The sequence below is a fragment of the Bacillus rossius genome, chromosome 5 (assembly GCF_032445375.1).
Source record: "Bacillus rossius redtenbacheri isolate Brsri chromosome 5, Brsri_v3, whole genome shotgun sequence".
NCBI classification, from domain to species: Eukaryota; Metazoa; Arthropoda; class Insecta; order Phasmatodea; family Bacillidae; genus Bacillus; species Bacillus rossius.
The window spans coordinates 59,733,222-60,001,152 of NC_086333.1; the positions used below are offsets into that span (position 1 = coordinate 59,733,222).

The 267,931-nt window shown below is 36.9% G+C and overlaps 5 protein-coding genes across 11 annotated transcripts; 2 read left to right on the top strand and 3 right to left on the bottom strand.

Annotated features, from left to right (window-relative positions):
* Window positions 1-5,543: 5,543 nt before the first annotated feature.
* Window positions 5,544-37,402, bottom strand: LOC134531857 (YTH domain-containing family protein 1). Of its 2 annotated transcripts, XM_063367852.1 has the most exons (5): window positions 37,170-37,402; window positions 37,017-37,041; window positions 29,802-29,869; window positions 26,258-27,874; window positions 5,544-10,227 (listed from the first exon to the last, which is right to left on the bottom strand). In XM_063367852.1, the coding sequence occupies exons 1-5, from the start codon at window positions 37,191-37,193 to the stop codon at window positions 10,177-10,179; spliced, it is 1,785 nt and encodes a 594-aa protein (XP_063223922.1). In that variant the 5' UTR covers window positions 37,194-37,402; the 3' UTR covers window positions 5,544-10,176. The 2 variants fall into 2 exon arrangements, with proteins under 2 accessions (XP_063223922.1, XP_063223921.1); XM_063367851.1 differs by lacking the exon at window positions 37,170-37,402 and having other exon boundaries at window positions 37,017-37,163.
* Window positions 37,403-51,866: 14,464 nt separating this feature from the next.
* LOC134531858 (rhomboid-related protein 4-like) lies at window positions 51,867-63,301 on the top strand. 2 transcript variants are annotated; one of them, XM_063367854.1, is made up of 4 exons: window positions 51,867-52,291; window positions 54,315-54,642; window positions 62,153-62,386; window positions 63,116-63,301. In XM_063367854.1, the coding sequence occupies exons 1-4, from the start codon at window positions 52,172-52,174 to the stop codon at window positions 63,145-63,147; spliced, it is 714 nt and encodes a 237-aa protein (XP_063223924.1). In that variant the 5' UTR covers window positions 51,867-52,171; the 3' UTR covers window positions 63,148-63,301. The 2 variants fall into 2 exon arrangements, with proteins under 2 accessions (XP_063223924.1, XP_063223923.1); XM_063367853.1 differs by having other exon boundaries at window positions 51,879-52,291; window positions 62,153-63,301.
* A 16,046-nt stretch (window positions 63,302-79,347) lies between these two features.
* On the bottom strand, window positions 79,348-168,785 carry LOC134531859 (MYND-type zinc finger-containing chromatin reader Zmynd8-like). 4 transcript variants are annotated; one of them, XM_063367855.1, is made up of 18 exons: window positions 168,364-168,785; window positions 167,205-167,346; window positions 164,040-165,097; window positions 156,706-156,991; window positions 132,012-132,277; window positions 129,103-129,187; window positions 120,654-120,834; window positions 117,470-117,603; window positions 115,786-116,001; window positions 112,825-113,757; window positions 110,796-112,742; window positions 105,773-106,102; window positions 102,754-102,895; window positions 95,700-95,992; window positions 89,020-89,082; window positions 84,821-85,054; window positions 81,338-81,844; window positions 79,358-80,991 (listed from the first exon to the last, which is right to left on the bottom strand). In XM_063367855.1, exons 3-18 carry the CDS (start codon window positions 164,921-164,923, stop codon window positions 80,731-80,733), a joined length of 6,762 nt encoding a protein of 2,253 aa, XP_063223925.1. In that variant the 5' UTR covers window positions 164,924-165,097; window positions 167,205-167,346; window positions 168,364-168,785; the 3' UTR covers window positions 79,358-80,730. The 4 variants fall into 4 exon arrangements, with proteins under 4 accessions (XP_063223926.1, XP_063223925.1, XP_063223928.1 ...); XM_063367858.1 differs by having other exon boundaries at window positions 168,305-168,785; XM_063367856.1 differs by lacking the exon at window positions 167,205-167,346 and having other exon boundaries at window positions 79,348-80,991; window positions 168,305-168,785.
* A 14,921-nt stretch (window positions 168,786-183,706) lies between these two features.
* Window positions 183,707-203,907, top strand: LOC134531862 (large ribosomal subunit protein eL30). Of its 2 annotated transcripts, XM_063367860.1 has the most exons (4): window positions 183,709-183,746; window positions 183,846-183,890; window positions 184,007-184,152; window positions 203,689-203,907. In XM_063367860.1, the coding sequence occupies exons 2-4, from the start codon at window positions 183,870-183,872 to the stop codon at window positions 203,864-203,866; spliced, it is 345 nt and encodes a 114-aa protein (XP_063223930.1). In that variant the 5' UTR covers window positions 183,709-183,746; window positions 183,846-183,869; the 3' UTR covers window positions 203,867-203,907. The 2 variants fall into 2 exon arrangements, with proteins under 2 accessions (XP_063223932.1, XP_063223930.1); XM_063367862.1 differs by having other exon boundaries at window positions 183,707-183,890.
* Window positions 203,908-211,106: 7,199 nt separating this feature from the next.
* LOC134531861 (very-long-chain (3R)-3-hydroxyacyl-CoA dehydratase 2) lies at window positions 211,107-228,632 on the bottom strand. Its single transcript, XM_063367859.1, has 5 exons — window positions 228,354-228,632; window positions 221,168-221,288; window positions 215,831-216,060; window positions 213,717-213,895; window positions 211,107-213,000 (listed from the first exon to the last, which is right to left on the bottom strand). Exons 1-5 carry the CDS (start codon window positions 228,443-228,445, stop codon window positions 212,924-212,926), a joined length of 699 nt encoding a protein of 232 aa, XP_063223929.1. The 5' UTR covers window positions 228,446-228,632; the 3' UTR covers window positions 211,107-212,923.
* Between the last annotated feature and the right edge of the window lie 39,299 nt (window positions 228,633-267,931).

The following is a 267,931-nucleotide window of genomic DNA, read 5'->3' on the forward strand; positions in this document are numbered from 1 at the left end:
GTACCAGTTAACAGAGTTTCTGATCACGTATGGAGATAATTTCTTTTGTGTTGGTACGAAAAATACCAAGATTTAATTTTTACTATTCTAGTACATTTTTATGAGGTTCTTCTCGTTATTTTAAGTACTTACTTTGCCATGTGTTGTCTATTTATATATTTTGTACTAGATATCGATGATACTACACTCCCACTTAGTATATAAGTAATGTAGAGTAGGTATTTTACTATCAGAATAATGTAAGTCAAACATTAATTTTTAAAAATAATTAATTTAAAAAAAAAAGTCAATTTTTCTACCTGTGAAATAGTCAATGTTCAGTTAATAAAACTACTTAAATAGCACCATTTTGTACCTTGAAATACATATTTTCTCGGTGGTGCCCCCCCCCCCCCCCTTGAAGTTTTGATGTGAACGGAGTTGTTGCTTCCCCTCATGTAAACCTCACGTCTCGCCACTGTGTGTTGCAAACCAACTCACAGCCTACGGACCTAGTTAACACTCTGGGGCTAACGAACCACACCCTGCTCTACCACCCCGTGTCTTCAACATTGGCTAGACACACGGGTTAGCCTGGCTCCCACCTGGTACATTCGGCATAGAAACAACTCACTACACACTAGGTCCTCCCCGGGTTGCGACCACAAAAACCCGGGTGATGGCAAATTTTAAAACAGGCAGCGGGGACGGCATCAGACTTGTGTAGTGGAGAAGTTGGTGGCCCTGCGGGGGTCAGCAAGATGCTATAGGACGTGTGTAGTGGAGAGGTTGGTGACCCTGCGGGAGTTTGCTAGATAGTGTTTGTGAAGTCGTTCGTTTGAGTGTGTTGATATCGGGTTCGGGAGTGAAAGGACACAAGGAAGATGTTGAACAGCGGGTGAAGCACTAACAGCATGTCAGGAAGGATACGATAGTGGCGACTAGGATTTTTAACTTACGACCCGGGCGTGCGTGCGGGGATAACGTAAACAAACACTGCGATGGCGCTGTTTCCCGTGTTTGGGGAATTTGTTCCAGGGCGTGACACATGGCACACGTACGCGGAACATTTGGGATATTATTTTGTGGCGAACAAAATTACAGACAATAATGAAAAAAAGGCAATATTTTTTACCATTTGTGAAGGAGAGCTGTATAACCTCGTGATCTCATTAATGGCCCCAAAACTAACGTCCGAAATTGCATTTCCCGACATTTTGGCGGTACTCACACAACAGTGCAAAGCTAAACCAAGTGAGATCGTGGAATCATTTAAATTCCATAACAGAAATCAACACGAAGGAGAATCTGTGGCAGAATTGGTGGCGGACGTGCGACGACTTAGCATCCACTGCAATTTTGCGGATTTAGATCATATGTTGCGAGACCGGGTGGTGTGTGGTGCTTGTGATACATAGGTGCAACACACACTCCTGAAAAAAAAACAATTTAATGTTTTAGGAGACAGTTGAGTAGGCAACAGCTGCGGAAGCCACAGGCCGTAATGTCCATGATCTACGAGCACAGCCGAGACCAACTGCAGGGGCAGTGCTAAAGGTAGGGCACATCAGATATGACAAAAAATAAGTTAGGGACGACCAGAAGCAAAGCACAGTTCAGGTGAACCAACAACCTGCAGCTGATAGGCGCGCTTGCTGGAGGTGCAATGGGGACCACAGCCCAAACCACTGTTGACACATTCAGACAGTGTGCAATTTTTGTGCTCGAACAGGGCACCTAGAACGAGCATGTTTTACAAATAAGTGTAAGGGGAATGCAGGAGTGAACAGTGGAGCGCGAGACCGAAAGGAGATGGGCAAGTCTGGGAAGCATGCCGCGGATACAGCTGGGACCTACAATTTCAAAAACCAACCCGACTTTGGAGAAGAGGACGAATCAGCAGTTTATAGCGTGTTCCAGACAATGGCTAGTAGGTGTACAAGTGAACCACCGATTATCCTAAATGTGTGGCTAGATGGTCAGAGACTTCCCATGGAGATTGACACAGGTGCGAGTTTCTCAATCATCAGTTTCGAAACTTACAAGAGATTATGGCCGGACCTACCAGCACTAGTTCAATTCAGTGTTTGTTGTGACCTTGTGACCCCTTCGTCATTGGACCTTGTTGCAGGATATGTCGAACTACAGTACTCTACTTTCTTGTATCATTTAGTAATTTGCATTCCACGCACAATGCTGCGGTGCTCTCTGCCATTCAGCTTTACATGTGACCCTAGTCTCACTCTGCAGGGGAGACATTTAACTATTAGGCAATTTCTGTGTGAAAAAAAGGATCCGGTGGCCGGGACGAAACTTGGCTCCTGTGCAACAATGGCTAGGTATCACCACAGCACCATTTAAAGAGTTATTCAACTTTAAATAAACCTAACAAACTAAACCCTCATTTATTCAGTTATGTAAGGCATCCAAGGTCGCCTAAAGTTTAGGGGGCTCCTGCTGAGAAGGATCTGCGGTCTCTAGCTACATGGCCAGAACCGACCCCGAGGAATCATTCACCAACAAATGGTAAAATATGCTTATTGGTGCTCCGGGAAAAAATCAGTATCAGAACAACCAGACCAGTGTCAAGCTTATTCTGAAGTAAAATCTGAATCTTTTTATTAATATTATGTAATATATTATATGCTTCATAAGTGTAGGAAAAGGAGATCACCAAGTAACTGGGCCGTTATTAGTAACACAAGCTTTTAGTAATTTGAATAAAAGCCAAGGAAAGGTTTAATAAACATGAAAATTTCACATATAAAACATTAGTTTTGATTGCTGGGAAAAAAAATTAACAATTATTACAAAAAAAAACAGCAAAGGACTTATCCCAATAGCAAAAACTATAAGATTTTGTGGAAGGCAGCAAATAGCAGTAGGTCGTCATCACAACAGTGGATGAACAGGACTAGAAGAGCCAGAAAAAAAATGGAAATTTTCAATCACTGCTGAGATAATGATTTAGTTCTGGAAATAATAACCTTAAATAGCAATTAATGAACAGTGATAAGAGGAGCATATACAAAAGTTCTTTTATTCGAAAAGTGTTCATTAACATGTTTGGGTCATTAAATCCAATCTCAAATTGCAACAAATGTCAGCAAGTCCATTTTTTATTCAGTTTTAGAAGATTAAATTATTGACATTAGTCAAATAGAAGAGTTTTTTTTTGGTGTACAGCATACTGAAGATGAATCATATTAAATTATAGATTTCCTAACCTTTGACTATGTTTATGAAGTTTCTGGTGCAGGCTAAGCTAAGACAGTGTTAAAGACATTGTTAAGTTTAGAGCTCGAATTAACGAAAATGAGAGGTCGAGGATACAATGGTGATGCCACGATAAAATATTTTTAATACAAGGTGTACATTTATAACAAGTACCCAGTCTTAACATCACTTGAAAATACTGAAACATATGCAATGTGAGGAAAATATAGTCTTCCTAATCAGCAAAAATTTTGTTACACTTAAATGACAAATGTGTCAAAGGTGATGTGACTCCAGTATTGATAGGTGACATTCAAATCTTTGTACAAGTTCAAATACACTTGCAAAACTTTGAAAAAAAAAAAAAAAAAAAAAAAAATCATTATCACCAAGATTTATTATTTTATCGTTCTTTGCAATCAACCCTTTCCGTTCATTTGAAAAAAACTGAAGTGGACAATTTACATCTTGATGATACATGGAGATAATTAAACCTTGAACGTATGGGTCATGGTGTAGCCTACATTCTAGTTATTCTTTAAGGCTATGAAAAAATGTTATATTAAAAATATATATTAATATGCATAATTAGAGCTTAAAATTATTATTACATATAATTAATATATCTATATATATGTATAAAAAAAAAGAGTAAACAGGGTTGCCACAAATTTGAAATTTCAAAATTCCCTGACTTTTCCAGGTTATCAAGGTCTGAAAAGACAAGTTTACGTGACCTTCAGAAACTAATTATCAAGTAGTGCCCTTAATGTTGCTTTCTGGGGGGGGGGGGGGGGGGGGGGGAAATAGGTTGTATATGCAGTTCAAATAAGTCATTTTAATCCTCAAACCTATGCCTTCCAAAACACAAAACCTCTTTTCTTGGCAGTAAACAATAGCAACGGACTTCACCTGTAATGATTTTACTTGGTAGAACTCATGTTGTTGAAGTAAATTACTCTATACTTTCCTTTAATTTACAAGAAGAAAAAAGAAAAACAAATATACATCATGGATAATATTTATGCACTTACGCAATGATCATAGTGCTGAAAGAGACCAAGATAAATGGAGGAGCTGGAAGAATTGAACAATTGAATTGTGATGTGAAAATACAAAAAAGGGAAGAATGAGAAAAAATAAAATTATATAAATAGGCACTGAGATAAGCCAACGGTAAGCAAAATTCAATGTTAAATGAAAAATTAGTACTGAAAAAGGTACTACATAGCATAATGAGTATTACAAAATGTATAATGAACGTAATTCAGTTTACAAAACAATTTTAACTATAATCAACAATTACTTTTTTTTCTGGTGGTTGCCAGTCCTGCAATTTGCAGTTACCTAATATTGCTAGTTTTACAAGTCACTTTATTCCCATACCCTTGCAGATTTTCTGATCATGGTCATGTCACACTTCATATCCCATCAAGTTATTTTGTCTCAAACCTTACAATGTCTAAATGATTTCAGATGCATCTTATCAACAACGTCAAAATGTGTGGTCTGGTTTTTAGCTTGACAAATATTAAAAAACCAGGCCCTACATACACATACAATCAACACGAACATTGGAAATAAATGTATATTCTACTTGAATACACCATGGTATTGACTTTTGAGCATCTATTGAATTTTATTATAGACAATATAGAACTTATGTTTTTAACAACTATTTGGAATGTTATCTCTATTAATCTGCAGAACCTGTTAATCTACTGAATCACAGAAAATTAATTCAGTGTTGGGTTGATGAAAAATTATATAGGTGCAAAAATTAAATGGCAGCATAGCAAAATTAACGCAGTTTTAGGTTGATACACGTTTGTGAACAATGCTATTGATTCACCCCCTAGAAATGTGTTAACAGTAAAAAAAAAAAAAAAAAAAAAAAAACGGAACTAAAAAAAAATTCAAGATACTAACGTTTCTGCACGTTTTGAGCTGCCTACACACCGGCAGAATCAGTATTTTCTGCTTAATTTTTCTGCCACAAGAAAAACTTCCAGAAATATTTGGGGATTTCCCTGACTTTTCAAGATATTTCCCCACCATTTTAATTCCTCTTGACTTTTTTCCCCAGTTCTCCATACATGTAGCAACCCTGAACTATGCTCATAAATTTGTTGCAGATTTATGAAAAACTTTTGTTCAGTGATGATTTGATAGTTCTGGCACCATCAGCAACATAATTTACTAATAAATACCTTTGTAAATTGCATACTGTTTTTGGTATTTGCAGCAACCAAAGAAGAAAAGAGCATGCTTTAATTACTTCAAATAATAAAAAATTACAAGTGAACAGCAAACTGGGTCTGGGATATTTTAAAATAACACACTACACCTTTCTATGTGGTGATTTTTATTTTCAGCTATCAACAATAGTTTCCCACTAGTCGGATCACTTAAACTTAGTCCATTTTTTTACACTCAGAAATAATTTTTAATGTTTGAAATTCCAGGCAAGATAATGACAAATAATTAACTACCTAGGGCATGAAGTCAACACAAACTAGTACTTCCAACAAACGTTTTTTTTTTTTTTTTTAAACAATGGTTTCAGAAACTTTATTTATATTTAATGAAAAGAAAAAAAAAGGCCAAATAATTTTAATCTATACTTACCTCTCATGGAATTTTTAAAATCAACTCTAGAAACCTTTTTACCCATAAAACATTAGAAGTAAAACATGATATAAAAAATATAGATATAAAACATGTACTTTTTTCGAGCTTCAAAAAATGGACAAAGTTTCAAAACACACATACACATAAGGAATTTTCACTCAGTATACAAATTACGGTGACATTTGATTTTCTCTTTGAGCTACACTGCACATCCCTTATTAAGTGTATTACATACCAGGGATTTGTAATAAATATCTCAACAGCCAAATAAGAGGAAAAAAGTTTTAGTGCAAAATTGCTTGCATAACAGAATTAACACAAAATTTCATGCACAGAGATTAATTGTCAAAAGTACCAACAGATGATACAATTCATAAAGAATTTCTCCTTCTAAATCCTTTCTTACTGCAGTTGTGTAGGAAACAAAAGCACGCCACACACGCAAATCCGTGCACGTTCAATAACCGTGGCAAGCCAGGTTATAACCATCTCAACTAATAATGGAGTCCTCACAGAGTCTGGTCGCAGAACAATAACAATTGAAAGACAGTGTCTCATTGATTCAGTTTTATGTAACATGTTTTTGTGAAGCTACATTGTAAAAATTAGAAGTCTTCAATCAGCCCTATAAGGTCCAAAATATATTCAATCAAGCTTTTCGCATGTATTTCGATGAATTTTCAAGTACCATTGTCCAACATCGAAAATAACAAACACTATAAAATCAAGAAATATTTTTCAGTTTGTTTATTGAGAAAATATTAAAGATAAAAGAACTGTACTTTTTAAATAAGAGCAATTCTAGTGTATCGGTGCATTAGCAGCCGAACCAAGTTCACTTGACCCATGATGGACCAGTCTTTCTCACTATTTAAAAAGATTTGTTGAAATTTATAACGTTACGTCAATTTGAACGTCCACTAATCACTTGGGTAACCTTTGCTTTCAGTTTAGAACTATTTAAACTTTTTTTAAAAAATAGTTTAAAACTTAAAAAAATATTTCACTAAGTGTTTCTTCTTTTTCTCTCTCAAAAAACACAACACAAGCAATCACTGTCTACTGTCTTCTTGAAGTGGCACCACACAAAGATTCGTCTTGCAACTCCATCGTGTTATGAGGAGGAAAAAATAAAATATTTCACTCAATACAGATTAGCAATAATGTTTACAACTGCAAGTTACAATTGTCACCCATCACACCATGCTGATCCCATTCCACTGTTGGTCCGATCCGTGGGAGCTAACATATTTATATCGTATAATAATATACAGCATTATAGAAACACAAAGTAGTTAAGTCAAATGGAAAAATCTTATCTCACTTCCTTATATATATGTATATATATATATATATACATACTATATATAGCCCTCTTTTTTTATAATTCTTTCCTAGCTAACAGTAGTCAAAATTAAATGGACCATAACCTTATCACCCCCATGATTAACACTCTTTTGCTTTTAAAAACACATGCTTTTATCAATAATTGCAGCATATGAACCATCCAAAGTAATAAGATTAGAGCTATGCTACACAGTTCACAAATACACACCAGAATACGGTTAACAAGAATTTAAATGCCCTTTTTTTTTTACATTTGCAGATGGAACTAGAATACGAAAATTTCCAAACTAGAGCTCTGAAATGAAGCAATTACAGATATGCCATCAGACTAAAGTAAAAATGAAAATAACACGTAGAGATCCCAGAGAAAAAAGTACAGCAACATCAGATGACATTAATCAGAGCACAAGTTGCAGGCATTCGTGACTTAATGTCAATACTTCAGCTCCGTACTATTTGTTAGAACACTGTGTGTGTGAGCACGTGTAATGTGTGTGTTTTGCCAGTGAAGTGTTTGAATTCAAATCATTCAAATAGTACAAAGCAAACACAGTCTCAGGGAAGTTTTTTTTACTGAAAAACTTGAAAGAATATCAGAAAATACTCAGAAATCAATCACAAGCTAATGACAAAACATAGATGGATAATTTAGTATCATAAAAATAACTAATAAATTGGGGAAATATTTACTGCCAAACTTATACAAGCAGTATAAATGAAGACAAAAATCCAACACATAAAACGTAAGGTTTTTTGCAGACCAACTGGCTACAAAAATTACTTTATGAAATAAGAAAAAAATTACTTTAAATGACTTTCCTTGAAGTGTAATGACATATCTTCCCATACAGGCACTAGTTAAAGGAAATGTAACAAAATTTGTAGTTATATTTTATGAATTTTTAATTATAATAACTTTAGCACCGACAATTTTTTTTGCTGCGGATGTCACTGCTCCTGTATTTAGTATATTGATATACTATGTAGTTTGCATATGTCAAAAAATTATAACAACCTACGATAGCAGTGTTGAACTTGAATAATATTCCTTTACCAACATCAAAACATTAATGTTTACCCACAAACACAAGATTAAGACTCTGAACATCAAATTCCATTCTATAATAATTTTATGAAATTTTCTTACAGCTGTTAATTCTTTCAACACACATACAACAAAGTATATTTATATTTTTGGGTGAAGTTAAACTATCACAGACACAAAACAAAAGAACTTCTGAAAACCAAAAGCTTGCCTGTACACAGGAAGAATGTCACACATTTAAGGTTCAGAGGGGGAAAATGGTGTAGATGACTGAAAAAGTGGCCTGTGTGTATGTATAAATCAGTGGAGTTTTGAAAATCAAGAATGAATACTGTGTTTAAAGTAGTCAGTACACAGTATTCCTGCTGAAATATGACATGGTTTGAATATTTAAAAATAAACAATACATACACACACAACAAACTATAGTTGATAATCAGCACACAGGAAATGCATTTGATATCCATATAGTCATATAAACATACTTTTAACATTTAATAACTATTATAGGAATCACAATTTTAAAATAATTAGAACAAAATGTGAGCTGGCAGTTGGCTCCTAATGGAGTACTCAGAAAACCTAAGTGAGGTATGTTCGCCTGCAGCTGCAATGCAACATTTATTGATGAGAGAAATTGTGAATAATCCATGAAATAAATTATGAAAGCACTTCACTGACTTGGCTTTCCTAACAAAAACAGGATTTTCGAATAAAGAAGTCATTACTTTTTTAGGATTGTTTACTTTAAATGAAAGCTTGTGTAGCTACTCCCAGTCAAGTTTTCAGTTAGGTTTCAAAGTTAAGGGCATTAAATACTGAAATAAATAGAGGAGAGCTAAGCGACACAAAAATAGTCTAATTTGGTTGTTCCGACATATCTCCACTAAGATGCCTGCACTCATCACATGTTATAAATTTCTGAATTGTAAACATTAAATATTTATTTATAATTTATCACAAAAAAAATTTGAAAATTTACATTGACATTTAAACACCCACCCACATATACATGTATTTATATATGCATTGTTTGACAGTGATGATAAAAAATAATACAGAGTTATAACATTCAATCAGATCAGGTTTTGGAAGTAGAAACATAATATATATCAGCATGGTCAGGCTAATACATTAAAAAAATAACTACGAATACAATGATTGGGATAACTTCATTGATTAAGGATAGTTAACATGGCCCTACCTGACTGCATCATCGTAATTTTGTGACAGGCTGGGGAACAGCTAATGGCAAGTAAATAACACTGTCAATCAGGAACTCTCCAAACTTTACCAACTAAAGCACTGATTGATCCCAAAAAAAAAATATTGCACTGGTATTATCAAAACACCATATAATAAGTCTTGCAAAACAGTGTTTAAAGTTAAAAGTTAAGTGAAAACAATAATACCAACATTCAACCGTGGTTTTCCAACCTGGATAGATCAGTTTCAAGTATAACCATTACAAGTAAGCCTTACTGAATTGCATAAACAGATTAGAAGTAACATTGAAAAATGAGTGGAGCTTTTGATGACATTTGCATCGTTTGAAAACGTCTAAAGCACAGGTAGTAACTGAAATGCCATAAAGACCGTATCCTATAGTGCAGCGCTCCAATAGTGGCATCTACCCGCTTGTCTCTCCCCGGGAGTAGGGGGGTCAATAAACGAGGCGTACTGGGGCGAGGAGGGATGGGTACACAAGCACATAATTGCAAGCACGAAGAGACATGTGAATACATGAAGAATGAATATGCATCAGACTGATGATTAACCATGTCCTACACACACAATTCATATTCATCTCAACTAATAAAAAACAAAAAAGTCAACGAAGAAAATTCACCCTCTATATAATAGTACAGACAGAATTGCTGAACTCATCACAAAAAAGATTACAATACACAGCAGCATTAATAGTTGTAATGAGAAGCTATGGGGGGAACACTGCTGGGTTAATTTCTGCCCCCGCGTCCACCCCTCCCTCTGCCACCACCATCTCGTTCCTGCAAAAAAAAAAAAAAAAAAAAAAAAAAAAACACTTGTCAGCACTGACAACTAAAAAAACATCAGCAATGCACCCTTATAAAAATCAAACATAATCAAAGATTTACTCTGAAATCAACACTTTTAACAGGCAGGTGTAGTCAATACATCAGCAAAAAAATAAAAATAATAAAAAATTAAAGGAACATTACAACAGTTTTGAATGAATATCAATGCAATAGTATCCCAGCAGAATGTCTACATATGGTTGCACAACAGTAGATACCCTGCACAGAAATAAGGGACACTTCAACAGTTTGTTTAATTAATTAGAAATCAGATCAGAATCAGAATATATGCACACAAGTAGCATGACATCATATCACATTGAAATGTTAGTTGTTCGCTTGCAAATTCATATATATATATATATATATATATATATATATATATATATATATATATATATATATATATATAAAATAGTTTCAAAGCATAAGCTAAAATCACACATTACTTGAGCCAGCACACAAGAGTTTCTTCGCCCCTTACTCTGGGCCACTCCCGCCCCAATGTGTGCTGCACCAGCCTCGACAGACATATTTAATATACTGTAACTCTGCGTTATTAACAGAAGAGATTTTATTAGTTACAGAAATAAGTTTCAGTGAATTATAATTTCCATGCAATGTATAGGTATGGTATAGGTAACAACATACGCTATGAATGTGTTTTTTTTCCCCAAACTGTTTGAAAATTTCCATTTATGCCTTTATTTAATTTTAACATTTCTAAGCTGCTTTTGTTTTTATCAATGAGATATATTTGAAATATTGTGAGATTTTTTTAAAAATAGTTTTAAGCAGAAAAGTTTTAATTTATAAATTATAGTTGTGTGTGGTGTGATCAGTGTGAGCCATTGCTAAACTGGACATGTTTAAGCCTACTTTGGACAGTAAAGTCTCTTTACCTGATACTCAAAACATTAAAAAAAAATAAAAAATAAATAACAGCGTACAGAATTGGAGTGTTTTTTATGTGAGCATGACATGTCTAGTTATTATAAATGTGAGCTAAGCGCTGAACAAACTCTATGGCTAACGAAATACGGTTTACATTTGCCAGTCCAGTATTCCACAGAGTTAATTAATAAGCAACTTATGTAAAAAAAATTACATGATCGATGCAAGCTTTTGCTTCTGGTATTTTAGCGTGCAAGGTCTCCAGCATAATACCAAACAAATTTTCAGTGATGATCTAATTAATTATCCTTTACTAATCATTATTTACATACTGCTACTAGAACGGAGAAAACTAAAAAACGTATTTCAGCTGCTTTGTTAACACTCGATACAGTATTGTAATCCGGTTGGAGTCAGTGGTTTGCCACATTTTAATTACAACATGAATACAAATTAAATAAGTACATTATGAAGTTTAGTAACAATCATTTTAAAACAGTTTTCCCTTCCACTATTTTGGTGCAGTGCATTTCAGAGGTTTTTGAATGGTTCCACACTACGTGTGTGAAGTTATCCATTAAAATGGGGTATTATTTTAAAGTAAGAATGTACATCTATTAAAATCTTATAACTAATACAAAATATATTATTTGAACAAGGGACAAGGAAACTATGCTAGCTGATTAAAGAAAGTTTTTTAATAGGTGACTTTTTTTATAATTTTCAGTAGTATTTTCTAATATAAAATTAAAAAAGAACACAAATATTTGTTAAAATAAATGTTTCAGAAATTTTTTTTTTGCACATTTGCAGATATGAAAGCAATGAAATATTATTGAGGTTAAAAGGATAGTGCAATGACTCCATTTTTTGTTGCCAATTTGAATATTTAATTTTTACTTGTATCTGCATGTCTTGCATATAATTTAAATTGGAATGTGCTTGCCTGATAATATATTAAAGATAGATTGCTGAACAATGGGAACGTCTATGTAATTGGGCTGCTTCGATAAGGCTATGCCTAGGAAAACACAGTAGTGGTGAAAAGCCAGAGTATGTGGTAGTTAAGTGTCCTCAAAAGTACATTTGGAACTATCTGAGTTCACCTATAGTACTGAAATGCCAAACTACTTTTATAGTTAACAGAACAAATTTTAACCTAATGTTTTCAAAAAATATCAAATACCATTGTTTGTATCTAAAAATTACCAGGCATCCTGTAAAGTTGTTAAATATTTTAAGTTCTGTAATGAGTATAAATGACTGCAGTTCACAGTTCTCTATCTTTAAGATAGTTAACACTGTGGACTGCGACATGGAGAAATGTTTTACACAAAAAAAAATTACATATTTGATTCAAAAATAAATTAAGTATTCTGTCAAAACTTTAAAATTACAGATTAAATTCCCATTAAAACATTAGTAACATGAAGTTGAACAGCCATTTTTAATTCACTATAATGATGTATGGAATACATGCTGTAGTTACAAACAGACATTTTATGGTTCCAAATCTCTACAAGAAATGAAAAACTTTTTTTAAATATGCTTTGTTATTTTTTTTGCCACATCCAGCAAGTTTTATTCAGACAAGGTGAAATCAGTGATGGTGTCTGATTCGAGATTTTTCCCATCCCTATTCCTCTTGTTGCCTTGCAACACATTCTCACCCAAGCATGCACAGGATAATTTGAGCTGATTAAAAATGTTATTTGATTGGAATATAATTCTGGTTTTTTAATGGCATTATGTTTCAAATTGTTTAAAGAATGGAAAGCTTTAAAGCATGGGCCCGAGGCCATTAGTTCTATGAAACACAAGCTCACGAGTTTTGCTCATGCTTTGTAACTTAGCTTGTAATGACTTTATGATCCCTACTGCAAATTGCAGAAGCTACTCTTTTCTTGTAAGGATGTTAATTACTGAAATTCCTAACAGTTAGTTTAAATTTTAAGTTTGTACTCTGTGTGCACTTGTTTAGTGAAAAGCCACTGTATCGGCTAATCGTGTCACAAGACGCGGAAAAGTATTCTTGTACAATCACACGGGAGTGTTTGCTGCTTTCCACACTGACTGCCGAAAGGCTTTGTAAACTGTGGTTTCTAGGTCATTGAATATTCAATATGTGCACTGCGCACTGGATTGTAGCAGAGAGTTCACAATTCAAACTCTGCTACAGAGAATTATTCATAGAACCAACTGTCCATGAACTTGAACGTGGATTAGGACATTTACCGTGTTTAGAACATCCAGATATCTCACACGAATTGTACCACTGCTGTGATGGGTCATTGTATAAAATCAGTCATGAGCATTGCAAACATTAATATTACAATAAATTTCTGTATATAAGTAAAATCGGTAATTTTGCATTGACTGATTTCAGTCTAGTTAACTCAGGCTTTGTAACACTCTAATTCAAAATACCTTTCAGCGTTAGCACCATTTTTTTGTAAATCTTCTTTTTTATTATCAGTTTTTTCTCTACTTTTGTACCTCTAGGCAATTCTGCTCTTGTTTTTATTTAGTCTCGTGATTGTAAAATAAAAAAAAATATTCATTAAACATATATTTAAGCAATAAAATGTTGTTTTGGAAGCTCCTGTTACAATGTTCTAACATTTTATCACTCTACAAACTCTTTAAGGGTGCAAAATTAGCCCCAAGGTTTTTTTTACCGTTCTTTTCGAAACTAGTTTAAATATTTTCGCAGATTTTAAGTTAGTCTCAATGGTTTCACTTATCAGGAATGGTTTGTCTCCTTTATTTAGTTATTTGTAATTGTTTTTCTGTTTTGATGAGATCACAATCCTCCATTATGGCATCTAGTAAGTCTTGACAGCGAGGTCATTGGCACAGGGATACTGGGAAAGGCTTTGATCCCGGCCTGCAGCAAGAAATCATTCCAGCATTAGCCTGGGGAGAGTCCAGCAAACCAGTGAAGTGTCCTCTGGAATGCCAGACAATCTAACCATGAGGCCATCTCGCTCCATTCCTGGTACAGTAGTCTTGCCTAACTGAGTAGGACCACTGCGACCTTGGACAAACAAAATCTCGCATAACCCAGATAAAAATTGAAAATTGTCTTGGTTTTCAGTTGGCCCAGAGGTTATTTTTTAGAGTGATGTTTCCAGCTTTTCTTCACTGTGGATTCTTTCCAGTCACTACATGATTTTCCCCACCGTTAAATGGCATATTTACGGTAAATTATCTTTAGGCTTTCGCCAACATCTAGGGCTTCAACAAAATGTTTCAACAGTCTTTGCCGGGAATGGCACTTTAAGTTGGCTCCGATAATACGAAACCGTGATTCGAGACTACTTTAAGAATTTGACTAAGATTCTGGAAAAAACTTCAGTTTTTAGAACAAAAAGTAGGCATAACCTGTATATCGATCCAGATGATAAAATCAACAAACGAAATTTTTTTGTAGTCATGCATTAACTAAGGATGATTGAAAAACAAATATATTTTCTTTTTTATAACTATAAATTTTATGTCATTAAAATAATTTACAGTTTTGGTCTATGCAAAATAAAGTTATTTACATAAATTTCTTCATAAGTAACATACATTATAATTAGGGAACGGTCAGAATCTTATCAATTTGATTTATAACAATGCCCTGCAATACCTTCTGCAGCATGGTATAAAACACTATTATGAATATGCTGGCACAAATTTACATTGTAACAAAACTAGCTGGTCTTACACCACAAACAGAACTGGCCTGCAGTTCTTCTGAAAGTCAAATGGTAAATAATTACCAAAAGCAAAATCTGCACCATAAAATAAAAAGAGCTGACACTGAAAAGGTATAAAGTTTGATTTTTATTTTTACGTGTAACGTGCTTTAGGCATACCAATTGCTACACTCCCCACAACCAAAAAATATAGCATCAAAACCATCAGACTAAACTACTTAAGAAGAGCAGCTGAGAATAGATTTATTATATAGATTTGACATGGACAGAATTACACAACCTGAATGCAAACTACTTACTGTAAGTTTAGCAAACAATCCATGTTCAAAATTTACAGTTTCTATATGAAAGCAAGACTCAAATGAGAAAGGGGGCAATAAATACAAGAAAAAAATTTCAAAGCAGTCATGAGAACTGCAGACAGAAGTGAAAAATTAAAACTATAAACAAACAGTTATTATTTTTGGATATCCAAATTAATTGTTTGATCTTAAATTAAAACTTGTAAATCAAGTAACTATTATTAATATTAATAATAGGATTAAGAAAATAAAATTTAATTTGAAATATGAAATACTAACTTTGTAAAATATAATTGTGTAACATAAGAAAATATTTTTTGATAAAAATCAGACTTTTTCGCAATTTTTACAAAAAAATATTATCATACAACAAATTTGTTTTATCACGTTAGTAAAATAACTCCTAAATTACTATAAAATATGCATTGCATAGTAATTATAGGTATTAAAAAAAAATAATGTTTTAATTTTTAGGTTATATTGCTACACTCAGTTTTCTTAGTTATTCAAACTATATATCTATATGAGAATATTAATATATTTTATGCTCACTTTTTACTGCACAGTAATCATATACTTAAGATTTAAATTAAAAATTGAACAAAAACACAAATTGAAAACTAATAGGAACAGATAGTGTTATTGTTAACACGTCACGTGAACATGTCGATGGCGACTTACATGAATTTACTCCCTATCCAAACCTTCCTATAGAAGTTTTCACTTCAAAAATTATTATTTTTTAAAATTTTATCTGCGATTTTTAACTCTGATCCAATTACAGTATAAAACCTTCTTTTCGTTTGCTGTAATAGTGAACGTAATGGAGTAACTTAATTCCAAATCGGTTCGAAACATGTACACAGAGAGACCATTTAATGAAATAATAGTAACTAATATAATAATTAAAGTATGCCGCAAAAAAGAAATGTTGTTAGAAAAATCAATCTTAGTAACACATGTAAGAAATTATCATATTTAAGTTTAAGAAAATCACTATCTTAATACTTTAAAAGATTAAAAATATTAACATTCAAACATAAAATTTATGGGATGTCAAGAAAAACACAGAATACTGATAGTTTAGGACGATGATATGTCGCTGTATCTCCCTCTTTTTTTTATTAAAAAAAAGTTGATAGCTATTAAATACAAAACAATTGCTCCAAAAAAAAAATATACTACAATAATAAGCTACAAAAAAAAAAAGCTTTCTCATCACCAATAGTTTGTAAATATTGGGCAACCGGAGCTGTGGTTTACCGGCTACTTAAGAACTATGAGTTTAGTTCTACTCAGCTCTTAGATGCCAACAAATTAATGCTGCTATTGGTTGTTTTGGATGAATCACAGTTTTACAGGAACCAAAACTGTACTGAATTGGTGATGAGAGCAGTCACAGTTTACCAAAAGCTGCCTGATATTAGTGGTATAGGAGCAACTGCAGTCTCCAAACACCTGTAATGGCCACACCGGCTGATGTGCTAGTCGTCTAGCTATAACGCTGCGACTGATGACACTGCTAACATTGCTAATATGATCACAGATGCTTTGCATGATGAATAATTCATCAACTCATAATTCCACAATTATTGCAGACTATGACTAAGATTTTTTTTTATATCTGTGACTAAATTACAGGTTGAAATTTTGCAAACTATCTCTAATTATCAAAAATTGAAGTACAGTGTATTTTCAGCAGTTCAACATTATCTTAAATAAAGAATAAGCTAGAGGCATTGTTCATTCATTATGTGTGGACAAAATGAAAAGGATATAATGCTGCACTATTTCCCTTTGCTTTATTTGTACTTGATGCAATTTTAATATATTTTAACTATTATCATGAACAGACTGACATACTAAATTATTTTTAATAATTTTAATAAGGGTCATTGAAAAAATACCTCCTATAAGAAAAAGCTTATAGTTGGTTACAATTTCAATGCCTATTTTTTGAAAGCCTGGCTAATATCTACCACCATATAACTGTGTATAATTTGGTCACAAGCCAAAAATAACATATACACATCCATGCGAAGATGTAGTGAAAACTAAGAAAACATAATGTACATTATACACACACACACACACACATATATATATATATATAGACACACACACACACATAAAATAGGATGTTGGTATGTATGTATGACGTTGATAAACTCTGACCGTTTGACAGACTGTCATGAAAATTGGCACATTGAAATGTTTTTCTATGGAGAAGGTTTTTATGCTATCTATTTTTTTTTTTATAACTTGCCGGTAGATGGCACTGAAGCACATCAAATTCTAAACAGCAATTGTGTGTCATTTCTCTATGTCCACAACACTATCATATAGCGCTATCCATTTTGCTTTAACTCGTGGACAATATATAACTCTGTGTTCAGCCCTGACAATGCCGGGTAGTGCAGCTTCTTTTAATCTAAAATGATTAAATTTAAGCTATCACCAATCCAAAAAATGAATTATTTTTAAGTCCCTGCCAACTTAACTGAATATATATACTTGACAACTAACATTCCCCTTCATTCATATTGAACTAGAGTAATTAAAAAAAAAGTGTTTAAATTAGATAACATTTAATGCTTATGTGACCTGTATATAAATTCAAATATTAAATCACACTAATCACAAAATTCTTCCCTATTTTGATCCTTATTCTCTAAAAGAAAAAGTTAACTACACTACTCTCCGTTCAATCTTACCTGAGTTTTGGAATAAACAAAGCCTCTTGTAAACAAACATTTTCATTGGCTGCCGGCCGCCACATACATTATTCGCACGCAAGAAATAGTCCCTTGGTTACATACCATTTGTAAGTATTTTTACACTGCCTTTTTTTAAAACAATTGTTATATAGCATTATTGCGTTTCACCATTTCCAGTTGATGCCCAGCGCAACAGTTGTATTTCTGATTCGCGCGCGCACGGTTTGTTATGGCTGATGCTGGACAGAGTTCTGTAAAGCACAGAACGGGAAAGCCTTTGAAAAGTGCACAGAAAACTATTGTGTTGAATGTTTTTAAAACATTTTAAGACAAATATCCGGATTGTCGTGTGAACTATATCGCGAGTTTAATTGCGGAATTTACAGGTGTTTCAAAGAGCAGTGTGCTTCGTGCAAGGAAAGAATTACAGGACACTGGGACATTAAAAACTCCCGGGAAGAAAATGAAACGTGAGTATCCTGTTATCAAAACTTGTGATGATTTTGTGAAGACGGCTATTAGGCGTAAAGTGCATAGTTTTTTCTTCGCAAATGAACCACCTACGCTGAACAAAGTGCTACGGTGTGTTAACGACGACCCTGAACATCCTAATTTCAGACTAACAACATTTTATAAACTGTTAAAACTTATCGGTTTTCAGTACGTAAAGAGAAGCATGACAAATGTCATAATTGATAGGGACAACATTTCACTATGGCGAAGAAATTATTTAAGCAAAATCCGTGGTTACTGACAACAAGGAAGCAAAATATACTATTTAGATGAAACGTGAGTAAATGAAGGGCATGCTACAAACAAGTCTTGGAAAGATTATACAGTTAAGAAGAAGAGAGAAGCTTTTCTCTCAGGACTGTCTACAGGACTAAAAAATCCAACAGGTAAGGGGCAGCGCCTTATATTGCTTCATATTGGTAGCGACAGTGGTTTTGTGAAAAACGGTCAGTTAATTTTTCAGTCAAAGAAATCCGGCGATTATCATGACGAGATAATGGTGACGTTTCCGGGATTGGTTTGAAAAAATATTGCCAAAATTAGAACAGAACAGTGTTGTTGTTATGGACAATGCGTCCTATCACAGAGTAAAGTGTGATCGTGTGCCAAATCATTCTTGGAGAAAATTATCGAGTGGTTACAGTCAAAAAATATATCCTTCAGTGCAACGTCTGTGAAAGCGGAGTTGCTGAATTTAGTTCATACAGTACGTTCATCTTTTACTGCATATGTGATTGACAACATCGCCGAGAAAGCGGGGCACACTGTACTTAGGCTACCGCCGTATCATTGCAACTTGAATCCAATCGAACTCGTGTGGAGTCAGATTAAAGGTTACGTGGCACGTAATAACAGAACATTCAAGCTAAGCGAGGTACGTGATTTGGTAGCCACAGCCTTGTCTCAGATTACTCCAGAGAAGTGGAACAACTGTATTCGGCACGTAATGAAAGAAGAGGAAAGAATGTGGGAATTGGATGGTATCAGTGATATTGTCGTTGACAGTGTTATAGTTCCTCTCGGTGACAGTGACGACAGTAGTGACGAAGATAGTGGTGGTAGGTCTGATTCAAGTCTGGAAGAGTTAGCACCACTGACAGATAGTGATTACGTGAGTACCAAATCGGAACACTATCATATTGTGGTCTTACGTTACGGTGCTATTTTATCGATAATTCAAAAAATAAACATTGTTTGCTTTTGTGTCCTGAACGGTAACGGCACCATTTTCCTGTTATATTACTACTCCGTTATTTTATTAGCACCGACTGTACTGAAGTGTGTGTGTTGCAACTAGTGCTAGGCGAGCATGATGAATTCAGCCTATCACTTGCTGACGCGGCGCAGTGATACGACGGTGTTTGTTTATTTCAAAACTCAGCTAAGAGTGAACGGAGAATATAAGATGCATTTCAATTTAAGTAAAATATTCATTTGTAATAGGAAAATAGTAGTACAGGTACATGAGTTAGTTTAATAAGTTTACTAATCCAACAGTAACAGCCCAGTAGGTAGTGTACACAGACTGTACCGTTCAACATTGCATTTATTTGACTACTTCAACCTTAATAAAGGATAGAATGTTTTTGGCATGTAAAGCTACACCCTATTTTCTAATTTCAAAAACCCAATTAACAGATGTGTCTTGAGAGCCAGTTTGGCAAATAAAATATGGTAGTTAAAAAAAAAAATCACAAAAAAAAAAGGCACATTTTATAACCAAGTAAACTCAGTGTTTGTAAGCATCAGCAAAACTGATTAATTTATGTTCATAATCAGTTACTGTAAAACAATGATACTGTATTTATCATCCAACCAGTCTTGACAAATTCTACTTGTTTGATCTGTGGAGAGTCTTTTTGTTGTTGAAACTTCTAAGTATTTAATTGAAAATTACACATTGAGGGCTATTGACACATTTTCTATGGTTTCAAGAAATATAGGCAATACAGTGAACTTTTTTTTTAAAAGAGGAATAGAACCATACTTCAGAATTCTACCCAAACATTAAACGAATGCAACATATCCTGGCTACATTATTATATTTTGACAGAGTAGCCTTGAGTACCTTGAGAAAACCCACTTACTTCGGCAATATCTACTGTTTCATACTTGTTATAAACCTGAGTTTGACCCTGCTGGATACCTATATAAGCCAGATCGCCTTGTTGGAAGGCGAATGATCTGACCACTCAATCATAGTGGTCCCTTCAAATAGTATGCATTGAAAGCTAAGCCACAAGTATTATGTGATATGCAATCTTGTATATGGGTCATTCTACAGAGAAGGTGCCATTCCGGTATGATTTTTGATCGAAAGTAAATTTAGGCCAGTGAAGCTGAAATTTTTTTCCCATACTTTTGTGAGCATTCCTTATGCCTCTATACTACCAGTCATATTAATTCTCTATGCAATTGTTTTTAAAGTAATATTGTTAATAGCACTTTTGAACGGAGGAGACCAGTAAGTAACGGAGGAGACAAAATCTTGTTATGGAGCAGAGCATTTTTTAATGGCGGTGAGGAAGTAGTGTGCTTGAATATAAAGTAAACAATAGTATGTAAACAGACCCTTTTAATTAAAATATAAAAAATATAATTTATCTTTGTTTGAAATACCTCAATTTAAAATAAGTATGCTACATACATTAACTATTACAAAAATGTTTAACCTTAACAGAGAAGAAAAAATTTAGTTTACTAATAAGAAAGGAACACTTAGCACTGGCTAAAAATTAATTAAAACTAGTAATCTTGATATTTAAGCAGTTATATAAATGCTTTGCATAAAAGTAACTTTTGTAAAACAACTGCAGTAAATAATTGCACTGTACATTTAATTTACAGTGTTCATGTCCAACCAGACCTAGTTCAAGTTCTTAAACACAGACATATCTCCAAAGAAATATAGTCCACGATTGTTCACTGATAGCAATTGTAACATTTTTATAATGTCACTTCCATCTACAACAGAAACATCATCAGTCTCAGGAAACACAAACATTCCACCAGAGGATTTCCGCATAAACTTGACAGAAAATTCATGGAATGAGGGTGCTGTTCATAGCCAAAACTTGAATCCCAGATGTTGCGTTTTGAAGGCAGTGAAGAAGAGTTTCAAAATCTGGGATATCGGTCCCTGTTGCCACCAGCCTGTCAGCTGTCCGTTTTAAAGCCCCTCCTATGCCATCTGGCGCTCCTTTGCCATGACCACTTTCAGAGAAATGCCATTCTATTATCTCACAATCCAAAATGTTTAACAAGTAATTAATGATCAAATGAAACATTTTCCTGTTCCTATATTGGGTTGTAGGTCCATCACTAACAAAGTGAACTACTTTTAAAACATTGCACAAAAGTTTTGATTTCTTGTAACACAGGATTCAAATGAGCACAGATAGCAACAGAATCGTGTCTCAGATTGTCAGAAAATGTGCAAAATTATAGTGATTTTGGTAATTTTCCCTCTGAATTAGCAATGTATACCACTATTGTGTGCATAGATACTTGTGGTTTTGAACATCCAAAGTTAGCTGATTGAATTTCATTTGCATATTTACATGCATCATTTTCAGAGAAATCCATGTGTATAAGAATTTCTTCTTCAGAAAGACTCTTCTTTATTGCATCGAAGGTTTTGTACTGATGAGTGATATTAGCACAATGTTGCATGTATCGATCAACACTATTCAACAAAGCATCAGCTAGGCCTCTCTTTGAACATTTCAGTTCTTCTTTGATGGTCCGCTGACAAAGTTTTTCTTCATTTTTTATAGTCACTTTCACCTTTTTCTTCACCCATTTCTGAAAAGATGTTTCCTCATTGTTAAATTCCTTGAAATACACTTCTTTGTTTTTGCAATTTTGACACTTTCTTTCCATACATTCCTCACTTTCAGATTTGCAGCTCAGTGACATAACAGCTTTTGGGTCATTTTGTTTAATCATGTTTAGTTTGTGCAGTTTCTTTACCAAATAGGCAAAATTTTCATGTATCATACACTGGCATGTATCTCTGTCTTTAGCCTTTGGTACAAGAATCCAGAATGGGCGGTATGTACAAAAAGTAGCATATGAAAGTTTTATGCTGGAATGACATTCAATAAAATTTTTGTACAAATTCATTAAGGTGCCATTGAGAAACCTTTTCTGTTTCTTTTGTTTATTTTTTGTTATAGTATCCTTTTTCCTGGAAGACAATCGACTGGACTCGTCTGTTTCCAAAAAATTAGCAACCAATTTTTGTTTGTTAATGTTGCCTATTTTTGTAGTATTACCAAAATATCTCATTCCTTGTGGTACCATTTTACGAGAAGTTAGGCATTTAAGCTGCTCAAGACATTTATATACTTTTAATATGTTCCCAGATAAGTCTATGCACAAATTCTCGTTTCTTCTTTAGATATTTTTCTTCAATAAAAGCACCTTTGATTTGATGTGTCACAACTTTGCCAAAAATCAATTTCCTATGAATTTGTGATGAAACCTTATGTCCTTTTAAAAGTTTTCTTACCTTAGTTTGTTTTATTCCATTTCTCGTAACAAATTTCTTGTTTGTATTCCTATAGAGCCGCTTCCCGTACTTCTCACACTGTTTTTTCATTTCTGCAACTTTTCTTTCTAGTTTTGTAATTTTGTCTTGAAGTTTCCTTTTGTTTCGCCTTCTTTTCTGCTCTCCAATTGCTGAACACTGAATACTGCTACCATTCTGGATGTTCTGCACAGGGTTAGGTGGAGGCGAGTTTATATACACAGTTTCCAACATTTTTTTCTTCTCCTTTATTATGTTCCTACGTTTCTGTGCTTTCTCTCTCCAGAGTTTCCTAATCTTTCTTTGTACACGATCACTCATTTTGCTTCTAGCATTTTTGATCTTCCAACATTTAACACGTTCATGATATCTTTGTTGTTCCTTTTCCTTCATTTATTCATATTTTTGTGCATCTTTTCTTATCCTTTCTCTATACCTCCTCATCCATTATTTTGCTTCAATAGTACTAAATTTTGCACTTTTTTCCGTACACCTGCCATTTTCAGTCAGCCTAAAATAAGTACACAAAATTATTTTAAAGAAGTTCGTCCAAATACTTTAAACATACAGACCAGTTGAAATAAACGGTACTTTGCTACCTTTGCTATACAAGGTTGTATTGTTTAAGTAGTACAAGCAGTCATTAAATACGAATGTATATAAACTATTTCACAGCTTCTTATCTTTCTTGATTCTCTTTTACAAGTACTTTTTCTAAAACGGTTATACACAACACATTTAGATATGCAAACACTTTATTTATTTCCACTATCTCTAATAATCCAGTTAATGTAGCAAATGTAGAAAAAAAATTAAAATTACTGTACAGTTCAACTAACTGTAAATTGCCTAGTTTTTTTACACATTGTATTTTAAGAAAAGGACAATGTAGATCTACTACATAAATCAAAACATATTCTCCATTACAACAATGATATCCTCCGTTACACTACCTGTGTAATGGAGGAGACATCTATGGAGGAGACAGCAGACAAGTTTTCTTTTTTTCGATGTTTTTATATTTTAGTTTAGGAACTTAATTTTTACATTTAATTACTGTGGGTGATCAACACTATCTGCCACACTGTACTATATAATACAAAATAAGTAATTTACAACTAAATGTTATGAACAGTAAAGACACAATGCTGAAAACCACTTACCAATATTTTACAGTGATTATAAAGTATCACCATGCTTAGTGCATTGCAGCAGCTTTTGCTCTCAAAACTTCAATATGGCTTCCTTTCCCTCCTTTTTAAATTAAACACCACACCACCTATGCACTCTGGTGAGAATTATTGCAACTTAACATACGAGTAACGGAGGAGACACACTGGTTGTGGGACACAATTACAAATTATTTCTAAACAATAAAATTAATTATTTGAAAAACAACAAACATATCAATGGAAGTATAACATTTTCTAGAATTCATAGTACTTGAAAAATTTTGTGATAATGTAAAAAAATATTACAAAATTCATCTAATTTATTCTGAGAACTGTATGGTGGGACATGCAACCGAGGATACTAACAACAACTTATTTGTGGAAAAAATCAATAAAATAAAACTTATCAATAAATATTGTTCCTTTATATGCTTAGTATGTTTTGAAGTAATGCATTACCATGTACACAATTTCATTTTTAACAATATTTCTTTTACTTTTTTGGTTGGATATAATATATCACCTTTTTCTTAGAATGACCCATATATCTACTCCTAAAGTCTGCCTCACACTTGGATTGCAGTACAGAGTAATTAGCTAATACTGTTGCCAGATAGATACCATACCGGCTGGTTAACTTTAAAAACATTATTTTGTATACCATCTTTAACTATATTAAATTTTTTTTAAAATAATCAATTTGTTGATTTTTTAAGACCATGACTTAGTGTCCACTGATAGTATTATAACAACTGTCATTCTGAGAAAAAATTCAAAACTAAACACCAATTGTTAGGGGCCGGAAATATTATCATCTCGTTATAGATGTTATTTATCGCTAATTTCTAACATAAATGCTATTTTAGCTAATTTTCTAAATAAATGCTTTCTTTCAGCTAATTAGTTAAAAATATCATTCAATTGTAAAAATATCTTTTATAAAATGCCACCTGCTTTTTTTTTTTTACAGATTTTAAAATTTTATATATAAAGTGTATCATTTCACACTTAGAAAGATACAACCCTGTCTTATAGACTTTCAGGGACCTGACTCACCTTATGTTTGTATTTTTCAGTTTTTCGAGGACACATGCACATGTATTATTTAATTACTTTAATTTACACATGTCACCTTAATCACTTCAATTAATACACAAATACAACACATCCACCTTATTTGCATATATGAAAGGAATATGGTTGGCTAATAAGATGAAAAAGTAAAGGTTGCACTCTTTTGCAGTTTGCTTTAGCTGTAGTATGAAGTAAATCAAAGCAAAACAACAGTACTTGGTGTTCCCCCCAAATATTAAACTTGAACCATGTGGTGATTTTCTGGTAATAGTTATCATGCCCACCATGATTCGTGATATTTCCATGTCACTGTAATGCAGCCAAGTTACTTGTATCCAAAAAAAAAAAAAAGTAAGCCCCACCCAATTAATTCAGTTGATTTGTGTATTATTCTACGAATTAAACCTGTGACATAATGTTTGCAGGCACTACCAATTTTTCAAGTAAAATAAGCATTTAATAATTTATCTTTTGTGATTTTGATTAAGAAAGGCATGAAAATATTGTTTTTAGTTGTACAAAACTGAAATAGAGCTATTTGTAAGTATCTATGTATATGAATATTTAGTTTACAAAAATTTAATATGTAAAAATGAATTTTTAAATAGTTGGATTAAAAAAGCTAATTTCACAATAATAGATGCTAACTGTTCCAGCCCCAAAGAATTATTATTTCACAGAGAAACTATTTATAGCAATTGGTCAATATTAATATCAAGGCATTCCATAAAATTATATGCTATGCTCTAAAAGAGCAAAAAAAATTTTAATAAAAAAAAAAGATTAAGAAAATTGCCGAACAAAACGGTAAAAACAAAGATGGCGTACTACAATCACGACTCCTTAGAAATACAAATTGAGTATCATCAGAGAATGCTCCTCACAGAATACAACAGAAAAAAATGTATTTCCAAAAATTCTAATTCCATATTTTCGTTTAAAAATACTATGTTTTGGATATAAAAATGTTTTCGATGCATCACAAAGCTGTGCTTCTATTGTTTGTGCTCTCTGGTGTATAACCGGCAACAGAGCACATGGCAAACTAAGGATATAAGACTAGCTGCGAGGGTACCTTCTGCTGGGGCGGCATGCCTGCCGACGGGGGGCCCTGCCCCGGGCCGCCTCGCACGACGTCCACCTTGCGGCTGTCCTCCTCCTCCTGTCTCTTCTCATAGTGCACAAAGTCGTCGAAGATGGATGTGGTGTGCTGGAAGATGTGGATGGCCCTGAGGACCGCCTTTCCCTTCTCGAACGGCACCTCCTGCGTGTCCCGCGAGTTGGTCACCGGCTTGTTCTCGTTGTTCTCCAGCCGGATGTGCCTCAGCTGGGTGTTGGGCACGTCCTTCACGTACACCCAGCGTACGCGGAACTGCCCCTTCCACTTATCCTGAGACCACACCGAGCTCGTCGCGTGGTAGTCCACCGGCGACACCATCTGCGCCATGCCGCAGAAGTGGCCCGAGCCGTTCACGGAGAAGAACAGAAAAACGGGGCCGCCCCCTTTCGATTCCCGCTCGCGAAAAGCTTGGTCCAGCCGCTTGTTGCCGTGTTCCGTCGAGCACCATATTTCGTACTTGATGGACCTGTGAATATCATCTTCGGAATACGATTTGATGACGAAGAAACGAGCCCCTTTTGCCGACAGGTCGAAGTCCGGAGGATTGTAGTTGTTCTTCACTCTGAGTTCGTCCAAGACAGGATGCGAGGGCATGGGCGTGGGCACCATGACGCCGGGTCCCGGAGGGGGTCCCGGCTGCTGCAGCTGGTGGTGTGGTGGGGGGGCAGGGTGGTGGGGCCCGGCCAGGATCGTCACCTGGTGCGGGGGTGCGGGGTAAGCCGCCCCCGGGGGACCTCCCGCACCTCGCGGGCCGTTCCCTCGCACCGGAGCACCCCAAGATGTTCGAACCGTGGGAGGCGGTCCTACCGGCTGTTTGGACCCTGCCATGGAGTTGGAGCTGCCGTTCTTTCCTTCCCACGTGCCGATGTCCATGTTGTGCTTGCCTGGCACCATCGGTGGCGGGGGCATGCCGGGACCCTTCTTCTTCATGCCGCCGGAACTCGTCGGCGGCTGGGGCTTGGCCGGCTGGCTGGCTATCGCCGCCCACGTCGTCTTCTTCGGTGCTGAATTCGCGCTCGTCTGCACACCTCCCATCCCAAGTCCCGCATCCATGCCTCCCGGCTTCCCCACATCCTGTCCGCCCTGCTTGCTCACGTCCTTCCCGTCCACTTTCATACCACTGCCACTGCCCGCAGGAACATCCGACAGACCCAGCACTTGCATGCCTTGCTCCACCGCCTTCAACCCATCCACCCCACCTGAGCCTCCTACCCCCGGAGCCGTGGCCGCCCCGTACATGTTGTCCCCGCTGCGATAGTAGTCATCGTACTTGCGCGTCGGTGCCCACGTCGAATAGTCCCCACTGCTATGAAAGTAGTTAAATCCCGCTGCTGCCGGCTGTCCGAACGCCGTGCCGAATCCAGTGCCTCCCCCGCCGAACATGCCATCCATTCCATACGAGTCGTGACCCATCTGGTTGCCGTACCCACCGAGGAAGGTCATAGGATCCCCTCCATTCGACCATGTACCTTCTCCCACTCCAAATGCTTGATAAGGGAACGACGCTGCTCCATAATAACTTGAAAGGTAAGGGTCTGAAGCCATCGATGTTGAAATGGCGTTGTTGTATCCCTGAAAATAAATTTATAATAAAAAAACTGTAATCAAACTTGTAAGAATTTACACAAATTATAAATGCAAATTTTTTTTTACAACTCCAAAGCATAAAGGTTTCCTTGCTGACTTGTGACTATTTTAAATTAAGTTCTGATCCACAGTTACCAACACTTCTGAATAGTTACCAAAAAAACTTGAGTGCAGTTCCAGTGAAGTCAATAAAATTCTTTTTCCTAATAATTTTTATATATATATATAAAATCTTTGGTTACTAACCACATTATAAACTGGGAAGCTGTAAATAGATTACTTTAAATGAATAATTAAAAGTTACAAATTGAAAAATAAAATTGCCAAGATAGTATGAGTTTGCTAGCTATCCAACATACTTTAATGAAAAGTACAATAACAATCTCAACTTTAAACAATTTTGTTAATCTGAAAAGGTATGCAAATAGTCCATTATCAGAACATGATGTCCTAGCATATAGGATTCGTCAACATACACACAGGTACATACAAAATCTAAATTACAGTAGTAAGCACAAGTATTAAGCACTATAGTACAATTGTATAATATATTCATCTATTTCATTCATATACAAAAACTGATAAATAAAAAGACTAATCTGACCTACAAAAATTTATAACATCATTTATCTTGGTAATTTATTATACAAAAGCATACTTACAGGTGTGACAGATGTTTTTCTGCATATAAGATAGTTGTCTAATTATTTTCTCTTAATTTGTATGCATTTATGGTAAGAAGGTCAGGTACAGCTTCAATCTTTGACTAGTGATTTATATTTGATTATACAAACTTAAAAATATTAATAATGTATTTATTTAAGCTTGGGAATATTTTATTAAGTATTAAAAAGAGCACTGAAAGAAGTTATTTTATCAACCTTACCTAAAATTGCCACAATTCTTTTTTTTAAGCAGAAAAATTATTTTCTTTGAGAAAATCTGCCAAGCTTCTGAACACTATTTAATCTACTAATAGAAACATGCAAAGTACGTCATTTTAAACATTCTAACATCAACTGATCATCTTAAGGATCTCAACAAGAAACAGATGATAACTCATTTCCTAATATCTGAATGTTTATTTCAAGATGAATATTTAAACATTTACATACTCTGAATTATGCCAAAGGTAAAAAAAAAATTGTGTACACCAAGTTTTACCAAACAAATACGAAAAAAAAAAATGCAAATACCATACTCTACTTTATTGCTACTTTCACTAACTTTAATGTGACAACCAAGCAGGGTTGGCTAATTTAAACCAAGTGGTTTTTATAAAAACTTAATGGTTTTTTAAATATTTAAGTTTTAAATAGAATATCTCAATTTTTTTTAATGAAATGTCTGATTCCACTCTAATAGCAACAAATGTTAGCTCATTAATATTTTTTGGAGTTACAGGAACAAAAAATTATTTACCAATCAAGATCTTATCATTTAAACTATCCAAATAAGTTTTGTACATTATACCCAGCTACATACTCCTGTAAAATTAAATTAATTAGTGAATGGTAGAAACAGTGTAAAAAAAAAAAAAAAAAAGAGGAAATAAATAATTTTATTAATAAAAAAATTCCCATTCTGTCGGAAATCTCTGGCTGTAATGTAAATCCCCTTTTTGTGGGAAACAACCATTCTATGGAGAATACTCCTCCTGTGGGGAGATACCCTTTCTGTGTCAGATGTGCAGATTTTCTGGACTTCAGTTCTTTGAGGTTATAACTTTTCTGGTTCGACATGAAAGGCAGAAAGCGAGATGTTGTATGGCTTTCATTTGAACATGCTGAGAACCCAAATACCTAACGTAGTAAAAAAAAAATTTTTTTTCCCCCCAACCCTGCTATCAAGTAAACGAACGTCTACGAATTGTAATCCAGCTAACTGGACACAAAGCGAAGCCCTGGCTCACCTGATGATGCGGAGCCCTCCATGAGTCAAAGTCTTCATGCTCGTTCACGTGGTCCTTCGGGCCATTTACTGTGAACAATCACAATGCCAACAAATGTCACACCCTCCACACACAGAACACATTCTCAATTTTTAATCCTCTAAGTTGGGCCCAATACCATGCCGGATTATCCATCGTCAACATAGTTTTAATGGGAATACCACACAAATACAACAAACTACAAACACGAAACACTGACAGAAATGATAAACTCTGAACTTAAAGTACCGGCAACTCAGTAACATGACCAGGTGACACTTAAGAAATAACTCATGTTTCATTATATAAAATTAAAAAAACCTCCAATTATCTAAGCATCATCAAACCATTAAATAAGAAACCATATTGTGCAGAAATACCATTCTGCTTGCTTTGCCTTGTATAATAATATAATATTGAGTGAATTCGACAGATGGTCAGAAACTGTTGTGCATGTAAAAAAAAAGGCTGTCAGAATAATATATGGCAAGCAACTTTTAATGGGGTAAAAATTTAAAGACTTTTTACATACTTTTTTGAAGAAATTTTAAGGAATTATTTAAAACCACGGCAAAAAAAAAATATTCACCCAAATTATTTGAAGTTTATCACAATAATATTTCAACATCAGTCAAAACTGTTGTTGCACTTGATGAACTAATAACACTTACTTTACTGTCTCAAAATTAGGTAACTGCTTATTAAATTTATTTTTTACTACACACTCCTGGTGATTATTTTAATTAGTTAACTTTCCAATAACAATGAACTTAATAAACAAAACACCACATTTCTGGAAGAGTTTTTTTTTTTTGGATGGTTCAGATGCAGCAAGCCTCTCTTTAATGGCAGGGCCTACATTCATTTAAATTATTTTTGAATAAGAAAACAAAAAGGCCACTATGCTTTCCTTTACTGCTTAAGTTAATAAAATTTAAGGATGTTTACGGGCAATAGAAAGAAGTAAGGAGTTATAAGGGCACTTAAATAATAAATTGAAGACTAAGAATATTTTTAAGAAAGGACCATACAAGCCTACAAACCCTGTTTTATCTTGTAGACTCCTTTTTAAAATATCAAAATTTTTACGTGTAGCTATATTATTTAAAAAACTATTATTTTAAAAAAAATTATTATTCATGATAAACCAAGAAAATTTTTTCTAACATATCTTACTTGTAAACTTAACTTTGCAAAAAAGTGGCCTTTTTAACTCTGCAAGCAAACTATACAAGCTAGCTGCCTTGACATTCACAAGGAAAATGCTTTTCCAACATAAAAGTACTTAAAGACAAATTAAAGACTTCGTAATTGGTTATAGTTTCTATTGTCAATGAATATTTGTGTAATAATCAAAAATCAATATAAAGATATAATTGTAAATTGTGGTGAGGTAACTATCCAAAAGTAGGCCTGAGAAGTACCTAGATCTTTCAAAAATGTTTAATTAAGATAAAACAGACTTTATACATAGGTAACTATTATATATAATGGATATAAGAAATAACTGAACTAAATGAAATTCCCTCAAAGTTGAGAAACTTTCTTAACTGAGTTTTACTATATGTACCTAATAATGTAGTTACTCAATTAGTATTTCTTTTTCTTGACAGGACTAGACAAGAATTCAGGGACTCATTTCAGCTAGTGCTAGGCATATATTTAGTTCCAGTTAAGTGAAAGACACTGTGCTTCTAGTCTTCACAAGTTAGAATTGGCATTAGGGTTTTTGTGGGGCCTAAAAAATTAATTAATTTCTATGAGCTTGTAATCTCAGATATCTTTTCTTATGATATTTGTTCTCATTGCTCAGCCACATCACTTATTTCCCCCCACATTTGTTTCTTTCCATTCACATAAATTCAGCTTGTGCCTTTGTTTCACTTGAATTCAATTCCGAAAGACCGCTGCAATTCGGCACAAGTCTGGTGGCAAACATTTTACTCTTTTAATGATTATTACATATAATTTATATAACTCACCCAACATGACCAAACTTTTATCATATTCATGATCACCTTAAAGTGAAAACACCTAGCCGCCATGAAAAATATTAACATAAAAACATACCCTTTGCCGAAAATTAACACAACCAATGTCAATGTAAAATACCATAAAAATACAAAATACAATATTTTTCAGAGTAACTATTATTGCTTAGCAATGCTCCTGTCAATATAAAAATTTGTAAAAAAAAATTAAATGTACACTTGCATTCATTTGTTGAAATATTAAATAAAAAACAATATCAGACAAATTCACACAATAACTGCTCTGTAATCACTACAAAATGCACCATAACATCTATTCAAACCATCAAATGATTAAAAAAAATTTATAGGCCCTATGTGTACAATATCAATTTGTTGGTCTACGCTATAATCACAAATCAACTAATTAAAATAATACTCTCCTTACATGGTTATAAAAAAATTAATACAAATAAAAATCACTTAAAATATTGCAAATCACAACATACAGGCTAATAAACACATAATATTTAACAAGGATTAGTTTATTAATTTAAATTATATTAATAATTATTAGAATTAATAATGGCAGATCCATATTAAAAAATCCATCAAAAATAATATCTACCTCCGGTAAAAACTTCTCTCAATATCCTGATGCTCCATTACAGAATCAATAATAATTAATAGTACTTAAAAAATACCATTTTCAGAGCTATAAGTTACCTATTGTTTTTGAAGTAACTCTGGTCAAGAATTAACATTACTTTTCTGCATTGAATTTTTATATCCCTGAAAATTTGATGTCAAATAGCCTGGGCCTATTGCTGCAATACAGGACCCCTTATCTCCCAAAATGCCAGAACCACCCTGAACCATCCTTAGGTCTGGGAGCGTTCTGTTTGAACGCAGCGCCACGTCTCCCTGACTTCCACATGGTGTTAACAGACTTGTGTGTTTTCTCTTCCTTCCTTTGATTCATATCCCCTCCATTATTTTACCTAAGGCCATCTGTGCCTGCACAGGGCAAGTTAGTAGGATACTTAATAACGACATTATCCTATTATATTGTTCTCCGTAGTACCTCAGAAGGCCAACATGCAACATTTACTTGTAGAGTTTGGGATATATTTTGACCCTATGGGCCTTAATGCAAAAAAACAACCCTTTAAAAAAAAACACAATGCCATTCAGACATATTTGAGGTTATAATTACATCCATTGGTCTGTCGAAAGTTAAAACTAGTCAAGGTTTTGATGTATGGACAGTATTTTTCGGTTCATCTGATTGGATAAATTTCACGTGATTGACGGATGGATGGATGAGACTGATCATTGTGAGTCCAGCGTAATTGTGATTGTTCTGCACTTTTGTATTTTTCAGAATTATCATGTGGCACCATCCAAAAGTTGTTTAATTTAATTTACCGGGTTGTGTAAATCTGTACGAATTTTTTTATGCTCTTTCATTTTGACTGTAATTTTATGTTGATATGTTGTCACATGAACTGTGCAGAGCTTCAGAAGAAACCACACAATCTGAAAACTGCTCAAAATAGGGTGATGTCAGTTTACAAAAAGCATTTAAGAATGTATTGAGGGCAGAAGTGTAATTGTGTTTCTGTATTTTGTTTTTAAACTGTATTTTTAGGAGAGTGTAAAGGGCTAAAAAATGTTTTTTTTTCCAGAATAATTTTCCGAAATGAAAAGCCTGGTACATATTCTTGAAACCACCCAAGGACCTTCATTACACCTTTAGCTTCCCATTCTTCATCATCTAATGTTCCGGTTACAACTCAAATCTCATAGTTGTCCTATGCACGATGAGAAGACTGCAATTCAGTCCAGAGCCATGCACTTAGAGGCGATACCACACAAGAAACACCAGCAAGCATCAAACTCATCATCCCACCTCACTAACACAGATACACCCCTAAGCAGGCCCCTTAATCACACTTCTTTCTAAATAATTTTTATAATTATTATTGTGTGAATTAACCTTGCACTTTAACTTATATTGTGTGGGTTTGCGTGCGTTAAACAGTAAATGTCAAAAGTAACAAATCCTGGAGACTGAGGTGAATGAATAATAACTTGATTGAAATGTTAAGTTATCTACATTAAAACTATGTAAATTCTTAATTAAAATATTTGAAACCTTAAACAAAATAATGGATAGTTTCATCTATACTTATAATCCACTTAAGTCATTACTAGTTGGTCATTATCAAGGAAGGGGTACATCTAGAGAAAAATTTCATTACTTGGCTTCCAAAAATATTTCTAATAATTCTGTTAACGTGCAAAGCGATAACCATATTACTTCATTAACTGAGGCAGAATTACTTTCATGTAGCATGTTCACGGAAGGTAATTATTTTAGCCATGTTGAATGTGATTTTAAGTTGATGTGAAGGTGAGTTATTTATGGCAGTTTTCACAAACTTCTCCTAAACATACCCTCAACAAGGAAATAATAGGGAAAAAAAAATTGTTTTCACCATCGTAACATTCACTTATGTAGATGTTGCTTATATAGGGACCATCTTTTCATACAGTTTCACTTCGTACAGATAAAAGCACTAATAATTTTAAGGGTTATTCAAGAGGATTATCAATTGATATATAAGAGCCAATAAAAAATTCTTACGAAAATTGAATGTTTATTCTGTTCGCAGTATTTTGCTGTTGTTAAGAGTATTCACACTTTAGGAAAGTTGTGCAATTTGGTCATCAAAGTAAATTACGAGAATGTCAGAAACCAAAAGCATAAGGATGGAAAATTTTTCTTCAGATGATAAAATGAAGGTCTTGAGCTTATTTGAGGTACAAACTGTAATAGAAAATTTAAGCGGACAGTCGCTGTTTCAAGAAAAGTAAAAATGTAGCAAGGGAAAAATTGACATTCAATTTTAATGTACGGTACACTGTTGTGGGCTCTAAAAAATATTAAAATATACTTTATGATGAATTAAAACGTGAAAGAAAAATAGCACATTCCATTGAGAAAATTTATCCCATGTAAACTGGTGGCAGACAAAGTTTGGTGTAAAAATTGATCTAGTTCTTTTAAAGACATCCACTTTGATGGGGAGAATGTTATTTATTTGAAGAATCCCTAAATTATGATTTTGAATTTCATTTGATAAGTCAGAAAATGTTAGTATTTAAGGTTTGTATACCAGTTTTATTTGCCCCACATAAGTATCTTAAGATAAGCCCACCTTTACTATAATTAAATTTCTGAACTAATAAATCCCTCGGTTTTCGTTAATTGCTTGTATTCCATAAATTCCGTAAGAAAATAACTCAAAAACTAGAAGAAGTCTAAAATAATGTAAGTTAAAATAGTACATATTACACATATATTAAAGATTCATAAACAAAAGAAATTAGTTTTGGCAAGCTACAATGACCATTATAAATAATTTCAAACACATGTATAGTAATAACATAAAATAATAAAAATACCTACTAACTAAACAAAATTGAAAAGCTGAATAGAGAATGTTTAGTACTTTAACCATGCTCAGCATCCATGCTACAGTCACATTGGCAGTAACTGTTGTTGAAAATGTATTTCCTTTAGTGTAATATTCACCTAGTCCCTAGTGTATAAAATGTATTTGTAGAGATAGGTAGGGTTTTCATTTTGTGTTGAACTGTTTAGTGCATATTTTTAATTGCCAAAATCTCACGAAGTTATATCAAACTGTTTGACACCTGAATATATACATTTAACAAAACTAAACCCAAAATAAGCTTGAGTTCAACTTCAAATATAAAAATGTTCTAACCTGTCAGCAGGGAATTCCAAATAATTTCAATTTCTGCATAACCCAAGGACATTTTACTTCATGCGAAATGTAAAGAAATCATGTTCATCTAGTTCTTCGTAACAATCAGGCACATTTTGAAATATTCGTGGTCGTGGCAGCTGTTCCACAACTTCAATTAAAGCATTATTATCAAAAATCATGTTTACTTCTTTGGCAAGTTATTTCTGTTTCTCCAAAGCATATGTTTTATTCAACTTGTTTGGAATCTGTAAGCACTTCGAAAGAGCTTAGGGGCACAATTTCAGGTGCCTAAATTAAGCACTGCTTGAGATTGTTAGGGGTTCCTTAACCATTTGTGAAACTATTCATTGTGCTAAGCATCCCTTACAAGAGTCTTAAGCAGCTCTTAAAAGTTAAGCAATATTGGCAAAACCAAACAATGTTTCTTCTAGTTTGTAGTATTAGTGATTGTTAGATTTCTTTAATATATGTTTAGGAGGTTAAATTTTTGTTGTTTATCTACAAAGTGGAAGACCTTACACTGACCTGACCTGTCAATTTGGTTAGCTTAGCTACATTAATATTGATATGTAATGAATATGTAACACTTGTAGCTAACCTAACTTACAATACCACTCACAATATTTTACAGTTGTATTTCTATGTAGCAAACCTAATTGAATCAACAATTGGAATGTTGCAACTTCATTTTACAGAATATTTAGAAAAAAAATGTAAAGATATAAAAATATATTTTTAAGCTTTTATATTTTTCCCTCCTTAATAATTAGGCTACCTAAACATCTAATTTCCCGGAAGCCGCCATTGTCAAAATTAACCCTACCATTTTTTGAGCTGTTAGGTGAAATTGTCTTCTTACAATGTAATTTGGGCTTGCATTAATGAGGACTGATTAAGGATCAAACCAGTCTTTATACTGATTACCAGTCATACAATCCTTTATTTACTTTCTTCTCTTGACTTTAAAAATATCCCTTTCCACCTCAAAAACCCCCTAACTAAACCATATCTTTTCAATATTGTCCATTAGAAAGCTTGCTTTAAATCTATATAAGAAAATAATAATTATATATTGAATGATAGCAATACAATTATATATCACACACTCTTCCAAGTAAATACATAAAAAAAACTCTCAAGTCAGTCAACAAACTGAAGCAAAATACTTACTGTAAACTAACCTCACCAAACTCGTCTAGAAACTATCACATCTAGTACTCAGCTGTTCACACAACTACAAATGTATGTAACTACATACTCTTCTGAAAATCTAAATGCTAAAGATATAAAGAGGGAACTAAGTCTAACATTAAAACATTTGACGGCTTAAATTACTATACGGTATACGACTGCACGTTACGTGTCATTTCAGCAAAGCAATAACTATTTTGACAAGTATGGACACGCAAAGGAAAACATTCACTCACCTTGATTCCCTTGTCCTTTCATCCGCTGTTCCATCACACGCATTCCAAGCATGAAAAAGATTGAAACAGATAATTAGTAATTTAACACCACAACTTCTTCGCCCTGTTTCAAATATTTCTGATAACTACGCCCAGTAGGAAGAAAACATCTACCTGATCTGACACGCCCGCTGACATCACCTATTATCTGCACAATACTTCTCTTTCGGCGTTGAAGTTTTTAGCCCTAAACGTCACTAACGTCTATACACTTAACAAACTGTCTTGGTTTAGTCAAAACTTGTTACACAGTCACTTAAAAATAATATAAAATACCACACACAAAACAGTCCATAAAGGAAATATGGCGGCTGCACCAACTCCAGAAAATCCATTCACGACAGCACTACTATTTTCAAGTGCGTCACTACAATATAAATATCGTTCAGAAATGCAAATTTATTGCAATAACACGTATTTTAAAATCATGTATAATATGGTGTTCTTTTTTTAATTGACAGTAGATTATTTAGAATATTTAATACAGGTATATAAGCATGAAAAATAATTTATAAATAATTTTAATAGTCTAATGAAATATACATAATTTATATGTTTTTTGGATTAAATAAATTGACAAAAACTAAAATGTTTGCCAATGGAAATCAGTAACCTTATTAGGAACTCAAGCTTGTTTTCAAAGCTATTTATTTTATTAACCATAAAAATGCAATCCTATCTTCAACCTATACATTATGTTTAACGAAATCATTAGTGTTCCCTCTGCTCGCACAGGCTTTTATAATTGGACGTAATTCACTGGGGCGTATACCGTATGTGCAAGTCAAAGGAATGCAACGTGGAACTGCGCGGCGAACAAAATCCACCTGCGTGACAATAGTTCGTGCTCTTTATGTTAAAAATACAGTTAATTAAATATGTGTGTACGTAGTTTATTAGAAAAAGTTTTTAAATTGATGCATAATACATGATTAATACTGGTTTTTAAAAAAGTGATGCAAATCAGCACAATGACTTGTCTCGTCTTCTCTGCAGTTACACAAGTCTTTTAGCAGTAACGGACCCCTAGAGTTTGAAAGCCATTCAGGGTCGCCTATAGTTCGCCATCATCTTCCATTAGGGCTGGATGCAAATCACACTGCAGAACCTCTCATCCATTCTGTTCATAAACTAACACTACAGTAGTAGTTTATTTTAATCATCATATCTTTTTAGGCTCCAATGCTAGCCCCATGGCTGACCAGAATGTTCCAACAATTTAACAAAATACATTTGTGCCCCATAAATGATTTTTATTTGTCCTATGTAAGATGTTTGCCAGGATAAAGATTGCGATTTAGGATTCAGTATCAATCTAAATTTTATAAAAAAAATTATAAGTTTCACATGCAAGGGGCCACCAGTTAGGCAATCAGTGCAACATGACATTTTTATATCTAAGACCTATGAACTTTCGAAATTTTTTCTTTAATCGACCCATGTCATTATTAGGATATAATAGCCACTGACTTTCAATTGTTTCAGTGCTAGTTGGAGGTCAGGAATGTGTAGCACATGGTCACATTTAACAAGCAAATACCACGGTGTGTAATTTTTTGCATTTGTATATGGTCATCATTTTGACGTCGTACCGACCATGGCCTCTAAGCCGCTAGTACCCGGTCCCATTTTCGGAGACTACCCCCAGGCCAGCGCCTCGGGCGTGACCCCAATAGACGTAGAGAAACTTAAGGGAACGGAATCCCGGGGGCTCGAACACATAAAACAATTGAGGGAAAAGCCATTAGGACAAAATTACTATGACGCCAACCGCCGATGCTCCCTCTGGTTCGCAGAGGCCGTTATGTCACAACAATACTTACTCTTAAGTGCATCGAACACGCCCGAGCGTGATGTCCGCCGAGTGAGTGAAAGTGCACCGCGACGAACACCAAGGTGACAACAGCGCACGGACGGGTGTGGCAATGCGCTAAATTAAATCAATAATTATTCTTTTTAATAAAAACAACTAAATTAATAACAATTAAAAGACAATTAATTCAAGTAAAATTATGTACAATTGTTAAATGATCATGTATTGTCAAATATGTAATTTAAGTCCAAAACTGGTCGGAGCTGTTTTCCCGCGCTTCACGTGTCTTGGCGTGGGGTCGCGCGCCGCCTTCGCGCTCAGTTGCCGTCGGGAGCTCACAGGGTTCGGTCGCTCCGCGAACGCAGAGCCTACAGATTTCGCGCCACATCCAAGTCATCGCAATAGTGTAAGTTCATTAAATCCTTTTTTCAGCTCTGCACCCAACCCCGCTCAGTCTGTCATTTCATGCGACTCATAACTTAACGCTTTTATTCCCAACAGGGAGATTTATACTTACTACGTAATTTTCATGTCCTGAGCAGACAGACAGCGTGAATGAGTCTTATGCAGTTTTCAGGCTTCGAAGCCAGTTAATCATCATTTGTCAAAGGCTCCTAGCCAGCCTCGTGTGTCGAGTCCTAACTTGTTAATCTACGTATTTACGATTTATCTTATTTAACTGTGTAACATCTAACTTGCAATCTAACCACGTAATAATTGTTTTAAGCTCTAATAAGTGACTGTGACACATATGTTCTCATTTAGCCGGGCCTACGTACATTTCGGAACATTTACGTCTTGTAGCAGGTTAGATTGCAAATAACATTAAGAACATTAAATTACATATTGCCGTTTACATGTTAACGTCTCTCACTGCATAAGCCGTTGCAGCATATCAGCTCCGCGATAATTCGCCGCATCCTTCACGACGATAACGGCCACAGTATAAGTCCGCACATACCATTTTGCCATCTATCCTGGTCGCGCGCATCGTCTACGTATAGGGACTATCGTGCTGCGACGGCCAGACAACAGACGCGGCCAGTCCTTGGAACAGCGTGTGTAACGGTTTTTAATAAAGTGCAGTGTCGTGTCAACCAGTTTACCATTTATTTAGAAGGAATCCTGGGTGGCCTGACCAGCCTGGGTATTTTTCAAACCTCGATTCGCTCCTGCCTGCCGCCACGAGGCCGAATCCCCGTTTTTGCCCCCTGAGATCATTTTCAACTTAATAATTACTCAAAAAACTTAAACAGGCAGCGGGAGTGGCGTCAACTAATTACCAGACATTAAACAACTGCGTCGTAGCCACTCCGTGCGAGCACCGCATGCACGGAGCAGACAACAAACCAACTTAACATTCACCGCGGCCACTGGCCTTAATTAAAGTGCCCGTGACAATGATCAAGTTGACGTCGTACCGACCATGGCCTTTAAGCCCGTGTTCCGCACCGCCAGTACCGTATCCCGTTTTCGGAGCGCGCCCCTTGCCCAGACGGATTGAGTCAGGCGAGCGCCTCGGGCGTGACCCCAATAGAACACAAACCTCATTAACAGTCACCGCGGCCACTGGCCTTAATTAAAATGCCCGTGACTATGATCAAGTCAGAATAGGAGAAATCCCTCTAAAACAATTCACAGTGGGACAATATGTTAGTAAATTTACAGTCGCCAACTTGATGTCACAATTTAAATAATTAAATACATTAAATCATTGTTAAGCCTTAAGCACCCAATTACCAGGTGCTACATTTTAATTGGGCACCTGGAACATGTTTTAACTGGTCATAGTGTAAATTCAATTAATATAAGTTTTTTGACGCCGACTCAAAAAGAAGAGAAAGTTTCTCTTCCTTGCGAGGCGGCCATGTCCGGCAGTCTCGAACCACTCCGCGCGGGGAACAGACGTGTGTCCGTGGGCAGCATCCAAGTTTCTTTCATTGATTATTTTTTATTCTGTACTAAATCTTTAAATTTAAAAACTTTTGTTAATTCACCGCTGCCCACGTCGACTCGGCGCGTATTTTGCGGAGCCAGGCCTATCCCGACCGTCTTCAGCGTGATACCGCGATACGTATCGTAGCACAGAACGTACGGTACTGGCCGACTCCAGCGAAAGTGTTTTACTTAAGGAAGCCGTGCATATGCCTGCTGGCTGCACACACGTAAGTGTTTCGCCGAATTTAGGAGCCCGCTCATAGAGCCCCCCTGCACCCGTTAATGTTTGGCGCTGGCCGTCTCCAGCGAGCATCGACCCACGTCCCGCGAGACTGCCGCGGTAACCATTAGTGTCGCGTAGTGTTATGTCTTTTCTGTGTTAATTGTGTAACGGCTAGACGTCGCCAAGTGTTGGTGAGAGTGTTTTGTAGCGGGACTAGATTAAAGGTAATTCTCACCAACTCGTGTACACTAATTTTCCAGTCTCCTGTCCTCCACATGGCCGAGCGGCCTTCACAGTCAAGGGAGAACCATTCAGGGTAGATTCAAGCCGTGTACCTGGCGGGGCACGCGGGGGCAGAGTACCCACGACCCAACACCAACGGCCTAGCAGCCCGCTAGCCTGACGCCCCTCCGGACAACTAGAGCACCGCGACGCCCGTAGCGCCCGTCAGGTACCCCCTGGGCCTTGCACATAGGTCGGGTGACTGCAAAGTCGGATTAGAAGAAATCCCACTAAAATAATTCACAGTGAGACAATATGTTAATAAATTAACAGTCCCCGACTTGATACCACAATTCAAATAATTAAATACTCTAAAACAAGTGTTAAGCCTTAAGCACCCAATTACCAGGTGCCACCTTTTAACTGGGCACCTGGAACGTGTTTTTACCTTATAATAGAGCAAATTAAGTTAATATAAGTTTTTGGCGCCGACTCACAAAGGAGGTGAAACTTTTCCCTCCCTTGCGAGGCGGCCATGTTCGGCAGTCTCCAACCACTCCGCGCCGGGTCAAGATGTGTGTCCGTGAGCAGCCTTTCCCTTTGTTTCACCGATCAGTCATTCTGCAGTAATTTAAATACCTAAACCTTTTCTTTTATTTCATTGCTGCTCACGTCGACTCGATGTGTATTTTGTGGGCGCGGGCTTATACCGACCACCTTCATTAGTGGTTCCACACCGCGTTGCGGACCACGCTACGTACGGCACTGGCCGACTCCCGCCAACATGCATTCGATAAACCGCCAGGCATACGCCTGCTGGCTGCAACCACAAGTAAGTGTAATTTAAGGCCACACTCACTGAGCTACCCTAAGACTTTTGGCACTGGCCGTCTCCAGAACACTCGCAACTGCGTTCCGCGAGACTGCTGCGGCGAATTCATAGTGTGAGATTAGTGTCGTGTTTTGTTCTGTAAGTAACGTATGTTCATGTCAGTCGACATGAAGTTCGGGCACATTCGTTTAAGATGTCCTAAATGTTTACAATTATTCCACTTGTACTTACGGAACTTGCATTCGAACACATAATGATTAACATTTCCACAGCACAAGCACCCGTGCCCACCCTGTTTTTTGACGCCATCTTCCTGCGAACGTGTTTCCACCACATGTACATTTACTGGTCCCTCGGCCTGTTCTGCCGAGCCATGTGAAATTTCTACTTTCGGCATATTTACATGAAGGGCTGCATTTCCCACAGCCACCTCATGCTGGACTGCTATTCCTACTGCCTTTTTGAAGGTGAGGTCATCGGTTTCCAGGTAAAGCCGATGGGTAATGTTTCTGTCCTTTAACCCTACCACAAACTGGTCACACAAGGCGGCGTCTAAGAAGGTACCAAAATTGCAAGAGCTCGTTAATTTCCTTAAATTCACCACAAAATCTGAAACTGTGTCCTGTTCTTGTTGGACACACTTGTGGAAGTTGTGACGCTCGGCAATCACAGACGGTCGTTGAGAAAAATGGCTCGTCAACAAAGTGACTAGCTCGCTGTAGGTACGCTCCGATGGCTTCTTAGGCTCACACAGATTGCGTAGCACTTCATACGTTTGTTTCCCTACAGACGAAATAAGGATTGCACGTCGTTTAACTTAATCCTCTGGCTTGTCTCCCACGCCGTTTCCATGAAAAGCTGTTCGAGCCTTTCGACATACGAGTCCCATGTATCCTCGCCGGGCGTAAAACTTTCAACTTCAAACCCCGACATTCTTTCTGAACATTACACGAGCCGTAATGCACGCAAAGAAACCAATCCCACTCTCGTCGCCAGTGTAGTAACCTTGGGATTACAATGTACAAACTACACACCAGTCTTTGTTTGGCCGTGTATAACAAGCCTCCACCTAAAACTGTCTATCCGGACGTTCGTTGCCAACCTGGCAGCGCACAATATACCACAATATATTTCTTGTGATTGTGCACAGAAGCTTCTGGCTGTCAAGCGATCGCCAATGTTGCAGAGAAATTCAAATTATTTTGCTACATACTTATTAAAAATATGAATCGTGGAGAAGGCTTGGGTTTACATAAAAAAAAGGGTCTCTTTCTTTTATCATAGAGTGCTCCACCCATGTGGGGTAAATTTTCTCGAATGATACTTCTAAGCACGAAAGTGGTGAATGAGATGTGTATGATGTATTGAACTTACAGCACACTTTTTCCTCTTCGAGTCAGGAGAGGTAAAATCGGGATAAACCATTACAAATTTTACTGTCATCCTCGCTTGACATCAAATTTTTTTAGAACTTTGAATAAAAAAATTCTTCTTCTTCGAGTGTGGGTGATCAGGATTAAAAAAAAAAATAAAAAAGGGCAAATAATACCATGTAATTCATCAATTTACTTTTTCCGCTGAAGAGTGGTGATGTTTGAAAATCCCTTAAAGTTAAAGTCGTGTTGACAATGAGTTGAACAACCTACTTTTTTTACAAGGCTGATATTGTGGAAGCTGCTGTTGAAAATGTGTATTTTTGCTACACCATGGCTGTTTGGAATTGTTAAAAAGAGTTATAAAAAAACTATTATTATTTTAATTTCAACTTCATTGACACAGTTTGACAAAGATACATGATTCCCCCCACCCTCCTTATTCAAAAACTATTCCAGTCCTTAAAGAAAAGGAAATAATTTAAAAGCAAACACAGTCAAAGTGGCTCTATCCCATACACATACCTTCCCCAACATAGGGAAAGAATTTCTGAGTATGCTCCAGTTGCCAGATAGCAGAATAGAAATCAAAATGGAAACAAGTATCCATCTGAAAATGTAAGGATGTAGCTTCAGTAATGCAATGAACAAATGAGTAGGTGTTTTTCTATGACAATATACAATGCATGCTGGCTAATCAGAACATTTTGTATTTAACTTCCAACATACTTTCAAACTAACAACTGCTAACAATTCAACTAGAAGATAGACTTTTTTTTACATCTCAAACTAAGAACATATCAGGATAAGCAGTTTGATGTTGACGCCGTCCCCGCTGCCTGTTTTGAAATTGCGTTAATTAAAAAGGTTTTAAAGAAATTTGGATCTCAAGGGCGGGGTTCCTGGCCTCGTGGCTGCAGGCAGGGACGCATCGGCAAAGGGCTCCCCGGGCTTTTATGGCCTCCCAGGACGCCATATTAGAGAAAACACACACGTACGTTTAACAGATTTATTACGTCGCACACATTTCACTTCTCTACGTCACATATGGCACTCTCACGCAACTGGCCGCATCATCGTCGACCTCCGCTCAGCCTACACCACCCTCAATTGGCGGTACTCTTTACGGTCGCTCGGTAGCCCGGCGGCTAGTACTTTAAGAGGGGTAGTTACCCGGCGAGTTGCGAAACATATGTTCGGGTGAGCGGCAAGCCCGTTTCTGCACACGTGAAAGTTTGTGCGGGACGTAACACGAGTTACGTTAACGACTGGTTATACAAGGTCACTTAACAAAGAAACATTACACTAGAGTCACTAAGGGCTAGTCCCGAGTTCGGGCAAAGTTCAAGTGTCCCACTCAGGTGGTCACACAAAGGCGGCTACTCCGCGTGGTGGCGAGGGCCACGTTATGATGGGAACGGGCGCGGCGGAATCCGGCGGGATATCTCGTCCGCGACCGTTGCACGTCCCTGTTGATGAATCGTTATTAAGTTCTGCTTCGCTTTCGGCACTTTGCCGCCCCGCGTGGGCTATGAACTAGTTCCCCGAGGTTTTTTTAAATAGCGTGAGGTGCAGGCGCCACGATGGGCCGCCTAAACAATTACATATAAGTAGCACTGGAAAGACTCACTGGCGAGTCACACATTTTAACGAAAGACCGCACTAAATATCGTACGGCCGGTTCGGGCTGACCGGGGAGCTGTTGAAAAGGTTTAAAGATAATTACCTATTGCTGTTAATGTGGAGATGGCGCGAAAGATGAGTGCTCCCCGTGCGTGGGGCTGCCGGCCCAGGTGAGAGCTAGATCGCTACTGACTAACCTCCCTGGCCACCTTGGCCAGGGAGGGGGAAAATTCCGCGGGAAACTGCGGAGCGCGGGAAGATGATTCCGGCCAGTTTTGTGAACGATATTGGTTTACAAAATGATTAGTTAATTAACAGATTATTATTGGCTATTTTAAAAGTTTTAGTTTTTGATTGTTTTATCAAATGCTTGTACACAGACTACCTTGTTGCGCAGTGCCACACCCGGCCGGGCACTTTGCACACGTAGGAGGCCGTGACTGATGTCAAGCCGTTCGGGGCACTGCACTACGTTGCACGCACGGGCGTGTTCGTGGCACGGCACTGATCAGGTGTTGAGGACACATAACGGCCTGTGCTCTCAGAGGGAGCACCGACGGCGGCGTCAATGTTTTAATAACTTCTTCAATAATAAAAAAAATAATTGCAAGATATAAAGTGTTCAGACTAACTTCAATGCAATGTATAAAATATTTGTTGCATAAATCCCCATCTTCAAACACACACAGAGTTATACAACTTACCAGTTCATCCACAGTCTCTGTAGGCGGCCGATAATTGGGAACTTGAGAATACTCCAGGTACAGTGATTTTTCCATAGTGAATGGAGACCCAAAGAAATCAATTTGAGGGCCATGAATTAACTTCCCTGGATTATAGTGGAAGCAGATCTTTGTGTTTTCTGCGAAATATTAAATAAGAAGAAACAGCATAAATTCATCATGCACTATGGTAAGGAATAGAAGAAATTTGTTCACTAAGTCATTTGGAAGGAATTGGTCACAACCATGCCAGCTTTTCTTAAAGTAATGTGTTGTGATTGAAAGTTGGCAGACATGAAAGCGAGCAGTATTCAAGTAATGGCGGACCTTTAATAGATCATAAATGGAACGTTTTATTATGTCTTGTAACGAATAGTGAATAATAAAGAAATAAAACATGGCACAGTCGGTAGGATAGCCTACACGTGTTCAAAATACCGGTAGCCAGTGGTGGGCCATGAGGCGCTAGTGGAACAAACTAGTTTGAGCAGTCTCTGTGTGCATGTGTGTCGGGCGGGTTAGACAATGGAGTCGTACAAACCGCCACCGTGTCTAGCTCTCGATGGCAATTTGTGTGAAAATTATCGCAAGTTCAGGCAGAGTTTTGACATTTTCATGCTGGCGACAGGCTATGAATCGAAGTCGTCGGCAGTCAAGGTTGCCATGTGGCTCAATATAATCGGAGACGAAGCTGTTGAGCTATACAACACGTTTGACGTCTCGGACGAAGACAAGTTGGATTTTACAAAGGTAACAGCATCGTTTGAGGCCTACTGTAACCCGAAAAAGAACATCGTCGTGGAACGCTTTAAGTTCAACTGTCGTTCGCAAGAAGAGGGTGAGTTGTTTGACTCATTTTTGAGGGATCTAAAGAAACTTGTGAAAAGCTGTGACTTCAAAGATCAGGCAGATATTGTGGTTAGGGATTGCATAGTGCTTGGCATTCGAAATAAAGGCCTTCAAGAGAGATTGTTAAGAGAGCCTGATCTTAGCCTAGGCAAGGCAGTTGAACAATGCCGAGTGGCAGAATTAGGCAAACAGCGTGCAGTAGTTGTACAGAGCAAGGTGGTTACTCCAGTGCAACACCATGTCGAAACAATGGAGGAGTCCCAGAGTGAACAGGGGGTCGATGCAGTTTGGAGGACATCAAAACAACAGAGACAACCCCATCTACAGCAGGCGGTCAAAGGAGGCTTTCGGTGTCGACGGTGTAGAAAAGAGCTAAAGAAAAATGAGTGCCCAGCATTTGGAAACGAGTGCTACAAGTGTAAAAAATTCAATCACTTTGCAGTTGCATGCACTAGTCAGGTGCAAGAGGTTAGGGTAACTGAGTCGACATGTGGGCCAGAGGACTTCTTTGTAAGTACGCTGCAAGTTGTAGGATCAGGCGAATGCTGTGCTATCATAGAGAGTGTCAAACAGAATCGTAAGGAGTGGGTCCAGGATGTGTGTGTGCGGGACCAGAGTGTACAATTTAAGTTTGACACGGGGTCGGAAGTAAATATACTGTCACAGTCTCTCGTGAAGCAGGTTGACGGCCCAACTGAGCTAAAGCAACCTAACGTAACCCTGGAAGGATTCGGTGGTCACAAAATAAAGCCAGTGGGGGTGGTTGCGTTTCGTTGTTGCACACGTGAACAGAGGAAACACAGTGCGCGAGTGTTGTTGGAATTTGTTGTGGCCAAAGGCAATGATTTTAGGATGCCAATCCTAGGACTCCCCGGGTGCTTCCTGTTGGGACTCGTCTCCCGCAGTGTGGTTCACAGTGTGAGGAGTAGGCCAGCTGGTATCGCATCGGGTATCTCATACGCCCAGTTTACAACAGAGTTCGCGTGTCTGTTCGAAGGAACAGGGTGCATGCCTAACAAGTTCAGCTTGACATTGGACAAGTCAATACAGCCAGTTGCGAAACCCCCTAAAAGAGAGCCTCTGGCACTTCGAGAAAGGCTGAAGCAGAAGTTGGAGGTCCTGGTAAACGTAGGGACCATTGCAAAGGTCGATAAGCCATCTGGGTGGGTCAGTCAATTAACGATCGTGGAGAAGACAGATAAGTCACTTCGGCTGTGTTTAGAACCAGTGGAATTAAACACAGCAATCAGAAGGGAATATCATATGATACCAACGCTGGAAGAATTAAGTTGTCAACTTAGCAATAAGGCAGTCTTCACGGTGTTGAATCTGAAAGACGGTTTCTATCAAATTGAGCTAGATGAACAGTCAGGTCGTTACTGCACATTTAGTACGCCATTTGGGTGCTACAGGTTTAGAAGCCTCCCATTTGGTTTATCCAGTGCACCAGAAATATATTCAATGTGTAAATGTGGAGAACTTTTTTCACATTCCAGGGGTAATAGTATATTTTGATGATTTGTTGATTCCAGCAGCTGATGAGCAGGAACATGACAAGATATTATTGCAGGTAGCACAGAGATCTAAGGACCTTAATGTAAAATTAAACAAAGCCAAGATTCAGTTCAAACAACCTGAACTGAAGTATTTTGGACATGTCTTTTCCAAGAACGGGATGCAACCAGATCCAGAACAGGTGCAGGCAGTGCTCGCTCTACAGGCACCCACCAACAAGGTAGAACTTCAACGGGTACTGGGTTTCATAAGCTATTTACGAAAAATTTTGCCTAGCCTAGCCACCATCATGTTTTATTTCTTTATTATTCACTATTGGTTACAAGACATAGTAACACGTTCCAGTTATGATCTATTAAAGGTCCGCCATTACTTAAATACTGCTCGCCTTCATGTCTGCCAACTTCCAATCACAACACCATCCCCTAACGAATAACGCACTGTCACAGTGTTTGACGAACTAGTCTCTCAATCTTGGGGTCAATCTGATTTCCCGGCCACTCTTTGTGCGCACCAGACACCCCACAATTGCCCCCTTGTTCTCACGCTCACTTACAGCAGCCTCTCCCTGCTGGCTGACTTTTTCTTGTCCTCTGCTCGACGGCTCCACAGCAGCATCTCCCTGCTGGCTGACATTTCCTTGTCCTCCGGTCGACTGCTCTTCTCCCTGGCCCCTTGCTACTTCTTCTGGTGTAAACCCTCTGAAGTTTAAGTCTAGGCTGGACCGTCTACCATGCTTCTCCACAGGCAAAGGCGACGGTCTCAAATATAGGTACAGATTTTCTTCTGATCTGCCGACCCTCGTGATCCCTGACCACATACAATCTTGGCGTCCCCGCTTCTCGCACTACTTCTGCAGGTTCCCATTGTCTGTCTCTATATAGCAACTCTCGGTCCTGCTGGTTGAACCCTCTTTTCATTTTCGACCTTTGATCGTGCTACTGCTTGCTTTTATCTTGTCTGTCTTGTAACACCTGAGTTACTTTGGTGTGTACTTGAGGTTTTAACAGTTTCTTGCTGACTGGCAACTTGGTCCATACACACCGGCTCATGAGTAGCTGTGCTGGTGACACTCCCACTCCCGACAAGGGAGTATTTCTATACTCAAGTAGCATGACTGACAAGTCAGTTTTCAGATCATAATGTAGATTTTAATATGTATGTTATAATATTGCATACACAGAATTAAATGTTTGAATAGTAATTTTTTAACATTGTTAATGTAAAACACTCTACAAAGGATATACAGTAACGTCTTTCCAGTAGGTTATATTTAAAACGAAGTGATGGAGGGACTTAAGAAGGAGGCTCAGGGAGTTTAGAAGTTTAAGTTTAGAGGGAATTATCCTTGCCATCGGTTGGAAGCCCAATTGCAAGAGTACAAATTAATTAATTAATTAATTAATTAAATGCACCCGTGGCAGTCTACAAGCAGAACACTCTCGCACTGCTCATTACACATTCCCCTCCTAGTGTGAACCCTACTGTCGCATTTCGAGCAGGGGAAAAAAAATTAGATGTTTTAAAATCAACTTCCAGAAATAAATATAACAGCAATAATCGGGAAGAAATGGAAGGATTCATTGATTGCTGTGATTTAATGTAATATTAACCAACGTCTTGCAGTCAACAGTTTTTTAGGGCCTTCGAACTAATTTTTAAGTAGACAATAATATGTCAATATGACAGCAAATGTAATAAATTAAGAAAGACTGGATTAAGATACAAACATAAAGAAAGTACCTGCAATGTAACAGTTGTGACGTCGTCCGACCGAAGGCCACCCTAAAGCCCGACCTGCAACTGCCAGTATCCGATCCCGCTAATGGAACACACCTTTAGCCATGGCCCACCCGAGTCAGGCGAGCACCGCGGAGCAGTGGTAGAATTAAAGCCCATATTTTAATCAACCAGACAACACGATTCCAGAACATTATAAATTAAATGTACATTAATGATCACATCACTTTTAATTAATAAACCCATTGAAAGGAAGTGCGACGTAGGAGTGCCTGGGTCACTCACGTGTGGATTTTTATTAAAACATTTGTGAATGCTCCCCTTGCGGCCTTCAGACTAATTTAAATAAAGTAGTGTGTGACTTATTTAAAAACGCCCCAAATTTTCATGTATCATTCGTTACTGGAGCAGTCATCAAGTGACGAATAGTCTCCAGTGTGACTCACATTATTAAAATTTAATTAATGTAAACTTTTTAAATCCAATTTCCAAAACATATCTATGGATTAGGTTAATTTGTTAATTTTTAATGTGTGAATTTAGAGCCACTTACAATATTTTATTAATATAATATTTTACGAATAACGGAACTTTAGAAACCTTGGCGCGAGAGGACGCGGAGCCCTCCCCTCGCGAAAGGGCCAGAAGCGAGTACCGAGCGACTCACGGACCGGGACGGACGTGCGTCCCGCGGGGAGCCTTCAACCATTGTCTTCACCGATTTCATTCCTGGTAACTATAGTCACTCTCCAAAACCTTTTTATAATTAACTCCCCGCGTGCGCCTGGTCCTTTTACGGTGTAGGGCCTATCCCAGCCGCTTTAACGTAAACTTTCCGCACAACGCATTACGCGGGGCAGTGCAGCATATGGCGCGGGCCGACTCCTACAGTCACAGACATTGGGTTAATTGCCGAAGTGCACAGGCACTGGCCACATCGAGTTAAAGACTTTTAACGAATTTCATAGCGAGCCGCAGTCCATACAGGTGGGCCCGCGCGTCGCCGTTCGCAACTTACGGGATTGGCCGACTCCAATCGAACTCTCTCCCTCAACCTCGACTGGCATGAGGGCTTAATAATAGTGACGGCGCGTCAGAGCGTTCAATGTCAACATCGTGTAATTTGTGTAGGGAAAAATAGTGTAACTGTAACTGCAAGTGTAACTGGCAATTTCAATTAAACGTCCACTCCGCACACTCCGTGCGCGACGTGTATACGACAGTGCAAACCAGACTCGTCTGTGTTATTTGTGAATTTCCCCAACCCAGTTAGGGATCAGCATGCTATGCTGTGTAGGGCCAGTAGTGTATCAGTAACCAGTGATCCCTAACACCACGACCACCGCTGCCGTTCCTAGTGGGCCACGCAGGGGCATACGTACCCACCGACCCACCTCGTGGTTAACCGTAGAGTTAGCCTGGCGCCCTCCCGGACACGTTTCACATAAAAAACCAGCCTTCCCGCTAGGAACTACGCCAGATCTCGAACACGAGAACCCGGGCGACGGCAGTTGTTGCCAGGAGATAAAGAAGGCACCAACAATACAAAAGCCATTACATTAGAGTTTGTTGGGAATAACTGGTCAAAAATCAATAAAAAAAAAAAAAAAAAAATTCACGGCTCTAGACCTTGCCTTTTCCGCAATAAGCAAACAACAGACAAACAAACCATCTTAAATAAAGATAATAAAAATTGTCGTTACCTGCTGAGACATTCTTAGAACTGCTCCGCACATAGAAAGAATAGCCCAACTGCAGCAATCCATTCATGAACGTTTGATAGCCAGCTTTGGTGTCCACATAGCCAACTACATAATCCGTTTCATTTCTTACACATTCTTTAAACAAATTCTCTATTTCATTGTTATCGTGTGCCATGTTTAAATATATTTAACATTCCCGCGCGTTTTTCAAAAGAAAACAAACTTCCGAACGAAGGGCAAAATGATCGTTGCTTCCGAAGATGTCCGAAGGTTAACCATTCAGGCTTCATCGGTATGTTCCTCAACCTTTTAACATTGTAGATTGTAGGCTTCGCTTTCACGATGGGCGGCCGCGAATGAAGATTATTAGCCATATCTGTATATATTCCCGTGCTCTTGACTAATAAAATCAGACTATTACACAGCTGTTTATGATTGTATAGCACGTGGTAGGGGGAGACATGAGATTTGACAGTCATGCGGTTTACATAATTATTTAGCTTGGCTGTGTCGAGTATTTACGTGATAAGTTAGAAATAGTTGGGCTATCATACAATTTTATAATGCCAAGAAATAGAAATCGGCGTGGTCTAGAGCTTGGCGTTATGTTGCTGATGTGGGATTTGATGAATGTCGGTCTGACGCATATTCCGCCGGTGACTTTGTTCACAATATTTGGTCAGGTAAGTGAATGATTTTGCCATGTTTAATTTTAGCGTATTATTGCTCGAGTTCGCAATTAAATGTTGTACGTGCAGTGCCTATTCAGCTATGTTTCACATGTGTGGTCGCAGGTAAAGAAATGTTTCATGGTCGTTGAATTTTTTTATAAGAAGCCACATGTCAAGTTGATAAAGCAATGTGGACAGACTGTTGCCGGTTAAGGGGGTGAAGTTGGTGGACATTAATAAGGTAAAGAAACAAAGCACTAAGGTTTAGACTTTGTAAGGAAACATTTGAGGTTGAGAAGTCAAGAGTTTTCTAATGATGTAATTTTATAGTTTAGAGGCTTCTTTGAAAAAACCAAAAAGACTTTCCAAATAATTTTAGTTTAGTTCTAATGACCTTTGTGGTGGTTATTTTGAGACATGATGGCAAGTTTTGGGAAATTTTCTGTATCACATATCCAAGTTTATCCCCTTATCCTTATGGCATGATCCTGTATGCATTGATCATGTGGTACATGATGCTTGCTGTTTTAATTTAGTACGTAAAAAGATCCTGCACATAAAAACTTACGATTTAACTATAAATTATTATCTTAAGTTGAAAAAAAGGAAAATTTATTTTGTATTCATCTTAGGATTATTATTCATTGTTTTACCACAAGTTTTTTTTATCAGGTTAGGATCTTTTGATGTACTAAATTAAAACAGCAAGCATCATGTACCACAGTATCACTACATACAGGATCACACCATCGGATCAAGAGATTAACTTGGATACATGATACGGAACTTTTTCCAAAGTTTTTTTACATTTCAGTTATTTACCAAACTGTTATTGATTGGTATATTCACATCAATATATCATTAGTGCAACGTTAACTTTGTGTCAAGTGTGATATTTCATTAAATAGTATAAAACTAATTTGCCATCCGCGTCTGTCTGTTCGCTTACTTCTTGTAAAGTACACAATGGTTTTTGATGCTGTTTTCACCATCATTTATAGAATTTCTTGTGGAAGGTTTATTTACATGTATAATACATTCATGTTAAATTGAAATTTAGTAGAGAAATCTAGATGATTTGTAATCAAGTCTTCAAAAGATGCTTTTAGGGTGCTTACTTGGATTACATTCTGATTGCATGTCTTTTTCGATGACTAATAAAGCGCAGAGTTAAACATTCAATATTGAAGCACTAGATTTGAACATTGAGCAGTTTTCACTTGAAGATGTATGTAGCCCTTTCACAATGTGACTTCTAAGCAAAATCTTTTAATTTGGTGTTATGACAAAAAAATCTTCCAACATTGTGTATAAAGAAATTCTTTGGATTAGAAATTCCTCTAAATAAGAAATAATAAAAAAAAACTTTTTTTTTTTTTAGGATAATTGACAACCATAAGCAGCAAAAAATATAAAATAACCAATTTTCAATTTTTGTTTGATGAAATATTTTTAGATAAGCCTTTGAATGCCGTGGCTACTGGCATATGTATTTACAGTAATGAGAAGGTGGAGTTACGGAATTACGACTTCAAAAGTGTTTGTCAACCTGGTGAAATTGCAGGAAAAATTTCTTTGTTGGTTGTCCAGTTGATCCATGTTTATCATAAGGTTATATTGTTATCTATAGACAATTTAAATGGACTGAAAAGCAAACAAAAAAAATCTTTGCTTTCTAAATGCATTGTGTTTGCATTTTGTATGTTGTGTCACAATAAGCAGAGCTTTCGGGACTTTAGGCAAGAAAATATGTTAAAACTTCTCCTGCAGCCAGTTAGTTTGAATGAAAACTGAGCTTGAGTAGAACATGTTTTAGTTTGCAATTAAATGCATGCACAGTTGTAAACATGTCAATTTCTGTTTATGTATCTAGATGTAGGTTCATGAGGCAAGCAAGCAGCAAGGGTATGAATTTCCAAATGATTACATTTAAATTTCTTCATTTGTATTTCAGAGCATGAAAGAATTAAACATTCTTGAAACCCAGTTAATGAACACACTTGACACCAAAATTAAAAACTTAAATTTTTTCCAGGCACTCCTGTATGCGGGAATAATCAATCCACCATGGTCCAAGCTGGACGTGTGCATCAGCGCACGTTCCGTAATGAAGGGGAAGGACTACAGGCGGCTTTTCCTGTCAGCCTTGGAACATGGAGACGACATGCATCTCTACTACAACATGATCTCGTTCTTGATGAAGGGCCGCTCTCTGGAGAGACGCTACGGATCACCCAACTTTGCCTTCTTGCTGATCGTTCTGTCCCTCCTCACGAGCGTTACGTACGTGGCGCTGGGCGTTTTGGGAGAGCTGGTGTTCGATGACTCATACTACGCGACAGTCTGTGCCATTGGCTTTTCTGGTGAGTTTTCTTTTTAATCCGATTGCAGTGCATTTAAAGATTTATATAATGGTACATCAAAATTATGTGAAAAAATGTTTAGATGAGAGCTTAGTTGTCAATATAAGGGTTGTCGTCGTATGGGCTATCTCGTGGTGAAAATGATTGGTTTTAATACCCGGTTAGGGTTCATGGCCATGTGGCTGGAGACAGCACTGATTCACTGAAACTGAAAAACTTTGAAACTATGTTGTTTTTTTACATGAAAGTACCCTTTACATGGCGCTGCCACAGCACTCTGCCCGTTGCGTTTCGGTGCTGGAGCACGGTCCTGTGTACTTGTCGAACATGAGTGTTATGGTTACCACTACGGTTGGGTTGCGGATTTAAATGTCCATATACCAAGCTTAGAAAGGTGCCTTTCCTTAAATGGCTTTCGTCGGGCTCTGGTTGTTGAGATACACAGAATTCGCTACTGCTTCGGCCCAAAACATTTTTGGCAGTCCTGCATCTTGTAATAAGCACCGTGCGCCTTTTCGAAAATTTTTCGATTAGTATGCTCTGTGACCCTGTTCTTCTGTGGTAAAGCTTTGATAGTGCGTTGGTATCCAATGCCCGTCATTTTCAGAAAACTGCAAAACTCACTGTTTACGAAGTCTGCCCCATTATATGAGCATAAGATTTTTATTTTGTGACCCTTCTGGTTTTCAACAAGTGCACAGTATTCTTTCACCACATCACAGACCTGATCCTTTACCTCAGGAAATACATATTTGTGTAAGGAGAATAATCGTCTATGAGGACAAAAAAGAACTTACTGCCTCCAATATACATTGTCTCTATGGGACCACATAATTCTGTATGCACCAGTTCCAAGGGTTCCTTTGCTCTAAAGATGCTTTGTTTGAATGGAAAACGAGATTGTTTGCCTTTGACACAAACTTCACATGGCACCTTGCTTTTCTGCAAGTTCTACACTCCATCTGCCATTGTTTTTAACATGTTCATATCTTTTCTGGTTAAATGACCTAACCTGCAGTGTCATAGATCTTCACCACAAATGACAGCATACACTCTATCAACACATGGAGACTGCACTGTGTCTAAGGTCTAACTGAAAATGCCATTTTTCAATGATGATGAGGCTAATCAGTTCATCATTTCATTATCATTTCAGTATTTTACCACCATTTGTTTATTACAAATAACTATTTAGTTTGGTTGTCTGCGATGTCTGGAGCATAAAGAACCTCATGGGCCGTAATGAGGCTGGTCTTGTCATTGACTGACAACTCAGTATCAACAATTCCTACAGATTCTGTCATGAGAGGATTGTTGTTTTGCCGTTTGGATTTTTAGCTTAGATTCAGACACACAATTCCTTAACTTATTTTTTGTCAAATGCACTGATGCACATGAATTTAAATACCATTTAGTTTCACTGTTTTCCATGTTTGTTAGCATGCATGCTAAAACTGTATTGTTGGTTTTATAGTCAAAATCACTTTCCCTTGTTCTTTCATTTCCCTTTGACTTGACACGATAATCTGCAGCAAAATGTCCCATCCGGTTGCAGTTGTAGCTTTTGCGAGGCAGTGCATGGGGTTTGTTTTGTTTATTGTTGTTCCATAACGAGCGATTACTGTAGAGTGCAGTATCGATATTAAATGATTGTACTTGGCTTGAACTAGATTTTACTTCTTGTAGTAATTTGATTTTAGTGGTATCAAATGTAATTTGAATTCCTGAGCTCTCCAAGGTCATTATCATGGGTTTGTTTTCTTCCGGGAGACCTGCTAGCAATAAAGTCCCAACCCATTCATCAGATATCTCAAACTTAATATCACGTATTGTAGTGTAGTATCACGCATTGGGCCCTTGAAGTTACATATTTAATTCATATACTTTTCAACTAATTATCAGTTTTCTTAGCGAGTCAAGATTAATCGACGCAACAACCCGACTTCGAGTGAGGCCAGAATCTTCAAATAGCATTTGGATCTTGTCCCACACTTGCTTTGATATTTCACATTTTTTACTGTGGTGGATTAAATCCTTCTCTACCATTAATGAAATCTTTGGCTAATGCCTTGTGATCTTTCTCTTTTGCTTCATCTACCTTGATGTCTCCTTGGACTACATCCCACTAGTCTTCTAAGCTTAACAATGCTTTCATATGAAATTTACAAGTTGCGTAGTTTTCATGACCTTTCAGTTTTTCCACGGACAGATTGTTCGACGCCATGACACCACGATGTGAAATGTTAATAATATTGGCACTCCTGCATAGACCAAACTCGTTAATCCGCACTGATTGACACACCTGGGCCCATAACCTTTGTTGGGTGTATGCACTTTAGATAATAATGCATTGGTCAGTAAGTGCTGATTGTCTTTTACTACACATGATAAACATCACACAAACGGCAATGGCTGTGACATACACACACTAACTGGATACAGGGTCTACTGTAAGCCAGGATGGCAGGAGCATTATTTTGTTAATTTTATAATATATTGCTCGAGATTTTAAACTATTGACTATTGTTTATTGCTGTATTTTTTTATATTTTTAAGTGTTGGTTTAGTGTGCATCAGTGGTTTTTAGTGTGTGTTGCTACTTACACGTGTACATACTTCGCAATAAACTGTACTCATGTGCTAACATAGTTCTTCAATTAATAATTATTTATCTACGAAAAGTAGACTAGACCCCACAGACATAAGTTACATCAAAATCTTGATACACACTGCTCTTAATGACGTTTTCCATTTATTTTTACAGTAACATTTTTCCTTCACTACACATGTTTATGAGCACATCTTACATCCAACCTAAACTGAACTACCTGAATTGCTGCCATTATCACTGTCCTTATTTCACTGTGCTCTTGACAGATATACACCACAGAGCACAAAAGTTTGACACAACTTTGTTATGCAATGAAAATTTTATAAAAATTTATTTGAAACAATGTATTTTGTAAAGTAAAATTTGTAGTCAGAAATGTGGGGAAATAAATTTATATTTTGTATTTCATCAAGAACATAATCTGATAATATTCTATTTTTATTTCTAAGGCATCATAATTAAAAGATGCCATCATGGTTTAACCTGTTTTTGTAAAAAAAATTGATATTTTTAATATTAATTTTTTTTGAGCATAGTACATAATTTTATGGAATACCTTGTTACAGGAAATACTATAGAACTCCATACTGGACACACACTAGAAATTGTGGAAACCACTGTGTTAAGTGCTCCTAGTGAGAGTTGTTTCCTACTTATGATTGAAGGAGATTTGTTACGGTCATGAATTTTGGTGAATACAAAAAAAAAAGGGTATAATTGTTCAAACAGATTTGAAAAACTATTTTTACAACTCCGTGTCTTAGGTAATATATCAGCAATTGCGTAATGAAGATTAATGTGTGACTATTTGGCCTGTTTGAATGTATATCAGTGTGTATGTGTGTGTGTGTATTTTTTTTGCATGTAGTGTGTGATGTTAAATCAGCAGTAAAATCAGTTGGGATATCGTGGATCAGATGCACTGCAAAACTGGCACTATGTGTGCTATTTACTGCTGTAATAATTACTGAGTGCAAAAGAATGCAAAATTATTTTGCCATTCCCAAAACCCTCTCATGTAATTATATGCTTGTAAATCTATTTTAATCTGTAATGTTTTATCTGCAAAAGTAGCCAAGAATAAACGTTAAATAATTAATGGAAGCTATACATGATTTGAAAAGTAATTATGGTGTATTTGGCAGGTATCAGTACTTCCATTAAGCATTATGTCAAAGATTTCATGACTAGTTGTGTTGAAACAAATAACAGGAAGCTATTTTTTGTTTGAATGCCTACACATGATATTAACAATAATATTTCTCCTAGTCATAAGCTATTATGTAATTTCCCTCCACTTTTCTAAACAAAGTTCTATGGAACTCTCCGAAGGTAGCACTAGTGTTTATAGTTTCCATGTTTCTCTATGCTAAACAGTCAGTGTGTCCAGTATTCAGTTGTATAGTATTCATAGAAAAGAAAGGGAGGGATAGAAAGGCCACTCTCTGAATAACAGCTAGAACGCTATTTGCAGCGCTGTTGTGGCCGTGCACAGTACTAACCGTATAAACATTGGTGGAAGAATGACCTAAGTAGCTATTTATGCTAAAACCACCTATGTCACAAGCTAGCATTACTATTGAAGTTTGCAATCACATCTACAGCATTAAGTGGGTGTAGAGTTTTCAGCTTCTCGACGTTTATTCTCTGTATCCGTTCATTGTATACCGTTTCTTCGTAAACTGGGAAGCGGTGTCTAACAGCAAATTTATCATCGCAACCAGGCACACAGCATTTTCGTACACGTGGCAGCATTGTATTTTACTTAATACGTAATTTTATACTCAATTTAACAATCTTACCTCAATGAAAATATGACCACTAAATAATTGAATAAATAAACACCAGATATTTTCCAGTTTCCACCTACGAAGCAATAAGCAAGTAGCACGCAAATAACCTAAAGTCCTAAACAAAAATACGAAAGAAAAATTGCCGCCATTACAATTGAGCCTTGGCAACGAATCGTAAACAAACATTGAGCAGTGAGCACACTAGCGCTCTTACGGCCGTGCACACAAACAAAACGTTGTTCAAGCATCTCTCTAATAAGTGCACATCCCGTGATAGTATTTGTTAATGGTCACCAACTGCTGCAAATAGTTTCTCCAGTGATATAATAATTATTGGTGTTAAGCATTAATTTTTTTTGTGAGAATGACTGTACCAATTTACGGCTCTGGAAAAATTAACGAATAGTCAAATAAAAAAAATATTAAAACTTATTATATTTAAAGATGGGATACAAAATAAGAATTTTTAATGTTAACAAGCTAGGTAGAATCAATCGGCAACAGTGATTGTAGTTTACTCTGTTTTGCAATCTCAGCATGAGACAGACTATAGTCGGTTAAGAGTGAGTTCACTGTAATCACATGTTTTCATTCATTCAGTGTGTGTTTGTTTAGGGCAACAAATAAGTCTTCTGGTATAAAATTTATCTTTCAAACTATGTCAGTTATTGAGTGTTTAAAGTAGCTGGGCATGTGGATTTGCATGGCTGAAACCTACAAGTCACTCATTCAATGGCTATGATGGCCACAGACTTTTTCAGCTGGCAGGGTTCCTCTGCATCTCCTTAATAGCCTTAACAAGTCTCCTAATATGTTTTTTATATATCCTTAAATTTTTATTATATATCTTATAAAATTCTAATAATTACTATATCCAGTCACATAAACAAAAAAATACATTTGTGTTTCTTGTTTTTTTTTTTGTTCTTTTGTTTTTGGGCTATGGTAGCAAACAAAATTTTGTGAGTGTTTCACAATACTCTAGTGAAAATGGTGCCAAAAGTATGTTTTGTGCCTGCGTTTATATTTTGTTAGCTGTAAAGCAGAGCCTTTTGACAAGATTATGTTTTGTACGATGATAATTCTATTTGTAGTGAACTGTGAGTTAAAAATAATTTATTGATATACTGTGTATATTTGGAGTCATTAGAATCCTTAAGGCTTGGTCTCATGCCATGTTGATTTTTTGTAGTTTTTTTGTCATTACTTTTATTTAAGGGCTATACCTCCCTTGCATTTGTTTTTCTGCCACAAATATCTTCAACAGATTGTGACAAGTCACAATAGTGCCTGACTAAGATGATGACTGTTCCTTTAACATACATAAACTTTTAAAAAATACACCAAATGAAGTTGCAGGTAGTGGGATGTAAAGCTGTTGATTATTATTAAACTTTCAGAAAACTGTTACTGGTTGAACATAAATTAGAGTATAAATTGAGTTTTGGCTTTTGTTCTTCTCACAACGAAAACTTACATGTCCTTTACAATATAGGTCCGAAATAAAACACTTTCGGCGATTGCTACTGGCAGTCCTGTGCCTTAATGAAGTAATGTCCCTAGCAATCTCGTCACCTGGGTACGAAGAAACTCTGGAAACTATGTCCTGGTGGTACCGTGGACCACCTGGGTGTGTGCTGCACGTCTGGGGCCTACAAATTCTAGTTAAAAGCCTGAACAAAGAAAGACCTACGGTTACATTAGGTTAGTTACGGCACGGCCCCAACCCAAGATGTGAAATTATATGCCCTTATGCACTTATTCGATAATTCAGTGAGCTACCGCCCCCGCACATCCTTTCAGCACAGCACTTGAACAAATAACGAGAAAGCACAGTACAAACTGGGGACTTCCCCGGAAAAGCTGATGCCTTCCTATTGGCTACAAAGATTATTCTTACAGTTACTATTATGGGATTTACCGGTCAGAGAGCCTTCCCATGGTTCTGGAGAACGCCTTTATCTCTCTCTAACAAAGGATGCGACAAATATTGTCTTATCATTTCGGCACCCTCAGAGTCGTGCATCTGTCTTTCACAGAAACCACTGTCTCACGTCCTCTAAGGGGTCGTCCATTAATCACCTGATGTTTTTTTAGCAAATTTTTAACCCCCCCTCCCCCCTAGTGATTTGTGGTGAGGTTTCAGACAAAAAAACACCCCCCCCCCCCCCCCCCCCCCAATAAATCAGGTGTATTTTTTGGTGCAAAATATTTTTAAAAATTTCGGAATATTATCTTTAAATGTAGGTATAATCTAATTTAATTCTGGAAAATTAAGCACAGTGATAAAAATGTCCAGACACACATTTAGGTTGCAGGTTTATTCTCACTGGCTTAAAAATAATAAAGGAAAGGCTTATATGTGATTTACGCATGTATTCGGCGCCAAAATCACAGTCTTACTAGCGACTGGCAAGCCGAGCCGGGTGGTTCATGTTGCGGCGGGCTGGGATATTGTTGCCTGGCTACGGCGAGTCAGTCACGCATCGCTTTTCGGTTTAGTAGAAATCGGGCGGAAAAAAAAATACACGTGATATCTCTCTACACCCCCCTCCCCCCTTGTGATATTTCGTGATTTTTTCCTCCCCCCTCCCCCCCCCCCCTTTGGAGCTTCACGTAATTAATGGACAATCCCTTAACATCTCAAAAGCACAACGAAATACACATGTAAAATTTTGTTTATATAAAGGACATTAAATGAAAGTAAATATTTCAAATCACACAATAGTAACCTAGCCTGCACTGTGATAATAGGTAAAATGCTGGTTAAAAACTTTTTCTAAATAAAAATAATATGATATCAGAATTACTTACAAGAATATTCCAAATGATAAAATATAAATACAGAACTAGGTCATGACGACCTTGTACCATACAATCAGCTGATAATGCCGTCTTACTTGAAAGAGTGATGCCCTAAAAATGTTCTGCAGAGCTGGGGACACGGGTCTTGCAACATTCCGAGATGATATGAATGTAATGACGAATTATCGAAAAAAATCAACATGGAGGGCGAGACTGAGCCTTGAAGGGCTGCTTAAAAACTTGTTTAATCTTTATGAGGTCTGAACCGTGGAAAGTATCCTAGCTATTTGGTCTCGGCCAGGTGTGATATTTGCGCTGAAAGTGGTGACGAGTGCCGAGGAAGCTCCCGGGATGACCATGGTCGGGGGCGTGATGCTGCCGCTGAAGTACGCCACGTGGGCGGAGCTGGTCCTCATACACCTGCTGGTGCCACGCTCGTCCTTCATGGGCCACCTGGCCGGCATACTGGCCGGACTGGCCTACGCCAAGACCCCGCTGGGAGCGCTCACCGACTCCGCCATAACAGCGATAACAGGTGACGCACCTCCAAGTGCAGGGTCGGTGAAACCCAACCCACCCTGGTTTTTGGACGTAACCGTTTCTTCTCCCAAATAGTCTGCATTTTGGTGGGTTTCCTGAAAAAATATTTTTTTCTCTAAACAATATACTTGTTAATAATCAGCCTATCAAAAACCTTCTATTATTTGTATGAATTGATAAGGGGTTAATTGTAACATTTCTAACAAAAAGTATCTTCTAATGGTGGTTTAATAAAGTTTTTTACTCCATTTTGTGGCAAATTTATTTGTTGATAGGCATTTGACAATATAATTATGAAAACCAAACACAGTATTGTTAAATAATTAATAAAACAAACAGAATTTCTTGTAGTCAACTAGACTATTAATTGGAAGTGTCCATTTTGTTAGTTTAATAAAAAAATTTGAGCTGTCAAAGTGAAAATGGAAGCATGCCAGAAATTTTCAAATTTTTTTATTGGATGCATGGATTTTTATGATTATTTATTTTTTAATTACATGCAATATTTTTTATTTTGAAAACTAATTGCAAACTTATTGGTGGTCTATATTTCTTAATTTGGCTTGCCAATAAAGCTTAAATAGACTCTCAATTCATGAAAAAGTAATGATAAAGTTTCCATTTACAATTGAAACAATATTCAACAGGCTGTAATACCATAAAAATGTGTCTAATTTTGTACTAAAACTTACGGTAGATTGTAACAGAACACATGTTGTTTCAGGGGATTTTATGCATCACTCCCACTACTTCTGAGGTGTGCACAGATTTTGTGCAGGTGGAGTACTTAAGACTGAGAGCATAATGTTGCCGAAGAGATTTGTGATGAAATAAGACTGAGAGCATACCATTTATGAAGAGTTATTATGCTCAAAATTTAAAATATAATTATTAATTTTTGTATGTTTTATATTGTAATTTTTTTTGTACGTACCTATCCCAATAGTTTTGTATCGATGTTGTGAAAATGTGAAATTTAAACATAACCCACATCGACCATGGAAGGTTGGGTGGCGTTGTTTCATAATATCACAAGTTAAGTGCCTTTGTTATAATACAAAAATGGAAAATGCAGAATCTAATTACAGTCAAACCTCTCTGAAACGACCCCTCACGGTTCCCAGGAATTGGGTCGTAATAGAGGGGGGGTCGTAATAGATGTTTTCAGAAATTTCCAGTTGATTTAAACCCCCCCCCCCCCCCCCCCCTCAAACCGCTACTCGCTAAGGAACCAGCCGTACAATGGCAGGATGCTGTCACTCACAATGCTAGACGGCTTTGCTTTAAACCCACCTCAACCTTAATGACTAGTCCGTTGCCCTACAGGCCACCTCTAAAGAAAATATGTCAAAAGACAGTTTATTTTTACTGGTTAGTTTACATGTACGTTTTCTGCTTGCCGTAGTTAAATACACTAGAACCCCAATGTCACGAACCCCGGATTTAACGAATACATTCTCGAGAAAACCGTAAAAAAATTGGAGATTTTGACCAAAATGTGAAATTCAGAAAAAAAAAAAAACAAAATGAAAGAACATTAAAATCTGTTAATTTTAACACACAGCGTATTTTTGTGTAGGCTTTAATACTTCCAATAATGTTCATGTAAGAATAACAAAAAAATAATGGGTCATTTCCTTTAAAAATATGTCAGCTGTAGGTTCTGCAACGCGAGTGGGCGCACACGAAGCTCGCCCGGCTGGCTGGCGGCAGCGGCTTCATGACGCATAAGCTCACCCCTCCCTCCCCTCGTTAACATTCTTCAAGGCTAGCTCATCTCTCCGAGACACACAAACCATATAGTGTCCTCCCTTATAACACCCCAACCTCACTTCCTTTGAAAAATCTTTGGTGAGAAAATGCTCATTTCACCCTCCCTTCTCCCGTAAAATTGGGCTTTTATGAATGGGGTACTAAAGCGGTGAGGGAGGGGTCAAAATATGTCACTTTTCACACCAAGTTCGAGTTCAGTCATCTCTGGCAAGGAATTTATAAGCTTTCAAACTTAAATATAAATGTATTTTAATAGCAAGGGTCCTATGAAAAGGAATATACCGAATAAAATCAAGCTGCTGTCACCAAACAAAGCATAAAACGGCCCAATGCGTGGTCGCTTCGTTATTGCTTGCGCGAGAGGTGAGACGTGGAATGTTAGAAGATAAATGTGGGGGAGACAGACAGCAGCCAGTGTGTTTCCTGAGTGGGGAATAAGTGGCGTAGCCTTTTTTTTTATGCTGGGTGAAGCGACCTTTTTCTATCAACCCACGGGCTGTCAAAATAAACATCGCTGCGGCAGTTAACACAAGTCGAGGCGGGCGTGCATCCAGTCGGTCGCTGTGTAAACACGTTGCCACAAAAACCTTTATCTGCACCCTGCCGGCAAAGGGACGTGGAATGGGGGTTGTTAAGAGCTGACAGCGGTCAACAGGAAGTGGTATCTATTGTTAGATATGCGCTGCCTACGGCAGTACAGCACTCGGCAAGAGAAACACAGTAACACGCTACTCACCACAAGAAACTTATTTTCTTCAGATTTTCGGCAATTTTTTCACGGTTCCTCGAAATCGGGTTGTAATAGAGAGGTGGTCGCAATAAATGGGGTCGCAACAAAAAGGTTTTACTGTACTGAAGTGTGTCTCAACCTTAGTTTTCCGTGTGCATTTAATGTGCATTTACTCTCTTTTCAACGCACAATTATTTATGTTATTAGCACTGACCTCTTTTTGGTGTGCTCTGTTGTCAGATATGTGCTAAAGTTTTAGGCACAACTCTATAATGTAATGAAAATTTTTTTAAAAGTATCTGAAAAACATTGTATTTTTACTTTTAAGGGTTATGTAACTGAAAGATGCCATCTTTGTTTCAACATTTTATTTAAAAATTTATATCATTAATATTAAAAATTCTGGCTGTGTTTAAGCATAGCACATAATTTGACTACCTTGCTAATAATAGTGGTAACATACTACTATAAATAGTTTCTCTTGTGAAATAATAATCTATGTTTAAGATTAATTTTTTTCCAGACTTACTATAATTGTAATAATGTTAATAGACACTGTTTTAAGGTCTTACAAAATTCAGTGAATATTAGATTTAAAAATATAACTTATTAGTTATTATAATAACTGTGGTTTATAGCATAATCTGAAACTATTTTAGGAATGCGATTTTTATGTGGAAAAAGCTTTTTTGTTAGGTTAAAGTTATTCATAAAAACAAAACCTATTCATGGAAAGTACGTTAATTTATAAAGTAGAATTTACAAATGCATGCCGAACAATTAAAAATAATAAGTCATGCAACAAATACATTTTTTCAGCTTTAAATAGAAAAAAGAAACCAGTGACCCAAACTTGAGCCACAAATAATGTATAACTATCATCATAGTTCATACCACGAAAGAGTGCGGGCTATCAAATGCATTTAACTTGGCAGTGGACAGAGCGCGCGCGTGTTGGGATTCAATCGGCGAGCTATCGATATTAGACTACGTACGTGCGCTCAATACGGGAATGAACATAACCAAACATGAATGATGCAAACGAAGAGTGAGACACACTATAGTACCTATGTTTTTGGCCAGTGTTTGAGTGTTCCAGACTTCTAGTCAAGCAAATCATATTTCCTACTGCTGTTATAGTCACAAGGAATGTTAAGCAGCTGATGATGATTATGCTAACATTCATTTACCGTTCCTGGGCCTATGTCCGCAACAGGTGCGATATCGGCCAAAAGGCCGCGGAATTTACTCCAGTTAGCTTGATGGGTACGGAACTTGGATGTTGCTGGAGACTGTTGAGAAGGCAAAGGTTGGCCGACCTGCGTAGTCGACAATATGGGAAAATGATCGCTCCCCCAATTGTCCTCTAAGACAGACCAGTTGAGTTGCCCTGCGAGATCTGTAGAAATGAGAGTTAGGTCTATAGCAGTAGATTGTTGTTGGTAGCAACCTAACCGAGTGTGGCGTTTGTCATTCATGATCATATATCGTTGCATCATTATAGGCATTACCCCAAGAGGTATGGTGGCTATTAAAATCCCCACCTATCACAACAGGGGTGGGAAATTAGCGTAAGAAAAAGTCCCATGTATCAGCATCAATGGTGGAGTTGGGGTGGAAATATAGAGACACCATGGCCCATGCGAAGTGTTGGTGACAGATCTGAAAAGCGACAGCATCAATGTTGTCAGTATTGGGCGGATATTGAATCAATATTTCCGCTACACTAAAATATTTATTTACAAAAATAGCAGTACCCCGGTCAGGTTTGTGAGATCTGTATAGTTGATAGCCTGGTATCCGGACTGTGTATTTGTCCGTAAGTCTGGTTTCACATAGCAATATAATATCAACGTTGTGTAGGCGCAGATAGTGTTCCATGGGATATCGATTAGCGAACAACGACCTAGCGTTCCATTGTATTATCTTAAGGTTGAAAGGAAGTGAGATGGCACAAGAAGATTGAATTATAGGTTCAAAATGTGGAGGAGAACCTCCATCAAGGTATCCTTGTTGACTGCGAACGTATGGTCGGTTTTCGCAGTGCTGACCAAGCCCTCAATCATATCTACTATATTCTGGACTTTTTCATTGGAAACAGTGTGCTCGGTGCCTGTAGAGGTAGGTTGCAGGTGGTCAAGGTTGTGCTCTCCTGCGCGAGGGTTGTGTACCGGTCCGACAGTAATGTCTGGTACTTCAGGACGGAACTGTGCGTAATATTGGCGAATGTTGCCATTCGTGTGGGAGTCCAGCGGAATGACGGGTGGGATCGCCTTGTAACATGTGGTGTATCCATCAGGCCGTGTTGTCGCGGTCTTACGTGGCCTGGTGCGTTGGGTCACGTGTGCAAATGTCGGCTGTGGTGCGGGGACCTCTACTGGTGTACTTTTGTGGGTGGAAACTGTATGATGGAGATGGGGTTGCAGGACAGGGAACCCTAGTACAGGATAATGGATCTGTTGTTCCGGTACACATGGTCCAGGTGGTAACTTTTTTGTCGCATCTGCATACGAGAGGTTATAAGCCATTAGCCGTTTGATTTCACGTTTGCGTTCCCATATGGTGCAGAGTTTTTTGTTGAGGGCCGAATGTGGTCCCCGGCAGTTGACACAATAGTGGAGTATCAGCTGTCGGGCAGGCTTGTTCATGAACGTTAAGACAGGTAGCACATTGAGGAGTCGTGGTGCGACAGTTTTTAGCAGTGTGACCAAAACGGTGGCACTGGTAACACATAGTTACGCTTTGTACTTTTGGAGTTACTTTGTAGATTTCTTTATAGATGCTGATATATGGAGGCAACGTTTGACCTTCAAATGTGAGACTAAGTAGCTTTTTAGGCACCCGAATATCCTGACCATCGCGTTGGATATGCTTGGTGAGGCGTTCCGCATGCAGGAGTTTGTGGGTTGCGCTGTCATATCCGTCAAGGACTTCATCCATACGAACATCCAAAGGAACACCATATATTATACCCTGTTTCCTCGTTAGACCAATGGGGATGCTCGCGCGCAGGTTCATCTTGCCTGGTGTATCAGAGTCCAGAAATTGATTGGCTGCGTTCGCTGTACTAAAGTACATTTTCAGCCGTTTTGGTCCTGCTTGTTGTATTTGCAATATGTAACGATTAGGGTGCATTCTTTTACCTAACGCAATCGGGTGCAAGTTCCCTATAACACAAAGCCAAAAATTTCACGAAAGAAGATTATTCATACAAGCACGGACTAAACCCATAGACTAAACCAACTGCTGATATCGAATTCACGCACAACTTTCGTGCTTTCGAGAGATCGACACACATCACTGGCGACTCATTTGTCGCGCACAGTCGACCAACTGTACCATGTCATCTTTGTTTCGGCTGCTTCTTTGGCGACGTACTGCTCTCTTCTGTGTAGTGTGGATAGTTCTATGATGCAGAGCAAGATGGCAGGCCACATTGTTTAAATATTTGAGCAGAACTCAAGTATTTCACCACAAAATTGTGTGTATTTTGTACAGTTCCATTTATTTTGTTTATTCGTTGTAGAGCAACTTTATTGCTTCTTACAAATGGCCCCACTTGGGTTGCCACTCAGATATGTTTTGTACCCTTCTTGTACACAAAGTACGAATGGCCCCACTTCTATGGAGACTAATTTATTTACGTTGGGCTTACTTTCACTGTGTAAAACAATACTGCTTGTGTAACCCTCAGTTGGCATGTGTTGGAAGTATCTAAGCCACAGTTAGGTATTGACTTAGGAACATAGGCACAAATATACACTTGGATATCTAAGATAATAAATAACATAAAACAACACTCACAATTAAAAAATACTTATTTCTTTAAAACAAAAATATATCTCAAATTTTATCTTATTATTATTATTATTTACTTTTTGGGCTCAAATTCCCTAACTGTTCATTTTCATCGCATTACACATAAAATTTCCAACTATCAGGAGTGACGATGGGCACATTTCATTACCAAGCAAGTCTTTGGTTCGGGTTCGACGATGTTTTATACAGTTTTATTTCGTAGTATTTGGGTTCTTAATTGTTTTTACCTCGGTTAGATATGTTCAAATTAGGTCGGTAGAGCTCAGTCTCTCTCGCTAGTCAGACCTCTGAGTTACGTTAGATGTGTGTAAAAAAATAAAATAATTTGTACAAAAAAAAATCAGTTCCTTGTAGACAATATTAATTAACTTCAAATTTCAATGTTTATAGTTAGTTTAGGCCGCGATGTGACGATTTTACAGGAGGTACGTGATGATTCGTATAGAATTGTGGTGACAGATTTTTGCAATTCTATTACTCACATAATTATCACTCCTAGGATCTCTATCTTTGTAGATAAAGCCTACTTAAGTATCTATACACCCTAAAGATACATAATTACCATCCTTAGTCCAGGATGCCTACTACTTTCCAGCTATTTCGTAGGATTTAGATTCGCTGACGTCACGAAGCTGTGCTAGCTTAAGCTGGCCATTACATTCTCTCAAACCTTCTCAAATTAAGCCAGTTAACAATGCTAGACTTAATTTCAAATGGTGGGCCGTGATTGGTCGAAAACCAAAAACTGTTACATTAATTACTAATTAACTCGTGAAATCAGCGCGCAACAAAAATCCACGTGCATCAATAGCAGGGAACACAAAATTTCACGTAAATTTTAAATACACAAATATTCAAATAATAATTTACATTACAAAATAACGGCGTCAACTTTACCGTTTACCGTTTTAAAGTCAATTCCACCTTAGAGGGGACTCGGTAATTGTTCAATTTCAAACGTCCAATTCAGTCCATAGAGTAACATTCTCATAGATATACATTTAAAAATAATTACCGTTTTTTAAAATAAATTAAATATTAGACATAGACTACATATTAAATAAAAATATAATTAATAACAACTTAATCTGTCAAAACATTAAATGTTGCAGTACATCGTAATAAAGGAGTTCTGTAAAATCACATGTTATAATTATTTTGTTACAAGAGGGTAAAAACACATATATTTGTATAGGATTTTGGTGGGACCAAGATGTGATTTTGTTGTAAACAGGATTTCGCTATATAGATGTTCGTAAGGAACAGGTTTTACTGTATTTTCTTAATTTTTGCTGTTACATATTCTTGCACATGTATTCTCATTTTCTTTCTCATTTTCACCACACTCCCTTCCCCCACATTTCCGCTTAAGACATAATTGAAAAAAAAAAAAATGTCCAAATTTCTAAATTTTCATCTCCGTAATAGATTATCTAGTAGTCAAGAAGAGGAATGTCTACAACTACTAACTTAATTACATTTCTCAATCCTATGTATAACGAAGTAGTTAATAGAGGACCGGTAGATAGATGCCTGCTGTTTTGATTTGATTTGACACTGTTAACAACTCTTTATTACTTGAAAAGTTACCTCAATTTGGTTTATGTGTTAACTAAATAAATTGGTTTTCCAGTTAATTGATAAATATAAGTTTTTTGTATTTATAAATAATAATAATTCCTCTCTTCAATGCTAGTTCTGGATTTCCTTAGGGTGGCATTTTATCCCCTCTTCTTTTTAATATCTTTATTAATATCATGTATCACCAGTGTCTTAAACTACTCAATTGAGTCCTACTTGCAGACGATGTGAAAATTTACAGGATAATTATGTATTCCTAACAACTGCTTATCATCGCAACATATTAAATAAAATTAATAATTGGTGCATACAAAGTTTAGTTAGACTTAAGGATAAAACTAAGAAATCATCAGAACTACATTAATAAAAGATCTTGGAATCTTCCTAGACTCCGAGTTAATATGTATGTCATAAGCATGTTATCGATATTCTACTACCCAAAGAACTTTGGCCCTTGTAAAATTCATCACTTTTTATGCTACTAATTCAGATTCCACTCTTTCTCTCCATTTTTATTTAATTAGATCTAAACTAGAATATTACTCTATCATGTGGAACAAGAACAAGTTAACCGATTGAAATAAAATTGAAAGCATTCCAAATAAAATAATTGAATTAATTAATAAAGGAATTTCTTTATTCTATCCTTACACCTTTCTCAGTTCGTAGACACTACAATGATGCACTCTTTATTCAAAATTATTACAACTTTGAAATTCAATGTAAGTTTATCCATGCCCACCAACAGTCAGACTTGGATGGTAGTCATTTAAGATTTACTTTATGCACAATTAATGACAAAAAAGACCTTATCCATAGACTGATTTCTAATTACAATAAATTACATTTGTAATTCTGTCAGATGAATAAATTGAAATTTGTAATACTATTACAACCTAGTAAATGGTGTAGTTAATTACTTAGTAAATAGTTAAAACAGAGATTCATTTTTTTTTAAAAATTATTTTGTGTTTTATGTATTTAATAATGTTTGTATTATTATTGTGTTTGTTATGGTTGTTCTATGTGTTGTCACCACTAATATATGTTATTGTTGCCTTCGAATATTGGCCTGTGCTGTTCTTACCTGCTACGGTGCCGACGGGGGTAGGAATCCATATGTTTGTGGTGATAACCTTGTGTTTGTCTTGCATATTTGTCATGCCTACCATCCAAGTCTGACTGTTGGTGGGCATGGTCACAAATTTAAATAAAAATAATAAAACAGTATAGATCTGCTCTGATGTTCAACAGTGTAAGTAAACAAAACTGAAGGCATAACCTCTGATCAGGTTATAACAGGAATGGCACTTTCACCCTTTTTTATAGGAAAAATTGTCAGGAGATACAGCAAGCACAACATGACTCCTCAGGGCACTTCCAGCCTTATTTCATGTTATTGGCCTTGAAACGGTCATGCTTTTTTTTTTGCTCAAAATATAATATTTGAAGGAAAAAAAGAAACTGCTTGTTTTATTTCATCTTCAAATTGTGAAGATGGTTGTTTAGGTTAGGTTAGCCCCATTATAAAAACTTAATAGTTTAGGTTAGGTTACCAACCTTAGATGTACTTTTAAATTATATTAACTATTGGTTATCTTTATTTAAAACACTATAAAATAATAAAGATGTTTGGTTAGTTAAAGTTAATTATGCTATATTGGTAATTCCTAATCAATTGTTCAAACAATATCTCAGGATTTTTAATGTAGCTGATCTAACTTAACTGATCATTTTCACAATATCACATTATTTGTAATGTGTAACCAAACCTCACCACTTGTAAAACAACACCCTCTTAAAGAATGATTGTAAAACATGCCAAGAAGTAAAAAAATGCTATTTGGAGTTTATACTTATTATTTTTACAGAAAAATGGCTATCCTTTAGAATTACTTAAATAAGCCTCACACCCCTGATATTTAGACCATAACCAAAAATACCTATTTGATTATAAGTCTCGCAGCAAACTTAAACATAACTAGCATAATCATTCCAAATTGTAACATGCGTAAAGGTTTCCTTCAAAAATAATATAGCATTTTCGGTACCTACCGTTGTAGACGTCTACCAGTTTTTTTTTCACACTATATTCTTGCAGCAAGAATATTATTAAAAGTTTCAATTCCTCCATTAAAATTCTTGAAGTTAATTGTAAATAATCATCTCTACAGATATTAGGTAGAAAATAGTTTATTCGTGGATTAACTGTGAATAATATGTTTAACCCTATCCCTCACTTAGCACGACTAATTCGTTCCTAAAAATGCTTGTGGTATTCAAAATCGCGTATTCTGAAGCATTTGTTTCCATAAATAGCAAGGCTAATTTAATTAATGTGTTCCAAAATTGTCTAGGAAAATATACTTTACGTAATATAAATGTGTTGAATAACGCTCAACTATAAATATGTCACACTATTAATCTTTATACGCTTCCCATCGCACTTTGTATAACAAATACGACACCATGTAACGGAAGATATTTACGTGGTTATGTACTTAATCGTCAGTTGGCTGGCTGACTTGCCCACCCGGGCGTGACCTTCAACTCACGTCACGTATCTTTCCAAACCATCCTTTACAACAGTGAAGCCGATATTACTATCCGGATAATTACATTCAATTTTTCAAAAAATAAAGTGCTTACCGTGTCTTATCGCATAATCGTAAAACAATTTATAATAAGATCAAGTTTAAAAAGTAGGGGTGCGATTTTTATGTGGAATAAAATTGTTAGGTAAAGTTATTCTTAAAAACATAACCCCTTCATGGAAATTACGTTTATTTTAAAAGTAATTTATAAAAAAGCACGCCAAACAATTGAAAATACTAAGTCATGCAACAAAAACCTTTCAACTTAAAATAGAAAAACAAAATCTGTGACCCAAGTGCGAGCCTGAACTAACGCATAACTATCGTTGTAGTACACACCCCAAAATAGTGCGGGCTATCAAATGTAGTAAACTCTGCACAAGATAGAGAGTGCGTGTTGCATGCAATCGGCGAGATATCAGTATCGATATTCAACTACGTGTGTGCGCTCTATATGGGAAGCAACATAGCCAAACATAAATGATGCCAACTGGCACTGGCTAACTTTTTATAAACGGTACCCCACGGCGACGCAGACTAACAGATAAAGTTTATAAGATTTAAAAACGTCTTTAAAAGAAAATTGTGTGCACAGTTGACTTGCTTAAAACTTAAGTGCTACCAACATAAGTGTGGCCTTCATGTCAATCTGTGTGCCGTTAATACTTCTAGTTTTGTCTCAAATACTTTAACACGATGCATTATGAGTGATCAAGCACGTACAATTAGCGGCAGCTGAATGGGCAGACGTTGCTTTTGTTTGTGTGAATTCCTTGCCACTGGCTAGACAGAGTTCACGGCCCGGTCTGTGACCAGGCGACAACGGTACGGCACGGCGGCATACGCGCAGACGTAAAAAAAATTTGGTTCTTTACACCCTATAGCCGCAATTGAACTTGCCATAGCTGATGTTTGTACAACAGCCGATAGCGTAGACAGACCTGCACGGGCATCTCTTCCCCCCTTGTTTGGCTAACTGTATCCCACGGCACATCTGTTGTTTACAGCAGTTGAAACAGACTTCGTGGCGTCGTACCCACTTTTTTTTGTCTGTGGAGATTTCGCGCTAACTTAAATTTACAGACGTGCTATTCGAGACTGGGGCAGTAAAATTGACATTGCGCTAAATGAATCCGTGCAATCTGAAGACGTGCTAAGTGAGGGATAGATGTACCTTGAACAGAGGGGTAAAAAATGGTTATGAATGAAAAATAATGAGTACCGTGCTGACAAAAGATATTTTGGTTGCTGCAGTCAAGCGCTGTTAAAAGTTCGGCAACAATCTTATTTTTTCCCTCCAGTCATGTATGCGTAGATTTTCTTTCCATAACATGATTTCCCATTTTCTCAACAATTTTTATAATTTTAGGGGTTTTCAGCCACCATAGATAATCACAACTTTATGCAAGATGTCTGTTGTCATTTAACCAACAGCAGGTTAACTAACATTTGAGCATGAAGGAATATTTGCTATGCAGCATTGACAAGTTTTGAATAAGCTGTGCAGTATGCTTTTAAACACACAGTTTTAATAAATATAGTTTAAAAAACTAAAGAAACATGCTTTTAAAGATTATCAAACTAAAAAGTAAAAAATAATTTTAAAATTTAATTTATGACAATAGTATATAAGCAATACTAGTATAAATGAGAAAAAAGCTTGAGGCGCTTTGTGCCATATTTTTTGTATATTAAGCACCCCATGCTTTTTTCTCATTTATACTAGTATTGCTTATATACTTTTGTCATAAATTAAATTTTAAAATTATTTTTTACTTTTTAGTTTGATAATCTTTAAAAGCATGTTTCTTTAGTTTTTTAAACTATATTTATTTTTAACTTTTTAGTTTGATAATCTTTAAAAGCATGTTTCTTTAGTTTTTTAAACTATATTTATTTTTAACTTTTTAGTTTGATATTCTTTAAAAGCATGTTTTTTTAGTTTTTTAAACTATATTTATGTATAATTATCTTAGGGAAATGAGTTACCGACACTACCTATTACCATCTGAGATAACTATTTGAAGTTGCAACGTCACAAAGAAAAGTAAAGTCTCTCCGAATCATTTACAGTTAGATGTATGGATATAATCTTAGAATTTACCAGAAAAAAAAAAAAAAAACATTTTTTTTTCGGCGTGGCCGGGAGTAGAACCCACGATTGCTGACTACGAAAGCTGACGTCTCAGAAGTCGCGCGCCTTAGACCGCTCGGCTAACGAACGTGATGAAATTGTTGGGACATTTTACAGTCATGAGCCACTCACTCTTTGTCGAAGGAGTTACAGACGGACAGAAAGAGTTACAGACGGACAGACAAACATACAGGTGAAGCTAATATAAAGCATGTAATAAAAATGATATAGCTAACGTACATTTTTATAATGAATGGCCATAGAATAAACCATTACAATGGTGAAACAAGCTTATCTAAAAAAAAAAAAAAAAAAAAATCCCTGACTTTTCCCAGTATGTGGCCACCCTGAATTGGCTTTGTTGAGGTATTGTCAAAGTGTGCACATAGTAAGCCAGGAAGATTAACATATCACAGGGCCATAGTTTATACTTTATCAGCAAAATTAAACTTAATGTAAAATAAATATACTTGCACAAAATTGCAGGTTTAAATATTAGAAAGCTAAAAGATTTTCAAAGATAAATCCCAAATGATTAAATGGTCTTCTTGTTCTTATGTGCATACCTGCCAACATCTACGGTTTTCCCGTAATTTGTACGGAAAATAATGTACATTAAAGTTGCACGGAAATTCTAAATATCTTATGCTTTTCAAGCTTACAATCTACTTAAACTTTGTAAAACTACACACACTGCCTTTAAATAGCATTGTTTAGCCCCTTTCAACCACTTCTCAAACAGAAAACTGGTTGTCTTGTTCGGCTCACCATGCCGGAAGAACCAGATGGAATGCCAATAATGCCGGGGAGGAAACCAAAACACAGATGCCACTGATCAGGAACTACGTTATCTTATGCGTGAAATAAATTTAACTGATAAATTATGTTGCAATAATTTTTTATTTCTGCATTCTTTTATTCGCAGTAAACTACGTTCAGAATGATTTAGGGGCTGGCATAGCTTGAGTGGAAGGGATTTTGTTGAAAATACAAGTCCCTGTCAAGAAAAGACAGGATCAGAAAATGAAAGTAAGAGAAAGTTGCACATGCCTTACTTTCTGAAAATGTAAGACAAGAATTTTATACATTTCTGAAGACCTCAAACATACTACTTGTGGTTTGTAATGGTACTTACATATGATCTTGTGACAGGCTTCAAGCTGTGAATTCTGTGGATTGTTTCTGCTATCTTGGATGACCTTGACGTGGCCATTTTGTTTTGCCATCATCTTGGGTTATAGAACGTTCGCCATCTTGTTTTCGTCTGTTGGAGGCCGCCATTTAGCTACAATTACATTTAACGATAATTTCTCTCTCTTGAGCCTGTTTTTGACCCTTATACCCACACACTCTGGGTATTGCAGCCTCTGTAATGTTTTATTTTTCCCTACCGGTCCTCCACACCATCAAGACCTATAGTCTTATCCAGGGCCACCGAGAGGGGGGGGGGGGGGGGGGCAAAAGGGGCAAATGCCCAGGGGCCCAGTAGCCTTAGGGGCCCGGGCGCCCGGGTGGGAAGTGGAAAATAAATGGCTGGAAAACATTTTCCCCCTGCTATTAAAACATCTTTGTATGTATGTATGTATGTATGTATGTATGTATGTATGTATGTATGTATGTATGTATGTATGTATGTATGTATGTGTGTGTATGTATATATATACATACACATATATATATATATTTATTCATATATACATATACATACACACATATACATACACACATACATATACATGTGTGTGTTTTTTGTGTGTTCCTAAAACATCAGTCGATAACCAATCAATAACCTAACCGAGCAGTACTTGTAACATTCAGTTCACACCAAAATACTTGCGTAGTAGCAGAAATGGGAACGCCAGGTACTAGCACAATAGGTTTGCTTATTGCTTGGTCCCCTACACCCCTGCACTTGGGGTCAATGCCATTTAGACTCGCCCTTCTGAAGTAAAGAATGCGGTGATGGGCCCTGGCTGGAGGGGGGTGTCATGGAGATCTCTGATGAAATAAAACATCTGAAATCAATTCATGTTTCAAATATTGGTCCAAACCAGTTGAAACCAATCCAGCTTTTAAACACACTACGGAGATTAAAATTGGATAGTAGTTTATTTCCAAATGTGTGTATCACTGTCCGAGTGTTCTGCACAATTCCCGTGACAGTTGCTGAAGCCGAAAGGTTCTTCAGCAAAATGAAGGAAATAAAAAATGTACATCGCTCATCCATGTCTCAGGAAAAGGATTAGTGGGCTCACCTTGCTTGCCTTGGAGCCTGATCTCGCTCAGTCATTGAACTATGACGATGTAATTAACGATTTTGCTTTGAAAAAGGAACGGAAAACAGTTTTGTTGTGATTACTTCTGAACTATTTTATTGTTTGTAAATCAATATTATTGAGTAGCATAACCCTTTAAAATGCATTATATGTTTAAAATTTTAAATAATATATTACAGTGTATGATTATTCTGAATGTAGTGATTCGATATGAAGTAATGACTGTTCTGTTGTAAAACATTTTGAAGTGTTATTAAATTTAGACATTTTTATATCGTATATGGCATTTGAATTGTTGTGTTTTAGTAGGATGTAAAATATATATCATTGTTATTTAAATTGCATGTCATTTATGATTTTGCATAGAACTAAGGGTATTAAATTAATTTGTTAAAATTATTAATATGTATTACAAATTTTTCAATGTAATGAACGTGGTTCAATGTGTTTGATGTTTTCGAAGTAATAAAATTTATTATTACTTTAAATTATTTTAATAATATTTATATTCGGAATAAATTATTATACCTATGTATTTTAAACACTCATATAATAATGCAATTTCTGATTACCATTTAAGATTTTTTTGTTGTTTTTTTAGCAATATATACATCAAAATTAATTAATATTTGTATTTTGATGGGATTAACAATGTAAAAGTGCACTGAGATAATACATGCAAATGCTCTCTTTTTTTTTTGCGTAACTAGGAAATCGTGATGAATGTTCAAATGAAGGATGAAATTTTACGATACCATATATATTTATGGTATACGTAGTACGTAGTAGTGGTATGAAAAAAAAATAGGAAGGTGGCCTAATACCCCAGCTGCCCAGGGGCCCACAAATTCTCTCGGCGGCCCTGGTCTTATCTGAGAGTGAGCAACAGGAAAATAGTAACTTTGTATAAATTCTCTACATTTCCGTCATGAAATTACACCCGAAATATTTAGATAGAATGTGGATAAGCAAGTTTGTGCTTCTGCCATGCCCTAGCCCAAATGGGCTCACATGCAAATATATTTTTTAATTTTCATTACCGAAAAGATGACAACATATAAACCACTTAAAAAAAATGGTTTTGCACCACCTGGAATTCTTTGCAAGGAAGTGACCAACAGTTTAATGAAAATAACCAATGAAACAAATTAAAGTACACATTTCATGACACCAAATCAAACACTTTACTGTAAAAACCTACCAAAACAAAGCCATAAATGCTTGCAAGATAGCTGGGTGGTGCAAAACATTTTTTTGAATACAAGAGTACACAGCCTGAAAACTACAGTATTCAATTTTTGATCAAAACACTAAAACTGCTATTTGCAAATTTCTTCTTCCTTTTGACGTGACGTCTAATAAATCGATGAACGCCGGCTGCACGCACAAAAAAGTGTCCCGTTATGCACATTGTCCCGTTAGGCTCATTGTACGCTTATGCCACATCTATCTCTCTTCCACTCGATTGGAACAACCATCGATTTGACTTTTTCGGGGTACATTAAACTTGAAACACTCCCATTCGTTTCCTACTTTTCCTATCATCATCCTATCCTTAACAGAATAACACAGATTGTAAGAAGTTAATTAGCAAACATGTATAAAAGTTATAGTTAAAATAATTTCTTCGTTAAAGTAATAAACATATTTGAATTAATAAGTGCAAATAAAAGTAAATTTATCAATTACATTGTAGATTTCATTTCACTCCTTCTTTGTATCCATACAAAATAGTGATAATTCAATAACAATTAGTCAATTTTATTCATAAAAGTATGCAATCATTTCATCAATGTTTTGTTATGACGTCACGTTAAACTATTGTCTATAAACCGACTTTAGACAACCAATTTTTTAAATCGTGTTAAATATGGTTCCCTGAGCTCAGAACAGTGTGTGAAATATTAACAAGCAACAAGCAAGTGAAAAGTTCAATGTTCACCTTGCATTGCAAATTCAAAGAACACCTACTTTCAGAGAAACACTTGAAGGTCAGAAATGTTAATGCTGTATCCATTTATAGAGTATCTGTAAGAAATAATTCATTAATACATGAATTTAAAAAAACATTTATTATCTATATATATGAACATTAAAACATTTGAAGACTAAATGAACAAATGCCATAGTAATTTCCAATCTCCAGACAAAAAGCCATACCTTAAAAAAAAAAAAAAAAAAAAACAATACACAGTGGAACCTTACAAATACAAAGAATTTCTCGTAATGTGTACTCAAAACAGATGATGCAATACAAGTCCAAAGTTAGATTTTCACACCTTCCAAAAATGTACATAGTTTTTTTTAAAGAGGCAGAGTAAATAACTCGTGAGTATCGTACAAATGTACCTTGGTTTCTAAACTCAACTAACAGTGCATTTCAAAACATTCTTAATTTTGGACTTCTCGTAACATCCTGTACTGGTATCAGCAAGGTTCCATTGTATAATTTATGTATAAAGATAAATTACAATGAAATTACTCATTGAATATGTGAATCAAGACAGGTAAAGTGTCAATAAACACAAAATATATTGCAAGGTTTTCAATGTGATAAAAATTAAGAAAAACAAATATATTATACATACATAGTACAAATTTTTACAAACACTGTTTCAACTTGCAGGTATTACATTATTTTTTTCATTTACAACAAATTATATTTACGAGAATAGTATTCTAATTATTATCCATATTAAAATCAACTTCATTGTTTTCACACCAATAATAAAGCAAACTTGTCAAAATAAAATAAATTATTTCAATATTATTAGTTAAAATCCATACACTAACTTATTTCCCTAAAATTAATAGCAAAGGGTTTTAGGTATGTGTGAAATTATTTTACGCAAGAAAGTCAATTTTTTATTGCAGACTGCTAAAATGTTAGGGGAATGAAATTTTATCGCAATGTATTTAATTACGTAAAGACTTTGTCTCTGTAAATCATCAAACTTTTAAAGATGTAATTCATTCGAGTTTAGTGATTACAAACCAAACATCAAATTTCCTTTCTTAACATGCTCAGACAAAACCCACACAACCGTCAAAATTGTGTGCCAGAAAAAAAAAAACAACACATTAATGACAGTATAAAAAATCTAAATTTTTTTTTTTAAACTCTAAAACTCTCTCAACTCCACCACAAAAAAAAAAGCACTGTCTTAACACACGTTTCAATATGCTAGCCTCTAGAAGTAAACACTGCATACAGTTTACATTTCGGAACTAAGTCTCAATGGAAGAAAGGGGGGGGGGGGGGGGGGGGGGGGGGGGGGGGGTGTTTGGTGGTGGTGGTGGTGGTGGCGGCACAATTGCACAATTTTCCTTTTTGCTTACACTTTCTTCTTTCTTAACAAAAATACTTGTATGTAATGATGATTGTACCATCTCCAGCACTCACTGTCCGGTGCAGCTGGCAGCACCGCGGGGCTACCTGGGGTAGAGGGGCTTGCAGTCCTCGCTGGGCGCAAGCGGGTCCTCGCAGTCGGGAGGCCACTGCTCGCCACTGCCGTCAGCGGAGGGCGGCTCCAGCTCGTCCGGGTGGCACTGATGGCTGTAGCCGGGCACCGGCTGGAACTGGGGGCCGGGCGCGGCGGGCCTCGGGCCACCGTCGTGCCACTCCGCAAACGGCTCCGCGCCGCGGGGAACGGATCCGGGGTTCTTCCCGCGAGTCCGCACGGGGACCAGCCTCTGCAATGAGGAATCAGCACTGCTAACAACAATTCGCACACCATCTGTGATCACAGATCCCAGCAGTGGGAAACACAGTGGACGATGTCATGAGCCAGTTGGTGTACTCAAGGTACTTCAGTTTCCCCTGCCGATTCATTCCGTCAATGTTCCATCCACATCTCTTCACCCCACATTATCTCTAGTGACTTCAATGTCCATGAGACATTAAGCCTGAATTCTTTCACTTATGTGATGTAAGCAATGTAACAACTCCAATAAAACACATGGAAGAAAGTAAAGTAATTTTTAAGAAACATATTTACAAAGAAATCAGGAGAGAACGGTTCCACAAAAACATCCTTACCTCTAAGACCTCGGGAGGAATCTGGCCCTGCCGGCAATTCCCGTCGGCGGCACGGCCAATGGGCACGAGCCTGCGAATCACCATCTCGCGCTCCAAGGACTCCTTCAGTACTTTGGAGCCGTTGCCGGGCCGATCCACGGACTGGGTCTTGTTCAGGTGGACTGTGACCGAAGCAGGAGGCGCGCTGCTCGGAACATCGACGGGGGCACAGGGCATGTCCGACGAGGGGCCGGAGTCGTGGTAGCCGCCGGGCGGCCCCAGCTGCGAAGCCCCCACCGGGTACCTGCTCTGCTGCTCGTACATGCCTGGCGACTGCATCTGGCTCATCTGGTCGTACATCATGGCCGGCTGGTAGGCGTTAGGCGGGAAGCCCGGCATTAAATTTGGCGGGGTGAAGTTGCCAACGGTCGAAGGGCCGCATGACATCCCGGCCATCGTGTAGAACGAGCCGGGACTTGGCGCGTAGTTTGAGGAAGAGTCGTTTATGGATGCAGACTGTGGCGGCCTCTGAAAACCATACCCGACCCCGCAATATGTAATTAACAGATACAAAATAGTATATAAAAAAAAGTATAATTACAGATTTTTTCACAGTATATGTATATTTAAATTTGCTGGTTTAATGTTGAAAAGTGAAAATAATATCTATCCCAAAATCTAATCTAATGAGTGTACACACTACACAGGAAGTTTCAGAAAATCAATTTGATTATTCACTTGTAATAGAAAATTTTTGAAAATTTTTACGATGCACGTGCACCATGCAACAAAATTTTCACAGGAAGACAGTGGACCCACATTATGAATGTAAACCTACATATAGTCACTTTGATAAAAATTAGGTGCATATTAAACATATTAATGCATCAAATGATACTCTATGATATATGATAGTGAAACTATCCTGGAATATATTTGGTAAACTAAAATAGTCATAGCAGAGAGTAATTTCAAGTTTTAAAAACATAATAATATTGGTATAATAACAATTATAAAACAAATTTTCTTTGTAAGCTTTGTAGCGCAATGGTTATAGTGCACTGCTAATATGCTAAAGGAACTTGGTTCAAAGTTTGATTGATAATTTTTTTTTAAAATTACAAATTACTGCATTATACAAATTTTGCTTTAAGTAAATATATAAGATATTTTATTTATAGTATTTCTATAATATTATTAAATAATAGTAACTGTGAAATATTGTTTTCATTACAACGTTCCAAATTAACATTCTAAAATTGAAGTCCTTCACTGCGATGCAACTGGATAAACTTATTTTAGTCCTTGTGCTTCACAATATATGTAATTAGAAAGAGTTTATTATATATATGTTTTAATTAATTGGTATTAGTTGTTTACAATTTTTTTTGTAATGAAAATTCTAATATAGCTAACTTACATCAAAATATGCAGTTGTAAAATTATTTAAATATTAATACTGAAGGTAGGGACCGTAGGCTATTATGCAGTTAGCACTTATGATAGTGAGTAAAAAAAACCATCAAGAGATACTACATATGTGCATTGTGTACTTTTGTGCCACTGTTTTCTGTTAGTTGAGCGTAAAATGAAAATGAAAATAATAATAATAATAATAAAAATTAATCTGACTACTGAAACTTGACTAAAAAATACTAGAGTTTTTGCACTACTCGACTCAACATTAAAATATGCTACTCGTGTACCCCTAGCAAATCACGAAACTGGTATGTAAATCCATCGGGAGTAGAATAAATTACCAAATTCATTTCAAGTCATTTATTTAAATACGGCCAGTAACAGTTTGGAGAAAACTAACAGAACTTTACACCTATCTATCTGCAACATCCGATGGAATATGTATCAAGTGTTTTCTTATATGCAAGGAACAATCATCATTTTAGCTGGGCACCATTGCGACATGTCATATTCAGTTACATATGGCTTTACTCCCAGTTGTAAGTGACAAGCTATTTTTAAATTCAAATTTTATCAGAATTTTGGAATCTTTTACTACTAAAATAACAGAGAAATCTAGATGAAGCATCAGTAGCATCATAAATTTTTGTGCTTTCGTATTTTGTGCCCCGAAATGTCAGATACATGAATGATAAACATGTTTGATGTGATATGTGAAGTTTTGAATTATGCTATGAATACTACTTTCTAGCAAAAAAATATTCATTTGTTAACACTCTGATGTTAGCTTTCCTCTCATAGTACTTAACAGTTCTGGACTCGTCTATGTGACGCGATGCTGACTGGAACATGCCATCTTTAAGGGACCCGCCTAGCCAGAGATGTATTTGTGTTAGTGAGGCGGGATGATAAGTGCAATGCTTCTTGGTGCTTCTAGCACGGTATTACCTCTCAAGGGCAAGGCTGTGAACTGGCGTGCAGTCTTCTAGTCGTCGTATGGCTACTGTGATATTTGAGCAGTAACCATAACATTATATGATGGAGAAATGAAGATAAAGGTGTAATGCAAGTCCTTTGAGGGCTTTCAAGAATCTGTACCAGATGTTTAATGCCTACAAATTACTCTGAAAACATGTGTTTTTAGCCTTTTTTTAATTCTTCTAAAAATACAGTTTAAAAACATAATATGGAAACAGAACTACTGAATTGCCCTCATCGTTTTCTCAATGCTTTTTGTAAACAGACACCACTCTGATATCTTGAGTAGTTTTCAAATTGCGTGGTTTTTCCTGAAACTCTGCAGGGCCTTTATTAACATGCCTGTCCAAACCATCACTACCTCACGAAATAAGAAAAGAAGAAAAATGTGCACCTGCTATGACCACCTAGTAGGAAGACAACACAATATAAGAGATTAATGCATGCACTTCGTCACAACAGACATCAGCCCGGAGACTAATGATGAATGCAGACAGTCTCATCTCCTGCCCATGGGGCCAACATTAGCTCACTATGTGCCTACACAACTGTTAAGTTCAGCTAACGTGAACAAAGCCAATTGCAATTTGTTAACAAATATATTGTCACTCCAAAATACACACGCTTTTAATTAAACTTTTAACTATTAATTTGAGGCTGAACATGTTTAACCACACAAGTAATGAAATATTGAACACTTAACACTTTAAAAACATTTGAAATTCTGGTACAACCTCAAGAACGCACAATCCGCTATACCTAGCAATAATTGTTTGTCCAGTTTAATTTCAAACAAGCTGTTCAATGTTGGGGGTCAATAATGCTTTATTGTGCAATTTGCGCAGGTTGCAAGGATATAGCCAGCTTAAAAAGAATGAGGAGGAAGAAAAAAAAGGAGGGGGGTATTATTTGGAAGACTTATAATCTTTTGACTTACGAGAACTTCTAAAGGTTGTAGTTATTATGACTTCTCACACATTATACAATGCTGTATGTTATAATTAGTTTCTTTTAATGTAAAAACACCAAATTTTTCCAGATATTTGTTGTTCATATATTTTTTCCCCTGACTTGAAAAAAGGAAGGGGAGTCCCTAGACGCACAAACCTTGGCGCTCCTCTTGCGGGACGACATGAGCACTGCGCACTGCCGCAGCTTGCACACCTGGTGGGTGCGGCTGCGGTTCCGGCACGGGCCGCAGGTGCCGCAGCTGTTGGGGACCCTGCAGCCGTCGCAACGCCCGCACCGCTTGCGCTTGCCCGACGACATGCGCACCTCGCCGTTGTTGCTGGCGCTGTCCGGGTCCTCCCCCTCGGTCGGTGAGGGGGGCAGCGTGGAGGACTGCACAAGGGGGCGAGTGTCACCAGCACGCCTCGACATCATCTCCCGAAGATGATACTCCCACCAGTAACAACTGTTCCCCAACTCCCAGCTGGCCTTCAGCTCACGTCACTACACACACACATTTATCAGCAGAGAGTTCAGGAAAATGTAAACCAAATATAAAAACGGACTGTCAGTATCGTGAAAGGCCTTTAATATGGCACACTGAGACCACAACAGTGTCGAGTTAGTGAATATTCTGGATTATTGAACATAATACAGTTAATACAGAATAATAGAGAAGAAAAATTAATATTTAGTACATTGGTATTTAAAACAAGTTGTAAGCTGCTCTACAGAAGAAGAGCGTTTGTATTCTTCAAAACATTACCACGGAAATGTACCTGTGAAATACATACAAAGTGTTTAATGTAACCCGCTAGAAAAAAGTAAATACAGTTCTTAAAGTAAAACGAACAGAAACAAACTTCAAGCAAACCAAAAACGAAGTTACGTGATCTGGCCCGCCAAGTTCAACAGCCAGAGTCCACCTGAAAAAAAATCTGAAAGTATGCGGCTGATTGGTACCATGTTGCAGAATGTGCAGAAACACAGAATGCGGGGTGAAAGTTCTTTCACTGTATTTAATAAACGTAATTTTGAAGTTTATCTTATTGCCTAGCAGAAGAACTCTTAACTTGTGTTCTAGACATAGGTAGGGACAAGATCATACGGTGAACTGCGATAAAACCAAAATAACTATGATCAGCAAGTCAATCCAACACGTCAGACCGAAACACATTTTAGCATTTAAATGTATAATATCAATCAACAATTTGACAAAACAACTCAAATAACAAAAAAATTAACTTTTACTATAGTAAATCCAATGACTGTAATGTATTTAGCATGAAGTTTGTACCAAAAAGTATGGACTGAATTAAATGCCAAAAAATTTATTTTATTGGCTTGATCTTGCATCTCGTATTTCTAACACTTTTTACATTTGTGATGGCACATTTTTAGTTTTCAAACACTTAAAAATTTCTCGATAATTTTTAATTTTTCTGAGTAGTTCTTTCCTAAACATGCATATTTAAAATTATTTTATTGTATAAATACATTAATCATCAGTCAAAATGTGATTATTTTGTTGAAATAGATTCTGAGAAATATTTATTTTCTTATTTGTTGAATAAAAAACTCTCTTCATGAATAAATACAATGCAAAACAAAACACAGATATCTCCTGTTTTAAAAACGAAATTGATTTTAAAATAAAACCATAAAATATTGTCCCTAGTTATGGGTTAAATCTCAGCTGGAACCCCATCCTTTCAAAACAATTACCAATTTTCAACATGTCATCACTTCTGGAACACTGGATGGCTAGGTCCTTGCAAATATCGTAGTTTCTATCATATAGGTAATGAAAATAATGAAAAATTAAATAAAATTTTAAAATCAGTGTGTTATTGTGATTTTCAAACTATAACATATAAAAAATATACATATATATTTTTTCTGTTAGAAAACTAAATACACAAACCAAAACATATTAAAATTAGTTTTTTCTCTCTTTTGTTTGGACGAAATGATTTTCCTCATAAACTGCTAACTTCATTGATTTGAAATTTTAACAATTTTTATATTTATAACTCATGATTAATTTAGTCTTTATATAATTGTGATATTTAAAATTGTTAAAAAGATATAAAAATATTATTTACTAAATATCATTATTCCAATTTAAAAAACTAAAAAAATATATATATATATATAAGCATGATAAATAATCCCATTCTAAAATGAGTCATTATGAATTTATAATTTAGTTTTAAAATTAATTTTGAGTTTTTTTTAATTTGTTCAGTATTATTAGCTTGAATGATCAGGTATTCATAGCATGTCTTCAATTATGTGATTCCAGTGAATTGTTTATGCTTGCTCTTGAAAATAAAACTAAAAATTGTAGTTTAAAAGGAAGATTTCATGTAGCATTAATTTCAGTATGTACATTAATAAACAATAACTATCCAAAATTTCCACCCAAATAACATGTGTGAATTATTCTGTCTAAGCAAATAAAGTTGTGGGGACAGCTAGTTGAGAAATAAATGTGCACTTTTAGAATAAAATAAAACATGAGACCACTTGGTCTAGGACATGGAGGTAGCAAAACCTTGACCACATTTAAGCTAAAAAATTTTGGGTGTCATTTTATGAGAAAATATATGAATGTAGAGAAGCTACACAAGATCTCTCTCAGATAAGAACGAAGGAGACAGCCGTGAAGGACCAAAAGGGATGATGGAGAGGGAGCAGAAACATGAGAAGGCTTCGTGCCTGGAACTTGTTTTAAGGGTGGAAATCAGATTTAATTACCTTGCTTTTAAATTCTGCAGCACAGGAAAAGTAAAACATGACAGATACGGAACACTAGGTTGCAAGTGTGGGTACAAGGGTAAAAAAACAGGCTCAAGCTATTTCAATTCATTCTAAACATAACTCTTCCCCCACCCTCCTTCGTGCAACAGCAGCATAACAGCATCAAATAAGACAACCCGTCATACAGGACGTTGTGTATTGTTGTAGTATTTTGTGTGTAAATATTGTTAGTAGGTTGGCGGGCCTGTTATTGTGATGAGCTGAGCAGTTGTTGCTATGGATGTGAACTGGTGAGAACCAGAGTGATACAGATGAAGTGAATGATGTGCAATTTGGTAGTAATGCATACGGGAGTGAAGTGAAATTCTTGTCTTGCACACCGGAAAAAAAAAATATTCTGTTTACTTTTGTGCAATCCTTCGAGATCGAGACAGGTTACTTGAAGTGAACAATACCATTTTTCAGTCGAATATCATTGTGATGACACAAATTATGATACGCTCAACACATTCTTTACCACTGATGTGCTAATGATATGACTCAACATTTTGATAAGAGGTCGTAACCAAAAAAGTCAATGCTTTGCACAGTTAAATAACTTGCAAAAAATGTGAATTTCAAACATAGTGCTATTGTGACAGTGCTGCCAATTTCTGAGCACACCCATTTATGCATACAATAAAACACACAAAAGGTAAATATGAAACAACCATGTCAAATACTAGATTACAAAATAATTAACATACCTGTACAATGAGCCAATTCATCTATTAAATCAAGAGTTCCCAACCTTTTAGCAACGGCATACCACACATTTTTAGAAATGGTGTACCACTAGGCACTAGGCCTACTTAATCTTTTAGTTTTAGATATTAATATACATATAAGCTATGGTTATTTTGGAAATTTAGTAAAAAATAAACTGTCTATTGCAAACTGGCTGTTTTATTTATAACAAATAACTGAAAACAAACAATTATAGACATTAATTCAACTTGAACAACATTAATAAAAAAACAATTTTAGACAATAATTTCAAATTGAGTCAAAATATAAAGATTAATTAAAAAAAAAACGCCATTTTTAGTGGGAAACTTGTTGCTATTTGTCCATGATCAAACTTTCAATATCAGGGTTAATGGAACCTAACTTGACAACATTTGATCACGTACCACCTGCAACGTTGCCACATACCAACCAGTGATATGCATACCACCGGTTAGGAAACCCTGCATTAAATGGTTTGAAAACTAAACAGTGTGTCAAGATTTGTCAGAATGTTAAGTACTTTACCCCTTGTAAATCTCATATAATTTTGCAAGCATTGCATGCTTGAATTCTTGAGGGAAAATCAATTTTAATGCATATTAAGAAGCTGAACTGAAAACAATCTAACTGGATTTCACCAAAATTATTGTGCCACCAACTTACAAAACGCAGCCAGACACACATTTCTAACGTGTCATTAAAATTCTCTGTTTCCGTAATAAATAAATATATAACACTTCGTAATTCTGTAAGTGATTGTTAAAATCAGTGATTACTATGGATAATCCGTAATACTTGGTAGCATAGCTGTGACAAACAATAGTTACCTGCAGACTGGAACGGGGGTTGATGGAGGTGCAGTTCTGGCTGTGGTCAGGCCAGTCAGCAACCTGTACAGACACGACACTTCATCGATAACTGCCAAGTTTGGGTACTGAGATGCTAAATGGAAATATTTTTTTCACTCTGGTGGATAAAATCCTAGTTTTATAGTGAAGCCAAAATGATAAATGGAACAAGGACTGCACAGTACAGATGATGGGACTGTATAGAATGAGTTAGAATTTAACAGACAAACTTCAGCTGAAGGTTCCAAACAAAAATATACAATGAAAAAATAATACAACATATAATCTAAAGTGCTTCCCATGACTGCTAGAAGTCTTACAAGTTGGAGCTGAAGAACTAGTTTGTTTCAAATAATAGAGAAAGTTTTTAAGATAGAATACCAAGTGTGTGAATAATACTTAGCTGAACAAAATTATACAACTACCGCAAAACTTGTCACTGTCGTAATATAGTTTCACTGACACAATTGGAGTTATTGAATACCCTAGTCTCCCAAAAATTTCTGTGATGTGGTGATACCCTCCATTATTTCATTTCAATGAAATAATTGTACCACAGTGACATGTGTGGCAGTGGTTGTAGAACTTTGTTCAACTAAACACTATCCAGACGCTCAGGGTTCCATCTTAAATACTTTCTCTATTATTCGCAATTAAAAACGTTGTTCAGCTCCAACTTCACAGGCATATATCAGCCCTGGGAAATACTTCAAGGTGGCCACTCCATTGGCAGAAATGCCAGGTTTTTTTTCCAGGATTTTACAGGTCTAGGAAATTTCATAAAATGTGACTACGTTAATAAATAATGTAACTTCGCTAAAAATATTGGTTGCATCAGAGCAGAAAACAAATTAACCATTTAATATTAAATACCAACATTTTAATATTATGTAAAATAGAAAGTATTCCTGTAAACAGCAGACATCAGCACCATCAAAAGTTAAGGTGGCTTCGTTATCTTCATCGGCTAGTTCTACGTCAGCGTCTGGAGGAGCGCCTTGACCTTCCCTTATCTTGCCAGTACATGTGTGAGAGTGCATGTACTCATGTGTGTGTGACATTTTTTTCAACCAAAATGTTAGAAGTTTAAGAACTAAATCTTTGGAATTTTTTTATAATTTGTCTCAAACAGAGTAATTTGTCTTACTGGAACTTGGTTCAACCCATAAAGTTTTAACACTCATTATTTCAATGATAATTATGTTATCTTTAGAACAGACAGAAATCCTAATCTAACACATATGGTCAGAGGTGGGGGGAGTTATAATTGCCGTCAATAAACATAAATTCAAATCATCTCTACCCTTAAATAGTTATGACTAACAAGATACTGAATTAATCTGGGGTTAGAATAAAAATTGCACACTCAAAATTTTTAACACTGGGGAACATTTACATTCCCCTTCAAACACCACCCTTGATCAACGAATCCTACTTTGAGAATTTAACTGACAAATATGCAAATAATCAGGATGATATTCTTATAACTGGAGACTTTCAATATTCCAGGCATTGTCTGGGTGAACAATCTTATTTCTAATATTCCTCATACAAATATAAAAACCAAAGCTCAAGCCTCAATTTCACTTCTTTCAATACGACTTTGTTCAACCCTTAAATAATCTTTTAGACCTATGCTTCACCAATTTGCAATTTCGCTCTGAATATAAAACCACCGCCCCTCTAGTGAAAGATGTGTTTCATTCATCTTTGCTTATCAACATCAAACTTGATATGGTAAGCAATGCTAATAACTAGCTCTTCCTATATAAATTATAAAACGGGTGACTATTCAGGTGTTTATAATGCCATCAAGGATCACGATTGGACTGATTTTTAAAAATATAGATCTAATGGTTGATTACTTAACAATCTAATTAATCACTATATAAATTATCATATACCTATATCCATTAAAAATTCTCCAAACAAATACCCACACTGGTATTCAAAAGAATTAATATATATATATATATATATATATATATAATATAAACACTTTCATTAATTATGCAAACAAAATTTGAAGCAAATTTTATGCCCTGTTTTCTCAAAAAACATAAAGCGGTCAAATCACTTATTACCAGAGGCAAAAAAATTGACTTCCAAATATCAACAACAACATTAAACATAACCCGAAGAAATTTTGGCATTATGTTAAAATAATGAGAAATGGTTATGAACAACAACTATCTCTCAAGATTAATAATAAGGTAACTAACACTGCATTAAGTATATCCAATTCCAATTGTTCTGCTAACTATTTTGCTAGTGTTTATATTCAGTCAAATATTAACCCCATATTGTCAAATCCTTTAACATCCAATTGTTCTATACCTCTCTTTTATATCAACGAGTCTAGTCTTGAGGGGCATCATGTCTACAGGTCCCGATTTTATCATCAAAGGTTGTGCAAATTACTTGTACCTCACCTACAGTACCTATATCTTTAATTTAAGTATACAAAACTGTGTTTATCCTAGATACTGGAAAATTGCTAAAAAGATTCCAATACACACACACACACACACACCAAAAAAAAAAGAAGAAGAAGAAGCAAGCTTGATGTAACTAACTACAGGTCTATATCTCTCTTAAACAGTTTTGCTAAAATATTTGATAAAATTATTTTTTTAAAATCTCAGCTTCAACTGAACATGGAAAATCAACCACAACCAATCTTATTTCCATTCTAAATCCAATTTTTTCAGAAGTAACAACTAGAGGTCAAGTCAATGCATGTTTTTTGACCTTGCAAGGGCATTCGACACAATTAACCATACTAAATTACTTGAAAAACTATCAAATATTAGATTAACTGATTAATACGTAAAAAGGTTTCACAGAATCCTTTATGTTTCAATTACATAACAATATTACTTCTAACATTCTAGTAGCAAGTTCAGGTGTCCCACAGGGTGGTACATTGTCGCCTTTGCTATTTAATATATTTATTGATGATATTGTAAAGGACTCGAGAATTTTCCAAGTTTTTTGTTCGCTGATGATTAAAAATTTATAGGAAAATATCATCCTACCAGGATTGTGTTTTATTCCAAAATGACATTAATGCTATTTCTAGTTGATGTAAACTAAATCTAGTCAATCTCAACGATGGAAAAACTACTATTGTCACTTTTACCAAAAAAATTTATTCTATTAATTTTAATTATGATTTAGAAAATCGTACTATTACCAAGAGCAAACTGGTTAAAGATTTATGTCTCACTCTTGATTCCAAATTACTTTTTAATTATCATATTGAAGCCATTACAGCCAATAGCAATAGAACACTTGCCTTCATAAAATACATTACACATTTTGTTTCTAACCTAACTAAATAATTTGTCTTTATATTTCCTTGGTAATGTCTAAATTTGAATATAATTCTATCATTTTCAATAATATAAGTAACTCCAACAGTTCCAAAATTGACTAATTACTATCCAAATTACTAACCATAAATCATTATTGTATTATATTGCATTGCATTACGTGTCTTGTTATAATATTTTAATTTAATTTATGAAGTTCTTTTTTAGATTATTTTAGTATTTGTCATTGATTTTATTTGTATCTATGTGTTTTTTGTATATATGTATGGTGTCTACCACTTTGGCCCTTCACTGTAGGTAGAAATGTAACAATTTAAATAAATAAATACATAAACAAATAAAAAAATTAATAACTTGTGGAATAAAAGTGTATTTCCTGAACATAATTTAGTAGCTCTTGTATGTTTTTTTAACTATGACAATAGCAATGAAAAGGAAATTTTTTTGAAAAGACAGTTTTGGTATAAATATACAGCAAACCATAATAAGTGCACAACTAAAAATACTCCAGCAGCTGCCAGGGATGGAAACAGTTTACAAATTAAAATAATTATTAAAATAAACAATTAAAATGATCACAAGTACTTTTTTTCAGTTAATCACTATAAAAACATGTTCATATTATTAAATTCTTCGTAGATAACCTTCCAATCATAGTAATCTGCACAATATGAAATTTGAGTTGTAAAAGTACCTCCCTACTTTGCCATTTTTTTTTTTACTATTCACTACCAGGAATTCACTGTAATACTTGTAATACTGGCTGTAGAACATACACACAAACACACACACGTATGTGTGTAATGGTAAAATCAATACATATACAGTATAGTCTTTTCTTAGATCCGCCCTTAAAACAAATTAATTATTAAAACACTAAATGAAAAAAGAATTATGGCACCATCTGTTAGTCTAGTTTATTCCATGTTTAACATTTTTTTTGGTGTAGTTCTGAACAGAGCCTCCTGTCTTTCACATAAAAAATCGAAGTAACTTTTTGGATAGAGTCTTTTGTTAATTATTACTGCCACCCCTGGTAAAATCTTCACGAAATAGTAAAATAAAACATTGAAAGAAGAAAGAAAAGAAATTGAGTAGTGACTTCCTTTCCCTACAGCTAATTGTTGGCAACTCATTGTATTATTTTACCACGTGTCTCTTTCCTCACATCCGCTGCGTACGTTTGCCAGTAAACAGCGCTCATCCTGTATTTTTTGTATATGTCTTAAAAAAGGAACAAATATAAGTATAAGGAGGAGCAATAAAAACCAAATGCAGTTTTGTTTACTTTTCTGGTCACAATATATTTTTGTAGCACGTTATTACAAATTTGCTTTCATTAAAAAATAGCACATAACGTTTTGGGACACCTAAATAGACATTGAATGTCAGCAGCAAGAAGTTTCACCCGTGTGATCACTAGTGCCTCAGAATTCAATTTATTTTATAGAAAGACTACAATTGTATAAAAAATATCAATATCAACTCTTAACCAGTGTCAGAAAATCTATCAGCATGTGCTCTCTGCCATTACAAAGGCAAATTTTTAATAATGAAGGACAAAAACATGCTAAGGTGATGGATCTTAAGGTACCTGTCAGTTTAGTAACTCTCCCTTAAATCTTGGCTTCATCCATCTTGTAAGAATTTGTTTTGTTTTTGCTAATTCTAAATTTTTAGGATGAAAAAAACTTTAAGAAAATTAGATTGCAGAAAAAATTTTGCACTTGGCTCTAGGCCTGTACAAAGCTTTGACTAAGCAAATAAAATAAAGTTCTTTTTAACATTTGATTTGACTTTGCAAGGAAATGTGCTTTTCATTTTATTTTAAGCTTCGGTTGTGATGCAAATCTTTGTGTCTGATGTGAAGCTTCATATTTGCTGCTAAGCTTTAAATAAATGGAAACCTAAGTTTTGTTTTCTGAAAATATTTAGCTTTATTTTGTGTTGCATGTTTTGTACAAATAAAGTTTGTTACTTAAAAAAAAAACAATCAAATGTGGCACTCAGGTTTGCTTTCATGAATGCTCAATATTAATACTATGCATGGTTAGTTTATAATTTTAGACTGGTTTTATGTAAAGGTCCCAACTAGTTAATCACTTAATCAAAAATTACAAACTTTAAAATATTACTTTTTACTCCAATCCCGTATTTTGTACAATAAGCATTATAAAGGCTTGATGAAAACAATAGTCACAGTTAAATTTGACTTTGCGAATATTTTTAAACATTCAATTTGATTTACTCTTCGCATCAAAAAATAAGTATTCACACAGACTTATTTGAAACCCGGTTGTGAAAACTCTAGAAATGACTTCCAGAGAGCAAGCACAATGGAATAAACTAAGCAATAATTTTAATTACAAATTAATGTTTGTCTGAAATTTATGAAAATGTCATATTCATGTAGAATAAATCCAGTGACAAACTTTATTAGAAAAACACACAATGCAAAGCATAAGTAGTGTAATATCTGTAGGATACATCTTTGATGAAAATAAGTAGGTGCTTAGCCACAGTGCATGTTAGAAGTGATACTTCACACTTCAAAAGTCCAGTTGAACAATAACACAAAAACATTCAATATTCACTCAAACTATAAAACTAAACAATGAAGAAGAACACAATTGAGGTTCGCAGTGGAGCTTCTCAATTGTAACAAACATGACGATGAAAAACTTGCAAAGAGTATTAAAGCTCCGTGCTCCGTCCATCAACTTTATTTGTTATTTCCACTCTACCTCTGCAGCATTGCAGAGCCCCACTGCCAAGCGTTGCACTTTTCGTTACGCTCTGGCAAGTCATTGCCACTTCAAAATAACATTGTTTCAGTAGCTACAGCTGCTTAGTTTATTTAACATGCCGGATTCGATAGCGTACAATTCCCAGGGCAGGGCTGAACTAACATCACGGACACACGCACTCTAGAGCCACAGGTAAATGGATATGCCTTTACATCATCACCAGGAAGGTCATGAGGGGGAGCTACAGCGAGAGGCTGAGGCTACCCACCCCCCTTAACCAGCGGTGGACGCATCAGAGGAAACCCCATCCAGTCTGTCACATCTATGGAAAACCCAAAGAACCTGCACACTCGACAGTGACATAGACATAGACTGTCACAGGGGTTTCCCCCCCCCCTTTTATTTTGTAACCCAGCGCTCTTAGCGATTAGGCCCTACCGCCCTGGGGCCCCCATGGGCATGGATGCGGATACGCCGCATACGCAACCGGGAAGGGCGTTAGAGCTTTTGGCTGTACACAGAGGCTGAGGCTACCCATCCCCAGCATCATTACCACCAAGAACCTGCACGAGCCCACCTGGCACGCCTCGGAGCAGTAGCCGGACTGGGAGCAGCACAGGAAGGTGGACCGGCTCCGCCGGCAGGTGGCACACCACACCACGCCCCTCGACTCGTCCAACTGCTGCTCAAGGCTCTCGATCCTCGCCTCCAGGGCCTCCCGGCTCCTGGCGGCCTCCCTCGCCGCCTCCCTCGCCGCCTCCACCTCCTGGCGGGCCTTCGCCGTCACGTTCGACACGTGCTTGTGCACCAGCTTGAACACCGACTTCATCTTCCGGGTGTACACCGCCTTCACCTCCTTCACGTGGTGGCCTGGACATTACCGCACGTCACCATCAACCCGGTTAACGTGGACTGCTGCAAATTACAGCAAGCAAAATCTCAGATAACACCGATATGATAAGAAAATCTTCTTGGTTTTCAGCTGGCCACAGTAGTATAATTTTTCTGACCATCATGGTGACGATGCGTCCTCGGTACAACGGCTGAGTTGTGACGGCCCCGTGAAAATGTTAGCATGAATCCCATTTTACATACGATGGCTCGGCATTTGATAATATGCAGAGTTTGGCAGTGAATTTACGGAAAGGACCCTTTTTTTTTGCAGTTGGTAACTCCTAGCAATTTCTCACCAACAGAAATCTACCAAAACAAAAACAAGTCAGTGGAAATTTATAAAACTGAAGCATTGTGTTTCTGTTCTATTATACATCTTCCACAATTATATTCAATACTAGCTAATAGCCTGCGGTTTTGATTGCGCAATTTCAGGGTATTGTTTATTGAAAGAAATACGTGTGAATTATTCCAAACATTTTTACTAAATAAATAGACACACTAAATTTTCACGTGCATTTAATATATTATTCATAATAAAACTGTATAAAAATGATAATTTTTAAAGTTGTTATTATGAATAGGACTTTCAAATTTGTAGTATAGATAAAGTATCTAATTTTTTCTTTTCTTTTTTAGTGTTTTTGAGGATATATTTAATATTGATGAAATCAAACATACCTTATTTTCATTTCATGAGGTAGACAATAAAAAAAATTGTTTAACACACACCTATTTCATTTTAATTAAGTTCATGTAATTGTTTACAGTATCACTTTCATTTATTTTGTTAAAACTATTCTAAGAATACCATAATACTTTCACCTTATTACAAATACCTCCATTACTTTAAGATATTTGATTAATCACATCTTTACTTGAAATTTGGAGTACAGATAACAAATTTATTATATAATGTATTAGTTATTTCTTAGTTAAGGTTAGAATTATTTAAAAATAATTCCTGAATTTTTTACTCATCTCCTCTTTTCACACAGGATGCTTATATAAAAATCCAGAACTAATCTGGCAACATCCATTAACCAAATAAAACCAAACTCATTATTTTTATTACACAGATGTAAACTTCCAAATAAATATAATAAATTTAAATTTATATTGAATGAAATTTATCTTGCCAACACTAATTTAGTATATTCCATAACTTTTTATATATATTTTAATAATATTAACCCTGTTTAAACTAGGTGTGATATGTCGGAGAACGTTAAATAAGAGAAAGTAGCTTAATGTATGTTAATTAATAATTTTGAATATCTTAAGTTTGATTTGATCAGAAGATATTATTTTCTAATGTTAAAACCAATATTACAATATTTCATTCCTTAAGAAGTAAAAATTTAGCGTGCAGTAAAACAAGTTATTAATTTTGCATATTTATATGTCATATGGCATACCCCTTAAGGAGTAGAACTTTAGCATATAGTAAAAAAGTTGATTATTTACGTATTTATAAAACATAAGGCACAACATACATCCCACTTTATTTGCTTGTACCATTGCAGACCCGTGTCATTCCCAATTTTGCAGAGTATTTTTTACTACAACAAAAATTTGTTTTTGTCATTCAGTATATATATCATCTGGTTATGTAAGTTCAAGGTCATAGTAACCTGGTTTAGTATTTCTATTTTATCATTTGGAGTATTCTTGTAATTAATCTTGATATTAATTTTTTTTATTTAGAAAAGCCTTTTAACGACGTCTTCATCATATATCACCATTGTGGCTAGAGTACTATTTTTGCAAGTGCAATTTTCAATGTTTTGTTTCATTGAATATTCTTTTTATAATTATAATTTTTTGTATGTTTTTAGCAGTGTGCTGGTGATGTTTCTAGAACGTACGACAGTGGTTTAAGTGAAAGAAAGGAAAATAGAAGTGCGACGCCTAGGCGCCAAAATGACAGGACAATAATTTATCGCTTCCTGTGTTAGAGAGAGACAGAGACGTTGGGAAGGCTCTCTGACTGGGGAATCACATAATCGTAATTGTAAGAGTAATCACTGTAGCCAATAGGAACGAAGCGTTTCTGGGGAAGTCCCCAGTTTTTACTGTTCTGTGTGTTCTTGTACTGTGCTTTGTCTCGTAGTCATTGTTTGCGGGATGGGCTGAGAGGTCGCGCAGTTTCGGCATCTCAGCAATGTATTTTCGTTCGGGAAGAGAATAAACGCAATTGTTAAATTCAGGCTCTTTTATTTGAGAATCACCAATACCTGTCTTCGAGTAATGTAATAATCATTAACAAACTTCACAACCCAACTAACTGCAACTTAGGTTGACAGATTTTCAAGTGTTTATGTATGTGCAAGGAGCAGTCATCATCGTAGCTGGCCACAAATTGACCCTTGCTACAAGCTTCAGAGATAGGACTTTTAAAACAAAATAAAAATTGACAGCAATTTACCCTTTTAGTGGTCAACTATAGAACAATGGTAAAGGTAAAAAATATGCTATTAATCATAATAATGTATGTTATTCTTGCTCATTTTCTTACCACTGTTTTAATTTGTTTGGATATAAAACCATTTTTAATTTTAAAAACATACCTACCCTTTTTACCCCTCTTAGGGTTTCACTTTTGCAAAATTGCAAAATTGTAGTTGGTAGTTATTGTATGTGCCGATTAGATTTGGAGAACTAATATTTACCTTAAAACAATATTTACCCCTTTTTCAACTCTTAGAATTTGAATTTCGAAAAGTGGACAAATTTTAGTTGGCAGAGTTTATATGTTTATTATTGTTAACACATATATTTTCTTTAGTTTGATTAGATTCAGAGTTATATTTATTTATCTTAAAACCATATTCATCCCTTACGGGTCAAATTTCACAAAATGGTAAAATTGTGGTTGGTAGTTTTTGTATGTTTATTATTGGTCCGTAATATCTATTATCATGCTTCATTAAATTCAGAGTATAATTATTAATCTTAAAATCATATTTCTCCTATTTCACACTTATGGGGTTGAATTTCACAAAATAGAAAACATGTGGTTGGTAACTTTTGTATGTTTATTATTGGTACCCAATATCTTTTCTTATCCTTGATTAGAATTGGAGTTATAATATTTATATTAAAATCATATTCCCCCCCTTTATCACACATAAGGAGTTTGAATTTTGCAAAATGGTAACATTGTGGTTAGTAGTTTTCATATGTTTATTAATGGTACCCAATATCTTTTATTATGCTTGATTAGTTGCAGAGATATAATTAATAATCTTAAATTATATTTAACCCTTTTTTACCATGGTGAAATTCTGTTTGTACGTTAGTCAGAGACCTTTATTTAAAAAAAAAAATCATTAAAATTCATCAATCAGTTTTTGATTGATCTGGAACATAAATAACCATCTCCAATAGTTTTTTCATCATTTTATTCAATTTACAGACTTGTTATCTCAAACAGTTTTATTATTGGTATATTTTTATATCATTATGCATTCTATTCTATACCTACTGGTTTTCCATGCAATGTTGTTTTATAGACTATAATTTGCACCGCAATACACCCGTCTCGTATCGGACTCAAAATATAATGAAATCATTAAAATGCCAAAGTCGATTAAGATTATTAAATACTATTTAATATGCTTAATAAATGTTTAAAAAACCTGTGAAATTTTTTAAACTTTTAATATGACAGTACGTATTATTTAGCCATCTTGTGAAATGTGTAGTCAGTTTTTATTAATTTTGTTTTCAATGGTCAGTACTTATAACCATATTATAAAACCAAAAAATACAAAAATCTTGCTAATCATGTGCTAAATTATTAGACAAACTGCTTTAATTATAATTGGGTTATTTTCGTACCGCTGAAGTTAGCTTGCCAATTTTAAAGAACCGAAACAACTCAATGTGCTTTACTTCCCATTAAAACTGTTTAAATATAGTGTGGTTTTATTAAATTACACTATGTTAAGACTTGCTTATAGCATTTTTTTTGGTGCACTGCAAGTATTACCAACACTGTTTTTCACCCCAGCATATGTATCAGGTGAATATGCTAATGTTATTTATTTGACATCTCTCCAAGCTTGAAATAGAACATGAAGTCAGTGTTGTTAATAAAATGCCTGAATATAATTTAAGTTAACTATAGTAGACATTATTGTGAACTGCATTGTGTAACAATCAGGAAAATTACAGAAACTAAAAAAAACCTTTTTCTGATTTTAATTAATTTCTTTCCACAAAAGCTACTAATCTCCAAAACTACAATTTTAACATTAAAGATAAACACGAAAACTTTTAACTCTCCGTGGAACACTATTCATAAATTGTTACCATTACATTGTACTTAACATTATTATAGGGAAGACCATGTATATAAAATGTTCTGGGGTGAAGTGCATCATGTACATGTATGTACATGTATATACATACACAGCTGTGATGAATGTGATGTATAATCCACTAGAAAACAAGAATCCACCAAAAACACCTGAACGCGAGCAACTAGACCAGTGCTGATGTACAGAATGCACTGAAGAACACTAGGTTAGAGGGTGCCAACTGTACTACCACAGATTGCAATACACTTCCTGTATTGCATTTTGTGGTTCATCAGAGCATGTTGTGAGTTTAAGAACACAATAGTTTTTGTCAGTATCTCTACATGGGTCCACTCAAGTACTTAATTTTCTTGGATGTTTGAACATCTAAAGTCAAAAAACTAATAGAGGACGACCTTGGATATAAAATTCCACCTTACTCTGCCTGACTAAAACCATTGAGAATATTTAGATGTTGTTCCTACACAGGTGTCAAGAAGACCACGCAACGATTACGGATTAATTAGTTGTCTTCTATATAAGTTAAATTTCAAGATGTCTATCATTAGAAGCTACAGATGTAGGGTGTAGCGCTGAAGTCATTGTAACTTCTGTATCGGGATTTACGATATTCCAGTTTGGAAGGTTCGGCCGAGTCGCCAATGACGCACTACATCCTGATCCAAGAGTATCGTCTTTGGTGAGACAGATCCAAATTCCTAGCAGTTTTCAGCATCCTGGAGGTGCTGTTGTAACCGAGTTCCAAACGTCTTCAGTTTTAGTTTTAGCTCATTCTACACTGCTATATCTGACATTCCTGGATACTGTGGTGTCCGCCTAGAGGTCCTGTCCATGAAGATTTCACAGATTCAAGTGGCTTGCGTTCGAGTCACAGATTTTGTTTTTCTATTTAAAGTTGAAGAAAGGTTTTTGTTGCATGATTTATTAATTTAAATTGTTTGGCGTGTTCTTGTATAGTCCACTTTTTTAAATAAACGTACTTTCCATGAATGGGTTTTGTTATTATGAATAACTTAACTAACAAAAAAAATATTTTTTTTTACGCATAAACATCGCACTTCTACTTTTCAAACTTGATTTTAGTATAAAATGTGCGACAATTATGCGATAAAACACGGTATTTTGCAACACATTTGTGTGGTGAAACTTTGAGTGTTGATACATATAACCCAGAAATTCACAACCTAAATCTTGAAGTAATGTTAAGCATTCGAGGGTAGCTCACTTAAATACTTCATTTTACATGAAGTGAAATTTCAGTTATTTGCATAAATTTATACAAACATATTGCTAATTGAACTGAATAAAATTTTAATATTCAAAGAAACTCTATGTGTATTGTTACCACTTACTACCTCCGGCTAGCTCAAAATTAGGTGATGAGGGAACATAGAGTTTGGTAGCAGGTCACGAAGAAATTAATATGCAATGTTTCATGTATTACCTTTTGTTTTTTATTTACTTAAAATCAAAATATGAACCGAGCAAACACAAAAAAAAAAAAAAAAAAAAGAATGTAAATGTACATCCAGAAAAGATAAAACAAGGAGCCATCGCCCAACCACGGCCTGCTCGGCCCGGTGTTTGAACAAAGACCGCCCGGCACGGTGTTCAGACAATGACTGCCCGGCACGATGCTCGGACAATGACTAATATACAGCCTTCCTTCCCTTTTGTGCGGGCAGTGTCCTGGGCTCGCTGACGTAATTCTCAGCCAATCACGGTGCACGGCAACAGAAACGTCCACGAAATTCTTACCTCTGTTCCCACAACACAGCAATTTTGTCTCTCTTTCACACTCCAGTGACAGTGACTCAAATGCCTAGCGTTTGAAACAAAGCCTCGGACGTGGAAATAACGAAGGAGAATTACGTCAGCATGCCTTCCTACGCAAGGGAGCCAGCAAAAAAAAAATTACTTCAAAAATAAACTTATGAATTATAAAAATAAAAACAATAAACCCGGAGAATTACGTTCACAATAACTTCTAAAAGGAAGAACTTTACATCTAACCTGAAATATGACAAAAATTTATAACAAATTATTATTACTAGATTGCATGGGGAAGGCTGTAATTTGGGTTGTTAAATTATCCTCCTTCAACTTTCAAAGTACAGTAAATGTTTAGTTTCAACTGTAATAATAAAAATAATAATAATAACAATAATAATAATCATTCTCATTTACTACATTATTAATATATTAATAATAATTTTAACGTGTTTTAATTTTCTGGGTTTGTATGTGTTCATTGTGTGACATTGTAATTAATAGTGCATACACTACATTCAACACGCCACACTATTTTCATCATTTTATTTCAGCTATACATTATGGGGGCTGGTATAGGCATATTGCTAAGAGATTTTGCATATAGCATGGGCCGTACCACGAACTGCATATAATACTCACTCTGTGCTAGTTGGAGCTCCTTCAGCTGTTCTTGGTGTTGACTGTCATTGCAGTATTCTTCAGGCGCCGTCCTTTCGTACACATTCCCAATTATTCTTTTGAATACGGGCACAAGAGAATTTCGCTTCCACTCTTCAATGGCCTGCAATTAAGAACAAACAAACAAGTTATCAGAAAAACAGCATGTAGCCAGGGAGGAGGAAAACAAAAGAACTCATTGAACAACAGTACAAAAGTGCATGAATGAGTCCACCATAAACTCAACACCAAGGACATTAGAGATTAATGACTGATAAAACAGGATGATGGACCAGCGACTGAAGTACGCACTGATGGATCGGAATACCCTGTGAAAACTAAACTCGCTTACAAAATGTCCCATGGTAATTTTTTCACTTGCAGAAATATCTGGGTTGAACTCAACCAGAATCTAGCCCAAATTGCCTTGGTAGGAAGAATGTGACTGGAATATGACTTTCCCTTTCCTACCTGCTCTTCTCCTAAACTCAGTCACTACCCCTACAACCCAACCACATGCAAGAACCCAATACCGAGTCAATTAAATACAGTAGAGAGAAATAAAAATACAGGTACATTAAGACTTACACAAGTGTTACATTTTTTGGCACTTTAAGCATTCAGTTAACTGTAATATTATTTTTTTACTTATGTCAATAATAAAATACCAAACTTTAAAACTATCAAAAACTTTAAGTAAAAAATTCCTAAAAATAAATCCTATTTTAACTACCATAAGAACTGACCGAAAAGTAATTCCTCCATTGCAGAAACCTTTTTGTTTTTTGTTACCTGATTTTCACAATTTTTATTTTAGCTGAAAGCTGTATGTGTCCTCTATGTAATACACTATTCACTTTTGGACATTGTCTCCATCCCTTTCCAAGTACTTGCGCCACTAAGTAAACAGTTAGGCAAACCCGTCGGGAGAAGAATTTCTGTGGTTGTTGTTGACAACAGGCTTGATTGACGGTTTTCAACTCATCATCAGAATGAAAGTGATGTTCCTTAAGGTGCTCTTTCACGTTTGGGAGGATGTGAAAGTCAGGGCCGTATGGCGGGCAGCGGGTGCGGTAGAATCTCCCTGCACTGCAGGCGTTACAACCTTCTGGTTTCTCGACTCGTGAAAACTGGGTAAAAATAAACAAGTTATGACCATGAGGGCATTATTTTTCAATCAAGCCTTGTATATAACATGGAATTAATTATTACTAGGGACAAGATTATACGGTGAATTGCGATAAAACCAAAATATGTAACACCAAAAAGCATGCCAATACACCAAACACCATAACACCAAAATGCACCATACAGCACCAAAATGAAAGTTGTATCCTGGAATCAAGCAGTATTTAACCAAAACTTAATTCAAATCATAAACAAGTAATCGTAATCTTTTAATGTTCGAAATACAAAGAATGTCGTTATTTCCGAACAAAAGATTGTACCAAAGTGCATAGATCAGAAAAATTAATTTGTTTGTTGAATCACTTTTAAACCAAAATGCTTGCTGATATACTTTTGTAGTTCTGCATGTATTTGTTTTAGACCAATTCAGTACAAATTATTTTATCATAAAAAATACCACATACAAATATAACCATTATTTTGTGGAGTAAGTAATACAAAAAAGCATTTACAAAAATAAAAACAATATCACCAAAATCTTCTGGTTCAAAAACAAAATAGGACTAAAAATAAAACCATAAAATCTTGTCTCATATCTTCACAAGAACTAATAATTCTACTAATGAAATATTTCATTTATAATTTGATGTGTTCCAAGTACATAATATGATAACCAACTACATAAATAACACACACGTGCTGATTATTTCAAATCAAGCAAAACAATCATGCAGTGAATGGACGTAGTATCAACAACCCACAAGGCAGTGGTTTTACCGTTGACAAAAAATAATCAGCTGATGTACAGTAATTGAACGATTGTTACAGTTAAAGATATTCCAGAAAAATTGAACACAAATAATGAATAATATGAAACCAAACAAAAACATCATCACTATTAAGCAAAATTTGCTGAACCTTGAAAATTGTGCAGTTTAAGAGTTTTAAAAAAATTATCAAAGGGGTCGCAGGCTAACCTTTTCACACACACTGCTCTCTCGTCTAGCAAATTTTGTACAAAATTTTACTTTTCAGTTGTCTGTAAGTAGACTTGAGAAAAGAAAACATAGAACAATTAGCTATTATAGTTGACTGATTTACAAACCCTTCTCAAAAACTGATATTGTTATGGAACCAGTAAATGTGTGGATGTCGATAGTTATCCTCACAAACTGCCATCACTAGAGATGCCTGTCATCATTTACATGCAAACTTAACACCATGACAGTCAATATGGAGCCCAAGAGGTTCTGTCTGTTAGTGACTTTCAATTTTCCAAAATATGCTGATGTGTTGAACATGATGATGTTAATGTTCGTGAAAAACGGAGCATAACTTTAATAGGTAGCAAGGAATACCTAAACAAGCAATATTTGTTAATGAACATATGTCCAGCAAAGCAACCCTTGCAAAGTTCTAGGCACCAACAATAACGCAAAAATTTTAATCTCCCACGCAATAAGCACCACTCCAGGGGTTGAGAGGACTCCCGATCGCAGTACTGTACTTTATAACCGTCAACACTGCGCTAATCAGCCACAGCTTAACATGTACATGTAACACAACCAACTATTCACTGTGCTGTACAAGGTTGACTAACTCTAAAGGACCGCACCACGCTCGTCACCTGCTTCCCGTGGAGCACCTGAACAAGATACGTCACGGCGCTGTGATTGTGTGTCTTCTAAGCCAATGAGACGGTGCCTAGTTGGGTGCAAAATTCAAATTTGCTGATCATACCTGTAACTTTGCAGGGTTGCTTTTCCAGACATATGTTCATTAACATATTGCTTGTTTTGGCATTCCCTGCCACCCATTAAATTTATGCCCTGTTGTTCGCAACAAGCATGTAAACTATATCGTGTTGGCTAACCTGATCAAAAGAGCTTATCATCAAGCGCAAGTCTTCGTTGTCATCATCTATGTGTCGCACAGGGCGGCAATGCCCAGATTCCCACGAGCCATTCTGCCTGTAGCCCGCCAGAGCCACACCAACTTGCGAGGGCACACTTGCCCCAGCAGCCAGGGGCGAGCTGGTTGTGTCCAACGAGGGCCGTTCCGCAGACGAGGGAGACTTCAGTCTGTCCGTCGCGCACGGAGCCTCGGGCGAACAACTCGATTCATCAGGCGACTGACTTGACTCGTCTGCCAGGGAGCTGTTCCACTCTGATGCCTGCACCTTGTTATGGTGTTGCTCAGGTTCCTGTTCAAAACAAGATAAAACAAAATTTTGTTTAATATACTTTAATCAAAATTTACCACAGAAGAAAATGCATGTAACTTGTGACATTTCACACTTCAACATAGTGCCTTTAAATTTTTTAATTGGAATTATTAATATCCAAAATTTTATGCTGCTAGGCTAATGCCGGGGACAACGTACAAGCTTAACCTAACCCTCATACTTAAGTTGGTTGATGCTCGTCCACAGAAATTAATTTGATGGACTCCTATTTAAGCTGCTGTTTTAATTACCATTGGTAAGCCCCATTTCTTTAATGGTACTTAATGTGGGTTTCTTAGTTCACTCAGATTTTTTTTTTACTACAACAATGCAGGAATTTTTCTAATAAAATGAGATATTTACCTAAGATCAAATGATTAATTTGCTGTGTCAATCTGTAAATGACTGCAATTACAGAAAGAAAGAAAATTATGTTATAGAAGTAAAACAATTAGCAGTTCGCCATTTTGTAAATCTAATAATCCATTTTTAATCCTTGTCAGCAAAAAATTACTGTTCAAAACTACCATTACATGCTCACAACTACCTTAAATTTGTTATAATAAATAGAACTCTTACTTATAGTCTCTTTCTAACATAATTTAGAATTTTAATAAATAATGTCCTATGAAATTGTATACAAGCAAAAATAAAATAACCAGTAACAATAATTAAAAAAAGCAACACTATAGCTATGGCTTAGAATGAAAACCTCGTATCTCAATTTTTGGACGAAAATACGTTTTTTATGTTTTTGGCTGGAAAACCTCGTATCTCACAAAATGTTTGGCTGAAAGAAATAAAATGTGCATCCTACTGCTTTCTATCAGGAAAAAAAGAAACCACGTTTATCAGTAGCACGGTTTTTTGTCTCTGCTGTAAAATTTGCATATTTTATGAGATACAAGGTTTTCATTCTAAGCCATCGATATGTTTCCTTTGTTGTATTACCCTATTAAATCAGAACTTAAATTCATACACTTCACACATTGCTGCGAAAGGCATGTTCTACCAAAACTAAGCATAAGCTTTTCAGTCATGCCTTAGCTTTTGGACCAGACCAATGAATATTTACTTGAACGAGATTTTCATCTGAAGGCTTGAAGTCATCACTACATAACATCCAAATTAGTACGATCAGCATGTCTACTAATAATACTGGATGAACCAATTTCAAGACTTATTCAGAACCTTTAAATAAAAGTTTATTAAAACTTTTGTATTTCACTCTCATTTTTTATGTTAAAGCAAAATAAACATAATACAAAAGAGATTTACTATTTGCAGAAACATATCTATTTTATGTTATAAAGCTAAAACCTTTTCAGAATTATCTAATTTCCACGTGATGAAGTGGAAAGTCTCAATCTCTTTATATTCAATTTGCGACTATAAACTGAAGTGAGGCATCGGAAAAAAAAAAAGAAAGGAAAATTAGCAAAAGGCAGCCGGGAATTACAATTTCGTGATTCTCAGCACCGTTGCTGTTAAGGGGACTTTTTCGTGGCTTTCATGGCCCGTCCTTCAGTTTCGTTACTTTTTCGTGACTTTCACAATTTTCTTGACCTGTAGCTATAGTAGAACCCTGTTATAACATTTATCAAGGGGAGAAAATGTAAAAAACAAAAAATTAAGCATGGAAATATCATAAGTAGAAAATCATCGTGCTTCCAGTTTCTATTTAATTGGTGTTTAAAGATACACTGACAGATTTCTGTAAAATTGTCTCATGATTTGTGACAAGGATGTTTAGTGTGAAAATGTGTATGTCTAATTCCTTCGCCACCTGAACAAGTTTTTTTTTTATTCCTAGCTACGAATGAAATAAATTTAGCTCTATCAGCAATAGAAAAAGCTTTGTTTTATATCTGCCATTGCGGAATGATTTGGTGGAGGGGGGGGGGGGGGGGCAGGATAGCAAGGAAAGGAAGGATTTGTAATTTAACACACCAGGATGGCAAGAAAAGGAAGGATTATTATATTTTTTTCAAGACAAAGGTGCAAACAGACACGTAACTGTGAACGTTGCGTACCTTAAAATATCAATAAGTGGGACAGGATTACAGTGCAACCTTAATATAACAAGCCTTAATATACCGAATTCCTCGATTTAACGAATTTTTCTAAATCCCCTAGAACAACCCGTAACAGCTAATGCAAAATATACCTTTACATTACGAACACATTTTATGAAAAACCACTTTATAACAAATTTTTAATTATTGCGGAATATAGATAGGAAGTATTATTTACCTCTATTTAACAAATTTTTTCAACTTATAACCTTTACATAACTTATCCTATCAATTATTCCCACTTAATTTCACAAAATTATTCGTAAGACAGTCATTGTTGTTTGATGCTAAGGAATGTAAACACTACTGTTGTAATTGTTGTTAGTTTTAAAGTTGCAATGACTGAGAAACAAAAAAGGTGTTCCTTAACTGTCGCAGAGAAACGAAAAATCATTAAGTATGTAGACGAGAATCCTACAAAGAAAAAAATTGACATCGCTTAAAAGTTCGAAATTCCCACAAGTACACTGGCCACAATTCTAAAGTTTAAAGATAAATTTTCTGAAGAAAGTGGGTTGCGTGCAAACAGTAACCAATTGAAATTATGTGAATACACGGACATAGAGGAATGTGTTTTGAAATGGTTAAAACAGTGCCGGGACAAAAAACGTGGCAATCGGAGGCCCTATTCTTCAGGAAGAAGCTTGTAAGTTTGCAGTAGAATTGAGATTATTTTTTGAAAAATATGTGGTGAAAGTGTGGAAGTAAATGAAGAAGTATGTGATGAGTGGAAAGACAAACTTGCAGAGCAGACCGAGGGATATGACCCCGAAGATATCTTTAATGTCGATGAAAAGTACTTTTCTACAAATGTTCACCTGACAAAACCTTATCATTCAAATGTGATAAGTGTCATGGCGGGAAAAATAGCAAACTTTGTTTAACAGTGTTGCTAGGGACATACTGTACCGGAACATACAAACTTAAACCATTCATCATTAGAAAATACAAAAAAACCATGATTTTTAAAAATGTCAATAATTTGGCAACAGATTACACATCAAACACTAAGGCTTGGATGACCTGTGATGCTTTTAAGAATTGGCTTAAAACTCTTGATAAGGAGATGAAGGAAAAAGAGAAGAAAATTCTTATGTTCGTCGATAATTGTACTGCACATGATGGAGACATTCCAAATCTGACAAACATAAAAATAAAGTACTTGCCTGCAAACACCACTTCGAAACTTCAACCACTAGACCAAGGCATCATTCAAAGCTTCAAAATGCACTATAGGAAGGAAATTTCGGACAGTATCTTGCTGATATTGAACACCAAATGCCAACTACAATTGATGTGTTACAAGCCATGTGGATGATTGCCAAGGCTTGGAATCAAGTCAGTGAAAAAACCATCATAAACTGCTTCAAAAAGAGTGGATTTAAAGTTCCATGTGATGAGAAGGATGATGAGAAGGATGACTTGCCACTCGCAGAACTTGCTAAGACCTGGCCAAGAGTTCAAGAAGAATTCAACCTTCAAGAGACTGAGTTTGAAGAGTTTGTTACCATTGATGATGATTTAGCCGTCTGTGGAGAACTCACTGATGCTGAAATTGTCACATTTGTATTGCCAGTTGCTAATGAAAAAGCGGAAGAAGGTGAGGAAGAAGAGAGTATAATTAACTAACGTGATTTTACAATAAAAGATGCTCGTAATGCTCTAGATGTAATAAAATGTGTATTTAAAAAAAAAAAAAGTTGGTTTAAGTAACGGTGTAGTCAAATCCATCACGGAATTGGATTGTGTTTTGGATATGATGACTAACACAGTTTGTAAGCAGACCACAATTTGTGACTTTTTCTCTAATCAAGAGAACCAAAATGACGACTAAGCTACCATAACCACATTGTTGATTTTCTAAATTTATATGCGAATATTGTTTATTGATTGCGATTTCTAGTTTGACAAAAAATTGTGTAAACTCTTTTGAAATGAAAAATTGTACCTCGTTAAAACTAATCGTAGTCCAACCTAACCTCAATACAACAAACATTGTAACGAATTACTTGGTATAACGAATATTTTCTAATTCCCTTCAGTTTCGTTAAATCGAGGTTGCACTGTATATGGTGAATTGTGACAAAGCTGAAATAACTCTGAAAAGCATGTCAATACACCATGTAACATCAAAATGCAATTAATACACCATAAAGCACCATAAAGCACCGAAATGCACCAAAAAATCATTAAATTAATCAAAACTTAAATCACATTAAAAAAAACTAATCTTATAATACACTAAGTTCAATGAAAGTATATGTACATTGGTATTTTTTTTTGAAATGCACATATACTTGCTGACTTATTTTTATTGTTCCCAATAGTTTGACTTGCTTATTTTATTACAAATTATTACCTATGTTGTAAAAGTGCATCAAGTATTAGTGAAGTATAATTCAACAAGTAAGTGTCCTATTTATTGAAAATTGTGCTATCTTTATGAATAAACATTAAAAAAAAAAATTGACACCTAATCTCTTGTTTTGAAAGAAATTGGCCTAAAAATAAAACCATAAAATCTATTTCTATAAATAACGTATGCACAAGAGAAACCACACTATTTGTAAGAATAAACTTAAATCAAAATTGCTTACCGTCTCTAAACTTCTGGCTGACAACTGCTCATCACATTCCATTGGACTCTGTGAGAACCTGTGCTCTCCACAGTGTCGTTTGGATTTGCGTGAAGAACACTCTGACTCAGAGTTCGAAGAGCTATTCAGTTCATATGGTTTCGTGCTGCAACGCTCCTGTGTCTCTGTTGATAACCGGCACTTCTTACGAGGCAAGTGTGCAGAGTCGGAGTCTCCCAGACAGGCATGGCTCGATTCGAAAACCTCCCCAAGCTGGGGGTGTGATGATGGTTCAGAGACTTGCTCAAGCACTGGCGAGCCAATGGAACCGTTACTTCCATCTGCTGACAAAAGATCATCTCCAGACCCTGATGCTGGCAGAGGTAGGGATTCCTTAGTTGTTGTGAGTCGCGAAATCGCTCCTTGCTTCATGGTTGGCTGTGAAAGTGTTAAGTCAGCCTTCGATGGAGATGTCCGAGACTTCGGCTCCAGTGGTGTTCTTTGTGGTGGGATGGTAGAGACTCTTGCAGTAGGAAATGAGTTCTGAGAGGGCAAAGGTGATTGTGAACGTTTTGGGGGTGTGTTACCTGTAAATTTCTTTAATGAAGGTTCTTCATTTACGGACATGTTTCTACCGGGAACGGGCAACAAGTTAGACACAGGCAAAGTGTCTGAAACAGGTACAGTGCAAGGAATGGGCAGCACATTTGAAATTGGTGATGTATCAGAAATGATCCCTGGACAGGGAACTGGCAATTTACCCGTAATAATGGGGCATTTATCAGAAACAGGCAAATCATCAGGAACAGGCATTAGATCAGGAACTGGTAATGGATAAGGAACAGGTAATGGATCAGGGACAAGCACTGAATCAGGAACAGGCAACGATGCATCAGGATTAGACAAGGTATTAGAACTAGACAAAGCATCAGGGACTGCCAGTGTGTTAGGCATCAGCAATGCATCAGGTATAGGTAGTAGAATTCCTGGAATTGATGACGTGGCAGTAATTATATTTTGACTCTGTAACAAACTTTCAGGAGATGGACTGGATGAATTTTCACAAAGTTTCACTGGGCTAGAAATGTCTGCTGGAATATCAGACACTGACTTGGCACCATCTGCAGTCTGTTTATCAATCACTGCACAGCTACCTTCAGATGATACATTCTCCATAATTACCGATTTTTTAAATTCCACTTGTGGAGAAAAACTTTCAGGCTTTTTTTTAGTCCCACCATCATCCTGAAACACTGCCACAACACATTTCATTGGATCTAAAGCCTCTTCGGTGAAAACAGATTCATTTGAAGACAACTTATCAGTTGCACTGCACTCTTGTTTCAGTAAATTACAGTTCTCAGTAATTTTTTCATCTGCATTGTCAGTCCCAAGAACAAAATCACTGACTTTACAACTACCCCCAGCTTCTTCCAGTAAATCACAATTCTCAGCTATCCTTTCATCTATACTGTCAGTACCAAGAACAGAATCACTATATTTACAAGTACCCCCAGTATCTTCTCTTAAATCACAATTCCCAGGAATCCTTTTATCTACAATGTCACTACCAAGAACAGAATCATTGACTTTACAACTACTCCAAGCTTCTTCTAACAAATCAAAATTCTCAGCAATCCTTTCATCTAAATTGTCAGTGTGAAGAACAGAATCACTGACTTTACAACTACCCATAGTTTTTTCTAACAAATCTCCCGTGGTGTTTGCAGAGATCACATTATCATTATCACATTTATCAGGCTGAGTATCAGCAATGGGAGGACTCTCACACCCCGATGAGTTGGATGTAAGTTGGCTGTCACTTTCGTACTCAAGCCCATCATAGTCACAGCCTATTTCTGGTAGCAGCCTGGTGCTGTACAGCATGTCTAGAGTCTCTTCCCCTGTGATGCTTTGAGAATTGGGGCTATCAGCCGGACAGATTACATCTGCTCCTCTTTCACCATCCTGTAAAAATGCACGAACCAAATTACAAACACACAAAGCTACTACTAATCTGGAAAGACTGCAAAATTTATGGAACATTCACCTGAACTGAATTAACACTTTTCTCCTCGCCTCCATCGTTGTCATTGTCACCATCATCTTCAATCAGTGAACTATCTACATCTGACGTATCATTGCCAACACCAAGAAAAGGGCTTTCCTCTTCAGTAGACTCTGTCTGCAACATTTCTGTAGACAATTCTTCATCAGTCAAACTGCTGGTACCTGTCCGACAGATTTCATCAGAGATCGGGTGGTCTTCTAACCCTCCCAAATCTCTTTCAGATGTGAAGTCTTCATCCATCACCTCGGCATCTGTGCCATTTCCTGCTCTCCCTTCTAATTCACCTTCCACATTTCCAGTAACTGTAATTACACCACCATCTCCTGCGACATTACTGCTTTCAGGCTCCGCAAGAACGTTGTTTTCAACTCCACTGCACTCCACATCACTTTCACTGACCGTTGTTTCTCCTTCGACCTCAGCATCACCAGGCACACGAGAGTCATCGCGGTCTGATAAAGGAGCAGTGAATTTCTCGACCTCAGCTTGGTTTGACTGCTCAGTGCTCTCAGGGTCTGTTATCACAGCAGGGTTGCTCTTCTTATCACTCTCAGGTACAACACCACTGCGATTCTCTCCACCTGTCACGTCGCAGTGCTGCAGTTGTTGATGCTGCTGCTGCTGCTGCTGCTGCTGCTGCTGCTGCTGCTGCTGCTGCTGCTGCTGCTGCTGCTGCTGCTGCTGCTGCTGCTGTGGGGCCTGGGACTTGTTGGGCTGATGTCTAGAGGACCTCGTGCTATCTCGCTTCCTCCTCGCAGACCTCACCGGCTTGCTGTCCTGCAGCGGCTCATACTGCGACAGCTGCAGTTGCAGCAATTTCTCAATAACTGGCGGGTCGAAACGAGCTTCAGGATCTGCATATTTGAATGGGCCATACTTATATTCCAACTTCTCAATGTGAGACTCTGTTTCCTGTAACAAGAGAATCACAAAATGTTTAATAATTTGGAGATATATACAAGAATTTTAAAAATCAAGAGCATTTTTATAGCAATATTATTATATTTCCATTAGGCATTTTTAGTAAACAGATTTAATAAAAAAAATATATATACTCTTTTCTGGATCTACAAAGTACTATTTAACAAATTCATACATTGATTTTCCATCCCTTTATTCGCTAAATTAATTAATTATCAGTATGTTTATTTTTTGTTATTTCTTTATTAATACAAATTCGTACATAATTCATGATTTGAAGATTTATTAAGTCCTTCCAATCATTCCATCCATCCTTTCCACTGGTTATTTACACTTCACGTGTATACAGACTAAATTAGGATTCTTAAAGTATATGTATGGAAACAAAAAATACAGAACATGAGAAACTACTTATTACAGTCAATTATCATTTCTAAGTTTCAAACCAAAAACATTAATTAAATACAAAATAAATAGAAAATAACGTAAAGAACACAACTAATTACCAAAAAAAAAAGCAACAAAAGCTGTTAACATAGATATAACAGGGAAATCCAGTCAAAATGTGAGAGGCTCATGTGTGTGTATATAAACTTCAGAAAAAGGAATGTGCATAATTATTAATAAAATTGTATAATTTAATTAACAAACTAGTCTTTACTCCTGCAGATTTACTCATATGAATTTTGGAATAATTAATTATTTATTTAAAATTTATTACTTGCCCAAACAACAGCCAAGGGCTTGGGCAGTGGGCACAAAAAATATAAGACAAGGACAGTAGTGATTCATGCTGCTACATGGACACTCCAAAACAGTCAGCACCAAAGTAGTTAAGCGCTGCCTGAGGGGAAACCACAGCAGGTAGGCATATCCACGTCGGCCTACACACGGAATGCAAGTGGACCATGTAGCAGCAACATCCAAAACAAAACCAAACATATACGGACATATACAATAACATAAATAACACACAAAAAACAGACAAAAGGATACAATATATCACAGTTAGTATAAAAAAAGTGAAACAATCAATATGACATGAATTAGGAAATGAGTAAATAGAATGACATTAACAATTATTAACAATTAATGAACAAGAAACACAAGAAAAACTAGTAATAATTTATAAATTTTTTTTGCTATGAACAGATAGTGAATAAACAGTTCCTTAATTACTTAATGAATAAATTATATGTTTAATTTATTGTAATAATGTCAACATCAAAATATTACTATAATTATTTTTGTAATCTCATTAACATCTAACAACCAAAATGTTATTAACTGACTTAAATCTCAAAAGTTACATTATGAAATGCCAGTAATATATACAAAAGTACATTATCAGAGAAAGGTCTTAAATCGGCACATTCAGAACCACAGCCATGCCGGATTAGAGATTTTATCTGATTATTTAACTTCAATATACTATCTAGTTTTAACGAGAATAACAAAGAAAAATTAATTTACAGTAAAATGTCATTTAAAACAATTTATAAAGAGCTGCTCTATAAAAGAAAATACAAATGAGTATCACTGTTTCAAAAGGTTTGTGATATCACGTTGCATCAATGATTCAAATATCTTCAATAAATCATTATGAAAATGTACCCATGAAATGTGAGATGCAACCCACTACGAAACGGGAAACACTGTACTGAAATGAAAACCAACAGAAACGTAAACTCTGAGCGAACTAAAAACGCAGGCAGCACAGTAATGCGACCTGGTGATCATGGTCAAAAGCCAGAATCCTCACAAAATAATCTGTACAAGCGGCTCGATAGTGACTTTCATGAGAATATGAAATCATCTTAAAAGAAAATGCTGAAGTTTTTCCCAAAGCAGAGGATTTTAGATAAATTAAAAAGGATTCCTGAATTACTCCATTTATTTTTGACTACGCTAACAACTCTCTTGAATTATTTGAATGAAATCCAATTGTAAATTCACTTGACAGGAACATGTTAAGTTTTAAATTCACAAACAGCAGTAACAGTATTCTGCAAACCTTACTTGCTGAGCTTTCTTAAACGAATCCTTTATTTTCTTCTTACGGGGCAACTGAGGAATGTGCTTGTTGTACAGGTAGCAGTCAGTGAAGCTGAGCCTAGAGCGGTTGTGGTCCCCAAAAAAACGAACATCCACTTTGTCCTTCTTCACAGACATTACTTTCGCTGGCCAAGACGGCCAGCTTTTCATCTGCGCCCACACTAGCACATGAGGCCGCCTCTGGAAGAAAAAATCTAAATTTCAAACAAGACCCAATGAAGGAAGGGAAATAGAGAAATGTTTAAAGGGTCAGTAAAAAGCACTAAACTGACAAAGTATAATCATATGAGAACATACATGAGCAGGGGTGTACATCTAGGAAAAGGGAAATGGGGGAAATCAGAAGAAATAATTTTAAAAATCTATCATTCCCACCAACAAAAAGAAAAAAAAATGCTAATAAAAGCACTAAAGTAGAGACATAAAGACACTGAAGCCTAAATACAGAGGCCCAAGAGAAACTGAGATGACCAGTTAGAATGATAAATGAGTTAAGGTAAGGTGTTATGTCTCTTAGTCACGCACAGATGCTTAAGGCAATGGGAACTCCGTCAATTGGTAATTGACTGAGTTTTCAAAAATTTGTCTTGCTGGGAACTGGGATAGAACCCTTGACCCTCCCACTTGATTTGATGTGTTAGCAATCACTGCCTCCAGAAACATTAACATAATTAAGTTATTAATAGATTACTTAGTTTCTGGCATACACACGACACCGGACATAATACAAGGTCATTTTTTTCAGTGAAAAAATTTTTTTTTAAGTATATTTGCACCTTCATATCAGACGTGAGGCCATCCACATTTAATATAAATATTTTGGGTGTCATTTCATGAGAAAAATGTAGAAAAGTTATACAGAGTTACTGTTTTCCTGTTGCTCACTCTCAGATAAGACTGTAGGAGACTTGACTGTGTGAAAAACCAATAGGACGGACAGGAAGCATAAGTATTAGGGAAGGGTTGATGCCTGGAACTTATTAACAGCAGTTTTACAAACATAAGAAAAGAGGTCAGTTTTAAGTGTTTGCGTGTTCCATGCAATAATGACATACGTACAGTCGCATAATATGAACTGTGGCATAAAATACACAGCTGTTTTAATCTCTTAAAACATGTCAAAACATCACAGCAAACGAATGAACGTAAGTGAAGATAAAACTGTTAATATTCATTAAAAGTATCTATTTTGTGTTTTTTCTTGGTTGGTGCTAAACAGGAGCAACTGAATGAACAGCTTTGAATCATTTTAATTCAAACTGCACTAAAAATTGTGAGTCTCACTAGATGAAGTCAAGAAATCACTAGTACAATTCCCTTGCTACAATGAAACTTAAATTATAATCATTCCGCAGTCATCAGAAGTACAGGAAAAGTATATTTATAATTAGATTGCCTCCATTTTTTTAAGATTAAGTTATTTCTAATTTTCAGATAACAGATTTGGAAAGTTGGTATTCCAAGAGTTTTTTGTGCATACTTACCAAAGACCCACAACACAGAAAGGATAAGTACGAATGAAAAAAGAAAAAAATAAATAGAGGAAAAAGTAGACAGCAGCAGTTCAATTGTAAGGCAAGCTAATCCTGCTTATATAATCAATCATGAGAACTCTGAAACATGTTTCAATGCAAAACAGGATACTCACACAAACTTCTGTAAACCAGTTTTCACCACAGTTGTAAGCATTACTAAAACAATCTGGACATGCTTCAATCCTCTCAACTTCTGCTTTGCCACACCTCAACATCATTTTTGCATATGTGGTGAACATAGAACGTTCTGCAATCAGAAGGTTTGAAGCCATGAGAACAGTATGCCCAGATTAACAACCAATTAGTCATTATGTAATGCTTAACTAAACAATGGATAAATCTTAAGATATTTGTATACAACATACTGAAAATATATTTTTAAAAATAGGTGGTTCAGTTTTCAAATTTACTAACAGATTTTATAAAACTGAAACTTAAAAGGAATTTTAATAGGTACTGTAAAATATTATTTAACATTTTTTGAATACACTTTGTAGTTTCCAATTTGAAGAGACATAAAAAACCATAAACCATAAAACAAAAATAATTTTTTACTTATTTCAATGCGTGCACAATGACAACGGCACTTGTGTAGCATTAAATACAATTCAAAGAATTAGAATTAGCAATGCAACAAATTGATAATGTGACGAATCAAGAAACAATATTTTCTTTTCCGCAAAAGCTATTCGCTTCCTTAATTGCCAAATTATTTCAGACATCGCCAAAGTGTTCAGCAAACATTTATATTCCACCATCCAGCATGTCAAAGGCAGCTCTGGAGAGAAAAGCAGCTTTCAGGGCTAGTTTACCTTAAGCCATTAGGATGAACTAGTGGCAAACCATGGCAGACACACATTTAGTAAAATCAACAGTGTCAGGAATTACGTTTACAGGTTAAATAATCTTTCTAATAATAGAAAATGTTAAGTTTATGTTTTTTTAAATCTTATTAGAATTGAAATATATCTCCTTTATTAATAACAGAAATGTTAGCACCTACTCAGTAATGTTATGTCCAAGCCCTATTATGTAAACTATACAGTATGTGAATTATTAAAATTTAATTTTAGGTTGTTTAGTCTCAAAATGTTATTCAACTCTTATTTAAATGTACTTCAAATTGATTTAGATATATATTAGTACTGTAAATAAATTTTAACGGGAGTAATCTCTTGATTAAAATGGAAGTCAGCAATCACACTTAAACCTATTTAGAAAACAAATTATTTTGATAAAAATGCTCTCTTATGGGAAAAAGTATGTGACTAGCGTTGTTTTGATTAGTGCCCTTTTTACTGGAACGAATTAGGGTGTTACTTTGAGGGACGGGTGTTAACAGTGAACCAGCAGTTAAAGTTTGTCCGTCAAATTCAGACTCAGCCTGTATGTATATCCCATCCTATCATACTAATCCTCTCCTATCCAACTAATATATAAATGTGGAAGTTTGGATGTTTGGATGAATGTTTGTGCATGTGTTGCTCAATCACATTTTTAATACTGAATGGATTTGGTTAAAATTTGTAATATAGCTAGTCCATATACTGGATTAACATATAGGATAAATATAATTATGAAATTTCATACCTAAGGAAATGCAAATGTGGTGAATTCAGTTTCATAACAGAAATTACTAGGAGATAAGACATTCCACATGAAATACAAACATAAAACAGTGGGTATTCTTTTCTCTATGCATGTAAAGCAAAATTTGTTAAGCCTAAGAGATAAGCTGTTGCTGATCCAAAGGTAAGCTATGTCTTACCATTACAGTGGGTGTTCTATTCTCTATGCCTACCAAGCAAAACCCTTTCAGTGATGAGTCAAATCTCAATATTCTCCAATTCAAATCCCAGACAATACCTCGAATCCAAATCTAGGAGTCAAGTGTCAAAAATAAAATGATTTACAATAAATGAAAAATAATTACTTGCTGAAGTACCCAGTGTTGCTCAGACTGAATACAAGGAAAGAGGATTTTTTTTAAAATCAGATGTAGACACTAATTGTCTTCTTAATTTGAGCGTCAAGTGTGCAAATTTCATCAAGAGTAGCCCAAAATCTGATTTAAGGGGTAGAAAAGGGCTTTGTGGAAGGGAGGGGGGGAGGAGACAGAGGAAAGTAGTATTTCAAAATCTTATAAATTCAATTAACTGTTTGTTAAAATCAGGTGTACATAGTAATATTATTAGCCATCATGTATTTGTTCTACATTTAACACATGTTAATTTTTACTAGCTGTAGGAGAAACTTAAAAAAAAATATATGTAAATGGGTACACTAATACTATATTTTTTCAGTTCATATTTATTGCAATTACGTAAACCAGGTCATATCTCATCACTTAGTAACTAAATGTACCAAGTTCACGGAGTTTTTTTTTATTTACAGCCTGGGTTTGTATGGCGACAAGCACAGAAAATTACAATACAATTGTCTAGATAATACATAACATTAAGTGATATCAATCAGTAGTAAGCACAACTTCTAGAGTACTATATATAAAAAGAAATATATTGTTGTTTCATGCAAAACCCCAAAGCCTGTATGCCTTATCATGCCTTGTGGTTTCAAAGATATGATTAGCATTTTAAAAAGTTTTCTATTAATAAAAAAAAAGTGGTTATTTTAATTGTACTATTACTATTCTTGTCACAGGTTTACTATGAATATTTATTGTAACCTTGAAAACATTTGTATATGTTATTTTATATAATGTGTTAATTATCAGCTAAAATTTTAACTATAATTATTAATCTCGAAACAGATTCTTAAAAGAGTTCTTCGAACCAGATAATATACCTCAAGTCAGGAATAAAATAATATACAAGCAAATCATACAAATTTTAATTTTTAAAGAAACATTTGAAACAAACATTCAACACAAAATTCTTAGTTTTAAAATAAAAAAATTACTATCTTTACTTGCTTAGGATACAAAAAAATTCCTTTTTGTGTCAGAAATGTTCCCTGAAGTGGTAAGCAAAAATTCCCAGAGCATTGTGTCTGGTGGCACATACAAAAATATCTTTGATAGATTCCTTGTCAACTACACAGGTATAAGTATTTGAGGATTTTATTGGCCCATCAATATACACTACACAATATATACATAAATATATAATTTACCAGATGTTTTCAGGAAAAAAAAATTATTTAATTTCCCTGAAATGCTGTTAACATTGAACGCTTACACTTACTACATATAAGTTTAATATTCCCTAATAAAAATATCATAATCTAAACCTACATCTGATTTATCCTGCAAGTAAAAGACATGACAGAGATATTTACCGCCATTAAATATAACAGAGTTATGCTCGATCCACTTCAAGTCCACGATAAATGCATGCGTGCAGGTGTACTCTGAAAACTTGAGCTTCCTCCTTATTGTACTTAGGTCCATTGGGTTCACAATGAACTCCAAGTAGTCTGGATGCTGGAGAGGATCCACGGGATCCATGAAGTGTTTTGACTGCAACACAAAGCGAAAATTCTGACATTCTGGATTGCATTGTAACATGATCTCCCGTTATATTTTTATTAACATTTTTTTTTTCCATCCAAACTGGTCTTACGGTGTCAACTTGAAAACAAAATATTATTTGTATTCATTTCGTCACACACACCAGAAGTGGGGACAAAATAACTGACGTGCAACGCCATTGCCCTCCTGACATTTGAGACCTCCATATGTCTGTAATGGGATAAAGGGACATGAACTATAATATTTAAGATTGTAACTGTGTATTTGTAGGTTCATAAGGGTAATTGTATTATGTTTTTGTATTATGAAACACCTTAGTAATATATAAAGAGAGCACGCTGCCCGAGGTCGGCTTTGCGAAGATTCGCACGCCATCGGCAGCGGCAGAGTGGAGGGGAACAGAGGAGTGATGGCGAGGCAGTCGGCAGCTGACCCTGGTGCCGAGTGGATGGAGTTCGGTACTGGAGTGGTAAGACTGCGAGATTGGGCGGACAAGGACTATTCTGTGAGTGTTCATCTGCTGTCCTGTGCTATCATCATAGGAAGACTCTACTGTGAGTGTGCTGTTCAGCTCTACCGTGTTGCTATCCTGTTGTTAGACGCGGGCATTTGAACTGAGGTAGCATTGTTGAGAATGGGCAGTCTCGCTGTGTTTTTACAAGTAGTCGTTGCAGTTTTGATAGTGAGGTCGTTAGTAATAAAAGTGTTTCAGAGTCTCCGCGTGTGTGTTATTTTTTCAGTGTGGCGTTCCAGTGGCCAGAACAGCCAGAGTTAACCATAGTGCATCGTACCTACGGAACACCCTAACTTGGCCTTTGTTTTTGAACCCCTGACCCAGCTGGCACACTGTAATTAATAACTTAGCTTTAGGAACTTCAAAAATGTTAGGGGAGGTAACGACAAAACGTAAGTCAAAAACCATGAACTAAAACACCTCACACAGTAGCAGCTTACTTGCTGTATATATCTACGACAAAGCAGATGTTGTGGCTCAAAAATGTATGATAAAAAAATGTAAGTGGTTTAAGATTCCTGATAAAATTAGCAAAAATTGTTTTTATAATATTTCTGAACTAAAACAAAATTTACCTGGTGGCCGTTAACAACAAAAACTCATGAATAACTAGGGTTTAAATATGTAAATATGAGCTCATTCAATCACCAATTTGGAAATACAGCATTAAAATAAATTAACTTTTGTGGTTCGTGAAAATTTTCTGGATCAATATGTAGATTAGGTTGTAGAATATAAGGAAAATAGGAACTAAAATGAAAGGTTAGTTGGTTGGTTAGGTTAAATTAAGTTTGGTTAAGTTAAGTTAAAATAACTACATTATTTGGAAAAAAAAAATGATTTCATGATTCAAATATCTTTAAAAAAATTTTCTTATAATTAGGGATGGGGCGAATCCTGATTTCCTCGAATCCGAATCCTAACTCAAATCCTTGACTGGAATTGCCGAATCTCGAACCCAAACCCGAATCTTTTAACAGATGATGTCCACATATCTAATGTTAAGTGAGATGTATTCTGCTTGCACTAGAAGTCCCTTGACTTTATCACATGTAGTTTGGTACATTTCTGGTATAGCCTAAGTGTATATAAAGACAAAATTTTTTTTTTGAGAAATTTCAGTTTTCGTACAGATTAGCGGTTAGGATTTTTTCTACAAATAAGCTAGAGGTCTGCGAGCCTAAGAATTTTACTTTGAGCCGAGCTCGTGCTTTTGTGGTACAGTTACACTTTTGGGAAATTATTTTTATCTTAAACTTAGTATAATGTTTGAATAAAGTATTAAAATGAAGTGGGCTTATTAATTTTGGGTAACTATTTACAGTGTGTGTTTACATTTTGGACTGCTATACAAAAATAACATTTTTTTCCATTGAATCTTACCTGTTTCCATTGGTTCATTAGTAACTGATATCATCCAAATAACATAACCCAGTATATGTTTGTGTAAATGTAACATATCTTTGGGAAAATTTCATCCTTGCCAATTTTTCTGGAGTCCTTACTGAGCTTCAACAAACTTAGCACCAAAAATCATGTTGTTTGAAAAGTACATTCACATTGTTTCAGCATTTCCACTTTTCAGCACAGTAATTCTGAGAGAGATTTTCACAGTCTCTTATTAAATTCTGTTCTTTAATCTATCATGCAGAACAATAATTTGTTCTGCACGTTCAGGAGTTAAATTAGCTCTACGATTGGAGATAGTGTTTCCAGCAGAAGAGAAGCGTCTCTCGCTGGCAACCTGCTTGGCTGGAATGCTTTAGTAAAATTGCTTAACCTCAAAATTAGTGTCATAAATATCTGTAACTGGTCATTAAAGTTTAATAAATTGAAAGTAATAAAAATAAAAGCATTTTACTTCATTCAAATTACACTTGCAAAAAAAAAACATACACACATAAACCTACATGGAAATTAAAGTCTTTTTCAATATCCTGAAGTCTGAAATATGTTTACTCATGTCATTAAATGTAGAGCTGTATTGAACAAGCCGATTTTGCCAATATTTAGTTGAATCGGCGGTAAATCTGTATTGTACGGATTAGCGCCAAAAAAAATCGTACAAATATGAAATAACTTTCATTATATGCTCTTTTACGTCCTCTTTTCAAAACCGCCTGCGGAGATTAAAAATTCCAATTACTTTTGGAGATATCGCCGTTCTTATTTTGCAATACAAGCCCTATGTAATCATTCAACAGACGCCATTTTATATTTTGCCGTGTGTGCATGAATGCCTAAATAACAGAAATTTTCCATTATGTAAGGTTAGTTACATGATAAATACTTCAAAATAAACGGAAATTAAAAATAATATCAATTAATTTTACTTGTATAGTTTTAAGTATTTATAATGTAACTGACCTGACCTAACAAAACGGGACAAAGGTAGATTAGGTCAGGTCAGCTACAGTATAAATACTTTTAAACTGAACGGACATTAAAAATAATTAAAATTAATTTTAATGGTTGTTTAGTTTTAAAGTATTTATAATGTAGCTGACCTGACCTAACAAACCGGGAAAAAGGATGAACAGTAGGAACTCACGTAATTTTCTTTTTACGTGATGTAGTCGTTCAACTACGTCGCGAAAAAAATAAATAATAATACTTGTAAACAAGCAACAATGGTGAACGCGGGAAGCCTACGATTCACTCATCCTTCTGGACATACCCGAATACTCACGTTGGCAAGCCTTCTTTCAACAGACGAGAGGCAAACGCCGGATCGTGCATCTTCTGTTTTTTTTGTTTTTTTTTTTTGTTTATTGTAAATAAATATGCAACTCATGAAAACTAATGGTCAATTAGGTTGTTAGCTACATTATAAATACTTCAAAACATTGTGGATGGTTGATTTGGTTAGGATAGCTACATTAAAAATACTGTGAAATTATGTAAACGGTTTCCTAGCGCTGGATAGCTACATATTAAAATGTTATTTGCTAAGCAACCAGAAAATGATTTTACAGTTTTTTTAATGTAGCTATACTTACCTAATATAACCAACCATCTACAATGTTTTAAAGTATTTTTAATTACTTCTTGCTAATTTTAAGAAAAGAAGGCTTGCCAACGTGAGTATTCGGGTATGTCCAGAAAGATGTGTGAATCGTAGGCTTCCCGCTTAACGCCGCATCAGTGCACAACATGAAAATTAAAAAAATTCAATATCTCCTAAAGTATTTGGAATTTCTGATCTCCGCCGGGTTTAATGAAAAGAGGAAGTTAAAGAGCACAGAATAAAGGTATTTTCGGATTTTTAAATTTTTTTTTTAAAAAAATCGCCAAAAAATGAATATTAAAAAATTTGATATGTCCAAAAGTAATTGGAATTTTTTTATCTCCGCAGGCGGTTCTGAAAAGAGGACGTAAGATAGCATATAATGAAAGTTATTTCATATTTGTACGATTTTTTTTGGCGCTAATCCGTACAATACAGATTTACCGAATCGGCATTTCTGCCGACTTCCGATACAGTACGCTTGCAGGGGGGGCCGCTCCAGTTACTCGCGCGCCATTGGTTGGTAGTGTACGACGTCAATGGGGGGACAGCTGGTCGGGTGGAAGTAATGCCGCGCAGCGACGGTAATCGCCGGAGCTGAAGTGCGATTCAGTTATTGCTCCAAACTACATAAACATTTTACTTTCAGAAGCAGATACAGCAGCAAAAACAATGATTCGCAACACATGTATTAGTTTGTAGATAATATTTATCGAGAAATTACTTCTGTGTTGATAAATGTTTGAGTCCAATTTTTAAATGTAAATTTGCAGTTTTTTTACTTGTAAAAAGGAAACTTCGTTAATTTAAACGTATGTATAAGCTTAAATATATCTCAATGTCTTATCACTGTAAAAAAAATCATAAATTGTTCTATTTATGCATGCATACTAGCTGCTAATATAATGCTAATATAAATTATTAGGCAATGTTCCCTCATGCATTTTTATTGTCAAATCTACGCATACCATAAGCATAGTGTTTAAAATGTGAGTATGCCTAGTAGTACTCCAAAAGTTATTGGCAAAAATTTGATACAACAATGCAATTTACACTTTTCCAAGTGGCATTTTATACGCATTATGTCGCGATGTAAATTTGTATTACTTACATAAATATGAATTTATTGAAGATTAAAAAAGACGGCTCAAACCGTGTTTCCGTGACATTATTTAAACAATTATAAAGTCTCAAGCTAAAATATAGGTATTAATTTACTATAGGTCATAAAATTGATCTTATAATTTTTAAATTAATCTTTAACATGTTTACAGCGGCGAGACCCGAATATTGTAAAATACTCCAACTACTTGTTAACCGACGTGTCACGTAATAAATTGAAGTCACTCTATGTTTTATTTTAAAGCCTGCGACCCTCCCTACATAAAATTGACCTGCCAGCTGTCATAATGAAAAAAGACCCTATAGCAGTTTTAATTGGTATATTAAAATATTTACTTTAGAAATAATTATCTCTATTGAATTCTCAATAAAAAATTAGTAGTTTAAATTTCTAACATTTGAGGGAATGGCGTACCTGATAATAATCTACATATTATTGTGCTAAAATCATACATAAGGTCAAAAGAATGTATAAGGTTTTTAAGACTAGTTTACTATAACAAATAACGCCAAATTATAAAGTTAGAATTAACTAAACATTAAAGTAAATTACCTGCTCTTCCGATGGGCCTTTGATGACACTGTTTGTTGTGCATGCCAATTGGGTATTTGTTGGGAAGGAATTGCATTCGGTCGCAACTTCTTCCTTACTGGCGAGCCCAAAACCTCGTTCATTATAGTACGAGATCCGGCTGCAGGATTAGTGCGTTTATCGGTTGTTTGCGGAAAACCAAATTTTTATGTATATTTATAATTAGAAGAATATATATTTACCAGGTTGCCTATCAAAATTTGGCCGCCAGTATTTTTAATTAAATTATTTTTAATTGATGTTTGAAAAAAAAATTCATTCACTTGTTTTTTAAATAAAATAACGTCTACATCACGGCAATTTATATGAAGATTCAAAAAAATCACGGTTGCCGTTGCGGACTTGGCCGTACCTCTTCGCAGCCAGGTGTAAACAGGTATGATTTCGATACATTTATACGTTCATAACGTTTATTTATTAATCATATATCAAATTAAAGCTAATTTTTTTTCTATTTATTATCATATATGGTTGCCTAATTAAATCCAGCCGCAAATAAGGGTTGCTGGCTGTTAAACATTATGATAAATAAATATATATTCTCCTAATTATAAATATACATAAAAGTTTGGTTTTCCGCAAAAAACCGATGAACGCACTAATCCTGCACCCGGATCTTAGACTATTAAGTCTCGCTCATATTCTTCTGAAAGAAAGTGGACTGAACACACGTGAGCATTGCTGATATTAAATTTAACTTCCCGCTTGCATCGTGATACCCACAACTTTTGAAGTTCGAAATTTGTAGGAAAACGTTGGTAAATAATGTCTGAAGTCTTGCGTCCATAGTTACTGCAGCTTGCTATCGCTCATTTGTGATTGCTTTTACTCATTGTTGAACACGATAACTAACAATAATATTATTTCTAGGAAATACTGTGAAAAGTTCAGGAAACATTTCCCGACACTCACACAAATTTCGTTTACGAAACGTCAAACATGTTCGAAAAAGATGCAAAATATTCACGGATAAATAGCTACACAAGCATACGAAAAGGATGAAAGATATTAAATTAAAAATCGTTAAGTGTTTTAGAAAATAGTACGGAAAACTATTCACAACACAATAACGTCCACGTCACTGACCAAAAGTCATAATAACCAACTAACAACTGCTATATTGCTTATTGTTGATCGCTAAAGCGGCGTCTCGTGTCCCCCAAGTGACGTCACGGCGTGCGGCGGAGGAGGGGAAATAAAAGCGCGCGAGCCCGGAATGGCCTACCTCCTATTTTACTTACCTTGGTACGCTTGTTAATTTTTGGCCGATATTACTGAAAAACGAAAGAGACTGCCATAACCTAAAAATCCACGAGTACCATTTTCACTTTTCGTAGTAGTACGGCATTCTTTCACATCGCATTATTTCTTAGCAACATGTGCCAACCGTACATATCAAAGTTTAACATCCTTTTTTTTTAACAATGTTCTTTAATTTAATATGTCATAAATAAATAATACATTACTATCACGGTAAATATACATCTCGGTTGTTACGGTAACTATAGTGCAAATATGGTAGCTATCATGCTTCTGAAGTAGTTATGGTATTCTACAAAGAATCTTTAGTTCTTATTATGGTAATTATCTTAAAATAACTATTGGGTTTGTACTGTAGTTATGGTACATCATCCATATTTCTTCGTATGTTGTTGTTCATTTGTCTTTTCTTCATATTTACGTGTGCCGTTATTTGAGACAGGAAATTTCAGAAAAAATTTTAACGGACTTTATATCACACATTTAATGGCGTAAATAATGAGACCTCGAGCAATTTAAACGCTTTATACAGAAAAACCTACCATGCGGAACCTCGTAAGCGAGTTTTACTGTATTTTTTTCCCCGTAAATAGTAAAAAACCGAATCCTTTGACGAATCCTATATCAGACCCGCCGAATCTTCGAATCCCTAGGATTCGGCGGATTCGGCGGATATTGGATTCGGTCGCCCCATCCCTACTTATAATTATTGTAGCTGGCTTAACTTAACCAACCTTTCAGTTTAGTATTACCTGTCTAATTTTCCAGAAGTTATTTATTACATGATGTGAAAATTTTTTTTACTGGTATCTATTTCTCATTCTTACTATTCAAATTCAATTCTTGTATTCACAAAAAATTGGGTATTCATATTCGATTCTAACTAAAAAACTGATATTCACACTTCTCTACAAATAATATTAAATGAAAGGTTGTTTAGGTTAAGTAAGCTAGAATATTTATGTGGAAAATATATGATAAAATATTTAAATCATACAATTTATTTCTTAAATATGCAGCTAAACATCAGAACAGAGTATTTATATAACACAAATGACAATTTAAGCAGTGAACATTGGTATACGACTAACTCACAAGGTATGCTAGGTCACGTATTCGTAAGAAAAAAACGCATGCACACACAAACACACATACATATATATGTGTGTGTGTATAAATTTTTATAAGTGTTAGTATTTGAGGTTGAATTGAATACAAATAGTTTATTATTTGTATTTCAAAATTTGAATATTCGCACAGGCCTAATTAACACAAAAAATGAAAAAATGTGCAACCAAAATACTTGGCCCAACAAATTTTTCAGCCTTTTAACTGGCCAACAGCACTGAAATAAATTATTTAAGATTTGCTTCCATCTAGCAAGTCCAGTGAAAATTATTAATCTATCCATTACTGTGGATGAAATAAATTAGGGCTTAACATTTCTTCAAAAATTGTGTCATTAGAGATGATAAAAGGTGACAATATGAGAAGGGAGCATAGGCGGAATGAATGGATGGGGGTAAACGGGAGTCTCATGGCAGAATCCGCCGAGTTTCCCACTTATTGAAAATTTGGGTTGGACCCAGCTGGAGCTCAAACCTTGATCGCCTCGGTGGGAGTCGAGTGATCTGACCACTCAACCAGCACAGCCATAACAACATTACAAGTACATAATTTATGTCGCTAGCACAGCAACACAATCCTCTCTACATTTAAAAATTAAAAAAATAAAATATTGATAGCTTCAGAAGTACTAACCCCATCTGCTGCCATGACTCGTTCCAAGGCATAAGTGAGAACAGCCTTCAGTTGCCCGACTGACATCTTGCGCATTAATTCGTTCCTGGAACACAGCAGAATAAGGTTTGAGTGCACTAAACTTGTCTCGTCAAGCTGGTGGCGGCATTGGATGGCCAGCAGAGAAGGCAATTTTCGATTCATAATTCTGTCGTTTTTATGTAAAAAATTACTGTATTCCACATGATTAATTACTTAAAAAGGAATTGGAGGCTGAAATAGAGCAACAGTATTAAAAATATAAAAGCAGGGAAATAGCATGGTCTATCATTTGATTAAAGATGTTCATTGTTTATTTATTTTTGGGTAATAATTGGTGAATTGTGATCTGCCGTATTTCTGGCCAGATCGGCTGTCTTACTTGCATGTGCTGGAGTTGGCGATAAAGAGGATGGTTTTGCTTCTGGATGCTTAGGCATTATGAGCCTGAGTTCCACAAGTGGGCTCTGAAACGGGTCTGACCCAACTAGGATATTCCCAGCATAATAAAACCATATTTTTTTTTTTTTTTGCAATTGTAAAAGGTCCGTAGGTTACCATTGGACTGTGAGTTTTCTTGGTATATTTGGTATTCCCGTTTTCCCCACCAATTAATTCTGTTGCCGCTTCACCTCACTGTGATGACAATGATACTTAACATACTATAAATATATGACTTCAATAATTAAAGAAATCATTTAGTAGCGAAGCCAGGTGTATTTTTACACAAAATTTAAAATAACTTCCCGACAATTAACTTTATTACTCAACTCCATTTATTAATAAACACACCTCTACACAAATTCCTAAAAATTTATTTACAGCTTGATTTCAACTCATCTTAACCGAAAACCTCAGCTTGCAGTTATTTGAAATAAAAAAATTTAACCATGAACTTCCACAACAGTTATTTATACACTGATACTAGCATATCTTTTTCTGTAACTTTATTTGTAACTTAAAGGAAATAGATATAACAGTGGAGCATGTGTATATGATATTTATGAGGTTTTATTAACAGAACATATGTGGTGTAAAGATATTAAGTTGATTTACTATTTTCATAGAACAGTAACCATTTTGTGTACTTATGTGAAATGTATTGTTTTAGCAAAAAAATTATTAAATACTTAATTACCTAATAAAAATATTTACCCTTGTTAAGAGCAGAAATATTTTCTAGTACCATTAATTTCACTTTAAATGACAGGGATTTAGTAACAATAAATATAAATCTAAAAATACTTATAATTGAATAAAATTAATTAAAAATAAATTTAAAACCTCCCATTAAATTGTGTACTATACATTTTCAATAAACCTACTTATCACAGGCATTATCAATATTCTCTTGTAGTATTGTGTAATTATACCATTTCATCTTTGCCACTTTTATATATACATATATATATGTGTGTGTGTTGTGTGTGTATATATACATACATACATACATACATACATATATATACACATACAGTATACTATGCCATTATAGTTATGTGCTGTGTAATCTTTTTCTCCCTATTTAATCATGTTCAGTGAGTTCCAACCAATTTGAACACTTTGAACCTAATTTGCTTGCAAGGAAGGAAGGGGGGGGGGGGGACACCTGTCCACAATCACACAATTTGCCTAGAATACAGCTACTATAATTTACAAAATATCAGGAAATGTGATTTGGTGTTTTGACATTGAATAAGTTGAACTTAAACTTAAATTATTGGTGTAAAAGTGCTACAATTAGATGAAATGCACTATACACATTTCCTGTTTATAAGCATGCAAAGCCATAAATGAATCAGAGTGTTACCTGGACCTTGTAAATCAGTGTGTTATGATCTTAAAAATTTTTTTTAATAGTTTTAATAACAGATTTTTTTTATTAATGATAAGCCAAATGAAACATAATATAAAATATATCTGCTATTTGCAGGAACTTGCTGATTTTTGTGATACAAAGATGAAACCTCTCCAGAGATAATTTCTATGTGATTTAAGTTGACATTCTCTAACTATTTATATTGAAAAGCCCCACGTATACGGGCACAGATACAGCATACAAAGCTTCAGAAGAAACCACAAAATTTAAAAACTGCTCAAGATTGTTGTCTGTTTACGAAAAGCATTTTAAAATGTGCTGAGGGCGAATGAGTAGTTGTTCTGTTTCCGTATTTCGTTATTAAACTGTATTTTTAGGGGAATTAAAAAAGCTAAAAAGCATGCTTTCAGAATAATTTTTAGACATGAACTGCCAGATACAGATTCTTGAAAGCAGTAAATTTCTTCGCCATCTAATGTTATCATTACTGCTCATATTTCATAGTTGTCCTATGCACGACAAGAAGACTGCACGCCTGTTCAGGACCTTGCGCTTAATAGAGACACTATGCTAGAAAAACCAGTGAGAGTTGCACTTTATCATTCCGCCTTACTAATACAGATATACCCATGGCTAGGCGGGCTATAAACTTAAGAGACTATAAACTTAAGTGAGGCATCAAAAAAACAAAATGCAAGTTAGGAATTAGCTGCTGGAAAATAAAATTTAATTACTTGCAGCACCTTACTGATTATTATTTTTTTTGTGACTTACTTGACTTGGAGACAGCCTATGAATAGGGACACCTGTATTTCGCGATTTCATTTCATGTCAAGGTATTTCACAAAACACTGTAGTTTTTTTTTAAGAGTCATGGCAAATTGTGAGGGTGCAGCAGTACGGTGACCACATTCTCATTGGCCCCGTCAAGAGCGGGACGACACCTCTCACTGACCGCAGCCAATAACCACAGGACCAAAGCTACAGTATTTTGTGAAATACCTTGACACGAAATGTATTCGCGAAATACAGGTGTCCCTACCTATGAATATTAAATGAGTGGAGAACTTACTCGTTTGAGCTGCCGTCCTGATCCACTATCCTCTCGCACTCCATGCAGAGCTTCAGTTCCATGACGTTGTTGTCGGTGGTGGTGACGGTGCGAGACGAGACGTTCTTGACGCAGCGAGCATGGTATATGCGAGGGCACGCCACACAGCTCACCAGCAAGGGCTGCTCCAGGGCCTTGCCTTCCTCCGCCCGCTTCCCCTGGCTCTTCTTCTGCCCCTTGATGTCCTTGTGGCAGGTCCAGCAGAACTGGTCGCGTCTGATGGGCGGCTGTGGGCAACCGCGGGGGACCCCACCAGTCAGTAACAATCCCACTCCAATACAGCCGTAGGTGATATACTGCATGTTCTGAACCGTGGCCATGTCAAATTAGCGATTTTGCCAGATTACTCAAAGCCAAAATAGTGTTAGGGTCAAATACCTATTCTTTTATTTACCCCACACATCATCAGCCATCACAAAGCATAAATAACATGTTGAAACAAACAATTTACCAAGCAGACCAACACTGTTACTCATATTTAATACAATTACTATATTTCATATTAAGGCAAAAAATGTCAACAAAAATTAAGCATGGACTTTATATACATGTTTATTTTGGATGATTTACTCCAAATAACAAGCAACTCCTTATCACAAAACGGATATTGCAGCATTTTCCACACACACACACACACACACACACACACACACACACACACACACAGTTAAAGCGACAGTTGCTAGACACACAGAACAGCTCATCATTTGAAAATGTCGTAAACCTGCAAGATTTCAATCGCAAGCAGTTAGAACTCTTTTCTATACATATCATTATCTTCTATGTCTGTTCTGTAAATTGTCTACTAATAATACACTATAAAAAAAAATATTTTTTGCTTTGGCTTGGGCTCAATGGTGATTTCAATGTGCCTGATTGTTGCTAGTCAGAGTTGGGTACATCTGATGTAGCTTCTAATACGGGCCTCTAAATATTACCTGTCTCACAAATGACAGCATCAACTAGGGTCTCGACAAATTCATTCATGAAATTAGGTTATGTTGGTGAGCTAATTATGCATTAGGATATTTGCAGATCTGTTACTAAAATGATCACCAAAGCCAGCCTTAGTGTTTGAAAGCAACATTCACAAAAAAAAATGTTTTCTTAATCAGGATCATTTTATTATGCAAAACAGTTGAGTGAAATCTCAAGTTACCATTATTAGACATCTTAAACACAAAACAGTTAGTTGCAATTAATATTTTTTTATTAAAGACTTTTCTGATTAAGTAAGTTATGGCTTCACCAAGTGCTAATAATTGTCAACATTCAGAAAACATGTGTTTACTATCGATAAAATATAAAAAATTTACAATATAAAACTTATTTTGAAAAAGACAATATTAAAAAATTTGTTAGGTTGGATATAAATATTGCAACAGTGCAAGAATGAAACATGCAAAAATGCACAAAAACTGCAGTAGTTTACAAAACACACATGTTGCAAGAAATCATCAACAGTAGAATAATTTTCTTCATCTGGGACTAGTCAAAAACTGTTTTTACAAAAATATATGGAATTATTAATAATTTAATAAAGCATCATAAGTGAAAACATAGTGTGTGTGTGAAAAAAAAATGAAAATTGTAGCTTACTAACAACAACACGACTGTATCTTCAAAAGTTTTTGTAACACTTAACTTCAAGTATAGAAGGTGAAAATGCAAGCCAAATTGCAAGACATTGAACGTTGGCTGATGTTTGTGTTGCATATTTGCATCTTACATGATTTATAAATGGTTATTTGAAAACATTATTTAACTTTTCACATCTACCATCACTCTTGCATTTCTTGACTAATTATTAACCCCACAAAAGTGGCTTTTGGTTTGACAAGCTTAGTACCACATATAAACAATTAATGGAAAATGGTTCATATTCCTCAATTAGTTACATTAAAAGTAATGGAGTGGGTTGGGAAGTCCTACAAATCTAAACTCTTTGGAAGCAAACATATATTTTTATTTTACAAAAATTTTGGAGATATTCCTTATTAATTGTATCATTTGGACATTAAGTAAAGTGCTATTGGTTAGAAACCAAAGTTTACTAAATAACTCATTCAATGGCAGCTCAAACATTTTCAAAATTAAAAATGGGAAATTTTTTATAAAAACACACAATTCATTTTAAACATTATGTTTATTTTGAAAACTATAAAAAAAGTAAATTAGTACTAAATTAATATTTTTTATGATAAATATTCATATTTTTAAACAAACCAAGTAACAGCACATTGTGTATTTTGGTGCAACACGTTCGTAGTTACAAGTAATTATAAGCCGACGTGGCACGATGTGGCAACACCGGATCGAACTGGTAGTGGCAGTACTGTCACAACAAAACACAACCTATACCACTTGGCTTACTTCTGTTTTGCGATCTTTCGCTGGTTCTATTCTAAGATTTTTCTAATGAAAAGGTTTTTAGTTCAGTTAAAACAGTATTATACTTCTAAGGAGAACACTGAAAGCTCAAAGAAATGTTATGATGGTGAGTCTACTAGTGTTAATGATTCTAACAATGAAGAAATACATACTGTGAAAAAACTAATAGTAGACGAACCTTCTACGAGTGAAGAGTTAAAACGACCATTTGATCTTAGCTTATATGCTAATCTTGGACCAAAACAACTCAAGCTAAATTTTCCTAAGCCAAACATAGGAGGAAAGCGATGATCTTTCCAGACTAACTGGTATAAAAAATTAATATTCTTGGACAAAATATTCTGTTAGCAATGTCGCTGTATTTTGTTTCCTTTGCCGGAATTTTTCTGTCACAGGCAGGTAAGCACTACTATTTTTAATACAATGACTAGAAAAATGTATGTAAAATGGCAAACAAGCACGAACATTCCAGCTCTCATAAATTTTGCTAATCCTAGTACAAGATGGTTGGACAAAAAAAACTGGTGCTGTTTCAATTAAACTCAATGAACATATGGCACAAACAACACAAAATAATAGGGACGCATTAAAGACACTTGTAAGAAGCGTCTTATTTAGTGCACACCAAAACTTTGCTTTGAGAGGACATAGGGAGGTTCAAATTAATAACAAAAAAGAACATTTTGGTAATAGTGATGTCTCAAATGAAGAAGTGTGCAGTTTCCAGAAAGTAATTTTGGAAATTTTCAAGAACTGGTCAAGTTTATGTGTTTATAAAATGAACAATTTAGTACTTATCTTAAAAATATACCTGCAAATGCCAAGTATTCATCTAAAGATACACAAAAGATACAAAATGACATTTTAGATGCAGCTTCAAATTTAATTACTCATAGTATAGTTGATGAAATAAAAACTAGTAATATATACAACATTACCATTTATGAAGCCCGGAAATGAAGGACACAAAGAACAGATGAGAATCTGTTGCAATTATATATACGAATCAAAGATAAAGGAAAGGTTTCTGGGTTTTTTTGGATTAAAAAGTTCTCGCCGAATCTTTAGCTAACACAATTAAACAGTTTTTGGAATCCACTGATCTAGAAACAAGAAACAGTGAGTGTCAGTCTTATGACGGTGCTTCCGTTATGTCTGGAAAATTTAACAGATTACAGTCCTTAATCCGACAGATACGAATAATCCTTGCCCTTTTGTGAATTGCAATGCACATCGCTTGAATTTGGTCTTGGCTGACATAGCTAAAAATGAGTGAACGGTTAGCGAAACCATATGATTTTTATAAGCAATATATGCTTATAAAAATGTATGTGTGTTACTCAACTCTGCACCATGAGGTGTTCACATTCTTAAAGGAAATCAACACTGTGACACAAGATGGGTGTCAAAGTATAAAGGAGTATGATTTTTTTTTAATTAGTTTAATTCAGTAATAAAGGCATTACATAAGTAAGCTGAAAGTTCAACACCAAGAGAAGCTGCAGAAGCTAAGTGCTTTTTGATGCAACTAAAATCTTTTGACATGGTCTTCATTCTGGCTCATACTGTGAACATCCTTTCGAAACAACTTCAGTCACCAACACTAGGTATATGGACATGTCTTAAACTTGTAACAATGATAGATCAGTTAGGCCAGTTTTGAACAAATGAAAAGTTTAAAGAATTTTACCTAGAAAAAATACGGATTTGCGAAAACTGTGAAATAGACTATTCAAGTGGTGCTGGCTTGTCCCGTGCCTGGAAAAAGAAGCCAACGACAAGCCTTGTTGATTATTTCGTTCTGGAGACTACTGGCAAGGAAAGATCAAAATGTTTAGAGAGTGAAAATGCACACAATATTAAATTAAAAGCAGAGTGCTTAAATGTGCTTGACAATAAATTATAAGAAATGAAAAAAAAAATAATTCACAGAAATGATGTTCAAATATCTTGTACCTGTGCCTATGACCCCAAATAAAAAAAAACTATTAAAATCCAGACATTTTATGTCATTTTGCAGAACTCCACAGTAAAGATAGTGCCTTTACATGTACCCTAAAGTTACAGTATAGTTTAGGCATATCAATGTTTTGTAAGTCCAAAAGTATGTTAGATGTGTCCCAAGACTTAGCTGATTTTGCATCAGTCCAAGAACTACAACATATTATGTACATTGTATTGATGATGCCTGTCTCTACGTCTTCCGAAAGGAAATTCTCTACAATAAAGATTAAATCAAATTTGAGTGCTACAACAACTGGAAAAAGACTAAATAGTTTGGGCATATGAACTTCTCAATCATTCTGATTCTGTCATAGATGAATTTGCTTCTTAGAAGGGCAGATGATTACAGTTTGTAGTAAAATGAAACTATACCTTCACCTCCAGATTATTAACATTTTACTTTAACATAAGAGTTGTGTTGTAATAATCACCTTATATTAACACAAGTTTTATCTTAACAATTAATTTTGTGACCTTCATAAGTCTTAAAGTGTATTTTGTTGACATACAACTATAATTTTTTAATCATTTTTATAATTGTTATTATACATATTGGACTTTAAATCAATTACCCACAGAAAGCCACAAAACTCATCATTTGGCATTATAATTTTAAAAATCCCCGGGACCCCCCATACGCCCCTGCGATATAATCCGGACCTTCCCAACAAATAAATCCTGAAGCCTCCCCTCCACTAATTTTTATTGAGAACACATTCAATATAATTAAATACCAAGTTCTACTAAGGCAGACTGATTAAAAGAATTAAAATGCAAGTTTTATTGTAAAAAAAAGTTCAAAACTTTGATTAAAACATTTTTGATATTTATTCATATATAAAAACTAGAAACTCTTTTACAATGTATTCTATGATGCTATGCATTGACTCAGTTATTGCGGAATTTGTTATTTTTGGTCTAGGTAAAATGAAAGTGTTTGCAAACCATATGAAATAAACAAAAATCAAATTAAGAAACCGAAAAAAAAAAAGTTGATTTCATCTAAATCAGTTTAGAGTTAAAATACCATACTTTATTAAAAATGGGTAAATGATTGAAATCATTTTGACGTGACAACGTCTAATAAATCTATGAAGCCGGCTGCACGCACAAAAAAGTGTCCCACTATGGATGTGTCCTGTTTGCTCATTGTTAGGCTTGCCATAACTTCTCCGAGCCAAACCGGGACAGCGGATTGACTGAGAAGGAGGAAGGGGGGGGGGGGGGGGGGGGGGGGGGGAGACAGCCCTTGGGAAAAATTATGTTAAAAATTAAATCTTGAAATTCCCATAAAGATAAACACATTTTTCGGACAACTTTTTTGTATTTTGTTTTACATTAAAATTATTTACATTATAATTAGTATTAATATGTTAATAAAACAAAAAAAGTTTATTTCCCCATTCCAAACAGTTCATACAATTGGCTTGAATGTAATTCTTTTAACATGTACTTTTTACTTTTAATTAGTTCATAAAAGTCTGAGCATAGGGATGAAAATTTAATTTGCATGTCAAAAAAAAAAATTCCCTGTCGTCTCCCCAAAGCGTTGTTCATTAATGAAAATTTTTCTTTCTACAATTGCCGATGTACCTGGCAAACAAAACATATATTCTAAAACCCTGCCAAGATTTGGAAAGTTGACCCCTTGAACAGAGAAGTGATTAAAGATCTGCGTATATTGGCTGGTAACCTGTTTTCATTTTTTAATACATTTTTTGGCTGTTAATTATCGCCGACCGGGACACGGACAAAACCGGCCTGGACACCGGGACAACATCTTCAAACCGGGACTGTCACGGTCAAACCGGGATGTATGGCAAGCCTACTCATTGTAAGCATTCGTGGCATCTCTCTTCATGCTCATTGTACACATGCGTAGTATCTCTCTTCCATTCGATTGGAACAACCATCGATTTGACTTTTCAATCATATTTTCGTCGTTTGAATTATTATTATTATGTAATTTAACGATTGTCCACCGATTTTCAGCACAATCGGTACGGTTATTTAAAAGTAATGTTGAATATTCAAATACGTTTTGAACCAACAATGGTGTTTTACAGTTACACATAATAATTCAAATTACACCCGGGAACTTCTGCACAATGTTTCCAAAAATATTGTAACACATTATAAATAAGTTTGGTGTATTTGGGATGCGTATTTGTTATCAAATCGTGTTATAAAAACGAAATAATATTATTCCCCTACCCTGAAAAAAAGTTTATAAATATGTATATATCATTTGAAACAACTAATTTTATATATGGCCTCGTGGCAGTGCGGTCAGCGTCGCAAACTTCCAATCCAAAAGATGTCGGTTCGAGTCCTGGCAGGTGCAAAAATTTTTTTTGTACTTGTAAAAATAAATACGGCGCACGGAACATTTCAATAGTAATAAATATATTTGAATTAATGAATGCAAATAAAAGTAAATTTATTAATTAAATTGTACATTTCATTTCACTCCTTTGTATCCATACAATATAGTGATAATTAAATAAAAAATGATTCATATTAAAAAAAATTTTCTTCCTCAAAGAATATAATGTTTCTAATGCCTAAATGATTTGGTTGCAAAAGCCTATTACGGCTCAGTCTCAGGCCAAGTATAATATTTCCTTTTCTTCTGGATCAATCATTTCATCAATGTTTTGTTATGACGTCACTTTAAACTATCGTCCGTAAACAGACTTTACAGACAACCAATTTTTTTTAAATCTACTTTTATTCTTACAAAAAATTTAGAAACTTTATTGCACAACTTTTTTGGGATATGATGCACAGTTTTGTGACCTATTGCTGGGTTTGTAATTTAGGGTCTATGCAATTACCTACTGTTCCCAGCCAATTTAGACCAAATATATAAAAGTCAAATCTCAAAGATGAAAAACACAACATAAAATTTCAACCAAATTGACTGAGCTAGAGAAAAGTTTATATTTAGTGAGAGATAGAGATACACAAACAATCAAATTAAAACACATTAGGAAAGTGATCTTTTATAAGTATATTTTTCTTTAGTTTATTAATTAAAATTTAATAGTATGTTAATAGAATACAGTTGCTTTGATAGAGTAATTCACATAGCAAAAAAAAAAACTGCAACATGTACTGCAAGTATTCCTTTTTGTCATTTCAGAACTAAACTTCAGCCAATATACTCAGTTAATTATTTCTGTAATTTTTTTTGTTGTAAAACATGATTACTAAGTTCATAATGTGTAAAATTTAACATAGATTGAAATTTAATAAGATTTATCTTTATACCTCCATATTATCCAACATTTTCGCTTATCCGACGTTCTGTAAGCTTATTTTATGATGGATAAGCGAGGCTCTACTGTAACTGCTTTAATACTTTAAATCCATCACTCGATACATTTGAGAAAATATAAGCTGAGGAGGACGGTTTCAGGGCAAGGCAAGCCAGGCAATCTCCCAGGGCTCCGCGCCTGTGTTTTTCATTTTTATTTTACTTGTTTGTCTAGTGATCTTTAAAATATAAAACATTAATGGGAAAAGAAAAATTAAAATTTTATTAGCATGTAAATTAAAGTGCTGGTTAATGCAAATTTCAATTCATGATCTCACATTGGAAAAACATTCAAATATTTTATTACTGTGTATATTTATGTGATTCCACCAGAATTTGATAGTTAGCATTTATAAAACTGACCTGAAGATAATTTATCAGGAAACAATACCAACATTTATAAACATTCATTAGCAGAGACTATGTTAAAATTTAAGTTCCAGTTTGGCTTAAAATTTTGTTTGAAAGAGTAAATTTTTCAAACTTTCTGGGGAAGGGCCTCCACAAAAGTAAAAAGCCCAGGGCCTCGCAAATTCTAGGACCACAAATAAAGCTGAGCTGCATGTTTTGCTTGACTGGCATTCATCAAAACTGATATAGACTGTCTCAAGTAACTTGTCTAAAATTTCCCAACTGTCAGTTACAAAACATCACACAATGTTTATACAATAACATTGACCTGCTGTGCTTGTTTACACTGTTGGCGGAACAAGAGTAGCAGAAGAAGGATATGAAGACCGTTGGTAGCTGTCAAATTTGCGACAAGTTACGCGACCCAGACTGGAAGGTGATTTGTCGTCAACGCCGCAAAGACTAATAAGGTCAGTCGGCTCGACGCTGCCTCTCAGCAAGAGTCCACTTACCGATCTCGACAAAGCCGCGTGGCGCAGCAACACGCTGCGATAAGGCTCTTCTCCCATGCCGTAGTTCCCGTCCGCCCGCTGCCAACGAACGTTCGCGAAGCTCGGAACGACGACGCTATCCCGGTTCGCACCGCTCCCTGCACGCGCCCCGCGCAACTGCACTCCCTTCCCACGCCCTTACCCGGCGGCGGAAACGTTAGTTATATTTCCGGCATCGTAGCCTCACGTCCAAACACCAATTAATTACACGTCGTGATTACGGGTTCCTCGGAAAAGGTACGTTTCGCAACAGTTTAAAATACGTGATTGCCCTTCTTTTTTTTTGTACAAAAAAAAGTACTTTACCTACGTATTTTTATTAGTAGATATCACAATTATTATAAAATTGAGATTAAAAACTATGGATTAATTATTACTAAACACCATGGATAATAGCAAATTATGCAGCATTCATGTAAACAAAAAAAATTCAGCAAGCAACTTGAAATGTGCGACCATACCTTTTCGCTGAAGCTAATTATTTAAGCTGTTAATATCAGTTGATTGTAATTCACGAATCTGCTAGGCGCTACTTGTAAATACCAGTACTTAAAAAAAAATAATTAAGACAACGATTATTCGGTATGAACGCAAATTCCAACTGCACACGGTTTTAATGCAAAACGAACATCAATGAAAGCTCGCGACACACGAGATATTCTTGTGCGTGATTATCACACGAAATACAAAAGCCTGTCAGCTTACACAATGCACACATAATAACTTTACTAGATAAATAAGTTAATCCAGATTTTCTGTTAAATCCTCGTTGAAACTTCTTAAGTTCACGAATACAAGCAAGACCGCGCGTAACGAACGCACGCCAAAACACACACACAAGTAGTGTAACTTCAAACAGGGCACACGACACCGTGGTTCGGGCTAATCTACTGCGCTCGCCCCTTCAGTCCAGCCACAGTGGACTGCACCAGGTACGTGTATCTATAGTAACACGAGCAGCGACGGGGCCGCGGCAGGGAGCATGATGACTAAGAAAAGGAAGAAGCGGGATGCAGCTTTACTGCGATCTAGCGAACAAACCTCAAACTACACGTACAAACGTACTTTATTTTATACTAAAAATAAATAAAAAAAACTATTACACTTGTGTATCCCTTCTCAATATTCTAAAACAAAAAAAAGTCCCCCTAACATGCAAAAATAAAACAATTTATGTTCATACGTAACAGCCACTGTTTATTTTTAAAGGAAAATACATTTTCATTTTAATATAAAATATATTTTTAAAACACATAAGTCACGTTTAAACAAATAGTAAAAATAGTGTTTTCGAACACAGCTTACTTATAATATCTGCTTTACTCTCCTGAAATTATTACTATTTGCTATAATAATGACACAGTAAGAAAAAAAGAGATCTTTCAGCCGCGCTGCAAGGCTACCGTCTTGACCTTCGATGGTGAGGAGGCGGCGGAAGCTTATCAGCTGCCACTTGATACTCAACCATTCAGGCAGGGTTTTATTTGCGCTGTCGAACACAATGAAGCAAGGGGACTACAACGACGAAGTTTACCAAACAACGCTCTGAGTCTACAAGGGTTTTCAATAAAAAATAAGTAAAGGGCAAGTATGTCAGATAACAACATAACTACTACACATTTATTTTTCGCAGATAATATAAATACACATTTTATTCTTCAGAACCGAGTTCGCCTGCCTAAGTTTGTTCACGTTCAAATTAACGCCGATGCATTCGACCCCGTCCCTGCAAAGCTGATCCCCAACATGACTAATAAAGAGGTATAGCCTTCTCCCTGAGACGCACCACGGTATCTCACTAACCGGACCCCTCCTACAAAATACATTTAGTTTTAGTTAGGTTAGGGGGGAAAATATATTGTAAGATACTTTCGCTACATGTTGAATGTTGATTGTTGTAAGTATTCGCTGAGGTACGCGAGAAATTAAATAAATCTATTTTAGAGGCTAAAAAATTAAACTAAAGATGTTATGTCAGGGAACATCTTTAACTGATACGCTACAGGCCCAAATGGAAGATTTGAACGAATTAATTAATTGGCCCCAACACCGATATTGTAAGTTTGTAGTTACTGAAAATTTTATAAAAGCTGTATAGTTTCTAAAACTATTTTAATTGGTTTCATAACGTTTGAAACATTAAAAAAATTAACTTTAATATTCCTGTTAAAGTACCTAATTATTGTGGGGTTATATTTTTTGCACATGGATAAAATTCAGGAAGTTAAAATGCGACGAAAACATCCGAAGTTATGTCGACGTGAAAAGACAGATAAATATGAATACCATTCGGCCTTGCGTGAATATTTTTAACGTTTCCTAACTTTTTTTTTTTAACTCTGGTCTAACACATCGTAGAAAGTGACGGTATTTGGGACGAATAAAACAGCAATGTTTTGAGCTGGGCGGACACGGACACGGAATACGACGTGACGCGACGTGACACGGCGCGACACCACACGATGCCACGACCGTATTTCTTCCCACATTCTTGAAATCAAATTTTTGTTGTGATAGTCTTCGACGATGGATTATATAAAATAGGTAATTTTGTGTACTAAACATACTAATCGATCTGTATCCAGCTGCATAATGAGAAAAATCAATTAAAATACTTTACAAGTGAATATTTATCCAGTATAACCATTATACCGCTTTAATGAGTAATTTTTTTATAATCGAATCTTAAAATATTGTCACACTAAAATCTCAGGGAATAGTAGACTTTAAGAACTTCAGTATTTATACATACAATTTTAAGTAATGATAAAGCTTGAGAAATGAAAGCATATATTTTGGTTTTTAATTTTTTTTTTTTTTAAATAATTAATTATTAAGTCAACCATTTGATAGTCTCGTTGAAAACAGTCAGGTATTGATTTTATTAAACACATGTCAAGTTTCTGAGAAAGATATGCTTGCAGTAACACGTGTGCAAAACTACATTAAACACCGAATACTTGAAAATACAACTCCTCCCGGGTCTGATTGCGACAGTTTTGTGGCGTCGCGCCGCGTCTGATTGTGTGTGCACTGCTTGTGTGGAAGTCAACCACTAACCGACAAAATGTGTCATATTCTGCGTGTGGACGGTCTTAATAAACCAGGGGAAGATGTCGGCCGTGGCATATCGTAATAGACAATCGCATCACTTGTCCGGGGTGACCTCGGGACACCGTGGTTAACAGACATCAGGCTAGCCAGAGCGGACTGGAACTCAAGTAGGTACTCTGCAATAACGCAACGTAAGTATTGTTCAACTTCCAACTGCTTGCGTTTTCGACGGCCATATTTGAAAATAAGTGTTCTGAAACTTTTAAAGAAACGGATTTTATGTGCGTATAAACCTACTAAATGCATATGTTTACACTTGTTTAATTTCACACAATGAAAGAAAATAACTTTTTAAAATCAAATTAACAATTTATTTTGTTTTCGTTATAAATAAGAATCATCGAAAGAAGCTTGGGGAATAATTTCTTCTGCTGCTTTACTTTTAAGTTATAGGGTTGGTGACGTCTTTCGACTTGCGTGCTTTGTAAACGACTGTGATTTTCTGTCGTGTGTGCACGTTGATCTGTTGCGTAGTTTATGAACCCAGCCTAAGTGTATGGCATTGTCTGGAACAAGCAAGGCCAAGAGGATTGCTGGAAACAGAACGAGGCAGCACTCTCGCACTAACGTGGTATCGGAAGGAACGTAGACTCCCCACACGGCTGAGCCTGGACAAAAGCGGCGGAGGGCGCCGCCGCGCCGTCGCGGGTTAATGGCCTCTCGCATCGCCAAGCAAGCCATAACCGCTCGTATTTATCTCTTAGGCCCTAAACAGAATGGGTCAGAATTCCACCGAAAAGCGTCGGCATATGGACTTCCCAAAGCTGGTACCCGCCTTTGAAGTTGGAACTAAAGAATATATATATATATATATATATATATATATATATATATATATTTTAACTTGGGAATAATAAAGAAAATATTTAAAATGGAACCATAAATTTTCTGGGTAGTGTTTTATTGTCGCTGTCGTACTTTTTTTTTCTTTTGAATAGTTTGAGTTGACAACACGTCAGAATCACAGAAAGTCCCACAACTTAATTTTGAGTTGTAAGAATTTTTTCAAAAGTTTTTATTATCCGCCCTGCATCAAATGATCAGATATTGTGACTAAAGTTTTTTTCTCAGCAATCATAAATAACCCTACTATTGATAACAATTCCAAATAAAATCAAACATGCTAGGTGGAAAAATTATTTAGAAGACTTATGCTGCAAGAATGTTTTTAATCTGGCTAAATATTACTAGTCACGCTGTAAAAAACTAGTTTAACTTGGCACATTATTTGAAAAGATGGCTAATTAAAGCAAATATTTGCTAAGTTAGAGCAGCAATTTTTTTTAGTGTCAATAGTCAAAGTTGCACAATTAAAAATTGTAAAAAAAAAAAATCCATTAAATATATAGCATGTTTGATATTATAAATTAATTTATAGTAGGATTATGCATGAATGATTAGAAAAAATGTTTCCGTTACAGTAGATAATAATTTCGTATAGGGTGGGGATTTGGTAAAAAAAAATGCCTATTATTAAAAAAATGTCACTTCTTGAATTTCTGTTGTTTTTTTTTTCTCAGAATCATGATTAATTGGCCTATCAACTATTCTCTGCTCGACTTTGAGTTATGGGACAACTGTATACGGATAATAAGATGTAAACCCAAATTATTTCAATGAAATTATTTTAACACAGAGACAAGTTTTGCAGTGGTAGTAGGATACAGACACTTTGTGTAACATCTTTAATACTTTCCATATTTTCAATAAAAAAATGTTCAGCTTCAACTTTAAAGATATACAGCACAACAGCCTTGGAAGGAACTTTATAAGAGCTTCTGCTATTCTGTTTGCAGATGATACTAGTATCATAATACAAAACCTGTCTCGCACCCAGTTAATTGAGGAATCTGAAAATGTACTCAAACTAATGATTTCTTGGTTTAAGTCTAATAAATTAACTTTAAATTTTGATAAAACAAATTTTGTTAACTTCATAACAAGAAACCAAATGTATGAAGATATTAATATTTCTTGTTTAAATAAAAATCTACATCAGTCTCATTATGCAAAATTTCTGGGATTAATAATTGATGAAAAAATAAATTGGAAAAAGAACATAGAGGTATTATGTAATAAACTAACATCTGCATGTTTTGCTCTTCGCTGTATGGTTGGGAAAGTTGATGTTGAGGTTATGAAATTAATGTACTTCGGGTATTTTCACTCACTAATGCAATATGGTATAATTTCATGGGGAAATAGCTCGGAAGCTATTAAAGTCTTTATAATACAAAAAAAAAGCCATAAGGATTATTTGTAATAGCAAGCAAAGAGATTCATGCAAACCACTTTTTAATAAACTATGTATTCTCCCATTGCCAAGTCAATATATCTTTTCAGTTTTAGTGTTTTTAAATAAAAATCTGAATATTTTTAAGCCAAATTCAGCAATACATCCATACGAAACTAAAAAATGTGATGACTTGCATATAACTCGGGCAAGAACTACTTTACAGCAGAAAGGCATATATAATACTGATTTGAAGTTATTTAATAATCTTCCATTAACTTTAAAACAACTATGTAAAAGTAAAAGTAAAAATTTTAAATATAAATTAAAAGAATATCTCATCTCAAAAACATTTTATTCTGTTGATGAATTTTTAAATTGTATTGATAATCATAACTTGTGTGTTAACATCTGAATTGTATATATATATATATATATATATATATATATATATATATATATATATATATATATATGTATATATATGTATGTATATATATATAATAGTTATGTTATGTGTATATTTGTGTGTTTATGTTTAAAATATCTTTGTGTACGGACACCTTAATATTATATGTGTATAATATATGTATGCTATACCCCTTTAATTGTGATATGTGTATTTAATCATGATATTGTTTATAACTTTTATCTTACTATGTTATGGATTTATTTTTTATTTTGTATTGTATTGTATATACTGACATGTTCTACACCATTGAGCAATTGCTCATTCATGGTCGACGGAACGTAACTATAAATAAATAAAAATAAAAGTCTTATAAATGTTTCAAACTTCTTTCGTGATGAACCTGTAGCTGAAGATTGTCTGTAGGATTCTGATTTATTCATTGCAAGTTTGCTTGTAAAATAGATGGCAAAATGAAGTAACTCCTAGCAGTCCTCTGTAATGCTTAAAAACCAAAAATATGTATTACAGAATTTAAGACCAAAATGTTTTAAAGTTATCTTCACATGAGTGATAAAACATATTACAATAATAGTGCTGAAGGGAGCACCAAAACTAAACAAGAATTAGTAATGGATCAATGGTTTAAAAGGCAGTGTTTTTTTTTTAAATAGTCAGCATCATTTGACAGCCAATCAGAACAGAACATGCACGTGTTTTCTACTGCATTTTTCACATAACCCTTTGATTGGCTAGCAAAATACACTCACTATTTAAAAAAAATCTCTCATCTGCATTAGCAGAACAGGATTACAATCTCAAAGTTTTTCTTAACCATATATATGAAAGGAAAATCTAGAAGTGGCTGGAATAGAAGAGTTGCAAATGAACACCAAATTTTGAAAAGAACAGCTTATAAAAATATGTTCACACATCTGCAATTTGTGTACATGCTGAATCTTGAAAAAATTACGAAAAAATAACACCAAATTTTGCTGCAAGGAATCTTATTTAGTAGTCAGAATATCTATGAAATATGCATGATATGTGTGTAATATCTCAAGGAAAGAAAGTCAAAAAGATATGCTTTTCTTCAAACCCTCATCATTAATCACCTAAATAAAATGTTACGTCTTAGAAATAATTTGCCGAGCTGCTACTCTACATGCTAATCTATGACTTATTTAATGTTATGTTCTGCAACTTCATCCATTTTTTCGTAGTCTCTCCCAAATGTCTTTCTGGACTTTCTGGCTCATCCATGGGGAATCAGCACAAAGCCGGATAATGAAGCAGCCAGCAATTGGCCACACTGAAAATGAAAAATTTTTTGTTTCGTCCATAAGAAAAACTGTTGAATGGATCTTATGACTGTCATATTGGGAAGAGAAAATGTCCTGTCATGTTGCATAGCTACGAACCAGTTTCTTTGATTTCACTTTTTTCCAATATTTTTGGGCTCCTCACGTGTCTCTTGCGGGAATCAAGTTGCATGGTCCTGATGGAGAGATGTTACTGTTGGTAGCACTGCATCCATAGATAATGCAGTAGCAAAAACTCCTGTGTCAGGGAGAGCAGAACTTTCCTAATTAAATATTTTACATGCACTTAGCACACAATACTTTGTTCTGATATTTTTGCATGTGTGAATAACCTGACGTATTTAGGGAAAATTATATCAGCTTGTAGTTGACATCTGTAATTTTTGTTCATTATGTTAAATAATTTAGATGTTAAAAATATATTAAATTAAATGGGCTCAGCTAAATAATTTTAGCGCAATTGTTTTTTATATCCTTATTTTTCACAGAACAAAATGTGAGCACCCATGTTTTTTAATTTAACATATGTTACTTGTAATACCAGTAAAAATCTGTACAAGATACATTAAATTACCTATGGATATGGGTGGGCTTACGCATTTCATATGCTTTTCCACTGATGTGATAATTTTGTTACAACAAGGTGCATTAAACTAAAATGCAGAAAAAGTCATAAAAGTTCACGCAAAAGATAAATTAAAACAATTCATAGCAGACTTGGAGTGTTATCGTCAGCACATCAAAGATCCCTTCGACAAATCCCGCCACAGCGCAGATTTTAATGCAAGGGGGGAATAGGGTTTTAGTTCCATGGTTCTGAAATATAAATGCTAGGAACTAAGAAAGACTAAGAGGTTACAGAGAAAATAAAACTATGGAAAATAAAAAGGTTATGGACACTCTAAAGTTTATACTTGAATAGACTAGGTTGGCAGTAAATTAAATAGACCTACAAGTCACGCCGGATGCTCCGAATGACCCGCTTCTCCTAACTCTTTCCCAGACACATGAGACTAAATTCACCGACAACATGGCACTTCAGTGACTATAAACCCACCAGAGCTCGTTAAAAGATGAGTTTCTTCCTCCAGTCTTCGTGGAAGATAAAAAAAAAACACATTGCAGTTTCTCCAGCTCCCGTTCTAGAAACAGTTCACAGTTTTTTTTACAGCAGTTGTGGGAGTGAGTGATGAGGCTGATGTGAAACCCCTCTGACCTTCTTTTTTACCCATGTTTATTTAACTCGCTGTTTTGTCTGTCTGTTTGTCTATTTGGTACAAATTTTGCAATCAATTTTAAACTAACTTACTGATGAGATCAAGATAGCTCAGAACATAGCTCAGAACTGTGTGTGTGTGTGTGTGTATGTGTGTGTGTGTGTGTATGTATGTATGTCTGTCTGTATGTATATATATATATATATATATATATATATATATATATATATATATATATAGAGAGAGAGAGAGAGAGAGAGAGAGAGAGAGAAATAATATACTAGCGACCTGCCCCGGCTTCAAACGGGTAGCACTAATTATCTATAGCCATATGACTTCTGGTGGATGTGAAAAAGTTTTAGCAGATACATATATAGGTACACTGCCTTGCTACACCCAAGAAAAAAAAACATGTATTTAAGGCTAATGAGAAATTGTATTTATTTTATTGATTCATCTTAAAGCCAGCGGATAGACAATGTTTTTAGTTTTTTATTTGGAGTAAAAACTTATAAATGTTTTGGTGTGCCAACTCGGGAGCAAGCCACATACAATTGGCCATGTGAAAAACATGAATTTTCCAAATTTAAGCCAGCAATAGTCAATGATTGGCCTTGTGCTTTGTTGATGGTAATAGCAAAGGCAAGACGTAAAAAGAACTGGAGCCACTTGAATTCAAATTGTAAATCATTGGAAATCATCGGTATGTGTGAAATCAGTAAGTCTTCGCCTCTGTATTTGTCACAGATGATTGTTGCCTTAATTAAATTTGGTGACAATTTTTTGGTGGTCAATTTGGTTCCATTGCACAACTTTGGTACATTTAAGTTGCAAACAAGAATCACCAATGATCCAACCTTCAATGCTAATACGTGCGGTGGCATTCTGGGTGGTTCCAATGAGTTCGAAAATTCAGTCGGATAATTGATGGCTTGTTCTTTGTCCATTACTAAGTCGATAAATTTGTATTTGACTGATTCACCAGGCAGTTTCAATTAAATTTTCTCATTGAGCTGTTGACATCATAATTTTTTGGTGCCAAAATTGCATGTTCACACAGCCAATCCAGATTTTTGTAGTTGGTTGATAGACTTGGAAATACCTTGTAGAACGGCTTGAATATTCAGTCGCTTTTGACAGAAGTTCAAGGGGAAGGAAATCTCATTTATGGCACGATCAATTGAAATTTTGCCATTTACGATGTCCAAAAGTTGTTTTGAGAAATTTCGGGCAGACTAGTCTAGCAGAAAATGCACATGCATGTTCGTTGATAGCGTGATTTTCTTGACTCAGTTCCAAAGATGTGATGATTTCAAAGATGCGGTCAGCTCATAGGCAGGCATTGATCGCGGAATAACAGGCAAAGTTTGGCGGAAATCACCAGCAAGAAGAATACGAGCGCCTCCCATCGGTTGGTTGTTTCCTCGAAAATCACACAGAGTCCGGTGAAGCGTTTCGAGCAATTTCTTATGGGTCAGTCATTGTGCATTCGTCCTAAATGATAATTTTGCACGTTTTAAGGATCCTGGCCATACCGGAGTTTTTGCTGATGTTGTAAGTTGGTGTTTCCTTCTGGTTCAAATTCAATGAAAGCTTGAGTGCTGAATGTGCAGTGCATCTGCCGTCCAATAGCATTGATGCAAATCCCAATGATGCCACTGCAAGTGCAATCCAATTCTGCATTGGAACCAATGCCAAAATCAAATTGATGAGGAAAGTTTTTCTTGTTCCTCCTGGTGCAACGAGGGAAAAAAGTCTGCCATTTCCATTTGTCACATGTTGCATGACTTTGTCGTAAGAATTTTTTTTATCAGCAACCAAATGTCTTGTTTGAGTTTCCAAATACTGCTGTAGCTTGAAGCGTTAGGATCGCCGCTTCTTTCAAACACCGCGCTTCTGCGCGGGCGGCGGCTCGTCGTCCCCTCCTTCCTTCCCCCTCCTAGTGTATGCCTGCTTGCTTCTCGCCTCCCCTCTCCTCCTCCGTTCGGCGCATGCGCGCTGTGCGGCACATATGTTATAAAAGCAGACGTTTTCAATTTATTCGGGCTTGTTCTTCTTGTTCTTCTAGTATCAACTAGCTCTTCAGACCTATTTTAGTCTCTTGTGAGAGCTCGAGTAATTGTTAGCCAGTATGTAGTCAGTCAGTTAGACTTTAAATTTGTACGACGTGCGCGACCTCGGGGGAAAGAAAATGTAAGTTGGAGTAAGGCGGTGGCCCTTGCTATAATGTAAACGTTTATTGAATTTTGTATGTTTTGTCTAAATTCCCTTTCGATCGCCACCTGGAAAATTACTTTTGGAAATCATGTAATTTAATTTAACTTCACTTTTTTGTAACTGTTCTCCCCTGAGTCGTCGACGTACGTAAAACGTAACGTAATTTTCATTTTAAGATAATGTAACTTACTTTTGTAACGCACGTAATGCGCATAAGGCAGTGGGTTTTCCCTACATTTTGGCAATCTAGTAATTTGGCAGTTTCAAATGCGTCTACCTTGTGACACCCTCTTTCGAGGCCCCTTAATAGGACCGCGCATGTTTTGTACCACGTTGCGCCGGCGTAAAATCTAACCTTTTGTAGCCTTGATAATGGCTCGTTCACTTTTGCTGTGTGTGTTAAACTCTTGTTACATAATGATCACCTTGTTATTTATTTTTGTTAAGTTTTATTAAGCCTTTATTATTGTTTAAAAATTGTTGTTGTGTTACAAACACCCGTTCGCAATCCTTGCCATGCTATGGCGTTCCACCCCGTCCTTATGCCTGTAGGCATTACAAGCTGGTTCACATCGAATTCATGTTCTCGCACCAGGACCCTGTCTTGAACACTGTTTCTGTCCTGTATTGAAGCCAGCATTCCAAGTTGAATAAGGACTTTATTGTAGATGAATATGCACATATCCTTAATCAGCAGTAGAGTTTGGTTGAAAATCTCGTACGAATACTCCTGGTTAGGAACAGTTGCGCGTGATTGCCTTAGAATGTCTTCACTGAGGCTTTTGCAATGCATTTCCCACAGTCCTCGTGGATTTGATGGTGCGCATGTTGTTAAAATGATCACAAACAAAGTGCGTATTTGTTTTGGGTGACACGTGAGTGATGCCTCTGTTAGTGTTGTGTTCCTATGCTGATTACTTGCAAGCAAACCCAATCCGAACTATTCTTCTCGATAAATCTGGCATTCGTCTCCATCAATAGTTTTCAAGGTGGCGAATGATGTTGGAACTTTTGGATCGTATGCAATAACAATCGCAAAAAATAACATCAGTATTATTCGGATGAACGATGTAGACATGTCCCAAAGAATCAGAACAACTCACACAAGCATATGATGGGACAATCGTGCCACGCTTTCTTCTCATGAACTTTTTTGTCAACATGTTCCAAGTGTAATATTTGGGAACTTCAGGATATAATAAAGTCTTGGTGAAATTGTCGGTTGAACACAATTCAATGAAAATGGTGAGAATGGTGTGTGGCGGCTGCTCGGGTCTATTTTCTTCGTTTTGTTCGGTGAAATAAACATGCTGGCCATTTTTTCAAATGAACAGCTAGATGTTGAGTTGTTGGATATCACTCGTGGATGTTGAATGAAAATATGCGCCAAACCGCTCTATTGCTGCTAATGTAGCCCCCCATCTGGAATTACATAATTTTGTCAGTTTGATTGGCCATCCCGAATACTGCCACATCACTGCCTTTGTTGACGTATTTGCAAATGTATTTGATCGACTTCACTGAATTGCAGTACTCAACATTGATGTGGGCATCAAACATTTTTGAAAGCAGCACTGAGTAGGGCACGATCCATTTATTGTCAACGTCAACATCTACATGGCACATTTTGATTGTGGTTGTGTATTCACAGACATCCGCCTTTATTCACCTATACAGAGGATATCCATCACCTCCCGTTTGAGTTTCTTTAATCAGCTCATGTGGATAGCGCTTTGCAAACTTGCCTTCTTTCATGCATGGTGAATTTGTGTTCAGTTGGATCATGTGTTTTCGGATTGATTCAAATAGAACCAGATCTTCGGTGGGATTCGGGAGTTCTGCGGAAATCATGTCATCGATTTGTTTTTTTGAACTTAGGCTACATCTGTTCAGCAAGATCACATGCTTTGTATTATCATATTGATCAAATGTTTACTCAAAGAACACTGGATGAATGTAAGGTAAGATTTGTTATCCGTGTTTTATAATTTGTAAAAAATTTTTAGACTATAACAATAAAATTTGAATACTTTACTAAGTCAAAATTTTATGTAAAATTATGCTACTCTTCCTTACTGCAACTATTTCTTAAGGCGGCATGGTATCTAAACCAGAGCTAAATGCATTAATTAAAAACTGAAGGTTACTTGAAGCCAAAACTTCTGCCTTGGTAATTTTGAACATTTAATTGCTGCGGAAGAAACAACGCTCGAGAATTGTCTTTTTAGGACGTCTGCTAATAAAGTTGGAAAATAACATTATGTAGGATTGTTGTTTTGCAGTTTTTCAATGTTGTCTTCCAAAAACCAATAACGTCCAACTGACGCTTAAAGCATTTATTTATCTACCACGCCCCCTTAAGCATCTACTAAACTTCTCATTTTTATTTACTCATGATCCCATTGATTCTCCACCTTGAAATATGGCACAAATCTAACCAATATATGTAGGAATAACATACTTTTTTAAAAAAAAAAAAAATCGAAAATGGTGTTTTTTAGAAATTCAATATTAAAAATTTTGAAAACAAATAAAAATAATTTTTTTTTCCCAAAGTTGGTCATGTTACAAATCAAATTGAAGCCCATTCAATGACCTTTAAAATGAGCTGTCAAACAGCCTTCTAGCACCATTAGTTGGAAACCTACAAGTATTTGAGTGATCCAAAACATTACTAAAATTGGCTATTTTTGCAATTTTCAAAAATTCATACAAAAAAAACTACTAAATTTTTTTTTTTAGAAAAAATAGTTTTATAATGTATTTGATATTACCAATATACAAAAAATCATATAAAACTGAAACATGAAATTTAAAAATTAATTTTTTATTGGTTGATTTGATATGGAATGACTCTTTATAAACTGTTATGAAAATTGCTGCAGTATGATAACACCTAAAAAAAAAAAAACTTCATTCATGTTACTGCCAGCCCACAGTTCTTCCAATTTTCGTTTTGGTAAGTACGATGATAAAGATTTAACAATTGAATTTGATTTATAGTGATTGTGATTCATCCCGATAGTTTATCAAACCTAAATAGTTTTCAAAAATGCAACTTATCAATCTAATGGCTGAAATAAATATTTTTATCACTCATAACTATTTCTAGTCGAATACTGAACATACTGTATCATAACAACTTAATTCTCGTTGGCCCATCAAAGTGTGAAACAATCTTTTCAAAAATAAAGAAATTATGTAGACAAATTAAATACACACAAGTCCAACAGTAATTTTTCCTACGATAATCACTATCTCTATAAATGTGAATTATTGAAGATATTGTTGTGAATGTTCATAAAACCCTAGTAGTAAAATTAATTTGTAATTGCCATAAGCTATATTTTTATAAACAACTCAGTACATCGTTTCTGCAAAGGGTAAAGTTGGAGTTTAATTGTTAACTCTATTCGTTCGTCGTTCGAAAGCAAGGGTTCGAAAGTCTTGCGCCACGTACACTACGCGAAGCGGTTAGAAAGAGAGAAAGAGAGAGAGAGAAAGAGAAAGAGAGAGAAAGAGAAAGAGAGAGAGAAAGAGAGAGAGAGAAAGAGAGAGAGAAAGAGAAAGAGAGATAGAGAGAGATAGAGAGAGGGAGGGAGGGAGGGAGAAAGCTAATCCCGACAGTTGCGGAGTTGACACGAATTCGCACGAAAAATGCACCACTTTGTGCTCCAGAGATAGAAGTCTTGAATTCAGTGCCAACCATAACAATTGCGAAATCGCCTATCACCGGTGCATTGAAGCGCTGCTCGTGCTACCCAGCCGGTGTCTTGTCTGCTTTTACCACAACTGTGTAATCATCTGACTGCATCTGGCCTAGGGTTGCGTTGAATAGACGTTGCCGCTACGCGCGGATAAAGAAGGCGGTTTACTTTATCCTATTCCGTATACTGAGCAATTGTTTTATCATGAATGTCCTGGTCTACAACGCTATTATATCACTCGTCTTTTTGTTGTCGCATCACAGGTTAAAACAGAAAATTTTAAAATAAAAAAAGTTTAAAAAACTGTAACTTGACTATGGAAAAAAACACTAAAAGGTAAACAATGTAGGTGCTTTTTGATATCATCGTCTTATTGACTAAAACAAGTCATTTGATATGTTAGATATTCCTATTTATTTAGTTCTATTAAATTCCTCTGTCACTTTCAGATTAATAACATTATAATTCAATTTAAATGCCATAGTCATGCATTGTCTTACATCCTACTTAATTAGCTTAAGAGATGACTTTTAGTATAAAAATTGACCATCTTTTCACCCATTTATCATTCAAATTTAGAAAAATGGTAAATGTAAAAAAATGCTATTAAATCATATGACATGTTATTCTTGCTCAGTTTCTTAACAGAATCTCTATTTGCTTGGATATGTTATTTATTACTATAAAAACTAACATACCTCAATACTGTACTGTACTGTACTGTACTGCTGCTCTACATGTGTGTGTGTGTGTGTGTGTGTGTGTGTGTGTGTGTGTATATATATATATATTAATATGTATATACATATCTATATGAATATAATTTAATTGCTTTTTTTGTTTTATTGTGTGTATGTGATATAGGCTTCAATGGTATACACACAATTTTATTGGGTTATTCAGAGGTTTCCTTGTAAATAATAAACACAGTGTATTGAACTGTTATGTTTTATCGCATAATTGTCGTACATTTTAATACCAAAATCAAGTTTAAAAAGTAAGGGAGTGATTTTTATGAAAAAAAAATAATTTTTTGGGTAAAATTATTCATAAAAACAAAACCCATTCATGGAAAGTACTTTTATTTAAAAATTAGAGTAGACAAAAGCACGCCAAACAATTTAAATTAATAAGTCATGCAACAAAAACCTTTCTTCAACTTTAAATAGATAAAAAATAATCTGTGGCCCAAATAAATGCGAGCCTGAACTAAAGCATAAATATCGTCGTAGTACACACCACGAAAGAGTGCGGACCATCAAATGTAGTTAACTTGGCACTCGACTTAGAACGCGCGTTGCATGCCATCGGTGAGATATCGATATTCGACTACGTGTGCGCGCTATATACAGGAAGCAACATAACCAAACATGAATGATGCCAACTAGCGTTGGCTACATTTTTATAAGCGGTACACCGCGGTGACGCAGACGAACAGATAAAGGTCATAACGTTTAAAAACATCTTTTAAAATAAAATTTACAAATCAGACAACTTCGTATTTCCATTAATTAAATAAGTAATGGTCATTTCCGAGTATTAGATTTCTACTTTAAAAAACATTGTTTTATATGGAGAAAATACCTCCACAAAGCACTCGGAATCTAATAGCGGGACCAAAAACATCATGCAATGTCTACACGAGAGGTTTTTTTATCCAAATTTTGCCGCCCTAAAATATTTGTGCGACGATTATACGATATATACGGGGTATATGTTGTTCACTCATTCAAATTCAATGAAAGCTTGAGTGCTTGGATGTGCCTGGATTCCACACAACACGCTGTAGAGCAGTGCACACACCAGGCAGACAATCCTACCTGCAGCGTGGGTATCGTCCGACGCCAGCTGCGGCGTCGCTCCAGCCGCAAGCTGCTCCGGTGGGACTCGTCCACGATGCCAGAGGTGGACAGGGCATCCTCGAGCAAGTCCGGCTTGTCTTCCTTGGAGTCCTTGGAGTCCTCGCACTTGGCCACGCCGTCACGCTCCTGAGCATCCAGCTCGCTCTCCTCCGCCGCGGGCGGCTCCTTCGAGGGGCTGTCCCCTTCTGCGGCCGCCTCCCCGCACGGTGACGTGGAAGCCTGTGCTTCTTCCTCAGTCTTGGACCTGGACGGCATTCATCGGTACAACGAGCTTTAGATACTCCGTTTTCATGCTGTGTCAACACTGAGGTCATTAACAGGTGTCTACAAATATGTGGTGAACCAATTGCAAAGATTTTTCAGGACCTTTAAATAAAACTTTCTTGCAATTTTTTTTATATCACAGGGTAATTTTTATATATAATACGCAAAATTAAACATAATACAAAATACATCTACTATTCGCAGGGCAGGGGAGATTTTTATGCTAGTTAGCTAAACTTTTTGAAGTTTTAGGCACGTTATGAAAAAATTATGAGTGAATTTTTCAGATGCACGTGCAAAGTGCAATGTTATTTGCACATAAAAAAGGGCTACATACAGATAAAAATTATATATATATATATATGCTTTTAAAACTTATACTTTAGTGATTGATATTAAATACTGGTCCATATCATTTATAATATTTACTTATTGTGAATATTAGTGATATAAATTGTGTTTATAAACTTTTTCAAGTGTATTTTTAAGTGTATTTTACTTATATAAATGAAGTTATTTTCCCTATGTATAATTATGTCAGATTGCTTGTATCATGCCAAGTAAGCATAACTTCTAACATGCGTACATAAGTACAGGCACTCATTTTGTCAGATACAATGGACAGTCTCCAACTATTTATATTTGATGTGTGATTATAAACTGAACCAAAGACTAATTGCAAGTTAGCAAATGGCAGCTGGATTCCCTCGCCAGAAATCGAACCCGAATCGCCTTGGTGGGAGGTGAATGAACTGACCAGTTAAGGGGCCTGCCTCCTGACCAAAGGTGTATTTGTGTTCGTGAGGCGGGATTATACGTGTGATGCTCGCTGGAGCTTCTAGAATGGTGCCACCTCCAAGCACAAGGCTGTGGACTGGCGCGCAGTCTTCTCGTCAAGCACAGGGAATCTGTGAGTTTTAAGTGGCGACCATAACATTATATGGCCAGGAAATGAAGATAAAGATGTAACACAAATCCCTCGAGTGTTTTCAAGAATATGTACAGGATGTTTCATGCCTAAATATTATTCTGAAAACACGTGTTTTAGCCATTTTCACTCTTCTAAAAATAGTTAAAAAAAAAAAAAAAGGAAATACAGAAACATATTCTTAAATGCTTTTAATAAACAGACACCACTCCGATATCTTGAGCAGTTTTCAAATCACATGTTTTTTTTTGTTTTCTGAAGCACTGCAGACCTAATGTGTGCCCAGGTAGACAGGGCCCTTAACCATGCTCACTTGGAAAATGCTATCAATATAATCAAAGTGAAATTTGTTTGGCCAGAACAGCAAAATACTAGGACAATACAAAAAGTATTTCCCTGGAGAAAGAAGGGAGTAATGTTCCAACACTGTTCACCTAATACATATCATGACTTGAGCAGTAAGCTCTAAATACACACAGTATAAATGTCAGTTACTATTTATCGGTTATCGGTTTCCAAATACTCTCAGCCAGTGAGGGGACAGGCAGCAGTAACAAAATGCATCATCATCCAGCAACCATCAAACCATATCACAAAATAATTTGTAATACCCCAAGTGTCTAAAGAATAATTAAATAATAAGGTAAAAAGATTTGGAAACTTTGATCACTGAGGCCCTCAATATATAACTATAAAGTCAACAACAGAGGCGACACTAGGAGCAAACAAAGAAAATTTAGAGACTCCCTACGAATACTTGGGAGTAAAAGGATCGTTATTATATATTAAATAAATAAAAACAACTGTTACGTCTATAGACTTCCTTATTTTATTAATCATTGTTCTTTCTTTTTTATAGATTGACTTTTCCTTAGTTACATCGGTTTTTTATTGATAAGTGATCTTATTTAAATCCCTCACAATTACACTAACTATATTATATATTTTTTTGAACTTATTGCCTATCGGGCCGGCCCTGAATGTTTAACAAAAATAACAATACTTAAAAACATGAATGAAATCAACATTGGTAACTTTAAAGGTTGTACATATAGTCCTTCCAAAACATAATATAAATTTCTTCTCCTCGAACTGCTTTTTACTGTCCGCTGTCTTAACTGGGTTACACTATTTTTGAGTTTGTGAATAAAAAGATAGAATTATGCGGGTATCACCCGGGGCTGTAGGTAGACGGTGAGCGAGGTAGTAGGCCTAAAGATGGTGGATTCTGCTCAGGAACCGACTCCAGAGGTTCTGGCAGAGGATTTTGGCTGCCCCAAACTTGGAACCCTGTCTGAAACAGAAGTCCAAATTCCAAAGAATTAGACCTGTTTCCAGACAGTATGCTTAAATGGGGCAAAAGGCCAATAGAAGGAAAATTAAAGGGGGGGATGACGTCAAGACTTACCAAAACAGGGTGTTGGTCCTGGCGCTCAGGAGAGGGCGTCTCGTCTCCGAAAACTCGAACCACGATTCGCGGTAGCCACGGAAGTCATCATGATTAATTTTAAAAAAATATAAAAAAATACTAAATTTCTCTAGGTACTTTCAACTAAACTACTGACTGGTTAATAATAATTTTAGATAGGGACTCCATCCCTCTAGTCTGAGCAGACTACATAATATACGGTGCGATGTCGATGATTCGCCAAAGATCGCAATTACCAACGGTACCAGTCAGTCAGGAGGCGCGCACCGAAGTAAGTTCAGAGCGGGATATCACCAGGATATCATAAGCGCGGGGTCTCTAGAGAATGGGAGGGGGGTAGGCTCTGAGCCGAAAATGACCGAGTCCACCCGAAGGTGTCCGGCATAAAAAAATTAGATCTTACTGGAGTGACTGCGCGACTGAGGCGCTATCTTTTGGTGGCGAGAGGAAGTACTAATAAATCGACTTGTGACAGACGAGAGTGTCAAGCTAGGGGGTAATGGAGTAACCAGTGGTGCCACCTAGCGGCCTGAGACATAAGGAGGGGAGAGAGGTTGTCGTTACCTCCGCGCGAGCGCTGGTGTCGGCGCTGCCGACGCCCACAAGTGGCTTTAGTGACCACAGCCGTCACTAGATGTCGTTAAGGTGCAGAATCGTAACTGCGGCTGTCAAGCCTGAGATGGCCTTGACTTCGGTTAACGTACCCGAGCGGTCGTCGCTCCTGGCTTCTCTTCTGAGAAGAAAGGGTGGGTGAGCAGGAGGGGGATGGCTTCAAAAAACGCATGGTCTGTGGGACGCAAGGCCCACTGGATCCTCCTGTCGTGTCTTGCTGCTAGTGAACCTTATACCGATTCGTGACAGAGTTAGCAGGGCTCAGCACTGCTTCACAAGCTGCTCTAGGCAAAAGGTAGTCACGCGAAGAAATAAAGTAACCGGCCCCGACGTGCCTGGAGGCGGGAGAAATATTAGCCAGAATGCTAGCCTAGCATGAGGCTGGGAAAGAAAATCAGCTCGCCTCTGAGAACAGAGGCTGAGGGCCTGGCCGTAAAGAAAATAAGATGAGAGAAAAAAAAATATTTCCAAAAATATTTAAGATTACAAAATTTTTAAATAAAACGTGCCTAAATCCCTAATACACGGCACAAATTTTATGCTTTTGCATAACTACTACTAACTACTAACGCTTTAACTATTATAATGAAATGGCAAACAAAGTAGCACAATTTTTTTAAAAAATGCAATCAGACTTTTAAAAAGTTTTAAGTTTATTCAAATGTGTTCAAGTCCTACACACCCAACTTTATGGCAGTATTATGCATTGAAATCTATTCACAGTGTAATAACTGTACAGTTAAAATGATGTTTCATATCACAACCAACATAAATAACGGTGGATTCATTTTGATTACTTGGTTTGTATTTATTTTAAATAAATACTTAACTAATAAATTTTCAACAAAAATATTAACTACTAGGCCTATGTATGGTTTTAAACAGTAATTTAAAAATATGAATTCCTTGAGCTATGTTCACACATTCTGTTATTTGTTTCATTTTATGGTCATTACTATTAAGGGATTTTCCTTTGAATTTATTCCGATATCTATCTACATTCATTTCATGGTCGCAAATTATATCAAATATTAACATTATTATTTAAATGACAAAGTAAATATATAACTATGAGACAAAAATGATTATAAACATGTAAACATGTCTCAATGTTTACAATATTTAATAAAAATATTTTAGCTATAAAAAGTCACATAAGTGATCATAATTATGTAAACTTGAGGATATTTTACGGCTAGTAGATAATATTTAGCAAAAACTTAAGTAATGACAGGATTTGTATCAAAACATAAAATGTATGAGAGCTATCATGGTAAATTTAAGGAAATATCATTCACAAATAATAGTAATGACCTGTAAAAGTAGAAGTTATTTCAACAAAAAATTATGTGTTCTTTTTCTCAAAAATAGTTTTCTTTTTTCAGACTTTGCATGGCAAATGTGTTTTTAAATGTTAATCAAAACCATATTTTATTGTGAAATGTATATGACAAATTATTACCAGAAGATAGTTTGCATCAATACTAATGAGTATGGATGCAATTCATAAAATATATTTAACTGCTTTGTACAGTTTTAATATTTTTAGGTTATGATTTAAATTCCACAAATCCTAATCTTGTTATCAAAACAATAACTATAAAACTATGATTGTAGAAAGGTTTAAAAATTAATTTAATATATTATTTCTCAACAAATATTATTAATCAACATTATACTCTGTATATTATATATTAAAGTTTCATTAGAAAATTGGCTTAGCTTATTTTAGCTTATATGGCCAACAAAAAGTCTTGGCAAACTGATTCCTGCACCCTTAATGTGAAGGCAGTAAGAAGATAAAATCAAAATAACCATAGTGTCGACAAAAATAATATTATGCTTATAAATAATGTAAATTAACTGATTACCAAAAATTAACACTGATTAAAATTCCTTGAAAATTAGTCAAAAACATGATAAATAGATGCTTTCTATCTAAAATGCCAAAACTAGCATTTTGCATTTGAAAATACCAAAATTAGCATTATAGCAATTACTATTTTTTTTCAGGTACCTACTACTATGGTGTGTGAGACAAACTTAAAACACCCTTTTTTATGTTTTAAGTTTCTATATTAGTTATTTTATCAAAAATAAAATTTGGACCTAGGGAAAAAAACCCTGTGCAAATAATTCTAAACCAAAATTGGAAAATGTAATTATTTAAAAATGTTTTTGATGACTACAATCTCTTGTGCAAGTTGAACATCCTTGGGTGTACTTTATAATAGATTTTCTTCTTGAGTGTGCTTATTTTCAAATCTGTTTATTAAAACAACAACATAGGTCTCAGAATGTTGCTGTCTAATTATTTATTCCTTATAGGCTACAGATCATTTTGTATCTCCCTAGTTTTTACAGCCTCAGTGAATGTAACATAGTATCAATACAAATGCCAACATGGTACAATAAATGAACTAGGTACCAATTTTAAATGCAATTTTAAAAAAGTATTTGCAATGACAACACATAGCATAAAATCGTAGGAAGGGAGCATTGATATTACAACAATCCAACATAGATTTTTCATTTCTTAGCTATATTACTTGCTAACTCCTGACACTTTCATAGCCGACATGAATCTATACTAATATTATAAAGCTGAAGAGTTTGTTTGTTTGTTTGTACGCGCTAATCTCACGAACCACTGGTCCGATTTGAAAAATTCTTCCAGTGTTGGATAGTACATTTATCGAGGAAGGCTATAGGCTATATTATATTATCAATAACATTAGGGATCCTTACTAAAAGTCCAATAAGGTAACCCAAGGTGTAAAAAAATGACCCGAAAAAATCCTTACACGGCGTGCGCTGCGAAACCTATTGATTATAGAACAAAACAATGTACTACCACTTTGCAGAACATATAATTGTCTTCACAAAATATTGCGTAACCATGTCTAACTATTGTAGTTATCTCACAATTAGTGTTTTCTTTAATTTTTTAAATAATTAAAATGCAGTCGCTTCAAAAACTCTTTATTGTGTACCTTGGTATTAATCCTTATCAAAATAAATACTGCATATTCAAGACGAATTCAATACCTTTCTAGAACGTTTTAAATTATTCAATTCGGACGTTTCATTCAAAAGATATTGCGATATTTAAAATGTAAGTATTAGTGTTGTAGCCAAATAAGTATTAAGTATTGCACGCGCGTGTATGGTGTTGTGGGCGGTAATGAGGGGCGAGGGGTTGGTAGCCTCTGCGATATATATATAATGAGTTTTAATTTTCTGACAGGCAGAATTGTTCACATGGTGTTGATTTGTTTTTTGATAAGTAATGTGTGCCAGATAAGTGATGATAATGGGTCAGGAAGATAATACATATGGGACAAAGAGGAGTCGTGGAATTGGCTGGAGTAAGAGTGTAAAACCCTGCTTTAGATCTCAATTTTGGTTTTTAGTTAGTTTGATTGAAAAATTTGTGGTGTTGATTCATTGGTAGGGACAAAATTATATGGTGAATTGCGATATAACCGAAATAACACCAAAAAACAAGTTAATACACCAAGTGGACCGTTCAACCGATCGCCACGGGTAAACAGAAAATCATGGCATAGACATACGAACAGTATATTGCGTGTCATTTTGCCTATGCCCACCACACTGTCATATGGCGGTATCCATTTGGCTTTAACTCGCGGACAATATATCACCCTGTGTTCAGCCCGGGCAACGCTGGAGATTGCAGCTAGTGTACTAATAAAATGTTCTGTTTCTTTCTAAATGTAGATTAAGGACAAATTTTTAACTAATGCAACAAACATATATTTTTATTTACTCAGTAATTGCTTGAATATTGGCTGGTGAATGCACATGCTATAGAAACTTTCAAGACAATGTTCATTTGAAATACAGAACTACAGTGTAAGATGTTATGTTGGCAACAAGTGGACAAACCTCCGTTTGGCCATGTTCAATTATGAGACCAGTGGACATTTAAATAAGTGTGTGCACATGCACATGCGCAAAAATATCATGATAATTAAAACAATTATAACATTAGTGATTTTAAAAATATGAGATGCTTGAAATACAGAAAATGCTTACTTATCAATGCCATTCTGCTCAATAGCTGAAACCTTCTTCTCTATACTGAGCAACACAGATGTGCCACTGCCAAGCAAGATTTCTTCTTCCAATTCATCAGTAGCTTTCTCATTGGTGGACAACTTCGCTTTGTGGTTATCAGACGATTGTTCGACTCGCCTGGTGATGAGATGAGGGACTGTCCTAAGAGAAGTGGAAGAACTGGCACCAGTCAAACTGGAGCATTCGGAAGATGTCCCTGGAGCATCTCGAGATGGTTCAGGTGCAACACACACTGCTAGAGTCGCGGCTGATGGTTTGGTTGGTAGAAGGCGCTCGCCAGCAAGCAATGTCACAGGTGATGCTATGCTTGGAGCAGGCGATGCTACGCTTGGAGCAGGCATACTGGTCGGACAGGATGGCATTAGCATCACGTTAACAGGTGTAGGAACTACAGTAGTTGGTGCAACTGCCGTACTCTCGGATGCTGATCCCGTCAGAGACAACGTTGATGTGGAGGACTCACCGTTCACTTCAACAGCAACGCCATCACTCGCACGTTTCTCCACTTCAGAACATGCAGAAGTCCCAGGCCTGCCCCCGCTACACGCTATTGTGACTCTGCTTGCACTTTCATCTTGCTTAGCACTAACTACAACTTTTTTCTTATAAACTCTCAAATTGCTCTGATTTGCAAAATTTGTCTTAATGCATTCTTCCTCGTCAGACATCTTTTTTTTCTTCAGCTTGGTGGTGCCGATGTCAGGAAAATTAGATTTTCTGGTCCGAGCTCTCATGGCCCTGGCTGTAGTTTCTTGGGTGCTCTGGCTCGAAGAACTGTCTTTGGATGGTCTGGCATCCTCCTTCACCAACCTGGCGTCCCGAGACAGCTTGGCGAATGGCATGGTGGCCAGACAAGAGGCAAGCCCCAGACGCTCACTAGTCCTTTCCCTGCTTCCTCCTCACGCGCCTGAAGTACCACACACAGAAGCCAACCGAGTACAGGAGCTTCAGTCTGAACGCAAGGGAGCTGGTCACTTTCATCACCACGCCCCTTGTTGCTCTGAAGAGCTCAACCCCTGCAACAAATAAAAATATATTTTTTGTTATGTATTGAGACAGTTGGGTTTAAGTAAAGTATTTAGGTAGATGACGTTGGTAGTTAGGGTATGTATATTTGGCAACGTGGTGAATGACTTGTGTTGTTGTGTGCGTCCGGGCTGCACGGAAAATGGATATGGTGTAACGGTCACCACGATAAATGGAAATGACAATCTTGAGCGTGGTTATGAGTAGAACTAACAATTTTCACATTTTATTGTTGACTGCAAGATAACTAGAGATGGATACATATAACACAACAAAGTGCAAGGATATCTGAGACATAATCATTCATGGCCTTTGGTGAGGCACACTCTCAGCATTTGCCTGGAGTGATTTCCAGAAACTTTGAAAAAACTGGAATAAGGATAGATGGACCGGGATCCATCATCCATCAAAATAGTACTAATCTAATGTGCCACATTGCACTGTGGAAAAGAAATTGTAAATTATAAATATTTACCACAGCAAGCACCTTCATTAACAGCATAGGTGTGAGGTGAGTGAGAAGAAAATAGTTTATTATATTATCCATTTGTGAACTACACTGATTAAATGGAGTCAGTAGACATGCCAACCTCACAAATGTTTCAAGTTTCAGTGGATTAAAGTATTATACACCCATATAATTAGTTAATCCAATCACTTAATTGCTCATATAACATATTGTAATACACTTATTCTCACAAGAGACTAGAACCATTAAACTAGATTATATAGGTAGTTAAGTTTGGAGAATGCATATTATTACTCTGTGACCAGTACAAGCTAGCAACACTACAATGTAAAATTTCGCTAGTCTGATAAGACTGGTATTGATTTATAATCAAACATTTTATTTTGTAAATGGTTACTGATGGAAGGTTTTTATTAGTTTTCAATAGTTGGCAAACCTGTTTTTAATATATATATTTTTTTAATATTTGTTTGACTCCTTTTGGCTGTCACCATTTTCAGTTTAAATACTCAAAATTAGTTTACTTTAATATTTTTTTCAGCTGGTTTTGATAAAAAATTCTTAACAATTAAAATATAATTTAAATTCTGAGTTTATAGTAGAAATAATTTATGTATGTGTTTTTGCAACGGTCTGTTCGACTGGTAAGTTGGCTGGATGTGCTACGTGCGTTGGTTCATGTGGCCGTTGCAGCGGAGCACAAGTGACGACTGGCATTCGACGTCACGACCCAGCAGACGGCAGGCCATGGTTGCAGCGAAGCACAGAGAACAGCGAGCTCGGCATTGGATGACAGAGCAGTATGCACAGGCAGGAGCTTGTGCTGCGAGCGAGCATTAAGGTGTTTGATTTGGACCTGACTTGCAATGTCAGTGTAATCTACCTTTCATGTGGTCGAGAGGGCCTACTGTAGTAAGAATTTCAGCGATGTTTTCTGAAGTAAGTGACATTCCCCCAATTTCTAAAAAGTAGGCTCCTTCTGAAACATTATGTTATTTAAAACTTGACATTTTTACCATTGGAGCTAGTGCACAATAAATTGTACCTAAGGCACACTGTTAAGATTTGGCCCCATAGAACAAACTTTGGTAAATTTGGACCGCGCTGAAGTGCTGATACCATGGTTTAAGGTATTTATTTTGAGATGAACAAACCTAAGCATGTTTAATGTTGCCAAATTTTGTTGCACTATCTGTTGATGTGTTTTACCAAGGCAACATTTAACTCAATGCTTATATCATTGTAAGTATACACTATGTTTCACATCCCATATAACAGGAACACATAAAACAGATTTTGATGGGATAGAAATTTTTTTCTTCAAAAAAGCGTTTAAATTAAGTTTTTCTTCAATTGACAATAATCACGGGAAAAATTAGGAGAACATGATAGATTTTGCATAGCTAAGTTACAGAAATGGAAGATATTTAAATTTCATTGACAATTAATCTCACTCTTTTATTCCATGACACAAATTATCTTTGCTTTTGTTCCCACTGAATTGTTTCTCACAATAATGCAGTTAAGGGCTTAACAACTTGTAGACATCAAGTCATTAGATATAGTGAGGGGTGATGAGATGAGAATGGAGCATTAATAGAATGAATGTGTGGGGGAAATGAGAGTACCTCAAATATTCAACAGGCTCGAGGCAGCATTCGCCATTTTTATAATTTGAGAAAAATCTTGAGTTTGATTCCAACAGCAATTGAACTCTGATTGTTTCGGTGGGAGGCGAGATATCACGATGATGGACAATTTACTGAACACCTGTAGATAAAAATGTTTTTTAATTAGACATAGCCTAATGGCTTTTTTTTTCAAGTGATACAATATATAGTAATAGTTATTATAGCTTACTTGTAGGACTAAAATACTTTTTTCATTACAGCACATGAATTTTTTTTAAATGCTGAGAAATATATAATTTTCTCTTTTACCATTAAAAACAGAAGATAACTTCTGCTAACAAATACATTATTGTGCACAATTACATAGTTTACACATTAAATTTACCTTCCAAAATCCAACTAGGTACCTACTCTAATACACTATTTATTAAAAAATACTATTAAATGATTTTTTTTGTCAGTGTCCTACTAAATATCTGATATAGGTACCTAGTCTACTTGGGGCCTACCATCACATTTGGGAAAATGACTAGAGAGCTTTTGAATTCCAGTGTGCTAAACACAAAAACCACGTGTACAACATTAAAATTAAAATTATAAATTATAGGTACACTAAAGTTAACATCCCACAAATATGTAATTTATGCAAATACTGAATCTTTGTGCTACAAACATTTAAAACCTGAATGGCTGAACCACTCCCTTTTTACTGTTTGTTTCTGTTACTGTAGTGAAAGGTAAATAGTCTCAGAGATACCTACTTTTATCTCTCATGTTTATCATTACCTATCTTTAGCATCAGCAAAAACCATCCCACATATTAACATAAATGCACAAGGCATTTGCCAGTAATAAAATATTTAGATTTTAATTGTAATGTTGAGTGCACACCTAATTATTGTGTAGATAATATGTAGACCTGTATAAGCCTACATTCATGCATGACTCATCATTGGCCTAGGCCTAAGCTAACTATATCACTCCAATAATTTTTATTAATCGGTTTCAGCTATATATTTCTAATTTTGATAAAAAGAGCTGATTAAAAATGTTTAAATTACTAGTAGTCTAAATTGTATTACAAAAATATAACTAACCCTTGCAAGTTGGTCCAAAATTATGTATGTACGAGAATATTCACAGTAATAACACTTACAATCACATAACTTTTAAGAACACTTCTTTACTCTTGACGATTAACGATGTATATCACTTGACAATAAAGATTAAAACCTTTATGAAATGGCGGGACATGTAAATTTCTTTCAACGCCATATACATATCATCATCTAAACATTACGTACACGCACAACCCCTCCCCCTCACATTCACGACGTACGCCTGCACGAACCGCTGCAAGGCGGTCAGGGAACCAACTCCCCACTTCCCCCCAACAAGGGTCCTTAACAAAACAAAAATCGGTCGACGCACCGCCCAGTTCTTAGAAAAAAACACCAATGTATCGAAGTAACAAAATACGTTTAAGGAATATTATTAAATCTTTTGTTTTTGTTAAAAAAAAAACCTGAAATTAGATACAATAAAAAGTGACGGTCGGGTTATCATAAATAACATAAACCAAAATAGTAAAAACTATATAAACACAGTGCACTGTGTAATAATATAATGCAGGAATAGCATGCATTTAGTGATTCAATAAAACTTTTGTGTGAAAATTTAAGAAAGATAAAACATAACATGTTTGTACCAGAGATCTGGTTTGAACAAAAATACTAGTTGTTGAAATGGTTTACGTTGGCACACCTGCTAAATGCACAGCGTCTCGCTACTTCATTTTGTGTATGTTTTGTGACGATTATGATTGTGACCAAATATTGTAATATTACAATATTTGTTGTGACACGGTACAAGGGTTAAGATGATTTCTGTATCGTAGTATTCGGCTGTAAGTTGGGTTAATGGAATCCTGTGATCGGAATTATCTTTGCTGCGGAATCAGAAACACGTGCATTGCGCACTTTGCTTCTCACGCTGTCTCTTTCCCAGAATTATTTTAGAAATAACATCTGAAAAGTCGATTAGGTACTGTCAGAACCGTGTTACGAAAAACAGTCATGGATGTCCCCTTTGGCTGTAAATCTTGCCTATCAAATTTACAAAAAACGCAAAACTAGGCTAAAAATAGTTAAAAATCCACAATATTTCTAATCTAAAAGATATAAAAAGCAATAAAGGATTGCCATTTTTTATTTTAAAAAACAGCATTGACCATAGAGTGGATATTACAAAGAGGAAGCATAAATCCATTTTTTCCATGCATTTATTAACGAGAGTGTTGAAGCCAAAAGCGATAAGAAGAAATCTGTTGGGTTATAATAAAAAGTTCAGTATTTTTTTCCCTTAAGAAAGAATGGGTGTATTCTATGATTGCTATATTGAAAATAGAAAATGGCATGTTTTGTGACTGCGAACGTATCTTTGTATTCCATAGCTTTAGCTTGTAATTTCAATTCGTACATGAGTAGAATTACAAATATTAAGCTTTAATATATAATAACTATTCGAAGCTATCTTTATGATAACATATAAGTTATAATGTAAATGTTTCAAGCTTATTGGTGTAAAATAAACAACTAAACAGTAAAAATTAGAAAAAAATAAATCATTCTAATGTTTATTATAACCTTTCTTTCCCCAGACAATATAGCATGATACGTCCTTAAAGCTTTAATATTATATTTAATGTTTTAAAAAGCTAGTAAAATGTGATAAGCAATAATAGCATGATGCAGTCAGGCGCGGATCCAAGGGGGTGGGGGTGGCGATAGGGGCGATCGCCACCCCCCCCCCCCCCCCACCCTCTTCAGGCAGGTAATCAAAATCAATGTAGCCAAATACATAAAGACCCGCGCAATGTCTTACATGAAACTGAAATTTTGATAGCTGTGTGCCACATTGACACAGAGTAACTTCACTCTGCGCATGTTTCCTTCATCCTTCATCTTTTCAGCTCTCCTGAGCTCAAGGGAAAAGTGTGACTTGGAATGTTGGAAGGGGGTGGCGGGTGACAAGCTGGGCTGTCCCGTTACTGGAGTGGAGTGAGGAGAGTTGCAGTGCAACCACAATCAACCCCCCCTCCACAACTATACGCCGCGCCAAAAGACGACTGCCTTGCCTTCTCGGCATTAACCTACTGTATAGTCAGTGACAGGACAGTGTTCAGTGAAAGTAGCATCATGTTCAACGAAACTACTGATGCTTCACGAGTCCCAGTTAACACTTGTTTAGATGTATGTACGCAAAGATTCAGTGCACGAAGATTTTTTACAATTTTTAAATGTTCGACAATTTGTGAACAGTGAGGACAAGGACCATGATGAAGTATATGAACCAACTGTAAGTGGCAAATAAATTGGGCAAGTAGTACTTTCTGCTCTAAAGCATCACTGTCTTAACCTAAGCCATTGTGTTAGCATATCCACACATTGGGTGCAGTGTCATGATGTCAGAAATTCGTGGTGCTGTGGCTGAAGTCAGGCGAGAAGTTGTGAATGCTGTTCACTGTCCATGTCACAATCACGCTCTTAATTTGGCCATATCAAAATCTTCCAGCGTCCAAGCAGTTCAAAATACTATTGCAACAATGAAAACGATAATCTCGTTCTTCAATGCATCATCAAAATGCTCAGCTTTACTCAAGAAAGTTTTATGTCACCAACTCTCTGGACAGTGTGAAACTCGTTGGATCGAAAGACACGATGGCGTTGTGCAGTTCCGAACATATTTTCTGAAAGTAGCTCAGGCTTTAGAGTGTGTCGCATCTTGGAAAGATGCTGAAAGTGCTGCAAAAGCAGACTTTTTTGACTGCACTTTGTGAGAGTGAATTTACTGTCACAGTCATCTGCTATCTGATATGCTGGGAGACACTCTTCCTTTAAGTAGACTATATCAGAAGACTTCAATAGACCTTAAGGTTGCCCAAGATATTCTGGCAGATACTCTTTCTGTTCTAAATACAAAACGTACACAGTGGGAAGAGCTATTTCTTCAACTTTTGAACGAAGCTGATGGTCTTGCTCAGGAGCTTGGTGAAGATATAACTATACCTCGACTTGTGAAAAGGCAAAAACACAGACAAAATTACCCATCAACGAACCCTGTTGAATATTTCCGAAGAAATGTATTCATTCCCATTCTGGAGCACATTGTCGAAGATTTAAAACATCGGTTTTCGGAAGAAACACAACAGCTTCACAGCCTGTCAGCTTTGTTACCAACTTCCTCTTCTAGTCAAGTAAATGTCAAAAAAAATTTCTACAAAGTATGGCTCTCTCCTTGGAGTGAATGGGCTAGAATATGTGGAAAGACAACTTAATGCCGAGGTTCGATCAAGGAAGGCGAAATGGACTCGTGAGAAAGAAATTAACAATTCAATACCCTGCACAGCTCTCGATGTTCTCGCTTCGTGTTACGAGGAGCTGTATCCAGGCATCTACATTCTCCTGAAAATCTTAGTCACCTTACCCGTAAGTGTCGCTTCGGCAGAGAGAACATTTTCGACATTGAGTAGACTTAAGACGTGGTTGAGATCTACCACAAAGGAAGGCAGACAGACCGGACTTGCATTATTGCATACCCATTATGGCTGCGAGATTGATAAAGAAAAACTGTTGTTTTGCAACTTCTAGTTATGCACAATCATTATATGTACAAGACCTTTTTATTTTAGTTATTACTACAAATGTTATGCCCATTCTTTAATTATTGTATTTTATTTATTATTTTCTGTTAACTTTATCATTTACCAAAACTAATTTTCTGTGGAAAATTTTACCGACTATACCAAAAGTTTATTTGACATTTTAAGCACAAAATTGCTATAAAAAAAACACCATTTTGCATGCGAAAATCTATAATTTTTCCGTGGGGTGGACCCCCGGACTCTCCCATTTTAAATACTTTTGAAACATACATTCGCCCCCCTGAAATCAAACGCTGGATCCGCCCTTGGATGCAGTCCCCGCTGCCTGATTCCTGAATTAATGAATTTAGAATGTGGAATTTTAACTCGAGGGCGGGGTTCTTTCCCTCGTGGCTGCAGGGAGGGACGCGTCGAAAAAGGACCCCCCGGGCTGTTTAGGCCACCCAAGACGCCATTATGATTAAGAGAAAACACTTGAGTACAACTGAATTTATTAAAACATCACATGGTACCTTGCGCCGTCACGCAACTGGCCGCATCATCGTCTATCTTTGACGTCGTACCTCCGTGCCTTGGGGTTAAAGCCCGGATCACAGCTCTTTGGGAATGACGTCACTTTCGCTCCGTGCGCACGAGAGCAGTGCACCGGCGTCCTGGTTTCCACCTGGTTGCCACCTTCGAGGCTAGACGCGGCCGCTCCATAAACTCGCTGCTATTAACGCTTTTGTTTTATATTCTATAGTGTGTTATCATCTCTTTTATCGTTTTCTTTACCGTGTGCGTGTGTGTTGTTTTGTATCTGGCGTGTCCGCGGGCCAAAACACGTGGACTAACACAACTAGCCTGCACCACACATTTCTCCAGCGCGCGAGATGTCCCTCAGCAGCTACACGGGCCGGACGGTCCACCCCTGCCTCTCCGCAGGAGGCTGCTCTACGCGAGAGAGCTGGCGCCGGGCAATACAAGAAAATGGCCGAGAGACGTCCGCCACGTCTCCACGTATTCTACGGAGACGGGTACGCGACATCTTTTAATCTACGCTCACGGAGCCCTCGAATGGTGGCACTGATTAAAGTCTTGCGGAAAGCAGCGAAATACCCAACAAGGGGCTGCAGGCTCTCCTGAGACTAGCAATACGAAATATGGCGGCGCGTGACACGTTGGGAGGCTAATGTTAAGAACTCGCCGGATGGCAGAGCAGTTGAATACATAAGACTAAATAATTAACATGCCTATAAGTTAACCTAAAGAATTATGGAGTTGCAAAGTACACGTGGCGGATGCTTCCACACTTAACACGCTGACGCCGACCGCCAATGCTCATCTATGTCGCATAGACTGCTATGCCTCATCAACGTCTCACAAAGGCGTGTGCACCGAACGCGCTCGTGCGCGCACCGGAGTGTAGAAAGTGCAACGGGGCGAACGCAAGGTAACAAGTGCTATGTCGGTGGAAGGATCCAGCTGGGTGTGGCATATCCCTCCGCCGAACTACAACAAATGTAATGTATGTATTTTTTTCCACAGGATATTATTAGACACTATTTTCATTATTTAATATTTCATTTCTTTCAAAATTATGTTTCACTGTGCGCCTTGTCCCGAACCTGGCTGGTTCAGTTTCCCGCGAAAATCACACGTTTCCGCGGGAGGGCTGGCGGGCGAGGCGGGTCACGCGCGGTGAGAGCGGCAATATCCTTCCGAAGCTCATAGAGGCCGGCAGCCTCCGCGCAACACGGGGCCAGCAATTTTTACTTTCACTTATATGTAGTTTCAATAGTTCTAATTTTTCGCAAACCTTTTTCTGTCAGTTCCGTGGTCGGCCTCAACTTACCAAGTGGTATTTAACTTAAATTATTCAGTGCTCCAAGATGAGCGTTCGTCGTAATACGTAAGTACTGTGGGTGATCTACGAGATGTTACGTCGGCGCTTCACGCGATAACCTAGCCAACCGGCTAACTAGTTCAGCCCGCATGGGGCAGCCAGTAGGCAACACGTGCAATCAAACTTACTAACGCGTCAGTTTCTGGGACAAGTCTAAGAGTCAGGTAGAGTCGCCGGAGTTACGTGCCTACGTGTTTTTTTAGCCCAGTGTAAAACGTAATTTGGAATTGTGAAGTGTTTTTTATTAGTCAGTTTATAGTATGTCATGTTAGGGTTTGTTTTGTAACCACCACATCGTGTGCGAATGTATGACCTTACCGCGTAAGAAAACCGTGAGCCGCCACTGAATGAGTGGTCGCGCGTGTGACGATTCAATTCGGGACAACCGTTACGGCCAGGACGGGCAGCAATATGTATAGGGCTGTGCTGTAATAAATTATTCAGACATCAGTTGGTCTTTTCTTGATATTTTCAGGCGTCCCGAGTGGCCTAAACAGCTCGGGGGGTCCTACTGTGTCGAACCACTACCTCTAGCCACAAGACCGAACCTACCCTGAGATTTCGAACAATACTGAAATCACGTAACTTTTAATAGAGGTAGCGGGGATGGCGTCAACACCCTTGGCACAGGCAGACTATGCATGCGGCTGATGGCCGAAACTAGCACTAGAATTAACACCGTATGACTAAAGCTTGACATGGAAGCATTCTGAGGTGCGAAGTGAATCCCTTAAAGAAGAACAGTTCAGGTTGGATTGGAAACAGTTACCAGAGTTCCGAACCTCGCTGTGGCATAGCGGACACAAAATGCTTGGCGCAGACGCGGCGGTACCGAAGGCACAGAGAACTCACACACGACCGCCACGCATACCAGAAACTGAGTCGTTAATATATGTCGCTGAACGCATTTAGCTACTAAGCAGCCCTACATGGGCAAAGTCCAGACTCCCAGCGGATTTACTAAAGCGTGGAGCGTAGGCCCATCGGTGTGGTACCCTTAATAAAGTGAAATTACGTAACAAAAGAAAATGCTCATGTCTGAGCCACAGTCAATTATTTAAGAACAGCGCGAAACATCGCACTTTCGGTTTTGGCCGGCCGTGGAATGGATGAAAACTGATTAAGAAAATTTACCTATTGAACACTACATGTCTGTTTTGGCGCGAGAATGAATGCTCCATGCGTGCAGGGCTGCCGGCCCTGATGAGTGCTCGACTGCAACTCTCAGTTTCCTGGCGACCCAGCCATGGAGGGCTCGACCTCCTATTGGAGTCGGCCACATCTGTAAGCCTAATTCGAGTGTGCGACTTATTTACATTAAATTTATCCCGAGAAGATGTGGTTGAGGCCGACAGACATTTGCTTGGCTGCATTAACTAAAGCTCTGTCTCCTGGAGCCGGCCAGGTCCGGATAATGGCTGTCCTTAAGGCAGCCCTGTGGCCCGTGGCCTTAAGGGGCCCACCTCGTCAGGTGTGTATGTGTGTTAGTGAGGCGGGATGATAAGTGCGACGCTCGATGGTATTTCTAACGCGGTATCACCTCTAAGCGCAAGGCTCTGAATTGACGCGTAGTCTTCTCGTCGTCACAGGATAACTGTGAAATTTGAGCGGTGACCGCAACATTTTATGGCCGTTAAATGAAGATAAAGATGTAATGTAAGCCCCTTAAGTGCTTTTAATAATCTGTACTGGTTGTTTTACGCCTAAAAATTACTCTGAAAACATGTATTTTAGCCATTTTAACTCTTCTAGAAATACAGTTTAAAAACATGATCCAAAATTAAAAGTACTTTTCGGGCCTCAGCAAACTCTTAAATGCTTTTCGTAAACATACCCCACTCGGATATCTTGAGTAGTTTTGAAATCGCGTTGTTTTTCCTGAAGCTCTGCGCACCGTCTGTGTGACCAGGTAGGCGGGGCCCTTAAGGCAGAAATTTACGACGGCCGGGTTAATCTCTGCACCGTAAAAACCACCCCGGGGTCGCGTGGGGAGTTGACATTCAAGAAGGTTTGAGACATGACTATAATTACCAGCATGAAGAATCAGGGAATTGCAAGTTGAAGGCTCCTCACGGAACGAACACTTTCGCCCCGGGCCGCGAGCTGATCAGAACTGCTGGAGGGTGATGGCTCGCGGGAGGGGGGGGGGGGGGACAGTTCCGCCGCGCGCCAAGCCATGAGTCAAAAAGGAGATTACCGTTATTCGGTTTGATATTTGATGCCTTACTCACTAAGTGTACATGACCCTTGTGTGATTAATTATTCAGGTGATGATATCATTTCTAAACAATGACTAAAGTTTTAATTGCTAACATTGAAACTTTATTATTTGAAAAAATGAGTCAAAGGAAAGAATCGCAATTAAATGTTACAAACCACTGGTTCTGTTTATGTTTGTGGTTTGTTCTGGATGTTATTTCAGCACTTTACCTTACACTTAATTTAATCCCTTGGGCCATGATGAAACTTAAGGGCGTTCTTTAATTACTGTGCCCTGAGGGGACTTGCACTCGTGTGCTAATATGCACTTTTCGAGCTACGTGTTGATTAAATAGGATTGTTTTACGCGTGCGTTCTACGATTAATTGGCGATTGTTCGCGCTAGGTGGACTTCTGTGGCAAAATTGTAGCATTGGGAGTACTTGCGTCACAGCTCCGCGCTTGACCTGGGTTGGGTTTGCTAGGGATGCGTTCCACCAGTGGGAGCCAATACTGGCGGGCTGAGACCGGGCTCGGATGGCCTCCGGCGGTACGACGTCAAACTACCCTAGGTGTCACAGGCCCATCTCTGACAGAGTGGTGAAGATGTGGCAGACATCGCTCGGTCACTTTGCTGATGATGGTATAGTTGTTTGCCTAGTGCCAGCTCTGTAGAAAGAACAGCCTCTAACTCAGTGTCATGTATTGTTTGCCCTTAATTTTCATTTTGATTTCATACTTTTATTAGTATTGCTCCCTGATTGTGTTTTTTTAATGTTTTATTTAAACATAGAAGTTACAACAGGTAACAGGCAGTCTGTATTAAGACTAATGTTTTCCAACTAATTATATTATGTAAAATTAGTTAAAGCATTTTTAAGCCTTCAGCCATGCATTTTCCACTTGAGGAATTTATTCAAGAGAATTGTAATATGTTATGATTGTAAGTTTTATGAAAATATTTTTGTTGATTTTAATTGGATTGGCACAAGGTGGCACTGTTACCCATGACGACATACAGTAGAAAATTCTTAATTGAACTCATATTTTTTTCTTTAACTGAAACATTTCCAACTGTATCCAAGAAAATAATTAAAATTTACCATTAAATTAAAGCTTGCTATCGGTGCCAGTATGACAGGCACCAGATATAAACAGTTAAAAGTACCTGAAATATATATTTTAGCAAGAAGATGACTTGATATTTACATTTATTTTGCCATCGTCTGGGTTCTCGTGTTCGAGTTTCGGTGTAGTTCCTAGCGAGAAGGCTGGTGTTTTACAAAAAATCTTGTCCGGGAGGGCGCCTGGCTAACTCTGTGGCTAACCATGAGGTGGGTCGGTGTGTGCGAATGCCCCTGAGAGGCCCGCTATGAACGGCGTTGGTGGTCGTGGTGTGAGGGATCCCTGGTTATTGATACACTACTGGCCCTACACAGCATAGTACGCTGATCTTTAACTGGATTGGGGAAGTTCACAAAATATCATACACGAGTTTGGTTTGCCCTGTCATATACACGTCGCGCACGAGTGTGCGGAGTGGATGTTTAATTGAAATTTGCAGTTACACTTGCAGTTACAGTTACACTATTTTCCCTACACAAATTACACTAGGTTTACACTGGGCGCTCTGACGCACCATCACTAATATTAAGTCCGCACACCTGTCGTGGTTAAGGGGGGAAGTTCGATTGGAATCGGCCAATCCCGTAAATGGCGAACGGCGACGTCCGGGCCCGCCTGTGTGGACCGCGGCTCGCTATGAAATTCGTTAAAAGTCTTTAAGTCGCTGTGGCTTGTGCCTGTGCACTTCGGCGATTATCCAAACGTCTGTAATGGCGGGAGTCGGCCCGCGTCGTATGCTGCATTTCCCCGCGTAATGCGTGGTGTGGGGAGTTTAAGTTTAAGCGGCTGGGATAGGACCTACACCGTAAAAGGACCGGGCACACACGGGGAGTTAATTACAAAAACGTTTTGGAGACTGACTATAATTACCAGGAATGAAATCGGTGAAGACAATGGTTGAAGGCTCCCCGTGGGACGCACATCCGTCCCGGTCCGCGAGTCGCTCGGTACTGGCATCTGTCTCTGGCGCGAGGGGAGGGCTCAGTGTCCTCTCGCGCCAAAGTTTCCAAAGTTCCGTTATTCGGAAATTATTAAATTAATAAGAGAGTGAAAGTGGATCTAAATTCACACATTAAATAATAAGAATTAATCAAATACACAGATACGTTTTAGGAATTGGATTCAACAAGTTTACAATAATTACGTTTAAATAATGTGAGTAACACTGGAGACTGTTCGTCACTAACTTGTTGACTGCTCCAGTGGCGAATGATACACAAAAATTAGGGCGGTTATAATTAAGTCACACACTACGTTATTTAATTTAGGCTAAAGGCCGCAAGGGGAGCACTCACAAATGTATTAATAAAAATCCACACGTAAGTGACCCGGGCACTCCTACGTAGCACTTCCTTTGCACTGGGTTTTTAATTAAAAGTGATGTTATCATTAAATTACGTTTAATTTATAATGTACATGAATCGTGGTGTCTGGTTGATTAGGGCATGTTCTTTAATTCTACCTTTTGTTCCGGTGCTCGTCTGACTCGGGTGGGCCATGGCTAGGGGTGTGTTCCGTTAGCGGGGTCGAATACTGGCGGTTGCAGGTCGGACTTTAGAGTGGCCTTCGGTCGGACGACGTCAATTTAAAAAGGAAAAAGCTATCCTACTCTGGAAAAGCGTGTCTCTGGATTAGTAACCCTTACTTAGGCAGTGTATCAACGTCTTAATTTTAGTAAATAATCACATTTCTCACACATACTCACAGTTTATTTGCTGCTGAACATACAACGAGTGACTAAATAAATGTTGTCATCACCTGAATTTGCATGTAGTGTTGTTGAGAAAATCCAAAATTGTGACCATATGGATGCTGATGCTGGAACATGCACATACATTTCTGTAAAATATAGAGAATTCGTGCGATTTTCTAACCATCACTCTCCGGCGAAATTCAGCACTTATTTAACCTAATATACACAATAGGTAATTTAATAGTTAATTAATTGTTGTAGAAGTGCCATGTTGCAAAGGGATGCCTAAAGCTAAGCTCAGAACAGTGGTGTAGCGTGCCATCTCGGCGCCTGGGGCGGGAGACCCATTTTGCCGCCCCCATTCTATAGGTGCTTAGTTAAAATTAAATTTCACATGCAATGAGGTACCTTTTATTGAAGTTAAAATAGGATGAGCGGTTTTACAAGCGGATTCTACGGGCCTTATGAGCAGCGAAGTCAGAAATAACTTTGTCAAAATCAATATTAGCAGCCAATTCTTGTTCAATCGACAATATAGCCAAGTTTGATAGTCTAGCGGAGCTCATAGTAGATCTGCCAGACCTAGAAGAAAAAAGGCGTCGACCGTTAGAAAATGACTTAACTGAGAAGGGCTTGTAAAACCATAATTTGTAATTTGCTAAATTTTTGGTATATTTATTCACATGTTAAGGTGTGTCAATTTTTTGCTAGATTTCGCCTATGTTAATTGGTATTTACAGCGGTGATACGCCCGGTGCGTATCTATATTTGTATCTGTATTTGTATTAATATGTTCTTATATATTTTTAATGCCTTTTTGGTAATTATATTTAATTTTCGGAGCTCCGAAGTATATGATCAAATTATAATTTTTTGGCGGATTTGTTAAAGTATTTTTTTTAGTATTATTATATAGCTATTTTTTTATAAGTAGTAATAGGGTATGTATTTTATGATGGATGCGCCGATTTGTGATGAAACGATTTTATGATATATATATATATTTATTAAATGTTGTCATATAAATTTTGCGTCATTTTAACTTGCTGCCTCCTCTCACTGTTCGCAACCTTATTAGTATTTTTTAAGCCTGCTATTAGTTTGGGTTTTAATATTTTTTTGGGTTTACCTGCGCTCGCGGTACGGGGCAATATAGGAGTTTTACTGTGTCCCGGTTTGCGTAAGTTGTTTGGTTTGCCCTGGGTTAAGGTCAAACTTTACAGTACAATGCGTAGTACTAAATTCAATGAGTACGAAAGAGAGGCATCGACACGGGCCGACGCGTGAAACAAAAGATTTTGTATGAGTAATTAACTTAATAAGGAGTGCCGCTCAACTCGGCTCGCGCGCGGCGTGATGCGATGTTGCCATTCGTATGTAAACAAACAAACGTTATAAAGAGCTCTGTCAGTGATTTCGCAGTTTTTATTTTAAATAAATATTAAAAAATAGTTGGTGCGTAAAATTTTAGATAAAAATGGAACATTATAGTGTGTCTGACACATGTAATGAATGAATCATAGCTCAGATCTCAACCCGCTTCACCGGCGACCCGCCCCCGCGGGCTGCCGCCCGGGGCGGGCCGCCCCCTCCGCCCCACCCACGCTACGCCACTGGCTCAGAATTACCAAAATGTTTTGCAACCTTTTAAATTCCCACAATGCAATGACCCACGACACTCAATGAGTCAAACAAATCGTTTGAATGTCGCCAATGAGATTTTATCCAATTTGAACAGGTTGTCATATAGAATAGGGCCTGAAATAAATAAATGGTGTCAAATAGACATAAAAAACATTATAGAAATATAAATAAATTGACGTGTCCCGGCAACAGCGTCTCGTGCTGAAGAGGCTTGAAGTGGGGTGAAAATCCCCGAGATGTTGCGAGCTCTGGTGCAGTCGAACGGTGTGTCAGGCTGAGGTGGGCTGCTGGCGAGGGTCTAGAAGCAGTAAAGGGAGGGAAATGGCAAAAAGGGGGAGGTACAAAAAAGCAAGAAGGAGCCTAGAGCGTAATCCCCAAGTGGCCGCTCCAGGGAGAGGAGGGAGTCTAGAGCGTAATCCCCGAGGGGCCGCTCCAGTAGGAATGTCCTAGAGCGTAATCCTCAAGAGGCCGCTACAGGGGAAGAGGGATTCCAGAGCTTAATCCCGAGGGCCGCTCCAGAAGAAGGAGAGAGAGAGTAGGAAAATAGAGTGAGAGGGGAGAGCAGAAAGCACTATAACAAGATTTAGTATTCTGCGTTTATTCCCCCAGATTACTCTGGGATAAGACAAAACAACATCCGAATCATAACAAAACATAACTTTTAAGTAATTTACAGAAGTCAACAAATAAAATGTGGTAGGAAACTGTCTTTTAAATAATTAGGAAATCACTTTGTACTGTTGTTTTGTTACAAGGGGTTGCAGATTGATACAAAAATCATACTTACTGAATCGTTGCAGGTACATCACATCACTTTCAATTATATTTTTAAGAGAATAATCGTGAATAAACCTGCACACGATTGATACATGAACTATTTAAAAAGTAGCCTTGTTTAACTGAAAATAAAATATACATAATTTTATACTCACTTTGATTAAGTGGGCTTTAGATAAATGTTATACTAGTAAGGGCAGCTACATCTGGGGTTGAGACCAAGTGTAGTCGGTTTTAAGTAATTTCTTTATTTGGTATTTGCTTCTCATATTGACATACTTTATCTCCCTAGTTCAGGGATGTCGGAACATTTTCATGAGTGATTGCCGCGGTTGGGCTGGGGGGGGGGGGGGGGCGAAAAGATGTCTCACAGCTACCTCAGTCCTAGAGCGGGTGGTCCGGGGGCCCTCCACCGGAAAAAATTGTATTTTAGATGCAAAATTGTGCTATTGAATGAGTTTCCGAACCAAAATATTTTATATACCATTCCAAGAATTTTATGACGTAGTACCTATGTAATAAATATTAAAGCTCATCGCTAGATCTCGACCTCTCGACAAATCGCCTCTCTGTTGTTCTGGGCCATGGAATGGCTTGATACTCTGACATTACATGTAGTACAATTTAAATAAAATACCATCTATTGCAATCATTTTACAGTATATTGACAATCATAACTTTGATTTTCTAATCAGCGTGATCACCAATGCAACATTTGTAACTACTGGTTGACAAAAATACTACTAGGACCAAACATTTATTCTGCTACTCTAGCCCCCCCCCCCCTTCCATTCACGTATAATAGCACGGGGCGACTCGCCCCTGCTGCCCCCCCCCCTGTGCCGATGTCCCTGCCCTAGTTTGTAGACAGTGCTACTAACATGCTTTTGCCTCTTGTACTTGCTAGGAATCAGCTATTTGAGAACCCACCTACATATAAATATAGGTTTCCTATCGCATTAATGACCATTATTATTGTCAACTTGTGGTATTGTGCTTAATTTACCCCCCTGTAGGTCAGCAGCTGTAATTGCCGAAGAGCATTATTTTACATCCCTAGCAATCCAGAGGCACATGAGGAACGATTCGACCAAATTGCGGACTACATGCGTTTTCTGCAGTAGTAAAAACAGAGGAATTCAGTGGGAATTGGAGGTAATATATTTTCAAATTAGCATGTTTTATTTTAATTAAAATTGATGTTTTAATTTCAACAGATGTAAAACATTTTGATTTGTTTTGATCAGCTGCTCAGAAAATATGTATTAATTCTATTCTACATATTGACGTCCCTTAGCTTGAGGCCCCCGATTCCCTGCTTGCGTGACTGTCCAGTTATGCCCGAACTGCTCTCGTCGGTGAGGTGTGGGTCCAGGCCAACGTGGCCGGGACCGGGAACTGCGGGACCGGGAACTGCGGGACCTGGAGGGAAGAGTTAGGTGAAGAGGGATAGTGGTAGACTGTTCCAAGGATAACTCGGCGTTGACGATTTCACGAGCTTCTTTTATTGACGTTTTGGAGCCTGCCGCAGCCTGGCGGAACCGTCGCGGAACAAGCGCCCTTCCCGCGGCGACCCGGACTCCTGTAAAAACATACTGTCCGTTAAGACGTCCTGACACAGATTGGGAACTTTCCAGCGTGATACTGACCCCGTTTAAGGTTACTCCGTGAAGAAGCGCACTACGTGCGCGGCCCATTACGTAACGTTTTGTAAGACGACGAATGTTCTGAGACCCGTAATTGCACGTCCGCGTTCTGGAACTCTCGGCTGGTAACGTCACTCGAAAACTCGTAAATTCAGTAAGACGGCGAATGACTCGCGGAGGCAGCTTGGCTGCCGCGACAAATCATGAACTAGAAACGTAAGACTGGCCACGAGCTCAAAGTACGCGCTTCGCGAGCAGCGCGGAGCGGCGTACACGACTGTCCCGGTTTGAGCCCTGAACACGACTGATTCTCCCCGCCCGCCAGCGTGCCGGAGCTTGCTGGCTGCGGGGGAGGGGAGGAGAAATCGGCCGGCGTGGGAGAGGTCCCGCCCCGCGGCGCGCCAGGCTGCAACTACATACTAGCACACTTGAGAAAACACAGAATATTTACACAGCTAAACGAAACATTAATCGACAACAAATTTACAGAATTAATAAATTACGATTACATCATTTACATACTCGTTGAGGCCCGTGACCATTTGGGAAAAATACAAACACAGAATTATTATTGCACAAAAGAAGCCACTGGCATGCTAGGGCGCACGCGGGTGCGTCCCTGGCCGATGCACTGCACTAATGGTTGCACTGGGGAACAAGAGAGGACGTTGACGAGGCATAACGGCCTGAAGGAGCCGAGGAGACACTTAGGTCGACGTCAATATGAAATCACTGACCGTCGAATTTCGTTTCTAATTGTTTTTCTTTTTTTATCCAAATAACTTTAAAACTAGCATAGAGTAGAACAATATATTATTTTCAATTTGTTTACGACCTTTTTCTTTCTGAACCGCATTTCCGGCTGCTATCTTTGGTGGCTTCCTCCTTTGTGTTGATATTTTTTTACGTAAGTCTGGTGAAAAGTGCTAATGAAATTGAAATTGTTCGATGTATATGTAGACGATTTGAATTATATTTTAATATTAAAAATTTTTACTTTTGACAGGGGCTGTTAGCAGATACATTCAAAATGGTGGTTCAAAAGAAGCAGGTATGTGTCATTTTAGCGCAAGCACGTGTACTCTAGTGGACAGAGTTGTAGTACAATGATTTATCAGGTTATTTTATTTGGCTTGATTAACATTTGTTCCCATGTGTTTATTATAGAAAAAAGCGATGGAGAGTATCAACTCTCGATTGGCGCTTGTTATGAAGTCCGGGAAGTACGTTCTCGGATACAAACAAACCCTTAAGACGTTACGACAAGGAAAAGCAAAACTTGTCATCATTGCAAACAATACACCGCCTTTGAGGTGAGTAATTTCTATGGGGGCTCTCCTAAAAAATAAATAATAATATTTGACATTATCTATTCTGGTACCAGTGTTTTATTTCTTAATACGTTCATACCCTTACGTTCGATGAATATATATGTTGAATGTTTATGCTTGCCTACTTAAGCAAATTAATTATTACATTTTAATTCGTGTAGGGTTGGGGGTAGGTGGTAGGGGGTAGGTTGACTGAGGATAAGTTAGATTCGAAACTCAGATTCGTTTTAAAAGTATCCCATAATTGTAGTAGCGTACGATAAAAACGTATCAAAGCTAAACAATGACTTGGTGCTTGAACGACATATGTAAACCAAAGTTTAAAATGTTATTTTAAATAAATTAAATAAGTATATAACCCTTGTAAGAGGTTTATATGTACCTACATAAAAACGGGAAAAAATTTAAATCAATTAAAAAATCTCAGGCGAATAATTAAAAAACAAGCTGGGCTACGTTGTTCTGGAATACTACACCTGAAGGCCCCCACACACTTCAGTCCAAACCATCAGTTCGGACTGTTCAGTCGGAACTGACAGTTTGGAATGAACTGAGGCTGTCTGCACACACTATCAGTCCATGCGCTCAGTTCGGACTGAACAGTCCGAACTGACAGTTTAGACTGAACAGTCCGAACTGACAGTTTAGACTGAACAGTCCGAACTGACAGTTTAGACTGAACTGAAGCTTTCCCCACACACAATCAGTCTTGTGGTTACTATTGGGTGTATCGGTTCGTTGTAGAAATGGAAGAAACAGATGTATTGTTGTAGTTACACTTGTAATTAAAAAAAAAAAAGAAATGCACAGTGAAAAGGAAGTGTTGGGTGAAGGAATGGTTAGCAAAGCGAGGACAGTATTCTCATATAAATATACTGCAGGAGTTGAGATTTTATCCAAAAGACTGGCAAAAATATTTGCGTATGAACGAATAAACATATCTTGAACTTTTGCGCATGGTTTCTCCCTTCAATGAAAAGAAAAATACGAATATGAGGGATGCCATATCACCTCATGAACGACTAACTGCTACATTAAGATTTCTTGCGACAGGTAGATCTCTTGAAGACTTGAAGTTCTCAACAGTAATATCCCCTCAAGCTTTGGGAGGCATTATTGAGGAGACCTGCATTGCCATCTACAAAGTTATCAAGAAAGAATTTTGCAAGGTGATTGAAATATTGTGGCTTTGAGTGTACATAATTCAGTTAATGGAGTGAATCTTAAACTAAGGAACACATGCAAATTCAACCGTGTTCCCAATCGTCATTGTAATGCCCAGATGATTAGTTGGTAAATATGTAGTTGGGCGTTATTTGCGAAAAAAAAAAGTTAAAAATCCGAAAATACTTTTATTCTATGCTCTTTAACTTCCTCTTTTCATTAAAAGCGGTGGAGGTAAGAAAATCCAAATACTTTCGGAGATATCAAATTTTTAAATTTCATCATATGTAGTTGAGCGGTATTTGCGAAAAAAAATGTTAAAAATCCGAAAATACCTTTAGTAAATGCTCTTCAACTTCCTCTTTTCATTAAAAGCGGCAGAGATAAGAAATTCCAAATACTTTAGGAGATATCGAATTTTTAAATTTCATCACAATTATACCAGTGCATTCATGTGGCATTCTGCATTGTTTCTTGTTTACGAGTATCTATTTTTTTATTGGATAATGATGTCACGTGATTGATCGTGATAGGCCAGAATTCAAATGAACCAATACGTGATTATTTAGTTCATTTATTGTTTTAAAACTGTGTTTAATTACCGCCTCCAACGTCAGCGAGTTTTTAACGTTTCTAATTTTAAAGTCTTATTTTTTATTGTTGCGCAAGTAATAAGTATCAAAAAATTTTACGTGAGTTGTTACTGTTCATCCTTTGTCCCGGTTTGTTAGGTCAGGTCAGTTACATTATAAATACTTTAAAACTAAAGAACCATTGAAATAAATTCATATTATTTTTAATGTACGCTTAGTTTCAAAGTATTTATAATGTAACTGACCTGACCTAATCGACCATTTTCATTAATTAGGCATTCACAAACACACGGCAAAATAAAAAAAATGGCGACGGTCGAATGATAAACATAGGCTTTGTATGCAAAATAAGAACGGCGATATCTCCTAAAGTATTTGGAATTTCTTATTTCCGCCGCTTTTAATGAAAATAGGAAGTTGAAGAGCATCTAATAAAGGTATTTTCGGACTTTAAACATTTTTTTTCGCAAATACCGCTCAACTACATATGATGAAATTTAAAAATTCGATATCTCCTAAAGTATTTGGAATTTCTTACCTCCGCCGCTTTTAATGAAAAGAGGAAGTTGAAGAGCGTCTAATAAAGGTATTTTCGAACTTTTAACATTTTTTTTTTTTTTCACAAATACCGCTCAACTACATATTTACCGATTAGTTTAAGCCAGAGACTAAATTATTTGTTCCCAAAATTATTGAAACTTTGTTACGAGATCCATTTAAATTAATTGGCACTGAAAAGCTCTTTATACATGTAATTTGTCTTAGTTTAATGCAAATGTTTTCCAAACCACTAAAATATGCTCTGTTTTACCCATGTTCAGCAGCAACATACACATAAGCAAATGTGCACACAAGAGTATAACAATTATTGTCTTTAGCAATAATTGACTGCTATTTAATTACCACTAGACTACCATCTTAGTACATATTGACTGAACAATAAAAAAGTAATTAGTTATTTAATTTTTTTAAAAGATCACTAGATTAGAAATTCGTTAAAGAATTTACACGCTATCATAATAACTGAAATGACAGTATTTCATTAGAACTTTTATTTACCTTGAAACTAAAAATGCATACATATATTATTTAAAAAAAAGTGATAAAAATACATTGATATATATACACACACACACACACACAAAAAATGAAATATTTACACAACACTCATGATTTAAAAGCACAAGCTATCCTGTACGTCCACAATTTCTACCTGGGGACCTTCAAGAACAGGACCAGGTGGTGTAAACTGACTCTGAAACATCTGGTAGGATGTGTTTGGATCCTGGAACAAAACAATTTGGCTGCCTCTATTTAAATTTCCCAGATGGGCCTCCAATATGGCATCGTTAATTATCTTTTCGGCAAAAATTCTTTGCGAAGGTTGTAGTATGCGAAGTTTTGCAGCAATATTTTTGCCGAAAACATCATGCTCATCCTCGTGTTTTGCTTTTTCTAATCTTTCCCCCACCAATGTTAGGATCCTGTCTGATTCGTCTTGCTTTCTTGGTCGTTTTGATAGAGGGTTTTTTTTCCTTGTTCGTCACTACTAAGTGATCTGCACTCCCCAGGTGTGATCTGTTGTTGTACACCCGAGGTGGTAGCGGTGGATTCCAATGAACATGTACTTGAATTATTGTCCATAACTTCATCCTATAAAAAGATAAAATAATTATATAAATATGCATATTTAATTATATAAAACATAGTTTTCTAACTTTGTCATATTATGTACCATATAGGATATGTTTTCTGTTTCCATTTTCCTTTGTGTGAGGAAGAATGGAAAGAAATCGCACAGGGCTTCCAAAACCGATGGAACTTTCCCCATTGCATTGGGGCAATAAATGGCAAGCATGTTGCCATTGTCCCACCACCTAATTCTGGATAGTATTTCTATAATTACAAAGGTTTCAATAGCCAAGTTCTTCTGGGGATTGCTGACTCTGATTACAGACTTATATATTTCGCTTTTGGAACAATTGGCAGAGTTTCTGATGGGGGTGTTCTTTCCTACAGTGACATATACGAGAAACTGACAAGTGGAAGTTTATGTATGCCAGAGCCTTCTTTTGTGGACAATTACAAGCTCCCGTATGTTTTCATAGGAGATGAAGCATTCCCTCCTAGGGAAGAACTGATGAAACCATTTTCAGCAAGGCAACTTTCTCAAGAAAGGAGAGAATGCAACTACAGATTTTCACATGGGCGAAGAATCATAGAAAATGTTTTTGGCATTATGACTGCAAGGTTTGCTGTTTTCCAGAAACCTATTCACTTAGGCTTGAAAATAAAGACAGTTGTGTTAGCATGTTGTGCGCTGCACAGTTTTTTGCGTACCAAATCAGCATCTACCAATACCCCTCCTGAATGTTTTGATACTGTGTCTGAAGAAACTGGCACTATCGTCCTTGGGTTGCAACAGAATCAATGTGAAAGCAGTGCAGGCAGTGCTGCTACAGAAACAAGAAATTTATTTCTTGAGTACTTTAATGGTGGTGGTCGAGTTCCATGGCAGGAGAAATTTGCATCTTGAGCGATGTGATGTATCGTAGCATGGCTTTCTTGTTACTGTAGTTTAAAATGCTGTGTGTCTTATAATAACATTGTATAAAAAAATTTACTTCTTTTTGTATTGCATCCTTTCATGACCGAAATGTACATGATATATGGGTTACTGTATTAAAGACAGCAAATTATTTTCGGACATTAAATTATGTAGACTTATAATTATGAGTGACACCCACCTAACATCACCACAAAACCTAGTACCATAGTTGGCTAGGTTAGCAGTAAAAACATCGTATATGGACAATTCATGAGTTTAAATATTTACGTCTTGCACAAACAGCTTGTGACAATGTTAATTTACAAATACATTTCCGGTGAAAATAACAGGCCTTACATTATTTTGCAAACGTAGATTAGCAAAGTGTACAATGATATGCACTGTTTCGGAAATGAATCAAATTCATAATAGGTATGTATTAAATATGAAGTGGTAATATCATCAAATAAAATACAAAATAGAAAAAATTGGTTGTCTGTAAAGTCGTTCATATTCGGCCTGAGACTGAGCCGTAATAGGTTTTTGCAACCAAACCATTTAGGTATTAACTTTGAGGAAGAAATTTTTTTTTAATTTTCTATCTTTTGTATGATAAAATCTACCTCTGCATACTTTTATGAATAAAATTAAATCATTTTTATTGAATTATCACTATTTTGTATGGATACAAAGGAGTGAAATGAAATGTACAATTTAATTAATAAATTTACTTTTATTTGCATTCATTAATTAAAATATATTTATTATTTTTGAAATGTTGAGTGTGCCGTATTTATTTTTACAAGTACAAAAAAAAATACACAGCGGCCGGGATTCGAACCGACAACCTTTGGATTTGATGTTAGCGACGATCACCGCACGGCCACGAGGCCATACTTGAGAAATCATTGTTTCAGATGTTATATATATATTTATAAATATTTTGTTCACAGTAGGGGAATAATATTATTTCGTTTTTATAACTCGATTTTATAACAAATACGCATCCCAAATACACCAAACTTATTTATGTGTTACAATATTTTTTAAAACATTGTACAAAATATCCTGGGTGTAATTTGAATTATTATGTGTAACTGTAAAACACCATTATTGGTTCAAAACATATTTGAATATTCAACATTACTTTTAAATAACAGTACTGATTGTGCTGAAAATCGGTGGACGATCGTTAAATTACATAATATTAATAATTCAAACGACAAAAATATGATTGAAAAGTCAAATAGATGGTTGTTCCAATCGAGTGGAAGAGAGATGCCACACATGCGTACAATGAGCAAACAGGACACATCCGTAGTGGGACACTTTTTCATGCATGCAGCCGGCATTCATCAATTTATTAGACGTCACGTCAAAAAATGGTCTGTAAAGTCGGTTTACGGACGAAAGTTTAACGTGACGTCATAACAAAACATTATTGAAATGCTTGCATACTTTTATGAATAATATTGAATCATTTTTATTGAATTGTCACTATTTTGTATGGATACAAAGAAGGAGTGAAATGAAATCTACAATTTAATTGGTAAATTTACTTTTATTTGCACTCATTAATTCAAATATGTTTATTACTTTAACAAAGATTATTTTAACTATAACTTTTATACATGTTTGCTATTTAACTTCTTCCAATCTGTGTTATTATATTAATGATAGGACGATGATAGGAAAAGTAGGAAACGAATTGGAGTGTTTCAAGTTTAATGTGCCTTGAAAAAGTCAAATCGGTGGTTGTTCCAATCGAGTGGAAGAGAGATAGATGCGGTGAAAGCGTACAATGAGTGTAACGGGACAATGAGCATAATGGGACAATGAGTGTAACGGGACAATGTGCGTAACGGAACAATGTGCGTAGCGGGACATTTTCGTTCGTGCAGCCGGCGTTCATCGATTTATTAGACGTCACGTCAAAAAAAAATACTTGTGCTTCCTTACCTCACAATCTGTCGTTCAGATTTGAAGATGCATCCAATGGAATTTCTTGGTCAGTCAAAAAGATCAAAAGATAATAGTACCACAACTTAGGTACTAAAACATAGTCACTTCCTGAACCACTTTTTTTGGATTGTACAACCTTTTTGTGGGATTTGCGAAATGCGCTCCTCAAAGAGTTGATTTTTTTTTGTTACAGTTTCTTTGCTTGCCTTGGGCTCGATGGTTTTTACTCGCTCGACGAGAATTGCATAAGCAGTATTCTTTTTAATTTTGTGGTAATCTTTACTTTTGATGTTCCACAAACATTCATGTTCACGCCACAACTCTATAAAATTAGCAAGAAAATCTTTTGACCCTCGAAGCCATTTCAGAGTAATAAATCTATTTCACAGTAAACACAAACTATATTTATTTTTATTTATTTATTTGTATTTATGACATGCCCACCGACAGCTAAAACACTTTTATGGTGGGCACGAAAAAAAAAAAAAAACTAAAATACAAAATACAGAAAACAAAAAAATAAAAAGCTTATAACAACACAGAAACACAAATATATAAACAAGACAGACAAAGATATATAGAAATAAGAACAATAACAACTAGGTCATTAACAAAAATAAAAAAAACAAATGCAGACATAATTAATACAGGTAAAATCAAATTATTAAATGTTAAGAGATATTGAAGGAAAAATAATATAGCAATGACAGACATAAATCAGAATATATATAATTAAACATTGTTGGAATTCAAATATATATTATTGTAATTTGTTATAAGTCTATAAATAATATCATTATTAGTAATAAGAGTACACAGAGTAGAGCGTAAGCGGGAATTGAATTGAGGAATTCTTAAGGCAGTATTTTCAAGAAGATAAGGGCATCTGAATTTATGAATGTAACAATTATGAACAAAAAGAGCATCAAGATAGGCCCTACGGTCTACCAGAGGTGTCCAATTGGGGCGTGGGAGGTTCCTTGTAATAATTAAATCTATAACTTTATTTTGAATACTTTCAATTTTTTCAGTATCTGTTAAGTTGATGCCATTCCAGATAACAGAACCATATTCTAATTTTGATCTTATAAGTGCCATGTAAAGAGAGATAAGTGAGTCTGAGTTGGTTGCATAAGAAGTAATAAATTTTATAAGCGCTAGAGTTCTTCGTGCATAGGAATATATGTAATCTACATGTTTATGGAAATATAGTTTTGAATCAAGGATGATACCGAGATCCTTTGTGTAGTGGGCTTGAGAGATGATAGAATTCGCTAATTTGTATGAATATTTAATCGGATGGTATTTCCTAGTGAACGATATAACCTTGGTTTTATCTTTGTTGAGTTTGACCAAGTTTCTTAGACACCAATTATTAACTTTAATAATATCTTCTTGTAATAATTCACAATCCTCTAAGGAATAAATAATTTTATAAATTTTTAGGTCATCGGCAAAAAGAATTCCAGTAGAGTAGCAAAGTACTTGTGTAATGTCATTAATAAATATATTAAAGAGAAGAGGTGAAAGAGTACCTCCCTGGGGAACACCAGAACACACATTATACTGAGAAGATCTATGATTGTTGATCGATACAAAAAAACTTCTGTTGGATAGGTAGCTTGAGAACCAATTGATATAGTTTCCACAGAGACCAAAATGGGATAATTTAATAAGAAGTAAGGAATGGTTTACAGTATCAAAGGCTTTAGCCAAGTCGAAGTAACAGGCTTCGGCCTGACCCCTATTTGTAACTATATTATATACAGGATTAAGAAAGGTAAGAAGATTAGTGGTAGTAGACATACCAGACCTGAAACCATGTTGATTATTGGTGAGAGTATTACTAAGTTGAAAATTTAAAAATTTAGCTATAATTTTTTCAAAAATTTTGGAGAACCCATTAAGTAATGATATTGGCCTGTAGTTTGAGACGTCTAATTTTGAACCATTTTTATGAATAGGAATCATTTTTGCTATTTTCCAATTATTGTGAAATATATTCGTTTGCAGACTGGTGTTAAAAATGTGATAAAGTAGAGGTACTAAAAGATGGGCACAGCCTTTAAGAATAAAATTGGGAATGCCATCAGGACCTGAGGATTTAGTTGATTTTAAGTCCTTAATTGCCCAAAGTATTAGACTTTCAGAAATTTTAGGCACAGCTATAGTCTCAACAGACATGACCGATGTAGTTATTGGGGGAGAAGTAATTGGGGTTACATATACACTAGAGAAATACTGAGCAAACACATTCGTTACCACATTCGGATCATTAGATATAACCCCATTTACTTTAAGGGAAAGTTGTTCATAGTAACCATCTTTCATTAATTTAACATATCTCCAGAAACCTTTAGGGTTTTTCTTGATATTGTTGTTTGTCGATTGAGTCCAGTGGATTTTGTCGCGTTTAATTAGAGATTTCACAGATTTTCTAAAATGAGAGAACTTTTCATAGTAGAATAGATTATTATTTCTTTTGTACAACTTGTGAAAATGTTTTTTAGATTTAAGAACACTTATTAATTCGTTGGAAAACCAAAGGGGATATTTAGATTTTTTTTTAATAGAAAGAGGTATATAAGTATCAATTTTTTCAGAAATACAAGTTGTTAGTTGATCCAAGAGATCATTAACATCAGTAGAACTATAAAAGTATGACCAGTCACAGTCATTAATAGAGTTGTAAAGACCAAGATAATTCCCTTTTTTGTAATTTCTGAACACAGAAGAGGGATTAATATTATTGTGACATGTTTCTAACATGATGTTAATATTTAAAGCGGGATGGAATATATCTTCTTTGATAAGGATATCAGCAGAATGTGATACCAAACAATGAGGAAGATTAGAAAGACACAGATCTAAGAGATTTATAGCTGGTTGGGTACAATTAAATTGTGATAAACCAAGACTGGATGTGAAATTCAGTAGGTAACTGGCTTTAGATTTGACATGTGAGTGTATAATGTTATCAGGATTAGAATTAGACCAGTCAATGCCAGGCACATTAAAATCACCAAGAATCAATATATCATCACAACAGACTAGCAGTTTATCTTCCAAGGCTTCAAAATAATTCAGGTAAATATTAGGTGTGATATCTGGAGGTAAATAGATAGTACCAAGTATTAATGATTTCGTAGGCGTTAGTTTTATTTTTAATCAGACAGCTTCGATGCCGGGGAAAACGTAATCATACAAAGGATGCACTGATAAGAATTTATGCTTATTGATGGCAGATAAGACACCTCCGCCTCTATTCTTCATTGTCAGTTGTGAGTTTCTATCGTCTCTAAAAACTAAATAACGGTCTGTAAAATAGTGAGAGTTTATATTATTTTTGTTAAACCATGTTTCAGTTAAACAAATAATATCAAAATGTGAACTAATTAGGTTTTCCTGAAATTCAATAGATTTGGTTCGTAAACCTCTCACTTTTTGATACGCAACTGAATATTCTTCAAGAAACTGTTTCACAGGTGGAGATTAAGATGCTCCTCCAGGCACCAAGATTGAAGTAGATGTGGATGCGGAAATAGAAGTAGAGGTGGATGTGGAAGTGGATGCACTAGGCCTGATGATGGGTTCTTCAGATGCAGAGTTGTTGTTTAGAATTTGATCATGATGTAGTTTGCCGTAGAAGGGGCTTAACAAGCAGCCGTTTGACCAAAATACAATGTTATTTATTCTAGAAAAGTCCTCTTCCAGCACGGAGATGTGGAAAGATGCGTAGGAGTTGAATTTAGTTTTGAGTTTAGTTACTTTAACTTGGGATAAGTTCAGTTCATTAGATATGTAATCAATGATGTCTTGTTCTTGCACGGTCGGATCAAACCTAGTTATAAAAAGTGCCTTCGTTTTTTTATAAATAGGTTTGGGAATCATTTTTAATGAGGATATATTTCTAATGCCCACTTTCATGGGTGTTTTTTTCATGACCAGTTCACGCTTCATTTCCGGATGGCTTGTTGACTTGGCTTTACGTGTGTGCTGTACCAGCGTAAAACCATCTGTGTCGTCACATTGTCTCCCCCTTTTCTATGACACAAACCTAGAACTAAAGCAAACAAAGATTATATAAACAAAGACGTCTGCTACGAAGCTCAGCTGTTGATTAAATGGACTGATTGCTTGGACTGACAGTTTGGACTGACGGAATGTCTATACCCCCTCACTGCAGTTCTGACTGTGGGCTTTCGAGCTCACAGTCCGATTTGATGGAAAGTTATCAGTCCGTCAGTCCATCAGTTCAAACTGTTCAGTCCAACGTCCTTGCACACACACGGCAGTTCTGGCTGTTCAGTTCCGACTGTAAAGTCCAAACTGTCAGTTTGGACTGATCGTGTGTGGCGCCCTTTAAAGAACTTAACAGACGATAGTTTAATGTGACAACGTCATAACAAAACATTGATGAAATGATTGCATACTTTTATGAATAAAATTGTAATTAAAAAACTTAATCTTGTCACCCCGAATCTGATAGGGGGTATTACTCTCACATATACATTCGTTAAGGTGTAGTATTCCAGAATAACGTAGTCCGGCTTGTTTTTTAATTATTCACCTAAGATTTTTTAATTGATTTATAATTTTTCCCGTTTTTATGTACATATAAACCTCTTACAAGGGTTCTATACTTATTTAATTTATTTAAAATAACATTTTCAACTTTGGTTTATATGTGTCGTTCTTGCACCAAGTCATTGTTTAGCTTTGATACGTTTTTATCGTACGTTACTACAATTATGGGATACATTTAGAAATGAATCTGAGATTCGAATCTAACTTATCCTCAGTGGTAGGTTGGGGGAACATGTTCAAGCCAGGAGTATATGCAGAATTATATTTCGGGTTCGGTGCCTGCTGTTACTGTGTTCTTTCCAGTGGCGTCTCGTCAGGGCAAGCAAGGCAAGCAGTGCTTGCCCAGGCAGTTTCCAGACATTGTATTTTTTAAATAAATATTTTATTCAGAATAGTATTTTACTTTGGCTCGTGCAGTTAGGTGTACGTATTTTTTACACTATCTTCTTGGGACCCAATACTGTGCGCTGTGCGCTATAAAAAAAGAACTCGTTGACACAAAAACATGCTGTTTTAGAAGCGTTGCTAGGTTTAGAAGCGCTGGTAGGATCGCTTTCAGCAGGAAGGCTGCCGTAGTAGTTTCCTTTCGGAAGGGGGGTGGCATGGTACAAAGGTTCAGGGAGGGGATTGGCTGGAAAAATACGCGGTAGAAGCTATGAAGGTAACGCTTTCTTGCCGAACTGGAGCGAACATGGCCGAAGCAGACGGTGGAATTTTTCCGCCGACTGCTTCGGCTATGTCCGGTACAGTTCGGCACGGCAGGTGGCGATGTCGCGTTTCAGTCGGCGGTCGTCTCTCGGGGCGCGCACATCTCTCCCGCGGGCTGTTGGCTGGCAGTGCGTGGGGGATTTGTGGGCGTACGATGATACTACACTCCCACTTAGTATATAAGTAATGTAGAGTAGGTATTTTACTATCAGAATAATGTAAGTCAATCATTATTTTTCAAAAATAATGTATTTAAAAAAATGTTGATTTTTCTATCTGTGGAATAGTCAATGTTCAGTTAAGAAAACTACTTAAATAGCACCATTTTGTACCTTGAAATCCATATTTTCCCGGCGGAGGGCCCCCAGGCCCCCCCGCCCCATCCTCATCATGTTTTGGTGTGAACGGAGTTATTGCTTCCCCTCATGTAAACCTCACGCCTCGCCACTGGTTCTTTCCCATTTTTGAAATAATATATATTTGGTAATTATCGGACGGTGCTGGTTTTTATCACGGAAAGAAAAAAATTGAAAACATCTTTTTCACACACTACACATATCTAAAAATTTATGCTGAAGAGATGGTTTTTCAATTCCTACGGTTCGTGAAAAATAATATTTTTTGGTTTAAATTACTATACCAGCATCGGACATAGGCCTAGCGGCTTCAGGGTACAAAATATAAATAAAAACAGAAAATTTGTTTTTCAAGTACTAGAGATGTCTCTAAATTTACTCTGACAATGTTGTTTCTTAATTCCTACTGGTTCGTGAAAAATATCAGTTAAAAGCTTACATTACAATTCCTGTGTTTTCACACTGCCATTGTTTACCCACAATCATGTATCTTTTTTTTAGCAGAACTGTAGCCAAGTATGGAGAATTAAAAATATGCTAATTCTTTTATTTCATATATTGAAGTTTATCCCTGGATCCTGAAGGCTTGGTGGTACACGATGCTTGCTGTTTTAATTCAGTATGGCGATAGATTCTGATGACTTGATCCTGTGGTACATGATGCTTGCTGTTTTATTCAGTACGTCGGAGGATCCTTTATGTAAAAAAATATATTGTCATAAAGAAATGAATTATGAACGTAAGTCGAATAAAAAGGATTTTTTTTATTTTGAACCTACAAGCATAATTCCTTCTTATTTCACAATTTCCTCCACCCATGATCCCTTCTCTATACCCCCCATTGTTCAACCTGTCTCACAGCATCCCCCAGCCCCCCTCGCCCCATTGTCACCCTAATAAACTTCCTCGTCTGTAGTGTGTCCGACCCCATCATCACTGATGGCCTATGCATCTCACTCTTTGCCCCTTCTCTTCCCTCTACATGCCCATCGCTTTATGTGGCACCGTTTCCATGTACATGTACGTGTAGATGTGAGTTTTATTACTGTTTGTTTCCTTTGGGATTAGTTAAAGACATATATAATATAAAACTCAGCGGTAGGCCTACCTAGGTTATCATATGACACAATTTTTAACCAAACTTTTATAAATGGGAGGAGAAAAATTTTGTGTGCAGTATTAAATTAGTTCATCTAATCCTGCATTAAACTCCATTGGAATTTCCCAAATAGTCATCCTCACTATTACAGTATACAACTAGCCTGCTATATCACCTTTTTTTTCTGATGCTTATTAATTCCAGGTTAACCAGCTCCGTCGTTAACTTTAACCGAAGGTATATCTCAGAATGAGATGTTAACTAGTGGGCGTAAGACAAAAATAAGAGCTATCTTGCATTTTAATTTTTGCCGTAAGTTTAATATAAGGCAGGGTTGGCTCATTAAATTAACTGAATAAGTTGTAAATTAAACCCAGCTAAATAATCCTCAAAAATTAAATTAATTAGTAAATTTTATTCTAACGTGTAAAAGAAGAGAAAAAATAAATTTATTATTTAAAAAAATTCCTATTTTATTGGAAATCCCTGAGACTTCCTGTGGTAAATTCCCAGTCAGATGTGCAGATTTGCTGGACGGTAAATATGTAGTGTAGCGGTATTTGCGAAAAGAAATTGTTAAAAATCCGAAAATACTTTTTTATATGCTCTTTCACTTCCTATTTTCATTAAACCCGGCGGAGATAAGAAATTCCAAATACTTTAGGAGCTATCGCCGTTCTTATTTTGCAATACAAGACCTGTGCAATCATTCGACTGCCGCAATATTTTTATTTTACCGTGTGTTCGTGAATGCCTAATTAATTAAAATGTTCGATTAGGTCAGGTCAGTTACATTATAAATACTTTCAAACTAAGTGGACATTAAAAATAATGTGAATTAATTTTAATGGTTGTTTAGTTTTAAAGTAATTATAATGTAACTGACCTGACAAAACAAACCGGGACAAAGATGAACAGTAGGAACTCACATAATTTTTTTTTACTTATTACTTGCGCAACAATATCCAAATAACAAATAAAACATTAAAATTTGAAATGTTAAAAACTCACCTAAGTTAGAGGCGGGTACAATTCCTTTGCCATTAGTAGAAAATGATGTAGTTTTTCACCTATGTCACGAGAGAAAAAAATTCATACTCGTAAACAAGAAACAATGGTTTAGGCCGCATTAATGCACAGGTATTGTGTTGAAAATTAAAAATTTCGATATCTCCTAAAGTATTTGGAATTTCTTATCTCCGCCGGGTTTAATGAAAAGAGGAAGTTAAAGAGCATAGAATAAAAGTATTTTTGGAATTTTAAAATTTTTTTTAACAAATATCGCCCAACTATGAAAATTAAAAAATTCGATGTCTCCTAAAGTATTTGGAATTTCTTATCCCCGCCAGGTTTAATGAAAAGAGGAAGTGAAAGAGCATATAATAAAATAATTTTTGGATTTTTAACATCTTTTTTTGCAAATACCGCTACACTACATATTTATTTGCTGGACTTAGGATCTTTGATGTAACTATTCTGGTTCAACATGAGTGGCTGAAAGTGGGATGTAGTTTGGTTTTCATTTGAACATGCTGTGAACCAAAATAACTAATATAAAATAAGCCTTGTTTAAACCATATAAATCCAGGTTATTTTTTTTTTTAAACCTGGTTTGTTTCCAACCCTCATCTAAGGTTATAAAACTGGCCCTAAAAATACTTTATAATAGTATGGATAGTTGGTTATGTTTTGTAATAAAAGTGTGTGAACAGATTGTTAGGTACATTAAAAATGCTTTAAAATAGTAAGTACGTTTGGTTATGTTAGCTACATATTATATTGGTAATTCCTAACCAATTGTTTGAACACTTCTGTAAAAATTTAAATAACATTTTAAAAATGATTCATTTTACTTCAATATATTTTCCAATCATTAGCTAAAATAGTGTTGTGATACTTGAAGTACAGTAAGTCCTCGGTTTACGTCGGGGTTACGTTCCTGAAAACCGCGACGTAAATAGAAACGACGCAAAATGAGCCATGTTTCATGCCACCGGCCGGCCACGGCCCAAGGTCGGCCGGAAGCGCTGGCATACAGACGTGACAACGGGCAATTTTATCAGCAAATGACAACCGACAGCGTGGGAAACAAGTCCAACTAGTACTTCTCAGCTTTATAGAATGGTTATTTAACCAGCTGCTTTATTACCTTTATTGATTGAAATATAAAGCAGCGGAGAGCAGGAAGCGTCCCTCATGATGTATGATGAGATAAGGCGGTGAACGTGTAGCTTACGCTACATAGCATAAATTAACTACCGAAGGAAACAAAGAATTATAAACGAATTATATACGGTGTTTTGGTTAAAATAAAGATTTACGGTCATTGTAAACGACGTTATTGTGAATCGGCGACAACTCAAATTGAAACATGAGTACTCAAGCATTAGCGACGTTAATCCGAAACGACGTAAATCGGTACGACGTAAATAGAGGACTTACTGTAGTTTACAAGTAATTGGCAATTTTAAAGAGTGATGTTAATAGGTACATTGCAAATAGTGTAAAGTCGAGAGACTGGTGGGTTAGGTTAGATTAGCTACATTAAAAATATTTGATAATGTTGTCATGTGGGTAAGTTATGTTAGCAACATTTAAACTTCTTTAAAATATTTGTGTGAACTGTTGGTTAGCTACATTGATATCAAATTGAATGTATATTTGGTTAGATTTAATTAGCTACAGTAAGTCCTCGGTTTACGTCGGGGTTACGTTCCTGAAAACCGCGACGTAAATAGAAACGACGCAAAATGAGCCATGTTTCATGCCACCGGCCGACCACGGCCCAAGGTCGGCCGGAAGCGCTGGCATACAGACGTGACAACGGGCAATTTTATCAGCAAATGACAACCGACAGCGTGGGAAACAAGTCCAATTAGTACTTCTCAGCTTTATAGAATGGTTATTTAACCAGCTGCTTTATTACCTTTATTTATTGAAATATAAAAACATATATATAGTACATACTGTACGTAAGAGCAGGAAGCGTCCCTCATGATGTATTATAAGATAAGGCGGTGAACGTGTAGCTTACGCTACATAGCATAAATTAACTACCGAAGGAAACAAAGAATTATAAACAAATTATATACGGTGTTTTGGTTAAAATAAAGATTTACGGTCATTGTAAACGACGTTATTGTGAATCGGCGACAACTTAAATTGAAACATGAGTACTCAAACATTAGCGACGTAAATTGGTACGACGTAAATAGAGGACTTACTGTACTTGTATTGATAATTCCTTACCAATTGTTCAAATTATTTTACAGTATTTTTAACGTAGCTGACATCCTATCCGACTGTCCACACTATTTTGAAGTGTTTTAAATGTCGCTAATCCAACGTTATCAACTGTATTTAATGTAGCTAACCTGAATTAAGTGACCATTCTCACAATAACATAATATTTTTAATATGTGATACAATCACACCACTCATTAAAATTGTAAATAACTGGTAAAACATGTTAGGAAGCTTTATATATATATATATATACATATATATATATATATATATATATATATATATATATATATATATATATATACATACATACATATACACACACACACACACACACACACACATATATATATATATATATATATAACAATTGAATGTTTCATTATTTTATTTCAAAAGTGGCTCTCCTATAGAATTAACCTTCTTCAGAATTACTAAGTCTGAAAATGGATTTTTTGTGCATTATAGACGTTCCTTTGTTTGCATCATAAATAGCGTACCTACTCAAATTCTTACTGGGTTCTGAGAAACTCACAATTGGGCAGGGACCATGAAGTCAAGTGAAGGGTAAAAGCAATTCAAAAAGAAAGATTTTGATTGGAAAATTATTAAATTTGCTATAAAGTGAATTGTACATATTAATTTTACATCAGTATTTACTCGTTTTCAAAGGGCTAAAAATAAAAATTTGTTGACTTCACGGTTGTTTCACACTACCAAGTTTGCTACAATGTCATGCCACAAGTATTAAGTGTACAGGATTTTCGACATTTTTAAAATTAAAACTGGAAACATAGTTTACAACAGGATCAGTATATACAGAATCATACCTGATCATAAAGTGCTCCGGATCTTTGATATAATAAATTAAAACAGCAAGCATCATGTACAATGGGATTACAGTAAACAGGATCATGTCATCAGGGTCAAATGCTTAGGATCTGGGTAGTACATACATACAACAAATACTTAAGGTAAATGTGTAATATTACTATTTTGTGTAACTAATGGTTCTAAAACTTAAAAATATTTTGTATTTGCATTTTGAAACAATACTGTGATAGTATTCACTTGGAATGGAAAACAAATCAGGGTAGAAAACAGTCTTGACCCTGGCCATAATGTACTGACATTCAAGTCCCTGTCTTTTTGAAAATCATCTCAACTATGCTATATTCCTAAATATCTCTTGAGAACCACGAGATCAAGTTGCAGTTAGTATCGAGAAAACAACGGAGCGGCGATAACAATCAGGGCAATATCGCGTGCAAAACAGTTTTTGCTATGCTATTTGCTATTAAAGCACAACATAAATTAACATCATGATATTTACAGCATAGGTAATATTAATATTACACCAACTATTTACCAGAAAATACCATTTTTCTCATGTGACTACCCTAACCTAACTTCTACTTAAATTGGTTACTGCAAGGGAATGACTTGATCAAATTCAATACGTGTTTGCATAGAAAACATGTTAGGAAGTAATTGCAAGTAACCTAAAATAAATCTCTTTAAATTTGGAATTACATACTATACACCGTGAAACATAGTATAAAACTGTTTCCATAATTGGGTGTAAATAGTGGTAACCCTCAAAACAATAAAATTCCAGTTTTAGTGTTTCAATAAATAAAATACTTTACTTAAAACAACTACATAGTACCAAAATAAATAAAAAAACACTGTACCTAAGCATGGTGCTAATGATGTCTGTAGATGAATACAGCACTTGAAGTGTACAAACTTTGCAGATAATTATAATCTTACTATCTTTCACTCCCTCTCACAAGACAATCACTACAATGGTATGTAGAATTGAAATATAACACATAGGTATGTCATTATTTTTCATACTGAAGCCTCTAATCTTGAAAATTACCCTACCCTTAATGCAAAAAACCAATGGTTATTTGTTAAAGCATTAAATTCGCAGTGTGATAACAACACTACAACTTGAAATTGTTAAACTACAGAAAAAGATTCTTCTTTGGGGTTCGTTTGATAACTATGATTAGGCAGTTTCCAGGAGTCTTGGCCTTGCCATAAAAATAAAATTCTGAAGTCCAGCAAATTTTAATAGAGGTAAAAAGAAAGTATCAAAATCACACAAATATTTAGGTAACAATGACATTAAAAAATTACATAAATTTTAAGCCATTTTGAAACTGCTTAACCAAACTGCCAAACAAATGTCCTTCCCTCCAACGCATTTAACAACTAGGTAGCCTACCAATTTCCCTAGAAACAAGTAAAAAAAAATTACGAGAAATAATGCCTTTGTTTTAATGATGCATACAGTTGCTGACCTAACACAACCAACCTTTTACATGTGATCTTCTCAATGTGCAAAAAAACCTTAATTAAAATTGGTTGATGCTTATTGGAACAAAATTTTATATGTTATCTTGTTAAAGGCAGTAGAATTAATACTTCTGAAATAAAGACTAATAGAAACTAAAGTTAGTTTATGTTAGGTTAAATACATTAACATGTTTAATTAATTTAGCTGATTTAGAAAAAGAAACATTGTAATATTTTAATGCTCCATTCATTAAATAAGGTGGTATTATTTTTACATGCAGATACAATTTATTTTGTTCATTTATCTCACTTGGTTCTGATAAAACTGGAGCAGTATTTTTGCTCATTTTATTATTAAATATTTTAGTCATTATTTATGTACCTGTCCTTGTTTGCCAACCTTTCAGTTTAGTTGTGATAATCTGCACTTACAGAAACATAATCTCCTGAAAATCAGCAATAAACATTTTGCAAACAATAATGTATTTCTTATTAATGTAACTTACCTATCATAGCCAACAATTTACATTAAAATATATGTAGCTTCCATTCAAACATCATAAGTACAAAACCAAACCTGATGTATTAGCCCACCTTTTCTGCAGTCTCTTAAACATTCAGGTATACAGACATAATGTTCCACGGAAAAATTCACGTTTGTCACCAATAATTTAGTGATATATTGTGCAACTATTAGAAACGTAATGAATTTTGTAATGGACATCACAATTTGAAATCATTAATGAGCACAATCCAGTAAAGTTAAATATAGAAATTATTAATTTTAACTAGTTTGTACAAGTAGCAAAAATTACCTTTTTTGTTCCCACAACCCAAATAATTTGTGACTTAATTTGATGTTTTATTTGAATAAAAAGCGGAACAGGCAGAAGCCTAACATGCAACTTGTGAAAGCCTGCACGGTGTTGAGAGTGGCGGTGTGTGCAGGAAGTCGGAGATAGAGTACTACGCGATGCTGGCGAAGACGGGCGTGCACCACTACTCCGGCAACAACATCGAGCTGGGCACGGCGTGCGGCAAGTACTTCCGGGTGTGCACGCTGTCCATCACGGACGCCGGAGACTCCGACATCATCCGCTCCATGCCCACCGGAGACGCGCAGTAATCCCTGTATTCATGTGAAAATAAAAAATATTCTCGTTTTTCTTTTTCCGTATTTCACTCTTACTTCAGTTAGCAGTAGGGTCCCTCATCCGAGAAAACTTGATTCTTCTTTGCCGCAGTTGACTCAACTATAACATGGTCTGTGGTCACCTAGTGAAGGTGGCACAAATCAGAAAAGAAAAAAATATTTTTACATATTTGTGATAGTTGGCTTTGCATTGAAACCATTTTTGCTGCATGCACACACACACACACAATGTTTAAAACATATGTGAACTTAAGTTATCTTGTTTAAAAACAAACAAGAGTTCAATCTAAGTACCCTCGCCCCTTGAATTAACGCTGCGTGTTTTGTGTAGTTTTGAAGTACCAATGCCAGTTAATCATGGCATTATTTGAAGTAGCCCAGCCATAGATTCGAAGTGGGATTTTAGTCTTTTACGTGAATTTTTATTTCCGTGTGTGTGCACTATGGCAACGGTACTTGTGTAGTGTTAAATACAAATGCAACGAATAAATAATGTGACAAATGAACATTGTATTTATCTCTGACAATGGTCCAAGTGTTCATCCAATATTAATATTATGCCATCCTGTATGTCAGCAGCATCTCTGGAGAGAAAAGCCAGAAGCTTTCAGGAATAGTTTACCTAGCGCCTACTAGGATGTGCTAGTGGTAAATCATGGCAGATACACATTTAGTAAACAAAATTGTCTGGAATTACATTAACAGGGTAAATAATCTTTCTAATAATAGAAAACATTGTTTATTTTTTTAAAAAATTTTTATTACAACTGAAATATATCTTGTATATTAATAACATTATTATATTGTAACTTATAAATGTTAGTGAAGCCTTATGGTCCATAATTTTTTTCAATTTAATTAATGTTACTCAAAATTGATTAAAATTTACTTTTATTTATGTTTGTCAGCAAGCACGCTTACCTGATAGAAAAACAAATTGTTTTGATTAACATACACACTTATGGAAAAAATCATACTTGATTAGTGCTCTGTTTTCCTAGACTAAATTAGGTTGTTACTTTAAGGGATGGGTGCAATGCTTATTTGCAAGTTTTCAGATTAATTAGAAAGTAAAGTTCCTTTGAAAAAAACTTTTTGAAGTTAGTTACAGAAAAAAGACATCTACTATTTTATTGTGACCCTATAACAAATATTGATTTCGTAGGAATTTTGGTGCTGGTGGTGACACTATGTACAAGAGATGGTGCACATTTCAAATGAGGGTATATTGTATGTGTTTACTAAATCGTAACATTTTGTCACTTTGTTTTTTTGAATTAGCATTATGTAATTAAGTTTACTATTTCTGTGGTTATTGTTACACCGACCTGTTTTACTAGAGCTTTGGCTAGCGCTTACCTGTTACAAGTACATAGCTATGTAATCAATATTATAGGTATAATTTATACCATACATTTTATTCATTTAATTTTACACTATTTGGGATGTGGTTAAATAAAAAAAAAATTTTATTGGGGGAGAACAAAATGACAACTGTTGGGGAGGGGGGGGGGGGGGGCAACCTGTCCCGTCTGCCAGTTACGGCACTTGCACTTGGAGTATGAGGTTCATAGTTTCCAGGATTTTTTTACTGGGTTAACAGTTTAGTCACAATGTTATTGATCCTGTGTGTACACTGTCTTAGGAAGTGATCCAAAATTGATACTGGTTTTATGTTTTATATGGAAACCTTACATGTTTTGGTCGGTGAAAAATGATCAAAGACTTTGAGAAGTTATGGTATTTTGAATTCTTTTAGTTGGTTTTGTTAAGCGGGATAGTTTTTTAAAGTAGTATATTTATACCATTAGCATGTGAAAGTCTTAATATTCTAAAATGTACATGCCAATGTAAAAAATGAATGCAGTTTCAAGTGGTTGATGAAGTCAGCTGGATTGTATTTTCCTTGTACATTCTAATGTATGTTGTTCAGGACTCGGACTTGAAGCTGCCATATACAATCAAAGGGAATGTTATGGTGAGAGGCTATGTCAATTTAAGCTTAGTAAAGATACCAGGAGATTCACTTATGTCCATCCTGGCACTAGTTCATGGTGGCTATAGAAGTTCTTCCAAAATAGATTCCTGACATTTCCCAGAAATAAAATCTACTTTCAGCCACCATAAATTGAATCAAGTGATATAATGCTCTGAAAGCAATTATCCACAGCATAACTGTGTATTTAAGTGCTTGGATTTAGGTCAACAACTGCATCGTATAATAATAGTTTAAACAGGGTGGCCAGCCAACCGGGAAATCGGGAAATAGCCAGGATTTCTTAAAAAAAACCAGGAATACCTGGAATCAACCAGGAATTTTTATTAGAACCGGGAATTTTTTTTATGAAGTAACAATCACAATAACATACGGCTGTTAAATGAGAACGTTCACCACCCGTCGAAGCAAGACAGTGTGCTCGTGTGCTATATTTTGTGAAAGTTAATTTGTTCATATTGCATTTAAAAACTTTTGTAGTACGTAAGAAACCGTTAACAATTCAGACTTCCATACTTATTATGTTTCTGTATTCAAAAGCAACAGCATTTTGGCTGAAAATGTTGTTGTAGGATGGTAGTAATTTCTCGCACGGCATGTTGGTAGCACTAGTTTTGTATGTATATTTGTTTTTACTTTGCGCTCATGTTGTTGCGTCACAGTATCACGGATACTTTTCTCGAGTTTTTTTTAAAAGTTTAGTTGTGCGGGACGTTGTTTTGAATCTTTTAATCTAACATGTAATTGGCGCAGACTATCAAAATGTTAACGAGTTCGGTCACCACATACAATGACAAATGTACGGAAGAGTTTGAATGGGTGGAGAAAGATCCAAAGTGCGGGACAAACGCTATTCGCAATTTCTGTATTGTTAAAATCTATATCGGTAGCATGGATGGGAAGAACAGCATTAGCCAGCTACGCAAGAGGGGCAAAACACGTGCGTTTGGTGCAAGTAATTTTTGTGACGTGAGATTATAAATTTTTTGTTGGTGGTAGGTTTTGTTTTAAGCAAGTTCATTGATTTAATTTTTAAGCCTATAGTTAAGTTGTCTATTGTTTAACGGCAATAAAACATCATATTGTGTGTGCTTTGTGTAACAAAAATGCAAATTGTATGCAAATATTGATAAAAACCACCCTTGAAAAAACCTGGAAAAAACCAGGAATTTTATTATCCCAGAAGAGTGGCCACCCTGTTAAATCTTTCATGTTTGAAACCAATTTTGACAGCAGTAAATGAAGGGGGAAAAGTTGCAATGATTCCAATAACTGTCTGGTGCCTAGTTTGTAGGATTTGCAGGAGAAGCCTACGGAATCAGGAGCCCAAGGATTTTGTGCTCTGATGTAACTAACAAGAAAACTCACCAAGTAGTTAAGGGCTATGTGCTTGCAATAAGCGTAAAACATAAAAAAAAAAATCCTTAAAAAATAGTGTTGTAATTATTAATGTCATCCTTGTTTCAACAGTTAGTATTGCATCCTCATTGAAAAGCCTCCCTTTTCCTACCACGATTAGGGTCTAATAAAAAAAAATTAAAAGCATGTTATTCATGCATACTTTCTTACCTCTTGCAGATTTGAGATCTTATTTTTTTCTTCTTAAAACCAAACTTACTGGTACTCATTTTTATACCCTTTAGAGAGATGGAATTTGCAAAACTGTTCAAAAGGCTGTTAGTACTTTTGGTATGTTTATTGTAAAATACCACATGTGTAACTCTTACCCCTCCTTGTAACAGTGGCTTAAGAACCATCACATAAGATAATCTATCAGGCCTGTGCAAATCATCAAAAAAAAAGTTAATCTTTTGATTTGACCTCAGATGCTAAAACTTTAATACAATGAATATTCATTTGCTTACGAATATTTGACATAGCATACCTTGTGAGTTTGTCATATACTAACGTTCACTGTAAAGATAAGTCTTTTGTGTGTGTGTGTGAGGGGGGGAGAGACATTTTTTTTGTTTTCAACAGGATTTCATAATCAAAAATATGAACAATAAACTATGTTTTAACATGAAAAAAGTAGTCAAAGTTTTTTTTAACTAGTCTCTCGCTAAACAATCGGGGAAAAATGGCATGAACGTTTCAAAACACTATATATTCATGACATTTCAAACAATAGACATCCGATTTGCCGGGTGCGGGTTATCCAGTTCTCGACTTAACCGTGCCATATTTCACTTTCCTAAACCAAATTAAGTTTTGACATTTTATTTCTGTGTGTGTGCAATGTCATTGGCACTGGGGTAGCATTAAATACAATTCAATGAATTAGTTATGCAAAGAATTAACAATATGATGAATCAACAAACAGTTTTGCTTTTCCTCAATAGCTATTTGCTTCCTTAACTGCCTAATTATTTCAGACAATGCCCAAGTGTTCAGCAAGCATTTATATTCTACCATCCTGCATGTCAACAGCTCTGGAGAGAATAGAAGCTTTCAGGGCTAGTTTAACTTAAACAATTTATTTTACAAAAAGTGTGAATCTTTTTTTAATTTGCTGTATTCCCAAATGAGTGATTGAATGAGCTAAAATTTACATATTTAAAACCTTTATGAGTTTTCATTAATGGCAGCAAGGTAAATTGTATTTTAGTTCAGCAATATTATAAATACAATTTTTACTCATTTCATTTGGAACCTCAAATAATTATTTACATTTTTTATATATATTTTTGAGTTGCAATGTCTGTTTCATCACAGATAAAGTATACAGCAAGTTATCTTCCTTCTGTATCACATGGTGTTTAGGAATCTTATGAAGACAGTGACTTTCCTTTTGTTTTAAAGGTCAAGAGTGCAAAATCTCATCAAGCTTTTAATAAAACTTTAAATTTATATAAAAAAATGTAAACAAACTAAACGAAAATGCTTTTTTAAATGTCTGTATATTCACATATTCCCAATCATTTTAAATACATTTATAAGATTTATTTTTATTGCCAGTAAAAATTGTTATATGAATACCTAGTGTAAAGTAACCAATACAACGTACTGAGTTGTGTATTTTAAGTTATTATTATAACACTTAAGCAAATAATTTTCTTCAATTATGTTGTTAAAATGTAACAATGAGTCATACAAGAAAATGTTTAAAAGAAAAGTTATGACAGCTTTTAATTATCAGTTACGCATTCCACATTGCTAAATACACCAATCTATAATGTCAGAAAAATATTAGGTTATTAAATTGTTAATCCCAAAATTATAATGTATTTTTAAAGTTGCTACTATTTTTTTATGTGACTATCCAGGTCTATAAATATAATATTTTTGCTATCACAGATTTAATTGGCACACAGATACGCTTAATATGTCCCCCGGTGTTCATGCAAGAGAATATAAATTAGGTTATTGCCGGCACACAGACACTTCGGCATTGGTAAGCAAACAAATAACGTTATTTCAAAGTGTTAGTATTCAACTAAAAATTAATTATATTGGGGTAGTGACTTGATTAAAATGGTAGTTATCAACAAAACTTACCTGTTTGAAAAAGAATATAAGTTATACCTTTTTGTTGCGACCCCATTTATTGCGACCACCTCTCTATAACCCGATTTCGAGGAACCACAAAAAATTTGCCGAAAATCCGACAGAAAATAAGTTTCTTGTGGTCAGTAGCGTGATACTGCGTTTCTCTTGGCGAGCGATGTACTGCCGTAGGCAGCGCATATCTAAAAATTGATACCACTTCCTGTCGACCGCTGTCAGCACTTGACAACCCCCATTCCACGTCCCTTTGCTGGCAGGGTGCAGATAAAGGTTTTTGTGGCAACGTGTTTACGTTTTGTTTAGCTTTTTGCGAGTGTCTAGTGTGGTACGCAGTTAAGGCAAAGCTACCTGCTGGATTTATCTTGATTTTGATTACTATTGGTCGACAATGTTTGCTTGTCCGATTTGGTATATTTTCTGGCTTGAATTTGTAAACTATTGTTGATGACTTATGCAGGCCCCCCCCCCCCCCCCCCCCCGATTTTGTGTATTATGACTTAATAAATAAAATACCATTAAATATTAATTACTATTAATACAACTCAGGAATAACCCTCCGGGCAGCGTGTGAACATGGTAGTCAGCCGCTTGCTGCTTCATTTTAACGAGAGTAAAAACATATTAAAACTGTCAGCAAATTGATAACAGCCTTGTGTGTCCGCAAAACAGGGAACAACACTGGCCCGCCAGTTTTCACTCAAAACGTGGCTAAAGAACTTGCATGGATCAGGCTGAAAACATCCGGCAATACATGTAGGTTATAAGGAATCTTGTTATGAATTGAGATGTTATGTTTTTTGAGTAGATATACACAGCGACAGACTGGATGCACGCCCGCCTCGACTTGTTTTAACTGCCGCAGCAATGTTTATTTTGACAGCTCAAGCAATTATCTTTTCCCGTGGGTTGACAGAAAAACGACGCTTCACTCAGCATAAAAAAAATGCTACGCCACTTATTCTCCACGCAGCAAACACACTGGCTGCCGTCTGTCTCCCCCGCATTTATCTTTCTTCTAACATTCCACGTCTCGCCTCTCGCGCGAGCAATAACGAAGCGACCACGCATTGGGCCGTTTTATGCTTTGTTTGGTGACAGTAGCTTGATTTTATTCGGTATATTCCTTTTCATAGGACCCTTGCTATTAAAATTCATTTATATTTAAGTTTGAAAGCTTGTAAATTCCTTGTCAGAGATGACTTAACTCGAACTTGGTGTGAAAAGTGACATACTTTTTTTTTGGGCGTGTTTGTTGGGGAGTCCGAAAATATTTACAACACTCTCACCCCTCCCTCACCGCTTTAGTACCCCATTCATAATAGCCAAATTTTACGGGAGAAGGGAGGGTGAAAAGAGTATTTTCTCACTGAAGTATTTTTTAATTTTCCAGAAACCACTACACGTTTAATTTATCTTTCCCTGTGTATTTATTACATTATGCGTAAAAACAATTTTTGTGGGATTTTAATAATTACTATGTATTTGAGAATAATATACTGTTTTGAATTCTATTCAAAGTAAAAAAAAAAACTGATATTCACATAGGCTGCAGCAGCTTTAAGCTTTTCAAACTTGCATATCATCTTGTCTGATACCCCAGAAAGTCAGTAGTGGATTAAAACTTGTTTTCTCAAAGCTCATTCGGCACTTGTAAAATTATACTTGTGATCCCTAACTAAATTATGAGTGAAACTATAACCACATGTCAAAGGTTTGTAAATAGACAGTTTTTTTATTTTAAAAGTTTATTTACAAATATAGAAATATTCAACACCAAAACAATCACCTTTTAAAATATAAAATAAAAAGTATAACAACCACAGAGTATAAATTTAATAACAAAAAGTGAATTACGTATTTAATAATTGGAAATATTCTAACATTATTCCTAACATCACTACAGGAAAAATGGAAGTGTGAAGATATGTACTTATAGTTGACATCAATTTTCCAACTACACTATTCTATGTATTAGTAAACTTGAATTATGTTTCTGTTTTGAAGTTGTACTACAATTTTAAATGAATGCTATGAAAGTTTCATTCATGAATGCAAATTTTGCAGTAATTTTATGGGTACATATGTAAAATTCACTTCCAATATAGTATTTAAAAAAAAACAGACTGCTCAAAAGATGTTCATTATCATTAATCAACTACAAATGTAAAAGCTGATTGGCTGAGTATTGTAATAAAATCAGAGTGCCCACATAAAGGGAAAACTTAGAGAATTGAAAAAGGTAAGTTGACTATACATAGTGGTTACAAAACCAGTGCTAGTAATTTTTCATACTAAATAGGATCTTAATTAATGTACCATAAATAATATTACTATTAATAAAAGGTAAGGGATGCAAACCTTTTCTAATAATTTGAAGCACGTATCTATAGTATTTTCCCTGATCACAAACAACAATCTATCTTCTCAAAATTTGATGTATAAATATGCTAATTTTCTTTTGACGTGACGTCTAATAAATCGATGACCGCTGGCTGCACGCACGAAAAAGTGTCCCGCTACGCACATTGTCCCGTTTCGCTGTGTCCCATTACGCTCATTTTATATTGCTCTTTGCTAACCTGAACCTCCTAGTATTGCGACCGAGTCCGTGGCGTAATTCTGTTTTCATGCATTTCAATGTAACATTTTCACTGCTGTTTGCTAACCTGTTCCTCCTAGCATTGCTGCAGAGTCCGTGGCGCAAATATATTATTTTTGACTGCATCTAGGTGTTGGGTAAGCCATTTACCTTCACATCATCCTTGAAACACTCCCATTCGTTTCCTACTTTTCCTATCATCGTCCTATCCTTAACAGAATAACACAGATTGGAAGAAGTTAAATAGCAAACATGTATAAAAATTATAGTTAAAATACTCTCTTCGTTAAAGTAATTATCATATTTGAATTAATGAGTCCAAATAAAAGTAAATTTATCAATTAAATTGTAGATTACATTTCACTCCTTTGTATCTATACAAAATAGTGATAATTCAATAAAAATGATTCAATTTTATTCATAAAAGTATGGAATCATTTAATCGATGTTTTGTTATGAAGTTGTCACGTTAAACTATTGTCCGTAAACCGACTTTACAGACAACCAAATTTTTTTTTAAGACTAGTTGTGTAGTATTGATGAAAATTAAAACAGTGGAAACACTACATTTCGTAAGAAAACATTTTACAGACAATTCACCATGTTATGCATGTTCATTGAAATGTTTTTGTTAATGGCATGTAATGGAGTTATTTTGTGAGATAGATTGATGACAATTCAAGGTATCTGGCTGAAGTAAGAGTGTAGAAAGCCTGAAAACATTGAAAATAAATACTTATACATAATGTGTTATAAATCAATATGTTCTTGACCTCAGTGCCAGAAATATCTTAGTGAGTATTTTGCAGCTTTTGTAGAGCCAGCAGGAAGAATTTCTTCGAAATAGGGACGGTTGGCAAGCTTGTGAGATGGTAGACACTCGAGATCTACGTCAAGCACCTCCTATCTGGTGAAAACTGGCTTGAGGTTACTGAGCCTTCTTGGAACTACTGCCGAGTATCTTCCTTCTCTGGGCGAACATGTGGAGGTAAAGCTGTGGAAACACTGCACACACACACACACACACACACACAGGTACTGCTTAGTACTACACATGTATCGTACACTTTTCAGTTATATCATTTGATTGTGACAGTTCTTTTATCACATCCAAAGAATGATGTTAAAAAAAAGGCCATTAGGTTTTTTAATGGCGAACCATTACAAACATAAAATATATTAATGAATAATCAGTATTAATCCTAATGTAGATAAAAAAAATTTGTTAACTTATGTCACGTATCAGAGTACCAATCATTAGCTACGCTTACCAGAATAAGTTAGTATTAGTTTTTCAACATGCGTTATTTAAGTATTGCACCAAAAGCCATTTTAACACACTTTAATTTAAGTGAAAGTTCTTTGCTGAGGGGGCTACAATTTTCGAGCATTACGAAAATTCTGATTGCACGAGGGGGAATAGTTAGGTACGTGGTGGGGGAACCAGTAGAGGAGGAGACCACAGGAAAGATGTGCATACTTGCACACTTTACACTTAATACTTTTTCAATGCATACTTGTGCAAAAGTATAATTTAGCGCTCAAATAATTGCATATATTTCTTTTCATCTATGACCTCAGCCAAAAAGTCCACTTCTGTCACGCTTAAGACTCCATGCAAACATTTTTTTTTTTTACTCCAGCCTCCCACCAACAAGAAAAACTGCAATTTCTTGAGCTAGACGGACTAGAAGGTATGATAAATGTAGTTGCCGACTCACGGGGAATGTAGAGGAACATGACGAAGAGCAGCAGGTAGTGGTAGCTGAAAGTGAAGTTGAGGCGGTTGGGCATCTCCACGCTCCACATCTTGGTCCTGGAGACGTGCGCCTGGGCCGCATACAGACACAGCAGCTCGCCCGTCACCCCGACCGGGTACAGCACCATGAACAGCGAGTACCTGGCGGCGGCAACACCCACCCTCACACCACCTGGCAGCTGGTCACACCAGATTGCTCCTATGCAACCAAGTACACACGGAAAAGCCTTTAACCACCGGGTCGCATAAATGTGCTGCCGGCGCTTCAGTTCACTCCTAGTATGTTGTCATGATTGGTTTTCATTTCGGTGCGAAGTTTCCTGTATTTCAGTGGGTTAATTTTCACATTTTACAACTACATTACCCTCTTTTATAGCATGATCATCGCACGCGCATAATCGTCACACCAATATTTTAGGGCGTCAAAATTCGGATAGAGAAAACCTCTCGCGTAAATGTCGCATGATGTTTTTGGTCCCGCTATTAGATTCCGAGTGCTTTGTGTAGGTATTTTCTCTGTATAAAACGGTGTATTTTAAAGCAGAAATCTAATATTTATTCAGACATTACCACTTACTACTTATTAGATTAACGGAAATACGAAGTTGTTTGATGTGTAAATTTTCTTTTGAAGACTTTTTAAACGTTATAACCTTTATCTGTTTGTTTGCATAGCCACGGTGTACCACTTATAAAAATGTATCCAGCGCTAGTTGGCATCATTCATGTTTGGTTATGTTGCTTCCCGTATAAAGCACGCTCACGTAGTCGAATATTGATATTGATATCCGCCGATTGCAAGCAATGCACGTGCTCTATTGAGTGCCGAGTTAACAACATTTGATGGCCCGCGCTCTTTCGTGGTAAGTGTGTACTACGGCGATAGTTAGGTTTTAGTTCAGTCTCGCATTCGGGTCACATATTTTGTTTTTCTATTTAAAGTTGAAAGGTTTTTGTTGCATGACATTAATTTAAATTATTTGGTGTGTTCTTGTATACTCCACTTTTTAAATAAACGTACTTTCATGAATGGGTTTTGTTTTTATGAATAACTTAACCTAAAAATTTTTTTCTCTCGCATAAACGTCACACCCCTACTTTTCAAACTTGATTTTAGTATAAAATGTGCGACGATTATGCGATAAAACATGGTATCTGAATTTTTCCTTTCTGTAGAGTAGTAGCTCATTACAACTTGTTTTAAAGACCATTCAAATGGAGGTACCTATATTCATTTTTTCTTTGGTATTATTAAAATTATACGTATTAACTTTAAATAGTCCAGCATGGCAGTGGTACTAAAAAAAGCTTGATTACAAACCTTTCTCTGTACAAGAATCAATCTGTTTTGAAATTGATAACACATTTATGTGACTTTAACTTTTTAAACTGCAGCAACTGTAATTGCAGAAATGTGAATGTTTCAAGCCTTGACTTGCAAAGTAATAATTCCACAATGACAATATCAATTTATCTATCTGAGAAGTGATTTCTTCATCAGAATTGCTGGACTTCTACATGGAAATATTAAATACATGGGAAAACCTATCAACTCTAGAACTATTGATTAAATACACAACACTGAAAGTAACTTAAACAACAGAAATTTGATTTTATGTTATTCCCAAAAATCAAAATCTCTGGACTAAAACCTTGAAGTATTTTTGTTTACCCTACCAACTGTATTATCATTGGTATTAAGGAAGCTGGTAAGAAAAAATAATATTATTTTTAATTTTTAAAAATCTTGACATTTGTGAAAAATTGGTACCTTAAAAAACTTAGTATTACACTGGTAATATTTTGTATTATCATTATGCAATTTCACTTTGTTATATAGCAGTAAACTACACTTTTCATTGCAGTTTCATGAGAGAGACAATAACTTTCCTCATTTTTGTTACCATTGTAGGGCTAGAATTTGTGTAGCTCACTACAATTTATTTAGAAAATGCTGGCACAATAGGGTTTTCCAGCAGGTGCATTTATTACCCAAAGAATATTGAAAAAACTGTGCAAGTGCACAAGCATATGAAGACAGAATCACACTTGAGACGTGGTTGAAGCGACAGTTACCGACACCAGACCAGCAGGTACGGCTGCATGCCCAGCAAGTTGCAGGCGTAGTAGAGGTAGCGGATGATCTCGGTGACGGACCAGGCGACCAGCGCCAGGGGCAGGCCGGGGCTGGCGGGGCCTGTGGGGGTGGGCAGCAGCACCCCGCACACCACCATTACCCGGGACAGCACTTGGAACGTGGTGAGCACCACACTGGATGACACCATGCCCAGGGCGGCATGCAGTATCTGGAACACACAAGGGTGTCCTGCAAGACCACAAACCAAGTTCCTTGACTTCTTTTTGCGCTACTTCCTAACTACCGCTGTCACAACGCACTTATGGATTCTTCAGTGCCGTTGCAAAAATGTAGATACAGTAACAAAAAGCCTGGAATCGCAAACAAAGTAGTTCTTAAATCACTCTCCGAAGCACCAGCACAGATGGAACTCAGCCTTACGTACTCAGCTCAAAAATACTTTGCACATTAGCATTGCTAAGAAAACAGACTGAACCTAAAATACAATACCTATGGCACAGTTAATGGGTTAGTGAAACACAATGAATTTCCCAGATTACCCAATTTTTTCAGAAATCCTTAATTCCCTGACTATCCCAGGTTTTCCCTGATGCTGAATACCTTGCACATTAGTTATAGAAGCTGGTGTACTATTTACTTCGTTCATTACGACAGTCTAGGAGCATGAGGGACTTGTGCAGAGCATCTGTGCACTTCCCGATACACCGTGAACCAAGTGTGAAATCATGTTTCAAACAGGAAAAAGCTTCTTGGCAGAAATTTTTTTAAAGCTGTTTATGAACGAATGACAGCTTAACATCGCAATGACATCTGGTGATAAGATAATTTATTATGATGGAGCATTGATGGAATTTGTGTGACACTGTGTGTGTGGGAGAGAAAGTGAGATCAAGAAGTTATTTTTCTATTGAATCACACACATGAGTTTACACAATAGGACAAGTTAAAAAAATCAGTTGTGTGTTAAATATACAAAAAGTACAGACAGTAATACAGATACAAAATATAGCCTATAAATACAAAAATATATATCAGTATATACAGATAAAGTTAGAACATTAATAAAAACACAATTAATTACATGCTTTACAAAAGGGTTACTCTCATAAATTAAGTATCCCACACTGAAGTTTTTTAAAAAAAATTCCTATGCTTCACAAAAAATTGAAAAATTGGGTGCCAATGTGAGATTACTATATATTTACCTGTCATTCTAATATGTATGAGATAGAGATTGAAAATAAATGGCTACTGACTCAAGAATTATGATACAACCCTGTATTCAGTTAAACGGTCTTCATATATGTAACACCGACAATTACCATGATTATAAAAAACAACAACAGAATAACAGATTTTTCACTATTATCTCAACGACTAATTAAGATTTTAGACATTAGCATTACCATTCCAATTTAAACTTAGCATTTAAACATTTCCAAACAGTAAACTATTCAGATACAAAAGAAAAAGTCATGTAAATGGGATTTAATATTAAAAGAAAAATTTGCTAAGCTAAATGCAGTATAGCAGCAAGAAACTCTTATCTATAACAAGGTATTTTTGATTAATACAGAATCAAATCATGTAGTTTTCTGTTAAGATCACATAGAACAAATTAAGTTAGGAAATATGTTATATCTGCAATAATACTGAAAATAGGTAGAATCAGTTATAATTGGAATGCTAATACCAAATGAGCAATTATAACAAAACTTATACACAATCTTTACCATATATTAAATACTGTTTGGAGCTGGGAACATGCTTTCATCAAGCAAGTAGAAGGATATTATTGTAGCGTTTTCAATTTTACACCATTAATTGTCGTCCGATGATATCTACGATGCTAGTATATCATTATTCTTGAAAAGGAGTTGCAAACTGTCTAAGAAATGATGATTCATCTAAGTCTATATTTGTTGCAGAGTTGACACACAAACGAGTAATCTGTAGCTGTAGATAGTACTTGCAGAGCAGTAACACAACGTAGAGATTGTAGCAGAAAGTCTTTGTAGAGCCATTATCCTCGACAACAGCAATTTAAACCCATCTTATACACCATAAATTCGTAGAAGTATGACTACAAAGTCTTATAGTAATAATTCTCAAAGTTATATCAATTCTTCCTAATATAATATTGATTATAAAAATTATTAAACAGTAACTTCTTTATATAACTCTATAAATTCAAATTATCTTCTGTGATATCACTTACAAATTGAATATGAACTTCCTTTCCACAAGACTTAGAACATTCTAATTATAAATTTTTTTACACCTCAGTTCGTAAATCCACAATTTTTTTTTATATATAGATAAAATATTAAATTTTCATAAACATGGCACAAAATATGTCTGTTTATTTATTATGTTTTTATACTATGGGACAATGCTAGGTTCTTTAGTTCATTACATAACATTCGAGACAGGTTTTATCAACATAATTTACATTAATTTTGTGTTATATAATTTTTCTGATGGTTTGTTTACTTTATTCTGAAAAAGTCATTTTAAGGTACTTTTGTAACATTTTTTTCTTGGTTGGTTAAGATTTTGTGTGAGGGCAGGCTGATGCAATAATTTTGCCAGTCACAAAGAATTAGAGAGAGACAGTTCTGTGAGCATGGAAAAGACTTGTGATTGGCTGATTTTTGAATGTGTAATGTTGTGTCATTTGTCAAATGTGTAAAACGCTCTCTGATTGGTTGTTAATAGTGTCACAAGTGCAAATCTTTTCCCAAAGGGCAAAAAGCTGAATCTGTTTGGTCGCCACATTAGTGTGACTTGGGCTTCTGCTGTCGCTTGCAACGCACGGTACCAATGACTGAAAGACCATGGCCACCATTTTACTCAAAAGGCCCCACTTGCCACTCAAAGCGCCTAGGTACTTCCGCAGATGTCCAAGTAATGACAAACATGGTGACTTACGAATCTAGCTTTTTTCCCCGGGAAAAAATTGCACCAGAGATGCCATCAATAACAAATCACAGAGCAGCTTACAGTTACAACCAATGACAATACATTGAACATAGAAATATTAGCCAAACATGAGCACATAGCAACATCATTTAGACTAAAATCATGAGTCTTTCCCACACTCAAAGAATTCACATGACCGTCACTCTCTTTATATGTATGTAACATTCTGCTTTCAGGCAAAGAATCACAGCAAAAATTACAAAAGAAATACACGAGAAAACATAAAAACTTTAATAATCAAGAAAAAAAAAAAAAAGTAAAAAAATCTTCTAACACATTTTCACAAGGTGAAAAAATCATTAGAAACATAAAAAAATACTAAATTAATGTAAATTATGTTCATATAATGTTGCAAATGCACAAATACCTTTCAAAAGAATAAACAAAAATCATACCAGAAAATCTAACCAAATATAATTTCTGATTATAAAAACACAATAAATCTTTAATAAAGTTATAGTGGGGAGATCAGCAGCCTGGGTTGCTAAAAAGTAATCAAATTTTTCACCCCCTGAGTGGTGTAGATACATTAACATTTTTTTTACGTTTATGATTTTTCGTAGGAAATCTTTTTTGTATTTAATATTATTTTCAATACAAATTATAGCCTTATTTGAACTGTAAGACTACAAAAATCCATATCTACATTCAAATCAACAATACAAATACAATGAAAATATATAAAATCTTTCTATAGTAAATATAAAGTAAAATTATATTCTATAACAGCAAAAAATCAAGATGTTCTACTTATTAAAATTTTTGACCAAACTTAAAAATTAATTACCATAGTGAAGCATCGGAGATGTGTGAGTTAAGTTTGTCCGAGACTCAAAAATATCTAGGAAGTAACTCATTATTTTCTTTATTCTCTGGACAGTTTAGTTTTCCGCATTTGTAAGAAGCATTTCCACCTAACTGTGATAATTCAACCACACATTGTATTTTTGTTTCCAGAATGGCCTGAACATGAGGGCAAATGGAGCCACTTATCATGGACCATACTTCATTCAATAAATTATTTTTAAAATGAATTGAACTTGTAATGGATCATTTACATCATTAGCTCGGGAATTGCTCATGATCACTCTATGTTTGCACTGCTGAATATATGACCATGTAGCAAGCCAGCACGCTCACTATTGTGGTAACTGGTGCAGGCCTGTGTTAGAGCTCCACATCGTGTGAACAGATTTGCATTGGAATTAATTAAGCAGCTCAAGGAAAGGAACCCGCTGGTTAATAATTCATGACTACGTCTAAAACTGCTTAGTTCATGCGGAAGTCGTTATTTCACATCAGCGTGACTTTCAAGTTAAGTACATTGTCGCACAATCTTTAAGAAAGTCACATGAAAAACTATTTTTGTTGTAACTTTCTAGCATTTATATACATCTGGTCCTATGTTTATATCTATTGCACTCAGATATTTTAATTTTTTTCTTACATAAACAGTAAATTTTGTGTAAACTTTATAATTAATTACATAGTATCATGATAATTAGAAAAACAAATTCTTTCACAAGCATATTTATGATAATCAGCAACAAAAAAGACTGTAATTTCATTAACAAACGAATATATAGTCATACAAAATAGTACAACTGACATTGGCAGTCAGTCTTACTAATTCAACCAAAATAGGTTATTGTTCAGTATCAGTGGTATCAACTATCCAAGTGTTATTCCCTTGATCCTGATGGCATTATCCTGAGTAGTTGATCCCATGGTTCATAATGCTTGCTGTTTTAATTTAGTACCTAGAATTATTCTGGACATAAAAAAATATCACAATACAAACAAATTACTTCAGGTCTTGTGGAATTTTATTTTTGCATTCAACTTACGATCATAATTTATTTTTATATCACATGTTTAGCTATGTCTAGGATCTTTTGACATAGGTACTTAAAAACAGTAAGCATCTACCACAGGATCAATATATACAGTATCATGCCATCAGGATCATGGGATTGACTTCAATAAATGATAGATGATACAAAACTATTAACCCAAAAATACAGAACATGTTTTATTGCTACATTTAACAGAAGCAATGTTACACGTCATATTGTTTGTAAATTCCCTTTTGCAAAAGGATTGAAATAGTGAAAATAAGTGATATGAATACATAATAATTAATAAGGAAAATCATGATGTTAAGTTAGTAGCTGCTACACGCTCTAGCTTAAGCCACTTATTTGTAGCATAAAGGTTTTTAAAAATAAGGAAAAACATCATAGAAACTATTCAAGAACATAATATACAGCATAATTGTTGGAATCATCTCCTACCTGAAAACCCAATGAAAAAAGAACAATTCCTTGGCTTACCTCCAGAACTGCAGCATTCTGAAAGATCAGTACTATGTACTTCACAGATCCCCACAATGATGTTGAACCCACTTCAGGACTCTGGTAGTGTTTTGCTATTATAAGCAACAGATAGCTCCATCTACAAAAAAAAAAAAACATTTTTGATCACTAGGGTTACGATTATATGGTGAATTACGATAAAATCAAAGTAACACTGAAAAGATGTCAAAGCAATATTTATCATCAAAATGCAAGTTGATACAAAATTTGAAGAAAATAAAAATCCAAACTAACATCATGAAATTAATCATTATTCTAACAAAGTCTAACTATAAATCACAAATATTTAATCATGAAGACTATACCAAAATGTTTCATCTAAACGGATTGGAAAAAAATTAACTGTACTTTGTTCAAGCTTGCATCTCATATAACTCTTTTTCTACATTCCTCATGCTCCTATATTTTTAAACACACAAATACTTGGCGATTGCATCTCATATACAGCTTGCATCTCATATAACTCTTTTTTAAAATTCCTGACATTCCTTCATTTTTCAAAAACATAAATACTTGGCAATTTATTTTTATTCAGGATAGTTCTGACCTAAACATGATTATTGCACATTATTTTATCGTTAAATGTATCTTGTATTAGTAATTTGGCATTATTTTCGTGAAATAAGTATCACAATAAACTAATTTAATATATATTTATAAAAATAAAAACAGCAGCATAATCCTTGCTTTAAAAAACAAATTTGCCTAAAATTAAATACCACAAAATCTTGACCCTACCGAGCACGTTTGTATTGGCATAAACCCCAGAGAGGCCAGGGTACTCCACTCCCCCCCCCCCCCCCCCCCCCACTATAAACTTGAAGCCCTTCACTGGGGAACCCACATGCGCTTGCAAAATATTAACGTGTTGTGGTGGCATCAAAACGCAAAAAAATTAGCACAATAACTTAATTTCCTCATTCACCAATATTTCATGAGATTACTAGTGATTCCCTTGAAAAATTACTATTGCTAATAAACCTGTTCAATGTACTAACATTGGCTAATTAACTTTCCACTCATTTTACTCCAACGAGTCAAACTGATAGGCTAAGTATTTTTTCACTCACTGAATAGTTTACCCTTGAGCTAATAAACACAAGGCACGCACTATATCTGGCCAGTTTACTAGTTGTTTGTAATTCACCTGGCTATTAAAAAAATGTATATACTGCGGAAGTGCAGACTGAAGATGAACAGCAATAACGTGATTTGTGAGGGAATTAGTGTTGTGGACCCATTTATTTAGTCAGGTGGTGGTAAAATAAGAATTAAATCTCGGAAAATGAGAGTAATGCTAAAATGACAAAAAACATATGTTGCATCAGAAACCTTTTGTATTATAAAACTCAAAATAAACTGTAGAACAAAGTGGTTCAGTGCAAGAACATGAACTTATGTGGTGTGTCTACTGAGCCAGGCAAGCTTTCACTAGCCAAGTGTAAGCAACAAAACACTGAGATAGCGCAATGCAAACACACTCATAACTCTTCTTGTTTGCCAGTAATCACAACCAAAATAATTAAGGCTGTTGCCAATTTAAGATTAATAATTTATTTTATTGTTATTTTATGTTAATATTTTATTACATCTTTTGAGTTGAACAGAGTGTCCACACAATACTTTTATTTTTATTTTTTAAATAATCTTCCTATCTTGTGATTTTCTGAAAGAAATAAAAGAAAATCCAGCCTCCACCATTCCCATATCTGTTCTAAATTTATAAAAAAAAAAAATTCAAACAGTATATGCATACACAATTTTATAGTATGACAATGAAATAAAACACCATCTGGAAAAAAATATCACAGTCTGGGTGATGACAGACTCAGCACGACCTTCACACCTTAACTTTTATCACTGGAAAATTTTCATGTCTTTTCCAGGATTACACCAAAGGCAAAAGTTCCTTATCACTTATCCAAGTTAGTCTCTTAATCCCGATGGCATGATCCTGTATGCATTTATCCTGTGGTACATGATACTTGCAGTTTTAATTTAGCATGCTGAAAGATCCTGATCCGGCAAAAAAAACTTATGGTATAACAATGAATAATGATTGTAATTTGGATACAAAACACATTTCCCTTTATAGTTAAACTAACATCATAATTTATTGTTATATCACAAGTTTCTATGTGCAGGATCTTTTGATGTATTAAATTAAAACAGCAAGCATCATGTACCACAGGATCAAAATGTACACGATCATGCCATCAGGATTAAAGGATACACCTATCCCATCCCTCACTTAGCACGTCTTCAGATTGCACGGATTCATTTAGCGCGATGTTAATTTTACTGCCCCAGTCTTGAATAGCATGTCTGTAAATTTCAGTTAGCGCGAAATCTCCAAAGGCCAGCAAAAAATAAAGTCGCACACGACGCCACAAAGTCTGTTTCAACTTCTGTAAACAACAGATGTGTTGTGGCATACAGTTAGTTATATGAGGGGGGAAGAGATGTGTGTGCAAATCTGGCGACACTATCGGCTGTTGTACAAACATCAGCTATGGCAAGTTAAATTGCGGCTTTGAAGTGTAAAGGACCAAATTTTTTACGTCCACGCATATGCTGCCGTGCCGTACCGTTGTCGCCTGGCCACAGACCGGGCCGTGAACTCTGTCTAGCCAGTGGCAAGGAATTCACACAAACAAAAGCAACGTCTGCCCATTCAGCTGCCGGTAACTGTACGTGCTTGATCACTCATAATGCATCATGTTCAAGTATTCGAGACCAAACTAGAAGTATTACGGCGCGCAGATTGTCATGAAGGCACGCTTATGTTGGTAGCACTTTAGTTTTAAGCAAGTCAACTGCGCGCACATTTTTCTTTTAAAGACATTTTTTAACGTTATAATCTTTATCTGTTAGTCTGTGTCGCCGCGGTGTACCGTTTATAAAAATGTAGCGAGCACTAGTTGGCATCATTCATATTTGGCTATGTTGCTTCCCGTACAGAGTGCGCACATGTACCTAGTCGAATATCGATATTGATATCTTGCCGATTGCATGCAACGCGGGTTCTCTGTCTTGTGCCAAGTTTAGTACATTTGATAGCCCGTACTCTTTCGTGGTGTGTACTACGACGATAGTTATGCGTTTGTTCAGGCTCACATTTGGGTCACAGATTTTGTTTTTCTATTTAAAGTTGAAGAAAGGTTTTTGTTGCATGACTTATTAATTTTAAATTATTTGGCATGCTTTTTTATACTCTACTTTTTAAATAAACGTACTTTCCATGAATGGGTTATGTTTTTTATGAATAACTTTACCCAACAACAATTATTTTTTCGCATAAAAATTGCACTCCTACTTTCGAAACTTGATCATATTATAAATTGTATGACCATTATGCGATAAGACACGGTAAGCACTTTAATTTTTGAAAAATTAATATGTAATTATCTGGACAGTTATATCGGTTTCTATGTCAGTAAAGGATGGTTTGAATAGATACGCGACGTGAATTGAAGGTCACGCCCGGGCCGGCAAGTCAGCCAGCCGACTGACGATAAAGTACATAACTACGTATCTCCCATTACGCTGTGTCGTATTTGTCATACAAAGTGTGATAGGAGGTATATAAAGATTTATGGTGTGACATATTTATCGTTGAGTGTTATTCTACACATTTATATTACGTAAAGTATATTTTCCTAAACAATTTTAGAACACATTAATTAAATTAGCCTTGCTATTTGTGAAAACTAATGCTTCAGAATATGCCATTTCGAATAACACAAGCATTTTTAGGAACAAATTAGTCATGCTAAGTGAGGAAAAAGTGTACACTTGGATACGGAACTTTTACCACGCCTAATTCCTTGACTTTCTAAAACGTGAACCAGCTGTATAAGAGTTACCAGATGGGTTTAGTCAATTCTGAGAGCAAGGAACAGGAGTGACATCAGCATATTACCAGAAGAGAAATGAACCATTATGGAAAGGGGATAATCCCAATCCCACCCACGATTCAATTCAGTACCTCTTGTAGTAAGCCAGGTAATTTTATGTGTTATTTATTAGTTACAGAAGCTTTTTTATTTTATTCAAAAGCATAAGTAAAAATTTGAATATACAGTGGAGCCCAACTAAATTGAAAATATAGCTAAACTGAATGAGTTTCGGATAAAAAGAATGATTATTTTATGTTTTAAATTTATTTTTGATGTCTTGGCCCAATTAATCAACATTAAGTGCGGTTTCATACCTTTAAAAGTATTATTGGCTGTGTTACTTGATAAATTAATTCTTAGAGAAATGTATTTTACTACATGCTGTTACATTATGCCTGTTATTCTGCTAATCCAAAAATATGGTAATTTGAACTAATCTCAGTCCAAAGTATTAACAGGACTCCACTGTATTATAAATAAAAAGAAAAACACCTAAGTACTAACTTTTCAGTTTTTAAGAATAATTTAACCTGTATGACTGAATTTCCTTCCTACTTACCCTACATTTAACACATCCCACAAATCACGCACAGTGTTAGTAATACTTATGCATTTTTAGTAGGCACAACACAGAAAAAAGTGTGATTATTTACAAGTATAATTTTTAGCAGGCGGCCAGTAACATTATCGACTAGGGCTTTGCTAATAATGCGTAACTTCACCCTGTTGAACTATCGACACACAGTGCTTCCAGAGATCAATACACTCAAGCAGTGCGTGCATATTGGCCTTCCGTTACTTGTACCATCAACGAAAACTACCAATATGACACTGGCAAATCCACAGTTTGGAAGACTTACACCTGTGATTGTCTCTCACTTCAAGTTCACAGTTGTAATGCTGCTAACCTACAATGTGAAGAATAAAATAAATGGTAGGTACACCACATTGGTAATTGAGGTACGGGGCTTTTCCAAAACAATAGTGAAAAGTGAAAACAGTGGAATTGGGTGCTACCTATCTTAGTAAATTAATCATTCCACAATTAAAACTATTTTTACTGCTTGCTCCCCGTTACCAACCAACAGTGCAAACTGAGTCCACCTGCACAATTATATTCCTTATTTTAGATAACTACACAAAAAATAGAAGTGGAAGGTTTGCATGCCCTCTGTGATTGCTTCAATCACACTTCACAAAGCAGGTGTTGTAGGTATATTTACTACGGTAGATCTACAAGCTGGGAAGTTTATAAACTGATGTTCTCAGTTCATCCCTTGACAAATTTTTATAGTGTAAATTGCAAAAAAAAAAAAAAAAAAAAAGCATTCTTTTTGGATCCACCACTGTATATTTGTATCTAAAATAAAATAGGAACTTACAAACTACCTGCTAAGTCAATCAAAAGTCACCCAAAAATACAATTTACAGCAGGGGCGTAACAACATCATCGGTGCTATTTAAGCAGTTTTATCTAAAAATTGATTACACATCACTTTATTTGCCCCCGTTTGCCCCCACTTCATGGATTTCAGAGGAAGGGGGGGGGGGGCAAAATACCCTTCCCCCCCTGTTGTTGCACCCCTGATTTACAGGTATATTTTCTTTATTTTTTAAAATAAATTACTATAAAAATTATTAAAGCAATATTTTAGTCAGGTCTTTGTGCAAATATGTGGTACTAAATATAACTTCTGAGAAAAAAATGAATGAAAATTAAAAAAATTATATTCTGGGCATTTAAATACTTTGATAATGAATTTACATATTTATACAGATTACCTAACATTACTCACTTTCCACTTAAGTTGTTATTCTATTCACACTCCAGAAGCCACGACGCCACACATTTAACGTAACAAATAATGAATATAATTTGTGGCAATACATAATTCACACAAATACAAAAATTTTTAACTACAAAATTTGGTAAATATGTATTGTACGGATTAGCGCCAAAAAAAATCGTACAAATATGAAATAACTTTCATTATATGCTATCTTACGTCCTCTTTTCAGAACTGCCTGCGGAGATAAAAAATTCCAATTACTTTTGGAGATATCGAATTTTTTAATATTCATTTTTTGGCGATTTTTTTAAAAAAAAATTTCAAAAATCCAAAAATACCTTTATTCTGTGCTCTTTAACTTCCTCTTTTCATTAAACCCGGCGGAGATCAGAAATTCCAAATACTTTAGGAGATATGGAATTTTTTAATTTTCATGTTGTACACTGATGCGTAGGCTTCCCGCGTTCACCATTGTTGCTTGTTTAGAAGTATTATTATGTTTTTTTTTTTTTTTTCGCGACGTAGTTGAACGACTACATCACGTAAAAAGAAAATTACGTGAGTTCCTACTGTTCATCCTTTTTCCCGGTTTGTTAGGTCAGGTCAGCTACATTATAAATACTTTAAAACTAAACAACCATTAAAATTAATTTTTATTATTTTTAATGTCCGTTCAGTTTCAAAGTATTTATACTGTAGCTGACCTGACCTAATCCACCTTTGTCCCGTTTTGTTAGGTCAGGTCAGTTACATTATAAATACTTAAAACTATACAAGTAAAATTAATTGATATTATTTTTAATTTCCGTTTATTTTGAAGTATTTATCATGTAACTAACCTTACCTAATGGAAAATTTCTGTTATGTAGGCATTCACGCACACACGGCAAAATATAAAATGGCGTCTGTTGAATGATTACATAGGGCTTGTATTGCAAAATAAGAACGGCGATATCTCCAAAAGTAATTGGAATTTTTAATCTCCGCAGGCGGTTTTGAAAAGAGGACGTAAAAGAGCATATAATGAAAGTTATTTCATATTTGTACGATTTTTTTTGGCGCTAATCCGTACAATACATATTTACCCAAAATTTACTTTACTGACTGGAAAACGAAAGTTATATCATTCAGATACTTTGAATTTACTATAATTGTAACAGTTGTTAGCGCGCTATTTTGTAAGGATCGCCTAGAACGACTGTACCAGTTAAAAATATTATTGTGTAGGCGGGGAATCCTCCAAAAACACTTTACCGTACACAAGTACAAGGTATTGTGGGTGCAGTAGCGGAATCAGTGGCGGGAATTATGATAAAGTGGTGAAATATTTTTTTTTATATCAAACAGTAACTTCTGGCAACGGCTATATAATATTAATAAATCATAGATAAAAAACTTATAACAAATTGTAGCCAAATAAATTAATATCTCACGTATTGATAACTCAGAACATACCCGATTGCTTGCACTAAGTTGTAAAGGATTAAATATCCATTTACAAGTTTACCCGGTTCAGCCCCTCTCTTCTTATTTGCTTTGCTTGCCATTGCGAACTGTGTAATTTTCAGTCATCAAGATGGAAACAGTTTATGTCTACTCTTGAGTTAAAAGCTTTGCGCGCTAAAATACTTCACGAAAAGCACTCTGACGATACTTGCGTGTCATTCCTAAACATTTCATTCCCAAAACTCATTCGTCTGCAAATAATGTGCGCAACATAACGAAAACAATTGTCGTACCAACAAGTTTGAATTTTTGAATAAAACAGTGAAAAGATATTTCGTGACAGAACGTTTGTACGACCTCATGTAGCTTTATGAGACAGTAAAAGTAGCAAATCATACTTCCACTGCTTCTATTTGCACAAATTCTCTGCACGAAGTAACATTAACGGAAATATAATATTACGTAAAAAAAATTAAAAAATAAAGTTTTCCATGAAAATATGTCGTATATGCTATTTTCCGCATGTATGTACACTTTATGACAATAACAAAATAATTTACGAACCATAATAGTTTGTTACACTGCCGTCGTCCGGGGTCTCGGGCTCGAGTCCCGGTGTGGCTCCTAGTGGGAAAAGGCGGTTCTTGCTACGTATTGTCCGGGTGGGCGCCAGACTAGCTCGGTTCTAGTCGTGAGTTTGGGGGTCGTGGATGTATGTGCCCCTGCGTGGCCCACTAGGGCCGGCGGCGGTGTTGCGTGAGATGATTTTAAATAAGAGGCGTGGAGTTAAGGTGGTGGTGTCGTACCTTTTATTCATAGGAACGAGTCGTACACAATACAACACTCTACAGAGGTCCCCGGGGGGGGTTTACTCGTTATTCCGTGGCGCCGTATGGTTTGTGTTCCGCGTTACGTGGCCTCGGACGCTGCTACGTCTCATACGTCTCACTGGTTACACGGGTAACGTAATTTCGTAACACAAAGGCGGGACACAAAATACACTGAATTAAGGGGGTGCGCACAAGTTACGTGGCACTCGTTACTCGGGTAACGTAAGTTAGCAATACAAAGTACGGGACACAAAAATACACTGAATTAAGGGGGCGCGCACAAATTACGTGGCACTCGTTACTCGGGTAACGTAAGTTAGCAATACAAAGTACGAGACACAAAAATACACTGAATTAAGGGGGCGCGCACAAGTTACGTGGCACTCGTTACTCGGGTAACGTAAGTTAGCAATACAAAATACGGGATACAAAATACACTGAATTAAGGGGGTGGACGATTGGAGACGGCCAATCCCGTATGCAAATGTCTCGGCGCGGGTGTTGTGCCCACTGTGGTGAAACACGCACCGCAATTAAGTTTGTCCAAGTTCCCTTGCGGGTTTGTGGTCAGCGCCGTGCGCGTGACCTTAAATAAAGTTCTGTAAGTTGCGGGAGGCGGCCCGTGCCGTATACTGAAGAGCAGCCCCGTTGACCAAGTGTGGTGCGGGGTGTCTTTAAATTGATGCGGCCGGATTAGGTCCTGGACCGAAAAAAGGGACCGGGTACTCACGGAGAGGTTTAGTAATAAAAGGGGTTCTGTTAATTAGTGACTATATTTACCGGACGTTACTTTCAATGTAGACAAAGGATGTTGCCTCTCCGTGGGACGTAGGTCCGCCCCGGTCCATGAGCTGCGCTGAACTGCCGAACTGGCATGGCGTCCGAGGGAGGCTCGGCCTCTCTCGCGCCAGGCGTGACCTCATTACGCTAGACTCCAAACGGGTGTGTCTGGAAGAGATTTTATTGTCGCTAAAATCCTAATTTAATGTTTTAGGAGGAATGGGTACGGTTCTTCTCTTGTCTACTCAGGTTTCCGCGGCTTTGTCTTTGATTGCTGTTCGGGTCGCCTGACTCGGGTGGGCCATGGCCAGGGGTGTGTTCCGTTAGCGGGAGCGTATACTGGCGGGTGCAGGTCGGGCTCTGGGGTGGTCGTCGGCCAGACGACGTCAAACGCCCCCCCCCCCTGTGAAGCCCGACCTTGCGCCGCTTATGGTCCCGCTAACATGGGGCCACCCCTAGCTCCGGCCACTCCATCCCGGCGTGGTTCGCGGCTCAGCAGCTGGTTGGCTCCGCGTACTGGACCTGGTGATCAAGGCCGACTGGGCCAGCGTGCGCGCCGCCCCGGTTGCCGTCGTGGCAGGCGTGCCGGGGGCGGCGTCGTGGCGCCTGGGCGGGGTCAGCGGCTGATAGGGTCAGCGCACTGGACCTGGTGATTGTGGCCGACTGGGCCAACGTGCGCGCCGCCCCGGTTGCCGTCGTGGCAGGCGTGCCGGGGGCGGCGTCGTGGCGCCTGGGCGGGGTCAGCGGCTGATAGGGTCAGCGCACTGGACCTGGTGAACGTGGCCGACTGGGCCAGCGTGCGCGCCGCCCCGGTTGCCGTCGTGGCAGGCGTGCCGGGGGCGGCGTCGTGGCGCCTGGGCGGGGTCAGCGGCTGATAGGGTCAGCGCACTGGACCTGGTGATTGTGGCCGACTGGGCCAACGTGCGCGCCGCCCCGGTTGCCGTCGTGGCAGGCGTGCCGGGGGCGGCGTCGTGGCGCCTGGGTGGGGTCAGCGGCTGATAGGGTCAGCGCACTGGACCTGGTGAACGTGGCCGACTGGGCCAGCGTGCGCGCCGCCCCGGTTGCCGTCGTGGCAGGCGTGCCGGGGGCGGCGTCGTGGCGCCTGGGCGGGGTCAGCGGCTGATAGGGTCAGCGCACTGGACCTGGTGAACGTGGCCGACTGGGCCAGCGTGCGCGCCGCCCCGGTTGCCGTCGTGGCAGGCGTGCCGGGGGCGGCGTCGTGGCGCCTCCTAGCTCCGGCAACAGCTCCACCCGGGTGGCGCTCTCGGTGGCCGCAGTTGGTAGGGCCCGAGCACCTGTCCCGGGTCGTCCCACGCCGAACATCCGGGGGTCGACTCGTCGAGTCGGGGCTTGCGGCTGACAGGCTCTGCGCCACGTTCCCAGGTCGTAGTCGGCCAGGCGAACTGGAGGTCTGTGGGCCCGTCGGGGTCATTCCGCGGGCTCGCTGGCGGGTTCGCTTGTCCCCAGTCGATGTCCCGGTCCGCGGAGGTCCTCCTTCGGCGGCGGTTGACAGTTCGTGGACTGGTACGGAGTCCGTTCCCGTTCGGGTATGGCGGCTGATGCTGAGGCGGCGATCTCCGGGTCGGTCTCTCCGGGTTGCGTGACGATCGGCGTTGGCCCGTCGTCGTTGCCCGCATCGGATTGACCTATGCTGTGCGACAGCTCGGCGATCTCCACGGCCTCTGCTTCATCGCCCCGTGGGTAGCATTGCGGTGGGGGGCTCTCGTACACCCCGCTTCCCTCCCAGGGTACCACTGCCGTCTCCGGTGCGTTCTCGTGGACTTCTTCTGGTTCGTCTGGCACGTCGTGGGCGGGGTCGCCCCCGGTGTCCCCCGTGGCCATGCTAAGGGCATAATCGTCGAGGTACGTGGGCGGGCGCCGCCACCGCCGTGGTCGTGGCCTCGCCTCGTCGTCTGACGCGGCCTCTGCGGGTGATGTCCCGGGCGTGTATGCAAGTTCGTCGCGGGGCCTGTTGGACGTGGTGTTCGTGAACACTAGGGTGCGGTATGGGCGCGGTTCGGGTCGGCTCCTAGCGGGGGTCGCTTCTGGCGAGTTGTCCTCTTCCTGGACGGCGTCGCTCTCCGGCGTACGGCGTCCGTTGTCGTCCGGAGTGGGGGGTCCTGCGTCCTCGTCTGGGTTCCTCTCCCCAGGCAGGGCGGTGAGCCGGATGTCGTCCCTGTGCACCTTTTTCAGGCGCCGTCCCTCCGTGCGGACTAAGTACGTCGTCCTGCCTAGTCGTCGCCGTACCGTGTATGGCCCGCCCCAGCGCGGGGCCAGGCCCGCGCAATAGTTGCGGGGTGCGGCTGAAAGTGGGTGTAGTCGCGCGAACACCTGATCGCCGACCTGCACGGCGGGTGGAGGATGATCTGTGATTGGGGTGATCCGGTTGGCGTACCTCTCCTGCCTACGTCTTGCCTCGTCGTGCAGAGTCACCCGTCGTTCGTCGCGTTCCTCCGTCGTCTCGTCGGGGTGTGGAGTGCCGTGTGTGGCCCATTCTCCCGGTAAGGGCAGGTTGTGGCCCTGTATCATTTCGGCCGGTGTGCGGCCGGTTGCGGCGTTGGTGCGGCGTCGTACACAGAAGAGGGCGTCAGCCACGTGCAGGTCCCACTGCGTGTGGTCTGCCCCCAGCCGGATCCGGAGCTGTGCCTTCAGTTCCTGGTTCTGGCGCTCTGTCGGGTTCGCTCTCGGGTGGTAGGCGGGCGTCGTGTGGTGCTCGATCTGGTGTTCGTCGCACCAGCCCTTCCAATGTCGCCCCAGGAACTGACTGGCGTTGTCCGTCAACACCGACTGGGGGTATCCCCAACGGGACAGGAATTCCCTGGTCAGCAGGCTGATGATGGTAGGTGTGCGCACGTTCCCGCATGGATACGCCTCCGTCCACCGCGTGAAGAGGTCCGTCACGACGAGGAGGAAGCGTTTGCCGCGCGGCGTGCGGGGGTAGGGGCCCATTACGTCTAAGGCTATCGTTTGGAAGGCGGTGGTGGGTTCCCTGGGTCGCTGTTGCTCCTCGCCGTCACGCCGCCTCGCCTTCCTCGCCTGACAGACCTCGCATTCGCGCACGTACGTACGTACGTCGTACGTGACGCGGGGCCAGTGGTAGTGCCGGGTGACTTCTCGTCGTGTCTGATCGGTCCCCGGGTGTCCAGCGAGGTCGTGGTCGTGGAAGAACCGAAGGACCGCTTCTCGGGCTTCCGTCGGGACGTAGGTCCTCCAGTCTTCCTGGTGTCCGGGTGTGTGAGTCTGAATCAGGCCGTCTTGCATGCGCCACGCCTCGTGTCCGGCGGTCGCTTGCTGGCGGCGTCTTGCCGCGTCTATTGACGTTTCCTGTGCTCGACGTACCCGGTCCTGGACGTCGGCCACGGTGTTGGGTGGGTCTTCGTCCCCGTCCGCGTCGGCCGTGATTCGTGTGCATGCTGAGTCGTGCGATGCGTGTCCGTGTGGTGTGTCCGGGGGTAGAATCTCCTCCCAGTTGTCCTCGTCCGTCAGCTCTGTTCGGTCGTCGGGTTCCCGCGACAGTAAGTCGGGGAGCTGGTTCTCCGTGCCGGGAACGTGCTCGACGTCGAAGTCGAACGACTGGAGGAATAGCGCCCATCGTATGAGTTTGCCTTTCCGCCCCTGCATCGTACGCAGCCAGGTGAGGCAGCTGTTGTCCGTCCTCAGTGTGAAGCACTTCCCCTCCAGGTGGGGCCGGTACTTTTTCATGGCCCAGACTACGGCTAGGCACTCTTGCTCGTTGCTGTGATACCGGCGTTCGGCTGGTCCGAGCTTCGCGCTAGCGTAGTCGATGACCTCGCGGACCCCGTTCGGGTCCGTGTGAAAAAGCACCGCGCCCACACCGAGTGCGCTGGCGTCGGTCTGAAGGTAGAGGCGGCGTCCGGGGTCTACTCGTGTGAGGGTGTGACAGCGAGTGAAGGCGGCTTTTATTTCTTCGAAGGCGCGTTGCGCGGGTTCGCCCCAATGGTACCGTGCCCGTGGTGACAGGAGGTCGGTCAGTGGTGCGATGGTACGGGAGAAGTCGGGGATGTACCCCCTGAGCCAGTTCACCAGGCCGATAAACCGTTGGAGTTGCTTCCTCGTCCGCGGTGGTGCCGCTTCAGCGATCTTGCGCAAGTGAACGGGTTGGGGTCGGTTGCCAGCCGCGCTTACTAGGTGGCCCAGGAATTCGACCTCCTGGGTCCCGATATGACACTTGTGGTGTGCGGCCGTGAGATGGTGTGTGGCCAAGCGTTCTAGGACCAGCGCCAGGTGTCTGGCGTGGTCCTCCCACGTCTCGGAGAAGACGATCACGTCGTCGAGGTACGCGATCGCAAACCGGCCCAGGTACCCCTCCAACACTCGGGTCATCATTCCCTGGAACGTGGCCGGTGCGCACTTTAGCCCAAAAGGCATGGCGCGAAATTGAAACTTCCGCCCGTCTGGTATCGTGAACGCGGTTTTCCCCCTGTCTTCCGCCCGTATGGGCACTTGCCAGTACCCAGCCTTCAGGTCGAGCGTACTGAAGACTTTCGCGCGGCCGAGTCCGGCTACGGCGGCGTCGACGCTGATTTGAGGTGGGGGTGAGCTAATCGTGATCGCGTTTAGCGGCCGAAAATCGACGCAGAAGCGTAGCGAACCGTCTTTCTTTGGGGCTAATACGACGCAAGCATTGTAATGACTGTTGGATGGCTCGACTACCCCGTCGCGAAGCATGTCCGCCACTTGCTCCCGGATGGCCCTCTGCTCCCGGAACCCGTAGCCTCTCGGGGCCTCGTGTACTGGGTTGTCGTGGGTGGTCGGGATGTGGTGTTCGGTGATGGTGGTGCGTTTCAGTGGGTCGGCTACCGCGAAGACGTCCTGCCTTTCTGCCAACACGCGTTCCACTGCTGCTCGGTACTCGTGGGGGACGTTGTGGCGGAACTGGTCTAAGGTTACTTTCTCCCCCTGACTCTCGGGGGTAGTGCCTATGGCGTACACCGTGAGCCGCTCGCGGGTGCCAATGTAAACTCGTCTGGGTTTCATTTCGATCACCGCATCTTGTCTCGCTAACCATGGTTGGCCTAGTACTATCCCTTCGTGTAAGTCCTCCACCACTAGGGCGGTTACCGTGGTGACGTCGTCCCGAATGCGTACCTCGAGTTCGGCTTGCCCCACTGTCCTTCCCGGTTGCGTGCTGGTTGCTAACCGTAACTCGGCTTGGTGGGGCTGCAGCGCGCCGGGGGGTACCAGGTGGGGGGCCACGAACACGTGGCTCGCGCCCGTGTCTACCAGGGCCGCCGTGGGTTGCCCGTTGACTTCCACTGGGATACGGAGTAGGCCGTCGCGAGGGCGGACTAGCTGGTTTATCTGCGGTGTGGCTGCTTCCGCGGCGGGTGTGGGTTGGCTCGGGTTACTCGGAGGCGCGGGTTTTACCGCCGTGCCCCCGGATGGGCGTTTCCCGACGTGTTGGTGAAGGGTGGTGTTTGCCGGCGTGGGCAGTCGACATGCCAGTGGCGGGTACCTGCGGGGCAGCCCAATTGGCATCGCGGTAGTGGGGGTTCCTGCTGTGTCGATGACCCATCGGGCCTACCAGGTGGTGGTGCGTCCTCGATGGCTCGTCGCGGGCGGTCGGGTGGGTAGCCCCCTGCTTCCCTGTTCTGGACGCTGGCTATTCTCTGACCCATTGGGCGTCTGGCCAGGTCCCGGTCGGTGTTCGGGGGGTCGTAGTGTCGCAGTCCCCGGATGTTCCGTTCCGTGTCTATGGCTTGTCGGACGTAATCCTCGACTTCCTCTGCACGGTGACACCGCATGAACGGTTGCAGTTCATTGTGTAGGAGGGTGGTAATGGTTGCGAGCGCGGTGGCTGGCGCGGCGCCGGGTGCTACTCGATTGAACAGTTGCATTTTCTTGGCCAGAAACTGCTCGACGGGTTCGCCGTCGCGTTGGCGTTCGCCATAGAACTGTGTCGTGCATTGGACCAGTGCGTGTTCCGTGTCAAATCGGCGGTTGAATGACGTGGCAAACTCCTCCCAGGGCATGCCGAAGCGTCCCCAGATGTTCCACCATTGGCGGGCGGTCCCCTTCAGCTGTTCGCTCGCTCGCCCCGACCATTCATCGGTCGGTATTCCGGACCGTGCCAGTCTAACCTCGCAGTGTGTTAGGAAGTCTCTGGGTACTTCGTGCCCTATTCCGCTGAACTCGGGTAGTGCTAACTTCCCTGTGTAGCACGGGTTGCGTGTATGCATCCCCATGTTTGGTCCGGTGATTGCGCTTGGTGGTGGGATGTATTTGGGTGCCAGATTGGTCCGGGCACTCGTGAGGCCCATAGTCGGTAGTATGCCTCCCAGTGTGACGTTAGCTTGTGCCTCCGTCTTAAGCGGTGCCCATGACCACGGTAATTGGGTGTGCGGCTCGCCGAGTAACGTCTCGCTCCAGGGCTTGCCCCAGGTCTGTTCGGTGACGTTGTCCCGGGTGTTCGCGCATTGGCATGTCCTGTACCACGGCAGTGATCCCGTCAATAGGTCTATTTCCCTTGGTAATAGGCAACGCGTGCACACGAGGTCTGTAGGTGGTGCCTGCATGTTGAGCTGTATGTTGTACGTTCAAGTTCGCCGTCTGTGACGGGCTGTTCGTAGTCTGGGCGCGTGTTGTAGCGCGCGGGTTTTAGATCGGCGGCGGGCAGGTGCCCGGACAGCCGCACAAAGAGGAGGCGAAAACGGTCCGCGCGGAGTGGGGGTATCGGGATGGTTGCCCGAAGCGGAGAGCGTGGAGCGGAGTGACGAGGTGGGGGTAGGTGCCCGGACAGCCGCACAAAGAGGAGGCGAAAACGGTCCGCGCGGAGTGGGGGTGGTGACGTCGCTCCGTTGCTCGCCTTGCCGTGATGACGTGCGGGGGTGGGGGTGGTTGGAATGTCCTTTGTCCGCTCGCCTCGTCGCGCCGGTCTGTCTGGCCTTCGACCCTTCCTGTGTCCAAAATGGCCGTTTCGTGTCTCCGCTGTCGCCTGTTGGTGAATTTATTTCGAAAATGTCCAGAAGTGAGAAAAAAAAATTTTTCACGTTATTTTCTGCCCCACGCAGCGGGCGCCAAATGCCGTCGTCCGGGGTCTCGGGCTCGAGTCCCGGTGTGGCTCCTAGTGGGAAAAGGCGGTTCTTGCTACGTATTGTCCGGGTGGGCGCCAGACTAGCTCGGTTCTAGTCGTGAGTTTGGGGGTCGTGGATGTATGTGCCCCTGCGTGGCCCACTAGGGCCGGCGGCGGTGTTGCGTGAGATGATTTTAAATAAGAGGCGTGGAGTTAAGGTGGTGGTGTCGTACCTTTTATTCATAGGAACGAGTCGTACACAATACAACACTCTACAGAGGTCCCCGGGGGGGGTTTACTCGTTATTCCGTGGCGCCGTATGGTTTGTGTTCCGCGTTACGTGGCCTCGGACGCTGCTACGTCTCATACGTCTCACTGGTTACACGGGTAACGTAATTTCGTAACACAAAGGCGGGACACAAAATACACTGAATTAAGGGGGTGCGCACAAGTTACGTGGCACTCGTTACTCGGGTAACGTAAGTTAGCAATACAAAGTACGGGACACAAAAATACACTGAATTAAGGGGGCGCGCACAAATTACGTGGCACTCGTTACTCGGGTAACGTAAGTTAGCAATACAAAGTACGAGACACAAAAATACACTGAATTAAGGGGGCGCGCACAAGTTACGTGGCACTCGTTACTCGGGTAACGTAAGTTAGCAATACAAAATACGGGATACAAAATACACTGAATTAAGGGGGTGGACGATTGGAGACGGCCAATCCCGTATGCAAATGTCTCGGCGCGGGTGTTGTGCCCACTGTGGTGAAACACGCACCGCAATTAAGTTTGTCCAAGTTCCCTTGCGGGTTTGTGGTCAGCGCCGTGCGCGTGACCTTAAATAAAGTTCTGTAAGTTGCGGGAGGCGGCCCGTGCCGTATACTGAAGAGCAGCCCCGTTGACCAAGTGTGGTGCGGGGTGTCTTTAAATTGATGCGGCCGGATTAGGTCCTGGACCGAAAAAAGGGACCGGGTACTCACGGAGAGGTTTAGTAATAAAAGGGGTTCTGTTAATTAGTGACTATATTTACCGGACGTTACTTTCAATGTAGACAAAGGATGTTGCCTCTCCGTGGGACGTAGGTCCGCCCCGGTCCATGAGCTGCGCTGAACTGCCGAACTGGCATGGCGTCCGAGGGAGGCTCGGCCTCTCTCGCGCCAGGCGTGACCTCATTACGCTAGACTCCAAACGGGTGTGTCTGGAAGAGATTTTATTGTCGCTAAAATCCTAATTTAATGTTTTAGGAGGAATGGGTACGGTTCTTCTCTTGTCTACTCAGGTTTCCGCGGCTTTGTCTTTGATTGCTGTTCGGGTCGCCTGACTCGGGTGGGCCATGGCCAGGGGTGTGTTCCGTTAGCGGGAGCGTATACTGGCGGGTGCAGGTCGGGCTCTGGGGTGGTCGTCGGCCAGACGACGTCAACACTTAACACAAGTCAAAATACTGCACTGACTTTTGCACCTTTTATACCACTTATGGAGTAGATTTAGAAAGTACAGCACCCAGATTAAGACATTGTAACTACAGCCACCAGTAGAACGATATTGTTGCTGTAATGTCAATACTACTTCTGGGAAAAAGAATGCCTAATTACTGTTTGGTTGTAGTTCGGGTGTAGGAGCTGCATAAGGTATAGCCCACACGAACAAAGCTAAAGAAATGGCACATTATTTGATAAATTATCCAAAAGAGGATAAAACAAACATATTTCTATTCTATATTTAAGCCACAGAGGGATTATATACTTATATACCTATATAGAATTCAAGCTTTTGCGCACCATGCAAATGTTAGCATCCCTGCAAAGGATACCATTCGATCCTCCCTCCCCATATTTCGGTGAACGACAAGCCAAAGTTAGAGACATTATTATATTTTCTGGTTCTTTTTTTTGATTTAGGGTGTTTTAAGAAATATTTTCTGGCAATGAAATACTAATATGTAATGCACCTATCACAAGGCCTGAAGCCAGGTTCCCAACCTATCACCAGTAGTCATCCCTGCCAGCGAAATACCCACCAACCAGTGGCCATGGTTAAATAAGTAAACCCCCCCACCCCTTATATAAGTCACCAACTTGAGTTAGTGTATGGTGGCTTACAGTAATTACAAACTTATGTAATTGAAAAAGGGCTCAAAGCCATCACATAAATTACCAATGTTTTATTAGAGCAAATGTGCCAATTAATATTATTTAAATTTAAGGTTATTCTATTTACCTTGCCGTCGTCCGGGTTCTCGTGTCCGAGGTCCAGCGTGGTTCCTAGCGGGCAGGCTGGTTTTTTTTAATGAAAGTGTGTCCGGGAGGGCACCAGGCTAGCTCTGGGTCTAACCAAGAGTTGGGTCGTTGGGTGCGAATGCCCCTGCGTGGCCCGCTAGGACCGTCGACGGTGGTAGTGGTTGGAGGAGTCCCTGGCTATTGACATGTTATGGGCCTGCACATCATAACACGCTGATTCCTGAATGGGTTAGGGAAGTTCACACAATAACGTACACGGATTCGGTTTTGCACTGTCGTATACACATCGCGCACGAAGTGTGCGGAGTGGACGTTTAATTTGATCGAACAGTTACACTTGCAGTTTACAGTTACACGATGCACACTGAATAACCCTACGAATATTACACTAAATAGACACTGGGCGCTCTGACGCGCCATCACTAGTCTTAAATCCTCACGCCAGTCGAGGTTGAAGGGGAGGTCGATTGGAGGCGGCCAATCCCGAAAATTGCAAAACGGCAATACCCGGGTCCACCTGGGTGGACCGCGGCTCGCTATTAAATTTATTACAAGTCTTTACGTTGCTGTTGCCGGTGCCTGTGCACTCGGCGATTACCCAAAAGTCCTTGGTGGTGGGAGTCGGCCCGTGCCATATGCTGAACTGCCCCGCATAATGCTTTGTGCAGGGAGTTTATATTTAAGCGGCTGGGTTAGGCCATACACTGTAAAAAGGACCGGGTACGCACGGGGAGTTTAAGGATTTAAATTATGACTATAGTTACCAGTAGTGAATTTCAGTGGAGACGAAGGATGATGACTCCCCGTGGGATGCACGTCCGCCCCATTCCGCGAGTCACTCGGTACTGGCGTCTGGCCTTGGCGCGAGGGGAGGCCTCAGCGTTCTCTCGCGCCAAGGTTTCTAAAGTTCCGTTATTCGGAAATTATTAAATTAACAAGATATTGAAAGTGGCTCTAAATTCATACATTAATTAATAAAGATTAACCTAATTTGCAGATACTCTCTAAGAATTAGATTTAACATGTTTACATAAATTACGTTTAAATAATACGAGTCACACCGGAGACTGTTCGTCACTTGTTGACTGCTCTGGTGGCAAGTGATACACAAAAATGGGGAGGTCATCTTTACTTTACACAGTACCTACTCTAATTATTTTAGGCAGAAGGCCGCAAGGGGAACACTCACAAATGTATAGATGTAAATTCACACATGAGTGACCTGGGCACTCCTATGTCGCACTTTCCTTGAACGGGGCTTTTAATAAAAAGTGACATTACCGGGGTCGAATACTGGTGGTTGCAGTTCGAGCTTTGGGGTGGCCTTCGGTCGGACGACATCAACCCCCCCCCCCTCGAGAAGCCCGACCTTGCACCGCTAGTGGCCCCACCACATGGGGGGCACCCATAGCTTCGGCAGCAGCTCCATCCGGGTGGTGCTCGCTGTGGCCGCAGCTGGTAGGCTCTGCGCTCTGGTCGCAGGTCGTCCCATGTCGAACACCCGGGTGCTGGCCCATTGGCGTTGTCCCTCGGTGCCTTCCCCTTTTCGTAGTCGGCCAGGTATCCTGGTGGTCGGTGGGTCCTCCGGGGTCGGCCACTGGGGTCATCTCCCGGGCTGGGGAGCCCACTGGGAGACTCGGGTATGTCAACCCACATGTCCTCTGGTGCTGGGCACGGCGTGGATCGGTATGGCTTCCTCTCCTGTTCCGGTATGCCGGGCGGGTTTGGATTGGAGGTTTTACCGACTTCGTCGTCCGGTTCTGTCACCACGGGGGTGGTGTCGGCGTCGTCGTCCTCTGTAGGTGCGCCGGGAGTGTGGGAGAGCTCGGTGATGGAGAGCACCCAGAGTCTGTCTCCCTGCTGCTCCGGTTGTGTCGCAGGTTCGTCGGTGTCCGGGTCGGCAGGCCACTCGATGAGGGGGTCCTGGAACTCTCCCTGCAGTTCCTCCTCCTGGTCGCTTGTACCGACGGGTGCCGGGTTACTTGGTGTCCTATCTTGCAGGGTATTTAGGACGTACTCCTCGAGATGTCTTGGCGGTTGTCGGCGCCGAGGTGGCTGTGTCCTAAGGACTTCCCCATACTCGTCTTCGGAGGGTGGTGTCCTGGTCGGCCCACGGTTTTCCGTCTCTGCTGTGGCACTTGCCATATCCGCGTACAAGAGCGCGTGCGGTTGGTCCTGTTCGGTCCGTCGCCGTGCTGGGGTGGTCTCAGGGGGGATGTTTTCTTCGTGTGCCTCCCCTGGGTCAGGTGTCGGCATGGTACCCTCGTCTGGTATCCTCTCCCCTGGTAGGGGGCCGAGGCGCAGGTCATCACGGTGTACTTTCCTGTTCCGCCTCCTGCCGGTGCGCACCAGGTACGTGGTCCTCCTGAGCCGTTGGTGTGCGTGATGGGGGCCGCTCCACCTCGGGGCTAGTCCAGCACAGTAGTTGTGGGGTAGGTTTAAGAGCGGGTGTACGCGGGTGAACACCAGGTCGCCTACCCGCACGGTGGGTGGGGGGTGGTCGGTCGTATATGTTATCCCTTAGGCATAGCTCCTCTGTCACTGTCGTGCCTCGTAGTGTTCGGTGTTGCATCGTTGGTCGCGGTGTGCAGTCCACTCGCTTGGTAGGGGCAGGTTGTGTCCTTGCACCATTTCGGCCGGTGTGAGGTCCGTGGCAGCGTTGGTGCGCTGTCGTACACAGAGCAGTGTGTCGGGTACGTGCACGTCCCACTGCGCGTGGTCTGCCCCCAGACGGATGCGCAGTTGTGCCTTCAGTTCCTGGTTCCGCCGCTCGGTGGGGTTGGCCCTCGGGTGGTAGGCAGGCATCATGTGGTGCTCGACTTCGTGGTCGTTGCACCAAGCCTTCCACTGGCGTCCCAATAACTGACTGGCGTTGTCCGTCAGAATGGACTGGGGGTAGCCCCAATGCGACAGGAATTCTTTCGTCAGGATGCTGACAAGGGTGGAGGTCCTGATGTTACTGCACGAGTACGCCTCAGTCCACCGACTGAACAAGTCAGTCACGATGAGTAGGAAGCGTTTCCCTCGGGGTGTGCGGGGATAGGGGCCCATCATGTCCAGCGCTATCGTCTGGAAGGCGGTGGTGGGCTCCCTAGGCCGCTGTTGCTCCTCCCTGTCTCATCTGTCTACGTGCCTTCCGTTTCTGGCAGACTCCGCACTCCCGTATGTACTCCCAGACGTCGTGGGTTACACCAGGCCAATGGTAGTGGCGGCCCACTTCGCGGTGAATCTGATCCGTTCCCGGCGAGGTCGTGATCGTGGAAAAACTTCAGCGTCGCTTCCCGCGCCTCCGTGGGGACGTAGGTCCGCCAGTCGTCGTGCTCGCCCTGAGTCCGCGTCATCATTACGCCATCCTGCATGCGCCACATCCCGTGATCGGCCGCGGGGATTTGTCGGCGGCGTCGGTCGGCGTCCGGCGACGTCTCCTGTGCTTGACATACGCGTCGGTATTAGTCGGCGGTCTCAATGGTCAGTCACCTGAAGGCCTGTCAGCCAATTTAATTTTATTTAGGCAGGTTAGGGAAGGTACAGAACCAGGGGTGACATCAACACAGAATTGTACTAATTTTTTTTTGCTGCCCAGTATTTTCTGTGTCTGCTGGCAGAAAAGAAAAATGTAGCATTTACATAATGCATTCCCTATTCTACCGATAGTGTTCAGGTTATTGCCAGTAGCAAACCATTTGGGAATTCCAGTTCTCAGTAATATCAATAGAACTCTTACTCCATCCATTATCACAGAGTTCAAAATCGCATCGTCTGCTTCTGCTGAGACTACCTAATGTCTCGTACTGCAATAGTTTAAGTAGAAACCAAAAGCAGCATTCCTCATCAGCCTCAGGATAAACATCAGTAATGCTCGTCAGTTATATCAGCTACTAACAGTAAAAAAATGAATTCGGCCACATATGAAGGCGCTATGCGAGTACACGTGACATCAGTTTCCGCCATAAATGTACCTATAATACAATATATTATTTCTTTTTAACTTTTCCTCCAATAGAACTGTAAGAATTAAATGAAACTAGTGTTTGTTTAATTGCCTCTCTCAAACAATATATCTGCACTTGCTTACATTAGTATACCGATCCAACAGAATTTTGGATGCTCTCGTCTGTTCGAGAAGGGCGCGTCGCAGGCCTCCGCAGGAGTTCCGAGCGGATTCCGAGCGAAGGGAAGTGCGACATCGGTGAAGAGGGTGAGAGATCCTCCCCTCCCCTGAGAGTGGCGCGACGCGGAGTTCGACTGGATCGTGAGAGTGCGGCGACCGAGTGGCGCGAAACTGTGTGTGTATGAACAGGCGCGAGGTAAGGGGTGAACCACTGTCGAGCCTAACTCCAGTGAGGAGTGCGGACTGCAGAACTTTACAGACATTGAGTGACTTGAGTATAAACATTTTTATGTGCCAGTGATTTAAGGTCGGACATTTTTTAATGCACAATTATTCATTATTAATGTAAATATTAGTAATAAATAAAATTGTAATAAATCTTAATTGGGCTATCCCTTACGAACCCAGTTCTCCCCGCATTATAAATCGTAACAATATTACTAACTTGTGTTTGTGTATGTTCTTTAAAACGTCTGGACTTTAGTTCTTTATCTAATAGGTTATATTAGTTTAGTATTACAATTTTATGAAATATGATTTTTGTGTATTTGTGTAATACTGTGGTTAGGCGTAAGTAAATGCTAAAAACCCTAACTTCGACATTAAGTCAGTAAATAAGTAAATAGAATATACGTTGAATACGGTACCTATAGAATACATATTAATACTCATGTACCAGAATTATATTAACATTAAATTTTTCACTCATCTAAGTAAATATTAATAAAATAATTTATTTATGTGTCACGGGGAGGGGGAGTGAAGTGAAGCGAGAAATAGCAAGTAAGTACTCTTTCATCACAAAAACACTTTCATTTACACATACATTCTTCCTATTTATGTAAATTTTCCTCATTGTCACTGGGGCCTTATGGCGTGACAGAACTTTTCAACGTGTGACTTTACTGATCCGTTTCGCCATAATACATGCGAAGATCTTCAGGGAAGAATAATGTAATGTTTCAGCTCAAAGGAAAATAGGTTGGGATGGGGGTCTGTTTTGTGTCCGTTCCAGTCTGTCATTTTTATTTTTTACTAAATAATGTTTAACTTAAATAATTTTTAAGTGCTTTGCTTTTGTAAATTTTATATGTATACAAAATCCTTTTGCATAATCAGCTGCCAAAGTGCAGTACCGATAAGCAGAATTAAATGTATTGCTTTACTGAACGTTTTTAGGTTTAAATGTAATGATACTCTATTTATGAGAAAGTTGTGTGTGGGGGGGGGGGGATGCCGCATCAAAATGATTCACGTCGCTAATTACTGGCAACCATAAAGCCGCAGGCTCGATGCCAGTAAATGTAAATGTTTTAACGACAAAAAGAAATCTACTGTTTATCGTCGTAAGTTTTTTGATATGCAACGGTATTTGTGGAACTGAAAGATAGTAGCTATCCATCTAAATATTTTCAACGCATTAAAGAATTCCACGTTACTGGGAGTCGTTTATTAATCACGTCTGCATAAAATTTTATCTTTTGTGTCATTAGTACCTATCAATAAGCATCGTCTGTAATGAAAAATTTAATCATGTAATTACTTGGACTTTCTGTATTTTGACAATTCTTTTTATTTATCGGCGACATGTTTTATTCCTTAAGTTTGCATGTTGTTACTGGAAAAACAAGCTAACTGAAAGAAAAGAAAAACAAGGATTAAAAAGGAAAATCTAAAATTGTGTCACATTTGAATGCGCATGCATATTTAAATAACAAAATCAGTGAAAGGAGTTTTGGGGTCGAATTTCAGTTAAGTAATTGATAGCCGTCCTTGTATTATCTTACCCGCATAACAACGTTTGAAAATCTAATTCAATAAAAAAGGTTTGACTTCATGGCGATAACGTTGGTTACTGAAATCCATACTAGTTGGACCTTTCGGAGAATATCAAAGAGTGTGTGGTGTTGATGTTTGAAAAAAAAGCTTTGCTGCGACGAGAAAGACAAGGCTTTGCAACTCACGGTAGCAATGAATCTGTGTAACATACAGCCCGAAGGAACTAAACTGGTTTGAAACGTAGGAAAAAAACCTACCTCGTCGACCTTTATCACTGCTATTTAAAGACAGACAGAGAGAGAGAGAGAGAGAGAGAGAGAGAGAGAGAGAGAGAGAGAGAGAGAGAGAGAGAGTTTTTTAAATTATAACCTTTGGTATAGGGTCAAAGCCTAAACTATTTCTCACTGAAGTCGGTGTAATGGAATTATCCAATTTAGATAACCTCTGGTTTTTATAATTCTTCATAAACCAATTTAAATACATTAGACGTTTACCTAAACGTAATACCACAGACCAGTCTATAGAAATTCTATTTCCTTTTTACATGTCTATAATACACATTCTGAATGATTCCAGAAAATTTTAACGCGATTTAGTGCCGTCAGGGTAGTTCATATTCGTTTAAATTGAAAATTGTCTTCCATATTCCGTTTGGAAGCTAAAGGTCTGAGACTGGCAGGCAGACAATTCCTGCGAAATAATAATAATAAAAATAATAATAATAATAATAATAATAATAATAATAATAATAATAAACTAAATCAGACATAAGAACTCTTGTGAATAAAATTAAAAAAATGTATTTATAAATAATTACGACAAAAATAATTTATCTCAAATGAAAATTTAAATACTGTGTAGATAGAAAAAAATATTAAATACCGCAATTTAATATAAATACTTCAGAGAATAAATATTTATATTTAATGCTGTTACTGTAGTTCAACTGTAGTAGTGAGTTGTTTCAAATTTGTATACAAACACAACATTTAATATACATTCCGTTATTTAAAATAATGGGAAAGGAAGGGTAAGGTATGGAACATGATTCAAATAAATGTATGTTACATTAATAATTACGTGTGTGCGTCTGTTAACGATTGCATGTTCGTTTACGTGTTGTTTATTGTTTGCACTCGGTTAGAAAACGTGGTTCAACTTTCATACAAACTAAATACTGAAAACATCTCTGAATTAAATACCTCACTGGATACAATACATAATGATTTGAGTTCATACAGTAATCTAGGTGAAGACGCTGACTTCTATAGTGATGGTGACAGTGACTCTGAATATGGTGACGCGATATAAGACTTGCTGAAGCATTTAAAGTAGGCAAGATCGAAGACTGTGATGAAGCCCTGAGACCAATGCGATGGAAAGTCGTGATTAATTTATTATTCTTATAAAGCTTACGATGATCACTGGAACGATAGTGATGTTAAAATATTTATAACTAGCTGTACCCTGCCACGCTTCGCGGTGGCACATTGTGGTTGCATGGATGAGAAATAAGGGACAAAACAAAACATACGTTTCATAGAAGTTTAATTTTGCAATACTTGTGGGTACACAATATTTATATATTTTTTTCTATTGTCTGCGTAGATATAAAGGCTATCTGGTTTGCCGACACGGGAACACGCAACATACAGTTGTCCATGTGAGAAGCAATCAGCATTTAAATATAAACCACACAGTTATAAAGATTGACCTTGAGCTTTATTGATTGTGATTGCGAATTGGGAATTGCAAGTTTTTAAATTTAAATGGTGTATCAGTCGGGATCATGGGAATTCGAGGGATGAGGGCATCTTTACCTTTGAAAGGCCAAGTTAAAATCGTTGCTTCATCTACATTGATCTTCAATTTTTTAACTGCGAGTTCCGTTTCAGAGTTTAGGCTGATTAATATTCCGCAACTGATAATTAGCACAACTATTTTCAATTTTAATATGTGTGGTGGCATACATGGCAGATCAAGTGAGTTCAAAAATTCCATTGGATAATTAACTACTTCATCTGCTTCCACAACGTTGTCTATCGACTTATATGTAATTTCCTCACTTTGCATGCTGGATTGAATAACATTATTAATTTCATAGACATCTTTATTCTTCGCGGCCAGGATAGCTTGTTAACTAAACCAATCATGATTCCCATAATTAATTTTAATATTATGAAATACTTTTTCGATCAGTTCTTCTTTCGATGTTACTAAATTACAAAAATGATCCAGAAATGAAATTCGTCTTGCCGTCTCATTGACTGCTGTCCGTTCCTAATGTCCCGTAACTGTCGTGAGACTACCTCGGCTGATTGACCGTTCTGCAGCTCGACACGCATATTCGTAGTCAACTGCAATATACGCAAGTGTCGTTACAATGTTGAATATTTCAGGCAAGCATTTATTTCGTCCGCTGGTGTCTATCGAGAAATTACAGGCAATGTTTGCCTAAAATCTCCTGCGAGCAATATCAATGCATTCCCGAATGGTTGAACGTTTGCACGTAAATCTTGCAACGATTGATCAAGAGCTTCAAGCAAGAAGAGTTTTCAGCGGCTCTGGTGGTGCTTCAAGTTGAGGTAATTTTATTTTTCCGCCAGCGCAACACATCCCTTTCGTTTCGTTATAGAACTTTAGAGACTGGCAGTAGGTACAGACATGACTCATCTGGCCAGTGGCAACATGAGGACTTTAACTGCAAGACGATTGTATTGTAGATTCAGATCTGCTGTTCTTTGGGTACGTGTTTCAGTTATCCTCGACGCCTCGCGTTCATTCCGTTGAGAACGAACCAAATCTGTTGCTGCAGAACGCGACTGCCGTGCTCGCAATCGTGCAACCTCAAGCCTGGCTACTCGTCTCTCTGCTGGTTCCACGTTACACGCCTGGAATGTGCTTAGTCTGTTCGTCTCTCGTACGGATGTCATATTCGGAAGCCGTCTTCTCGATCCTTCGGTGTGGCGAGTGCGACGACCCAAATTCGTTTTTCTGTTAGGCATTATTTCGGTTTTCACTGGAATAGAAAGAAGGGATAAGATTATAATTCCTCATGGCTCTCACAGCTCTAGTTTGAAAACCAAGAGAGATAGGACAAAAAGTTTAATAACGAACAATTTTCATTTTGAAAAGGCCAAACAAATTTAAACTTTTTTTCACCTATCTCTCATGGTTTTCATAGCTGCAGCTCGACAACGATGAGACAAAGGACAAAACTTATTTGCAAGTTGAAAATATCTCGATACAAAATGCATAAAGTTTAAACTGTACTTACATGATGGCGAACAGCACAGTGAAATCCCAATGCGATCACGAAAAAACACTTCAATCAAGCTGTTGCCTGATGTAGGGACAAAAAAAATTATAATAAAGAATCTGCAATGCTAAGAAAGAAAAAAAACTTTTATTGAAATTTTTTCTGCACATCCCTCATCGTTTTTTACAACTCCATGTTGACAACAATGAGACACAGGACAGACAGTATTGAAAAGTTGTTAAAAATTAATAGTATTAGTTAAATACACGAATTTAAATAATTAAGTAAAATATTCGTTAAATAAAATAGTTGAATAATAATTATAAAATAATATTTTTTTTTGCCCTTCTCTCATAAAACATAACCTCTACTTACGATTTGTTGATAGTTTTTTTTAATAAACACTGCAATTGGGAACAGGCAATGTTTCACATGTGACTGACTGTTGAAAAAGCTTTTTCCTCGCGGTCGTGGGTATGTTACTGACGCAAAAAATAGTTACAACCCATTTTTGAAGCGGGTTGTATATCGTGTTAAAATTTGAGCTCAATTGGTGCAGAAAATTGTGAGTTTTTGAAGCGTACACAAACCAACTTAAAATTTATATATATATATATATATATATATATATATATATATATATATATATATATATAGATAAACATGAAAGAGAGATGACAGCAGCAGAAGAGATTGATTACGCATCATGGGAAGATCCTAACATATTGATCGACAGGTTAAGACTTCTACATGATTCGCTTTGCGCAGGAAACTATTCGCACATAAAATAAGTAGTAGCCTTCATGTTCAAAGAACTGAGGGAAGCTGCTATATTAAATAATGATTTGTTTTACCTGAATTTGTATAAATTAAAAATTTTATTTTTATTTTCAGAGTGTTTTTATTTCACGACATCTGATTTCTAACTAAGCCTGGCTTCTCGCGACTTCATGTTCAATGTTTACATTACATGTCCATTGCATGTCCTGTGTGTATATTGAGTGTTTATTGCATGTTCAGTGTGTGTATTGTGTGTTCATTGCATGTGTGTACAGTGTCAAGGGCGCCCATACCCGGGGGCAGGGGGGGGCCGTGGCCCCCCCCTAGCTTTCAGGGAAGGAAAAAATATATAGTGTAGTCAGGTGTTTTACTTTAAAGAAAATTATTTAAATTCGGTATTATGTAGAAGTGGTTCAACACGAATCTATTATTTTATATCGTTTTTTACATGTCTACTTCATTTTTTGTTAGTTCAAGCATTAGTTTCTGCTGCTGCGATATAAGGTGTTGTGTACAGGGAGAAAACGCTGTTCAAGCGCAACGCCCGTGGCGAGTCATTCCCCTTCGTAATCCTGCCCAAGCTCACTCGATAACACAACACAACAGATTTAGACCAGTCAGAGTTAGACGACGCGACAATTGACATGTGCTTGCAGACGGCGAAATGTTTTGCTACTTTTTCGTCATAATAATGTGTATGTTCACAAATAACATCTCAAAACAGAGATTTTTCAATAGTCTTTAGATCTACAGTTTTATGCATCTGGTCTAGATTTAGTTTAGTGTATTCAGTCAGTATAAATAACTTAATTGTAAATAAATAAGTGAAAAGTGTAAAGATAAAAACCATTGTTATTATGTAGTGCTTCTTAGTTTTCCTCATTCATCACATCCGCTCAGAATATTCACAATAATTTTTAAGGTAAGCTTACACCATTAAAGTTACTCAAATAAGAATTATTGTTCAGAAAAGTTTACAACGTAAAATTTATGTTGGAATTTTGAACTTAGAGGAAAACTTTATTTTTTCCTTCAAAAGTGTTTAAAAGGATAAGGATTCCGCTACCTTCAGTAGACTCGGAAGCAATTCACACTGGAATCCCGATTTTACGTACGCTCACGGTCGCTTGGATTGCATTCGTAAAAACGTTATCTTCATAAAATTTTAAACACCCCACCCCCTGAAGATACATGTTATAATTTATTGAACGGAATATATATAATATTAAATAGTAAAAACAATGACTGCCGTCCGCCCTCTGCCCTCCCCTGCGTTCCCCTTATTTATTATTTTTTTAACATTCCATAACTTGCCTCATTGCACGAGTGATATAAAGTGACCTCACAGCCACTAACCACAGCTGCACCACGCACTGCATCATGTTAACTTTTGTGTGGTGACAGATACATCAATACTGACCTGCTAGAAAAATTTCAAAAGCAGAGAGAAAGCAATGACGAATTCAAAACCATTTTCGAGGCAGTAAAAGAAGACTGTAATGAGCTTGACATAGATATAAAAATCCCAATATTGGCTGGAAGACAGACCCACAGATGTAACGTGAATGTCCAGTGCTCATCACCTGAAGACTATTTCAAAGTTGCAATTTACAATCCGTACATGGATTCTATAATTATGTCTCTTACTACAAGATTTGAAAGAGATAAAGGCATACCTCTCAAAGGTGGAATTCTTCAACTACATTTGATGAAAAAGGAGACGAAAGATTTCATGAGAAACATAAAAAGTTTGCAAAAGTTTTATCAAATCGACAACTTGGAAGCAGAAGCCAGAGTATGGTATGACGTCTGGACGAATACGGAATGTTTGGAAAAAACAAAGCTCCATGATATACTTTCAGAAACAATGTTTTACCCATCAGTACCTAAGGAGACTGCTTATATTCTACCAAACCATACCCCCACAACTTGCACAATAGAGCGTTCTTTCAGCACACTGCGTAAAGTGAAGACGTGGCTGAGAAGTACTACTGGCGAGGACCGTCTGTCCAGCTTGTGCCTTCTAAGTGTCCACAGGAAAAGAGTGAAAAACCCTGGTTTCGAGGACAAAGTGCTTGACTTGTTCGGCAAAAAGAAAATAAATTTACAGTTTGCTTTTTCAGATAAATATTATAGTCAAATCCGTAATCAAACTTATGCATATTAATTTATCTTAAAATTTGCTTTTTATGTCAATACTAGTGAAAAATTGTGTGATGTGTGCATTTTTAATTTGTTTTCTGTATTAAATTATGAAGGTAGAGAAGCATAAGATACTGAAATTTAAATTCTTATACTTTATTCATACTTAACAATTCTGTTAACTTAAATTAGGTTAATCCTCTATGATTGTGTTTAGACACTGATATGAAATTCCTCTTTTTTATCTTTGCTTGTTTCATAAAATGTTCATATTTTATAAATAACCCATTGACATTCATGTGTTGAACAATAAATTTAATTATTATAAGAAGATGAACTTGTAAGAAAGTTAATGATTGGCTAGCATATCCAGCGAATAGCGATAGCTAGGACATTCAGCTTATGTTTTGTGTTTTGACATCTGAAAGTCGTTTAAATAGCAAAGGAAAAGTACATTCTTTAGAAAAAAGGAGTATTCGTTCTACCACGGTTTTGAAGAGACATCGTTATTACCTACTTTTGATTATCCACGACATAACAATTTTGCACGATTTTATTATAGTTTCGACTGACATTCAAGTTTTTACTAATAAAGCTATGTGGCAGAAGTAGTATTAATGAATTAAATTATTGTGACATCAAATTTTAATCATCGTAGGCGATAAACTGCAACCACGATAGGGTTACTTCACGATCTATTGCTTGCTTTGAAACGAACTATCAAATTTTCACGACGGAAACGAATGAAACCAGTCAACTAAGTTTACAGCCTGCAAGACTGATTCCTGACGCTGTTCAACGTGCTGTAATGCCAGCGATCAACATTTTTGGCTAAAGAGAATCGAGCTGAGGAGAATAATTTCTGCAAGTTCATATCAAAACCGCTCCAGCCGGAAGGAAGGAAGGCCAACGATTGACCGACAGTGGCGATATAGAAGCAGTTGAGGGCGCTGTGTTTCACACAGAACTTCGAAATCGACCATTGGTGCGTACCGAACAAGACCTTTCCCACTGCGAGGAAGGAAGCAGCGGCAGTGAGCAGCCATATTTCCCGGACCACGCACAGCTCTGTTTCAGAGCCAGGGGTCATCTGTGTCGTCATACTTTCGCATGTACTGACGGAGGTTGGTTGCCGTCGTATTGAATAGCATTTGAACAATTTTCGGGAGTCCCTTGAACTATCGATTATCAAGTACCTAAATCAATTTATTTTCATATAATCTGAGATCACACTAATTTTCCAGAAGTTCATCTTCAATTTAATTTTATTGTGAATAATTTTTGGTATGAACTAAATTTTAATTTGTTCTAACTATAATGTTGATTTTGTGTCTGATCAGATGGAATTAGAAGTTGCTGTTTGATTAATAACTTAACTTTGCAATTTACTTTTGAGAATTTACCTTGTCCCTTAAGTGTAGTTCATATCCAGTGGTCCAATTTGCTGACACCATTGAGCAAAAATAGCCGTAAGCACTGTTTAAAGGCACTCATTGATAACATGATCTGAGCTGATAATATTAAATTGAGTTTGAAGTTACATGATTTGAAACAATTCCTTTTTTAGTAACTTATATCTTATTTGAATATTGTAAACAGATTTCACATTTGTAATTTGAAGCTTTACTATCACTAAATAAACTTATAGTCCTCGACTACTGAATCCATCTGTGCTAATTCTAAATGATAAGCAATTATGATTTATATCAAAACATACTAATATTCATTTAACTGTGAACGAGGGAATATTTTGTGTGATACAATATCGCCGTGGTAAAGGTAAACAACAGTTGAAAAAAAATTGACTATAATTATAAGCATAGTTCAGGCGTTACATTTAAAAACAACTATTTTCCTACTGTGATAACATATTTAAATCGTTTCTCTCCCAAAGTTAAATCTTTTGACCAACACGTTTAATCTTTATAATTATTTTAATTTAATTTGTACGCGACATTTATTTAGGGGTAAAGAGAGCAATGAGTTGAAGGACTGTATTCTTGATATTCGTGTTCCCGAGACGCTGCAAAAATATAAGGACTGTATTCCTGCATTTGTGTTGCTAAAAATTCACTTGTTACAATAAAATAGTTATTATTTAATTAATAAAGTAGCCAATAAAGCTTTTTTTATGGCGAATGAGTACTGTGGTCTATTATTTTAGTAACAGGACAAAAAATTTTAACAGGGTCAGAACTGGAACTATTTTATGGCTAGTAACAGGCCGCAGTTAGTCTTCCAAAATATTAAAAATACTTCATACCCCTAAGTCTGGCCCCCCCCTACAAATTATCATATGGGCGCCCTTGTACAGTGTGTTCACTGTATGTCCAGTGTTTGTACTGTGAGTCCATTGTGTGAATTGTGTGTGTTCTGGGTGTTCATTGTGTGTACTGTGTGTTCATTGCGTGTCTTGTTTGTGTACTATGTGCCCAATATGTGTCCTGTGTTTGTACTGAGTGTCCATCGTGTGTCCAGTTTTTGTAGTGTGTGTTAATTGTGTGTATAGTGTGTATACTGTGTGCCCATTGCGTGTACTGTGTGTACTGTGTATTTGCTGTGTGTGTACTGTGTGTGAACTGTCTGTACTGTGTGTTCATTGTGTGTACTGTATGTTCATTGCGTGTCCTGTGTGTGTACTGTGTGCTCATTCTGTGTTAAATGTTTTTATACTGTATGTTCATTGCGTGTCTCTATTTGTGTGCATTATGTCCATTGCATGTACTGTGTGTCCAGTGTGTCCTGTGTGTCCTGTGTGTGTACTGTGTGTGTACGGTGTGTCTACTGTATGTCCAGGGTGTGTACTGTGTGTCCATTGTGTATATTGTGTGTTCTTTTCTTTTGTTGAACGTGTGTAGTTTCGTTAAATGTGTGTAGTCAAATCTGCAGTAGCTCTGAATAATTACTGGTTCTAAACCTTGGTCTTGATAAGACATTTTTCAGGGATTCTTGGTCCTTTAGTAGGCGTAAAACATGTTCCGTTGGTCTAATTACTTGTAATTGTTTTAATCGATACTTTAGGTCTGACAGTTCGAAGACATTGTCTTTAACTGCTTGAAATATGTTATATTAGCTACAGACAGAGACTGGCTTATAAGTACATTGTTAATGACCTGGTCTCGTGGTCCGAAGACGCTTGGCCTATACATACGTATAGCATTGTAATGAACTGGTTGGAATGTATTTTGTGCATAAAAAAATAGACTTCCATGGTAGGTATAGTGATAATGTATTTATTTCGTCGGACAGGTATCTTGTCTAGTGTTGTTTTTGTAGAGTGAATGATTAATAACTTCCATTAAAGGAATGGGGAAACAGAATTTAAAATGTAGTTTAAGCTTTAGTTATCCTTATCACTGGCCGAGAATAAAATCAAAGATGGAAATCTATTGCGTCAAGCATTATTTTAATAAGTGATTTTTTTATGAATTTTGGAATTTTTTTTCGAATTTCTAGCTAAATAATTACGAATTTTCAAGATAGCGGTCATATCGAGGTTGGTATATGAAAAACGTAAGCTGCTTTTATTATTTTGAACGTGATTTATTAAATAAGTATATTTTCTCTAAAATATTTTTTTGAATTGATCAAATATCGAAACAAGGCCGAATATCGGTCGAATAAAGCATTAGTTCATGAGTGTTTTTTTGATAAATTTTGAAATTTTCCCTGAATTTCTTGATAAAAAATTATGGATTTTCAATATGGTGTCCAATATGACGGATGTCCTGGAAATACTAAATTATTTCTGCACTCTAGCGGATATAAATTAAACTAATATGGTGGCAGCATCCTCTAGCAGACAAAAACAAGATGGCGGACATGCCATACTAGTAGTCGATACATATACCTTGGTATTAGTGGTGGGAGGTCAGCCTGCCGATGGCTTCCAAGAAGGATCAGTCGCCATTTTTATTTTTGCCCTCACGGTGTTCGAACTGAAGACATCATGATGTAAGTGCATTTTAAATTAACATTTTATTAAAATTTAGTTAAGTATTTTTTTATAAAAAAATTTCTAAATGTTTTGATAATAATTACGGATTTTCAAGATCGCAACCGTAACGAAAATTGCAACGATGACATCATAATAAATAATGGCGGAAAGTTCTAGAAAACTAAATGGAGTTAAGTTCTAGAAGACAAAATGGAGGAAAGATATAGAAAACAAAATGGTGGATGTGAAATTCAAAATGTTGAAATATAAGATAGCAGACCCAAGACGGCCACTGGGGTCAAGGTCAAGGTCATCCAAGATGGTCGCTGTGACGTCACAATCCAAGATGGCGGACACACAATCCTAATCCTCATTCCGACTCCGTGTGCCCGGATGAACATTTGTATACTACTTACACACATGGCAATTGAAAATACGAATTGGTTTTCTTTTACATATAATTATAGTTTATCTTACATTTGCTTGTTTCTTCGTCTCACTTGTTATTTACAGTTTCTCAAAGAACGTATACAAATAATGATTCGGTGGCATTTCGAACTAACTCTTTAGATTAAATTATCACCATTATAACTGCGAATTGGAGAGCTGACGAATTACATGTAATTGTAAGATTTAATCATAAATAACCTACGTACATCAAAGGAGACACGAATTCCTGTACAACCTGTTTATATTGTAATATGACTGTATTTCCAAACTGGCATAATAAAGAGAAAATTTAATCTCTTTAAGTCAAAATTTGCACATGATTTTTTTTCACACATATAATTCAACTTAATTGCATTTTCTTCTAAGTGAAGTATAGATTATAAAGTATCAAAAATCCATTCCCAAGTTAAAAAATTTTAGAAGAAACGAATTAATATTTCTGGTTTTCTCTTCTTTTTCATTTTATTTTTAAAGTTTGTGTTATTTGACAGCAGCATGTTTAATTTTACATAGATAAGCAGTTTCTTTGGTTAGCAACTGCCTTGATTGTTTTTCTGTTAGTACTTAAGGTATTGTATGTGCGAAGTAACCCAATTTTTGCTTTTATTCTGCTATACGAACCACAGTTGTAAACTCAAATTTTTAATATCGAGAGTGTGTGACCTACATACTTTTAACTACACTTTATCGTTGTTCTACCAACCAATAAAATTTTGATTCTAAAAATCATTATATATTTTAATATAACACGTTTGCGTTTCTGAAAATTGCATTTTATTTATAATACTTAAGAAACATATTAGTTGTTTTTCATTTGTTACGTTGCCGCTGTGACCTCATGCCCACTTTCAAGTCTTAGAGGAAGAGAGGAAATCGAAAACCCGAACTTAACGGAGTGCCTTTAGCGTCTTAACGATTACCTACTTAGAATACAATTGACTTGTTCTCGATATTTTCTGTCATCAGAAACCCTATAGAGGGAACTCAACATCGAAATCACCCCAGGCCGCAATGCGAACCCGAGGCTCCCAAAATGCATGTCCAGTGTGTTACCAGTGCTCCTAATGGTTCCATAGTCCACTAAAATGTTGCCCTATGTATACACTGGAGGATATGATACATCTGTAAAGCAAAAGGTGTCACCTGCATTGAATTTAATTATAAATATTAGCAAGGCAAGCTTTTTTTTTACATAACTACTCATGCTTGAAGAACCGTCATGAAAATCTAGCGGCGGGAAACCTAATTTTTACCACGCTTTTATTAGCTTGATCTGTATGAATGAATGGACTATGAAATGAAATATTTCCATTCAATTTTTACCCACTTTTCAACGTCTTAAAGTGTTGAAATTTTGCATACATATAAAGAACCTATGACAATACAATATTTTGATAACTTAAGACTTTAGAGTTAAGTGGAAAGGAGGGGTTCAGAGGATCAAAAACTACTAATTTTGAGCTAATGATAATAACCATCTTTTTGTGTATCCATGATGTCGGGGCATGGTGGGAATTTGACCCGGCATCGACTATGACCCTAAAGGGTGGAGGGGGGAAGGGGTTAAAGACCCAAAATTTCGAAAATTTTAAAATTCAATGTTTTTTTCTATATGGAGTGTTTCCGATCTAAAAGGTTGGTTATGGTGGAAATTGTGCACGGTGTTGGGGTGGGGAGGAAGGGGTGGGGGTAATGCCCTTAAATTGAGAAAATTTTAAAAATGTATTCTTTTTTGATTTGGAGTGTTTCCAGTTTGAGAAACCAGTTACCCAACTAACGATCAAGTAGACAATCACAAATAGAAAGTACTCCATTATTTTCAGAAGAAGGTATATATATACATACACACATATAAATACTATAAAAAAAAACACATTGTTGATTCTTCACGAAACTTAGGTAACGATAATGTGGATTCTGTTATACCCGATGGCATCAATAAAACAGGAGGACTTCCTAAGATATTAAGAATTTTCGTCGGAGCTAAAGTGTTGTTAAGGTAAAATTTTGACGTGGGAAATGTCTCGTAAATGGCAATATGGGTACTATATCTGAAATTATCTGGCCACTCTTCCGGCGTAATCAAGTGTACGATACGAACATTCCATCAGTCCGTGTTGATCTCGGCACAGATAGTGTACATACAATTTAACCAATAGCCATTCAGTTTCCAGCGAAATATTAGAAATCATGTGTCTTAAATTTTCTATCAGTAATAACAATATGATTTGTAATAGATTTTCTATCACTTATTTTAGGATATAGTTAATACAAAATTTTTAGGATATAGTCATTACGAAAAAATGACTATATGAAATTAACAACAATAATAAACTTAAAATTAGTAATGTGGTGATGGATATAATTTGTCTTAAATTTTATATCACTAATTTCAGGGTAAAGTCATTACGAAAATGAAAGAAGAGAGCAGCCCACGCTTATATTTATACAGAGTTGTAGTACATTATTTGGCTGTTAGACAAAAAACTTAAATTTAAATTTTATCTTTAATTTTTAGTATATTCAACGATAAAAGCGTATTTTTAGTTATTTTAAACTATAAGTTTATTCTATAATAATAAGAGACCCCATTAACTTAAAAATACTTCATAATTTCAGTTTTCCATCCTAAGCTTCGGTATCACACGCCATGTTGATTTTTTTTAATTTTAATCGTCTTTTATAATTTTTGAGGGCTTTTACTGTAAATGTATCATGATATCGCTCTTGCATTCCATGTTTGTTTTGACTGAGATTTTCTCGACAGATGTATACTAAATAATCTAATAGTAAAAATTCATAGTTATGTCCACTTGCGTGACATGTACTGTTCGAAAATAACGTTTGGTAAGTATCTGGTTAGACAATTTATGAGCCAACAACAAATGCAAAATGACATCCGAATAAATGTGCAGGAAAAGCCTTTAATTAGTGGTAATAACAAGAAAACGAAACAACCAAAATGGCGTGTGTGAACAAACCTTAAATACGTCCTTGAATATGTAATTGCTATAAGTGCTTCGAAGATCCTAATTAGGACACAATTTGAACTAAATTATCACCAAAAAAAATCTGTAGGTGTGACTCGGTCATTCTCAACTGCAGATGACGCATTTAGCTGCAGAAATGGAAGAGAAAAGTAGGCAGTCGTAATTTTATGGCAACACGAGTGAATGAGTGGGAAAAGTGGAAAAATAAACTGTTGATAATGTCTGGTTGCCTGTTCTTGCCTGCTTTAGCTATCTACACATTGCATTCCAGAGTAGAGTACAACAATGAATGAGTTGATTTTATTTTGGAACGATGACGAATTAAACTGCAGACGCTGCTTAGAAATACAATTTGGTTTACATAATGTAAACCGTGACTTTCCCTGTCATGAATAATAATTGCGCTATAAAGCTTGATAATCAGTGGTTTAAGAGTGTTTGCTTAAAAAAAAAAAAAAAGCTACGCTGGTTTAGCAATCAATTATAAAGTTTAAGTACATCAACAGATTCCGATAAAATGCGTGTTAGCTTTTACCTAACTTAAAAAACCCTTCTTTATAGCAATTATAATTTATTTTCTCTGTAGCAATGACACGCAGGATTCTCTCATGTTATTTAAAACGGTTAGTGTCCTTTTAGTTCTAATTCGCCGGGCATTTTGCTGTTTACTCAACAGAATCATAGCGTAGAGAGAGTTCTGGAAGAAGCTCGGACCAATCACTCCGCAGTTTTGGAACAACCCCAGGAGTAAGTGAAAGTTTTACTCGGATCGTCTCGGGACAGTCGGAGAGTGGAGTTTTGGAACGCAGCTCAGAGCAGTTGTAGCATCTCTCCCAGCCACATGCAACCATCCCGCAGCGCTGACTGAACATTTACACCGCCTTATCACGACAACAGCATTAAGACCGGGTTTACAAACTGCTCAAGAAACGGAAAACGCAAAAAAGTTCAATAACGACATTTTCAAACACCGGTTTATGAATTACGCAACACGCAGAAACGCAAATTGAGCATCGGCCAACTTTCAACGGTTTTGTGTTTCCACCTTCCATATTGGAGAAATATATGACGCAGAAGTCATGTGTGCAGAAGGCCACGAAGTGGTTTTTATTATAAAGGGAGTCCCAGAACGCTACAAGTCGGGAACAGTTAATAAGTCAAATAATTACGGTTCTGAATTTAAAAAAAAATCATAAACGTCTACCATGTGAGGAATGAGGCACGTGGACGCCGAGTCGGCATTTTAACATTTTTTTACGTGATTGGATTTTGAGAACCAGAGAAGCAAGCGCCCCTGGCGGTGGGTTGCTACACTTACCACCCACCCGGCTTCTAGCAGCACCTAAAAATAGATAAGGAAGAAAGAAAGGCAAAAAAGAATTCAAACAAAAAATCCATTTCGGCACTGGCTGCATGCGTAGGTAGATTTCGAAGTACCCAGTATTCTGGAAATATTTTGAAACTTCTATAAACTTCTGGAACATTTTAAGAACTTAATGTACATAACATATTTATGCTCTTCAATATTACAAAATTGTATATTAAATATTTGTCTATTTTTGATGCAGCGAAAATATTACGAATATTTTTAACTCAATGAATCCAACACTCAACAGTTTACAACGCAACATTGAATACATTAGAACTAAATTCAATTCATATAACAACTAAGGTAATTATTTAATTGTTTTGTCCTTAAAATGATGTTTTTCATCCTTGCAATAACATGGTCGTATAAAAATTTGCTTTGCACCAAAGTTTAAGATAATATTAAGATGGTTTCAAATAAATTCAAACGAAATTGATACTAAGATAGTTATGAATTTTTTAAAATTTCAACCAATGTTTTTACGGTATTAATTTGTTTCATCAAAAACTGTTTCAGCTAAAGTTTAAGATGATTTTTAGGATTCATACAATAAATTATAACGGATATGATAGTATATATATTTAAAAAAAGTAATATTTATTTATTTTTTATTTTCAAACCTTGTTATTTCCACCCCTTGCAGTAATGGTTGGGTAAACGAAAATTCTTTAAAGAATAGTTTTAGTTAATATTTAGTACAGTTAAACAAAAATAATAATGGATACTATATGGTACTGGGTTGTGAATTTTTATTTATTTCTCATTCCAACCCCAGGTTTTTTCAACCCCTTGCAATAATTGTTTTACTATAAAAAATTGTTTCAGACAAACGTTTTAGGCAAATATTATAAGATTTACAAACAATTTGTACGGATTTGATAATGTGCCTACTAAGTGAGTTATGAATTTTATGTTATTCAACCCCTATTTATTCTACCCCCATACAAAAATTTTTTCAGACAAAAGATGTAGATAATAATTCAAGGTTTTACAATAAATTAGAACGAATTTTATAGTGTACATGGTACGGAAATTATGAATTTTTTTAAAAAACATCCCCTTGTTTTTTTCAACCCCCTTTAGCAAATGACTTATCTAATAAAAAATAGTTTCAGAAAAAGTTTTATATAAAAATTATAAAATTTACAAATCGTTTGAACGGATTCAATTATGTCCTTACTAAAGGAGTTATAATTTTTTATTTACTTCCAACCCTTGTTTTTTTCCGTCCCTTTCAGTTATGGTTGGTCATATGGAAAATTATTTCAGCAGAAAGTTTTAGATAATATTTACAAGCTTATTTTTTTTTTAAAAAAAATTAATAGTGAGCATATTAAGGGAGTTATGAATATTGATTTTTTTTTGTCTTCAACGTTTGTTGTTTTCCACCCCTTGCAGTAATGGTTGGTCAATTTAAAAATTATTTCACACAAAAGTTGTAAATAATAATTTAAGTTTTTACAATAAACCAGGACAGTTTTTAACAGTGTTCATTGTAAGTAAGTTATGAATTTTTTTTCTAATTTTACCCCTTTCTTTTTTTCAACCCCCTGAAACAATTGTTAAGCTTATAAAAAATTGTTTCAGACAAAATGTTTGGATAAAAATTATAAGATCAATACAAAATTTGCACGAAATCAATGTTATTCCTATGAACGGAGCTATGATTTTTTTTTTGTCCTCCAACCCTTCTTTGTTTAACCCCATGCAGTTATAGTTGGTCGTATCAAAAACCTATCTAGACAAAATGAGTATTACTTCTACGAGTTATTATACTTTCAAATTAAGGTGATATTTTCCATATTATGGGAGTTACAGTGATTTTTCTGTTTTTCGAAAAACCTTCCCCTCTTCTACCCCTTTGGTCGGATATTGTTCATTAACGAACTCAACCGAAATTTTTCACAACTAGATTTTATGTATCAGTTTGGAAGTGATTTGTGAAAAATTGCGTTAGTTATCGTGTTCACAATAAAGTTATATATAAACTTTTGAGCTGATGATGGTTTTGGGGTCTATGGGCCATGAAACGAAAAACTATATAAAATTTTGTGATAGTCGTAGCCATGGTAACGGCTACAATAGGTAGTATTTATTTTAAGTCTACCTAAAACTACTTACAAACAACTTTCATTGTCTTCCTCTTCTAGGTAGAGTTCGAAGAAATACTACCCATTGTAGTCGTTACCATAGTGCGGATTCCGGAAAATATAATTTTTTTATGTATTTTTATGTTTCATGTTTTATAAACCCCAAAACCATCATCAATTCAAAATTTTATATATATAATATTTTTATGGACACGGTAACTGCGGTAATTTTGAAGAAATCACTTCCAAACTGATACATATAATATAGTAATGGAAAGTCTCAGTCGAGTTAATTAATGGGCAAAATCAGCCAAACGGGTAGAAATGGGGAAGGTTTTTTGAAAAACAGAAAAATCACTATAACTCTTATAATATAACAAATATCACATCTGTTTGAACGCATTATAACTCGTAGGAGTAATCCAAAATCTTTTGTCCAAAATAAATTTTGTTACGACCAACCATAACGTAAGAGGTAAAATATACAAGGGTTGGAGGACGAAAAAATTCATAACTCCCGTAGTAGGCACCCCATCAAATCCGCGAAAATTGTCTGTAATTCTTATAATTTTTACTAACAACTTTTATCTTAAACAATTTTTGTTAGTACAAATCATTATTTTAAGTGGTTGGAAAAAACTAGGGTCGGAATAAGAAAATAAATATAACTTCCCTAGCATGTACACTATCGAATCCATTCTATTTTTTTGTTTAACTTCCTAAATATTGTTTAAAACTGTTGTTAAAATAACTTTTATGTAACCAACCGTTACTGCAAAGGGTGAAATAAAGTTTCTAGTAAAAAAAAATGACATTTTTATATATAAACTATCAAATCCGTTATAATTTATTGTATGAATCCTAAACTTTTAAACTAAATTTTTCATGAAACCAATTTTTACCGTAAAAACGGGAGTTGAAACTAAAAAATATCAATATCTCCTTAGTATAAAATTAGTTCGAATTTATTCTAAACCATTTAAATATTGTTACGATTTATTATAATGAAAATAATAAATCGTCGTGTGGGAAAACTACCGGGTTCGTAAATGGATAGCCCAATTAAAGATTTTACTACACAGTTTTATTTATCGCCAATATTAACATCACTAACAAATAATCTTCTAAAATGACTAATAATTAATTACACTTAAAAATGTTGCTTCCTCAGTCACTCGGTTCTTACACACAGCACACCTCGCTGGGCCGCACCTCTGGCGCAACTCTCGCCGCAGCACTCCTCGTGGACCTCCGTCGCGGGACTCCGTCGCCGCACTCCGCCGCCGCCGTCGCACTTCCCTTCGCCGAGGTTCCACTCGACGCTTCGCTCGGAACTCCGCCGCGCCCGCGACACTATCGCCCGGAACTGAACTCTGCGCCCTGGAACCTTCATCCAGGGACTTAGCCACTCTATCGCCCGGAAACTCCGCCGCGGGAAAACTCCCGACTCCACTGAACTCACTCGGAGGCCAGCGTCCCGGGCTTATATATCACAGGCGCCACTTCTAGACTTCACGAGCGCGGCTGGGGCCAGTCGCGTCATTCCGTGCCGACCCAACGGCAGATATATCTAGACATGCGTCAGCAGCTGTCAGGTGTCAGTTACGTCACTGAGATAAAGCACCGCGTGGGGAGCCGGGGGGTGGGGAGGAGGAGGAGGGAGGAAGCGACGATCCTTGTAATCTGCCAGGCGCGCGCGGCACGTCTCACATTACGGCGGCCACGTGACATCAGTGGCCATGTGGGGCTGCCAGCCAGCCAGCTCCGAACCTGCACGCGCCTCGACCCTACTTACGTTCGTAACAATATTATCTTATACGTTTATTAGTGCAAGGGGTGAAAAATAGTGTTTGAAGGTCAAAAAAATTAAATATCCACTTTAGTTGGCATAATATGAAATTTTTCCCTGTATGTTCAATGCTGGATGGATTGAGTTAAAAACATTCATAATATTTTCACTGCATGGTAAATGAGAAAATGTTTAATCAATCATTTTGTAAAATTGGAGAACATAGATGTTCTTAAAATGTTCCAGACGTCTATAGAAGTTTCCCAAATATTGCCAGAAGAAAAAGTTACTTCGAAATCTACTTGCGCATGTAGGCTGTGCTGAAAGGGATTAACTGTACATAAACTGTTCTCAGCTTGACTTATAGTTCTAAGACAACCTGTATACATCACATTTTTACTTCTTAAACTTTAGTACAGTGAATAAAAAAATACAGAAAATAAATATTTTAACTTTCTAATCTTTTTTCATGATGATCATTAATAGTAAAAGAATCCCAGGGAGAAGTTGGTTTTCTACTGTTTTACTATTTCCGGTTGTAGTGTTGGTGAAGTCTTGTAACGTGCGTGCTTTATAAACGACAGTAATTTTCTTGCGTTGGTTACGTGTTGCGTTTTTGCTTCATTGCGTTTCTTGCGTAGTTTAAAAACCGTCCGCCGTACGGGCTCGCCGGTCTTTAAAGGCGATACTCATTAGGCATCAGCTGCGTAATAGCATCTAAGCACGCTCTTGCCATCAGTAACCACATAATGGGAAATTTTCCAAAGTTATTGCATTATTTGATTGTTGTAAAACCTGCAGAAACGGAGGCTTTCGAGCAAGTGTGTTTTTTTTTTTTTTTATAAAAAGACATAGCATAGGAGTTTGACTATGCCGATATTTAAACTGTCGAAGAACTTCAAAAAATGTTCGTAAAGAGGAAGACAACGAGAGTTGGTTGTAAATAGTTCTTTTATTGGAACTCGTTTTTGCCTTTATTAAATCTTTAGTTTTATGTGCTGCTGGAATCCAGACACAGTTGGTGAGTGTAGCCACCCACCACCAGGGGAGCTTGAGTCTCTGGTTATCAAAAAACAGCCCCGAAATAAAAATTAAGAAAGCAGACCCTGTGTCCAAGTGCCCAACCCCCCGTAGGGCAGATTCTTTTCTGCTCTGACCAACTCTTCATCCAGACCATCCTTTGTCTCCTGTATTCTCATACACTTAAAGCATATGCTAACTGCTCCCCGCATGACTGTGCCCAGGGTTTTCCCCGTGACTATGCAGGATTTACTTTGGCCCAACTAAACGTAGTTTTAATATAGTTAGTCGTAGCATCACTGTCATGTCTAGCTAATTCCTAACCGAGCACATAATGCATGCGACCCTCTCCCTACATGGCTAATTCCAGCATGACCAGGCGTATAGGCTTCGGCCTGAGACAAATACTTAACCCGGACCCTCCCTACATACACACAAAGTTTTAGTTAGTTTAGGAAAAATAAAAAATTAAAGTAGTGCAGCATGGCCATTAAAATATGTTCCAGTTATAAATTTTAATATTATCAACTTAAAGCGTTGTAGTGTGTTGGCTCAAAGTCACAATTAAAGATTAACTCAAAAAGTTTTATATAAACGCATGCGAGAGTACTGCTTTGCTGTTTTCTCGATTGCAGCGCCACCTACGCAAAAGCGTTTTGTGTTCTGCAATCTGCTAAGAGTGAATTTGTAATTTTTAGTCCAACGTGTGTTTCATTTAAAGTTTAGTGGTGATCCCCCATGTAGCAAAATCATCCGCCGATGGTATAGGCAGTTCGAGACGACAGAGACTTTTTATGCTGGCCTTCACGTTCACCTGACATAACGCCGTGCGATTTTTTTTTTCCTTTGGGGCTTTGTAAAAGATCGTGTCTACGTTCCGCTGCTACCTAATGATTTGCCAGAGCTGAGACACAGAATTGAAGAGGCTATTGGTTCCATCACTCCGGACTTGTTAACCAAAGCGAGGGAATAATAATTGGACTTTAGGCTGAATGTGTGCAGTATAACTAAAGGTGCACATATTAAATATTTGTAAAAAAAAAGTTAGTTTACCTTCAGTTTGATATGTGATTTGTTGTAAACAGTCTAAATCAAACTGTTATACTATACCATTGAAACTGGGACTTTTTTTTATGAATACTCAGTAATACTCTTTTTTTCTGTAGTGTCGTTTCCCCCGCTCGACTACGGAACGCGTTTTGTGACGTAATTGGTGTGTGTGTGTGGGGGGGGGGGGGGGGCTCCACTCGCGCATGCGCACAGCCCCGCGGCTAGCAACACGCGACCTCTGACACGGAAAACGAAGGACATACGCACAGGCCTTCATAAGCGCGTATTTTTTTTTTTTTTACTTTTTAAGTTACGTGCTCAGATTATATGTAAAACACGCGAGCAGAAAAAAAATCCATGCGTAAAGCCGTCACAATAACGCGCTCTCATTACTTTTCTGCCACAAGGTAAGTTCTGCTCGAGTCTAGCTTCAAGGCCAGGTGAAAGTCAACAGGTCAACACGCGAAGAAGTTTCCATCGAATATGTGTTTCCAAAATCCTTAGAAGTTAATTTTTTTTTCAGTTTGTTCAGGGTTCGAGGATATATATCAATGGATATATATCAAGATATATATCCGATTTATATCCGATATATATAAAACTGGGTTTGAATGTACATATATATATATATATATATATATATCAATAGATATATATCCAATATACATCAAATGTTTTTTTATAATATATTACAATACAAAAATGGTTTAAAAAATTAATATTATTAAGTGATTTTTAGCGTTTGTTACTGTATTTATACTTCCCAAATGTAGATGGTGTGGGAGTAGAGTTAAAACATACTCCCTAAAGGTAAGTTCTAATCCATAAATGGCAACACTTCTGCCGGCATTAATGGCGTCAATCCATCAGTCGTGTCAGAAAAATTTCGTTACGAAGGAGTAAGTTATTTTTTGTGTTTATTGATTATTCTATTATTTTTTTTACAAAGAAAGTAATTGACAAAGTGCAGAAACGATTTTACTTCATTATTGAGTATTAAAGAAGCATTAAATAACTTTTGTATTTATAGAATATAACTGTTTATTAAATGATGCATTTTTAGGTTATGCCTTTAAACAGAAAACGTTATCATTGTTATCAAAGAGCCAGGCTATGATGTGTTGAAAAAGCCGGCCTTTTTATATGAAGATTCGAGACTGATAGATTTTATGTAAAAATTTCGGACTTATAAATGATAGTTGAATATGCTGGTTATATATCGGTACTTATTTGTTTCGTATTAGAGAATAGGTGTCGCTATGCTAAAAATTGTATACGAAATTGGTCTTAAAAAGTAGAGTAGATTTGTGAAACTCAAATCAAAGGTAATTTTTCGTCAAACATTATTTTTCTCGAGGTAATCTATACTAATATTATAAAGCTGAAGAGTTTGTTTGTTTTAACGCGCTAATCTCAGGAACTACTGGACCGATTTCAAAAATTCTTTCACCGTTTGATATGTACGTGATCCCTGAGTGATATAGGCTATATATGTACCACGAAGAAACCGGGGTGGTCCGCTAGTTAAATATATAATATTATTAACATAACTACACAACTTTGGTCATTATTTGTCGAATGTTCTTTAGTTATTATATTTTTTTAAAAATTTCCAAGGTTTTAACTGCAATGATTGTTTGTCATTTTTAGGAATAACACCAACCATGCCAAAGCCTCTTCATACAGTCTGGGCTGACTTTCAGCTAATAGTAAAGCCCAATAACACAGGCAGTGGGCGAAATGTAAACATTGCGCCAAATAATTGCAGGGCATTCAGGAGCGTATGGTGAAATATAAAGATATCTGTTTACTAGCAGGCAGCTCAAACTCCACCACACACCCTATTCTAGAAAGTACATCCAGAACACGTCCTGCTGATACAAGTTGTATTGTAGAAGTTGAATAAAAAAACTTCTATTGAAAATAAAATAATA

Bases quoted from the DNA above. Each gene is read 5' to 3' on its own strand.
- LOC134531857 (XM_063367851.1), bottom strand. From the start codon at position 37,068: ATGCTTGGAATGCGTGTGATGGAACAGCGGATGAAAGGACAAGGGAAT. The intron at 29,870-37,016 runs GTGAGTGAATGT...GATTGTTCACAG, and splicing joins GAAAGGACAAGGGAATCAAG to TAAATGGCCCGAAGGACCAC. The intron at 10,228-26,257 runs GTACCCTCGCAG...TTTTTTTTGCAG, and splicing joins GCATGCCGCCCCAGCAGAAG to GAACGAGATGGTGGTGGCAG.
- LOC134531858 (XM_063367853.1), top strand. From the start codon at position 52,172: ATGCCAAGAAATAGAAATCGGCGTGGTCTAGAGCTTGGCGTTATGTTG. The intron at 52,292-54,314 runs GTAAGTGAATGA...AATTTTTTCCAG, and splicing joins TGTTCACAATATTTGGTCAG to GCACTCCTGTATGCGGGAAT. The intron at 54,643-62,152 runs GTGAGTTTTCTT...GGTCTCGGCCAG, and splicing joins CTGTGCCATTGGCTTTTCTG to GTGTGATATTTGCGCTGAAA.
- LOC134531859 (XM_063367856.1), bottom strand. From the start codon at position 164,923: ATGCCATTCGCCAAGCTGTCTCGGGACGCCAGGTTGGTGAAGGAGGAT. The intron at 129,188-132,011 runs GTAAGTTCTCCA...GCTGTGTTCCAG, and splicing joins CAGGACGGCAGCTCAAACGA to GAACGAATTAATGCGCAAGA. The intron at 106,103-110,795 runs GTAAGCAATTTT...TGTTTTGAACAG, and splicing joins CAGCCAGAAGTTTAGAGACG to GAACCTGAGCAACACCATAA.
- LOC134531862 (XM_063367862.1), top strand. From the start codon at position 183,870: ATGGTGGTTCAAAAGAAGCAG. The intron at 183,891-184,006 runs GTATGTGTCATT...TGTTTATTATAG, and splicing joins TGGTGGTTCAAAAGAAGCAG to AAAAAAGCGATGGAGAGTAT. The intron at 184,153-203,688 runs GTGAGTAATTTC...CGGTGTGTGCAG, and splicing joins AACAATACACCGCCTTTGAG to GAAGTCGGAGATAGAGTACT.
- LOC134531861 (XM_063367859.1), bottom strand. From the start codon at position 228,445: ATGGCAAGCAAAGCAAATAAGAAGAGAGGGGCTGAACCGGGTAAACTT. The intron at 213,896-215,830 runs GTAACTGTCGCT...TGCCGCCGCCAG, and splicing joins TACCTGCTGGTCTGGTGTCG to GTACTCGCTGTTCATGGTGC. The intron at 213,001-213,716 runs GTGAGTCGGCAA...GTGTGTGTGCAG, and splicing joins CATGTTCCTCTACATTCCCC to TGTTTCCACAGCTTTACCTC.